The 288,358-nt window shown below is 41.2% G+C and overlaps 3 protein-coding genes across 15 annotated transcripts; all 3 read left to right on the forward strand.

Annotated features, from left to right (window-relative positions):
* Nucleotides 1-44,396: 44,396 nt before the first annotated feature.
* RNF157 (ring finger protein 157) lies at nt 44,397-155,402 on the forward strand. 5 transcript variants are annotated; one of them, XM_087709893.1, is made up of 20 exons: nt 44,423-44,525; nt 95,045-95,163; nt 117,611-117,699; nt 126,319-126,465; nt 128,154-128,271; nt 128,633-128,717; nt 130,001-130,044; nt 130,447-130,494; nt 130,858-130,929; nt 131,208-131,367; nt 132,152-132,264; nt 134,247-134,485; nt 137,138-137,243; nt 137,980-138,091; nt 138,719-138,903; nt 139,400-139,468; nt 141,635-141,683; nt 143,155-143,265; nt 149,314-149,354; nt 154,398-154,531. In XM_087709893.1, the coding sequence occupies exons 1-19, from the start codon at nt 44,438-44,440 to the stop codon at nt 149,352-149,354; spliced, it is 1,995 nt and encodes a 664-aa protein (XP_087566019.1). In that variant the 5' UTR covers nt 44,423-44,437; the 3' UTR covers nt 154,398-154,531. The 5 variants fall into 5 exon arrangements, with proteins under 5 accessions (XP_087566016.1, XP_087566019.1, XP_087566014.1 ...); XM_087709890.1 differs by lacking the exon at nt 149,314-149,354 and having other exon boundaries at nt 44,397-44,525; nt 95,045-95,077; nt 154,398-155,402; XM_087709888.1 differs by lacking the exon at nt 149,314-149,354 and having other exon boundaries at nt 154,398-155,402.
* Nucleotides 155,403-168,444: 13,042 nt separating this feature from the next.
* On the forward strand, nt 168,445-183,370 carry FOXJ1 (forkhead box J1). Of its 2 annotated transcripts, none has more exons than XM_087709894.1 (3): nt 168,445-168,707; nt 171,665-172,255; nt 181,963-183,370. In XM_087709894.1, exons 2-3 carry the CDS (start codon nt 171,734-171,736, stop codon nt 182,779-182,781), a joined length of 1,341 nt encoding a protein of 446 aa, XP_087566020.1. In that variant the 5' UTR covers nt 168,445-168,707; nt 171,665-171,733; the 3' UTR covers nt 182,782-183,370. The 2 variants fall into 2 exon arrangements, with proteins under 2 accessions (XP_087566020.1, XP_013914929.2); XM_014059454.2 differs by lacking the exon at nt 168,445-168,707 and adding an exon at nt 170,222-170,369.
* A 53,438-nt stretch (nt 183,371-236,808) lies between these two features.
* On the forward strand, nt 236,809-280,254 carry EXOC7 (exocyst complex component 7). Of its 8 annotated transcripts, XM_087709901.1 has the most exons (21): nt 236,809-236,963; nt 239,244-239,309; nt 239,670-239,854; nt 240,808-240,913; nt 242,033-242,255; nt 249,436-249,603; nt 257,048-257,140; nt 257,845-257,913; nt 260,127-260,272; nt 260,364-260,516; nt 262,353-262,451; nt 263,004-263,066; nt 267,565-267,631; nt 268,986-269,024; nt 270,367-270,432; nt 271,484-271,604; nt 274,179-274,274; nt 276,466-276,529; nt 278,076-278,117; nt 278,237-278,370; nt 280,052-280,254. In XM_087709901.1, the coding sequence occupies exons 1-21, from the start codon at nt 236,904-236,906 to the stop codon at nt 280,152-280,154; spliced, it is 2,163 nt and encodes a 720-aa protein (XP_087566027.1). In that variant the 5' UTR covers nt 236,809-236,903; the 3' UTR covers nt 280,155-280,254. The 8 variants fall into 8 exon arrangements, with proteins under 8 accessions (XP_087566027.1, XP_087566028.1, XP_087566021.1 ...); XM_087709902.1 differs by lacking the exon at nt 268,986-269,024; XM_087709895.1 differs by lacking the exon at nt 257,845-257,913.
* Nucleotides 280,255-288,358: the final 8,104 nt, after the last annotated feature.

Here is a 288,358-nt window from a genome sequence, read left to right on the forward strand (position 1 = left end):
TTCTTTACCCAACATCTGGAAGCATGTGATCACCCTTTTCTGTTCAGAAGCTCAAGCCATGTGCACTGTTCCCTCTAAGGTGTGCGGCCGCGCGGCCGCGCACGTGGCAAGAAAACACCGTGTAGCCATTTCTAACTGCCGCGCAGTGGTTTCTGTCACAGGCTCTGGAAGCTGAGGGGCCTCAAAAAATCTAGAGTCAGCACGGGCGCAGGGACGGCGGCAGGAACTTATATGGCACAGCCGGTCTTCTAGGACCTCCTAGGCGCTGGCTGCGCCGCTCATTATCGTCAGTCGCCCCGTGTTCAGCAAAGCAAACATGGGGAAGTCCTTTGCAGGCGGCTAGAACTGGCCGCCTGCAAAGAACCTCCCCAGACTTGTTTTGATGAGCATGGAGCGACTGACAGTAGTTTGCGCCGGCCGCGGCCGCTCAAACTAACATCAGTCACCCCATGTTCTGCAAAGCAAGCCCGGGGAGGTCCTTTGTGGGCGGCCAGTTCTAGCCATTTGCGCCCAGCTCTGCAGCTGAAGTGAACCCCCAAAGCCCCCGCTGCCACCAGAATATCTGCTGCCGCCTCCTCCTCCTCCTCCTCCTCCAACAGCACCACCACATTTGCTGCCCAGCGCTGCAGCTGCGGTGAAGCCGCCAAAGCTCCCGCTGGTGCCCCTGCCCATGGCAGCGGTGGCGGTGCCTCCCCCGCCGCTCGGAGCACCTCAGCTGGGATCCGAGTTACCCCTGCTGCCGACTCCACCTCTGCTCTGCTTTTGAGGAGCCATGAGGCTGCGGGAGCCAGTAAGAAGGCAGCGGAGGGGGTGGGAGCAGGAAGAAAAGGCCTCGTGGCTTCTCAAAAGCACGGCAGAGGTGGAGGCGGCAGCAGGGATAACTCGGATCCCAGCTGAGGTGCTCTGAGCGGAGGGGGAGGCACCGCCGCCGCTGCCATGGGCAGGGGCACCAGCGGGAGCTTTGGCGGCTTCACCGCAGCTGCAGCACTGGGCAGCAAATGTGGTGGTGCTGTTGGAGGAGGAGGAGGCGGGAGCAGTTATTCTAGTGGCGGCGGAGGCTCATTGGCATCTTCAGTGGCAGCCCTGCCCCCTGTGAAAAAAAAACGAAGATGGAGCAGATCCACGCAGATGATGTCGCCGCAACATGACTGGAGGAGGAATTCTGGGAGTTGAAGTCCACAAGTCTTAAAGCTGTCAGGTTTGAAGACCCCTGGGATTTTTTTTCTAAAGGGTTAGGGGTGCAAGGATCTTGTAACAACAGCTTTAAGACTTGCATGCTTCAAATGCCAGACTTTCTGAGCCAACATTTTGGTTGCTAAGCAGGAGCGTTGTTAAGTGATACTGATATTATATAACACTTTAAATTAAGTGGGTACCTTGAATAAACATAACTTTGAGTTTCAAATAATACTGATTTCATTGTTGTCTTAGGTGACATCTGTGAAAAAAATTCAGGTGCTCAGGCATGAAAACATGCCGCTCAAACACTATACTTTTCTGCTCACACTGAAAAAAAATTAGTGGGAACATTGGCCATGTGATCCTGTCCACCATTAAACCACCTTTCTAAGCAGTCTCCATGTTTCTAGTGTCTTTTTCCCCACTTGGAACTGAACCCAGAAAGACATTTCTTCCAAAAATTTAAAAGCATTTTACAAAAAGACATAAGGGTGGTTGTAAGAATGATCCTTGCAATACAAAACGAGAAGGGAAAAATTAAGAAATATATACTGTTCTTGCTTTCTTCTTTCTCTCTTCTCTCCCCCCCCCCCCCACAATTCAAGATTCACTGCACTTTTCAGATGTCCTAGTTTCTTTACTGCGTTATCAAATGTATATAGTTCCCTTTAGTTCGTTTTTATATGATAAGCCTTGCATAAACTGAGGGCTTTGCAGTGATCTATAGCAAGTACTGGCATAGTGCCAACTCATAACCTGCTCTTAAAAAGTTAAGCAGGATCACACCTAGTGCATGGATGAGAGACCAAAAGGAAATCCTAGGGCTATCAGAAGAGGGTTAAAAGGAAGTAATAAGTCCCTATTGTTAACAGAGAAACCTATATCTATATACCTTTCTGTGCAGAATCTTCCTTCCTTCCCTTGAAAAACATTTTCCCCTAATTTATTTACATCAGTATAGTTATTTTTGTAAATCATTATCCCTTCCGGGATCAGCTGCCAAGTAGCTTCACAACAATGTAACTATGCAAATTATTTCTATTTATTTCTACATGTTGGTTCTTATTTTGTACCATGCCAGAATACGGTTTGTTTGGTTGCATCTAACTGAATTAATATAAATGTGGGTTATTCTAGAAACCATAATTAGATGTGCTTTACTGCAGTGTGTGAGTCATGAAGCATGGATGTCATGTTTTGTCTTTGACAATAGTCCTCCTGTATTTAGATCAGTAATTTAGCATTAAAAAATCCAGTGGACAACATTCAAACTTTTGTTTTCAATGGATTGTTGACAGCTGCCTAGAGTCATCATATGAGCCAGGTGGACATATAAGTCCTGTAAATAAAAATAAATAAATATGTCCCTGCATAGAGGCAGAGCAATGGAAAAGGCTCTCTTGGGGGAAAATAATGGAATATCTAATTTCAGATTCACAAGGGACCGGGTGGCTCAGTGACTAAGATACTGAGCTTATCGATCAGAAAGGTTGGCAGTTCAGCGGTTCAAATCCCTAGTGCCGTGTAATGGAGTGAGCTCCTGTTACTTGTCCCAGCTTCTGCCAACCTAGCAGTTTGTAAGCATGTAAAAATGCAAGTAGAAAAATAGGAACCGCCTTTGGTGGGAAGGTATCAGCGCTCCGTGCATCTTCGGCGTTTAGTCATGCTGGCCACATGACTACGGAGGCATCTTCGGACAGCACTGGCTCTTCAATTTTGAAACAGAGATTAGTACCGCCCCCTAGAGTGGGGAACGACTAGCACATATATGCGAGGGGAACCTTTACCTTTAATTTCAGATTCAGCCTTCAGTTTGAGAGTTTTGGTGCGGAAAAGCTAAGTGGTGGGACAAGCTACATCACTTTATTTTCTGCATCCTCACTTCCTTGCCCCATCAGCCTTCAATCTAGTTGAAAAATATGTGCTTTGCAACATCTATTGCTTTGTATAATGGCAATGTTTTACACACTTCTCCTTTGGTAATCTTCTTCAACTGATAAGTCTGAATTTATTATCCCTGCTGCTGGCTCCACCTTCTGGCAAAACCTATACATAGAAAGTCTGAATTTGATCCACATTCAATTCTAAACCTTGAACAAATTCTAAAAATTAGGGAGTTTATTTTCTTGACTTGTTTGGCCACTCATTTTGGCAAGATGGACAGCAGTACTCTGCAGAGGTGGACAGAACGACTGTGGAAACCTGGAGCAGGTGTGTTCCTATTTCAAGGCTGGGAAAAGAATAGCTTAAAAGGAAAGATTTACACCTTGAAGTTCATTGAAAAGACAGACAGATAGTTTCATTTCTCTGTTCTGCATCTGACTGAACTTAAATGTCTATGTAACATTATTTGCAACTTATCCAGCATGTTGTTTTGGCTGCTATCTACCCTAGTTCCTGAAGGCAGGGCTGGGTTTCTGGAAGATTTAAAGACTGCCCCAAGAATTACAATATGATGAACAACATGCAAATAATGTGCAAGAGCCTTTCTAAAGGCCAGCATTCAAAAGCAAATGCAGATGTTTTCTCCCCTGTTTAACTTCTCTAGCAGCTGTTTTATGTAATTCAGTTAAGCTAGAACCAGCTAGGCTTAACTGTAGTAAAGTAAGTGAAATGTGGGGCTGAAATGCATTTCTCGCTGCAAAAATATTTTTGGAAAATATATTTTAAGACTAAGCAGTGAGATAGCTTAAGGAATAGGCTCAGCAGCTTTTGTGAGGAGATAAAAACAGGCAAGCATCACAACTGAATCCCTGTCCCTTCTGTATACTGTATACATCTTTCCTGACTTGGCACCCTCCAGTTGCTTGTAGGACATCATTACTTTATTTAGTTTTGACTTAGACTGCTGTGTAGAAATGGGGTGATGCGATTAAGGCATGATAGTATTAGCCCTTTACCCAACTCACCACATGGCATCTGGGAACTCAACCAAGCTTGGGACTCAAAAGACAAACAACCTACAAAGTTAGCTAAGACTGACTGGGAGTCTGACAACCAATCAGAATATATTTCTTACACAGGAACAGGAAACAGAGAAGTGGGGCTGAACAGAAAAACTCAGGAACTCTCAGCAAACCCCTTCTTTCTCTTTTCTTCTTCACCCAACATCTGGAAGCACGTGATTCCCATTTTCTATTCAGGAATTCAAGCCATGTGATCCTGTCCACCATAAACCATCTTTCCAAGCAGCCTCCATGTTTCCAGTGTCTTTTCCCCCACTTGGAACTGAATTCAGAAGGACATTTCTTCCAACACTGTCTTTGCCAGCACCAGAATGGTTATTATTTTATTAATGCTATTGCTGTATGTCAATACAATACAATAGCAGAGTTGGAAGGGACCTTGGAGGTCTTCTAGTCCAACCCCCTGCCTAGGCAGGAAACCCTATACCATTTCAGACAAATGGCTATCCAGCATCTTCTTAAAGACTTCCAGTGTTGGGGCATTCACAACTTCTGGAGGCAAGCTGTTCCACTGATTAATTGTTCTAACTGTTCTAAATTTCCTCCTCAGTTCTAAGTTGCTTCTCTCCCTGATTAGTTTCCACCCATTGCTTCTTGTTCTGCCCTCAGGTGCCTTGGGGAATAGTTTGACTCCCTCTTCTTTGTGGCAACCCCTGAGATATTGGAAGACTGCTATTGGAAGTCTGGTGTTCCAGAATGGAGCAAGTTAGTGTTAGATGTGCTTCCAGGCTTGGTTCTTCACTTGCATATTCACAGCCTGTTGAGCCATGCAGATTGTGTAAATCTTCCTTGCTTTCTACCAAGCTTTCCAGTAGGTGAACTGATGGGCAGATGAGACACACGGCTCTAGTAGGGAAATCATTAGGGACGCACACAAATCACATCCAATCAAATACCGAGTTACAACAGGTTCTTGGGAATACAAAGAGACCCAGTAAATTTGATGTAACAGCAACATTTTACTAGGGGTCCTTGGCGCTCTCTGATGTTTTATTACCCTAACTAGGTAACATCATCAGTGCTAGTAAGGAGTTCAGTTTGTTGTCAGTTTATAATCTGGTGTCTTGCCTGTCTGTGTGGGTGGGGCAGTCTTAGAGGTTTTTGATTGGGTATTTACTGATGGATCTTTGGCAGTTTCTTGATTAGGGTATTGCTTACTTGATTGTTGGTCTGAAGTTAACCTTGGAGTTAATCTATGCTGATCTGGGTGGTGATTACTGGTGGAGAGGTGCTGGAGTCCTTATCTCTTTTGGGCTGGGTGATAGTCTCTTTTGCATAGTCTATAGATGTTAATGTCAATTTGTCTGTTGATGGCTGATTTGTCAGTGCCAGGCTTCTGGAAATTCCCTGGCATTTTGGTCTGGTCTAGGATTGTCACATTTTCCCAACTGAAACTATGGTTAAATCTGTCTATATGTTCTGGAATTAAAGAATGTTTGTCATATCTTCTGACTCCCGGTTGGTGTTCATGGATGCGTTCTGCCAGTCTTCTGCCTGTTTGTTCTACATAGTGGCTGTTGCAGTTTTTACATTGTATGTTGTAGCTGACTCCTGTTTTTTCCTTTGGGGTTGCTGGGTTTTTTGGTTTGCTTAAGATATTTTGAAGGGCTTTAGTTGACTTGTGTGCCACACTGATTCAATGTGGTTGTAGTAATATATTTGTGGTTTCTGAGATATTTATGATGTAGGGCAGTGTAATTCTTTTTAGGGTTTGTGTTGGTTGTGCTCTATAGGGTTGAGTTAAAAGAGAATTTGATAACTAGACAAATTATTTGGGTATTAAAGTTTCTTTACCATGTGGAATGGGAAAAAGGAATGATTACCCTTAAGATTAGTTGTTCTGTTTGCTTCACCTAACTAAAACAAATGAAACAGGATATTTGTACCAATACCCCCTGTGGGGAGGTAAATGAGTAATGAATGTCGTGTCTCTGTTTTGGGAGATTGTGTAGAGGTCTACATGACACAGGAAAGGGGTCTACGTGACACAGGAAGGCCAGGTACTTTGGGATGATCAGTAAGATGTCTAAGAGTATAAAAGACTGTAAACAACTGCCCTTCTGGGTTCAGGTTTTGCTCCTGAACCTTTGCGCAAATAAATCTTTCCCTCTGACAAAGAGCTGATCTTGTCTCATTTTCTGCTACATTTCTGGCACCCCAGATGGGACAACCAGGTGATCTTTCGCTCCTGAACCTTAATTGTACTTGTGGATATTCTTGTTGTTCTTCTCATTGTATTGATTGTGTTTTGTGTGTTGGGTGTAAGGTATTTATACACCAATTAATCACTGGAAAATGGACCACAATATAAAGAATTTGGAATAGGACTAGATAGAAAAGGAAAAGATCCATAGGGTTGGCTAGTATTGAAAAAAACTAAAACAAATACACAAAAGTATATTTAGTCATAATACCAGGATTTTGAAACATTAGAATTGCCTGAATTCCCCAAGAGAGTTGAAAATCTGTTTGTACAATTGGCTGAAAAAGAGAAAAAAGAGGAAAAAAAACTGTTTTATGTGCGGTGGTACGAAAATGGGAGAACAGTGGCCATGGGAAGTCTTGGAAGCTATCCCACAGATATTCAATAATATGTTTAGAGCAAGAAACATCACAGCCAGAACTCGCTTTGCCGGTATTATCTGGACTCTGTCAACCAACTTAGTGGGAAGGAACTGTTTTACAAGAAACCAGAGTGTAACAGTGGGAGACCTCATATGTTTAGGGCTCTGGGACTAGGAATATAAATTCTGGACGTCACCCAATAATGGACCAGAGCCTGAAAACTTTGATACCACCATACTTCATTATCTGGGTAGTAAATCAGAAGTGTAGATTGCCCCAGATAATATGTATTAGATAGGTGGCAACCTTGCATATGAGAGATTACCAGGGAATTGGTCAGGATCATGTGTTCTTGGGTGGATCAAGCCCTCCTTCTTCCTATTACCCATCCAGTCCAGGCAGGTACTGGGAGTCCCCGTTTATGACCTGGTAGGCCTGCAAAGGCGTAGAAGGGACATGGAAACAGCATTTTCCACTTTCCCCTGTAAAGAGTTGGACGCGTATGAAAAGACTGATGTTTGGGACTCGGAAAGAATAGTCTGTACCTATGGGCGAGTTACTTGGGCAGAGGATGGGTCATATGGATACTGGATACCTATCTATATGTTAAACAGAATCATCCGATTACAAGCAGTGTTGGATCTGGCTGGTAAAAGGTTAGATAGGACTCTAAACATATTATCTGGAGCCACGGACAAACTCAGGATAGCTGTATACCACAATAGATTGGCCCTGGATTATATCCTGGCTAAAGAGGGAGGTGTGTGTGGAAAATTTAACCTTTCTAATTGTTGTTTACAAATGGATGAAACAGGAAAAGTCATTAAACAATTGACCACTGAAATGAGACAACTCACTCATAATGCTGACCAGAAATGGAGTGGATATAACTTTAAAGAGATCTTTAGTGGATGGTTCCCTAAACTTCCTAGTCTGCAAGCTATAGTGGCTCTAATAGGTTTAATCGCCACAGGTTGTATCATCATCCCATGCATTCTCCCCATCTTCATAAAAACAATAACTAACAGCCTATGATTATTAGCAAAAAGGGAGGCAGTGACACAGGTGATGGCAAGGTGGGAATATGAGAGAATAACGGGTACAGAAAATTGTGAAACTCCTCCTAAAAGGCGGAAGAGTTTCAATGGGGTGGGGAATAAAAGAGAATTTGATAACTAGACAAATTATTTGGGTATTAAAGTTTCTTTACCATGTGGAATGGGAAAAAGGAATGATTACCCTTAAGATTAGTTGTTCTGTTTGCTTCCCCTAACTAAAACAAATGAAATAGGATATTTGTACCAATACCCCTTGTGGGGAGGTAAATGAGTAATCAATGTCATGTCTCTGTTTTGGGAGATTGTGTACGAGGTCTACATGACACAGGAAAGGGGTCTACGTGACACAGGAAGGCCAGGCATTTGGGGATGATCAGTAAGATGTCTAAGAGTATAAAAGACTGTAAACAACTGCCCTTCGGGGTTCAGGTTTTGCTCCTGAACCTTTGCGCAAATAAACCTTTCCCTCTGACAAAGAGCTGATCTTGTCTCATTTTCTGCTACATTTCAGTCAGGGACTTTACTAGTTACAATATCCATTTGCTCTTTCTCACATGCAGGAACCCATGCTAATCCACATTTACTTGCATCCTCCTTGACTAGGCTGCCAGGCACCAGAATGGGACAACTCGCAGCTAACTCATTAGAGCCAACACATCAAATCATTGTGGGACCAATATTAAAAAAATATTTTAATTTTTGTCATACGTCCCTTTTTGTCAAAGGGACATGGTGACTCAGTGGTTATCCTACCTTTTAAATGTTTTAAATGTTATTCACACGGACAAAGGATAGATTACTCCAACATCTCCTCTGATCCTCTGCAAACGGGCTGTAAACCAATTCACTATAATTTGGTTGTTTACAACTTGACACTTTTATTGCTTGGCTGCATTGGTCTAAGATCTGATAAGATTGCACAGCTCGCAGCCTGCTTTTATTTGCAAATACCTCAGAGCTCTCAAGAAAAAAATACTAACTGCGTACAAACATGGCATCTATTCAAGCGTCTATTCAAATGATTTTTTCAACATCACAGAAATTATCTGCCACACAAGATAGAATTGAGAGAAAATTGGATTATTTGGTGTTTTTAGCAACAAAATATGAGGAAAAAACTGAGAATGTTCTTCAAATACAAACTAAGGATGTCAGAGATAAAGATTCTCAATTTGCTGATATTCGGGGCAACTGCTTTACTTCTGAGGGAGAAAAAGATGAAATGTCTGAAGGGGAAGCAGCCACACAGAAGATTTACTTCAAAAGAAGGGCGCAGGAGGAGTGAGAAGCATTAAAGAATTCATACTTTATGAAATACCATCTGCAAAACATTTGATACCACCACTGAGAATTAAAGACAAGCTGATAAAGGAAATAAAAAGAGGGTGGCAGCATTATATGAGGTGCATAACAAAAAGGTGCAAAGATTTTTTCGTATGGACTTGCTCATAAATATGTTTGGAGAACTGGACCTACGAATGGCAACAGATTTAAGGCTGTTCTGTTACTGGAGAGACACAGGCTGATAGATGAAAGAGTATCATTTAAAATCAGCTAAACCTAGTTAAATTCATTTGTAATAGGTATAGTTGAATAATAATTGATAATGATAGTAATGTATATAATGTTGAGTTGCTATGATAAATAATAAATGGATATGAGAAGGGAAGGTTAGAAATATCTTTGGACTATATATAAATGTTATTAATCACAATAATATAAATAAAAATATAAAAAATATAAAAAATAAAATAAAACTATATCTATATACAGTTAAATCTTAACTAATAGGGGGGAAATGCTATGATATAGGGTATAATTAAATAAAGAAAGGAGAATGATAAATTATATACATGGAGGATGAAAATTTTGGTATTAAATATTATGGATGTTTAGCTAAAACAGGATATGAGGATTTGGAATTAACATGGAGGATTTTATAAATAAGTAAATGAAATGCCAGCATGTGGTTATGGATTAAATCTTTGGTATAGTTAAGGATGAAGGATGTTTAAATAACTTAGTCAATTAAAAGTGGAGGTATGATGATGTTAATATAGTAAACATTTGAGTTAAGATATTTGAATTAATATGAATTAATGGAAGAGATGCACAAAAACTTGTTGTAACCAGCTGATATACTTTTTTATAACATATACTTGTTTTGTTTTTGTTTTTGCTGTTTGTGTGTGTTTTTCTTTTTTAATTGTTGTGTATATACAAAGTGTGTCTGTGGGGGGAAATATAGTTAGGATAAACTAGTAAAGGTAAGGGAATAAGAAATGATACTAAATTATACCTATTAAATGAAATAATAAATGTATAAGAATGATAAATGTTAAAACACCTGTAACCAAATGACATGCTATATGTGATGATGGGTTTTTTTTTCTTCTCTGTTTTTTTTCTTGTTCTTTTTTGCTTTGTTTTTTTCCACTGTTGTGGGTATGTGTTGTTTATGTAACAAAAAAATAAAATATTTTTTTTAAAAAAGAAAGAAAGGTCGGCAGTTAGGTGATTCAAATCCCTAGCGCCATGTAATGAAATGAGCTTCTGTTACTTGTGCCAGCTTCTGCCAACCTAGCAGTTCTAAAACATGTAAAAATGCAAGTAGAAAAATAGGAACCACTTTTGGTGGGAAGGTAACAGCATTCCGTGCACCTTCGGTGTTTAGTCATGCTGGCCACATGACCACAGAGACGTCTTTGGACAGCGCTGGCTCTTTGGCTTTGAAACGGAGATGAGCATCGCCTCCTAGAGTCAGGAATGACTAGCACATATGTGCAAGGGGAACCTTTACTTTTACCATATTTTATTCTGTCCCTCCTTTTGCATTCTTTCTTTAATGATTCTATTTTACCATTTCTTTGTTATTAGTGTAACTCTTTTTCTGCAGCGAGTTATCCTGTGGCGTGATGGCCGTGGTGAATTGTCATAGACCACCAGGCAATGAGCTGCCCCCGGAGCTTCGTATAATCCCCGACCTCCGGTCCTTCCGACACGCCCTAAAAAGTTGGCTTTTCCAGCAAGCCGGCCTGGCCTGAACAAACCAAATTAAATTATTGATCATTGTTAATTTTAATTTGATTTTTTTTAAAAAAATGTTATTGTTAATTCTAATTGGGTTTGTTTGGGATATTCTATTTAATTTTTTTAATTTTTGTATTATGTGTTTCTTTTAATGTTGTACGCCGCCCTGAGTCCTTGGGAGATGGGCGGCATATAAATCTAATAAACCAAACCAAACCAACTAGCTAGAAGGATGGAAGCTACCAAGTCTGGATCCAAATATAACTCAAGAAATGAGTGGAATCCAGGACCCCCTTTATTCCCCAAAGTCCTTGCTTTGTTGATTTCATAAGACTGGCACTACTCTTGCTTTGTTAATTTATATGTTTGGCAATTGTTGATAGGATGGAGTGAAGTTTCCACGCACTCAGGTCTAACTTTTGCCTGGTTCAGGTGACATTTTTTTATTTGCCTCATTCCTTTTCTTACACAATTCGCTGATAGATAAGAAGCAAAATAAGAAGCAAACAAGATTTTAGATAACATATCTGGCTTATGGTCTTCTCTGTTTATGTCTTTGCTTCATCTTTAGCTGTGGCATCTTCAGCCTAGCCCAGTGGTGGGATTCAATTTTTTTTACTACCAGTCCTGTGGGTGTGGTTTGGCAGGCGTGGCGTGGCTTGGTGGGCATGGCAAGGGAAGGATACTGTAAAATCTCCATTCCCTCCCCACTCCAGGGGAAGATTACTCAAATCCCTGTTTCCTTCCGATCAGTTGGGTCTCGGGAGGCAGAGAATAGATGGATAGAACTACTCAAAATTTTGGCCACTGGATCTCCAGAACTGGTCAGAACGCCACCTCTGGCCTAGCCTCACATTAGAAGACCTCTGGGTAAAGTTGAGAGGCTCAGCAAAGGCTTTGTAGAATGTTCAGGGTTGGAAAGTCCCAACTGCCACAGTTAATGTTGTGGTTGTAGTTGCTGCAATCTCTACCTCTTTCAAATTTTGATGATTCAGTCTGTAAAAGTTCCAGTTTGGTCCTGATTTTGAATTGGGATGGTGAACTGTGAAGATTGCACTGCATTGCTGCCGTGCTTGATCAAAGAAAAAGACAAGAGCCAAGCTCTCCATTTTGCATTTCAAAAATACTGCTAAGCTCTGATTTTCTTTCGCCAATTTTAATCACACTGCGCCATTCCACTGCAGTATGGCGCCATAAAATACTCTGCTGCTTCTGGAGCAAGTGCCGTGTAAAACATTGAACGCTGTACATAATGGTCTAAGCTTTATGGGGATTTGCAGGCGTAGCAGAGAATTATTGCCTTCTCTAGACTTCAATAGCCTGTTTCATGATTTTTAAATGAACTCTGACCGAGGAGGTTGGTGGTGTTTTTTTCCCTTGATTCACCATGACTGTGTATAGCTATGGTTTTTATCAGCTCACCATATTATCCAATGTAACAGTGATGTGTCTTTATTGAACTATATGTCAATGAGCTATGCAACATGTGTTACCATTTGCATAATTTATTCCAATTATGCTCTTTGCGATATGCAGAATTTGGAATGTGAAGCAGAAACTGTGGTGAGAGAGAGGAAGGAAGGAAGCAAGGAAGCAAGGGAGACAAAGAGAACAAAGATTTATAAGCAAAACTAAGAAACCAAACCTGGGGAGAGAGCAACGAATCTGTGCTCATTGATTTTCAGTGTTGTCAGATGTAGGTTGGTTCATGAACAGTATTAGGATTTTTTAATGATAGCTATGTCCAATAAACCACAATGGTTGGCTTAGCAGAACGCATTTAAGAACCAAACCAAAACCAAACAATTCAAATTTGGGTTTAGCGTGCTGAAATAGTTTCCAGTTAATTATCCCTGCAGACTGATGACAGCTGCCATTTCAGGGTAATAGGAGTTAATTTGATCATTTTCTTCTTTCTATAGAAATTATGTGCTCTGACTCATGTCCACTCGTGTTCCTCTAGTCATGGTAAGGATGCAAGCTTTTGAATTGCATAGTGTATATGAGATAAAGAGGGGAAAATCTGTTTCATAAAGGATTCTGTATAACTTAAATACTTAACTGCTTTTTCTGTATCATTAGCTGCTGGGAGACTAAAATATATATACCTGATTTTTGACATAGCGAATTATTGCCAGTATGTCAGAAATGCCAACATTAAGTAAATATAGCTAAGGTGATTAAATTGCTCTATAGTCAGTGTCCAACTATCACTTATTTTAAGTACTTTAAGCAAACTCTGGGCATCTGTTCCTAACTTGGCACATAAGTAGCAGCAAATGGAAAATTGCTAAATGCTCCTAACATACAATTCTTGGTGCTTTTAAGCAGCCACTGTTGCTTGCTGAGCATTCACAAGAGAGAATAACACAGACAGAGAGAGAAACAATAATTGACAAATAACTTGAAATGTTTGAATTCCCCCCACCCTATTTTTTGAATCAGTAAAGAAAAAAAAAGATAACAATTAAATACATCAGCCTGTCCCAACTTGGCATGTTCTAGATGTAATGGCACTACAAATCCCCTACTGTATTCCCATAACACAGTGAACCACATTATAGTCCATACACTCACCATCGTGCACCACAGCTTATGATTCCATACTGTAAGTCTGTGTTGCTGCTGCTTTTATAACAGCCTGCCCAACTAACTCCTAAGGAGACCATCATTATTTGCTTCACTTTCATTACATTTCAACCAAACTCCAGATCTTGAGCAGAAATACCTATAGTGATACAATGCCTAGGGAGATTCCTTTTTTACTGGACCTCTCTAGGACATGAATAGGTAAATATGAGTTACTTCCATGGTCAAAACCCCAAAGGTACTTTTCCAAAAGTCAAGTGGACTCTCTTTGGTTTTCCTAAAAATGTTTTGCTTCTCATTAAGGAAGATTCTTTAGGTCGTCTTGGATGAGAAGCACAATGTTTTCAAGGAAAAGGAAAAAACAAAACAAAGTCCAACTGCCTTTTGGAAGATCACCTATGAGACAACCATGACCTCCTGGATGACTTCGAATCTCCCTAGACATCCATGATCAAAAGTTTCATCACATGGCTTGCTGTGAGTAGTGTTTAACCCTAAATATCACTGTCCTCTTTGAGGTAAATCTAACATTTTGGGTTAATTGACCAGGTTAATTCCTCTTTGAACTGCTAGTAGTATGATCATCATCCCCCTTCCTCATGACCCAGTTAATTATTTTGTGGGGATGGAGCTTCAAGGTTATAATTGCCAACTTAGGACTTATGGGCAATAGAATCCCAACACTTGTAAGGAATACCTGTTTAAGAAGATTGCTGAAGAAACACTTTCCCAAAATCTTAAAAGTCCAATGCATCCAGTGCATGCTTAAAACATAGTCTATTGGCACACTTACACACGAATCTAAAGTGTGACCTATGAAGAGTCAGATGCGGCATCTTTAGCAGGGACCACTCTATTTAGTACTTCATAGGGCTACATATTCTTGCCATTTCGATTTCCTAGTGTCTTAAGGCAGCAACGCTCTTGGGGCAATCTGGGAGATTCAGAGTTGTCATTTTAATCAACTCCTAGTGCCATTGCATGATCTTTTAAAGGGAGGCTTACTGAATGAGATTTCCTCCCAAAAAGCATGGAGCTTTGTAACCTGAATCCTGTAGAAAGACGGATCTAGCTCAGATATAATGCTAGGAGACATTTTAACATGGTTTGGGTTTTGCATAATGAAAGACACTTGAGAATTACAATTGATACTATAAGAAAGTTAAGCAAGAGATGAGAATTTTGAAGGTGTTACAAGCAAATCTCTAAGGACGCCAAAGGTATTTTTTTCCATTGCTACTTTGGAGTGGGAGTGAGGAGGAACATAATATAAACACTTTTTAAAAAAAATACTTCATTTTTAGAAAATGATAGTAGAGAAAGTACTCCTTTTAAAAATTCTACACTGAATATTTTCTTTTGAACATGCTAATTACTTTGCTGATTATATATATATGCTTTAATATGCATTTGTATCCAATGGTTTAACTGGGATGAAGTACCATTAAGACCTGACTAAGCCATATCAATCAAGTGTATAAACTGTATCAGTCCAGTGCCTCAAAAATTTCCAAAAACTTTCTAATTTTCAAAAACTTTCTTAGAACCCAAAGAAATTAAAGATATACTTCAGATATGTATGCATCTTTTAAAAGTCTAATATTTTGGGAATCCTGATTGGCCTGAATAAATCCAGCCTGAACTAGAAATTGAAGAAAACAACATAAAACTGTATAAAGGCCAGAGTAGTTGTTGTTTCAACATTGATACCTTATAATGGTTGATGTGAGCATAATTTTAAAACATCATTTTAAATCTTCAGTTTGATACACATTCGTTGACAATGTGTCCCATTGAACAAGGTAGTATTCAGTAAAATCAGCTGCAAAGCAAGATGAATGAGATTTCATTTCTACTAAAAGAAATATCTTTATTACGTAGGAGCTTAACTTAAGAGTGTTAACAAAAGCATAAGGTACCCAGCATGGGATGAGAGAGAATTAGTCTGTTACCCTGTTAAAGCAAATATGCGTTAGTATGTCAGTGTGTGTCTATTGCCTATCTACCAAAATAGTCCAAGTATAAGCAGCAAAAAAGAGCAACAATAAAGTAGCATAAATAGAAGTATCTGAAAACAGATGTTTCTTATTCTTGGTAATGTATGTGTGATAACAATCAGATTCAAATAAAATCTGTCTCTTATCTAGATTACAAGGGGTGTTACTAGCTAATGGAGGGCAACTACCTTATATATCTTGATTTGTCACATACCAGTTTAAATATTTACCATTTTTGTTTAAATGCACACACACTTACACATATACTACAGCCCTATTAACAATGTAACATAATGTTGAAAACAAAAAAGAAACAAGTCTGAAAATTTGGAGTGCATAAACAAAACAGTCGATAAAATTTGATCAAGTTGCTCAGAAATCTTTGTTGCCAGCTTGTTAAAGGAAAGCAAATGTTGACAATAATCTATTGCTATAATTTGTTGTATGTTTCTCCTTCTAATGATATATAATCTTTTTTTGAATCAATTCATGTTCCACAGGCTTGAAAAACTCAATAGCTCTATATATATATTAATACATTCCAAGGATTAGGAGATAACCAAGAAGATCATACATAATCCAGTTGCTTGCTTCTCCAAAATATGGTACTATCTGTAAATAGGATAAACTCAGACTATAGAGTTCTACATAATTCCTGAACAGGATTTCCAACATCAAAGTGATTGCATTATTAAACTTTGAATATTTGTACCACTCTTATTTTAAGATCAAAGGAAAATGATTTTTAGAACACCTTTCTATTGATAGAATGCCAATTTCATCAACCCCAACTTAAACCCGAGTTCAAAATGGCTCACTGGCTAAGGAGCTACAATGGATTTCTAACTAAACTTCTAACCAATTTAGCACTTCAAAAGCAGGTGGAATGTGGAAATGACCTTGAGAAGAAAGGTGGGACTGCTATAGACTGGACAACTGGGCATGTAAAAGATATCTCAATCCCAAAAAAGAGGGAGGACGTGGAAACATTTTAGAAAGAACACTCTCTAGTTTTCCAGAGTGTAAAAGGAAAGGATAGGGGAAATAACAATAGCACTTAGACTTACAGACTGCTTCATAGTGCTTTATAGCCTTCTCTAAGAGGTTTACGGAGTCAGCATATTTCCCCCAACAATGTGGGTTCTAACAACCTTGGAAGGATGGACAGCTGAGTCAACCTTGAGCTGGTGAGAATCGAACTGCTGGCAGTCAGCAGAATTAGCCTGCAATACTCCATTCATCACTGCGCCACCACGACCACTTTCAGTCTTGCAAGATTCTGTTAATCTAACCTTAAACTAAAGTTAGTGCTAGTACTTTTGGGTGTGCTTTTTGTCTAGATTATTTTGTAGGCCTAAGGGAAGCAGTGGTAATGCAAATGAAATCAACCATATAACCAATGCTTGGGTTGAACAAACAATGAAGGAACACTCCTTCATTGCTTTAAACAAAAGTTTAAAAATCAGTTTCCTCAGATCGTGTTTATTCAAAGCAACAATAAATTACCTTGGGATAAAACTGTCCAGAGTTATTGGATATGAGATGGGCAGCAAATACATTTTCTAAATAAATAAATAAAGATATACCATTAAGGGACTGGGAATGCACAACGTCTTGAAGAACAAGATGTAATACTGACCAGAATAGTTGTTGTTTTAATGTTGATACTTCATTATGATTGATGTGAACACAATTTTAAGACACTTCAAACAAAATAAATTTTAAAAATTGAATGATAAATAGTCTCAAAATCAGTGGACTAATTGACTCACTAAAAGTATTAACAAAATTACCAAGGATTAAAAACAAGAGTTGTAAAATTCAATAGTTTGACTAAAATTTTAGGCTTCTCAATTGATCGTTCTAGAAAGATAGACATGAACAAATAAACATGCAACAAGGTATTTTGGAACAGACACAGACATGCTGTAGTATCTCTTTACCTTAATAACATATTTTCTTGGGATCACACAGCTATTATTGCAAGTTTTGGAAAAAGATACTTTTCTTTATGGAGACATTTGTGACTGTGGCATGGGTATTCACATGCAAGACATTTCTAGTAAGATCCTTCCTTTAAAGGGTACTTTAGACCAAATGTGGCTATGGCTTTCAAATAGCAAGTAGAAATTCGAAAAAGTTTCACCATATTCATTCAATGAAATGCAAGATAAAAGGTCACTGTATTTTTGTACCAATCCACTGGGAATCCAAACCTACCAAATAGTTCCCTTAGTTTGCTTATTATAAAGACTTCTATAATGCCACTCTATCCCAAGAACCTATATAATTTTCTCAGAATAGATAATGAAAACTATGAAAACCATCTTTGTTTATTAATAGCAATAGCACTTAGCAATAGCACTTAGACTTATATACTGCTTCACGGTGCTTTTTTTTCCTTTTTTAAAACTGAGGTGCAGTTTTGTTTTATTTCTTTTTTTTTTAATAATTCAAAAGTTTTATTTCTTTTAAAAACACAAATATTTCATCATTCCTCAATCAATAAAACATCGAAGTACAATTTTTTTGTATGCCCCTCCCTCCCTCCACCCCCCAACCCCCCTCCTCCTTCCCCCCCCGACTTCCCAGAACCCGTACACGGTATGGATTTTTAACAAACACAGTCTAAAATCTATTGAGAAAAAAGAAATAAAGAAATTAATGACATTCTACATTGACCTTAGCTTCTTCTTGCTGAACTAACTTTAAACAATTTAAATCATTTCTGATCTTAAGCATAGGCTAACTGGAATTTCTTGGTCCCGTATTTATTTTGTATATAGTCAATCCATTTTTTCCAGTTTGGTTTTTGGTTTTGGTTTTATTAGAATTTGTAGGCCGCCCTTTTCCCTGAGGGGACTCAGGGCGGCTCACACGAAACCGGGAAGGGGGGAATACAGACATTAAGATACAACATATAATAAAATAGTAGGCAACATACATTCATCATTCGGGAGGGGTAGCTATCCTTATCCCCAGGCCTGACGGGCGAGCCAGTTCTTCAAGGCTATGCGGAAGGCTTGGACGGTGGAGAGGGTACGAATCTCCACGGGGAGCTCGTTCCAAAGGGTCGGGGCAACTGCTGAGAAGGCCCTCCTCCTTGTAGTTGCCAGCCGACACTGGCTGGCTGATGGAATGCGGAGGAGGCCTAATCTATGGGATCTTATTGGTCGCAGGGATGTAATTGGCAGAAGGCGGTCTCTCAAGTATCCAGATCCACTGCCATGTAGGGCTTTATGGGTGACTAATAGCACCTTGAAGCGCATCCGGAGATCGACAGGTAGCCAGCGCAGCTCGCGGAGGATAGGTGTTATGCGGGTGAATCGAGGTGCACCCGCAATCACTCGCGCGGCTGCGTTCTGCACTAGCTGAAGTCACCGGATGCTCTTCAAGGGCAGCCCCATGTAGAGCACATTGCAGTATTCCAGCCTAGAGGTCACAAGGGCCCGAGTGACTGTTGTGAGAGCCTCCCGATTCAGGTAGGGTCGCAACTGGCGCACCAGGCGAACCTGGGCGAATGCCCCCCTGGTCACAGCTGTTAAGTGGTGGTCGAATGTCAGCTGTGGATCCAGGAGGACTCCCAAGTTGCGAACCCTCTCTGAGGGGTATAAAATTTGACCCCCCAGCCTGAGTGGTGGAATACTAGTCAAATCTTTGGGAGGAAAACACAACAGCCACTCGGTCTTTTCCGGGTTGAGCACAAGCTTGTTAACCCTCATCCAGTCCATAACGGCCTCAAGACCCCGGCTCATCACGTCTACCGCTTCATTGAGTTGGCACGGGGCGGACAGATACAATTGAGTATCGTCCGCATATTGATGGTATCTAATCCCGTGCCTGCGGATGATCTCTCCCAGCGGTTTCATGTAGATGTTGAATAGTAGGGGGGATAAGACCGAACCCTGAGGCACCCCAAAATTTAGGGGCCTAGGGGACGACCTCTGCCCCCCCACTAACACCGACTGCGACCTGTCCGAGAGGTAGGAGGAGAACCACCGTAGGACGGTGCCTCCCACTCCCACCTCCCGCAGTCGTCGCAGAAGGATACCATGGTCGATGGTATCGAAAGCCGCTGAGAGGTCAAGGAGGACCAGGATGGAGGAATGTCCTTCATCCCTGGCTCTCCAGAGATCATCAATCAATGCGACCAAAGCGGTTTCTGTGCTGTAACCGGGTCTGAAGCCTGACTGGAAGGGGTCTAGGTAGTTTGCTTCCTCCAAGGACCGTTGGAGCTGGAAGGCCACCACCTTCTCAACAACCTTCCCCAGAAAGGGAAGGTTGGAGACTGGACGATAGCTATTAAGAACAGCTGGATCCAAGGATGGTTTCTTCAGGAGGGGTCTCACCACCGCCGCTTTCAGTGCGGCGGGGAAGTTCCCCTCCCAAAGGGAGGCGGTTACTACCGCCTGGATCCAGCCTCGTGTCACCTCACTGCAGTTAGTAACCAGCCATGAGGGACACGGATCCAGAACACAGGTGGAGGTACTTACAGCTCTCATGGCCTTGTCCACATCCCCGGGGGTAACATCCTGAAACTCAACCCAGAGCTGTTCTACTTGGTCCCCCTGTGCCTCGGCTGGAACTGCGGGTGTGGAGTCCAAGTCCGACCGAAACCGAGCAATTTTGTCCGCTAAGAATTGGGCATATTCTTCAGCTCTGCCCTGCAAGGGTTCCCCCGCCTCCCTTTTGTTCAATAGGGAGCGGGTTATCCTAAACAGGGCGGCTGGACGAGACTCAGCGGATGCAACCAGGGTGGCTATGTGTGATCTTTTTGCTGCCCTAAGTGCCCTGGTGTATTCCCTGGTGCAGGTGGTTACCATTGCTCGGTTCGATTCGGACTTATCGGACCTCCAACGGTGCTCTAGGCATCTCCTCCTGCGCTTCATCTCCCGGAGCTCCTCGGTGAACCAAGGGGGTCTCCGGGATCCGCCGCCTCGGAGGAGCCGCAGTGGCGCAATCCGGTCGAGGGCCTCCGACGCTGCTGAGTGCCACGCAGCAGCCAGAGTCTCCACCGGACTGTGGGCGAAAGTGTCAGGAATAACCCCAAGCTCTGTCTGGAACCTTGACGGCTCCATAAGACGCCTGGGGCGGAACCATCTGGTCGGCTCCTCCTCCCTACAGTGGGGGTTTGGCCTCCGGAAGTCGAGCCTCAGTAGGCAGTGGTCTGACCACGACAGGGGTATGATGTCACTCCCCCTCAGACCAAGATCACAAATCCACTGCTCCGAGAGAAATACGAGGTCAAGCGTGTGTCCCGCTGAATGGGTTGGGCCTCGAATTACTTGGGTCAAGCCCATGGCTGTCATGGAAGCCATGAACTCCTGCGCCCCATCAGAGTTTTCACCGAGCGACGGCAAATTAAAGTCCCCCAGGACCATCAACCTAGGGAACTCAATTGCCAGCTCGGCTACCGACTCGAGGAGCGAGGGGAGGGCCGCTGCAACACTGTTGGGAGGCAGGTACGTTAGCAGCAAACCCACTTGACCCTTGAGGTCCAACTTTAACAGCAAAGACTCACACCCGACAATCTCCGGAGCAGGGACCCTACGAGGAACTAACGACTCCCGGATAACAGCGGCCACACCCCCACCCCTTCCCTGGGCTCTCGGCTGATGCAACACCTGAAATCCTTCTGGGCACAGCTCTACAAGGGGGACTCCTCCCTCTGGGCCCAGCCAGGTTTCAGTAATACATGCCAGGTCTGCCCTCTCGTCTAAAATTAAGTCCTGGACGAGAGGAGCTTTATTAACAACAGACCTGGCATTTAGCGACAACAGCCTGAGACCAGGGTCCTGACTACTTGCGCCATCTGGTCTTGGAGTGGGACTCCTAGGGCCGGAAGGAGGGATCTCTGTAATGTAGCGAACCCTCCTTCCCCGGTAATGGCCTGCCCTAAAGTCCCCGCCGTATCTGCCCCTCCCTGTTACGACCGCAATACCCCGACCCTCTCCCGTGTCTCTGGTCCCCTCAACCACCCCCGTGGCCCCCGCAACTCCCGGCAGGTCCTCCGAATCACGCATACTCATACACTCCCCCAAGCAGTCCCCACGTAAGGATTAAAACACAAAAATTTACAACAATATGGTTATAAAAGTGGGACATTCATTCATCTCATACGAATCTCATGCATATCCCATACAAAGAAAGAAGAAAAAGATGAGAGAAAAGAAAGAAATTACAATAGTTGCGCAGTAGATTAAAATTTCAGGTGCGGGTTCAGATGGCAAAATTGGCTGTTAATGTTCAAAATTGAGGTGGCTAGGGACCAGTTATAGTTCAAATAAGATATACGGGGGAGTGTCTTGTTACCCCTCTCTTCTTTTGTAAATTTGCTGATCAGAAGGTCCTGCGGGGGTTCGGTATGATCACACAGTACTGTCGTCGTCTGTCCACCCGCAACCCAGGTCCAAAATTTCTTTCTGGGGGTAAAACCTATATAGTGGTGATGGTAACAGTCTGGGCCAAGAAGGACAGGATCACAAGTTCTGAATATATGGGCGGGGGAAGTCAAACAATCAAAGTCCAGAGTGGCAGGCAACCCACGTCGGTTAAAAAGATAGCGTTGAAACCAATGATGATAAAAAAGGCAGCGTTGGAGGAGGGGGCAGTATCGGTAAAAGAAGCAGTACTGGCGGGGGGGGCTATATTGCTGACAAAAAACAGCGATGATCACAAAGGCAGCGTTGGTAAAAAGAACAGCGTTGGTGAGAGAAACAGCTCTGTTAAAGAAAATGGCATCGATGGGAGAGCCAAGCCAAATATAAGGGGGGGGGCATCCGGAAAAGGCTCCGGCCACGGCGCACACAGCCAGCCGCCCGATTCGCCTAATCCGAAAAGGAGCCCTGTTTGAATCCCCCAGTTCTAAATAATGGCAGTCACTAGTCAGTACAATTAATACAGTCGCTGTAAGCTCACCACGTTGAAAAGATTTTAAAAAAAGGGTTGAAAAACCCCACAGCTGCTGGAGCCGCCGCAAAACGCTCTCAATCGCTTCCGCCCCCACTATAGGGCCGCCGCTCCCGTCGCCGCTCCCGCTGCCGAGGCCGCCAAGCCGCGCCGGAGAATCCGAGGCCCCAGGTCGACGAAAGGCATCGGCTCCCCTCAGCTTTTGGCTCGCACACGTCCCCCGAATCTCCATCATCCTGGGGGACCTTCTCAGAAGCAGTAAGAAGTCGGTCCCAAGAGCTCCCAGCGCTTTTTCGCCAGATCGTCTAACGCGGAAAAGCCCTGGCCGCCATTCCGAATCTCCGCACATGCGCAGTCTCGTTTATATCTCTCATTTGAGTGATCTTTAAGATATGCCGATATTTTAGCCATCTCGGCTAAGTTTGTAACTTTCAATGTCCATTCTTGAGTTGTAGGCAAGTCTTCCTTCTTCCAGTATTGCGCCACCAACAGTCTTGCTGCCGTTATTAGGTGCAGAATCAAGTTAGTCTCTACCACTGTAAAGTCAGTACATATACCTAGTAAAAATAACTGAGGAGTAAACTTTATCCTTCTTTTAAAGATATTTTGCATAATCCACCATATTTTTATCCAGAATGCCTTAACCTTTTGGCAGGTCCACCATATGTGATAATATGTAGCATCGAGAGAACCACACCTCCAACATTTAGGCTGTACATTCGGATACATAGAAGCCAGCTTTTTAGGATCTAAATGCCATCTATAGAACATCTTATAAAAATTTTCTCTCAGATTTTGAGCTTGTGTAAATTTCACATTTCTTACCCAGATTCTTTCCCATGTATCCAACATTATTGGTTCTTCAATGTTTTGAGCCCACTTTATCATACAATCTTTAACTAATTGTGTTTCCGAATCCATCTGTATTTATACATTATATATCCTCTTTATATGCATTAAGCTTTGATCTCTTATTTGTTTAAACAAATTATCCTCAACTTGGATAAAACCAATTTTTTGATCTATTTTCCACCTAGCCTGTAATTGCCCATACTGGAACCATGTTTGAACTACCTTCTCCTCTTTTAATACCTCTAAAGATTTTAATTGTAGTACCCCCCTTTCCGAGGTAAGAAGCTGTCTGTAAGTAATTCTGTCCTGTTTTTGTGCTATATTCATATTTTCAATTGCGTGTCTAGGAATTGCCCACATGGGTATCTTGTCATTTAATTTATATTGGTATTTTTTCCAGACCCGCAGTAAAGCATTTCTTAAAATATGACTTATTCTTATAAGTCTTATCCAATTCTTATCCAATTTTTTGTTGAATAACAGGTAAGCATGCCAACCATATACCAGATCGTGTCCCTCAATATTCAATATTCTATCATTAGTTAAATAAGTCCAATCACTAATTACAGATAATGCCACTGCATCATAATATAATTTTAAATTAGGTAGTTTCAAACCTCCTCTCTCACGTATATCTTGCATTATTTTAATCTTTACCCTTGGCTTCTTTCCTGCCCATACAAATTTGTTGATACCCTTCTGCCATTCTAAAAGATTCGCATCTTTTTTAAGTATAGGTAACATTTGGAAAAGAAATAAAATTTTGGGTAAGATGTTCATTTTCACTGCCGCTATCCTACCCAACAAAGATAAATGCAATTTCTCCCATTTTTTCATCTCTGTCTGTATACTATGCCAAAGTGGTTCATAATTATTCTTATATAATTTCCCATTTGAAGTTAAGATGTTAACTCCAAGATATTTGACTTTTTTAACTACCTCACATCCTAGCATCACTCCTAATTCTTCCTTTTGTTTAGTATTCATATTTATAGCTAATATTTTTGTTTTTCCTAAATTTATTTTAAAATCAGACACTTGACCATATTGATTAATCGTATTCATTAAGACCATACTGGATTCCTGCGGTTGTTCCAATATTATGACCAAATCATCCGCAAAAGCGCACACTCTGTATTCTTGCTGCCTGATCTTGATCCCTTTTAAACCATCCAAGCCCCGTATTTTATTCAACAATACTTCCAAAGTTATAATAAACAATAGCGGGGACAAAGGACAGCCCTGTCTTGTACCTTTTCCAATTTGAAAGGAGTGTGTTAAACTTCCATTGACTATGATTTGTGCTGTTTGCTGTTGGTATATTGCTTTAATTGACTGTAAAAAATTATCTCCTATCTGCATTTTTTGCAATATCTAAAAGGCTTGTCAGGATAAGCAGAATAAAACTGAATAAAGAATAAAGCAGTCGGGGAGCACGGACATGGGACTTGTCCACCCACTTGGTATGAGATGGAGGAAAATGCTTCCAAGCCACTAGGTACTGTATCCGATTCCGCTGCCATCGAGAGTCTAATATTTCTCGAACCTCAAAATGTTGTTCACCATCAATCAACAGGGGAGCAGGTGGTGGGTCCACAGGTGGATGTAAAGATGAGAAACGAACTGGTTTAATGAGGTTAACGTGGAAAACTGGATAAACACGGCTGAGATGCTTGGGTAGCTGCAAACGAACCGAAACAGGATTGATGACCTTGATGATGGGAAATGGGCCCACGTACTTAGGCCCCAACTTCTTAGACTTTTGTGTAGTTTGTAGGAACTTCGTGGATAAATAAACCTGGTCACCCACTTTGTACTGATAAGGTTGCGCACGCTTCTTATCAGCCTGTTTCTTATGAGCGCGATGCGCAGCATCCAAAGTACTAAGTGCCAAAGGCCAAATATGGCTCAATCGCTCACTCCACTCAGAGACAGAAGAAACTTGTGGTTGCTCAAGGGGAACCTCAGGAATAGGAACAAAGTCCTGACCAGACACAACACGAAAAGGAGTGAATCCAGTGCTGCTATGGACAGAATTATTATAAGCCACTTCAGCGTGTGGCAACAAGTCCACCCAATCATCTTGCTGATAATTGATGAAACAACGTAAATATTGTTCCAGCATAGAATTAGTCCTCTCGCAAGCCCCATTAGTCTGAGGGTGGTGGGCGGAGCTTAGGCCCTGGGCGGAGCCAATGCGCTTAAGAAACTCCTTCCAGAAAGTAGAAGTGAATTGGACCCCTCTATCGGAAACGATGCGATCAGGCACCCCATGCAAACGGTAAATGTGAGAAATGAAGAGCTTAGCAAGTGCCTTCGCAGAAGGAATCTTGTGGCACGGAATAAAATGAACTTGTTTGGAAAATAAGTCAGTAACCACCCATATGACGGTGTGCCCCTGGCTCTCGGGAAGTTCGACAATAAAGTCCATAGAAATTTCCTTCCAAGGGGCGACAGGACGGGCTACAGATTGGAGTAGACCTTGTGGCTTCCCTGGTGGTCGTTTAGCGGCTGCACAGACTGGATAACTGGCAACATAAAGTTCAATGTCTTTTTTCAAAGAGGGCCACCAAAACTGCCGCTTCACCAAATGCAGCATCTTCACAAATCCAAAGTGACCCGCCATCTTGGAATCGTGAGCCCATTGGAGAACAATGAGTCGAAGAGAGGCAGGGACATAAAGTTTCGCCCAAATCCACGGTAAATGGTCCCTCATTGTGCATTCACCTCGATGCTGCAGGAACCAGTCATCCTGGGGAAGGGCCTGTTTGAGGTCAGAGAGGAAATCTTGAGGCACGTCCACTTTCGAGTGTGCCTGCTGCCGAGTGACCACCGGAGCAGCAAGGCTGGATGCGGGAACCACGGGTTGAACAATACTCAGCTTAGAGCAGTTGTACTGAGGGAGTCTGGACAAAGCATCAGCCATGAAATTCTTCCCTCCCGGGATGTACTTGAGTGTGAAATTAAAACGATTGAAATGCTGAGCCCAACGCATCTGCTTAGGGGAGAGTCGCCTGGGAGTCCTCAAAGCTTCCAAGTTCTTATGGTCAGTCCATACCTCAAACGGGTGTTTAGCGCCCTCCAGAAAATGGTGCCATGTGGCTAAAGCCCATCGTACAGCAAATGCTTCCTTTTCCCAGATTGCCCAACGCCTTTCCGTGTCCGTGAGCTTCCGGGAGGTGTATGCGCACGGTTGTAAATTACCTTGGTCGTTAGTCTGAAGCAAGACGGCCCCAACCGCCATGTCGCTGGCATCAGCTTGAACGACAAAAGGCTTGTCCATGTCCGGATGCTTCAGAACCGGTTCTGCCACAAAGAGTCATTTCAGCTTCTCAAAAGCAGCCTGACACTCCATGGTCCAATCCAGCGGCTTGCTAGGCTTAGGTTTAGGGCCACCTTTGGACCTCAATAAATTGGTGATAGGAAGCGCAATTTTGGCAAAAGAAGGAATGAACTGACAATAGAAATTAGCAAAACCCAAAAATTTCTGCAATTGTTTACGTGTCCGGGGCGCTTCCCACTCAGTGACCGCCTTTACTTTAGCGGGGTCCATTTCAATACCAGCGGGGGAGATGCGATACCCAAGGTAGTCAATCTTCTCCTGGTGAAATTCACACTTGGACAACTTGGCGTAAAGTTCAGCGGCCCGGAGCTTCTTCAGGACAGTGCGGACTAATGTGACGTGTTCATCATAAGTTTGAGTGTAAATAAGGATATCGTCTAAATATACGATAATGCCCTTGTAAAGGTGGTCATGCAAAATTTCATTAATTAATTGCATGAAGACTGCAGGCGCCCCCTGCAGGCCAAAAGGCATCACCCAGAACTGGAAACAACCGAGGGGGCAGTTGAAAGCCGTCTTCCACTCATCCCCCTCCTTTATGCGGACCCTATAGTATGCTTCTCTGAGGTCCAATTTAGTGAAAATGCGGCCCTTTCCCAATTGGGCCAGCATGTCCTTCATCAGTGGTAACGGGTATAGGTTTTGAGCTGAGATACAGTTCAGGTTTTTGAAATTAACACATAATCTCAGGGAGCCATCTTTCTTCTCTCTGAACAACACGGGTGCAGCTACCTTGGGTTGTGCTGGCTCAATGAAACCCCTTTCCAAGTTTTTATCAATGAATTTTCTCATTTCCTCCATTTCCCTAAGAGACATTGAATATATTTGGGGCTTTGGAAGCTTTACCCCCGGCAAAATATCGATGGAGCAATCAGTAGGTCTGTGGGGTGGAAGCTTATCTGAAGATTTTTCACTAAAAACTCCTTTCAGGTCCCAATATTCTTTTGGAATCTTTTCTTCCCCCTCAATTCTCTCCTGGCCCCTGGCGGCCAATGCGGGGCTGGAGCCAGCAGGCTCTGAGGTATCGCCCTCCCCGTTTGGAGCTGTGCTGGTGCGAATGCGCAGCCACCCCTCCCTCCAATTAATGCGAGGGTTCTATTTGCGAAGCCAGGGGAATCCCAAAATAAGGGGTCTGTCCATTCCAGGAGCCACAATAAAAGAGATCAATTCTACGTGGGTGCCCATTTTCATCTCTAGAGGTTCAGTGTAGAAATGGGCTGGGCCACCCCCTGCAATGGATCCATCGATTTGGCAAAACACAATAGGGGTTTTCAAAGTTCTTAATTTCAGGCCCAGTTTTTCAACCATTGCAGGATTAATCATACATCTTGAACAGCCCGAATCAAGGAGGGCAGGAAGCTGTTCTGTCTCCCCATCGGGTGGCACCCTTAATTCTATTGGGATCAACATGGGGCCCTTATTTGAACTCACCCAACGAGGCAAGGCGTCGTCATCGGAGTCATCAGAGGAGCTGGGGGTGACGTCTGCTTCTTCCTCCACCTCCTGCCTGAAGCGCTGGGGGGTGTTTTCAGCAGCGAAAGCAGCCTCTTTCTTCTTCCCTGGGGCCTTGCTCGTCTTCCCTTCCCTCTTGGCAGGGGGCGGGGCGGTGCAGGAAGTTTAACGCGGCAGTCTGTGGCGCGGTGGCCCCCCCTCCCACAATGGAAGCATGTGAGCGGCTTGGCCTTGCCGGTGGAGCTTCCCTTTCCTTCACCCCTGATGCGTAATGGGGCCTTTTGAGCTGGCGGGGGTGATCTCCCTGCTTTCTCCTCTCTCGCACATTGAAGTCTAATCAAATTGAGCTCAACGTCTGCTGCATTTTCATACCAAGCTGTAACTCGCTTGGGAAGGGGTCTGTTAACGCATTGTTGGTAAATGTCCTCATTTAATCCTAACGCAAACTGATCCAGAAGGGCATCTTGAGACCAGCCTCTCATATAACAAGAAAGCTGTTGAAACTCCTGAATATATTCAGCCACCGGTCTATCCCCCTGTTTGAGGGCCATAAATTTAATCTTTCCCCGTTTCTCAATTAGTGGGTCATCAAATCGTCTTTTGAGCACAGTCATAAAGGTATCAAAATTCCTCAGGAGGGGGGAATTGCTTTGGTGTAAGCTGACCATCCATTTGGCCGCCTCTTCCTCCAAAGAAAGTAAGACCATTCGCACTTTCATCTCATCTGTTTCTAAATCGGGCCCATAAATTTCCATATAGTTCCAAATTTGTATAACAAAGAGACCCAGTTTCTTGGAATTCCCGTCATATTTTACAGGCAAGGGAGGGACTTTTGCCATTCTGCGTCTTCTGGGGGGCCCCCCCTACTCTGGCAGCAGCCCTGGCTGGGGGGGGAAAGCTGTTTCTGGGTTTGTTTGCTCCCATCCTCCCTCGGCCTCTTCACCCTCCCTAAATTTTTGCATAGAGTACCTTTGTTCAAACTCTTCTGTTTGTTCTCTTTCCCGGGGCTTCCGTTCGGTCAAGGTTTCTTCCCAGTCGGCTGGTTTTCCCCTTTGTTTTTTTCTAGTAACTCCAGCATCCCAACTTTCGCTATCCTCTTTTTGCCCCACACTTAGGGACCATCGAGGGGGAACCGCAGGGTCCGCTATTCCTAGGCCAGCCATCCTCCCAGGTAATGATGGGTCTGCAGTTTCCCTTTCAGTCTCTTCTTCATCGCTCGCTCGCAAAGACATTTTCCTCGTTCCTTCTTGTAAGTACACCTCCCACGGAAGGTTGAAATCTCCTGGTGGGGTGTGAGTGAGTCTTCGCTTACTGTCAGAACCTCTCCATTAGATAATTAGGAAAGAAGACCACGAGACTCCATGAGTAGAAATCAAGTGTACTTTTACTAATTATAAATGATTAAAGGCATAGCGAAGCGAAGACTGATTATTTAGGCGCGAAAGCAATTGATATATAGAATAACCCATTCCCCACCCCTTGGCATCACAGTTACAGTCCAATCATAATTATCCCAAGTGTCAGGTGTGAGATAACTTCAAAAGGCATCACGAAGATGGAATGTCGGTGCCGTTAGTCCTGGCGGGAATCTCCTACGCATGCGTAGTCCGACAGGCAGCTGAGCTCCAGAACCTTCCTCCAGCACAATTAGTAACCCCTCCCAAATACCATGCCCTCCCTCCCCGTTTCATGGCAGCCGAAGCAACAGCAAAGCAGAGGCTGACATTGATCTTCTTTGGGTATCAAAGATGTAAACGCTGTCTTCCAAGATGGAGGCACTTTACCTTCCATTTGAATCATATTAAATAATTCTCTAAGAGGTTCTACCATTTCTAACTGTAATTTTTTATAGTAAACCGCTGTCAAACCATCTGTACCTGGTGCTTTCCCTAACTTTAATTGCTTAATTACCTGCAAGATTTCCCCTGAGGTTATTGGTCGATTCAATTTTTGCCTGTGCTCTTCTCTAACTGAAGGTATTTTCTCTTTATCTAAATATTTGTCTATATCTAAACCATTAATTTTATCCCCTTTATACAGTTCTGTAAAAAATTCCCGAAATGCCTTTTGAATCTCTTCCTGTTGAAACACCTCCTTCCCTCTGTAAATCAGTTTAGATATATTTCGAGTTTTCCTTTTTTTCTAATCTGATAAGCTAACCATCTGCCAGGTTTGTTTGCATTACAAAAAGTATTGTGTTTTGCATATAATAAATTAGTGGCTACCTGGTCAGAGATCAACATGTCAAATTGAGATTTTAATATGTTAATAGCTTCCTTAACCTTTGTATCGCCTGGGTTCATTGTTAACTTCACGGTGCTTTTACAGCCCTTTCTAAGCAGTTTACAGAATCAGCATATTGCCCCCAACAATCTGGGTCCTCATTTTGCCCACCTTGGAAGGAAGGTAAGTCAACCTTGAGCATGGTAAGAATCGAACTGCTGAATTGCTGGCAGCTGGGGATCAGCAGAAGTAGCCTGCAGTACTGCATTCTAACCATTGCGCCACAGTGGCTCTTTAATTAACATATAACGTAAAATAAAATATAAAACAAATATATTCCAAATAGTTTCATAATTTAAGCATAGTAATAATTTCTTGAAGTGAAAGACATAAGCGGTGGTAGGATTTGGTCCTATAATAAAAACTGTATAGCAATCTTATATTCTTAAAATATAAGATTCTTAAACCTCTATAATTTAGAATAAAACTGAAATTTGTTGATGCATCCAGAATTCGCATATACCTGTCCTTTTTTGTACCCAAAAGAGATAATATTATGCTCTAGCACTGTAGTGTTTTTTAGCTTTGAAAGGAGAAATGTGAACTGGGTAAGCTTGGGGCCTCCAAAATAGATTTTTTATTACATTGTTGAAATAATGACACAAGGAAAGAAACAGAAGTTTTCTATGATGTTGACCTTTATAGTCAAAGACATTAAACATAATAGAGCTGTGCAACACTTCCTTCAAAGAGGAAAAGGTGCTTGGAACTTTTGGGACACACACAGTAAATTGAACATACTGCCAAGACATTGGAGATAACAAACTGGGCATTTTTTTTAAAAAAAAAAGGTGAGTTGACTGTTTTTTTTTTGGGGGGGGGGCTCTCCAGACAAGGTGCAGACAGGAGATCACCCACATATATTTTGGATGGCTGCTCTTTGTGAAAAGACTGTAGGACAATAATCATGCAGGTAGTGCCAGGAGTGGAAGGGATTTGGCATTACGTACACAAACACAGCAGAATCTCCAAAGGCCACTAGGTTTGCTAACTTTGCTTTACCATCACTTTTTGCAATTGCTTAACTTAAAGCTATTGGAGATGATTAAAACAATGTTTGAAAAGCCACTTGATGAATCTTATCTTCATTCATGGAAAAAAAAGAAAAGAAAAAATAACGTTAAATTTAGGAAGTTAAAGAATTGAAAATAAATGGCAAAAAGTTAAATAAGATTTTGATCTACAAAGTTATAAATGAATTAAGGGTCCACACAAATTTGGAATATTGCCACATTTACTATATAATTTTGGAGACAATTGTGTAAAATGAACAAGATGATTCTTTATGGTTGGTCTATAGATAAGGCATGGGATATAGGATGAAGAGATTATTGGTTGTAAATTAAGAGGGGATGAAGAGTTAAAAATATACTTCCTGTGATGAAGGTTCAAAGTCACTACTTTATTTCCCCCCCTCTTTTCCCCCTACATTCTCACTTTTTTCTTTTTTCCTTCTATTTTTCCTTCTCTTTTGCACCTTTGTTTTTTCTATTTTTCTTTCTTTCGTTGTATTAGATTGTTTTTATAGTTAAAAAAAGATTTCAAAATAAAACAGGCTGAGTATAGTGACTCAGCAGCCTAAGATAAAGGTGAAGTCTTCAAGTTTAGTTCTTGGTAAATTCAGACAGTACAGAAATGGTTCTGCCTGCCAAGGAATGGGCATGAGTGCATCCATTTGCCCCTTTTGGGATGTTTTGTATTTCCCAATTTAGCCTACAGTTCTGCATGCGCAAAAGCGAAAAACAAGATGGCAACACTGGAAGAACCAGTTTGGGGGTGTGGCAGGTCTGGGTTGCTGCCGGTTCCAGTGACCCAGGCTGCCAAATCACTACCGGTTTGGCTGAACAAGTCCGAACCGGTAGGAGCTCACCACTGCTACAGTTTTAGGATTCCCTGGTAGTTTCCTATCCTATCCTATCCTTATGTTTAGCAGGTTGAACTTGCTTAGTTTCTAAGTCCAGACAAACTCTATCAGGTGTTGCCTTTTACTGAGGCTATCAGTTTAAGCAGAAAGAAAAAAAAACAGCAAACAATCCCAGATCCAAGCATAAGTTAGTTGAATGCCTCAGTTGACTCAGGAAATCGCCAGAAATCACAACTGAAAAATGTCTTCCTAACAATGCTTTAAGGATGTCTCCACATAACACAGTTTTCCTTATCCTCAAATTTCTGCAAAACAAACTGCTTGACAGACCCCTATTAAAACGGGGTGCCCTACAGAGTGAGCAGATAGCTATCACATTTTGATAGCTCGAGCATTGAGTTTAGCCCATTGGTCGGTTCTGGATCCACCACATGAACGTGCGTCCTTACCTCTTGCACTGCCTCCACGACGCTCCAGCTGCTCGGCGGAGTGTTGCACAGGCGCCGTGTGCTCCCTGCACAGAAGTGCCGAAGAGCTCAAATATAGGTAAGGAGCTGGGGGGGGGGGCTCCAGAGCACCATACCAGAACGGTACCCGGTGCTCCAGGCAGGGACCGGTACGCCTGTACCGGGGCATACCGCTTGCAACCTGCCACTGGTTTAGCCAATCAGTGGGAATCTTTTTGTCACCAGCAGGGAAATTCACCAAACCCTACACTCTACTTTGCCCTGTGGGAAGTGTCACTTGGCCACCTCATTAACAAGGCTAACCCTAACCCTTAGCATTGGCATATTTTGTGCCTCCTCGTGGACTAGAGGGAAGCAAACTAAATGGGCAAGGGGTCAAAGGACTTAGTAACCTAAGCAAAAAGAAAGGGTAACCACAAATGAGAAAGAGAAGAAGTCCTTTACCAAGATTAGTTGAAAAATCATACCTTATTATGTAGCTGGGTTTGTATAAGGTGCTTATCCATGGTTGGTAGTTTTATTATAAAGATCTGTGTGCTCTCTGATTTAGCAAGCCCTAGGTTGGGCACAATATTAAAAACAATAAAACAATAATAACATTTCTAGCATAATCCCACGTGTGCTATAGTACACAATTAAAAATATTACTGCCCAGGAAAGGATAGTAAGATGTCAAGTTCAGATGGCCCTCCAGAAGGCTAAAAGGTTGGAGGCCTACCGTATTGCCTTAGGAAAGGATGCTCCATAGATCAGGGATCCTTACAAATAACCCTCCATTTTGAAGGCAGAAGAGACTTAAGCCATATATAGCCATATTATTAATGAATGATTGGACTGTGAACTGCTTAGAGAGGTAAACAGGGGCAATATTCAGCCAGTTCTGACAGGTTCTGGAGAACCGGTAGTGGAAATTTTGAGTAGTTCAGAGAACCAGCAAATAGGCTGGCCCCGCCCCCTCTGCCTCCCAGCTGATCTTCTTTTGTTGCCCTGAACAGGAGAACGGATCTGGAAAGCAGATTAGTGGGGTGGGGAGGGAATGGGGATTTTGCAGCATCCTTCCCCTGCTACGCCCACAAAGTCATACCCACAAAGCCACATGACTACACCCACAAAGCCATGCCCACAGAACAAGTAGTAAAAAAATTTAAATCCCACTACTGGATGTAAAGCACTGTGATATGGTATATAAGTCTGTGGTATTGCTATATGGCAATTAGTGTAGCTTCCACAAAATGGGAGTTCTGCTTTTCCTCAGCTGAGCCAGTTATTGTGTAGTTTATTTTACTGAATGATCTAGGTTTGTATATGCTATAAACTAACCAATCATAATAGAATCATAATCTTAAACCCAAATTAACTATGTGTCATGCCTGCAAGCCATCTTTTCTTTTTGGACTTCAGGCCTGCCACACTTTCTACTGGGGGAAAATGGGAGGGGGGATTATATGGAGTTGGGTGATATGTAGCCCTAATATCATTCTTTTTAGAAAGCCAAGGTCATCCTTTGTCTCTACACCTGGTGGGACCTGGATGGGCGAAATCTGTCTTCATGACAGTGGAAGATTGGAGCATGTGATGAACTTATGGGTGTTGGGGCAAGATCTTGAACTTTCAACTGGGTGGGAAAACCTGGAAGTTTTCAGATTCAGGTTTTCCCAGATGTGCCAACATGGCTCTTTTAATAAATTGGAACTTTGAGGAATCTCTTGCCTCAGACTCTGATTTTATATTGGATGCTATTTGGAACCCTGACATTATGAAGACTGGGGTTCCACAACACACTAAGCTAAAAAGTAATTAACCAGTTCATTTGCATGAGCAAGTCTTCTAAGAATTCTGCTTCTAAGAAAAAAAGCAGTGTGAAACTACACAGACAACTGAAAGCTTCCCTAAATAGTCTCTTTATTCTGATTACTTCCAGCTGTGGACTATACTATTATCAGACAATTTCAAATTTTATAGCAAGTGATAAGAATTATAGCATTTTATAAGGCTAACACATTTTATTATAAGGCATCAGCTTTTGTGAAGAATATTAAGATCAAATGCTTCCTAGAAGAAAAAAGAATATTGGGACAAAGCTATACTGAACATTGTAGTTAGATTAGTTAATGGTTAATTAAAAGTGCACAAATGAACAAATAGATATCATTTAGAGACAAAATACACAGTTTTCCTCAATCTAATTTCCCAGACAGTAAAGCCGACGTTTATCTCATGTTATGCCATTAGGCAAATCTAATCCTGCTAAGGATTAGGCTGATGAATTTAGTTATCAGATGCATCTGTTTTTGTTTTTGTTTCTTGGGGGCGGGTCCTTATATTGATTCTTTGTGTGTGATATCTTGAATTGGAAAAATAGCATAACAGTGTATTACATAATACATTTTGTTTGGGGTAAAGAGACAAATAATGTAATGGCACATATGCTTCCCTTAAAGGTCCCAGGCACCATCTCTGGCATCTTCAGACACTGCCTGAAATTCCAGAGAAGCAGTTGGTGTAGATACTAATGAGTGAGAGGGCCCTAGTAAAATCAGCAATCATCTAGATTTGAACATAAATATATAATCTCTTTCTAAAAACAGCATGGTATTGCAATTGCCATTTTCTGAGGGAAGAGGTGGACTAAAGCTTGTAAATCTCACTCACTGAGTTGGTCACGTGATAATAAAACACTCATTTCAGTGAGGGAGGCAGTTTTCATTGGTGACTCAGTGAAAGATGGAATTGTTTGAGCAAGCTGAACTGGAAATTATGGATAGGGGATTGGTACTTACTTGATACGCCTCTTCTAATAGAGTGAGATGGCATCCACTTATGGGTTAACCCTGTCTGTTCTTCTATTGAACTGAGTCTGATTATTAATTAATTAGCCACCTATATAACCTGTCTCTGTGAGTGACTCCCCCCAGCTTTGCGACGAAGAACAAAGACACAGACTCCACGTGTTATCCAACTTTCAACTCTAGTAAATTGTTCTGTCCCCCCTTCTCCACTCGTTAAACAGATGACAGGCAAGCAACTTAAAAGGAACTCTCTTTATCAGTTCTCGGCTCAAACTGGCTGTGAGCCCAAAAATAACATAATTACAGTCTCTGCCTGAAGATAACGGAATAAAAAACAAATCTTTCTTACGGCAACACAAGTTGAACAAAACAAAAGCAAAGCAGTTCTTCCAAAGTCTCTATGAATCAGGGTTACAGAAAAACAAAGCACTTATCCAAGTGTATCTTACATAAACCACAACCGATGATCAAACCATGTTGAACGAACCAAGGAACGTTGACTCCTGCAACCAGGGCGTGGCACCTTCCGTCCTTTTATCCCCATAATATCCCCTAACAAGCCCCAGCTGCATAATTAATCTTGCATCCTGAAAAGACTCACAGAAGACGTCTGCTGAGTCACAACACTATCCCCCATCGCAGGGCACTTTCCCCGGGTTCCGATGGTCTGGATGCGGTGGGAATGAGGTGTCCCACAAGATGACCCGCACCGATTTCCCGTGAGGCCTTTTTCATGAGTCCCAAACCTCTGGAGGCATAGCCCCCTTGAATCGGAACTCCTTAGGTATCCGGTGGCCGCCATGTTTTCTTCTGCCCTTCACCGTCGACACCCCGTCCAGGGTCAACCACCCTCCGCAAGGCCGATCCACCAGCCCCCCTACCATCAGAGGTTGATGGCAGCTCTACCAGCTTTGGCCAAGCCTTAACACCCTATCCAGGGTCCTCCACGCTTTGCAAGGCTGACCCACCAGCCCCCCTACTGTCAGAGGTTGATGGCACCTCTACCAGCTTTGGCCGAGCCTTAACACCATGTCCAGGGTCCTCCACCCTCTGCAAGGCCGACCCACCAACCCCCCTACCATCGGAGGTTGACGGCAGCTCTACCGACTCCTGCCAAGCCACCACGCAATCCCCTCCTGCAGAGCCCTTCCCCCGGTTTCGATGATCGGGGTGCGGCCCAGAAGGGTTGGTGACGGCCTCCCCGGAACATGGTCCAAGACACTGGCACCCCACTGGGAACCTAGAGACAAAGTCCAGTGCTGCGGGGACTGGAGTCGACCAAGGCTGGAATCTTGGCAGAGTTTTCCTTGTAGACCTGGCCCAATGACACTGGGCACATGACTTCGCGCACCTCCGCACGTCATTTTTCAGATGGGGCCACCAAAATTGACGGGAGGCCAGGCGCAACATCCAAACAAACCCCCAATGTTTTGATGCAAACGCACAATGAATCTGCGCGAGCACCCGTCGACGGATGTGCCCTGCGGGAACATAGAGCCAGCCCCGACACTTCAAAAGATCCCCTTCCAACGTCCATGGGGACGCCGGCCCCACTTCCACCTTTTGTCGCTCCATCCAGTCATCACCCCACTGTGCATCCTGTATCAGAGACTGCATGCTCACGGGATGACAAACAGCAGCGCAGGCTGCAACGGGTAGAACAGTCTGAGGTGGAAGCGAGTTCGCAGGGTCAGAGTTCTCTACTTTACTCAGCAGGGCATCCGCCCTGGGACTCCACACCCCCTGAACGCACGCTATCTTGTGCGAATGGGGTATCACGGCTGCACCAACATGCTGGTTGTCCGACATGATAGTGCGTTGCTGAGGGACGGCTGCAGTCCGCGCAACCATTCTGTTCTTCTTGGGGCAGCTCCCTGCCAGGTGTCCAAGATCCCCACAGTAGAAGTACAATCCCTCAGCACGTCGTCTGTCCATCTCTGTCCGTGACACTCGAGGCCTGACAGCACCCAACTCCATGCGCTCCTCCCAGTCCACTGCAGTCCCTTGCTGAACCGGCATGCTGGTGGTTTCCTGGAATGCACGGCGAGGCCTTCGTCTCTGCAGCCGGGCGTCTATCCGGAGGCACAAGTGGACCAACGGGTCGAACGTCGGTGGCCTGTCCACCATCGCCAGTTCATCCTGCAAGGCCTCAGACAATCCATCCTGGAACGTGTCCATTACAGCTGGTTCATTCCACGTGAAATCCTGGCTACGCAGCTTGAATTCAGTCACATAGTCCTGCAATGAACCACTTCCCTGCTGCAGTGACTTAAGACTTCTAGCAGATGTTTCCGCCTTGATCGGATCTTCAAACATCCGTTTGAAGTACTGGCAAAAGCCCTGGAAGTCATCCAATAAAGGGCTCTGCTGAACTAACAAGGGGGTAGCCCAACGGGCAGCTGTGCCTGAGAGCAAACTGATAATGAATCCCACCTTCATCCGGTCAGTGGGAAAGTCCTCCGCTCTCAAACTCAGGAACAGCTGGCATTGTCCCAGAAATGTGGCAAACATGGCCAGACTTCCATCATATTTATCTGGCATGGCTACTGGGCGCTTCCTCCTTGGCTGGTGGGGGGGGGGGTTGCAGCTCTCTGCAGCTGTTTAATTTGGTCGGACAACATTGCGATTTGTTGTGCCATTTGTCTATTTTCAGCCATCAACTGCTCCATAATTACAGAAATGAAGGCTTGTCAGGCAGGAGTTAATCTGTTCTGTCCCCTCTTCTCCGCTCGTTAAACAGACGACAGGCAAACAACTTAAAAGGAACTCTCTTTATCAGTTCTCAGCTCAAACTGGCTGTGAGCCCAAAAATAACATAATTACAGTCTCTGCCTGAAGATAATGGAATGAAAAACAAATCTTTCTTACGGCAACACAAGTTGAACAAAACAAAAGCAAAGCAGTTCTTCCAAAGTCTCTACGAATCAGGGTTACAGAAAAACAAAGCACTTACATAAACCATGACCGATGATCAAACCATGTTGAACGAACCAAGGAACGTTGACTCCTGCAACCAGGGCGTGGCACTTTCCATCCTTTTATCCCTAGAATATCCCCTAATGAGCCCCACTGCATAATTAATCTTGCATATTGAAAAGACTCACAGAAGACGTCTGCTGAGTCACAACAGTAAACTATGTAGTGCAAACCAACAAGAAAGTCCACAAGTGTAAACAATGCAACGAGTAACAACATCAGCCCTTTTCCCAGGTAAGCATGGAAAAACAGTCTCCATACAGAGTGGGGCTGGATGCTATCTCCACTCTATTAGAAGAAGCGTATCAGGTAAGTACCAACACCCTTTAAGATGGAGATAGCATCCACTTATGGGACATACCCAAGCCAGTCCCCGTAGGGAGGGAAGAGACTGTTGGACTACCTGTCCGTATGGACTGCTTGCAGAACCCTGCGGCCAAGTGCAGCATCTGCCAAATCGAATTTGTCCAGTTTATAATTCTGAACAAAGGGCGAGGGGGTCGCCCATGCCGCCACCCTGCAGATCTCCCCCAGGGAAGCCTGGGTATTCCATGCTGCTGAAGTGGCAGAGCTTCTGGTGGAATGGGCCATAATTTCATTAGAGAAATAGGCCGTGGCGATACATATTCTAACCCATCTGCCTATGGTAGTGACCAAAACCCTCTGCCCCAGGGAGGAAGGCTGGAAAGAAACAAAGAGGCATTCCGTCTGCCTCAAATCCGATGTCCTCCGGATATAGGTTTGAAGGGCCCACCAGACATCTAGCATGTGCCACTGCTCCTCTAAGGGTCTCAAAGGCGAGGGACAAAAGTCCGGTAATATAATTTCCTGCGACCGATGGAACCATGAATTGACCTTAGGGTGGAAGGAGGGGTCCAGTCTGAGGACCACCCTATCCTCATAGAAGGTGCACAGACCCTCTCATGATATCCTCTGAGCAGATGTGATGGCAACTAAGAATGCAACCTTCAGGGAAAGAAATTGTAGAGGAATAGTATCTAGGGGCTCAAATGGGGATTTTGTGAGGGAGGTGAGGACCTTCGACAAGAGGCCAAAGGGTAAGGCCTTGTATTGATAATGACAGTTATCATAGCAAAAATGGAGGAAACAATGGTGGTCCTGATGGATAGGTATATGCAAATATGCCTCTGTCAAGTCGATAGAGGTGAGGTAGTCCCCCTGCCGCACTCCTTCTAATATTGACTGCAAGGAGTGCATTTTAAACCATCAGTATTTCAAGTATTTATTAAGATGCTTCAAATCCAAAATAGCCCTCCAACCCACCGAGGACTTGGGGATAATGAATAACACAGAATAGAAACCCTGAAAAAGCTGGTCGACCGGCACCGGTTGGATGGCTTCAATGTCTAAAAGATGAAGTATGGCCGAGCTCATTAAGAGCTGCTGTTGCCTATTCCCAGAGACTGGAGACCTAATGAAAAAATGTGGAGGGAACGAAAGGAACTCAAGGGCCAAATCCATCTTAACTGTAGTGATGACCCAACTGTCAGAAGTGGTGGCTTCCCATATTTCTGTGAAATGTATTAACTGGCCGCCAATGGGGAACCGATTGCCAGGCGGCTCAGGGCCTACGGTAGAATCGGTTCCCCCGCCCCGAAAGGGCCGCTTGGATTGACTGCCTTGCTGCTGGCGGTACGGTTGCTGCCTCTGGCGTTGCCCAAAGCTACCCTGCTGCCTAAAGGTGGATGAGCCATAATCCTGATCAGGTCATTGTGTGTCCAAACCTGGGTAGCTGGTGGCGGTGGCGGCGCACGTTGCTGCAACCCAGCCACAATCCTCTGTTTAATGGCCTCCGCAATGAAGGACTGGTAATCCAGAGGCATGGCTGGGGTCGGGTACTCATGGTGGAGGCCTGCAGCAGTGGGCATAAACATGGCTTCCCCATGCCTGCTAGGTGGGCGAGGTTCCATAGGGGGTGGTAGCACAGATTGCCCCCAGATCCCTGAGGTATTAATAGACAGCATTGGGCTAAACGGGCCAGGCCCAGAGTCCAACTGCGAGGGAGGACTGCGGCCTAAGTTAGTATTGGAGGAATGGTAATGAGGCCCGGTCTTGGCTTGGGGGTTAGCCTCTTTGTCCACCGATTTGGAAGTCTTCTTAGACTTGGAGCCCTTGCTGGAGGATTTAGAGTCTTTAGAGCTCTTATCATGTGACTTAGCTGCACTGCCGCTTTGGGATGAGGCAGGCAAGGCTGGGGGATTGGGGCCTCCAGCCACTGACAGCAAGCCTCCCTGATCGTTTCCTTCCACATCAGGATGGCCTGACGCTGTGCTGTCTGCCATTGAAAGGCCGTTAGATTTCAAAATGGCGATCGCACTAAATTCCTTGTTCAAAATGGCGATCGCACCAAATTCCTCCCTCTACAAATGGCCGCCAGCGTGATTTCTGGGCTTCTGAGGGCCCCTGCAGGCCAATGTGGGCACTGACGCCCTGAATTACAGCCTGCAGGCCTTGCAGGGCGAGCCAGCAGTTTACGAGGGCCGTTTACTCTCTGCAGTGTCAGCGTGCCGCTTCTCAGAGGCACGGCTGTTCCGTCCGTGATCTAGCCTGGAGAGGTTGGGCAAACTTCAACAAGGTGCCCCGTAGCCACGCTGCATTAGTCGGCCCCTCACAGCAGGGGGGGGCGCTGTCTCGGGGATTGCAGCGCGCAGTGCAGGTTTAGGGCTGGCTTGTCAGCCTGCAATTCCCCCCCCCCCCTTGGCACCTGTGGCTCGAGGTAGAATCACCCCAGTGAGCCTCTCTCTGATAGCCCCAAAGCTCCCTTGGCCATTGAGGACGGCTGTCTCCAGCCCACTCTTCGCACCGCGATTACTCACTTTTAAAACAATTTCAAGAAAGAGGGATTCTATTGAATACTGGATAACACGACTGTCCAGAGTGAACTGAGTCGAAAACTGGGTGGAGTCACTCACAGAGACGGGTTATATAGGTGGCTAATTAATTAGTAATCAGACTCAGTCCAATAGGAGAACGGACAGGGTTAACCCATAAGTGGATGCTATCTCCATCTCTATTGAGAATACTCAGTTTACCCTATTTTTTAAAAAAATTCACATGGCATCCTGAATTATAAACCAACCAACCATAAAGGTTGGGATTGCATTCATGTTAGCCTAAAGTAAATTTGCTTAAGGGTCAGTATATGATGTGAACCCAACATCAAACATGACAAGTTTTTAAAAAAAAACTAGATAAGAAGGAACCACTACATAAATGGGATGTAGGTGGACTCTTCTTTTCAATATACTAACCACCTCCAAAATGGGACGCCCCACCCAGGGCAATTGGCAGAGCCAGGTTTTCAGGCTCTTTTGGAAGGCCAAGAGGATGACAGCAGATCTCTCAAGCAGCATGATGTTCTAGGGGCCAGGAATCACAGGAGAAAATGCTTGTCTCCTGGATCCCGCTGGCTGAAATTCCTTGGCTGATGGGATCTGCAGCATGTCCCATTTTCCATAGTGAGTGGGGCAAGCCAATCCCATTGGGGGTGAGATGGCTTCCTAGTTTGAACCTATTCCATAAAGGGCTTTTAAAGGTAATAACCAGAACCTTGAATTGGACTGAGTAATAAAACTGGCAACCAGTGCAGCTTGCACAACAATGGTGTTACATAGGCCACTCTAAGGGACTTTAGAGATGTCTGCATTGCTGCCTTCTGTGCCAGCTGCATCGTCTGAATACTCTTAAAGGGCAGCCCAAGATAGTGTGATATTGCCACATTAGATGGCAATCCCAAGGTGGCTGACTGTTTCACTGAACTAAATAGTACATATTTTCAAGAAAACATGTTCAGCTCAGATAGATTTTAAATCTACTGTAAAGGCTGGTTTTCAATACACTGCTCCATATAATTACATCTAAAAGATATGGGGGACCTAATGGGGCACTACCACACTGGAGGTAGCCACCTGACTGGTAGCAAACCTCACCTCCCTCCTGTGCTCTTTGCTTCCCCACTGTCCATTTTGAATCTAATATTACTACATTATTTATTCCATTGTTTATCATTTCATTACTTTGATACTGTGATATTTACTTTTCTTTTCATTTCTTCATGTTTACTGTTGTAAGCTGTCCAGAGTAGCCCCTTAGCAAGATGGACAGTAAATATATTTAACCAATAAATAAATATTGCCATTATATAATCATGGGTTCATGCTTTATTTCTTTTTCATATTTCCTTGAAGGTAGTGTCATATCTTCAGAGTTTTTAATCCACATTTCTTGTGCTTTCCCCCCTGCCCCTGCTTTTGTTTTCAGGGGGGTTGGCCTTTACACCAGCACAGCCCCCTTGGTTCACCTTCAGAATACCCAAGCCTCAAAGAGAAGTGTAGGTAATTTACTTTTGCACCAGAATTCCAAAATATAACTTTACCAAAATGCTACTTTGAAACTGATGCTACAGATCTCATCTTTGCCTAGTTTATACTTTACCAAGTTGGGGTGTATATCATGCATAGGAGGGAGTTCAGCAACTATGTATTCTGCATTTTTAAAAAAATCAGGGTTTTGGACAATGGAAAGAGAGATGGGAAAGATTTAGGGGATAATTTCTGAACTATTCCTTTTTTAAAAGACAGCTCCTTTATGCAATTTTAGATAAACTTATGAATCCCAGTAGGTTTAAGGACAAAAAACAAAATCCTTTAGGTTACTGATATTACAATGGGATTATTCTAGTGTTACAAAATTCAGGAATAGAACGTGATAGGAGGATTGAACAATGAATGCCAGTCACTCACTCACATTGTGACTCACAATGTCATGACCCACTTCAGAATATGTTCCCCTCAATTTACAGGGACTAAATAAACCTTGCATTATTTTTTTTAACGATTTCTATGATATTTTGGGAGAGTGTAAGATTTAGAGGGGAGAAAAATTGAGATATGTGTGTGTGTGTGTAAGGGGGGGGGGAAATCAAGCGATGTAGATGTCAAATGATATCCCAACTATGATGATTGATCTGCCCACTTGGGCATACCGTTAGTATTCTGGATGTCCTCGCAAGAAAATACCTAGTAAAAACGAGAGGTTAGTGCAGCAACTCTATAACTATTAAGAAACCGGGGGGGGGGGGGGACAACAGCATTCTGTTCAAAAAGGCTCCTTCCTGTCTTGGCACAGCCCGACTAGCTGGGCCTCTCTTCCCGTCTTGCGGCTGGCACATTTTTATTTTTTAATGAGGCGACCGAAGGTAATTCCAGGCAGGCGGCCGAGACGCGATGACGGGAAGCTTCCGGCGTTAAAACAGTCTCTCCCTCCAAACTTTTCCTGTGCTTTAAAATGATAAGCTGCCCCTCCAAACATTTCTCCATCGTCTTTCCAACAGGGCTTTTGCTTTTTTTTTTTTTTTTAATCGTTCCAAGGTGAACTTGGGATGATCGCTGGAAGAAACGGAGGGGGCAAGGAACGGGGGGGTGGGTGGGTGGGAGGGAGGGAAGGTGGAGGGGACGCGAAACCAGCGCCGCCGGGCTGGCTGCTGAGCAGGCAGCCTCCTTTCGTGGCTGCCCCCATTGGCTGGAGGACGGAGCCGCCACCGCCAACGTCAAGGCGGCGCCCAGCTCCTTTTGCAAAGCTACTGCAGTGAACGGAGATGCTGCTGCTGCTGCCGCTGCTCCTGGGGTTGCCTCTTGCACTTGTAGCAGCGACGACCGCCGCTCGACCTGAGCTAGTTACTGCGCGGGTAAGCCCGCGCGCGCCGGTTCTCCCCCCGGCTCGGCGGCTGCAGTGCTCCGCGAAGGACTAGCGCGGCGGCTCCCCCCCCCCTTCAGTCTTGATGCTCCTGTGGAAAAGTGGTGGACGTGGGGAAGGAGTGGAGGGGGTGCCCGAAATGGCTGCATCCCTCCTCGGCTGGGGAGCAGCAATAGACACCGCCACCCCCCTGGGGACAGCAGCAGGAGGCAAGTCAATGCGGCAGCCTGCTCAGTGAGGGAGCAGCGCCGCGGCGGGAGGAGCGAGCGAGCCACCGACCGACACCACGCGTCCCGTCGCCGACTCTAGCTCGGCGGGCGAACTGGGAAGCTGACGCACCCCCCCTCCTCTCTAACCCCCCCCCCCCGCAACCCCGGATGCCCGCTGCCGCCGCGCCTGAAGCATGGGAGCGCTCACCAGCCGGCAGAACGCCGGAGTGGAAGAGGTGGATGTCCCGTCCAATTCCCTCTACAGATACCCCCCGAAATCTGGTAAGGCGGAGCGAGCGGGGTGGTGGTGGGGGGAATATGCGAGAGATTTGCGGGGAGTCCCGCATGGCAGGGTTTTGCGCGCGCTCCGTACTCCGAGTTGAAGGAATGGCGAGCGGGGACTGCAACCCCGGAGCTCGGCTAGGCGGGGGCTTTAAGGCGACCGGTGGGACGGACCCTTGCTGTCAATTCCCACCCCCCCCTTGCGCCTTTTCGCAGCCGTCCCGTCGTTTTCCCGCCAGAGGGGCTGCTCCCGTGATGGGTCCCCCACCCCCGTGGCTGCGAAGGAGTTTCCCGAGAGTTTTGGAGGGTCAGGAGAACGACCCCCCCCTTCCAACGTCGCCCTTTGTAAGCTCCGGCTGCTTGGGAGGGTGGCTATTTATTTATTTTTTCTTCCCGCCTCCTCTTTCTCGCCCGCGTGCAAGGATTGCGGTGGCGGCTCGGATGGAAATAGTGACATTCGTGGCATCGCCCTTGGGGTTAAAAGCTACTTTTCGTACGAGGCAGCAACTGCTCTTTGAGAATTCTTGCTTGAAAGAACAGGACTCCCTCGTGCGGTCCTGAATTGAGATCCACCTCCCTCCACCCCTAATTAAAAAGCCCCTGGTAAATTCTTGCCTGTCCTGTGCCACTTGGCATGCCTGCCTGTTTAGTTGTATACTCTTGTTAGTGCGCTTATTGCATTCTAAAATACCCCATCAATCTTCCGATGTAACATATAACCATCCCCGCTTCTAATGAGATGAGCTCTGGTATTGATGGGAGGGGGAATTTAATTTCTAAAACAACAAATGCTATGTATTGGATGCAGACAAGACCCTCATATTGATGGTCTTGTCTGCATCCAATACTCAATTTTACAAGGGAAAAGAGCCTCATACAACAAGATCAGTGTATGTGTATGTGTGTGTGTACATACATACATACACACATACACACATAGGAGCCGAGGTGGCGCAGTAGTTACAGGGCTGTACTGCAGGCTACTTCAGCTGACTGCTAGTTCGACAGTTCGGCTGTTCAAACCTCACCGGCACATGGTTGACTCAGCCTTCCATCCTTCCAAGGTGGGTAAAATGAGGACTCGGATTGTTGGGGGCAATATGCTGACTCTGTAAACTGCTTAGAGAGGGCTGAAAGCTCTATGAAGCGGTATATAAGTCTAACTGCTATTGCTATACACATACATACATACTACATATATATATATATATATATATATATATATATATATATATATATATATATATATATATATATATATATATATATATATATATATATGCAAACATATATATGTTTTATTTGTGCTGATAAATAAAGGGAGACTAGTATAGATCTATTTCAAGCTATTTAGCTCTCATCAGCTAGCCATACCCTTACTGGGAATCGAACCTGTGCTGTATTGCCTCTTAGGCAGATGTGTTAACCACTGAGCTACAGAGCTCGACTCCTTATCAGCATATGTATATGTATATGTATTAAGTGTTACAACCCCTGGTATGCCCAAATATGCCCAAATTATTTATCAGCACAAATACAACATTATACACACACACACACGCACACACACAGAGGGATATGTTTTCCAAAGGTGGAGCTTGTCTTCTTTTACTATTAATAGTAGTAATAGTACTAATAGCAGTTTAAGGAAGCAAACCTTAATAAAGGCAGTTGACAAGGGAATAAAGATCTTGCATATCTATTGTGCAATATCTAACAGCATACTTTTGTGCTTGCAACAATTAGCTGGGTTAAGTAAGGCAGAAGGATCTTTTCTGATCACTTACTGGTTAAGCTTGGAAAAGCACTTTTTGTTAAATTATCAGGCTCCTGAAAAAAATACTGGGGAGCAGATGCAAAGAGATATTGAGATATGGATTAGCAGCTGATATTATGTATATATTCTGCAGTGATGTATGACATCCCTGTTTTCTTTAGCCTCTGGTCATCCTGGAAATGCATAGCAGAAGCGCCTGTGGAAGCAAACAGGGGAGAAAGAGTCCATAGTATGCTAGCCTTGTAACATTCACATGGCTGACAGGAATAGCTCTGTATGCCACAATATAGAATATGAATTCTGTACTCTGTATTCCAAATTCATGAGTTTTGTTAGTAGGACTAATCTTCTGCTCACTTAGTTAAAACAATTCCCATTGAGTCCATTGAGGTTTATTTTTCTTTATTAGAATATCATACATTTCTGCCTTGCTTGATTAGTTGGGGATCATTTCAATTTCAAAAAATATGAAATAAAGTTTTTAACAAACTTGTTATGAAACTACAGCTACCAGTGTTGATAAACAGTTAGTGTTGATAAACAGTTTATAAAGAGATTTTTAGGAGCAATATATTTTTCTATCTTTAGAACAGTATCTAAAATCCTATTTCTGTTCATTATATTTAATTACATGTTTTGAAGACTATTTCCCATCAGGATAGCATAATTCAAAACAAAAGGGAACTGGCAGAACATTCAAACCTTTTGCGACTAATCCCAAGAGGTTATCTTTTAGACTCAAGGTACTTTTCTCATAGCACATAGCACACACACACACACACACACGATTGTAAATCAATTTGAATTCAATATGTAATTGTATCCACCTAATTTCCTTATATTAACATGAAGTAGGGTTGTGGGGAGTCAGAATAGTCAAGATGCTGGTTCCAGCCTATAATTGAAAACTGTTTAGAACAGTACAGGTAGTCCTTGACTCACAACAGTTCATTTAATGACTAATCAATTTACAATAGCACTAAAAAAGTGACTTAGGACCAGTGGTGAATCCTACAAGTTCACAAATGTGAGCATGCACACACGCTCACTTTGCTCATATGCGCTGTGTCTGTGAATGCGCAGTGCTCACGCATTATGTCGGGGTGGGTAGGTGGAGCCTACTGCAGCCTCCACTACCTGTTTGCCTGAAGCAGAGAGAACCGACTGAATACTACCTCTGCTTATGACTGTTTTTCACAGTTAAGACCTCTGCAGCATCCACATAATCATGTGATCAATATTTGGAAACTTGGCAACTGGCTCATATTTATGACCGCTGCTGTGTCCCAAGGACATGTGATCCCCTTTTGGGACCTTCGGACAAGCAAAATCAATGGGGAAGCCAGATCCACTTTATAACCGGGTTACTAACTTAATCAACTGCAGTGATTCACTTAACAACTGAGGCAAGAAAGGTCGTAAAATTGGGCAAAACTCACTTAACAAATGTCTCACTCAACCACAGAAATCTTGGGCTCAATTGTGGTCGTAAGTCAAGAACTAACTGTAGTAACTTTTAGTTCAGCCTAAACTGTAGACTGACTCTATTTCAATGAATTTGAAAAATACCAAATAAGATGCTCTTATTACTAAAACATTCTGAAGCTTTTTTGGCTAATGTTCATCAGAAATGTATTTATCTCACAGAATAACTTGGAAGTCCCATGTACATGGAAGTAAAATCCTGTATTTCCGAACTATTTATATAACTTCTTTTATTTATAATTTTATTTATTTTATAATTTGAAATTGTATAGTCACCTACTCATGCATAGCTTTGGGTGACTAATGGGTTAAAAGCAAAACAACATTTAAAACAAGGCCCCCACAGCCATGGCAGGGTGAAAAACAACAACACTTGAATGTGATCACTCTTATTGGTGTCTACCCCTAACACAGGAATGTCCAACTTTGGCAACCCATGGTGCCTGGGGAATTCTGGGAGTTGAGAGATCAAGCAATCATAAAGTTGCCAAGGTTGGACACCACTATATTGACATGTTCAGCTGGTGCCTATGGAAATAGTCAGGTCTTGCAGGCAGCCAAGAATGGGCTGTGTGAATCTGAGGGGATCATGTTGTTTCAGGGCGAAGCAGAACAGTAGAGAACCTAGGCCCCATAAGATGTTGCTCCTTAATACATGGGACCTAAGTATATCAACTTAGTCTGATCTTACTGGATGGGCAAATACAATGGGAGATAGCAGTCCTGCAAATATCTAGGCCAGTGATAGCGAACCTTTATGGCACCGAATGCTCAAACCAGAATGCATGGGTGCGCTGGAGTGCTGGAAAACCAAAGACTAGCTGGCTGGTGCATGTATGCCAGGTTTTTTTTGCCATTTTCAGGCCTTTTTCCACCACTCTGGCAGAAGAGCAGCTGGTGATGGCATGTATGCGCACAGAGAGGACTCTGCGTGCCACCTCTGGCATGTGTGCCACAGTTTCACCATCATTGATCTACGCTCTGTATCATTTATAAACAATAACCAGGACCTCAAATTGCACTGATAACTAATATAACTCATGTAGTAGCACAAGGACAGACTTGGCATGTTTTAACTTTGCATACTGTTGCATTCTGGACCAGTTGTACCTTTTGAGTGTCCTCAAGGGCAGCTCCATGTAGAGTGTGCATTGTTGTACTGTAGTTGATATAAGGAATGACTGATTGTGAATAGGGCCTCTCAATATAGGAAATTTAATTGGGTGAATCTCTGCAAAGACCTTTTGGCCACAGTTACCATCAAGCAGATGCTCTGAGTCCAAAACTCCCTCCACACCATAATTGCACACTGGAACTGTCTAGGGAAATGTGACCTCATTCAAAGCTTATAAGTAGGTCTCCAGAACAGGTTGGTCCATGTACCTATAGCCACTTTGTCTTCCATATACATACATACATCATACATACATACATACATACATACATACATACATACATACATACATACGCATACGCATACACACACACACACACACACACATACACACACACACACATATATATGTATGTATGTATGTATGTATGTATGTATGTATGTATATATATATGTATATATATATATATATATATATATATATATATATATATATATATATATATATATATATATATATATATATATATATATATATATATATATATATATATATATATATATATATATATATATATATATATATATATATATATATATATATATATATGAATGATTTTACAACCCCCGGTATGCCCAAATATGGGAGGAAGATCACTACTTCCATTCTCTGTCCTTCGGCTCTTCACAAGAGACCATCCAGGCAGAAACCCAATATTTTTACGGTTGCCTTTTTGTTACATTTATTGTATTTGTGCTGATAAATAAATAAAGGGAGACTAGTATAGATCTATTTCAAGGTATTTAGCTCTCATCAGCTAGCCATACCCTTCAAATCCCAGTAATAAATATATGTATGTATGTATGTATGTATGTATGTATGTATGTATGTATGTATGTATGTATATATATATACTGGTCACTGAAGATGGGGTGAGGCTCTTGTTAAATAAGTTGGAAACTAAAAGAAAAAGGGAAAAAAGCCTGTAATGTTCTCCCAAATTATTTACTAATTGCTCCCAAAGTATATTGCAAAGTCAATGCTAACATGAATTCAATCTCTGTACTGAAAATATGTGCCTGACTTTTCAGCAGGCAGAACAGCTGGAATCAGTTTGTAGTATCTGCCTGGCTGTTAGCATTTAGCAACTTCTCTTCCTCCAACTGGGATAGAAGGTGCTTTCTGAGGGACTATATAATCTTAAACAGATGATGCCTCTATTTCTTAAAGAAAAAAAAATACTTCAGTAACCTACTCAAAAGAAAGCCTTTCCATGGTGAAGTAACATAGCAAACAAGTGTTCTTGGATGGGGTTAGTAGTAGGAGTAGCATTTTGAATTTCTCTACTGTTGCATTTTTTCCTATGATTTTTTATAATAAAAATATTAGTTATCAGGAGTCACAGCCTGAAAGTTGAAGGACAGTTTCATTCATGGATTGTGTATTTAATTAATTAAATAATTTAATTAACTTTGCTTTTAACTATCTCTCTCTTTATATGGATGTATAGCTTTTATTTGTAAGCTATCCAGTCACTCATGAATTGGTCTTATAATTTTTTAAAAAAATGTTTGTCTTTATATGTACTTTTTAATTTTTTAAAATGTTTTTTTAACTTTCTGTGTTTTATACTTTTTAGCTTTTTAACTAATTGTATTTCACCCTTCTTATGCTATGACCCATAATAGATATTTGATTTAATTAATAAATAAACCCCTGTACACCTTTATAGTCACACAGGAGTGCCTTTATCACACAAGAATGTCTGTGTGTCTGTGTGAGAGAAAGGGGGGAGTGAAAGGGAGATGGGAGGGTGAGTAGCAAGGAAATACTGCAGTGTATTTAATAAATATTTAAGTATTTAATAAATTTATAGGCCGCCCAATCCTGAAGGACTCCGGGTGGCTTACAGAAATACATTTTTTTAAAAAAATAAGATTAAAACAGATTAAAAGATCACTTCATGCACTCAATCTAGGCGGGGCTGGACCTCATTCATGAGGTCAACAGCCCCAGGCCTGCGGGAATAGCCAGGTTTTGATAGCCTTTCGGAAGGCCGTGAGAGTGGGAAGGATCCGGATCTCTGGGGTAGATCATTCTATAGGGTCGGAGCGGCTACAGAGAAGGCCCTCCCCCGGGGAGCCGCCGGACGTCATTGTCTGGTCGACGGCACCTGGAGAAGGCCCACCCTGTGTGATCTTATTGGCCGTTGGGAAGTATGCGGCAGAAGATGATCTCGCAGATATCCGGGTCCTAGGCCATGTAGGGCTTTAAAGGTAATAACCAGCACTTGAAAAGCATTCAGAGACCAATAGGAAGCCAGTGCAGTTCGCGGAGGATAGGTGTAACATGGGTGTATCTTGGTACACCCAATATCGCTCGCGTGGCTGCATTCTGGACCAATTGTAGTCTCCGAACGCTTTTCAGGGGCAGCCCCATGTAGACCGCATTACAGTAGTCAAGTCTTGAGGTGACGAGGGTGTGAGTGACCGTTTGACGAATGATCTCAACCAACGTCTTCATGTAGATGTTAAATAGGATGGGGGACAGGACCGAGCCCTGAGGCACCCCATATTTTAGGGGCCTAGGGGTCGACCTTTGTCCTCCAACCAACACCGACTGCGACCTGCCGGAGAGGTAAGAGGAGAACCACCATAAAACGGTTCCTCAGTCAGCGCGACCAAGGCGGTTTCGGTGCAGTATCCAGGCCTGAAACCAGACTGAAAGGGGTCTAGATAATCTGCTTCATCCAAGGTCCATCAGAGTTGAAGGGCCACCACCTTCTCAACAAATTTCCCCAAAAAAGGGAGGTTGGAGACTGGACGATAGTTTTTAAGGATAGCTGGGTCCAGAGAAGGCTTCTTAAGGAGGGGTCTTACCACCGCTTCCTTCAAAGGTTGTGGGAAAGATGTCTCCTGCAGAGACTTGTTCGTGATTCTCTGGAGCCAGCCTCGTGTTACCTCCCTGCTGGTCGAGACCAACCAGGAGGGGCACAGGTCCAGTAAACAGGTGGAGGCACTCATCGCTCCCATGGCCTTGTCCACTTCCTCAGGGGTGACAAGCTGAAACTCATTCCAAGAAGTCTGATCAAGGCCCTCCCTCGGCATCTCCGCTGGTACTGTCCAAGTGGAGTCAAGGTCCGTCCGAATCTGAGTGATTTTGTCCGACAGAAACTGAGCAAATTCCTCAGCCCTTCCCTGTAAGGACTCCCCCGCGTCCTCCCCTTTCAGGAGGAAGCGGGTTATCCTAAACAGGGCGGCCGGGCGAGATTCTGTGGACGCAATAAGAGCGGAAAAATGTGTACATTTTGCCGCCCATATCACCACTAAATAAGTCCTAATAAAGGCTCTTAGTTGTGTTCGGTCAGATTCGGAGTTGTTCGCTCTAGGTGTCTCTTTTGGCGCTTCATCTCCGGAGTTCCTCGGTAAACCAAGGGGCCCTCCTGGATCCACTGCCGCGGAGAGGCCGCAAAGGCGCAATCCGATCTAGTGCCTCAGTCGCCGCTGTATTCCAGGCGGCGACCAAGGACTGTTGGATTGTGGGCAAGGGAGTCAGGTATCTCTCCAAGCTCCTTCTGAAATCCCAATGGGTCCATCAGGTGCCTGGGGCGGAACCATTTAATCGGTTCCACCTCCCTGCAGTGAGGGAGTAGCTTCCAGAAGTCAAGTGTCAGCAGGAAGTGATCTGACCATGACAAGGGCGAGATCTCTATTCCCTTTAGTTCAAGATCACGTCTCCACTGCCCCGAGAGAAATACGAGGTCGAGTGTGGGTCCCGCCGTATGAGTCGGACCCTGAATTACCTGGGTCAAGTCCATGGTTGTCATGGAAGCCATGAACTCCTGAGCCCCATCAGAGCGTTCGCCTAGAGATGGCAGGTTGAAGTCCCCCAGTACTGTCAGTCTGGGGAACTCAACCGCCAGTCCGGCTACTGACTCTAGGAGCGCAGGCAGGGCTGTTGTGACGCAGCTGGGAGGTAGGTACGTCAAAAACAAGCCCACTTGACCCCCTAGGTCCAACTTCACGAGAAGAGACTCACACCCGACAGTCTCTGAAGCAGGGATCCTGCGAGGAACTAATGACTCTCAGATAATAGCTGCCACTCCCCCACCCCTTCCCCTGGTGTCGTGGTTGGTGGAGCACCTGAAACCCTTCTGGGCACATTTCTGAGAGGGGGACTCCTCCCTCGTGGCCCAGCCAGGTTTCAGTAATACATGCCAGGTCTGCCCCCTCGTCTAATATTAAGTCCCTGACGAGGGGAGCTTTCTGAATCACAGACCTGGCATTTAGCAGCAACAACCTGAGACCAGGGCCCTGACTTCTCTTGTCACCATGTCCTTTAGTTGAGCTTACAGGGCCGGAACAAGGGGTCGCTGTGATGTAGCGGACCCTCCTTCCCCGGTAATGGCTAGCCCTGTAGCTCCCATCATATCTGCCCCTCCCGGTCATAACCAAGATGCTCCGGCCCGCCCCCATCCCCGTAGACCCCTCCTTACCTCCCACGGCCCCCGTTCTTCTCGGCAGGCCATTTGTACCATTCACTCTAGGACGAGAGGCAGGTCTGGGCCCCCATCCACTTCTGCTTCTGCACTCAGTGGAGGGGGCTCCAGGCCGCACTCTCAGTCCTCTCATGTATACCGCACAGCCATTCTCCTCACACATACCCCACTGTAACCGTTAAGAACATATAATAGTACAATAATACAAAAATATAAAATTAAATTAATTTAAAACGTGGGATCATTCATCTTCATACATACAAACACACATTCTGCATACAAATAAAATTTGCACAGGTGTTAATTTCGTGCAAGCGGTTCATGCAGTGTGCGTAACATTTAAAACAAAGAAATGATAATATTCCTGCCCAGAGATTGCTGTTGGAGCTAATGGTGTATCAGGCAAAAACAGATAATTTAGCTCCAATGTTACCTCTTTAAATTAAAAACAATACAGTACTTCAAAGAAGAGGGAAGTGGTAACAAAAGAAAGAGTACTAAATGCAAAAAATTACATTACTTTCAGCCAGTTGTTTTCTATTGGTCCAAGGGAGGAGGCAAACCATTTCTGCTAAGAATATGTCAATACAGTCACCAGAGGTCAAGAATGGCTTGAAGACAAAACAAATAAACAAACCCTCAAGTGCATCACAAAAATTAGGTTAATTAAACTATGGATGTGTGGTGTGAACATATTTTATGTCTTTCCCTTCCCACTATTTCTGTGTTCGGGATTCTTCTCCTTATTTTAAAAGTGCATCCTTGAGCTAAGAGATTGGCAAGAAGAAGGACAGATGGCTTGGGAATTGATTGTGTAGAAATGAGCATCATAGCTAATCAGAGAATAAGGGATCTTCTGCTGATCCCTAAATCTAAATGAAGCCTTTCCCCTTTTGTCCAGATATTTCTCCTCACAAATGCTAAGCAGAAGCATAGTATACAGTATTTCTTATTTCAAAAGGCAAAAACACTGGAAGCTAAATACAAGATGCAGCAAGGAGGGGGTGGATACACAACAAAAAAATTATTCAGTCTGGAAAGAAATATTTGGGCTTTTTAAAAAAACCTTTAAACCTTTGTTTTAATTCTAACTTTGCTTTTAACTACTGTGTGTGTCTTTGTATGTGTGGCTTCTTTTTATTAATTTCCTAGAATCACACGGTAAGATGGGCAGCATATCAATTTGATGAATAAATAAAACAAATAAAAAACCTGTCTACTACATCTTTATAAATGGTGCTGTGTGTGACATTCAAAACATAAACTTGATAATGTTCCTGCCCAGAGACCATTTTCTTGGATAAAAGTTGTATGCCTTTATTTAATTACCCTTTCAAATACTACAACAGCTGCTAGTTATGCAAAACATTTAACACAGTGGCAAAGTAAAAAGTCAAGCCTCAAATCATAGCTTGGGAAAAACCCGAAACAAAGATGTCAATACACATGCAAGCAGAAATATCTTTGAAGTATGTGGGCTTGGAAAAATAGATCTGATCCTTCTTTGCTTTGCAGAATCAGGCAACGTCAGCTGTATCCTATCATGTGAGCCATGTCACATATTATGCCTAAGCATGTATAGGGAAAATGAAAAGGAGCAGAGAAGGGGAGGTGGAGTTCCTTACCCTTTTCTTGCTAGCAATGTCCTTGTTCCAAATCAACTGGTGATGTTTCTTTGTCAAAAAATCTTTGTTTCAGACCAGCATCCTCTCTTCCTCTTGGAAATGGGGTTTAATCAGTTAAAGCAGTGGTCCCCAACCTTTTTATCGCCGCGGACCAGTCAGCCTGTGATAATTTTACCGTGGCCCGCTGAGCGCGCGCAGGGGTCGGGGTGGGGGTGTAAAAAAACTCCCAGCCCGGAGTACCCCTTTAAGTAATCCATATTTCAGTAAACTGATCTACCGTCAGGTTGTTGCTTGTAAACTGGACTAACTATTTCTAGTTAATTTCTAACTATTTGAATGGAAGATTATATGCTTATAGTTTCTATTCTTTTGTTAACACACAACCACATTTTTATTCTTCTACAGACACCATTTTTAATTACCAGGATAGTACACCAATGACAGCACCATGATCAGAAAATGTTAGATGTTGCATTATTTTCAATATGTATTTGTAAATATATGCCAAATAGATTGCAATCGCTTTCTGGACTTCCTTTAAATTTGCAGGTAAATGCTGCAATAGATATATAGCTCCCATCAGATTGATGATCACCCAAAAATGTTATTCATTGAATTCACTGTGAATCCTTTCTTAGTAAGTGCATTCAAGCCAGCCTACTACTAGCTGGTAGCCTCTCTGTCCATTCACCAAATTATCTGGGACAGGGGTGTCAGAGTGACATCGAAAATGTCAAGGTAATAGCCATGACTATGAAATTAAAAGCCTATTTATTCTTTTATTTGCATCACATAAAAACCAAGATGGTTCCCATCTTGAATTTTTCTAAATACATCCTACATACAACCATGATGCAGGAGTTTTCATTCAGCAAGAAAAAGGAACCGGTGACTTGAGCCAAGTCAACATCTGGAAATCTTATCCCAGTCATATCCAACCTAGCTTATTTTTTGAGATCACCTCAAGGTGAGCTGGAGCGGGACGCGCTGCGCCACGAGTTGGAGAGCTTGGAGAGGCTGAGCGCGCAACTTGGAGAGCTGCGTCTCCGCCGCCTGGAGCCCGAGCTGGCCCGGCGGTGGCAGCAGCTGGAGGGGCTGTGGGCCGACTGCGCCGCTCTGGAGGCGCTGCTGGAGCAGCTCCTGGCCGAGCACGAAGGGCTGCAGGAAGCGCGCAAGCAGCGGCCAGCCGCGCTGCTGTCTGCCCCGTGCGTCCTCCGGGCCGGGCGCTCCGAGAAGCGGCAGCTGGCCTCCGACTACGCGCTGGTGGTGAGCTGGAGCTGCGCGCAGAGCCTGGAGCGATACGAGGCCGAGTTGCGGGCGATGCAGGAGCTGGAAGGGGGCCGCCTGGGCCAAGAGGACCTGCGCAAGCTGCGCGCGCAGAACCAGGAGAGCCGCCGGCGCCTCGAAGAGCTGTGGCGCCGCTGCCGGGAGCTTTGCGCGCTGGGCGAGCGGCTGGAAGAGGAGCGGCTGGCGCAGCAGGAGAGCCACGGCGCCCAGCTGCAGGGATCATGGCCCCCGGCCGCTGCGCGGCCCGGTGCCAGGTACTCCACGGCCCGGCACCGGTCCGCGGACCGGGGGTTGGGGACCACTGAGTTAAAGGGACAATGTTCTATTGTTACAGTCTTGTAGATTCTGAATGTGTTGATTCTGTTATGAACAGACAATATGAATGATCGTGCCCATATGAGATATTCTAAACAACCATTGACAATTGTGCTGAAGTCACTGGTCTTATAAGGCGGGGGGGGGGGATAAGAAATGGAGGAGGCACAGTTAATTGGAAATACAGTACTTGGAAGTTAGGGAAATCTGCAGCTTCTTTCAGTCACTTTCGGAGTTGTGAGCATCTTGGGCCAATCAGTGGCCTGCTGTTGTATGTGGTCTTCACAGATGTCATGCTTTTCAATGTGGCGCCCTCAAGAGTATTTCCTTATGGATTGTTAGCAATGCTATTTCAGCTGTTCTGTTGATCTTGGAGTCCTATTAAAACCAGTGACGTGCGGTCAGCTTTACCCCGGTGAGGCTGTTTTTAGATTTGTGGACTTCAACTCCCAGAATTCCACAGCCAGGCATGCTCAGTTCTGATTTAAAGCGACAGCATTTTCCCCCCTTGCAAAATAAGTTTTCCCGTTCTTTTTCTTCTCCCTCCCCCTCCTTCCTCCCTCTCTCCCTCCCTCCCCCTCTCTCAAACAGACACACGCACACAGAGAACTTCGATCCTTCTCTCATTCACTCACTCACTCTCAAACACAAACACAGAAGTTGGATTGGATATATTTTCCAAAGGCTTGAAAGCAGCTCCTCTGCCATACCCCCCCCTTTCCCTGTTGCCTTCCGATCAAACTTTTTGAATTCCTCCCCCCTCCCCACACACGCACCTTTTCCAGCTGTTTCAGAGACGATTCCAACTCTGCTTTTCCCTGCCCCGCCCTTTCCTCTTGAAAAGCCAGAGCTCTGAAGTCAGACTGAGCTAGTCGCTCCCAGAAAACTCTAAAAAGCCTCTAAAAATGCTCTCTACATGAGGCGAGAGAATACGTGCCTCATTTGCATAAGTAATTCTTTGCTTGTTAATCCTTGCTTAACTTTTAAAAGGTGAAAAATTCCTTATGCAAAAGAGGCCCCTAGTTCTCTGGCCTCCTCCTAGTTAATACTGAGAGCAGACACCAAGCCACTGTGACTTGAAATCTGGTAGCAACTACCCTGGCTTTAATTATTTTAAGAAAATTTATTTAAAATCCTTTCCTTTCCCTGAGGAGACTGGTGAGGCCCCGCCTCCCTTGCCTCTAGTGACTGCACGTCCCTGATTAAAACCATCATCTTTGAGATGCAGGTCGTAGTCTTCCCAAAATAGGCACCTGTTCATTGTAAAGGTGTGTGGAATTGTGGACTTTAGGTAAGTCAGTTCATCAGGCAGGTTGCTGCCACACGGCCCACCAATATAGTGTCAATAGTCAAATGTAAAATAGAAGTCTCAATGGAGTTCCTAAAATACAGATAAATAGTTTATATAGGAAGATTATGCAAAGCACAATCTGGCTCTAAGCTGTTTAGATCTTCATAGATGGGAATCCACGTTTAGCTTTTACTCTACCGTATATGATGGGTCAACATTTTATTTAGATGGTTGTGTAGTTGATTGTTATGATCCAAAATGCTACCACCTCACAGGGATTGCTGCTTTTGGAGCATCTAAAATGTCTGTAAGTGGATTGGACATGGACGTCTAACAGTATTAGCTTAATCCTGACGTGTTAGAGACTTAACTGACAGGATGTGACAGATTTGCCATGTTAGAGGGCATAAGGGAGTCAGAGGAGGTAGGAGAGCTAAAATAGGATGGATGGCCACCCTAATAAGACAGTTGTGTTATTCTTGGCATTGCTATGGGGGCATTATGACTCATTCCTTTTTACTGCACTGATTTATAGGGCTCTGAGTTAAACTGGAGAAATCTAAATGACTTAGATAAATCTTACTGTTTTTGCTGACCCTTGCATTTGCTAACTGCTCTGAGCATCCCGAATGGAGCTAACTATAAATCCAAATCAGTATGATGCTGGAATTATTAAGGCATAAAAGGCATTACTTTGTTCGCTCGTTTGATCTTTAGTCCACTTTTTTTTAGTTCCTTGTTTCAAACTTCTGTTGTTGATGAAAGAATAAAAAAACCTGCCTGTTATAACTTGTTTTCATGCATAGATGTAATGTCATTTATATTTGGTTCAGTGTTGGGTGCAAACATTCATTGTGTCAACTATAGCTAGATATTATGAATGAAGCTAGCTATTGTTGTTTTTTTCCAGAAAATTATGGTTTAGGGCTGTCAAACTCAAGGCTCATGGGCCGAATCTGGCCTGTGGGGCTGCCAAATATCCATTCCTTTTAAAAAATATTATCAGGCCAAAATCCACATATGGATTTTCCAAAATTATATATTCTAATTTTTAGTTCCATAATTCAGGCATATAACTGTATGCAGTATATATAACTATTATTTTCTTTTTAAAATTCCTTATAGAATTGAATTGTTGGCTTCTGTTGAGTGCTGCATCTCTTAAGGAGCCTAAAATTGCAAATGCTTTGGTAGCTGTTGGTAGCTATATATTGTTAACATTGTGGCTAACTAATGTTCAACACAGAGTCAAAATCTTTAAAACAACCATTGAGAATCAACTGATTTAAAGTATTGATCCCTATATAGCAGAAGTATTCCAGTAAGTTTTCCCTGCTGTTTTTAAACTTAATTTATTCCACAAAATCAATTTCTTATGTGATTCAAGATCAAAATGTATCTCCTTACTTAGTAATAACCAAATGTGTCCGGTGGTTTTAAAATGGGAAATGAAGATTCTTCTTTAATATATATGACCCCTAAAACCTCACAAGATTGCAGAGATGTTTACACATGTACTTTCCAAATAGGCAATACTCAAAATTGGTCTCATTCCAAAAGAAAATGCTGTGTATATTAACATGAAATAACACCCAATGATATAATCGAAAATCTGGTAGGTTGAAACCACGTCATTGTAAAGTAACCTTATTTTGGCCAGGAATATTCAAAGGATTTTACCCTGCTGTATTTTTTTTTCTCATTTTCTATGTGTTAAATTATCTAACATTAGAATCCTTCTGTAAAAAAATATTTATTTATTTAAGAGATTTATATGGCTCACACAAATGAAGCTTTTGGCAGGCTACATCAGTATAAAATAAACATTCAAGCAGAATGAAATTATGGTAGCAAAAATTAATAGACATTTTGGGACTTTCAACATCTACTACATCTCGTAAAATAGGATCTCCCTTCATATGGGCCCCAATGCCTGCAGAAGAACCAAGTTCTTAATGGTTTCCAAAGGTCACTTTTGTTGGGGCCAACTGTATGTCAGGACATTCCAGAGGAATTAATGGGAGTTAGCTGCATTGAGCAGCTAGATTTTTCTCATGAAGGGGAATGGATAGTCTTGTTAATGAAGTACATAGAATACTCAGTAGTATAGTATTTTTATGAGAAGAATGCTAAAACTGTCTCCGGTAATGGGGCTGTTAAAAATCTACTGAAGTAGAATATGAAAGTCAGGGTCAACAAGTCAGTCAAGCACAACTCTGCAGCTCTAACGAATTTTGCTGATGCAGATTTGCAGATCTAATTAGATTTGCAGATTGTATCATTTTAAATAATATCATTAAACAAGATAGGATTGCATTTTATTAGAGGAGGAGAGCTGGCTAAAATACATTTTGGAAAGAAGATTGTTTAGTATCTATGCAAAAAGAAATAGGTTTGATGCTATAATTAAATACCAGTCTTAAGACAGATGATAAATTCCCAGTCTGCTCAATAACCATATTGAACTATTTGGCATCCTAAGATGGAGAAAAATATATCTTCTTTAGTCCATTTTAAAACACTGTCTCTGAGAAGTAGTGACTTCTTTTAAGCCTGTATGCTCATTGTATCAAAGCAGATATAGAAAGAATGAATTATGGTAAAGATTGGCCATTATGCAGCTACCTACTACTAAGAAAGAATGTTCATAATCAGCTGCCTTTAATTCCAATTTTAATGGAAATGCCCAGTGTCTGAAATAGTCTAGTTACTATTCCTACAACATGTTGGTTTATTCCTTGACAAAATACAAAGGTATTCTTTTTTCCAATTTGCAAGAAGATTACTAAAAGTGGAAGACAAGACTTGTCATGTTGCAACTCAAGAGGAACTCATACCAGAGGGCCTCATGTAAAAATGGTTTTGAAGAAATACTTTGGAATTTATGGTAGCATACCACCTTTGAATTATTATTGCTGGCAGATTATCAGCTAGAGGTGGCAAAGTTGATGCGAAAGAAAATCCTGCCTACTTCCTAAGAACTCCCAGGTTCAAATCTTTCCAAAACAGGTCTCTGTCACTTCATCATGATGTGGCTAACTGGCATTCAGCTGCAAATGACTCAACAGTTTTCTCCTCCAGTTGACTAGAGAGTTTCTCCTATTATCCCTATAAAATATCCCTACAAATGTTCTTCTGACTCATCCCTTTGTCATAGGTTCTGGGCCATTTAAAAAAGGCTGCAAGGTAGCATTCTGTGGATGCAGTAAGAAGAGCAGGTAAATATTGATGTTATCCTGTCCTTATTACCTCAATGTAGGCTTGAATGTGAGTCCTTGTTTGTGTTCTGTTGGATTCCTTCTTTGTTTCCAGCAATGCTTTAGTCTAGACATTTCCTCTTTCACTTTTCCCAGAGCTTCTAGGTTAAAATAAGGAACTCTCTGGATTGGTGGGTAGAGCCACCCAACAGAGCCTGAGGAAATTCCTCAAGTGCCTATTTAAATCAATTGTTGCATGAGATTCTTTGTGGGACTGATCAAATAGGTCTATTCTCCCTGTTGAGGATGGTGGTGTGGAGGTAGCACCAAATAACTCCATAGCAGTCGGAGAGTGCTTGTGATAGGGACCAGATTGTAATAGTCCCTCACCCTCAGATCACATTGCTTCTGCCTGAAAGAAAATTACACCTAAATAGCTGTGAAAGACTGTAGACCAGGCCTTGGGAAGGGAGAAGGCATGATTGAACAATTACATGAGAGATTAGTCAGTCTTGAGCAAGAAGATAGCTTGAACTCAGAATGACCCCAGTTTGATTTGTTTGCTTCACATTGCAGTCAGTTTCTTGCAATAGTTAAGGCATGATGTTAGAAACTGGAGATGTTGAGTTGTGGTCTCTTAGGCACAAAGCCAGTTGATGACTTTGGACTAACCCTCTTTCTCAGCTGCTTAGGAAGGAAGCAATGGCAACCCAAAATCTTGACATGAAAACTGCAGGATTAGCCCAGGCAGTCACCAGAAGCCAATAAACCTTGAAGGAACAACAACAGAAGGTTGGAGTAGGGAGACACTCAGAGAGACTTTCTAGATCATGTTATTTTGTCCTTGTTGTGGACTACAGTGAAGTTGTAGTTTCCAGGGAAGACGAGCACATTTCAAGGAGGGAGGGTGTGTGTGAGACAAGAGACAATACAGGTCAGAGCTGGATAGGAGTCAGAGGAAGAACTCAGATAGCCTCTCCTAGATTCTCCCAATCTCTCCTAGATTCTCCCTGGCTGGATTGTTTTATGTTGTTCTTGGGCTGGGCCTGGCAATCCTACAGAAAGCTAATTGAAATCTGCCAGCACCATTTTAATGCACAATATAATACCATACCATATTGTGTGTTGAGGTATAGCTCCTATTGTTTTGAGAAATCATAATGATTGCCAGTGTGATCTGGAAATTATGTGGGTTGTAACATAATAAAGGGCGCTATATGGTATTGAATATCTATCCCCAAATACTGTATAATAGCTCTACAATTCAGTACAGTAAGATATAGCCACTACTATTTTAGATGTAGTGGCTATATCTTACTGTACTAAATTGGTCTTTAAAAGAGATTCACGTTCATGATAAATATTTAATAATATCCAAAAAATAGTGTATCTTTGAATACCATATGATAGATGATGGCCTTGAGGCCCAGCCACTATTAAAAATAAAAAACTAAAACCAAACTAGGGTAATTTGATTCAGCAGGATTGCTCTTAGATTGAGCACACAACTTCATACAGCACATATCTAAAAAAACAATGAAAATACAAGCTATGCAATTAGACTTTGCCTCATCCTGGATTTGCTAAAGAGAGGCAGGTCTGTAGATCTCTTGGAAAAGATGATTCCTCATTTCAGTGGATTATCTGAAGTACTAGCAACACATGGACCATATTTTCCTTGTTGATCAGGAATGTCAAACTCAAGGCCCGGGGCCTGGATCCGGCCCACAGGGTGCTTAGATCTGTCGCACGGGCCATCCTGGAAACAGCGAAGGACCAGCCCACGGTGCTCTGCCTGCTTGGGAGTTTTCACTGGGGCTGAGGGTTGCAGGAGGCCATCCTAGCCAAAAACAGAGCTCACGAGGGCCACATGCAGGCTCCCTCAAGCACCGTTTTTGCTGGCAGAGGATTGCAGGAAGCCGTCCCAGCTGAAAACGGAGCTTGGGAGCCCAATTTCACTAGCAGACCACTTGGGCCACCACAGGTCCCCCCAACATAAGTGGTGTTGAGCTGGCCATGCCCACCCTGGCCATCCCCAAGGTCAAATACAACCCTGATGCGGCCCTCAATGAAATCAAGTTTGACACCCCTGCAATGAATAAACAGTGTTTGGATAGTGCTGCTTGTCAGTTTGTCAACCCTCCACTTCCTTTGTATTTTTGTCCTAATCCTATCTTTAAAGCCAGGTAAACACTGGTAGGTCACTAGGCTGCTTCCCTCTATGGGACTCAACCCAGATTCTTCTGCAAACTCTGCATCTTGTTAGAATTGGGCAGAATGCTAACATCCACAAAAATATCTCTGCAATTATATCCAGAAGGACTCTGCAAATTTCCCTATCTCCTACTTTCTGGCTTCTCACATTTATTCTCATTGTAGGCATACAAGATTTGTTCTTTTCATTCTATTTTTTAAATTGTTTCTAGTCATATTTTCCTGGCACCAATCTCTGAACTCAGAACTTATAAACGTCTTCAGGGATTACATTGAGTGCAATAATTTCACTGTCTTTAATTAGGCGTTGCTTCTCTTAAGGCAGCTCTTTGTCAGACTTTCCCAGTCCCCCAGCTTTTATGGGAGGCTCTTCTACAAGCCTCTCTTTCTAATAATATATGGACAATAATATTATCCAGGACAGAGACTTTTAGAAGTAAAAAAAATATGCTGCTGCTTCTCTCTCATCAATGCCATTGGTGTACTAATAATACCACTAATTAGCAAGTAGAGTCTGTTTCTTTGGGAATCCAGAGCACTTTGCATCCCTTACCTTAGAGATAGTTGCAACTATCTATTACATTATCCAGGGTTGACCCATTTGCAAAGAAATATAGAGAGGAAGAGGCAATGGTGCTCCAAACCAATTAACTTCAGCTTCCAGAGTCCTCAGCAATGGCTATGTTGGTTCCATGCATCTGTCTGGAGCATGCTCGGCTTAGAAACACTGGCTTGAAGCAATTTATTGTATGCTATTCACTTTTCTGAGACTTAAATCCATTTTTAACTACAGTCATATGCGATTCTGATTTTTTCAAACCATCCGTATTTATCTTCCTGTTTTCTCCCTGAGCCTCAGAGAGGTTATATCCAATATTTCTAGGATATTTTGTTTTGTTTTGTTTTGGTCGCATTAAAGCAAATACATATACTGTATGTTTAGTACGGAAGTAACACTCATATTTTACTTTTTTACAGCCTGTAAGTATAGATTTATTCTAAAGGAACAAATAAGGATTTCCTTATATTTTATTAAACCCAGCCACTATGAAGTTATTAAAGACAACTTGTCCTCTAACTTCACCTTTGCTTTTAAACAAATTAAAAAATGAAAGGAAGCCTCTATTCTAACATCAAGATATTTAGTCTGGTTCAGATGTTGTGACAATCTAGAATTTGGATCAAGCAAAAATTTGATTGTTCCCATGTGTGTCTTGTTTGCAAAGGGAATGGGTGTACAAATTGGAAAAAAAATATGTTACTATCTTTATGTTATATACAAACAGGATTCGTGGTTTTTTCATTTCCTAATAAATTGCAATTTCAAGCTAAAGATTTTTTGTCTGGTTCCAATTCCTGGTTCCTGTTCTGGAGTGACAACCTAGGAATCCTTGGTCTGCAATGGACTGATGTTCTAACCAGGAATTGCTTACTTGGGTTCTCTATAACAGCAGTCCCATTTTCAGGTCTCATAGGCAGACTGGATGGTGAGATGAAACTTGGGTGGGAAGAATATTTAGAAAATAAAAACCAGGACAAAGGAACAGCTGGAAAAGGGACTGAAAAGAACCATGAGCAATAGGTATAATGTTAAGAGCAAGAATTATTTTTTAAAGAATCTGGGAGCCACTAGAAATATTCTTATAAAATTGCTTCTGGATTGGAAGCTGTGTATAGAGGTAATCCTTGCTTAGAAACTGCCTTGTTTAGCAACCATTTGCACTTATGAGAGTGATGAAAAAATCATTTCATGACCAATCCTTGCATTTTTGACTCCAAAGATCTGTAAAGCAAAGGAAAGGTGAAATGAGATTATAAGCAGTGTTGTGATTTCACATAGTTATCACTTTGCTTAATGACTGAGTTGTTGGTACTAACTATAGTCACTAAACAAGAATTACCTTACCTTGTAGCATCTGCATACAGACTATCTATCTATCTATCTATCTATCTATCTATCTATCTATCTATCTATCTATCTATCTATCTATCTATCTATCTCTATCTATCTATCTATCTATCTATCTATCTATCTATCTATCTATCTATCTATCTATCATCTATCTATCTCCATATCTATCTATCTATCTATCTATCTATCTATCTATCTATCTATCTATCTATCTATCTATCTATCTATCTATCCAAAATAGTCAAGATTTCTTCAGGAATGCAGCACGTTTGCAGAACTGTTACACCTGATACAAAAAGTCTGTGTGATTTCCTACCAGGAAATTATATTTTATGTATTTTTAAATTGTGTACAGTATTTCATTTTGGATGATGGAGGGCAAAGAGAGAAGGGTAGCCATATCAAACACACGGGTAAAGTTTTGGGATGAATTGAGGGTTTTGTTTATTAACTCTGATATGCCTACCGTAAGTGTAGCGCTTACTCTTTTTGGAGCATGATCTTTGACTCCTCATGACTGCCTAGATAAGTCCCCGAAGTTTTTTTGGCAAGGTTTTTTCAGAAGTGGTTTGCCTTTGTTTATTTCCTAGAGCTAAGTGACTATCCCAGGTCACCCAATTGTTTTGTTGTTGTTGTTGTTGTTGTTGTTGTTGTTTTTGCGTAAGGTGGGTCTAGGTCTCCCAGTTTTTATTTTAATGCCTGAACCTCTACACTATTTGGCTCTCTCTTATTCTATAGCCATCATCTGTTGTCACTCTTACCAGATAGACCAGACAAGAAACAAGTCCAAATAAGCTAATTCTACTTTATTGTAAAGGTACATTAACAAAACCTTGTAAGTCCAAATTTCCCACCATCTCCTTTGAAGGCCAAGAAACTAGGAAGGGCCACTTCTGAGCCTCTTGTTCTGCCCACTGTCCAGCTGTAGGCTACGTCCTCTCTTATCTGATCATTCCTTAGGCAGGATCTCTTCACTCCATCTCTCAAGGTCTTTCCCTCATATCATTACTGTATATATCTATTCCTAATATATCTACTCCCTATTTTAAAGGACAATTTCCATCAGTTTTCAACTGTTACTGCTGGGGGGGGGGCTTTGGAGGTTACAAAATGGAGAGTGTCCTGGGCCTTCATTGGTCTCCCGCACTGCTGCCCTCAGGAGAAAGTTACTCTGTCCCATGCTGAAAGATGAAACCCTCCAGTGCGGTATTTCTGTGTTTAGATGGGGAACATTAGCTTGTCATTTGCCACAAACAATTAAATGCTTCAAGCTGACTCTACCCATGTTGTCAATGCCATCGGAAAATGTGGATTGATTTTGTTGTTATTTGCTTGTTTTTAGTGAAGCAGCATTGGGTTCTGGTTGCTATAAAATTAAATAATGCAAAGCAAATACTGCAATACGCTACTATTGAGAATGTTTTGCAAATATTTGAGGATGACAGGATCAGCAGTAATGCATAAGAGTAATGCTTTGAGAAATTTATCTAAAATGCATGGCTTTAATCTAGAGTTTGACAGATACAGTTTTATGATGTTTATGCTTCCAGCTGTGCCATCATGGCCTTTAAGCTGAGTCAATGGCATCTTGAGAGGTGGGGCAACAATTCCCTTAAGTCCTAATCCTTTTCATATTGTCTTTTTTCATCTGACACCTGCATGCATAAGATGCATTCTAATTGTGCCCATTCAGTTTGTATTAGATTCCAAGTGTCCAGCTGAATTCTACTCTGCTTCAATGCATTTAATCTCCTACAAAACATACTTTGGTAGCACCCACAGCCTGTTTAGGTTCCCTTTCTCCTGCCCATTTTTCTCTAAGGTTGTGATGATCAATAAAATCTGCTGTAGCAAAGCAACTTTTCTTAGAAAAACCATTTGATGTTTTTGCTTTTGCACCAGACAGTTTGAAACTGGCAGATTGAAAAAGGTCCTGTATTGAGAGTTTTAAACAGTTATGATGTTTATTCCATTTTTATTGCATATGTTTACCCAGGTGTGATTAAATATGGCTAATAGTAAACAATAAAGAATTAAGAATGAACCAACTATTGAAAACCTGGCTATAAACATTGTTTTCCTATAAACAGAAAGAATGGGGGCTGAACACATCTCCCAAGGAAGCATAACCATTCCATAGCTTGGGAACAACGTAGGAAAAGACACTCTATTCCTGGCAAATGGGACCTTGGAAAGGGAGGGCAGTCTTAATGTCTAAATATTCAGGTCAAGATGGTGGCCTTTCAGGTAATCAGAAGCTGCTTAAGGCTGTAAAGGTAGAAGTCTATATCTTAATCTGTGCTTGGGAAACAATTGGCAACCAGCACTGGTCTTCCCACAAGAAGTTCTCTCATACTTTGCGCCAATTGGCAACTGGGCTGCCACGTTTTGATTGGATGAAGCTTCTGAATATTCTTAAGATGGTCTCTTTTTTAAACAAGTTCTACTGTGATCAAGAGAATCCTCTTTAAAAAAGCCTTTCTTCCCAACCTCAGGACTTCCCAAACGTTTACACAGACCTAAGCTGGGAAAAACTAACAAAGAATTTATTTATTTCTTTTACAGCATGTGCTTGTCTTATCTCTTTCCCACAGCATTGTCTTGGAACAAAGAGTTTCAGGCTACACTTAAGCCTGATCTAATTTTTTGGAGTAAGTAATATTTGATTTATTATACCTTCTAATAAAAGGGCTTGGTCTGGAACTAGTACACCGAAACAAAGTATGCTTGGGTGCAACTGTACTCGCCAACTGTCGGTGAGAGAACACACAACATTCCAGTGCACTTTGATTTCCATGATTCTAAGAAAGACACAGTATACAGCTGCGTGAAAAAGTCCTGCACGCTTTCAGTTTTAAGCTGTATTTACATGTTTAATCAACTTTTCACTCACAGAAACCACGCAAAATTAGTACTTTGATGAAAATTTCTGTAGTCGGATTGAGATGCATAATTTTTATTAATATAACCAAAGTCTTTTTAAGGTTTTGAGTGAGTTTATGTGCTAAAACAAACACAATTTGAATTTTCAAGAATGTTAGGATCGAAAGTAGCCAATCAGCAGTGAGCTTTGGCTGACCAATCAAAATGCACAGAGGCTAAATCTATGAGCCAATCAATGTTGTCATACTCTGACTATAAATAGGCATGAAAAGCATAGAGAAATTTAATTTAGCTCTGGCTGCGGGCAAGGATGAAGGCCTTTGCTTTCATCAGTACTAAGCAGCAGCATCACATCATTGTGCTTCGTAAAGAGGGTTACTCCTGTACAGAAATAGCCAAGAGAGTGAAATGCCATCGCACCACAGTGAGCAGAGTGATTGAAAAATACCAAATAACTGGTTCAGTTGATGACAGGCTCCGCTCTGGAAGACCAAGAAAGTTGACAAAACGGCAAGATCGGGCTCTGCCATGCATTTCAATGGCTGACAGGAAGCTCACCTCACCTCAGATTACAAGAATTTGGGGTGAAACATGTTTCAAAGTTTCCAAAGTTTAATAGCATTTGTATGCCGCCCAATCCCGAAGGACTCCGGGCGGCTAACAATACAATAAATCATAAAGAATAGAAGAAAGAAAAGATAGATTTAAAAACACACCATGCACTCCATTCCAAGTGGGACTGGACCATGTTTTGGGGTCAACAGCCCCAGGCCTGCTGGAACAGCCAGGTTTTAGTGGCCTTACAGAAGGCCGAGAGAGTGGGAAGGGTCCGGATCTCTGTGGGGACATCATTCCAGAGCAGCTACAGAGAAAGACCTCCCTCGAGTAGTCGCCAACCGGCATTGCCCGGTCGACGGTACCCGGAGGAGGCCCAATCTGTGTGATCTTATAGGTTGTTGGGAGGCCCAATCTGTGTGATCTTATAGGTTGTTGGGAGGTATGTGGCAGGAGGCGGTCCCGTAGGTATCCAGGTCCTAAGCCATGTAGGGCTTTAAAGGTAACGACCAGCACCTTGAAGCGCATTCAGAGACCGATGGGAAGCCAGTGCAGCTCGTGAAGGATAGGTGTAACATGGGTGTACCTAGGTACACCCGATATCCCTCGCGCTGCTACATTCTGGACCAATTGTAGTCTCCGAACACTCTTCAGGGGCAGCCCCAAGTAAAGCGCATTACAGTAATCAAGCCTAGAGGTGAAGAGAGCATGAGTGACCATTTGAAGTGCCTCCCGGTCCAGGTAGGGCCGCAACTGGTGCACCAGGCGAACCTGGGCAAAAGCCCCCCTGGTCACAGCTGACAGATGGTATTCTAATGTCAGCTGAGGATCCAGGAGGATACCCAAGTTGCGGACCCTCTCTGAGGGGTGAAGGGTTTCGCCCCCCAGGTTAAGTGATGGAATATCTGGTCCGTTCTTGGGGGGCAACATCAACAGCCACTCAGTCTTGTCAGGATTGAGTGCCAGCTTGTTTACTCCCATCCAGACCCTAACAGCCTCCAGGCATTGGGACATCACTTCTACCGCTTCGCTGAGTTGGCACGGGGCGGACAGATACAACTGAGTATCGTCCGCATATTGATGATATTTGATCCCATGCCGACGAATGATCTCAACCAACGTCTTCATGTAGATGTTAAATAGGATGGGGGACAGGACCGAGCCCTGAGGCACCCCATATTTTAGGGGCCTAGGGGTCGACCTCTGTCCTCCAACCAACACCGACTGTGACCTATCTGAGAGGTAAGAGGAGAACCATTGTAACACGGTGGCTCCCACTTCCACCTCTCCCAGTCGTCGCAGAAGGATACCATGGTCGATGGTATCGAAGGCCGCTGAGAGGTCAAGAAACACCAGGATAGAGGAATGTCCTCTATCCCTGGCCCGCCAGAGATCATCGGTCAGCGCGATCAAAGCAGTTTCAGTGGCCTGAAGCCCAACTGAAAGGAATCTAAATAATTAGCTTCATCCAAGGTCCGTCGGAGCTGAAAGGCCACCACCTTCTCAACAACCTTCCCTACAAAAGGGAGGTTGGACACTGGACGGTAGTTGTTAAGAATAGCTGGATCCAGAGAAGGCTTCTTAAGGAGGGGTCTTACCACCGTGTCCTTTAGGGGCAGCGGGAAAGATCCCTCCTGTAGAGAGGTAGTAACAATCCTCTGAAGCCAGCCTCGTGTGACCTCCCTGCTGGTCGAAACCAGCCTGGAGGGACACGGATCCAGTAAACAGGTGGAGGTACTTACAGCTCCATGGCATTGTCCACTTCCTCAGGAGTAGCGAGCTGGAACTCGCTCCAAGAAATCCGATCAAGGCCCACTCTCGGCATCTCAGCAGGTACTGTCCAGGTCCGTCCAAATCTGAGCGACTTTGTCCGACAGAAACTGAACAAATTCCTCGGCTCTTCCCTGCAAGGGTTCGCTCGCATCCCTCCCTTTCAGGAAGGAGTGGGTTGTCCTAAACAGGGCGGCCGGGCGTGATTCTGAGGATGCAATGAGAGTGGAGAAATGCGAACATTTAGCCGCCCAAATCGCCACTAGATAAGTCCTAATAAAGGCTCTTAATTGTGTTCGGTCAGATTCGGATTTACTGGCCCTCCAGCATCGCTCTAGGCATCTCTTTTGGCGCTTCATCTCCCGGAGTTCCTCGGTAAACCAAGGGGCCCTCCTGGATCCACTGCCGCGGAGAGGCCACAAAGGCGCAATCCGATCAAGAGCCCCAGCCGCCGCTTTGTTCCAAGCAGCGACCAAGGACTCCGTCGGACTGTGGGCAAGGGAGTCAGGTATTTCCCTAAGCTCCATCTGAAATCTCAAAGGATCCATCAGGCACCTGGGGCAGGACCATTTAATCGGTTCCCTCTCCCTGCAGTGGGGGAGTAGTTTCAGAAAATCAAGCCTCAGTAGAAAGTGATCTGACCATGACAAAGGCAAGGTCTTTATGCCCTTCAATTCCAGATCACCTCTCCACTGCCCCGAGAGAAACACAAGGTCAAGAGTGTGTCCCGCTGTATGAGTTGGACCCTGAATTACCTGGGTCAAGTCCATGGCTGTCATGGAAGCCATGAACTCCTGCGCTCCATCAGAGCGTTCACCGAGAGATGGCAGGTTAAAGTCCCCCAGTACTATAAGTCTGGGGAACTCAACCGCCAAACCGGCTACTGACTCCAGGAGCGAAGGCAGGGCTGTTGCAACGCAGCTGGGAGGTAGGTACGTTAACAACAAGGCCACTTGACCCCCAAGGTCCAGCTTCACCAGCAGGGACTCACACCCAACAGTCTCTGGAGCAGGGATCCTACGAGGTGCTAATGATTTTTGGACGACAACAGCCACTCCCCCACCCCTTAACTGGTGTCGTGGTTGGTGCAGCACCTGAAACCCTTCTGGGCACATTTCAGAGAGGGGGACTCCTCCCTCATGGCCCAGCCAGGTCTCAGTAATATATGCCAGGTCTGTCCCCTCGTCTAATATTAAGTCCCGGACGAGGGGAGCTTTCTGAATCACAGACCTGGCATTTAGCAGCAGCAACCTGAGGCCAGGGCCCTGACATCTCTTGCCACCTGGTCCTAGGGTTGAGTTTTCAGGGCCGGAACGAGGGATCGCTGTAACATAGCGAGCCCTCCTTCCCCAGTATTGGCCCGCCCTGAAACTCCCGTTGTATCTGCCTCTCCCAACCATGACCGGGATGCTCTGGCCCGTCCCCGCCACCGTAGACCCCCTCCCACAGCCCCCATTCTCCCCAGCAGGCCATTCGTATCATACACTCTGGGATGAGAAGCGGAACCGGGCCCCCATCCACTTCTGCTTCTGCACTCAGTGGAGGGGGCTCCGGGTCGCACTCTCAATCCCCTCATGCATACCGACCAGATATTCTCCGCACACATACCCCACTAATAATAAAATATTAAAATATACAGTGATACAGAATAGAAAATTTAAAAATTTAAGTTTAAAAACACGTGGGAATATTCTCTCAACCATCCATACCTACAATCACTCCTTTACTTAGCAAAAAGATGGGCGCCGCTCTGGGACCGCCAAGCGGTTGAGCGCAGTTTTTAAATAAATAAAGTTAGTAGTAATATAAGAGAGGAATGTCTTTGCGCTCAGAAGGTTCTCCTCTGCAGGATCCAGTAGGAAATACAAAGCTCTAAAGTTTAAAGTGGATAGGGGGTTGACGCCGGTCAGAGGGGAGGGGGACAAGCTCCCTACCCACATCCTCTTCGTCCTCCGCTTTCCCTTTCTGTGAAGATTGTAAACACAGGGTGGCATGTAGAACTCTCGGCAAAGACGGAGGTCTGAGGACTCCATGGCCGAACCGCAGCAGCTGAAATGGTGGGGGGGGAGCCCCCGTGTCCGCGTTCTTAAATTAGGATCGGTGAGAAAGCAGAGGGAAGGGGGCGAGGGGGAAGGGGTCGTGCCAGAACCCAATTTATGGCGATGGAAAGGCGACAAGCGGTTGATCTCACGCGCCCAGTTCTTTCCAAAATGATGGTCTTAGGGGCGAAGGCGAGAGTGGGAACGGTCAAGATGGAAGACAGTCAGGGGGCAGCACCGTCTGGAAAGGCACGTCTGGAAATAATCATGGATGGCAGCAGCAATAACAGCGGGAGTTGGGAGGGCTAGCTACAGAGGCCGGAATCCCAACAGTCACTCTGCAGCAATGGTGGTCAGAGTCCGAGTCAGAAAGGCCGTGATGGAAAGGGGGGTGCGCTTGGGTTAGCGCTTGACTCAACAACCCCCCAAGGTGGCAGCAGGGCTCAACGGTGTCTCGCCAAGGAGAAAGCAGGCCGTAGCAATCCGAGTTCAATCAGAGTTCAAGCTGAGAATGCCGCCAGTTGGAAAATTGCTGTCCGCGGGGAAAAAAGAGGGAGGCGTCGCTCAAAGGCCGCACACCACTGCCCGACACCGCCAGAAACAGTCTAAGCCTCCAGAACAATGCCCCTCCAGGCAAAACGCCAACCCTCGAGACAAAACGCTGCTCCGTGTTGAAAGACCACCATTTGCGAGAAGGGGTGCCGCCTAAAAAGCTGTCCGACGCCGCCGAAGATCGCCCAAAGCCGCCTGGGAAGCGTCTCTCCAGATAACAAACAAACCTCCGAGAGCGTCTTAGATTTTCTTCACCCAGGTTCCGCTTATCCATAAAGCTGGCAGTCGGCAGAGGCTTAAAACTAAGCGAAATTATCTCTTCTAGCCTGAGCAGCAAGCTCAGGCAGCCATCTTCCCCTGCGCAGGCAATCTAGGCTCAAATGAGGTATAAAAGTGTGCACAACCACAGTGCATCGCAGACTGCTTGCCAGAGGGCTCAAAGTAAACTTTTGATTACAGATGCTCACCGCTCTTGTCGATGTGCGTGGGCCAAGAAGTATGCTAAGTGGACCAACGAACAGTGGGCCAAGATCATCTTCAGTGACGAGAGCAATTTCTACTTGACTGGGAATCCATGCAATACGCATGCCAGAAGATTTCCAGCTGAAGAACTTAGGTCGTACTGCCTGAATCTAACTGTGAAGCATCCATTGCATGTGATGATCTGGGGCTGTATCACTGCTTCTGGTATTGGTCGATACAAATCGTGCAGGGAATCATGAATTCCAAGCAGTATGTTGAAGTCCTGGAAAAGACCATGCTTCCTTCAGCTCAGCAACTTGTAGGGAAGGATTTTTACTTCCAGGATGACAACGCTCCTTGTCATCAAGCCAAGTCTGTCCAGCAGTGGATGAAGAAGCATGGTGTTCGACTCCTGGATTGGCCAGCTCAGAGCCCGGATTTGAACCCAATTGAGAACTTGTGGGCCAAGATTGGTTATGAAATAAGCAAGAAGCATCTGAAGACCAAGCAGGAGCTGATTGAATCCATTATTGCAGCCTGGCACCACATTGTCACCAAAGATCACGTGTAAAGGCTTATACAGTCTATGCCGAAGCGATGCCACTGGTGATAAGCAATAAGGGCTGGCCAATTTCATATCAGTAACCATGTTTGGTTTGGTTTGGTTTGGCTACCTAAACGGTCATTTTCAGGGCCGCAAACAATAAAAATGTTAACAAAACACTAGCCTCTGCCTTAGTAATTGCAACACGTATGTCACTGGATATGCATCAGTAATCTGTTTTCATAGTCATTGTAAACATGCATTGTAAGCATGCAAGAAAATTCACAATCCCCAACCAAACAGCACCAAATTGCAAAAAGCTTATACTTTTCACTTAAAAACCACCAGTATTTATTTAAATATAACAATATTTGCCTAGCAGTTAGCATAAAATATCATAAAATCAATGGTCTATCCAAAAAATGTCATAAACCGTAAACGTAAAGCATGCAGGACTTTTTCACATAGCTGTAGATAACAGTTACCAAGGATCTCTGTATGATCGCAGTGAGGCATGAGAGAGAGAGAGGGAGGGAGAGGGGGGGGGAGTATACTTTGCTTTCCAGTAGAATGGATATTATATTCTAATGGTATGAAAACACATACCTATTTGTGGTACATACTTTTTTATTTTAATCTTAAGAAAATCTTGTAACTTTCTCTTGTAGGAAGTTGAAACCCACCCCTCTCCTAGAAAAATGAACTATCCTGGGAAATATTGAAAAGGCAGAATATTATATTTCCCTGGATAAGAAATGGAGAAACATGTTTTTAGGCAGGAAACAGACTTACTCTTAATAGGCCCCACCTTTGTCAATGGGCCATTAAAGGCCTGGACCAGTCTTCTACATAACAAAGGAAGGATTAGCCTACTACAGAAACTCACCACAAGGCACCTGGGAAAATTACATCAGCCAACAAGGCAACCAAACTTGGACTCAAAGCACAGCCTACAGAGTGTCCCCTGCATGGCCCCATGGGAATCTGACAACCAATCAGAATACAAGATCAAAATCAAAGGCCAGAGAGGCCATTAAAACCAAAGACTTTCAACATCTCGGCCCTTTTTCTTCTTCACCCAACATCTTGAAGCATGTGATCACCTTTTTCCCCAGGACCTCAAACCATGTGGCCCTGTCCACCATTAAACCATCTTTCCAAGCAGCCTTCATGTTTCCAGTGTCTTTTTCCCCACTTGGAACTGAACCCAGATGGACATTTCTTCCAACACTCTAAAAGGGGAATGTTTTTTTTTTCTGCAAACAAATGATACCCAGGTATCACATCATGCTGTCCTTCATGCTGCACCTTTATCTTTTTTTTCTATGAACCTCTCTTATAATACTGTTTTGGATGCCAAGTGGTAATTCTCTGTCCCTGGATGATTTAATCTGCTAACAATTACATTTTAGGTTTTCTTCCTCTGTCCATAAGTTATGGCCCATCTGTTCCAAGGCTGGCATTTCAGAAGGAAGTCCAGCTTATAAATGGAAATGTTATGCTGTTGCAAATGCTAAATGTCTCTCACCAGGCAGATCAAAAACTTATTAAACGAAAAGCCCTGTTTTTAATCAGCAATTAAAATTTTAACACTTCCAGCAGCCATTCCCCCCCCCCCCCCACAGGTGGTGGGTGAGCAGTTTGAATATAACTTGTCTTTTTAGTTTTTATGTAACTCTGAAGGGAAATCTCTCTTACAAATCCAAGGAAGTAGAAATCTATCAAGTCCCTGATACTTAAATGATTCATGCTGTACTGGAAGATGCTTTCAGCAAATATCAATGTTATAGATCGTTGACTGGCTCCAGTGAAGAAAGAATCGGGCTTCTTCTTAACACTGAAGCTAGTTCAGGTTTCTCAGCAGTTTTTGCAATAGAAACCTGCTTATTCAAAGCATTTATGTGGTGGATCAAACCCAGTTATTGCTTCATTTACTCATTCCCACTGTCTCTTCTTTTGCTCTTGGCCATTTTCCCACCAGGCAACAGTACAGCAAATATTTTACGCTGGAACAAAACTTTTTAGCTTTTTTCCCTCCCTTTCTGTTTTATAGTATGATATTCCCTTGAAATCAATACATATCCCTTTTCTATTTTAAAGCAACATCTAGTTATATAAATGAATTATAAAAATATAAAAAGATACAATTATTTTTATAAAGAAAATATATAAGACCAGTTTGTCTAATGGTTAAGGCTAGAAACCAGAAACTGAGTCATGAAAGTCATCTGGGTAATTTTGGACTAATCACACTCTCTCAGCACAACTCACAGAGTTCTTTTGGGGGAAAATAGGAAGAGGAAGATTGTTGGGTATGTTCACTACATTGAGTTATTTATAACAATAATGATAGCAGGCTATGAATAAAGAATTAAGTTGTTTGTGTCATGTATGAACTCATTTGATATTGCTTAAGGAATAATAAAAAATATTTCATAGTTGAATGTCTATGGAGATTCTCAGTCATCCAAGTCATGATTGTCCCAAAGGTGCTTTTTCAAGAGGGAACTGGAGTTTCCTGGTTTTTTTTGGAAGATGTTTCGTTTCTCATCCAAGAGGTTTCAAGAGAGAACTGATGTTGTGTTAATGTGCACATTACTAAGTACGTATTTTTATGGAATTTCAGTTATTCAATTCCAGACTAGTTTAGCTTGTATTTATAGTATTATTCACCCCACTTTTCTTCTACAAGGACTGAATGCTGGAGGTCCAATCCAGTGGCACTGACTCTTGAGTACCAAATGACTGTTCACCACATGAGGGCAGTAAGATGTAGAGTGATTGCATCCTCTCTTTTGTCACTGACCTGTTCTTCGTTTTACAAGATTGTCAATTGGAGGTCACTTCCTTCTGCCTTTTTCCCCCAGGCGCAAACAGATAGAGCAGGCACGTAGAAAGATTTAACTAACTAGATCCGTGATGGTGAACCTATGGCATACATGCCACAGGTGGTATGTGGAGCCCTTTCTGCAGGCACGAGAGTTGTCATCCCAGCTCAGCTCCACCATGTATGCATGCATGCCTCCTGCCGGCCAGCTGATTTTTGGGTCTCTGCTGCGCATGTGCGAGGAGCAAGGCACATGCTTGAGACGTGCACATGCACGGGGCGGGGGTGAGAGGCATGCATGCAGGGGAAGGGGGAAGCACAGGGGTGTCCCAGGAGGCTTTAGGGATGCCTGCTAGGCCCAAAGCGGGGCGGGGGTGGGGGGAGGGCGGGGGTGGGGTTGTATGCTTTCGGCACCTGAAGAAAAAAAGGTTAGCTATCATTGAACTAGGTGCTAGGTTTTGCCTATACCTATAATGTATTTTCTAAATCTCATTTCTATTATGTTATAAAATCTGCTTTATTCATTGATCTCAGGAATGCGTCAACCACAAAATGTTCCAACTTCCAGTAGGAACATCATATGTTGAATTCCATAAAATTGATTGCATATTAAGAAAATTTACCAATATTTGTTGGTAATGTAAAACAACGTACTTATTGGTAGATTTGACCCATGATGCTGCAGTGGTTAGAGTGCAGTACTGCAGGCTACTTCTGCTGACTTCTGGCTGTCTCAATTTGGCAGTTAAACCCTGTGACCATGGCTGGTATAGGCCTCGGTTGGAAAGAATTGCAGAAACCATGATCTGTAGGCTTTTTGTACCTTATGGTGGTGGCACAATGGTTAGAGTGCAGTGCTAAAGGCTACTTCTGCTGCCTGCAGGCTGCCTGCAATTTGGCAATTCAAATCTCATCAGGCTCAAAGTTGACTCATCCTTCCAGTCTTCCGAGGTGGGTAAAATGAGGACCCATATTGTTGAGGGCAATATGCTGACTCTGTAAACCGCTTAGAGAGAGCTATAAAGCACTGTAAAGCGGTATACAAGTGTAAGTGCTATTGCTATTACTATTAAGGAGTTTTCAAATGTCTGAAACTTAATTTTTCTAAACTTGTTGGGTTTTGCAGAAAGAGGTCCTTGTGGGTTGAAATTAGTTTATTGACATAATTGTTTTATTAGCCTTCTTTTAGCAGTTCATTCTACATGCTGGCATTCTAGATGATGGTGTGCATTATTGTTTCAGGGACCGTATAACTTTTTTAGGCCAATATGCTCCCAAGGCAGCTTAATAGATATCAGTAGTGAGATGGTCTGTTAACGTAGACTTTAGTAAAACATGACATGGATGCAAGAAAGGATTATTGAGAAGAGGAAGAAAAAACCAAGCTCTAGTGTAGCGATTCTTGGAGTGCTTATCACAAATTGGAATGAAAAAAGTGCAGATTGCAGAATGACTGTAATCTAGGTGGCACTTGAACAACAATCAGCTCTAGGATAAAAGCAGTCCCTGAAGGCCTTTGTCTCAACCCAATCAGATTTTTTACTGCACAACGTTAATTTTGGACGGTGGCCAGAAGAGAAACAAGCTGGGTGAGATCCAAAATATAAAAGCCAGTGCTGCGTTGTGAAACAGGTGGCTAGGTCCCCTAGTCTGGCATCATCTCATTTAACTGCCCAATAATGCTCCAAGCATTCAGGCAAATGCCTTTCCCCAAACCATGACTCTCTAAGTGGAATTTTGTTAGGGGCTAAAAGAGAGAGAGTTTTCACTTTGCTGGCCATGGCTGAGTGTAGCTCGTTTCTGAGAGGATAGCTGCCTCCCAAGATTGGCAAGTGGAGATAAATATTGTGAGCAGAAGAAGGTCATAGATCTTCCTTATATTTCCATTTAATGTTGCTTTATAATATCAGAAGTCTTATTTTCCTCTGCTTCCAACTGTACCTTCCACCCATCACTCCTGCTGTTGCTTGGAAGGTGTAAATTCTGAGGATTACACCTTGCTAATCACCACCTGCTGTACTGTAGTCCAAAGGAGATCCAGACTCTTAAGAGGCAACAATTAAAGCATTATTTTCTTTTGAAAAGGCATAAATATAAAGTTCTGTCTCATTATACATTATTTATAAAATATAAGCTTTGGATGTTGGCTCATTAGTTGCTTTTTTTTCAAAAATGTATTTTTACCTTCCCAAGTGTGTTTGATCTTGGGCTTTTAGGAATATAATTAGTAGCTTGTTAAAATGCTAGGTCACCAGTGAACATATTAATTTCTTCTATGCATTGTTAATATTATTCCACTTAGCAATTTTGTTTTGTTGCCACAAATCCTTATTCACGGTGCTCCAATCAAGGTAAAACCAAATGGGAGTTGAGAACTAACATTGGTCCTTACTTGAACATTGCTTTTCAGTGTGGTATGGGAGGGGCTATGCATGGGATATTCTCAAAGCCTGATTGGTCCAAAGACTCTCCCAGTTTCCTCGAGGTCACAAATGCTGAACACTGCAACGACATAAAGACAACCAGGCCACCCTAGCCCTCCGCCTGACTGACTACATCTAACTAGGGAGGGATGTAGCTCTTCCCACACCACACTGAAAAGCATCATTCAGGAACGGACCAATGTTTGTTTTCCAGTTTGTGGTGCGGGAGGGGCCACACATAACAAAGTTATAGTCCCTAGGGCGGGAAGGCTAAAATGTAGGAAGTGGGGTGGCCACCACCTGTTGAAGGTCTCTGTGTCCAAAGGACGCTTCAGTGGATGCGAAGGAATCCAGCTGATAGTGGCGAATGAAGGGTGTTGGGCTTGTCCACGTAGCTGCCCTGCAGATGTCTTCGAACGGGGCCCTGGTGACCCACGCCACCATGGTTGCTATGCTCCGTGTGGAGTGGGCTGTGATCCCAGGAGTCTGAACTGAAGCTCCATATGCTGTGATGATGGATTGTCTCAGTCACCTACCACTAGTCGAAGAGGAGACCCTAGCCCCCATGGTAGTAGGTTGGAAAGAAACAAATATTGCCTCAGATTTACGGAATGCCACTGTGTGTTGGAAATAGATGCGTAGGGCCTGGCAGACATCTAGTCGGTGCCAGAGGTGCTTCCTCTCGTGGGATGGCACCAGGCAAAAGTTTGGGAGTATGATTTCCTGTGCCCTATGGAAGGGACAGTTAATCTTTGGGAGGAACGTTGGATCCAACCGCAGGACCACCGTATCCTGGTAGAATACACATAGGTCTCCCTTTGATGACAGGGCCCCCAATTCCGAAATGCGCCTGGAAGAACAGTGACCAGGAACGCAACCTTCAGGGTTAGAAGCCTGAGATCGACTGTCCTTAAGGGCCCGAAGGGGGAGCCTGTCAGGGCTTTAATAACCAGGGGAAGGTTCCACATGGGGAACCTATGGACCGTGGGCAGGCGCAGGTTCACTGCTTCCCGCAGGAATATTCTGACATGTGGGAGTTGTTACAGAGGAGTAGTACCTTTCCCGGCAAGCACCAAGACCAGTGCTGCCACCTGTCATTGAAGGATATTATGGGACAGACCCTTGTCCAGGCCATCCTGTAGGAAGCTAAGGGCTTGGGAAACAGAGGCCATAGTTGGTGATATGTTGGAGGAGGAAACCATCTGACGAATGCCAACCACGTGGAATTATAAATCCTCATGGTCAACGGATGCCTAAACGCCTCGATTGTTGCAATGACCCTCAGGAAGAGATTTGCGTTCCCCAAGAGATTCCGCTCAAGTTCCAGGTGGTCAAGTTGAGTCACCAAGGATCCAGGTGGATTAGGACACCCTGGCACAAGGAGATGTCTTGAGGAATCCTCCATGGGTTGGAGATGGACATTTGGACTTAGTCTGCAAACCATGGCCGTCTGGGCCAGTGCAGTGCTAGCAAGATTATGTCTGCTCTCTCTGCCTCTACCTTTCTCAGGGTCCCCAGAATCAGAGGGAGGGGTGGAAAAGCGTAGAGTAGACCTTTTGGCCATCTGCTTCTCAGAGCATCTGTCCCCTCTGCGGTTTGTGTTGGAAACCTCGAGAAGAAACACGTTCGACAGGGTTGTAAAAAGGTCCACCACTGGTGTGATGAACTGGAGACAAATTTTGTGAAAGAGTGCTAGGTGGAGTTGCCACACCTCATGGTCTATGGTTGCTCAGCTTAGCCAATCGGCCTGGTGATTGGCTATCCCCGAGATGTGCTCCACCACTACTGAAGACAAATGTCTCTTCGCCCAGTTTCTGAGGGGGATCATTCGGAGAGCCTCACAAGAAGAAGGAAGCGAGGAAGGCATCGCAGTGGCTGCGTTCACACAACTGGGAAAACCAGGACGCTTGAGCACTAACCTTGCCCGTTTCTGGACAATGTCTCACTTGGACCCCTCCCTCCTTCCAGGGATCCCAGAGGACTCCAAGGAAGCAGCGCCATTTTCTCTCTTCTTCGTGGACCCAGACAGGGTGGAGAATTTTGGCAGAGTTGGATTTCTTTATAGATCCGGATGGGAGCTGAACTGGGGCAGTGCCTAAATGACTTCTCCTTAGGGAATGGCAGGCGTTTTCGGTTGGTGGCGCATGGGGGTGCCTGGTTGGAGGGCAATGCAGCTCTACCGGGCACCCCTCTTGCTCTGGGGAGTTGTGCTGGGGTCCTTCTTGCCATGCGGCCTTTGCAGTAAGTTTTTGGAAGGATTTGCGGGGGGAGGATGGGGAGGAAGAAATAGAAAGGGAAGGGTGCAGTGCATCATTCCTGTGCATACTAGAGACGTCTGTGTGTGTGTGTGTGTGTGTTTGTGTGTGTTTTTTAAACTTTTAACTTTTAAAATGTGTGGACTTCAATTCCCAGACAACAGTGGGTGACATCTGTGAAAAATATTCAGGTGCTCAGGCATGAAAATGTGCCGCTCAAACACTATACTTTTCCGCACACTACTGAAAAAAAATTAGAGGGGACATTGACCCCCAACATCTGTTCCGCCGCTGGAACCAGTTCTATCACCTGGATCTCCAGCAAGTGACAAATGGCGAGATCCATTAGGCAGTGCCTTTCTGGGTTCTTCGATGGGGTTAATGTCCTGACGATATTCGGGGGAAGGGAGAGGAGCTAACCAGAGGCCACCCCTCACTGTTGTCCTGACCCAGGCATCCGTCGTGATCCTGTCCCAAAGGTTCTGCAAATTGTGCCAAGCGGCCGCCTATGGAAAGACTCGGAGTCGTTTCCCTTTGCGGAAAGGGCAGCCCTCATTTGGCCTGACCTTGACCATGGAATCGATTCCTGTCCTGATAGTATGGGCGAGTATTTTGTCTGTCCGACCTTGGGAGAAAATACCTCTGGTGCTGGTAATCCGGCTCAGGAGCCCTGCTTACAGTAGTAAGGAGCCAGGCGTGTCAGTGCATTTAACATTGGAAGGCAAGACCTTCTTCTTATCTTTATTCTCTATGAGAATCGGGTCTAGGGATTCACCAAATAGAGAAGTGCCTGAATAAGGGACAGATGCCAAATGCCACTTGGACTTATTGTCCGCCTACCAGTTGCACAGCCAGAGGAGGCGCCTGGAGGCTATAGATGACGAAAGGGCGCAGAATGCATACTTAATAGAGTCTAAGGTAGCGTCTGGAAAACTGCATGGCAGCAATCATTTTAGTGATGTTTTGCAAGAGATGGTCGTCAAGGGCCAGAATGCGATCTTGCAGCTTACGTAACCACAAGACCGTAGTATGGTTGAAATAAGACGCAGCTGCAGCCAATTTTATTGCCCATGCTGAGGCCTGGAAATTCTTATGCAGAGTAAGTTCCGCTCTCTTGTCCTCCATTTTTAATGCATCAGCGACATCACCTGATGGCAAGGCTGAAGAAGTGGCCAGGGCAGCTACTGGAGCGTCCACAGTGGGGACCTGCAGCACTTGGGAAAAGGATTGCTCCATATTGTAGAAGCAGCGGTTATTATTCCCTGGATTGGGAAAGGCCGAGGGGCATGTCCACTGCTTCTTCACGACCTCTAGGAACAATGGAGGAATGGGACTTTCTCCTTGTCCGTCAAGGTATTGGAAAACATGGAGTTCCGCAGCTTGGGGGCTGTAGGGGTTCCCTCCCCCAATTTAGTAGTTCTATGAGCCTTGCGAAGCAGAGGTTTGAACATGGAGACCAGGGAAGGCTGGAGGATCAGGAGGAGAAGCTTCCTTGTCCTCAGATAATTCCATTTCTCATTGGGGATCCTCAGCCATCACAGACCCCTCGCTAACCATAGAGGGAGAAGCTGGTTTGGGAGTCTCTCGTGGTGGGCATGTGGTGCTAGACTGCTAGCCTGAGATCCCACCTGAGACCCTTGCTGTCTCAAGCCAGTGGTTATGCCCTTGTTGATGGCTGAGACAATAAGCCAATAATGCTGTCAGGAAGAAGATCCAGATCATCTAGATCCTCCCCTGTGGGTCATTGATCCACTGGTCCTTGGGGTGCCAGATCAGTGGCAGGGAGATGCCCTCAGAGGGATCCCCCATCACATCCCTGATTGCACTCGGAGAGAGGGAAGGTGATGGAGAAATCTCCATTCTGGAGTGTCTGTGAAGTCTTGGAGGGGGTGAAGGAAAGGGAAAAGGACTAAATCTCCTTGCTGAGGACTTGGCTCCCTGGTGTCTGATAGGCCTAGCCAGGGACCTGGAGCGATGTAGAGGATCAGGCCTGTTCTGGGCCTCCTGCAGCCCCTCTGCTCTAGCTATATGTTTCTCCAGAGCTCGCTGTGTGCATTGTTCATCTTGAATAGCAGCTCTGGAGGTCCTGGGCTGCCAGTGGCTTGGAAGCAGCTGCCCTGGTATGGGGCCTATCACCATCCTCTGCCTCTGAGGCCTGATCTCTTGGAGAAGCCTGCTCTCTGGCATCCATCATTTCCCCCCACACATGTCCAGAAAGCACTGTTTGAACACCTTTGGGTGACACAGCTGCGGGAGATCAGTGGCTGCTAGTGGCGTCAATGGGTGGCTGCTGTTTTAAATGGCCCAAAAAGCTGCAATTGGAGGTAGAGGTTTCGACCTCCTCAAAATGGCTGACGGCTAGTGAAGAATGACCTCCTCAAAATGGCCACCGCCTCATGGTCTTCAGTGCCTTCAAAATGGCCGCTGAGCTGTCAAACAGCTGCTGATGCCATCAAATTCTTCAAACAGCCGCTGATGCCGTCAGAATCTTTGGAGTGGTGTGCTTCTGCTGCCTCACCAGCTGAGGGTTGGAATGTGGTTTAGCAGCCACTCCTGCTGAGCTCAAACGGAGCCTGTTCACCCCTGCCTTCCCAGGGACTGGACAGTTCTCCAGGTGGTCTTTGGAGATAAGAGGGGATAGCCGAACCTGCCTTCTACCCCTACAGCGGTAAGTGGCCTCATGTAATACCACCAGCTCAGATAATAAATTGAATTCTTTTGAAATTTTAGAGTTGTATAAAGCCAATTAAATTCATACAATTGAACAAATTAACAAATTTCCTCAAGGAAGAGCCAATAATTAGTCTGTTTGGACCAAAGACTGAGAGGAAACTGGGAGAGCCAAGGGGAGAAAGAGGCATATTAAAAAATTCCCCTCAGTCTTTGGACCAATCAGGCTTTGAGAATATCCCACATGTAGCCCCTCCCGCACCACACACTGGAAAATTAATCACTCTGTTGTATTTCAACTGATTTTCTCCAATCAAAATTTATTTCACTATAAAGCACTTCATAGCAGAAACAAATGCTTAACTTAATGGAACAGCCCCTTTGTACTTTGACCAGTAGATATTACATAGCAGTATCAGAAGATAAATACATCAAAAGTTAGATAAATACAACAGCTGTATTTATATTTTTCCAAAGTAAGGGAAAGATAGTGGATCATTTCCTGGATTGGCATTGATTCAAAATTGTAATCATGGTACTTTTGCCTAGGATTTAAGGACTTTAGAATTTCAGTTTATCTAGAAAAATAAAATTGCCAGATTTGGGGGATCATGTAAATGATGAAAACTTTGTTAGTTTACTTTATTGTCATTGCATCTTGTACAACGAAATTAAATGCCATCTAAAGAGCATGTGACCCATAGTCTCCACCTCTCCTGAGCCACAGGAACAGAGTCTTTCAACCAATGGTATCCTTTTATACTTTGAGACGATCACATATCCTGAAAACAAAGTAATTTGATTGCAGAAGAAGAATTTGAATGGTGGAAGCTTAGTATATGACATCCTGTTTTGAACTTTCACAACTTCAAGCAAAAAATTACACCTGGGCTGAAGCTAAAAAACTCGATTCTTTTCCTCACTTGTGGTATTAAGACAGTGAGGATCAGTGGTGGGTTGCAAGCGGTACGCCCCAGTACGGGCGTACCGGAGCCAGCCCAGAGCACTGGATACCATTCCGGTACAGTGCTCCGGAGGGCCCACCCGCCCGCCCGAGCTCCTTACCTGTGTTTTAAAGGCTGCCACGCACATGCATGGCACATACAGCGCGTGCGCAACGCTCCACAGAGTAGCTGGAGCATCACGGAGCATCGTGGAGGCGCTAAGATGCATGCACGCACTGCGTTTGTGTGCCTGCATGATGTGTGTGTCCATGAGGACGCCACCGGCCCCGTTCCAACCATACAGATTTAAACGGGATTTGAAACCCACCACTGGTGAGGATGTATAGGTGAGTATGACTGACTTGAAACTGCTGTTCATAAGAAGAACTACTGTACTGAGTTTGAGTAAGATACTAGTAATATTCTTACAAGGCTCCTGGACTGAATTTCCAATCTAGCCAAAGAACCTAATGGATGTCCTTCAGCATAGTACATCCATAAACACTACAGTATGAGCTAGCTGAAAAACAATTACAATTCTGGAACTGGCCGTATAGATAGATTAGGCACCAGTGTAGAAAAGTACCTTGTGCACACTGTTAATCTCAAAAATTTCCATGCAAAATTCCATTGTTAAAATATGTACTCACAACACACACACACACACAAACAAATCAAAGAGATAAATGTCTGTAAGTGAGCAAAACGATTTGTAATTATTTTGGGAGAATATAGTAAATTTCATGGAGTTTGTGGTTATTTGACCAGATCAGAATTATGATCTGGTTTTTTATGATACTTTATGATACTATTCTCCCTAAATATTAATAGATGAAATGATGTTGCTATTTAAATACAGTATTGTTCCTTTCCCCCTCCACCTTCAGTACTTCAAGTAAAGACAGCATTCTGAATAATTCTGTTTTCTTTCTCATACACTGCCCAAAATGTTGAACCTTTTTTGTTTTTGTTGAGATCTGAAGGAATTCACTGTATATTTCTAGGCAGCAATTTCTCCATTTTTCCTGTGCATCTGTTTCCCTATAAATTATGCACATGGAAAAATAGGGGCAAAAAGCAGCAGACATCAATAATTGATTGCAGAATAGTAGAAAACACTAGCAACATTTCTGTGTTTAAGATACCTGGTGTTTTTCTTATTTGCAAAATGTTAAAATAACTCTTCTTTTGAATGTTTAGTTTATGTATCATATTAGTATAGTCACCTATTTGAAATAAAAGAAAATGTTATTTTTCTTTCCTTGCTTGCCTACAATTTAGGGTCAGAGGAGATGTTGTATTAATATCAATGTTTATACATAGTAAATCAGACCTATGAATTATTTTAAAAATGTATAATCCCCTTCTGCACTGGACAGTATGTGAAACACAATTTTTTATGGTGAGAGGAGGATAAAAAACTGATACAAAGGATCCATCAGGCAACATTCTCTAGATTGGCTCAGTACACATGCAAATGTACATTAAAAAATGTGAAAGATAAAGAGTTATTTGGGATAGTTCAAGAAAGCATGCTTCTAAATTAAGGGCAATATACTATTGATACACTATAATAAAGATATTAGATGCTGCTTTTTGTCTACTTGTTACTTTATTCATTATGGTTATTGATAACCTATTTTTTCAGGTAATAGTGCAATCCTTACAAGGTGCAAACAGTTTTAGTAAAGTTACAATAAACCCCATGAGTTGGTTTAACTAGAAGTGGGAAAGATGGTAATAAATAGTAAACAAACATTGATGATTCTTCCTGCAGGGAAATGGCTGATGGTTGGAGGAAAGGAAGAATCTGCTTGGAATGGATTTCTGGGATGATTCTGGCTTGTCTTCCTTCCTCTCCTTTCCCAAGCACATAAAAATTATGGAAGAAATTGAGCATTTTTTTATTTATGTAGTCAATTTATCCCTACCACAGACACCAGAGTCTTTATACTGCCAATACAGAAATCCGATCCCTTTATACAATTTTATGAAATAATAGGGAGATATCACAATAAAAGCCTCACGTGGAAACATTCTTAAACCTTGTTTTAGAGGAAGTATTTCCATTCTATATGGTGATAGCAAATTGAAATCATTGCTTCTCAGAAACTAGCTCGCCCTCTCTACGTCTTGTACAAACATAATTGCGGGGTTGCAGACAAATGTAACAGGCTTTCCTTTAGCAGTTTTACAATGAAGAGCAGATGACAAATTTACTAAATGAAATAAAGCGGGGTGCCCTTGTTTCTTGTTTTTATTTTTACAGATTATACTGTGCTGTGCAAAGACAATACTAGAGTTATCATTGTGCACTTCTATAACCTGTGAATCCTTGCCAGGTGAAGGACAGAAACAGAGCCAAGGGAGCGTGTTGAATTAATGGAGCAATTTTTAATAATGACCTTCACTCCACTCAATCCACTCAGCCAGAAAATAGCTTGGGAAATAAAATGTGTGTGTGCTTCTGCATGTGATGTCCATATATTTATTCTATAACAAAGCATATAACTTCTGAATTGCTTAGTTAGTGAAAATGCTACTGTGGCAGAGGTGTAAGGTTGTGCCCTCTATTTTCCCCAGCTGAAATAAGGGATAAAAAATCCTGGTCACTTCCTATCCAAATAGTAATAAAACCCAACTTTGCTACTATATGCTTCTGAACAGAGACACAAGTAATCAGGGCGTACCTCCTACTGAGTTGACATATTACATCACCGCAGGCCTGCCTGTCATTAAAATTATATTACTAAAGGTGAGATGTTCTTACTATTAAATCCTTTGATTAGAATATAATTGTGATAAAACATGAAGGCATTTGTGGAACATACACTATCCACATGCACATTTGTTTATTTTTCTTAAAGAATCCCATTCTTTCATACAACAGTAAATTGTATGCATTGCCTTTGTAATTGGAAGGAATTAATACTGTAACTTTTATTTGGCCTGCAAGAACATATACACATTAGTATATACTTAATATTATTTTAAAACAATATGTTAGCTTCAGTTAATATGGCAAGATATTTCTTATCATATTTAAGATATTGTTTCATTTTAAAGTAATATTATTTTGGCTTCTGGTGTGAATTATAGCTGACTGAACATGTCTCTGCAAGTGAGAGGAGACAACGACCGCTGTGAAGAATGACGAAGTGGTGATAGACTGGTCTTTTGAATTTCTCAGGAGAAGGAAAAATTGGGAGATCACCCACAAGTGCTCTGAATGGCAGCTCTTAGTGAGGAGACGGTAAAACAGCCATCTCCTGAGGGATTGGGAGTCGGCAACAAAGGGAAATGACATCTTTGCTCTCAGCAGCAGGAAAGCTTTAATACGGACTGTAAGCCAGCCAAACACACTTTCTAGTCATGTTCTGAGACATTCAGTTTAATTACTTTATGGATATACAGTGAAGAGACAGTTTGGTCTAGTGGTTAAGGCTAGAAACCAGGAGTCAGTGAGTTTTAATCCTGCCTTAAGCATGAAAACTTGCCGGGTGACTTTGGGCCAGGCAGTCCCTCAGCTAAATCCACCTCACAGATTTGTTGTTGTGGGGAAAATTAAATAATCTTGGGAAATGTCTAAAATGGAATTAAACCCATATTAGGAACTGATGCTTGCTGAAGGTTCAGATGGATACTAGAGGGAACAATAGACCAGGCAGAAAAGCTATAACATTTTCTTATCTTAAGGAAGTTTTTGAAAACTGGACTGAGATATTAATATTTCAGAAGGATTCAGATTTCAGGGAAAACTTTTAGAAAATGATGAGGAAAAAAATTTAAAATGTTTACTTGACATATAGTTTAAAGACATGGAAGACAGTGACGTTGAGATTACCAAAATGGGATTTCAAAAAACAAATTAAGAAAAGGTCTCGACATGGAATATCTGAGAAAAAATTTGGTCAAGGCCTCTTTAAAGGATTTACAGACTTAGGCTGGTAAAAGCTTTGAAAACTCCTCTTGAATGCCAAAGGCTACCATTGGAATAATTTTTTTTTAAATAAATGTTTTTTAATTTTAATTGAAACAAGTACAGCATCTTTCTTTACATCTGTAGAAAGTGTATCAATCGATTACAGATCCTCCACGGTCAACAAACATAACTCATATTAACTTAAGCATTATTATATATCCATTTTCATTTGACTGTAATTATTATTTAAAAGTATTAATACAAGTAATAATCTTGAACAATACCTGCCCACACCAGTGGGAAAAGAAAAAATCAAAAAGAAAAGGCAAAAAAAAACAAGAAAAGAAAAAAAAGAAAAAAAAAACACGACAGGCAGGGAAAAAGAACAAAACACAGGTATCTATTTAAAAAAAAAGTATATCAGCTGGTTACAACATGCTTTGGTGCTTCTCTTCCATTAATTCATATTAATTCAAATATCTTAACTCAAATGTTTACCATATTAACATCATTATACCTCCAGTTTTAATTACCTATAGTTATTTAAATATCCTTCATCCTTAGCTATACCAGAAAATTAATCCATAACACATGCTGACATTTCATTTACTACTTATAAAGTCCTCTATTTACATCAAATCCTCATATCCTATTTTAGCTGGACATCCATAATATTTAGTTATATCATATATCATAACATTTTCCCAGTATTGATTAACATTTGATTGTATGTATTTTATTTAGTTTTTATAATAGTGATAGTTATTGTAATTAATACTCTTTATGTATAATCCAAAAATGTTTTCTCGTATCCAATTGTTATTTATCATATCCACTCCACATTATATACATTACTATCAATATCAATTATTATTCAGCTATATCTATTACAAATTAAAATAATCAGATTTAGCTAATTTTAAGTTATATTCTTGCATCTGTCAGCCTGTGTCCCTCCAACAGCAAAATATTCTTAATCCAGTTGCCATTCGTTGAATAAATTTACCAAATGTTTTTATAAGCAAGTCCAAACAAAAATATCTTAGCACCTTTTGGCTCTGAATGTCAGTGATGAAATAATAATGTTGTCGCGGGCTTGTAAAATTTTTCAGATTGACTTTAATTCTCCCGGGTTGAGTTTCCATTTCTCCTGCACTCTGTCTCTTTAAATGAATCTTCTTTATGGCTCCCCCCCTCCTTTCTTCCTCTGAGATAGACCAGATGCCATTTCTCACATTTTCCATTTGTATTTCAGGAACATTCAAACATTCAACAATCTCAGTTTTTCCTTCATATTTTAAAATCATATGATCCAGTTTTCACCATTGGAATAATTTAAAGGTCAAGATTGTTAAGAGCAAAAAGAAGGAACATAAAGTTGGACTATTTGATCAAGACAAACTGTTTGATATTTCTGGTATATCCTAATGGACTTGTTGTTAAACCGGGATTGAAAAGATGGGGATTTTGAATTGCAAATAGATAAACAATTTAGATTATAGTGAGAGTTCTTTTTTTTTTTTGGCACCTTTTAAAGCGTGTATTAGCTTATGCTCAGCATTATTCATCACGCAATATCTTACTTTGATAAATGAAATTTGCCAGTAAAGCTTGAAACTTGAAATATTTGTTTAAACCAGGTATTTCAGCTCACTCATTTAATTATTTGGAAGGATTTTAAAACTACGTTACCAAAAGAAATAAAGCATATTTCCTTTCATTGAGTTTATTAATTCAGGTATTTCCAATGATATCACCAGTTTAGAAAAGGCAAATTAAGTGGCTTAGAATGTACTTTGTATGAAAAGTTTTAAAGAGCTCATAGCAAATTCTATTTCTAGTAAATACTAGAATATGTGTAGTGAGTTGTAATGGCTTAGAACAGGAGTGTCAAACTCAAGGCCCAGGGGCTGGATCTGATCCCCAGGGTATTTAGATATGGCCTGTGGGGCTGCCTGGAAACAGTGAAGGATCGCCCGTGGTGCTTCCACACAAGCAACAACTGAGCTCGGGAGGGCCGCATGCGACAAGAGGGTTGCAGGGTGCCCTGTCAGCTGAAAACGGAGCTTGGGAGCTCCTTTTCGCTGGCAGAATGCTCAAGCCGCCACAGGCGCCACTGACACAAGTAATGTTGAAGTGGCCACACCCATCCCAGCCCTTGAGATCAAAACAACCCTGATGCGCCCCTCAATAAAATTGAGTTTGACACCCCTTTCTTAGAATAATGGTCCTCAACCTTTCCAGCTCCATGGACCAGCAGCAGCGACTGAGAAAGGGAGGAGGGATGGCTTTACAAGCATGCTTGCACAAATGGAGCGTCCATGCATTTGCCTGCTGCTTGTGCTGCCTGGTTCCCAATGGGCCCCAGCCTGGTACCAGGCTACAGCCTGGGGTTGGGGACCTCTGCTTTAAAACGTATGCCAGTGGTTCCTAAGGTACCTCCAGGTAATCCATTGTTGCTACAGGGTGAGAAGGTAAGTTTTAAAAGACTTGCTTCAGTGTAATCTATAAAAGACATAGATAGCAATGTAATAGCTCAGATAAAAGAAAAATGGTAATGACTAACCTGTACAAAATAACTTTCCTGAATGTGACTGATATTTTTCTATTTTTAAATATGCAAATTACAAGACATTTTACCATGACATTTTACCATGACATTTTACCGTGGCTTTTAAAAAATTATTTTACCTTGGTAGTCCTAGAAAGTTGAAACTAAATTCCAAACAAATTGCAAATAAATTGCAAAAGCCGAACATGTGTCGTGTCCCTGGATGAACTTCAGTCCCCTTGTTTAAAGCCCCCTGGGGACTGCTGAGTTTATCAGGGCCTTAGAAGTGAAGCAGCTTGTGATTTCCAGTAGAACTGTTTTTTATCAGTCTCCTTGAGACAATGCATGATTCAGAAATTTCAGTGGTACTTAGAGAGAGAGCAAGTCTAAGAGTTAAGCATCTCAGAGGGTAAATATTTGCATGAAATTTGCATATTTACCCAAGGCTGGCCTGTGTTGTGTATACACACAGAGGGAGACATACACATATACATAAACATGGCTAGTTTTTCAAGGATATCAGAAAATTTCATGAAAAAAGCCATTTTGTGTGAGAAGACTGATGTAATGGCAGTTTTTCTTTTTCAAGGCAAATAAATTTAGCATAGTTTTGAAGTGAATCCCAGCCTGGGAGTGGGCTATACAATCATTTGCAGAGATGTCCCCTCTGACCATCAACTGTTAACCTAAACAACAAAGCTAAACCCTGGAGCTGAAAGAACAAACTCCTATGAATATTGTCTTAAGTCTCTAAGCTCACTCTCAATTTTTAAGCATACCTGAAACTGCAATAGGAGAGAGATACTTACCTGAGGAAGGCAGCACGGCACTGGGGGTGGGGCGGGGGAGAGAACAATGTTTATTATTTGGCACCTGTTTTACAGGAAAGAGGAACTCTGGATTTTTATAGAAATTTGAGGTGGGAAAGCCTAAGGATCTGATTTGTTGGAAGCTTTTGAGGAAGTGAAGCAGGTCCTGTTCCTTCAACATGAGAAAACATTGCGTCCTGAAAAGGCACTTTTGGGACAACCATAACCTGGATCTCTACGGACTTTTAGCTATACAATTTGGGATGAACACCCTTGGAATGGTTTGGGAGTAGGAATGGATTTCCAGAAAAAAAAATTGCAGACTACAGAAACCAGGAGCACTACTCAGGTGACCCCGAGGTTTAAAGTTTAAGGTTTATTAAAATTTGTATGCCGCCCACTCCCATCGGGACTCTGGGCAGCTCACAGCAAGACAAAAACAGTTTAAATTTAAAAATAGAAAAGTACAATATTAAAAGTTCACATCATCCATTACATCTAAGCGGGGGCTGGATATCCATCAACAGCCCCAGGCCTGCCGGAACAACCAGGTCTTAACGGCTTTACGGAAGGCCGGGAGAGTGGTAAGGGTCCGGATCTCTGCGGGTAGATCGTTTCACAGGGCCGACGCAGCAACAGAGAAGGCCCTCCCCCGGGGAGCCGCCAACCGGCATTGTCCAGTTGACGGCACCCGGAGGAGGCCCAGCCTTTGCGATCTTGTTGGTCATTGGGAGATGAGTGGCACAAGGTGGTCTCTCAGGTAGCCAGGTCCTAAACCATGTAGGGCTTTAAAAGTAAAGCCCTGGGACACAGGACACAGAGAAACCTCCAAGTGCTTCAATGACCCTCTAAAAGGATGCAAATGACCAGCTGTCTCCAAGCAATATAAATCCTCCCATTCCCCACTATCCTGTCAGAGCTGAAGAAGCTTTGGATGAGAAGCTAAACATCTTCAAAAAGAAAAAACAAGGAAGTTCAGTTGCCTCCTGAAAAAGCACCTTTGGGACAACCATGACCTGGATGACTCAGAATCTCTACTGACCCTCAACATGAGATTATTGCTGTTAGCTGAAACGTCCCTTTCAGGAGAGCAGCAGAACTGGAGAAGTCTTGTGTTAAGTTGATGAGATCTTAAGATAGCCAGAGGAGAATCCTTGATTGAGGATGAACCATTGATTCCACTGTGTTGCAATTTGTTTTTTAAGGCTGCACTTAGATCATATTGTGAGGTAGTGGGGAGGCTTCTATTTTGTTTAGATGGGATTACAGTAGACTTTGTCTGTGGGTCAGTTTGGGTCTGATAGGATTAGATAAAGAGGAGCTGGATTTAACCTGATCATGTCCAAAAGACAGAGAGGAAAACAGACGCACCCTTCATTTTATATTTTATATTTATTTTCTCCACCACACACATTTCTCTCTGATCTGTTGAAAGATCCAAGCACTACAGGAAAAAATGTGGCCCAGCTGGAAAGTAATAATTGTGTGCCAATAATTCACACCCAGCAGTCCAAGACAAATGTCCGTAACTGGAGGGGAGAAAGTGGCCTGTCTACTAGCCAGTTTGGGGTGTCTACTCTTGAAATGAAGTACTACTACACAACAACACTCCTTCTGCTGGTTAAGAATGGGAAATACAACTTTTGATAGGAAGCAAGAGGAAGATGGATGCGAAGTTGTCTTTTGCTGGGCTGGAAGTGGGTGAAGGATAATGTTATGCATCTGTGTCCCTGGGAAATGGCTGTAGGTTGTCTTCAAGCCAGGTCACCTGGGACATGCAGATAATCTCACAGGTTAAATGGAGGAAAGGAGAAACTACTTCATATACATACACATACATACATACACATACATACATACATGCACACATACACACACACACAACATGGTACTTCTTTACACTGAAGAAAATACCACAGCCTCCTGTGACCATGGCTGGTAAAGGGCACTGTTGGAAAGAATTGCAGAAACCATGATCTGTAGGCTTTTTCTACTTTATGGTGGTGGCACAATGGTTAGAGTGCAGTGCTAAAGGCTACTTCTGCTGCCTGCAGGCTGCCTGCAATTTGGCAGTTCAAATCTCACCAGGCTCAAAGTTGACTCAGCCTTCCATCCTTCCCAGGTGGGTAAAATGAGGACCCAGATTGTTAAGGGCAAGATGCTGACTCTGTAAACCGCTTAGAGAGGGCTTTAAAGCACTACGAAGTGGTATATAAGTGCTATTGCTATTTTCATTCTAAAACATGAATTGTCAGGTTTGGAAACTTGCAGGAAATGTTTATCAACAGGAATATATTTGTAGAGGCAGCAAGCCCTCCAAAAAGGTGAAAGAAAATTGAAATTTTTGCTTTTTCCTCATTATCCTTTTGGCTCCCAAGTCTTGGAGCAGGACGTTTCTGAAATATTTGTCCACAATTCTAAAGGCCAGCTGTGTGTAAAATTAAACCCTTTATTTTTATGAACTATTCTACACTCCACTGATTTGCTTTTGGCCATGCTTGATTCCCTGATTCTCTGAAGTGCTTTTTTGTTTGTCCTATAAATCACTACCTTCCCTTTTCTACTTGATTCTGACAGACTTGTGCTCTCTCTTTCAGGAAGCTACTTTGCCAGTCACTTCATCATGGGAGGTGAGAAGTTTGACTCTACACATCCTGAAGGCTATCTCTTTGGGGAGAACAGTGACCTCAACTTTCTTGGGAACAGACCTGTACCAGTAAGAAAAGCTCTGGAGTGTGTGTGTGTGTGTGTGTGTGTGTGTGTGTGTGTGTGTGTGTGTGTGTGTGTCCGTGCACCGGGGTGGGTTCCTGCCAGTTCTAACCTCTACTATAGAAGAGGTTCTACAAATCTACCGTGCCATTTAGAACTGGTTCCAGCTCCCTCCCCCTGCCTGTCCGCACCATGCTTGCCCTGCCTGCTGCTCACTGATTGGTTGGCTCACCAATTGTCCCGCCCGCCTCTAATAGTCCTATCTAAACCTTAAATACTTAAAGCTGTCAAGTTTGAACATCCGTGGGTTTTTTTTTCTAAAGGGTTATGGGTGCAAGGGTCTTGTAACTTGACAGCTTTAAGACTTGCACACTTCAATGCCAGAGTTTCTGAGTCAACATGACTGGAGGAGGAATTCTGTGAGTTGAAGGCCACAAGTCTTAAAGCTGTCAAGTTTGAACACCCCTGGGGTTTTTTTTTCTAAAGGGTTAGGGGTACAAGGTTCTTGTAACTTGACAGCTTTAAGACTTGCGTGCTTCAAATGCCAGTGTTTCTGAGGCAACATTTTAGTTGCTAAGCAAGATGTTGTTAAGTGAGTTTCACCACATTTTACAAGTTGGCCATGCCCACCCAGTCACATGACTGCCAAGCCACTCCCACTCAGTCACATGGCTGGCAAGCCAGTCCCACCTGGTCACATGGCTGGCAAGCCACTCCCACAAAGCAGGCCACATCTACAGAAGAGGTTCTAAAAAAATTTGAAACCCACCACTGGTGTGCACACACACACACAGTTGGTTTGGAGCTGTGAAACAGACACTTAAAGTTTGAAACTGATTGTTCCAATCTTACTGGAAATGCTTTGATATTTTTCTGAAGACATCAAAAGGGTTCTGAATTTTTAGTTGAGTCACTTTCAGGTTTAAAACAAGGCTGTTTCTGTCTGGAATGGCTTTAACATCCTGTGTTCAAGCTCTGTTTGTTTCAGATTGGGAAACTTTTGCACAGTCCTGGAATACGCTATTCCTTTTTGTTAACAGAAAAATGGAAGGATTTAAAGATGTGCAACTGCTGATAGAAAGTTAATGGGTACAAGTAGTCCTCAACTTACAACAGTTTATTTAGTGACCATTCAAACTTACAATGACACTGAAAAAAGTGACTTATGACCGTTTTACACAGTTATGACCACTGCAGCATACCCATGGTCATATGATCAAAATTCGGATGCTTGGCAATAGGTTCATATTTATAACAGTTGCAGTGCTTTGAGGCTTTGTGATCCTATTTTGCAACCTTTGAACAAGCAGAATCAATGAGAAAGCTAAATTCACTTAACTGGATTACTAACATAATAGCTGCAGTGATTCACTTAACAACCATGGCAAGAAAAGTCGTAAAATGGGGCAAACCCCACTTAAATGTCTCACTTAGCAACATACATTTTGGGCTCAATTGTGGTCAGAAGTCGAGGCCTGATGGCCTGTTGTGCAGAATGAGTGTTTTGTCAGAAGAAGTGAAAATGGCTGCGTATAGGAATGTGCTTCTGCTTATTTGTTACATGTACTTGATAATTAAAGTATGATGGAACCTAAAAGAATGCTGAATGCAGTTAAAATGTCTACTTTGGATATGTATGTGATAAACAGATAGGCTTTAAAAGATAGGCTCAAGAATGAATGGATGCTGAATGATTATAAGCTGAATACATAAGAGAACAACCAGTAGGAAAGACATATGATGAGATGGTTTGGTCATATAGAATGTCACTACAAAGAGAATTTGACTACAAAATATACATGAAAGAAGAATGAACAGTGATGGAAAAAAACAGGGGAGATTGAGAAAATTGTGATGGGAGGAATCAGAGGAGGGAACTTACACACAAAACCTTAGAGCCTCCGTGATTGTATAGAATCTGAGTGCCTTTACTTATCCAATTTAGGCTAGTTTGGTATAGTGGTTAAGGCATCAGGCTAGAAACTGGTAGATTGTGGGTTCTAGTCCCACATTAGGCATGAGGTTGCGTGGGTGACCTTGGACCAGTTCCTCTTTCTCAACCTTAGAAAGTAGGCAGTGGCAAACCACTTCCGAAAAGCTTTGCTAATAAGAATTCAAGATCCTGCCAAGGCAGTCGCTAGAAGTCAAAAACTAACTTGAAGCCATCTTGAACACATCCCTGCGCCCATCTTCACAAAAGAGGTGCCAAGCAGTTTGGTGATGCCTTTATCACACAAATATAAACTCCTCTGTTTAAATATAGAGAGTTCTCGCTTAGCAATCACAATCGGGACAGTTTGGTTGTTAAAGAAAGCAGTCACTAAGTGAAACCACAAGGGTGCTTATGATTTTACTTCAGTTTTTCTTTGTTTTATAGACCAGCAAATGTTGTAAACGTGAGGATTGGATACAAGTTTTTTTTTAAAAAAATCATGATTGTAACTGAACAATTACTAAACAAAGTAGACGCTAAATGAGGACCGCCTATATATAGATGTATCTCTCCTACTTGCCTTTTAAGAGAAGCCAGGTATTTTAATACAGAGCATTCCAGAGAAGCAATTTTCTCCCTTATCCTCATCTTCCATCATTCCTTTGTAGCTTCTCTGTGTCTGGGTTTGTTGGTTCAAAGAGCATCAAGGAAAGTCCCTGACTCTCATCCTCAAATGAAAGTTTGCTTGATTGCCTATTAGCTACAGCAAAGCATTAAATGCCAGGCCCTGCTACAGACCTCTGGGATGTGTGAGATGTTAATTATGGACGGAAGGGCTTTTTCTCCTCCTCCTCCTCATCTTTCTCTACTGCATTCAGAACAGTGTCCTTGGAGTGGAATAAAGAACACAAGATGAGTTTCTGCAGACTCCTGAAGTGTTCTGCATGTGATGGATATGTAAGGAGCTTTTCCATTCAGTAATAAGAAAAAGGAAAAAAAAATAATTCAATGCCCAAGGAAGCTGTGGGTATATAGAAGGGAGAAAATATAATGGCATCATGCAGTCAAGCATAAAGTATGCTGGGCCCGCTTTGATGTCTCTGATCATGGTCAACATCGATAACAGAGAAGGAACAATGACATATTTTCATGGTTGTCCATCACCTTCATCATTCATCTCCGATGATAAAGCATTTTATGAGGAGTTTATCCAAAGCTCCCTGACATGCTCAAGGCTTTATATCTCCCTGTTTTCAAAGCCTGCTTTGCTTCCAATGTAAGGGATTGGGACACTCACTTTAAAAGCCTATTGTAGCAGTAATTCATAATACTTTTCTATAGCACTTTCATGTTCAAAGTGTTTTATCACCCAACTCTCTCGAAACAACCTATCGATATGCCCTGCATTGCAGAAGGGAGACACTCCAGCTCAGAGGGAGTGATTTACGAGGGTTACCTTGTGAGATCATAAAAGAGGCAGCCAGGATCCATAGGGTGGCCAGCTCTCACTCCCCTGCAGGATTGGAGCTGACCGTTACAGGCACCTTGCTTGATTTTCCAGTTTTAGACTCTTGATGAACCTTGATGAAGGTTCAGTAGGATTTGCAGTGGATCAGGGACAGGACTAAGAAAAAATGAAGACAAGTTTAGTTGTCATTCCATAGAAAGCTTACATTATAATCTTCTATAGCAGTGATGGCTAACCTTTTTGTTGTCGTGTGCTGAAAGCGCCCCCCACCCCGGCACTCTGTTTTGAGCCTGCAAGGCCTCTTGCAAAAATAGGGCATGGGGGTGTTGTGTGAGGCCCCCAAATGCAATGCGAGCACCCCTCATGCATGCGCCCCAGCCCCCTGGGCATGTGCATACGCATCCCCCACATGCACCCCACCCCCCATGCATGAGCGACAGACCTGAAGACCAGCTGGCGGTGGGAGGCGTACGCGCATGTGTGGTGGAGCTGGGCTGGCATGACGTCTGGCGTGCCCACAGAGAGGGCTTTGTGTGCCACCTGTAGCATGCGTACCATAGGTTTGCCATCACGGTGTTATAGTTTGAAAGATCCAAGAACCAGAGTTCATAAGAAGTTGAGATTGATTGCAGCCTGATGTGAATTAGGTTCTTGGAAAGATCGATATGACCACATGTATATCTGATCCTTATGATATTCAGGGATTGATTGATTGAGTAGTGGGAATATTTGAAGCCTCTTTCAGAGGACTGGATGATGTCTGCAGCCCTGAAGTGACCTTAAGGTTTATGGTAGCTGTGATCCTGCCACAATTACTCTATTTGAAGAGATGCTTCTGGTGATGACCAGGAAGCTACAGGAACACTTAGAGAAAATATCCCAAATAACCCAGTGCTTCTCAATTGATGCCATGCAGAAGCCGTCTAGCAAGGTGTCGGCATATTTGCCAACTAGAGCAGAATGAGAGGGAAGGTTTCAGCTCTGGTTGGAAGAGACTGCAATATTTCAGATTCCGAGAAAGAAAAAACCTGATTCTTAAAATGCTTGTCCTTGTGAGGGGAAAGATGAAAACGATTGATTAGTCAGCAAAAAAGATCCAACATACATGAAGCTCCTTGTATCAGTGTTAAACATTGACCATATAAGCATTAGCTAGCCATATTGGATAGCTCAGGTTTTTTTTTGATAACTTAGTGTGCCTGGATGCTTTTCCTGCCCTTCTTTAGCTAAAACTTCACTTCCACAGCACTTTAAAGGTTTCTTTTCATTTCTGCCCTAGGGGCTCTGTTGAATTTTTTTTAAAAACAAAAGACAACTATGACTTTGACAGAGGACAACAGAGCAAGTCCTACAAGAAGTTTATCTGGGATCATCAGGGTGCCCATGAAAATAGTCTGTGGCTTTTCTTTTCCTTTTTGGTTTTTGTTTCGGCTTACACCTATTTCTCAAACGTTTCCGCAGTTGTTGACCACCAAATAAAATGCAATAACTACTAAGTCAAGCAAAACACTCCTCTCTCCACATTTGTTTTTATGAGCATGGGAATCATAGTTCAAGGTGTATGGCTTATCACTCTCTTCATTATTCTTTTTCAGCTGTTGTTTGCTGCAAAATTTTAATCCAAAATTAACGATTTTTTTACCCCTTGGGTGACTTGTCAACCCAGGCCTTGATAAAAACTTTTAGTACAAGCCTGCTGCTCAAGAACATAATAGAAAAAGACAACTACTAAAGAATTCTCCTAAAGAGCTGCAGACAAGACAGTCTTCAACCTGTGAGGCCCCATTCGTTGTACTATTTCCACTTTCCTTTGAGGATAGTTTGTGCAAAAACATAATTTCACTTAGCATAGCACACATGTATTTAGAGTTGATGATTGTGGTGTATTTGCTCACAGTGGTCAGGTTTTTGAATTCTATTACTCCTGTTGTTCTTTGTATTACTACTTTAGTGAAATATAGAAGCAGCTGACTGGTGTTGACCATAGGGAGGCAGGGACGGAGATGGTGAATATGACTCTGGTCTGACCACTTAACAGGCAGGAAACATGGAGAGGTTGCAGTGGATCAGCACAGACCAATAGATTGCAGTTGAGCTCTGGTGGTGCAATGGTTAGAATGCAATACTGCAGGCTAACTCTGCCCACAGCATGGAGTTCGATCAATTGAGCCTAAAATTTCTGTTGCCAAGTAAGACAGTAGTGAAGTGAGTTATGGCCGATTTTATAATCTTTCCTGCCAAAGTTGTTCAGTGAATCACTGCAGTTGTTAAGTTAGTAATCTGGTTGTTAAGTGAATCTGGTTTCTCCATTGACTTTGCTTGTCAGAAGGTCACAAAATGTGATCACATGACCCCCGGGCACTGCAACCATCATGAATGTGAGTCACAGTGTCTGAATATTGATCACCTCACAACAGCGATGCTGCAACGGTCATAAGTGTGAAAAATTGTGTGCCATAACTGCAAATGGTCACTAAATGAACTGCAGTAAGTTTAGGACTACCTGTGAATGCACCTGTATTCCATAAAAGAAGACACATTTCCAGAGTAAAAGCAAGAAAAGAATATCTTTTCTGTACCCATTCTAAAAGTGATGTAATTTAATAAAAACAATCGAGAGTTACATCGTAAAAATGTGTACATTTGTTTTTCAAGAAGCTTCCCCTCACCCTTCACACTGAATTTCACATTGATAATAGCAATAGCACTTACACTTATATACAGCTTCATAGTGCTTTATAACCTTCTCTAAGCGGTTTACAGAGTCAGCCTATTGCCCCCAGCAATCTGGGTCTTCATTTTACGCACCTCGGAAGGATGGAAGGCTGAGTCAACCTTGAGCCTGGTGAGATTTGAACTGCCAAATTGCAGGCAGTTGGCTGTCATAATACTTGGTTTTCATCAGCCAAAGACCAAGATAATCATGCCAGCTTACTTGGTGTAGCTAGACTTTACTTCAAGATACTTCTTGATGGCTATCACGTTTTGCTGCCGTCTGCATAATCTGCTTGCTTCATCTTTTCCTCTCTATTAATCAAGCTCCTTCCACTGGTCTTATTACATTAGTGTGGAAAAAATGGAGGGGAAAAAAAAACAGCAGAGCTTGGGAGCTATAAAACATTCCCTTCTATTTGGCTGAGGCGGTGAAGTTGCCCAAATAAAGTAGGTGAATTAATAATGCCTGGAGCGGATGGTTAAGCTTGTAGTCTGGAAAGCTGATGGTCTTGGATCATTTTTCCCAGAAGTTCACTGGATCTCTTCAACCCATGTTCAGAAAATAACTGCTTTAAAAAAAACACACACCCCAAGACACTCTCCATTCTGTAGAGGAAATGGAAATTATCCTTAATGCTGTTGCCTCTGTATTGGGATAAATGTTAATAAGCAAGTCTTAAAAATAAAGCTGGCAAACATCAGAGCATTCCTTGTTCTTTTGCTCACTGGCCATGCTGTGTGCCTTTTATTCATATTTGCCTCTCCCTTTTCCCCTTTAAGATTCTGGCACATTGAATGTCCAGTATCCAGCAGAATACAGAAGATTCATTTTTCTATATCAGGACAAGGGCCACAAAAGCACCACACATGTTGGTTCTTAGTCAAGAGAGCAATCACTTCTTCTTTAGACATCAAAGAGACAGAGGGAAATTGGATGCTGGTTTCCTGCCTAAACACCATTGCCTGTTTATATTCTGAAGGCCCCCTATTTATTTTGTAATTGGGCATTTCCTTCAAGAAACGTGTTTGAAGTTCATTTCCTTGTGAAGAAGCAGCCCCGTCTATGTGTTCTCAATTCTTGAGCATGGAGTGATTCATTTAATTATAACTTAGGGAAATATTTGAAAAGTTTCTCTCTGGGCCTAACTAGCCAACACTAACTGTGTTAAAATTGTAAATGTGTTCGTTCTCCTTTCTTTTTTTAAAAAACTTCTGCAAAAGTTTTGTAAAGAAAAAAGATGGTTGATTTTTGTCAACTAGACAGAATGTTAGGGAATGAGTAGAATTCATGTTGGATCATCAACCAAGCAGATCTAGCTAATCTGGAAGACCTTTTCTCACAGTGAAAAGGCCAGCCTTAAAAGTAGGGTAGGCAGATAACAACATCCTGTGATCTTTGCTGTACCCCTCTGGCATTTGAAGGAATCCTGCCTCTACATCATGGGTGCAGTGGTGGGTTGCCAATTTTTTGAGTAACGGTTCAGGTGCACTTCTGTGCGCGCTCGCACATGCCCAAAACCATCTGGATGGGTGGGCGGAGCCTCCCGCCACCTCTACTACTGGTTCAGCCGATCAGGGCCAAACCGGGAGCAACCCACCTCTGCACAGGTGATAAATTCACAGCATCATGTTGTCGTCACATGACATTTCGTGACATTTTTTCCTCCACGGATTTGTGATGGGCGTGGCCTGCGCATGACGCATCTGGCCCACGGGCCGCCAGTTTAACATCCCTGCTCTATATCTATAGGTGTTGTTTAGTTGTAGCTAGCATTCTGCTGGACTGTTTTCTTGTATCAGGCTAGAAACTGAGAGACTGAGTTCTAGCCCTGCTTTAAGTCAGTTGGGTGACCTTGGACCAGCCTCTGCCATCCCTAGGAAGGAGGCAAAGCAAACCATTTGGGAAATCTTGCCAAAAAAAGTGCAGGCAGCTACTAGGAATCAACACTGACTTGAAGGAACACAGATACGCATGCGCATACCCCCCCCCAAAGTATTTCCTAACCATAACTCTTTACTGCTAATTATTTAGTTATTCATTGAGCATAGCTAAACAAATGCCCAGAAAGTGAAGTGAGGGCTGAATGTGGGGGTATCATTTATTTCCTTTTGCATGGAATGAGGGAATTGGGATATAGAGAAATGAGTTTTGCTTCTTGTCAGCAAGTCAGGGTCATCAATTTTGATGCTGTGGGGAGCAGGAATGGTGGAACAATAATAGCAACTCTAAACAAAAAAACCCGCAAACTAATGGCAATTCAAAAGAGTCTTCTCATCTAGCTCTGTCCTTTAGAGAGGCATGAATCTACACTCCTTATGAGTTCCATGGTGTTTGAGCCAGGTACAGTGGTGGGTTCTGGGTCCCGGTGCAACCGGTACGGTGCAACGGGGCCGAGCATCCACCACATGCACATGCATATGCGTACTTACTGCCTGCGACACTCCGTGACGGCTCTGTGACAACTCTGCGATGCTCCAGCTGCTCGATGGAGCGCCACGCAGGCGCCGTATGCTCCGTGCACGTGTACGAAAGCCCTGATTGGCTCAAATACAGGTAAGGAGGGCAGGCAGTTGAGCACCGTACTGGAACAGTACCTGGTGCTCCCAGCAGGCACTGGTACACCCGTACCGGGGCGTACCGTTCATATCCCACCTCTGGCCAGGTGAGAGCCATTCTCACTAGCAACCACCCCTGTTCATAGAAAAGTTTACTCCAGAGATATTGAAGGCTCTTACCTTACAGACATTTCAAAACAGGTCAAAGTAGCATTTTCTCCAGGGGTTGAGTAAATAATGCACTTGAAGTTACCAGGTAGGGTTTTTAAATCTATTTTTGATATTATTATTTCCTGCCTAGAGTCCGTTAGGACCAGGGTGGGCTATAAATATAAAACAATGAAATGAATATAATTCCCGAATGTAGCCTGGTTTATTTCTTTGTGATTTCGTTTAACCCTGCACAGCTTAATTTACAGGAAACCAAAATAGATGTACTCCATTCAAAGACATGTGGAAACGCATTTAGGCAAGGGGAGGAAAGGAACAGAATAGCTTCTCTGAAATACAGCTTAATTTTATCTTTCTGTGATACTTGGCTGGTCCTACAGTACGTGGCCTGTATGTATTTCTTCTCCATTAAGAGAGATCATATCTTTATCTGATTTCAGTTCCCATAGGGAGTTGGACTAATTCCTTTTATTTGCTGATCTAGACAAGATACCTGCTAATTTGTCTTTTTTTATGAGTACTAGAAAAAGTGCAGCAGTTTCTAAATGGGATAATGGAGCCTTTGGGACAATAAGGAATAACCAAGAACTGTCTCCCCTTCTCTCAAGCTGGAGCTGTAGATATCCCATTCTTATTCAGAGTGCTCCTCTTCTGTTTGTATTGGTACTTTTTAGAAGAATCCCAGAACTATGAAAACAACATAGCATTGCAACATATTAACAACCCTTTTCTATTTTTCAAAAGGATTCTGCAGCTTTTATGAGGCAAACCAGCATTTGAATAGTGGTGGGTTCCGGATCCCGTCGCAATGTGACTCCCAGCAGGCATTGGTATGCCTGTACCAGGGCATATCCGCCGGAACCCACCACTGCATTTGAACAATGATTTGAATTTAAGCTGGGGAAAAATGGTTCAGAAGTAAATGTTTAATCAGTAGTGGAGTATTTAATGGCTACTAATGTATTATGCTGTATTATGCTAAGCCATGGTTGGCTTAACCATAATTTTTGGAATAAACTAGAGTTGGTTAATTTGGACAAACTCCAGGAGACAGTAGAGGACAGGGGAACCCAGTGTGCTATAATCCGTGGGGTCACGAAGGGTTGGACATGACTTAGGAACTGAACAACAAAAACAATTGGTTAGAATCATACATGGCTTACAAGAGCTGAAATCAAACATTGCTCTGAGTCAAAATCAAGCATGTTACAGTTTAACGCAGAGCTGAGTAACTTTTTAAAAATATCAAGCTAACAATTAAACATGAAATAATATAAAGCAGGGGTGTCAAACTCAAGGCCCGGGGGCTGGATCTGGCCCAGGAGGTGTTTAGATCTGGCCCGCAGGGCTGCCATGGAATCAGCGAAGGATTACCCCGCGGTGCCTCTCCCAGCAAAAATGGAGCATTTAGTTGGCAGAGGGTTGCAGGAGGTCGTCACAGCTGAAAATGGAGCTTGTGAGGGCCGTACATGGCACTCCCAAGCTCTGTTTTCACTGGAAGAGGGTTGCAGAGGCCGTTGCAGCCGAAAATGGAGCTCAGTAGCCCGTTTTCACTGGCAGAGTGCTCAGGCCACCTAACACGAGTGACATTGAGCTGATCAAGCCCACCCTGGCCATGCCCATTCCAGCCTCTCAAGGTCAAACACATCCCTGTTGTGGCACTCAATGAAGTCGAGTTTGGTACCCCTGATATAAAGTAAGATTAAAGAAAAAAAGTGATGAGAAGTTAAAAAAAAGGAAGAAAAGTATGAAAAGGGGTTACAAAGAGAAGAAAGAAAAGAAAACTTATCTGTACTTTGGGATCGTTATAGATTAATTCTCCCACACCCATTCCTTCTGATATTTTGTTTTACAAGCTAAATGGTTTCTGACCATTGTTCATGAGCTGATGGGATTGGTAGTCAAAACATCTAGAAAGGTCCAGTTTGGGAAAAGGCTGCTGAAATATTGGGGCTTTATGTATAATTTATCTCATGTGAATCAGAATTTAACTTATTAGCTTTGTTTCTTGAATTATTTCTGATTTCTTGATTGCCTAAATTGAATCTCAATAACAATGATTTTGAGTGTATCTTAATGTAATCTTTGTAAGCTTTGATTTTCTTTTTTTACTTAGAGTAAGCAGCTTGAAGATACCTTTTCAAATTGTGTCCATCCAACCTGGTATTACAGACTACAGCATCAAAATCTGAGCTCTAGCATTGAAATATTTTGGCCATAGTTATGTGCCTTTTTGTAGAATTGTAATAAATCCACTTTTGCCCTTGCTGTCAATATCAATATGTTTTTGAGCAGTACAGTATTTGAAGATCAGTGTCATTCTGTAAGAGTTCCTGTGACACAGGAAAATGTAAAGTGGTATGTTGTGGTCTTCTTATGATCTGCCAAAGTAGAGACAGATACTAACAATACAGTTCCTAGGAAATTGGGATAGAGTTTTGGTCTGCTTTGATTTGGAACAAGATATAGAATTTTGTAGATACCAATTTTGTTTGGTATTACTTGCACCATTGAATTCCTGGTCTCTGTGCAAAATAAAATTAAAGCACCTTCAAGTGATGACTATCTCTATTGGAGTACCTGCAAGGAAGAGGAACCCACCTTTCCAGCCAAAGTAAAGCTTAAGATCTCTTAATTCTTTCACTCTCAATTCAATTACATATGACTTGCCCTATCAAGTACAAACCAAATCAGTAAAACTTTGTAAGTCTCTTAATGGGTTCTCTATTTCTGCTATCTCCACTGCTACTCATGCTGTAGCTCATGCCCAGGAGTCTCTCTCTTTTTTTTTAATCACTTGGTACTATTAAACTGTTTTGCAATAATTAAATCAGACAGTTTGTGCATAATGCTATTACTGCATGAATGGGAATGGTTGGAAACAGAAGCTCTAAGGGAAAAGCTTCTAATTAAATGTACAAGGAATTTTTAACCAGGGGCTTATTTCTGAGAAAACATTAAAGAAGATAGTTTAGGCCTTGGGGATAGTCTCACCTGCTAATGTGCTTCTATCTTAAGTGCTGTACGTACGCAGAAAAGAAGTATTTCAACTGTACTACAGAGCCTTAACACAGAAGCAACTTTAACATTCTTCTCAGCAGGCAAGTTTAAAGTGTGAAACAGTAATCTTTTCAGGTGGTAGGCACCCTAAAATAGTTTTAAAATAATTTAAGTGGCCAGCCTCCTCAGTATTTTATTTTCAGGTTGGAACATTGAAATCACCTGAGATTCCAGCCTTACCCATTTTAAGATTGAGAGGTTTTTTTAATGGCATAGGATCTCTTCTTGAGCAGGAGGGTTCGACCGGAAGACTTCCAAGGCCCCTTCTAATTGTGTTATTCTTATTTGGGGATGTTGCAGAAGCCATTTATGTGGGTTGCAGGGATTGTGTCAGTGGTGGGAAACGACTGGTACGCCTCGGTACAGGTGTACCGGTGCCTGCTGGGAGCACCAGGTACCGGTACGGTGCTCCAGAGGGCCCACCCGCCCGCCCATCCTCCTTACCGGTATTTGAGCTGATCGGGGCTTCTGTGCACGGAGCGTATGGTGCCTGCGCAATGCTCCGCTGAGCAGCTGGAGCGTCGCTGGTGGTAAGTACACATGTGCACATGCGGCGCGTGTGTATGTGGTGGATGCCTGGCCAACTGTACCGGTTGCAATGGGATCCGGAACCAACCATTAGATTGTGTTGTTGATACCTGCCATAAAGTGAGGAGGCAGACAAACAAAGCACAAGTGACTAGTGAAAGGGACTAACCAAGAGTGAAGGTTCAGAGAAGAGCCCCACAGTGAGACTGTCCCAGTGGGCATTTTGTTCTCTATGCCAAAATTCTTGTGGGCTTCCAGAATTACTTTTGCATCACCCCAGTGTATATCATTCCATGGTACTGCCCATTTCCCATCCTCATTGGAATGCAATATAAGTACAAGTGTTACCGAGCATGTGAAATTGGAAGAAATTGAAATGAGTGTGTCAAACTCCTGTAGGAAGTTACCACCCACCCCTCTTAAAAAATGAAACATCCTGGGAAATATTGAAAAGGCAGAATATTATATTTCCCTGGATAAGAAATGGGGAAACATATTTTTAGGCAGGAAACAGATTCACTCTAAATAGCCCACAACCTTGATAATGGGCAATTTAAAAAACCTGGGCCAGTCTATTCTATGTGACAAAGATCCCTCCTCTTCAGCTCCGGGGTGATGGGATTAAGGTATGGTAGTATTAGCCAGTGGTGGGTTCCGGATCCTTGTGCAACCGGTACGGTGCAACAGGGCCCGGTGGTGCTCCGGAGGGCCCACCCGCACATCGTCCTTACCTGTATTTGAGCTCTTTGGCACTTCTGTGCATGGAGCATACGGCACATGCGTCCTTACCTCCTGCGACGCTCTGCAACGCCTCCGTGATGTTCCACAACGCCTCCACGATGTTCCAGCTGCTCGGTGGAGCGTCGTGCAGATGCGTATGCTCCGTGCGCGAAAGCACCAAAGAGCTGAAATACAGGTAAGGACAGCAGGCAGGCGGGTGGGCCCTCTTGAGCCCTGTACCGGAATGGTATCCTGTGCTCCCGGCAGACACCGGTACACCTATACTGGGGCATACCACCTGCAACCCACCACTGGTATTAGCCCTTTACCCTACTTACCACATGGCATCTGGAAACTCAAACTTGGACTCAAAACACAGCCTAGAGAGTTGCCCCTGCATGGCCCCATGGGAATCTGACAACCAATCAGAATACATTTCTTACACAGGAACAGGAAACTGAGAGGTGGGGCTGAACAGAGAGTATAAAGCCAGGAACTTTCAGCCCTTCTTTCTCTTTTCTTCTTCACCCAACATCTTGAAGCATCTGATCACCTTTTCTGTTCAGGAACTCAAGCCATGTGATCTTGTCCACCATAAACCATCTTTCCAAGCAGCCACCATGTTTCCAGTGTCTTTTCCCCCACTTGGAGCTGAATCCAGAAGGACATTTCTTCCAACACTCCAATAAAAGAAGCTTGGAAGAAATCATGTGAACAATTGTTAAATTGTTAAATGCTATTATTTTTGGTATGAGGATTTATAGTATAGATCAGCCAAGAAAGGAAATTGGGAAGATTAAAGGTATTAAGATTAAAGGGTTCAAAGGCATATTCTTTCTGCAGGGTTTGGTACAAATGTGTCTCCATTAGCTTTGGTGAAGTGTAACTCTTGCTTGATTTAATTGGAGCCAGTTCTCCTTTATGCTTTTTCCTCAGTATTCTTAAATCTGGCTCAGTGGTGGGATTCATTTTTTTTTACTACCGGTTCAGTGGCCATGGCTTGGTGGGTGTGGCATGGCACAGGGACAATAGTGCAAAATCCCCATTCCCTCCCCACCCCCACTAATCTGCTTTTCAGCTCCGTTCTCCTGTTCTGGGCAACAAAGGGAGGCTGGGAGGCAGCGGGGATGGGGCCAGCCTATTTGCCGGTTCTCCGAACTACTCAAAATTTCCACTACCGGTTCTCCAGAACCTGTCAGAACTGGCTGAATACCACCTCTGTTCTGGCTCCAACTAATATTAGTTATCATGCACTGTTATTGTTGAATTCTAAGATGGGTTCTCTACTTTGACAGTGTCTGTTTGTCTCTTTGATTTGTATCATAACTCCTACTATGGGTCTGGCTTCAAAGTTATAACACGTACATTGTTTACACCCCTTCCTTTTGTTTTCTCCTTTGGTCTGGTTGAACAGAAGCAGGGAATGAGATTTGCAGTGATCTTTTTGGCATATTGTAGCTACTTGGTTGTTAATAATCACATCACTTATTTTTAAAACTACAATTGTACAAAGCAGGTGTACATCTGTTTGTCAAACTTGTAGAGGGAAATCAGCAACTTGGGGGAAATGAACCTTGGAGCTTTTAGATTTGGATGAAGTCCAAATGATCTCCATGGAATGCAATATATATTTTGCAACAACTGCACTTAGTGAATTTAAGAAACCTGAACTGCACCACATGTGTGGGTCACTCGACTTTCTAAAACCCTTCTACATTTGCAGTTGGATCATATCCTGGTTAGATGTCTTTTAAAATACACCTGTCGGGGGGTGGTGGTGGTGGTGGTTATATTTTTCAGATGCAGAGGTTGGTGGCATATATTAATGAATCTATTGCAGTATCTGTGATATGATCCTACAGAAGTCATTTGACTGCAAAGGCAGATTGTAATCACTTTAGACTTCTTACTTTTCCTGCTGCTCTATACCATAAGCCCTGATATCATAAATAATACAGCAGATACAGCAATAGATTTGTTAAAATGTACCATCAGAACCACTATAGTAACCATTGTATTTGAATTATAATAATTATACCTCAGAAATAAAAGCAGCTGTTAGTTAATCGTGTCCTAGTTTAGTAATTATACCTATTGCCTTCTGTGTGTTGGGTTAAAGCCTTTTAGTGTGTTACCACTTGGAGGCACTAAAACACTTGACATGACATGAGGGGTAGCACTATTTGACCTGGCCTCTTTTTTGAAACAATTGTTATTGAAAGTTTTAACAGCAATAAGAACCAATGCACACTAAAATAGAATGGAGAAAGTGAAGAGAAAAACAATAAAAAGCTAAAAGTGGCATAAGCAAAAGAAAAGAAACTTTCAAAAAGGATATAAAGATTAAAAGGCCTCTATTCTTCACAGCAATTCTAAAATCTTATTATAAATTATAATAATTATATATAAATTATAAAAAATATTTTTTTAATCTTTCTCCAAAGTTGCATTATATCTTCTTTCTAAAAATAATATAGTCTCCCTGTCTAATCATCAAAACCATAAATCACAAATCATTTTTATTTTTACAAGAAAAGTCTATAAGAGGTTTCCAATCATCAGTAAATGTGGATATTGTTCTTTCTCTTTGTTCATACCCTAACCGCCTTATGAATTGGTAAATGCCAGATTGGTTTGTTGGCAAGCTGACAGTAATATTCAGCTTCTTGCTGGTGTAAGATATGTGATGGTCACATAACATAATATAGCTATGGATGGGAATGCCAGTTAGAGTTTAATCATAAGACCTTATGATTCAAGGAGAAATCCAGTTCTGAATTAGAAGTCCCATTTTAAAATGTTCTTTCTCTGCCTGATGAATAACTGCAATGCTTGGAAAATACAGTTTTCACCATGTTTAAAAATATCTCACTGTATTCTACATCTAAAATGTGATTGCAGAAAACATGTTCCTGTATTTCTGGGGAGACTTTCTTAAGGCTACCATATCTGAACTGCAGAAATACAGAGTAACCACTAGAGGTGGCTGTGGAGTACAAAAAACACTAACTTATTGCTGCCATCTAGTGACTCTTGTGGATTTGTGTGGCCTTTTTCTTCCCAATCCTGTAGAACCCGGCTTGTTAGATCTTCTGTGACTTTTGATTTTCTAGAAGAATAAATGCATTTACAAATTAAAGGCACTTATAAACCACTTCAAACCCTTTGGGAGGGTCTAAACAATTTATAATAAAATGCAGTAATAATATAATATGTAGAAATTAAATGTAACTTATAAAAAGAACAATCCTAGTAATAAAGTAATAGAAAATAGAACCCCATATAACAGTAATAAAAACTAAAAATAAACTTACACTCCAGAAGTTGGAGCAATAAAATATATATAGGCTTGCATAAATTCACTTGAAAGATAGCGTGTGATGGTACTGTGGGGCAGGATGCTGGTGGTCAGGAGGGAAAAAAAACACCTTGCAACCCACATTAAAGTTTCATGAGTAAGCGTTCCTTTCTGATGTGCTGTGGAAAAGAGAGAACAGAGCAAGCCACAAACATAAGAAAGGGCAATAGATAAAAGGCAGGTATTCTTAATTTTGACTTCGTGTGGGTTTTAGTAAATACAATTGAAAAATCAAAAGGTTTTGGCCACTCAAGTGAATGACTAAAGTCACCACATCCCTCTGTTTCCACAGTCTTGATTCTGTGTAGTTTGCTTGCTTCCTTTCCTTCCAAGCAAACCATATACCTGAAAAAAAATATCTCTCTGCTTTGTTTCTTGTTACAAGATGCTGCAGGTGACTAGCACGAAGCAGAAATCTTTTTCTTTTTTTGGAGTACAACTCTGGAGTACAGCTGGTTAAATAGGGAGATCTGAGACAGCCAGCAAAGAATCATCACAGGATGCACTGCCAGATACTGATCAAAATTAACATTTGCTGGATCAGCAAGCTAAAAATACTCCCTCTCACTCCGCTGGGCACTTTAGACTATTATAAGAGCAATTGTCAAGGGGTTGGTGTGGGGGGAATATAAGAACATAAAGGGATTGCTGGCAACTTGCCCTTTCTCTTTACAATGTACTGAATCTAGGCACAGATGTGTAACTCTCAGTTACAGGCTGTAGTGGAAGCATCCTGGACAGACATGCATGTGCCCACAAGTGGGGATGGAGATTATCAAGGCTGCTCTAATGTGCCCCAAAAGGCATGTCTGCAAAGTCACAGAGAATGGAAAGAAAATAAGAGTCTCATCTAAAAATAAGTCTTCTATCTGTTTTTACCACTCCATCTTGAAAGGCACATTTTAGAGTTTTGGTCTAGGGCTTTCAAAGAAACAAATGGTTACTTTCTTTTGCAAAATATTTTTATTTTTTAATTACATAAAATAAGAAGAAGAGAAGAAAAATATAGGAAATTAAGGGAAAGGAAGGGGATGTGAGATACAAGGGGAAAGAGAATGGTTCCTTACTTTCATAGCTCATCTGCTGCTGATAATTACAAGTTGTCCTCAACTCATTTAGTGACTGTTCAAAGTTACAACAGCACTGAACAAAGTGACATGACCATTTTTCACAGTTATGCCTTTGCAGCATCCCCATGGTCATGTGATCAAAATTCAGACGCTTGACAACTGATTCATATTTATGATGGTTGCAGTGTCCCCAGGTCATGTGATCACCTTTTGCAACCTTCTGACAAACAAAGTCAATGGGGGAATCCTGATTCATTTAATGAGTTACTAACTTAATAACTTCAGTGATTCACTTAACAACTGTGGCAAGAAATGTTGTAAAATGGGGCAAAACTCACTTAACAAATGTCTCACTTGACCACAGAAATTTAAGACTCAATTGTGGTCGTAAGTATTCTGAGATTAAAGCTAGGTTTGAACCTTTGCCCTTAATTTGTCTCCTGCCTTCTTTTTATCTTGACACATCCTAAATCTCTACAGAGTGACCACCATCTTGATTTTCTTGACTCTGTAGCTCTGTTACTGAAAGTAAATCTCTCCTGTCCCTCTTCCCTTCCCTTCCATGCTTCCTTCCCTATGAGGGGCCTGATGTATCCAGCAGTCCCAACTGGAACTACAGTGCAAGTCATTGTGCAGGCTCTCAGCCCCTGCTCCCGGATCCTTAGCAACAACCAGAGGGGGGAAAAAATACTGTACTGAGAAGTGCTTCCAAGAATTGGAAGAGCACTATTTTGTAAAGCTTGCGGATCACTCTTGGCCTTTGGATGCTGAGGTGAACCATTAAAAAGTGATGGTGCCAGTACAGGAATTCCATTCAATTTACATTTACTTTTGATTAAATTTAATAATGATTTCAATCCAGGCTTAATTTTATAATTATCCTGTTCCAAGTATTTTAAAAATCCAATAGCAACTTCTGGAAATCTCTGAGAGTCACAGCAAAAGGTTTGGGGGCTGTGCATGATCCAGGGAGAACCTAGTGGTAAATCTGTGCTTTAAGATCTTGGGCTGGGTTATGACATGTGTATTCATGGATGTAAATGCATACTGACAGATATGTACATACACACCCAAGCAACTTTGGCCTTCGTTGAGACTAAGTCAAAGGACAGGTGGGAGAAAAGCGTCCCAGAAAGATTACTTCAAAGAACAGTTCATTTGGAAGGTCTCTTCCAGCTCTGTTATACTGTTATTCTGAGTGCAGAGGACTGGAAACATTTATTTGGCAACATCACCTTGCAAAGTCCTAGAAAAGTGGAGTTGACCTTGAGCAATAGCTTATTGCTGGGGAAGGTGTGTGCTGCAATAATTGTTTACAGATTTGCTATGCTGTACTGTGTCAACCAGAATAGAAGTGGGAAGGACTTTGGAGGTCTTCTAGTCCAGCTCCCTGCTCAAGCAGGAGACTATTATTTAAGACAACTGGCTGTCCAGTCTCTTTTAAAAGCCTCCAGTGATGAAGCACTTACAACTTCCGAAGGAAAACTGTTCCACTGGTTAATTGTTCTCACTGTTAGGAAGTTTCTCCTTAATTCCAGGCTGCTTCTTTCCTTGATTAGTTTCCATCCATTGTTTCTTTTTTTATATATATTTTTTTATTTTCAGACAAACACACAACACATATAACATAAAAGCCTCTTCAATTACACACTGTGTCGATTGGTTACAAAGTCTTTCTGTGTCCTTTCCGTAGTCCTCACTTGAATTTTATCAAAATTCACATATTAACAATCAAGATATCTTTGTATACATTGTTATTATGCTTCCTCCTATTCTAAGTCATTCAATCATTTTAGCATTGATAACATTCTCTAATAGTTTCCAATTCCATGTCCCCCCTATTAGTATCATCAATCTAATATACAAGTATACAAATTGATATAATTATTAAACATCCATTAAGCCCAGCTATTATTACATCCTTTCAACATAAGGCATATCAAATTTGAAGTAAATTTATATTATAACATTTTATTACATTATCCTGAAATCATCCAATGATATTACATCTTTATAATCTATTCTATATAAAATTGTTTAACTTTTATAAAAAGGCTTTTCAACATCATCTCCATATCCTCAATATCCTTACAGTATTGTATAAAATTTCATATTATCAATCTAGTACATATAAATGCTTTGTTATCATTATTAATCATTTATTTGACTATACATAGAACTCAAAATTTAATTACATTTAACTAAAATTTATTGTGACATTTCATTTCATCCTGTATTCTTCCAGAGATAGTGTAGTCCAATATCTCTTGCCGTTTGTAAAGTCTGTATTCTAAATGTTTTCCTGATAAGTCTTATGTGGACTTCTCTTAAGAACTTGTTCATTATAAGAATTCGAAACCCTTTATCTGCTCTTTTTATCAGCTTCACTTTTGTTATCATTAGTGCTTTTGCCGAGATTACTATCATTATTTCTGCCAAATTTCCCCTCCTTTCTTCATCTATTTTCTGACATCCAAAATGAAGATCCGGTTCATCAATTTCTCCTTTCTGTATTTCACAGCTGTCATTTCCCTCCACTCTCAGTTTGCTGTCAGTGTCAACAATATTCTTATCACTTTCATATGTCTCTGTATTTTTTCAGCTCTGTCCTCAAACTTCATCGCTGTCCCCGTACTTTTTGAATTTTGATCTATAATTTCAAGTCTCTTTTCAATTCTCTCTGTAATTATTAAAACTTATGAATTACTAAGAAAATTCTTTGCAAAGTTAGTGCCTTTTCTTCTTCACGTTGTGCCATTTTCCAGGTTATAAACACTGCCAAAACATCCGAGACTTTTTAGGTCAACAAATCCAGTGGAGTTTTTCAAATCAAAGCTTTCTCTTTCCTTCAAAGCAACACCTGTATCAACAAAACATTTTCACTGAGCCTTTCAGTAAACAAAGTTTATAGCTTTATATTGCCAAGCCTCTAGCCACTAGATGGCAGTGTTACCTCTTTTCCATCTGTTTCTGCCTCTCTGTCCGAGAGAGGGGGGAAAAAAGTGTAAAAATTACGCTACGTCTCTGCCTTACGAGAGAAGAGCTTTTAAACCACGAATACAAAAATGGAGAAAGTATAGAGGAAGAAGGAAAAAAAGAAGACCAGTCCAGTTTAAAAGTAAGAGGCATATGTAAAGAGTTCATCCATAGAAAACAAACAAAGTTAAGGTAGAAAAGATAACACGATCATCTTAAACCAGAGTTGACTCGCCGCTTGGTTTCTTCTGTCTTCAATTTTATTTTAAATTCCAATTCTTTTGGGTTTTCCCTTCTCTAATAATAAATTTTTTTCTCATCAATTCGACACACTCCTGTACTGCTTCTGTTTCAGAGGCTTGTCCCCACCTTTAGCAGCCATTTTGGTTGCTTCTCTTGTAGCTGGCAAAAAGAGCTTTCTCCTGGATCAACCAAGGGCTTTGCAATGCCCCTGAGATCAGCAGGACATGCTCTTCTCTATCACTGTTCCTTCAGAACAGTTTAGGTCCAAAAGGACCGTCCAGAAACAGAGATATCAACAGCAATCCTGGAGACCCAAGATTGCATGTCGTGTCATTGTGATGTCAAGCACTGCCCATCTCCCATCCATTGTTTCTTGTTCTGCCCTCTGGTTTGTTGGAAAATAAATTGACCCCTTCCTCTTTGTGACAGCCCCTCAAATACTGAAATACTGCTATCATGTCCCCCCTAGTCCTTCTTTTCTCTACACTGGCCAAACCCAAATCCTGTAATTGTTCTTCATATGTTTTAGTCTCCAGGTCTTTAATTATCTTGGTTGCTCTTCTCTGCACTTTTTCCAAAGTCTCAACATCTTTTTTGTAATATGGTAACGAAAACTGGATGCGGTATTCCAGGTGTGGCCTTACTAAGTCTCTATAAAGCGGTACTCATATTTCACATGATTTTGATTCTATGCTTGTGTTTATACACCCAAGGATTGTGTTTGTGTCTAGTCCTTGGAAAACAACTCTCATGGATAAAAGTTATGTTGTGGATGATACAGTGCTGTTTTTGTCATTTTACCTGATCCTACCTGCATGCTGAATTGCAAAATTCAGAAAAAAAACTAAGGCTAATTGAGCTGTGGGGCATAATGCAGTACATACTGTGTTTCCCCCAAAATAAGACAGGGTCTTTATTTTTTGACCCCTGAAATAAGCGCTTGGCCTTATTTTCGGGGAGGTCTTATTATTTTTGAGGTGCAGGAGGCGGTGAGCGTGGTCACCTCATTGCTGCTGCTGTGTTGCAATATTTTCAGGGGAGGGCTTATTTTAGCCCATGCGCTCAAAAGCACGATTGGGCTTATTATCTGGGGAGGTCTTATTTTCAGGGAAACAGGTTATTGAGATCTTTTGGGAGGTCTCATCTGTCATTCGCTCCCAAAAGTCAGGAACAGATGTCTAGGCTACACAAGTAGTCCTCAATCTATGGCCACAATTGAGCCAAAATTTTCTGTTGCTAAGTGAGACATTTGTTAAGTGAATTTTACCCCATTTTGTGACCTTTCTTGCCATAATTGTTAAGTTAGTAACACGGTTGTTAAGTGAACTTAACACTTACTTCTTTGATTTTGCTTGTCAGAAGGTTACAAAAAGTGATCACATGACATGGGGATACTGCAACCATCATAAATATGAATCAGTTGTCAAGTGGCTGAATTTTGATCACATGACCATAAAGATGATGCAATGGTCATAAGAGTCAAAAATGGTCAGCCGTCACTTTTTTTCAGTACTGTTGTAACTTCAAACAATCACTGTTGAGCACTACATGTTTTGCTTAGGCATGAAGAGTCATTTATTCACTGCAGCTCAAGTCTCATAGTCTGACTTATATTCCAACATCTAAACCTTGCATTTCCTTTTGTGTTCTGTTTAGTTTCCATATGCAGCACCTCCTCCCCAGGAGCCAGTGAAAACTTTGAGGAGCCTGATCAACATCCGCAAAGACACACTGCGTTTAGTCAAGTAAGTCAGTGATTTCAGAACAGGGATTTGTTCTGCACTTTGAACCTTTAACTCAATCAAAGCAGGAAAAAATACCCCAACAAAGAGAACTGTCTCGCATTAAGATGACTTAGTGAATGCGACTTCCTGTGGCTTAAGGCTTTCTGAAGGGAACTTGTTTGCTTGAATGGGCTTGCCTAGGAGCCGCGGAAGAGAATACAAAGTTAGACCAGACAGAGGTGTGATGGGGTAACTATAGATTTGCTACTTTCCAGTCCAGCCTTTCTCAGCCTCCCCCCCCCCCCCCCCAGTTGTAAATCCCATCATTCCAAGCCACCTTGGTGGTGCTAGCTGGGAATTCAAAGAATTATCACCTCAGCACTTCTCAAAGGCCCAAGCTGGAAAAGCTACTCCAGGTCAAAATGGACTTTCCAAAGATTTTATCTCCCCAACTCAGCTTTCTAAAGCCCCTGTGGGTAGAATCACAAGGAAATGACCTTCTACAGGAAAAACAGAACATAAATAGGCCAAAGATGTCTTGGCCTAATTGACTGTAAACTTTGATATGTGTATAAATTAAAATACATTGCTGTAACAAATTGTCTTGTCTAGTACAGTAGCACGGCTGGTATATGGCATGCCCTTTTAGATATTTCTCTGGAACAATGCTGCTCCTCCTCTATTTAGATGACTTGGGGCTGTTTTGTTTTGTTTTTACTTTCCAAATTTGGGTTAAGAAAAAAAACCCCATAGAATTATAGGGGCAGAAGGAACCTTTGGAGGTCTTCTAGTCCAATTCCTGCCCATTTCAGACTAATAGTTGTCCAATCTTTTTTGAAAACCTCCTGTGATGGAGTATCCATAATTCTGTGAGACAAGCTGCAGAGTTTGTTTCCCAGTTGATATCAGGATAGTGAAAATTCCCCATTACTTCATTGGTGTGTTTCTTGCACATCTCAGCCATACTTAGCCAAATATAAGTATAGCAATGTCATTGCTTTTTCTTCCAATATTCCCTCAAATACTTTCAAGAAGGCTTTCATCTGTGATATTGTGTATTTCTGTAAAAATATAGTAATTCTTTACATACAGTACGACAACAACAAATTTGCAGCTTTTGGATGCAATTACATCAATAGTGCAAAACACAAATATGTCAGCAGAGGCAAGCTTCCCTCTGACACATCTTTATGTCAACCAGTTCTTGTCTTCTTCCGATTGTATTTGTGATTTAAATGCTGAAGCTTCCTAGCTCTCATCCGACATGAAAATCAATCAGCAGAAATCCCCATCTTTGTGGATTTCTTTAATTGGGAGGTCTAGCTACTCAATCTCATAGGCCAGCTGCTTATTGACAGTGTCCTGTACTTTAGGACTCATGAAAGCTGGGTGGTATTTTTTGAACTTGACTTCAAAAAGTAAAGTGAGAATTAGCTCTGAACAGCTACAGTATTATGTACAGATGTTGCCTGTTGGAAGCAGTCCATCCGCTCTTGTGCAGCAGGGCGTATCCGTGTGCAGCTCCTCAAGATTAACACGGGGATTAAGTGTGAACAATTCTGGGGAAGAATTTCTCCAAGTGTTGTGTAAAATGATTTGATCAGCTTCTTGTCTCTTTTTGGTCTTTATCTTCCCTGTCTGGCTTTCAGGATAACTACAGGTGACAATAGGATTTAAATAAAGTTGAATTCATTTTTGTTGCTAGGCTGGGATTAGAGGGGAATAATTGCTTTCAGTGTAGATCTGCATGGAGCAAGAGAGAACTTTCCTTAGTGGTCAATTCTCCTCATTTCAGTCCTGAGAACTAAATAGTTGGGATTCTGGACAGCAGAAGAGCAATTAGGAACAGGTCTCAGTATAAGATATTTTTCTACCAAGTTAATATGCCTTGATTTTGATTCCTAACTGCTCTCTATAACCTTCCCCACCCCCACCTCCGATCTAAAACTTGCATATGGTTCTACATGCAAGTGCATTCAGAAATTAAGTGTGTTTGAAGAATGGCTTAAAACAGGCATCCTTGCAGTGGAAGTCATTTATAATTTTTCCCTGTAAATGTACTGCCGTGTATTCCTTTGGGTTTACTCTGTTTTTGCAAAGGTAACAAGTCTGTGTTTGTCTCCAGAGAATCCAAACAATAGGCAAAGATGTAAAACATGCGAGCAAGGCCTTAGTTGGTACTTGTTTTCGTCCTGCAATTCAGCAGTGTCAGTTTTCATTAAATCAGGTGAATAATCTTCAACTGTCACTTTCTCAGCAACAACCTGGAAGAATTGTATTATGCTAATGGACTAGCTTTCTGGTTTCATATTCTTGTCCTTTATCTCTTCTGTTCTCATACTCATACTTGGGAGTCAGTAATTCTGGGCAAAAGCTGTCTGTGCAATAACCTGGGACTTCAATGTTTTTGCAGAAATGGTTTAGCACATGGGTGTCAAACTCGATCGTGTCACATGACATTTTTTTTGCCTTTGCGGAGCTGGGGTGGGTAACTCTGGTGTTCTCTCATACTGACAAATAGCAGATTAATGTGTAGATAAAAAGGATACAATAAAACATTTGGATTATTTATTGAGAAAGAACTATTGAAAAAGTGGAAGAGGGATGCATTCAGTACTTTGCTAGAAGGCAGAGGGGCATGAAAACTGGCTGGGTGACTTTGGGCCAATGGTTCTATCTCAGCCCAATCCATCTGACAAGATTGTAGTTGTGGGAAAAAGAAGAGGAGGGAGGAGTGTTAGGTATGTTTGCCGCCTTGAATTATTTATAAAAATAATAAAGGTGGGATAATAAATAAATGTAGCCAATAGGTATAAATATTAGCTGAAGTAAGCAATATAGGGACATATTCTCGTACCAAATCTCAGTATTGTGATTTCAACACATGCTTCCAGAAGTATGGAAACAGCACATAGCCATATTAAAGGCCTCCTTATATTTGCATCAGGCCTAATAAGCTATTTTCAGTTTTTATTGGGAAGCTTCTTAGGTCTACTAGGAGATTCTGAACCTTGAACTCCTCGTACTTTCGGCATACAGAATAATATGCTCTGTTGCTGACCTATGAGCTCACTGTCAGAGAGCAGCCTCTTAAACTACCACTAGATATTTCTTCTGTAATAAAAACAATGGACAAACTTTCTGGAATGTATAAGGGGAAAAATGTCTACAAAAGCTTTGGGTACAGAAACTCTTGGTGTAATCACCCAAAACCTGTGCCAATCCTGGATTCAAGAACCCTTTACTCTAAGTATGTCCCAGTGAAGATAGTGAGATAGTAGTTCAAGAAAAGGTAATACTATTTCTTATGGTTTAGGTCTAGAACAGCGGCCCCGAACCTTTTGAGCTCCAGGGACAAGTTCCATGGAGAGAGATTTTTCCATGAACCAGAAGGGGTGTGGTTTCATGTGTTGCCTACATCCCACAGATTGGACTTTGCTTGTTTGGGTGGCCCGATTTCTGGCATGCTGCGGATTGATGCTGGTCCATGGACCAGAGTTGGGGACCGCTGTTCTAGAACAAGGGTTAAGACCAGTGGTGGGATTCAGCCAGTTCGCACCACTTCGGGAGAACCGGTTGTTAATTTTCTGAGCAGTTTGGTGATTGTTGGAAGAAATCAGGGCAGAGAACCGGTTGTTAAATTATTTGAATCCCACCACTGGTTAAGACATTTTCATGACATGGAACCTGTGGTTCCAACACAAAACCGCGTTCGACTAAAGCGTGCTCGACAAAACCGCGTAGCTGACGTCATCACAGGGCGACAACAGCGCGGAGACAGAAGCACGCTGTAAACGCTAAACCTAAAATTAACCCCTAAACCTAACCCCCCTAAACCTAATCCTAAACCTAACCCTTAACCTAACCCTAAACCTAACCCTAAACCTAACCCTTAACCTAACCCTAAACCTAATCCTAATCCTTAACCTAACCCTAACCCTTAACCTAACCCTAAAGCTAACCCTAAACCTAACCCTTACCTTAAGTTGAATCGGCTTGCTTTCAAAGCGCTATTTAAAGCGCCCTTCTTTCTCCGCGCTCGCTGTTGTCGCCCTGTTGATGACGTCAGCGATGCGGTTTAATCGGGCGCACTTTAGTCGAGCACGGTTTTGTCGTGCCACGGGAACCTGTAGCTGTAGTTAGGGAAAATTGGCTAGGTTTTAATGAACTTCAGTCTCTTATGAAACTTCATCAAGTTCTTATGCAACCCTAGGGTTCCAAGGAACATAACTGAAAAAAATGCTGGTCTCGTATTTCTAAGAAACCAGAGACAATTGTTTACAATAGTAATAGCACAAAGATTTGCATACCGCTTCCCAGTGTTTTACAGCCTTCTTTAAGCGGTTTACACAGTCAGCCTATTTCCCCCAACAATTTGGCTCCTCATTTTACCCAACTCAGAAGGATGGAAGGCTGAATCAGCTTTGAGCCAGTCAATCGAACACCTGGCAGTGAGCTGAATTGGCCTGCAATACTGCATTCTAACATGTATGATTTATGATTTTATGATTTTATTAATATTTGTAGGCCGCCCTTTTCCCTGAGGGGACTCAGGGCGGCTCACATAAAATCAGGGAGGGGGAATACAGACATTGACATAGAACATATAATAAAATAGTAAACAACATACATTCATCATTCGGGAGGGGCGGCTATCCTTGTCCCCAGGCCTGACGGGCTAGCCAGTTCTTAAGGGCTGTGCGGAAGGCCTGGACGGTGGAGAGGGTACGAATCTCCACGGGGAGCTCGTTCCAAAGGGTCGGGGCTACTACTGAGAAGGCCCTCCTCCTTGTAGTTGCCAGCCGGCATTGGCTGGCCGATGGAATACGGAGGAGGCCTAATCTATGTGATCTTATTGGTCGCAGGGAGGTAATTGGCAGAAGGCGGTCTCTCAAGTATCCAGATCCACTACCATGTAGGGCTTTATGGGTGACTAGTAACACCTTGAAGCGCATCCGGAGCTCGACAGGTAGCCAGCGCAGCTCGCGGAGGATAGGTGTTATGTGGGTGAACCGAGGTGCACCCACAATCACTCGCGCGGCCGCGTTCTGTACTAGCTGAAGTCGCCGGATGCTCTTCAAGGGCAGCCCCATGTAGAGCACATTGCAGTATTCCAGCCTAGAGGTCACAAGGGCCCGGGTGACCGTTGTGAGAGCCTCCCGATTCAGGTAGGGTCGCAACTGGCGCACCAGGCGAACCTGGGCGAATGCCCCCCTGGTCACAGCCGTCAAGTGGTGGTCAAACGATAGCTGTGGATCCAGGAGGACTCCCAAGTTGCGAACCCTCTCTGAGGGGTATAGAATTTGACCCCCCAGCCTGAGAGATGGAATATTGGTGGAATCTTTGGGAGGGAAACACAACAGCCACTCGGTCTTTTCTGGGTTGAGCACAAGCTTGTTAACCCTCATCCAGTCCATAACGGCTTCAAGGCCTCGGTTCATCACGTCTGCCGCTTCATTGAGTTGGCACGGGGCGGACAGATACAATTGAGTATCGTCCGCATATTGATGGTATCTGATCCCGTGCCTGCGGATGATCTCTCCCAGCGGTTTCATGTAGATGTTGAATAGTAGGGGGGATAAGACCGAGCCCTGAGGCACCCCATAAGTTAGGGGCCTAGGGGACGATCTCTGCCCCCCCACTAACACCGACTGCGACCTGTCCGAGAGGTAGGAGGAGAACCACCGCAACACGGTGCCTCCCACTCCCACCTCCCGCAGTCGTCGCAGAAGGATACCATGGTCGATGGTATCGAAAGCCGCTGAGAGGTCAAGGAGGACCAGGATGGAGGAATGTCCTCCATCTCTGGCCCTCCAGAGATCATCGGTCAATGCGACCAAAGCGGTTTCTGTGCTGTAACCGGGTCTGAAGCCTGACTGGAAGGGGTCGAGATAGTTTGCTTCCTCCAAGGACCGTTGGAGCTGGAAGGCCACCACCTTCTCCACAACCTTCCCAAGGAAGGGAAGGTTGGAGACTGGGCGATAGTTATTAAGAACAGCTGGATCCAGAGATGGCTTCTTTAGGAGGGGTCTCACCACCGCCGCTTTCAGTGCGGCGGGGAAGTTCTCCTCCCGAAGAGAGGCGGTCACAACCGCCTGGATCCAGCCTCGTGTCACCTCACTGCTGTTAGTAACCAGCCATGAGGGACACGGGTCCAGTACGCAGGTGGAGGCACTTACAGCCCTCATGGCCTTGTCCACATCCCCGGGGGTAACATCCTGAAACTCAACCCAGAGATGTTCTACTTGATCCTCTTGTGCCTCGGCTGGAACTGCGGGGATGGAGTCCAAGTCCGACCGAAACCGAGCAATTTTGTCCGCTAAGAATTGGGCATAATCCTCAGCTCTGCCCTGCAAGGGTTCCCCCGCTTCCCTTTTATTTAATAGGGAGCGGGTTATCCTAAACAGGGCGGCTGGGCGGGACTCAGCGGACGCAACCAAGGTGGCTATGTGAGATCTTTTCGCTGCTTTAAGTGCCCTGGTGTACTCCTTGGTGCAGGTGGTTACCATTGCTCGGTTCGATTCGGACTTATCAGACCTCCATCGGTGCTCTAGGCATCTCCTCCGGCGCTTCATCTCCCGGAGTTCCTCGGTGAACCAAGGGGGTCTCCGGGATCCGCCGCCTCGGAGGGGCCGTAGTGGCGCAATCCGGTCGAGGGCCTCCGATGCTGCTGAGTGCCAGGCAGCGACCAGAGTCTCCACCGGACTGTGGGCGAAAGTATCAGGAATAACCCCAAGCTCTGTCTGGAACCTTAACGGTTCCATAAGTCGCCTGGGGCGGAACCACCTGGTCGGTTCCTCCTCCCTACAGTGGGGGTTTGGTCTCCGGAAGTCGAGCCTCAGTAGGTAATGGTCTGACCACGACAGGGGTATGATGTCGTTACCCCTCAGACCAAGATCACAAATCCACTGCTCCGAGAGGAATACGAGGTCGAGCATGTGACCCGCCGAATGGGTTGGGCCCCGAATTACTTGGGTCAAGCCCATGGCTGTCATGGAAGCCATGAACTCCTGCGCCCCATCAGAGTTTTCGCCGAGCGAAGGCAAATTAAAGTCCCCCAGGACCATCAACCTAGGGAACTCAATTGCCAGCTCGGCTACCGACTCGAGGAGCGAGGGGAGGGCTGCTGCAACGTTGTTGGGAGGCAGGTACGTTAACAGCAGACCCACTTGACCCTTGAGGTCCAACTTTATCAGCAGGGACTCACACCCGACAAGCTCCGGAGCAGGGACCCTACGAGGAACTAACGACTCCCGGATAACAACGGCCACACCCCCACCCCTTCTCTGGGCTCTCGGCTGGTGCAGCACCTGAAATCCTTCTGGGCACAGCTCTACAAGGGGGACTCCTCCCTCTGGGCCCAGCCAGGTTTCAGTAATACATGCCAGGTCTGCCCTCTCGTCTAAAATTAAGTCCCGGACGAGAGGAGCTTTATGTACCACAGACCTGGCATTTAGCGACAGCAGCCTGAGTCCAGGGTCCTGACTACTTGCGCCATCTGGTCTCGGAGTGGGACTCATAGGGCCGGAAGGAGGGATCTCTGTGATGTAGCGAACCCTCCTTCCCCGGTAATGGCCAGCCCTAAAGTCCCCGCCATATCTGCCCCTCCCTGTTACGACCGTAATACCCCGACCCTCTCCCGTGTCTCTGGTCCCCTCAACCACCCCCATGGCCCCCGCATCTCCCGGCAGGTCCTCCGAATCATACATACCCATGCACTCCCCCAAACAGTCCCCACGTAAAAGTTAAAAAACACAAAAATTTACAACAATATGATAGTAAAAGTGGGCCATTCATTCAATCACAACCAATCCCATACACTCATCATACTATTTAAAGAAATTGCGCAATTAGATGTGTAACAATATGAAAAGGGGGGGGAGAGGTACTCCGTTTCTCTCCCCTCCTATGTCCTGGGGAAACGTCCTTGGCCGCCCGGTCAGAAATGGATAATATACAAGGCGGCCGTATGCAGGCAGGGCAAGATGTAAAAAGTAGAAAGTCCAGTAATTCATAGATGGCAGTCTTAACGATGAGTAAGTGTTCCAATCCAGGGGGCCAAGGTTTGGAACTAGCCTGAGCCACTTTAGCAGAGGAGGAGGGAAGTGCTGATGTTTTTGGAGCCCAGTCTCTGCCACCATGGTCGCCATCCCCCATTACTCTCACACCAACTCAGCCACAATCCTACTCCCCTAGTGGCTGGAGCGGGATGCAAAGGGCAATGTCCGGAGAAGGCCGCAGTGACACAGGGCTCAGTTCAGGGGGTTTAGAGGGTCGTCCTCTTCCCCACCCTAGCAAGCACACCAGTCAGTCGAAACGGCCAGGTCTTTCCTAAAGCAGATAGGGGCAGATAGCAAATAGCAGGGTGAGCAAGATAGAACCAAGGGGGGGGGGGGCGTCTGAGGCAGCAACAAGCACAGCCAAAGCTTAAGGTCTCAATAAGCTTCCAACGCTTCCTTCTTTAAGGAGAAGTTGATTAAAATTAAAACCCTATGTACAATCATACCGTAGCAACTTTCAACTTGGTGCCTTCCAGATTTATTGGGATGATTACTCCTTGAAGTCCCCAAATCACTTCTTTAAAAGTTGGATCTTCAGCATTTGTACCAAATGTATGGTTACTTTGTTCTGCTCTGTTAGATGCACAGAGGAAGTGAAGTCTCCAGGCGAAGAAGTCAGCAAAGCGAAAGTCCAGTACAACGTAGAGTTCACATTCGATACAGATGCACGGGTGGCCATAACCATTTATTATCAAGCCACTGAAGAATTTCAGAATGGAGTGGTGAGGTAAATCAAAGGAGAGCTGGGGAAAGGTATCACCTCATAGCTATCGTTGTTCATTGTTAGAGGAAAAGTGGACAGGGCTGTCTGTTCAGGGAACTGCAAATTTGTAACCAAGATATATCCACGCAAAATACTCTGATAACCTCTGCTGTTTTATATCAAGTGTCTACTGTAGGAAAGCTGGTAAGTCCACAGCTAATTCCCTCCTAGCTTCAAATTGTAGGAAAGGTGGGGATAGAGGCAGGGGTGGGATTCAACTGGTTCGGATCGGTTTGGGCGAACCAGATGCTAATTTTATTGGTTTGCCAAGCCAGTACTTGCAAGGACTGGCTGGCCCCGCCCGCCATCCTATCCCGCTCCTCACAGGATTCTCCATATGGCCCATTTTGGATGCCAGGTAAGTGCAGGGCCCACATGGAGTCTCTGGGAAGGCAAAAAACGGGCCTCCTAGAAGTTCCAGGAGTTTGGAAATGGGCCTGATTCTGGCATTTGGAGCCCGGGAGAGGCCATTTTCACCCTCCTGGAGGTTCGAGAAAAGCCTCCAGAGCCTGGGGAGGGCTAAAACACCCCCCAGTGGTCCAGGAGCCTGAGAAAGGCCATGGCCATGCCCACCCAGCAACCGGGCAGAGAACCGGTTGCTACAATTTTTCAATCCCACCCCCGGGATTGTGCCAGATTTAAATTTCAGCTAAGCAGAGGTTAATGGCCCCATTTGAAAAGGTGCTCTCCAAGGTTCTTGCAACAAATATGTGCCTGAATCGTAGCTTCATGCTTTGCTGCCTTGTGGTGTGGCAGAATTTAGCCTAAAATGGCTTTTGAGGACCCTATGCCCCGTGAATTGGTTTGTGATGCATCACTGCAGATTCTGAAAACAGTGCTATTGTGGAAGTGTTCATGGAAGCCAGCTTAAATATGCTGATGTTACAAAGATGCAAATAAGGGCCTCCTAATCAATCAGCAGAGCTGAAAAATGAACGAAGGCTGCAGGTTGGATGGCCTTGAAAAAAGGACCTCTTTATGACTATTTTCCATTTGAGAAAATGATATTCTAATAAGCATGATAATAGCAAATTAAAGGGGGAGTAACACAAAAATGAAAACGTGATATTGATATCATGCCTGAAAGAAGAGCTGTTTTCTGGGTGATATCTGCATTAGTTATATTAGTTTATGATAGCCACATGGTTAAAAGTGCTGGTTATATGTTGCGAGACTAAGTTCTAGTCTCGTCTTAGGCCCAGAAGATGGCTGAGTGACTTTGGGCCAGACGTTCTCTCCCAGCCCTAGGAAGAAAGAATTGGCAAGCTATTTCTGAAAAATGTTGCTAAGAAAATTCCAGAGACTTGTTTTTGTAACCACCAAGAATCAAATTAACTGATAGCCCAATAACAACATTAATTGTTTAGGGGTGAGTTTTTTTTACACATCTTTCAGTGGCTTAGTGATTCTTCAGAGCAGCATTGCAATTAAAATGATAAAACAACTGTATCAATAAAATATATTACAGACAAGCAGAAATGATATATAACTTTATTGCTAGAATTACGAAAAAAAATTGGGTCAGTCAGGAGGTGGCTTTAAATGCTGTCTGAAGATGATGCTCCATATCTTGGAAGACCCCCTACTAGGTTGGGAAGATAAGAGCATTGTGTGGGATTGTTCACTCTGGGTTATCCACTTTTTCCTTATAGTTATATCCCCAAGGAAAGCAGTTTACACTCCGAGACTGTCCATTATAAGCGAGGTGTATGCCAGCAGTTCTGTTTGCCTTCCCATAGCATTGATCCCTCAGAATGGACTGAAGAAGAGGTAAGGAAGACGCATGCTTCAAAGAAATTAATAGTGAGGAATTACTTTTTTGAGCAAGTATCCTATTAGATTCATATTTCATCAGGCCCCGTGCATGCTGTACAAAATAGAGATCTTTATCAGGGAACAAAGTATACTGTTTTACATTAATGGAGTAACACATGTCTACTGTATGAGATTGTCTTTTTAAAAATCAGAGTGTTTCCAGACATTTTGTGCTAAATGAGGACTCCCCAGGGTGCCTGCATTTCTAGTATTGCACACCTGTGGTAATGCTTGCTGGGCACATGAGTGGATTACTATAATTCTGCTGGTGCTACCAGTATTTTACTCTCTAAGATCACTTGCCTTTTTACTTCAGGCCTCTCATTCTTTGCAGCTGAGCTTTGATCTGGACCGCGAAATATATCCCATGGTGGTTCTTGCAGTGGTAGATGAGGGCGATGGTAAGGATGCTCTTAAGGTTCATGTTCATGCTTTATTTATTTGTTTATTCTATTTGGTATACAGTTTACTTTCTGTTCAAAGAAATTGTGACAAGCAAGGTTTAAAAAAAATTAGAGAATTAAGATTGAAAATTTAATCCCTGAGCAATAGCCTGGTAAAGAAGCTACATCTACACACTGTCTTAATTTTGTGAGAAGTTGGACAAGGGATGTATTTCCTATGGATGTGTTTCATTGCCTGAGAGCATGGAAAAGAAGACCAAGGAATGCAGAGTTTTTTATCCCAGAACTTTCTGCCTAGTCCTCATGTTCTGGGGTAGCTCAATCCACTAATCTGCCTGTTGCAACATATGAGATCTCTTCTGCAACCCCTGAAATGGATCAGAATATTTTGTACCACTAGAGTGTATGCACACTCATTCTCATTCTCTCTCTCTCTCTCTTTCTCTCCCCCCCTCCCTCCCTCTCTCTCTCTGGGGTAGACAATTTTGCACCACTAGAGTGTGTGTGCACACATTCTCATTCTCTCTCTCTCTCTCTCTTTCTCCCCCCCGCCCCCAAACTGGTAGTGAAGATGATAGCATTTCATGCCCGCTAAGCATTCTACAACCCATTTATTAAGCTGCAGATGACTTCCTCCAGTGGGTTCATGTAGCTGTTGAATAGGATGTGTTCCAGATTGGATCCTGTAAGATGCTGCCATCCTATCAGTCAAAGTACAAGACAATAAACCCTCAGCATCACTTTCTAGACATGGAGAGGCTGGAACCACTATAGAGCCCAATCTTCTCTGAAAGTTCAGAAAGAATACCATGGTCAATGTATCAAAAATTGGTTACAGATCCAGGAGAATTAATGGGCTCAGTCTTCTCAGCCAGTTTCAAGTATAGACCTTTCGTTAAGATGAATAAAGCAATTTCAGTATCATATCCCTATTGAAAGCTAAACTGGAATGCGTGCAAATAATCAGCATCCTCCAGATGTTGATCGGATCGCGATAGGAAGCTGAATTGACATGTCTTGCAAGTTGCCACTGTACATTCTAAAAATTACTGCTGATTAAATTGATTTTGTGTCCTGTTGAATATCATTAGTAACTGAAACCCTTAGAAAGGAATCTGTAATGAACCATATATGTATATTTAATTACCCTGGTTATAATTATGGTCAATTAAGACTACTACTATTAAGGACAACCGCAGGGGGAAAATGTAGCAGTCCACGTCAATTTCTGGAAAAGTTATGTATCATCCTGAACCTCAATTTTGGATCTTGTCTTGCAGAGCATATGGGTCACTGCCATGTATTGCTGGCAACTTTTGAGAAGGTAAACATTGCGCTCTTGCTGATCCAATGTGCAAAATGCATGAATCTAAATTTCCATGTTGAATGTATGCAGGTTGAATCAATGTAATAAATAAAGTAAAATATATAGTTACAAGGTTAAAGATATATTATAATGAACAGGAAGATAACACAACTACAGGGGTCTTTTTTGAGCAGTGGCAATTTCGTAGAATAATGCTGGGTGAGTAAAAATGGTCTGAGTTAAAAGGAGAGTGATTGTTAAAAAGAAAAAGGCAGGGAAGATATGAATAGGAGACATTTTCTTTGTGGAGTACAATTGTGTTTTAGGGTGAGTGAGTTTCATCACACCTGTCCTCTAGAATTTCTTTTGATGGACTGTGTCGTTGAAGTCCACCTGAACATTTGTATTTCTTCCTCTCAGCATGCGGATGGCGGCTTTTGTGTGAAACCCCTCAAACAAAAGCAAGTGGTGAGTGTGTGGCTGGTGGGATCAGGTTCTCTGTTTTCCCGCACGTACTGGTTCCTGTTACTTTTTAGGGAAAGCTCCTTGTGCAGCGGCAAGGAATTTGATGGCCATCCAGCCCATTTCCAACACATTGGTTGCAATGAGCTTTTAACCAACCAGTGGATAAAAACCAAAGGTGGTCACCAATTCACTCTAAGCATTTTTCTCCTATTATGGAAAGGTGCCTGTTCAAGTTAGATAATGCAGTTTTTCACTGGGGAAAAAAACAGAAAGAAGAAAATTGTTTCACAGTCTTTCTTTCTGGAGTTTCATATCCCCTTTCGACCCTTACTTTCCCATATAATTTCAGTGCTGTGCTTTTTCTAGGTGGATGGAGTGAGCTATCTCCTTCAGGAAATTTATGGGATAGAAAACAAATATAACACACAGGATTCAAAGGTGAGAACTAGAGCTAAATGTGCAGAATAATGTACATGTTGTACAAAGTCTCAACCAGATTGTCTGGAAGTTTCCATGTTAAAACCCTTCCCTCCCTCCCTCCCTCCCTTCTTTTCTTCCTCCCTCCCTCCCTTCCTTTCTTCCTCCCTTCCTTCTCTCCCTCCCTTCCTCTCCTTCCCTCCCTCCCTTTCGTCCTCCCCTCCCTCCCTCCCTTCCTTAAATTCACTATGGACACATGTTTGTAAGGACATGCATACCAGCAAGCTTTTCTAATCCAGGTGGCAGAGGATGAGGTGAGTGACAATAGTGCAGAGTGTGTAGTCTGCCTCTCCGATGTCCGAGACACCTTGATCTTACCTTGCCGCCATCTCTGTCTCTGCAACACTTGTGCTGACACCTTGCGCTATCAAGCTAACAATTGTCCCATCTGCAGATTACGTAAGTCCTGATCTTTTTTTTTTTAATGTTAAGATTGGGTCCTCTCTGGAAGATCCAATGTATGTTTGATCCTCTCACTTTGAGAAATGAGCAATTGCCTACACCCGAGATAGGCTGAAACAGAGCCAAGGTGGCGCAGTGGTTAAATGCAGCATTGCAGGCTACTTCAGCTGACTGCAGTTCTGCAGTTCGGCTGTTCAAACCTCACCGGCTCAGGGTTGACTCAGCCTTCCATCCTTCCGAGGTGGGTAAAATGAGGACCCGGATTGTTGTTGGGGGCGATATGCTGACTCTGTAAACCGCTTAGAGAGGACTGAAAGCCCTATGAAGCGGTGTATAAGTCTAACTGCTATTGCTATTGCTAAATTATTTAATTTTTAACAACCAACTACCGTGTTTCCCCGAAAATAAGATAGGGTCTTATTTTCTTTTGATCCCCAAAATATTCACTGGCTGCTGCTGTGTTGCAATATTTTCATGGAGGTCTTATTATTTTTGAGGTGCAGGAGGCGGCGAGCATGGTCATCTCATGGCTGCTGTTGTGTTGCAATATTTTTGGGAAGGGCTTATTTTAGGGCATGCACTCAAAAGCCCCACTGGACTTATTATCCGGGGAGGTCTTTTTTTCAGGGAAACAGGGTATCAGAAGTGCAGCCAACTGTGATTATATTTGACTTGTATTTTAGTGGTCACAGTCACCTATTACCTTGGGTGGTTTTTCAGAGAGATTTCTAGCAGAATTTAAAATGTCCTTCCCCATCCCTCTCCCTTTTCTTCCTCACAGCATTTCGGGCCTTGTTACAGATCAGAGCCATGAGGAAAAAAATGGGACCCCTCTCCCCCACCAACTTCAACCCCATCATTGCATCCCAGACATCCGATTCAGAGGAACATTCAGTGAGTATGGGTTTGTTTGATTGTTCAGATGCTGATCTTATTCCGTCTTGGCTGAGATGGTCTTCTGGGCTGCTCATTCTTTTTGGGAGAAGAGTTGAGCACCGTGAAGCTTCCCCCCCCCCCCCCAATTCCACCTTTTCTGTAGAGGAGTAATCCAGAAAGAAATGCCACTGACAATGAAGTTGTAATGACATTAGAACTGGAAATGGCAAGCCCAGATTTTATCTAAATCCACTGAAAAACTCTGAAGACAAATAAGAACCAATTCAAGCAGTATTTATTGTGACCTGCTTGCGTTTGAGAAGAAGGGCGATATTTAAATGGATTTTTCTGTCTTTCCTTTCCAGTCATGTTCATTGCATGTGTAAAACTGTGAAAAAAGAATAGACTTAAGAGACGTTCATTGTGCAGAACGAGAACCAATTGCACAACTATACTATCTTCCCAAATTAATTATACCAAAGTGTGAGAGACAATAGAGTAGTAGTAAATTTCAGAGGCATAGTATTTTTCACAACTATGGAAGAAAAAATGTGTTTGTTTAAACATTTTAACTTGTACAAGAGCTAAAGAAGAAAGAAGCAAAAAAAAAAATCCTCCTTGGGATTTTTAAAAACAGTGAAAAGGCAAAATATATTTTCTAAAAATAAATATGAAAAAATTGCCATCTTTCCTCCAGGTTGCTCAGGGAGCATAACAGTCATTCCCCAAGCAGAATCAAGCTAGTAAACATGATGCACCAGAAGCGGGAACCCAGGAGCTAGAGAACTTGCCGGCATCTCGGCAGATGAGATGATTAAGGCAGTTGCTAGCACCATATTTTTATGTGCATGCACACTTAAGCACAGATCCAGTATGAAGTTTAGGGGAGAACTAGAATATCTCAATAACTAAGTTGCAATATTCAAAGCTGGTAAGGCATTTTAAATTATAGTGATTCAGCCTGCAGATTATATTGTTCAGTGATCCTCCTTATTTACTAATTCGTCTTTAAACAAATGTGCATTTAGAAAACTTGATGCTGGGAAAGAGAATTCTAGCCTAATCTTATTCAATCCACTTTTTGGGAAATTCATAGAACATTTTTCCTCCCATTTCTACAGAAGTGGCTTGTATCATCTGTAGAAATATGAGTCCAGAATTTCTCTGCAGAAGGAGTGAACTAAGTCTTTATTTTTATGGCAAAAGTATAGAAGAGTGTGACCACAAAGGTCTTTTTTATTTATGTTCAGAAAGACTGTGCTTAATGTGCATGTGTTTTTCTTCCTGACTGTTTATCCTTTTTTAGGTCATAAAACCACCATAATCTTCTCTACCAGCTAAAATATTTCAAGCTAAGAAATCCAAATTACTTGGCTTAGAATAAAGAGCTTAAACTAGGCAACTATTAATTAATTATTACATGACATGACCAAGGCACAGCCTTAAAAAAACAGCAAAAAAAGATAATAATTGCAAATCAATTCAGTAAAGGTAGCTCAAGCCCCAGTAACCAGTTATGAGAGAGGGGGGGAGGGGGAGAGGGAGGGGGGGTGAGAATGAATGAGAATGTGAATGTATTGACACAGTACTCTCAGCTAAAAAAAGAATAGGGTTGAAAAACTAAAACCTTTACTAACCAAGTAATCTCTCTCTATAAAAATGGCTATGTGTGTGTGTTTGTGTGTACATTAGAAATTATGTTTGGTCCGGACATTTCCCCCCTATAAATAAATATCCGGGCAACAATGGGTTATCAGCTAATGCAGATTAAAGATTTTTAACCTCCCTTTAAAAAATATCCAATTTCCACAGTGTTGAAGAGAACTCTGTTCCAGAGTGGCAGAGCCACTCCTCTTCCATCAGGGATCCTGGTCTCTCTTTCTATTTGGTGTACTCTTTGAGAGTTTTCTGAGCTTCCTGTTCTGTCTTGAGCTTCCTGGTAACAGTTCCTGCTGCTTAAGAATAACCTCTCTTTCTCATACCCTTGTCTGTTCCTCCAGTCTTCAGAAAACATCCCTCCTGGCTATGAGGTTGTCTCCTTGCTGGAAGCCCTTAATGGGCCTCTCACTCCATCCCCAGCAGCCCTTCCAGTCCGTGTGCTTGGGGACAACCATGTGTCAGGCATGCTACCCACATATGGCAGTGACAGCCACTTGCCTCCCATCCAGACACTGCCTTCCCTTGAACGCTTATCAGATTGTGGCAGTCAAGGACATAAATTAAAGAAGAGCCTGTCCAAGTAAGTGACCTCTTGTCATTTCCCTCTTGCACAACAATAAATGAGCTGCCGGCAGTAGAACCTTATGGCCAATATCCTATTCCTTAAGTCTGTTTGGTCGATCCTTTGGTCAGCAATCTTTTCAGATTCAGATTCATATGGTTTTGCTTGGTCTCCCTCAGACAATTATTTGATTATTATTGCAATTTTTAAAAGGCTAGGTTCTCATTGGAGAACATAGATCTCATGAATGCAGGGGTGGGCTTCAAAAATTTTAGCCAGAGGTTCTCTGCCTAGTTGCTGGGTGGGCGTGGCTATGGTGGGCGAGGCCTAGTTGGCCTCCTGCACCACAGTGCAGGGGGGGGGGTGTTTTTGCCCTCCCCGGGTTTCAGAGGCTTTCCTTAAGCCTTCATGAGGGCGAAAACAGCCTGTTTTTTGCTCTCCCTGAGCCTCCGCATGTGCTCTGCACTTACCTGCATCCAAAAAGGGCTGCGTGAGGACTCTTGGGAGGGGTGGGGTGGGGTGGGTAGGGTCAGCCAGGAGTGGGATTTGTGGGTTCTCCGAACTGCACAGAATCTTAGCTCCCAAACCCCTGCAAACCCCCAAAAGCCCATCCCTGCATGAATATCTAGGCATTTCAGTTTTCTTAAAGAAGTAATAATTTAAAAAATGGTGAGGAGCCATGAACGTCATTGAGTATTGTCATATATTCGAGTATATATGGGGGGATTACTTGGCAAGCCATCTCTGGGTTGAGTTCCAGGATGTTGCCTCCGGGGATGTGGACAAGGCCATTCGAGCTGTAAGTGCCTCCACCTGTATTTTGGACCCGTGTCCCTCCTGGCTGGTTGCCAACAGCAGGGAGGTGACACATGGCTGGATCCAGGCGGTCGTGACCGCCTCCCTTCGGGAGGGGCACTTCCCCGCCGCACTTAAAGCGGCGGTGGTGAGACCCCTCCTGAAGAAACCATCTTTGGATCCAGCCATTTTAAACAACTATCGTCCTGTCTCCAACCTCCCCTTTATTGGGAAGGTTGTTGAGAAGGTGGTGGCCTTTCAGCTTCAACGGGCCTTGGAGGAAGCTAGTTATCTTGACCCCTTCCAGTCCGGCTTCAGACCTGGTTACAGCACAGAAACCGCTTTGGTCGCACTGACCGATGATCTCTGGAGGGCCAGAGATGGAGGCCATGCGTCCATCCTGGTTCTCCTTGACCTCTCAGCGGCTTTCGATACCATCGACCATGGTATCCTTCTGCGACGACTGCGGGAGGTGGGGGTGGGAGGCACTGTTTTGCAGTGGTTCTCCTCTTACCTCACGGACAGGTCACAGTCGGTGTTGGTCGGGGGGCAGAGATCATCCCTGAGGCCCCTAACATGTGGGGTGCCGCAGGGTTCGGTCTTATCCCCCCTACTTTTTAACATATACATGAAACCGCTGGGCAAGATCATTCGGAGGCACGGGATAAAATACCACCAATATGCGGACGATACACAATTGTATCTGTCCGCCCCGTGCCAACTCAATGAAGCGGTGGACGTGATGAGCCAGGGTCTTGAGGCCGTTAAGAACTGGATGAGCGCTAACAAACTGGTACTCAACCCGGACAAGACCGAGTGGCTGTTGTGCTTCCCTCCCAATAATTTGGCTGACATTCCAACACTCAGGCTGGGGGGTCAAATTTTATACCCCTCAGACAGGGTCCGTAACTTAGGAGTCCTCCTGGATTCACAGCTGACTTTCGACCATCAGCTGTCGGCTGTGACCAGGGGGGCATTTGCCCAGGTTCGCCTGGTCCGCCAGTTACGGCCCTACCTGAACCGGGAGGCTCTCGCAACAGTCACTCGAGCCCTTGTGATCTCTAGGCTGGAATACTGCAATGGGCTCTACATGGGGTTGCCCTTGAAGAGCATCCGGCGACTGCAGTTAGTCCAGAATGCAGCCGCGTGAGTGATAGTGGGCGCACCGCGGTTCGCCCACATTACACCCATCCTCCACGAGCTGCACTGGCTACCTGTCGGTCTCCGGGTGCGCTTCAGGGTATTGATGACCACCTTTAAAGCACTCCATGGTAGTGGATCTGGATATTTGAGAGACCGCCTTCTGCCGATCACCTCCCTCCGACCAATTAGATCGCACAGGCTGGGCCTCCTCCGAATTCCATCCGCCAGTCAGTGCCGACTGGCGACTACGCGGAGGAGAGCCTTTTCTGTTGCAGCTCCGACCCTGTGGAACGAGCTCCCCGTTGAGATTCGTACCCTCACCACCATCCAGACCTTCCGCACAGCCCTCAAGACCTGGCTCTCCCAGCAGGCCTGGGGATAGGTTTCCAATTTACCCGCCCGAGTGCTGACTGTTGAATGCATGTTGTGGTTTACCATTTTATTTTGTTCACTATTGTTTGTCTCTTGGTTGCACCCCCTCCCCTTGTGATTGTAAGCTGCCCTGAGTCCCCTCAGGGAGAAGGGCGGCCTATAAATCTCAATAAAATGTTTAAAAAAAAATGTTATTATTCACAGGTGCCTGTGAAGCCTATGCCGACCACTAGATTTATTAATGTATCTAACTAGCTCTTAATGGAGTCTTCTGTAGCATTTTTGAAGACCCCCATTCCGTCATTCTAATTTGTGTGTTTTCTACAAAGGTGTTACATTTAGTTTGTCTGTTTTCACCAGGTCAATCTCACAACATTCCTCGGTATTACATGAAGAAGAAGATAAGGCTTGTAGTGAATCTGAAGTCAGGATTTCCCAAAGGAAGTCTCCCTGTCCTCGTGGAGAGGTGATTATTTTAAAATTCCTGTTTTTTTAAAAAAAAAATTACTTGAGCCTAACTGCTGCTCACTTTTTTCCTCCTGCAGACCTACAGTATAGAAGATACATTAGGGAAAGGAAGATTTTTCCCTTTGCATATAAAGGAGTTAAATCTGCAAGCATGTTAGTGAATTTAGACTTGGAAAAGAATCAGAGGTGCTTGCAAATATCTACCTTGAAAGAGAACTGAACTTTACAAGCTCTGGAATTACTCTCACTTCAGTTAAAATTGCTTTGCCAGATACAAAAATGCTGAGTAAAATCTCTGTTGGTTAGGGGTAATGAGGATTTGCTATCTGAAAGTGATAGGACTTTGGTTACTCTCTGTACCCACAGGCGGTAGCACATAACACCCCTCTTAAAAATAGATTTGGGTTAGAGTGTAACATTTGATAAGACTGATCTTGAAAAGGTAACTTTTTCCAGTGTTTCAGTTGGTTTGGGGAAATGACTCAAGATCTTCCAAATTTTCTTCTTGTTCTCACATCTTTCTTAATTTAAAGCTATCTTGGGGAAATCTACCAATTTCCCTTTATGTCCTTCAGAATTCTCAGTAATGCCCATGTTGGTTGGTAAGTAATGAAGGTGTCCTAGTTAGCGTAAGCTAATATAGTGGTCAGACTGAGTGACTGAGTTGGATCCAGTTTGTAATACTTACTTCATAATAGTTTTTCATTATAGATTATGGTTTCCCTGTTTTTCAGAATTGTGGTGTGACACCTGAAAGCGAAAATATCACCCTATCCTCCTCAGGAGCAATAGATCCATCTTCATGCACAGGAACACCTCTTTCTTCTACCATTTCTTCTCCAGAAGGTACAGTAGAAAAGGTGTTTCTAATCTTTTTTTCTTTCCTCCTGTTTAATGCAAGTTGAATTTTTCTGCCTTTGACTCGGTGTTGATTTTTGGAGACTGTCTTACTAGTCCTTGCAGTTTTCTTGACAAGATTTTCAGATACAGCTAAAGGACCTGCCTCACATCCACTCTATAACCTATTTCCAAATAAATGATTTTGCATATGTGTTGCCTATATGTCCCGTAATCCAGGATATTATGTTCATTAACTGATGAAAAGCTATGCTATTGCAATTGTGAAGAAGTTTGCGGGTCACTTAATCTGTAAGGTTTTGAGGTGGACAAACTTTTTAATGAACTGTCCAGAGACAATTCAGCAGAAGCTAGATATAATATTTGATCTTATTGACTATATTCTGAGCCCAGCAGCACAAGAAATGCAATTGTTTAGAGCAAAACCACCACTGAAACTTGGGCACTCATAAATACTTCTGGCTGAATGGTTTTTTGTTAAAGTTCACCCCACCATTCCAGCAAATGATGCTCAAGATTGCACATAGTGAAATGCAAATATTACTGTAGCAAGGGTGGCTCCTCTAACATCTCTCTCTCACTCTGCCTTATCTGCCACCTCCCTTCTTCCCTTAGATCCTGTTAGTAGCAGTCTGGCTCAGTCAGTCATGTCTATGGCCTCCTCCCAAAGTCAGCACTCCGAAATCAGCACAGATACCATGTCTTCCATGTCAGGTTCCTACGTAGCCCCGGGCACAGAAGAAGATGGAGACATGGCTGCATCCCCTGCTGTTGTCAGTGAGGTACCTTCAGAAGGAGATGTAAGTAGATCAAACTCCAGACTGATCAAGGGACGAGCAGCAGCAGAAGCTGCAATACAGGGGGATGAAAAAAATAGCTCCTGATTTGATGCAAGCAAACTTATTCAGGCAAATTACTTCATAATGCTTGTCACTTTTAAAAGAAATCCCCACATAGTGGGGTTTTTTTTTAATAGTCCGGTACATGTTTTGAATGGAGCTTGAGTGGACACATCTAACATTCAAGACAGTTGTCCAAAAGGTGTCTGTAGCCACCATGTCATTGTCCTGGGAACAGCACAAACTTGATTCCTGGAAAATCATCTCCGTATCTTTTCAAATGCCTCCTTTTCATTCAGGGAGGAAGTAAAGAAGTAAATTAGCATTTCATAAAGACAAACAATGTTTGGTTATGTTTGGGTTGGTCCTACTGATGTGATTTGGTAGATTATGTTTTGTCCTTATAGGATACTATTTGCCCATAAACATTTTTCAGTTTTCTCTTCTTTTTTCTTAGTCAACTCCTGTTGAGTCTTCTCCCGATGAAAATTTTGTCAGTATCTCAGCAGAGGAACGAGATGTGGAGGTAAAGTTCTATATGTGAAAGCTTGGAAAGTGAAGTCTGTCTCTGAGCCATAGTTTTTATTTGTATGCAAAATCTTTTTCAACAACATATTCCAAGGCAAAACACAAAGCAAGTGGAAACCATGGGGCCAAGTAAAACAGTAAAGCCCAAACATGTAGATTAAATAGCTAGGAATCATTCTTAGGACTAGGAGCCAGATGGTATTCCAGGTTAAAGCAATGAGGAGTTGATGTAAAAAATGTGAGTCATTCACAGAACAACAAGATGCAGGAAATACTCTGGATCAATAAAAGAGCAGTTTGGCCCGACTCGGCCACGGTGTCTCAGTGACTAAGACGCTGAGCTTGTTGATCATAAAAGTCGGCGGTTCAGCAGTTCAAATTTCTAGATCCACGTAATGGAGTGAATTCCCGTTACTTGTGCCAGCTTCTGCCAACCTAGAAGTTCAAAAGCATGTAAAAAATGCAAGTAGAAAAATAGCGGCCACCTTTAGTGGGAAGGTAACAGCATTCCATGCACCTTCAGCATTTAGTCATGCCGGCCACATGACCATGGAGACGTCTTCGGATAGCGCTGGCTCTTCGGCTTTGAAACGGAGATGAGCACCGCCCCCTAGAGTCGGGAATGACTAGCACATATGTGTGAAGGGAACCTTTACCTTTACCTTTACCTTGGCCTGACTCAGGCATTCTCAATTTCATTTCTCCAAATATGTTATGACTATGATTCTGAGAATTCCCAGGTAGCAAGTCTGTTATTCATACTGATTTTAAATTCTGGAAGTTGTAATCTCAGTTTGTTTGGACGAAGTACATAGCATACCAGCAGAGATCCAGATGGCTCCTGCTAGCTTTTTGTTAGGCACTAAAGATTTGGCTGTTCCCCAAAGCATTTGGGCTGGGAAGTTGTGAACTCTGCTGGCAGGTTAGTTGTAATTGTTCTGGGAAATGATTTTTACCATCTTGGACATTTGGATTGTTGAAATAAGTTTTTTTTTTAAAAAAAAATTTATATGCTGCTCAGAGTTATAGAATGGGCAGCCATATAAATTGTGTAGATAAATTAGGAAGCAAGCAAGCAAACAAACAAACAAACAAACTAGTATGGAGAAACTCGATATACTTAGACTGGATTACTGTGGCTAGAATGGTTAGCTGAGCCTATTATAGAAACATATAAAACTGATGGCAGAAAAAGACCTAGTGGTCCATTGAGTCTGCCCTTTGTTTTTTTCTTTTTTTTTATTAACTATTATTTTTATATTGTATTCATTCAAACAAGCAAGATAATTTCTTGCGCGTGGGTGTTTTATCGAACTGTTCCTTTTGGCCTAGTCTAAATTACTGCATCACACTACTAAAAGTTTGCATTGTGCTTTGTGCAAAAAAAAAAAAAAAAAAGAACTGTCTACAGGCCAGCATTTGATCTGTTATTTCAAACTTTATCATTTGGAATTGTACATCCAACTCGGAAAATGTTCTGTATGCTTTTTAAAGCAAGTACTTGCAAAAGGATTAACCACATTATAGCTTCCCCAATCACCTTCGGAGAACAGAATACTGTGGAAATATTAATATCATCCTTTGTTGTTAGTTGCGAAGTCGTGTCCGACCCATCGCAACCCTATGGACAACATTTCTCCAGGCCTTCCTGCCCTCTACCATCCTCTGGAGTCCATTTAAGCTCACACCTACTGCTTCAGTGACACCATCCTCATTCTCTGTCATCCCCTTCTTCTTTTGCCCTCAATCTTTCCCAGCATTAGGCTCTTCTCCAGTGAGTCCTTCCTTCTCATTAGGTGGCCAAAATACTTGAGTCTCATCTTCAGGATCTGGCAGTCAGGGTTGATCTCCTCTAGGACGGACTGGTTTGATCGCCTTGCAGTCCAAGGGACTCGCAGGAGTCTTCTCCAGCACCATAGTTCAAAGGCCTCAATTCTTTGGCGCTCAGCCTTTCCTATGGTCCAGCTTTTACAGCCATACGTTGCAACTGGGAAAACCATAGCCTTGACCATACGCACTTTTGTTAGGAGGGTAATGTCTCTGCTTTTTAGTATGCTGTCTAGATTTGCCACAGCTTTCCTCTCCAGAAAATATCATCTTTACTACATGGTGAATCATTGATTTGTGTATTCATACCTTATATATATATTATTTTTTTTGGCAGGGGAATGATGTCAGGGAAGAAGAGGATGCCTCTCCCACACAGGAAGATGGTAACACAGAATACAGCATTGCTTCATGCCCCATGTTGGTTCTCTTTCACATCTAGCACAGCCAGGGAAAGAGGACAGAGCTGAGGCACATTTTCATGAGGAAAGAACAGAGCTGAGGCAACATTACTTTGGGGCAATTTCAGTTTGCTACCTGCATTGCTATAGTTTGAAGCGAAAGGCCTTTCTTAAAATGAGCAGGTAGAAGAAATTTGAATACATGGAGAATTTAAAGAGTTCTGCCAGTTCTCCTTGTTAAATTTCAGGAAAAATAGGCAAATGAAGTTGTTTCTACTGGCAATAGGTCAGCACATTATTTTTGACTCCAAGTTACAAGGGTTGGAATAATATCCCCATTTGACATTTCATTGCTGAAATTAAATGACTAAATTCTTAGATTTTCTTGAGACTGTTTAAAAGTTAGGAAAGTTATTGTTGCTGTTAATATTACTAAAAATAATTTTGTGTTCCCTTTTGAGGCAATCCCCCCTACGTGTTTCAGCTTTGGTTTCATTCTGTAGTCTAAATTAGATCTGAATATTAGCAAGAAACTTTTTTAGGTTATCTAAATTCTTATGAAGGTAAATCATATTAAAATGAACTCTAAGGTTGATTAGATCACTGCTCATCAGCAAAGTCAGAAATGCTTCACATTGATGAATGTTATCGGGCAGTATACAAATGGGAAATCCCCCTTTTATTTTTTTAAGCATAGATTTTGCTTTATTTTAAAATTTGTCCAAACCTTTAACAACAGTGGTGTACACAAATAGATCCTTACCATGAGTTTTATTTTTCTCTTGGTGTCTTGCCCAGAATAATGAAACCCATAGCCTTGGGGAAGATGCTGTGATTTCTCAGAGCCGTTTGAATAAACCTTCCTGGAGAAGGGATTGTATCCTATCTGGCTCTACCATCTTGTTACAACAAAATCAAGTTTCTACTGTGTTTTGATTGTTCAGAATATTCCATAGATGCCAGCCAGAGACAACTTAAACCACAAAATAGATGCTTTGCTTGAACTTTCTCTGGTGGTATGACTGGTTTATTTGATACCTTTACATACAAGATCAAATATCTCCCTCTGTGCCATTTATATTTCCATATTGGCAAGAATAGCCTTGAAACAGGAAGTGAAAATGGAGGTGGTGGAGGAAACCAGCCACAATAGCTTTTGGCCGCTGCATCCCCATCTCTTATTGTCCACTCTCTACCTTAGTCCCCCTTGACCTGAGGTCTTCCAGATATGTAGAGACTTCAGTCCTCAGAATTCCCAACTAGTGGAGACTGTAATTGGGGATTTGAAATTTCAACAGACCTGGAGGTAGCAGGTTGGAGAAGGCTGCTCTACCTTTTTGGCCACTGTTGAGGTTTTCTTCATTTCTGAAGTGTGTGATGTTTTCTGCTGCCTTAAAGAGGAGCAGAATTAAACCAAAGCCTCACCCCCTCTCTAACTGCATTAACTCCTTTGCAGGCCAAAGGACAGGCGCATACCTAGGTATGGAGTGTGACAATAACAATGACATTGGCAACGCAAGCGTGAAAGTTCTGGACAATAAGGTGTGCTCTGAGGCCCGCTTACCTGGTGAGTGGCTGTCTGCTGAACATGAACTTTGAAGGGAGGTGGGAGGACAGTTTCTTATATATCCCTCCTCTGCTTTAAATCCCGCCACCACTTGAGAGCTGTCAGCCTTTAATCACAGTGTATACCTATTAGAGTCATACAGTGTAGGGAAATGGACAGGAAGGAAAATGCTATTTTGTGTGGCATCTTCCTGATACTTAAAACCACTCTCTCTTGTCTCCCTCCCCTGCCCACCTCTGCCTACGTCACACCTAGATCATAAAGATAAAGGTCAGATTTCCTAAATATAAAGCAAATTTCTAAGTTGGCTTTCTTCAATGAATGCTGATAATTGCAGTTTCAGTACCTTCTGGGAAACTGCTTAGAATACCTTAACCCTTCAGCCTCTAGTTTTTGCATACTGTGGGAGCCATGTTTAATAAATTGCATCATTGGTGATATCCTTTTTTACTTCCTGCTGTTTGCCCCTTGTCCTGCTTTTCCCTTCTCTCATTCTTTTCACAATCATTTCTCTCTCTTAAACTTCTTTAAATCCAAGAAAATAAAAAGGATGATACTAGCTGCACAGCTGGCTATAAACTACCCAATCTCAGTTTGCCTGGCACTTTCACACGGTTACAGTTTTCAGAATACTTTGGAGGGAAGACACAAATTTGGAAGCAATTTAAGTGTGTCGTTTGAGGATGATTACACCCATTTGCTATAAGAAATAGGTTGGGTAGTTAGATCTGAGCCCAAGCCTGATCAAAGTCAAGGTTCTTCCCAGCAAGAGTTAAAGGCTAAAGGTTAAAGGTTAAGAAGCAATCTAGCGAGATCTATAGAAATATAAGACAAAGTCTTCTACAGGCAGATAGTTCCAGTAGCTAGAAAAGGAACTTCTTGGGTTCTTATTCTAGAAAATCTAGTTCAGCTTTCCCATCCTGGAATCTTTTGGAAGAAATGTCAGCTCCAGTAATCCCCAGACCATAATCATACCAGCTACAGAATTATAGCTGAAAATTTGAAGGGGAGGGAAGTCCATTTGATAGTGTCTATTTCATTCAGTCAATGAAATGACCAATTTTTAATTTCCTAGCATAAGAACTGATTACTGCCACCTCCCAGCTTATTTTATGTCTGTCTAGAAGTCCTTAGATTTCTTTTTATCCTTACGCATAGGAAGCTCATAATAATGAGCAGGCATGAGCAAAATTTCCTCAGAGACCTGTTTGGTATCCTTTGGTGAAGCCCCAACATCATAACCCCAACTTTAGTTGGTTACTAATTCTTGATATGTTTTGTTTCTTCTCTTTCCTCTTTCATTAATCTTTTCCCCCACTGGATTTCCTCAGTGTGAAAGTTCATGTTCACTCTGTGCCAACACAGTACCAGTTTTTCTTTTTCTTTAGTCCATGCTCCCATCCCTTCATTTTCTCTATGTTGTTGAATGGTTATAAACTTTACTGACTGTCCTTTTATGGGTCTAGAAGAAACTGAAATGTGGATTGAATTGATATGTTAATGCCACTGTCAAGGACTGTTTAGTTTTTTTCCCCTTTCTTCTTTAAAAAAAAAGCATTTTTGGTTTTTAACACTGCCCAATTTTGCATTCGTAACTTCCTTAGATTTCAATTAGATAAATATACCTCACTTTCTTTGGTGCATACCTCACATTTTTAAAACAGAGGTGCACCAGACCCTTTCCATCAGGTCAGTAAAATTGCCATCATTTCAAAAACCATGGCAACCTATTCCTTGTTATTTCACCTTCCACAAAGTTTCAAGGCTGCCTCTTTCTTGGTTGGTACAATAATTCAATGCGGTTGAAAGGAGTACTTTCTTCATCCTTGATTTCCTTACATAGCTACGAGCAAGCTAAATCTCTTTTCCTATTGTCATCTTGTCTCTCTTCCTAATTTATTCCATTTGGGAAACTTTGTGGGAAATCCAGGCTTTGCTGTGCCAACTACATATGTGTCCGTTGATAAGAGACCTGCAACAATAGTTACAATATCATCTATCTACTAGAGCAGGAATCACTTAAACACAGGCATATGCAAGGTCATTTCAAGATGAAAAAAAAGATGTTATTTGGAATATTACTTGTAAAGATATATTAATTACATAGCTGCATACAGAACCACATACATTCTCTCTCTCTCTCTGTCTCTGTCTCTCTTCCTCCCTCTCCCCCCTCTTTTTCCCCCTCCTCCCGCCTCTCTCCCCCTCTTTCTCTCCTTTCCTCCCCACCTCTCCTTCCCTCCCTCCCTCCATATCTCCCCCCTCTTTCTCCCTCTCTCCCCCTCTCTCTCACACACACAAACATGTTTAGAACCGAGCAAATCCTAACCAAATGTCAAGGTAAATACAATTTAATATGAACTCATGACCCTTCCCGTTGTAATTTTTTTAAATGGTTGTAATCCTGCTTGAGTTGCACAGATAGTTGAGCAGCTTAATATCAGCTATTAATTATCAGTAGTAAAGTACTTGACTTTTCAAAGACTGTCTCTGAATCAAATTTGCTGGAAAACAGATGGGGAAAAAAATGCTTATTACAGTTTTCTAAAGGTCTTGAAGAGGCCAAAAGAAATCTGGAAGCTAGAGGGAAAAGTGCATCATATTTTGTGCTCCTTTTCCTTTTTTATTCAATAAGTTCACCAGATTAGATACTCTCAATTTTAACTTCCCAAGATGAGAACTATATACTAGACGTACTAGATAATTCTTCTGAAATGAAATTTGAAATACTTAACCATGGTCTACAAAAGGAGGGGTGAAAAACAGTGATCAGTAAGCTGATGAGTCTGTTTCACAAAATACGTCACTGGGTCCATGCCAAGCTTGTCAACCAGCACATTGAACAAATAAGGATGGAGAGCAACAGCTTGTCCCTTTGTTTTGAGCTAAGCAAACTGATTTAAAAAAGCAATTGGGCTTTCAACTGGGAGAAAAGAGAATTCTTGAATATGAGCAGACCTTCAATACAGCATTTTAGAAAAACCTCTTGGTCAAAATGTAAAGAAAAATCCTTGTCGACTTGCAGGTAATCCTAGATTTATGACCACAACAGAGCCCAGAATTTATGTTGTTAAATGAGAAATTGGTTGACTTTACCACTTTTCTTGCCACATTTGTTAAGTGAATCACTTTATTAAATTAGTAACACGGTTGTTAAATGAATCCAGTTTCGCCACTGACTTTGCTTGTCAAAAGTTCGCAAAACATGGTCACATGATCCTAGGACACTGCAACCGTCATAAATATGAACCCATTGCCAAGCATTTGAATGTAAAGCATGTAACCACAGAGATACAACAATGGTCACAAGTGTGAAAAATTGTCACAAAGCCACTTTTTCAGTGCCGTTGTAACTTCAAATGGTCACTAAGTCGAGGACTACCTGTATTTAATTACTTCAATCTAAAAATTTGGATAAATATTCTTATCACTGAATGTCAGCGCTCCCCCCCCCTATTCACACACAAAAACAAGATGGCTGACAATAATCAGAAATGCCAAACAAGAGCCTCTGGGTGATCTCTGAGACAATGGGAATATGAGGATAAATCACCTGGTGGACATCAACTTTTTATTCATTTTCCCCACGCTCTCTGCCTTGTGTGTGACCAATCGAATATACTGGGCACATGTTTCCATCAAATACTATGGACCCCTTCTTTCTTCAAAGATCCCTAGAAATGAGAAAGGGGAGGGATTTTCTGAAGAACATGCACTAGAATTTCCTTAGAGCGTTGCCCAGTTGACCTTAGTCAGAGCTTGAAATGGGACCTTAAATTGGGAACTGTAGCGAATAAGGATCATTTCCATCTCTCCTAGTGTCCAGACTGTATCTGTAGGCACTTGAGGTGTTTCTTCTGCAGTATTACCTGAAGTATTTATGGTGATTCAAAAAGGGAGGCTAGGACCTTGGGACCTTGTGGAATAAATTTAATTAAGACTCTGCTGCCACAAGATGCGGCTTCAGTTTTTCTGGCTTGCATACCTTTGGGAGGCTTTGCTGCTTGCAAGATTCTTCTGCTGATCCCTTCCCCTCACTGTTTGTGTACGGAGCCAAACGTTCTGCTCCCACCCCACCCCGCCCGCCTGCTGACTAACTCTGAGTCTTTGAGCAAAGCCATGCTGCTGCTTCTCAGCTGCTCGAGAAACAACATGGACTTGCCTCAGTGTCATAGAAGTTGCACTTAAGCAGAACTTAGAATGGCTTCCTGAGCTGCTGTGCAGAGATGCATGTGGCTTTAAGCCTTTTAGCATGTAGAGTTTGAAGATGATTGGGCTGATCTGTTGGCAAAGGAGAGGTTTTGAAGTTGTCCTTGAGTTTCCCTCACACTCCATTTTCTTCCCTCCGAAGTTTGAACTCTTATTCCAGTTAACATCTTCTGGGTAAACTTCACACCTTGGCTTATGGGTCTTTTAGTCTCTGGATCCTCTTCTCTTTTTTAAAAAAAGCAGATACAGGTAAGTGCTGCTAATCCACATTCCGAGTAGAATGGTGGAGAGAGGAAGGCCCACTTAGAAAGAAGATGGATGGGAAGAAAAGAACCACTTTGATCTCGGGTGAACATGTTATAGAACAAAATACATAAGCATATGCGATAGTGGGTGGAACTACCGTATATATGTAGTGGGTGGAGATACCGTATATATGTGTGAAGTCTACAAGACCTATTTAATTCTCAGGTTCCCCATCTTTGAATATCTAATGAAAAAATAGCACAAAGAGGATCCTTAATGGCAATTTGCAAAGTGGTTTTTATTGAAAGTGAAATGTTTTAGTGCCACAAGTAGTTACCAATCCAGCAGTTTTAATTAAACAAGGATGAATGAATGCTGTATTCACGTTCTAATTAACTATGTGGTCATTTCAAGCATTAACTTTGCTTTCCTGAGTCATTATCTCCCAACCACAAGTATAAAAACCTTGTGGAATTTTGCACTGATCTCTGAGATGTAACTTGTTCAGAAGCCTTTTCATGATACCTTATGAAGGTATATTACTTTCTTTCGTATTTCTGAAATAAGTCTGTGTTTTACAGTAATGACAGAGAGAGACATTCTAGTCATTACTTCATAGCATAAATTTAAACATGTATAAAAAAAGCGAAAATGTCATTTAAAAAAAAAACCTTGGTAATGTTTACAGTTTTGTGCTTTTATTGTGGGATAGTGTGCACATTTCTGTTGAATATGGGATAATTTAATTAAAAAGGCTGAGAAGCTTAGGCAGAGATTTAGGACCCCAGGCTTCTGCGTTTCAATTTTTCAGTTTAGCCCTTAATTTAGAGAGAAAGTAGTCTGGCACATTCTATAGGACTATCTCCATTTCTTCCTGACGCATCCCATACATTCTAGTGAATTCTTGCTACAGAATGGATCATAATGTTTTCTAGTAATATAAAGAACTGGCAAAGGCCAGGCTACAGTATTAAACTAGGAATCTTTCATGTGGAGTTACCACCTTCAAGTTTAGGAAGGCAAAATAATCCAGGTATGAATTCTGCTGAAACAAATTTGCATTTCATCCCTGTTTTGAAAATAGGTTTTTTGAAATACATGAAGAGGCTCTTACAATAATGTGGATGCTGCTTATCTTTTGTAGCACATCCTGGATTGACCCAAGTGTCTGTGTGGCTACAGGGTCACCTAGCCATTCAAGGAAGCACTGAGAATCAGCCTCTCTAGACACGGGGGAGGCATTTTTGTTGGTAGAAAAAAAAAGAAACCAAAAATTCATCTGAATTTTATACATTTTCAAAAAATAGGACTAAAAATGGACAGTAAAGCAGCTTGGATTTGCATTGATTGGCACATTCCCAAGCTGGAATGTTATCGCCCAGAGACATTGTGCAAAAATTCTTTCAAAGTTATTCGAGGGAGGAGGGGGGGGGGCAATAAATGTCATGCAGGAAGCTGATGTTGTTTCATTCTTTTTCCCTCTCTATTCTGGAACACATACGGCCCTCCGCCCCATTCATGTCTGTGCATTTGTGTGGTCTCTCTTTTCTCTGGTTTACCATTTGCTTTTGGTCTTTCTTTTTTACTGAACAGCTGCAGCTCCGGAATCCTGTCCCATAAACATTGAGGAATAGGTATGAGATACATAAAGTCCTTTGTTGTTCACACCTGGAAAACATACAACTCACATTCTGCAATATAGGATTCTTTTTCTTTTTAAGACTTCTTTTCATAGGCACAGTCTTTTTGTTGTTGTTGTTGTTGTTGTTGTTGTTATTATTATTATTATTATTATTATTATTATTATTATTATTATTATTATGTGGTTAATCTTTGATGAGATTCACAGCCTTTGGGGCTGGTTGGTAGCTCAACAGCTCGAGTCCTAACCAAGGACCTAGGAACTGTTAAGGTAACGTGGGAAGATATAAGCTGTTCCAAGTAGGGTGGTTTTTTGTAGAATCAGAATGTTCAAGTCTGATAGATTTAAAATTTCCAAATAGCAAGGTAACCCTTTAGGTATTGCTCCAAGGGCTCCAATTACAATTGGGACAACACATGATTTAGTATTATTATTATTATTGTTGTTGTTGTTGTTATTGTACAATTTTCTTGGGTTGTATATAAAATTTCTATATTCACAATAACAGTATGCTGTCTGGGTACAATCTCTTTTAAGTACTGATAGTAAATATACACACAATAATTATGGCTATTGTTCTCAGATCCCATTTGCCATTACCTTCACTTATCTTTTTTTTTTTTTTTGCATTATTTAACTAAACCCTCTGTTTTCTCTAAAATCAATTGATAATATCAAAGGCACAGTCTTAAGGGGGGGTCGTTTCTCTCCAGGATCAAGCAGTTCCTTTTATCACTTGGATAGAAATATGTCTAGAGAACTTGCATTGTATTTAGTGATGTAAAAAATGTAGGAAAAGGAATATAGGAATCACTGCTATTTGGGCTCATAGCCATGATCCGAAAGCCAGTAGAGTAAGGTTAGTTAAGGTCTCAGTGCACGTGCGCACAATGTGCGCGAAGCAAACCGGTAGCAACGTCGGTAGGAACCCATCCTTGGGACAATCCTGACTTTATTTTACTGAGAAGTTATTGCTGTCTACCCAAAACAGCTGGCTCAGGAAACTGCACATTTTGCAAATAAAAAGAAGTGTGCAGACTGAAGATAGAGACATATCCATTTAAGTAAGATGGCAGATGAAAATATAAATTTATTATCAAAGAGTTCACTGTTACAGCTTGTCCCAAAGATAAAAGGGACATTTAGAAGATCTGCCTGGTGGATTTGTTCAGCCACATGGAATGAGAAGGAGAAATATGGAATCAAAATTGAGCAAAGGGAAGGTGATTATGTCATTATGTTTTTATTCATCTAAAACAGTGGTTCTCAACCTTCCCAATGCCACGACCCTTTAATACAGTTACTCATGTTGTGGTGACCCCCAACCATAAAATTGGTGTCTCGGTTCCTAAGACCATCAAAAATATGTGTGGTGCATAAAAAACATAAAGTAATATTGAAAGTACCATCAGACAATAATCTTTTTGCACCAATAATTTACTGGATGAAACAAAATAATTACCCAACAAAACAGCATTACAGAAAATGGAATTTGAAAAAATAAGACATGGATGAGATTGATCACAAATCCAGTCTATTTACATTCTAGATTAGGAATGGGCAAAGAAGAAGTAGCAGTATGGCTATACATTACTTTTAGGATTAGGTACTGTTTACCTCTGGATAAAGCAGCTGAGAAAAAGCAGTGGACTTCTACAAGAATTATAGAAGACATCAGATTGACTAAATATGGTTTGGCCAGGTTACTTTTTACATTTTTTATGTGTTCATAGCTGGCTCTCCTCGGTGTAATGTGATTTAATTTTTATTTTTCAAAATTTGATAGTTGCATATTACTTGACTGTAATATGGCTTCTACTTGGTTGACTACTTCTTGACAACTCCTTTTAACCATTTTTTTCCTAGAAGGCTTTGTTGGTATTCATCCCCTTATCCTCAGTCTTCCTTGTTATTAAGCATTGCATCAATTGCCAAGAATACATATAACTTAAAGTTCTTATAAGTAGTGTTGCTGGAGTATAGGTATAATTTCCAAATATATTCTTCAATTGAAAGGATGTTTATGGTCTGTACATCAGAGATCAAAATTTAAAAAAAGAAAATTTAAATCCATGGTTGAATGTAATGGCCATACGTTTATGCTGCAATAAACATATTTCGAAAAGTGTGTGAGACCGAAAACATTTTTGCAGAAGTGTCTTATCATTATAATATATAACATGTAGAAATGCAGGATTTTTTTCCTAGCTTTGGAGGATTAAAAATTGAACATCTCAAATAAACTAATACACACAGAAGACAATCTTAGTTGCTTCTTGTATTTAGTGCAGAGCCAAATTTATATCGTGCAGTGTGTAACCCTGGGTTTTAGTCAAACGAAATAGTGTAAACATTTTTAATATACTATGTCAGTAGCAAAATAGTTGTCACAAGGTTAACAGCAGTCATTTTTGTGCTTAAAGTATCTCAGGTTCATGTTTTTGCAGAAAATGTTGGCTGTTTTATTATCAAATTCTCAAGTATTGTCTATCTGCTATTGTATAAATTGGTATAAAGCTATACAGTTGCTGTTGTGCTCTTTTTATTGTTGGGCTATTCAGCAAACTCACCTTTCCCCAACTGGTGTCATCTCAATATGATAGAGATACAGCTCCTCACATTCCAAGTCAGCGTCCTGGTTAATCCTTAGTGGAAATGCTAGAAGTTGTGATTCCATCTAGAGAAGTCTAAGTTGGAAAAGGCTAAGTTAGTGAGTCCTATCAAGGATCTGCAACAGTATTCCTCTTCTCCAAAGCAGAAGCAAAGTTCTACCTCTTAGGAATGACTGCAGCAAATGAGATTTAACCAGAATAGGGCTGAATACTTTAACACCTATTTTGTTTAGAAACACTGCATAGAAGATATTTGGGCATGAATATTTGAAAGCACTTTGTCTTCTTTGGAATAATAGCAGCTTCCACTTTCAAATCTATTGACCCTTCAGTATTAATTAAGTAACCTGTATAAGCCATAACAAAGTTCCTACAACCAGCTGTTTTATGTTGGCATACCTGTCAATATGTCTTGGTAAACATGACTGAGTCGAAGGCTCGAAAGCATGTTAGTCTGTTTAGACTTCTTTTTTAAAATAGAAGATTAGCAGTTGATCTGACAATACTTCCAGGGGTAGCAAAATATAAATGTGCCTTTTAAAAAACATTTGATTTAATAGAATGTTTTGTAATAAATGCCAACATAAGAAGGGGAATGTAGAATCCTAGGAAAGCCTAAATAAATTTATATGAGCAATTTAATATTTTATAGAGTGATACGAATCTTACTAGTAATACTACAGGTGAAACTCGAAAAATTAGAATATCGTGCAAAAGTTCATTTATTTCAGCAACGCAACTTAAAAGGCGAAACTAATATATGAGATAAACTCATTACATGCAAAGCAAGATCGTTCAAGCCATGATTTGTCATAATTGTGATGATAATGGCTTACAGCTCATGAAAACACCAAATCCACCGTCTCAGAAAATTAGAACATTACATGCAATCAATAAAACAAGGATTGTACATAGAACAATATCGGACCTCTGAAAAGTATAAGTATGCATGTGTAATCAGTACTTGGTTTGGGACCGTTTTGCAGCAATTACTGCCTCAAGTGCGGCGTGGCATGGAAGCTATCAGCCTGTGGAACTGTTGAGGTGTTATGGAAGAGCAGGATGCTTCAATAGTGGCCTTCAGCTCTTCTGCATTGTTCGGTCTCATGTCTCTCATCTTTCTCTTGGCAATGCCCCATAGATTCTCTATGGGGTTCAGGTCAGGCGAGTTTGCTGGCCAATCAAGCACACTAATCCCACAGTCATTGAACCAGGTTTTGGTGCTTTTGGCAGTGTGGGCAGATGCCAAGTCCTGCTGGAAAATGAAGTCAGCATCCCCATAAAGCTCGTCTGCGGAAGGAAGCATGAAGTGCTCCAAAATCTCCTAGTAGGCGGCTGCATTGAATCTGGACTTAATGAAGCACAGTGGACCAACACCAGCAGATGACATGGCTCCCCAAATCAACACAGATTGTGGACACTTCACACTGGACTTCAAGCATCTTGCAGTGTGTGCCTCTCCATTCTTCCTCCATACTCTGGGTCCTTGGTTTCCAAATGAGATGCAAAAGTTGCTCTCATCAGAAAAGAGGACTTTGGACCACTGAGCAACAGACCAGGTCTGTTTTTCTTTAGCCCAGGTAAGATGCTTCTGATGTTGTTTGTTGTTAAGGAGCGGCTTGACAAGAGGAATATGACATTTGAAGCCCGTGTCCAGGATCCGTCTGTGTGTGGTGGCTCTTGATGCACTGACTCCAGCCTCAGTCCACTCCTTGTGAAAGTCCCCAACACTTTTAAATGGCCTTTTCCGGACAATCCTCTCTAGGCTGCGGTCATCCCTGCTGCTTGTGCACATTTTTCTTCCACACTTTTCCCTTCCACATAACTTTCTATTAATGTGCTTTGATACAGCACTTTGGGAACATCCAACTTCGTTTGCAATTATCTTTTGAGGCTTTCTCTCCTTATGGAGGGTGTCAATGATTGTTTTCTGCACAACTGTCAGGTCAGCAGTCTTTCCCATGATTGTGATTCCTACTGAACCAGACTGAGAGACCATTTAAAAGCTCAGGAACCCTTTGCAGTATTATCGCTTAATTAGCTGATTAGAGTGGGACACTTTGAGCCTAGAATATTGCACCATTTCACAGTATTCTAATTTTCTGAGATTGTGGATTTGGGGTTTTCATGAGCTATAAGCCATAATCATCACAATTATGACAGATCACGTATTGAACTATCTTGCTTTGCATGTAATGAGTCTATCTCATATATTAGTTTCACCATTTAAGTTGCATTACTGAAATAAATGAACTTTTGCACGATATTCTAATTTTTCGAGTTTCACCTGTAAATAATGTAATTGACCTGACACCTGTTGAGGTGCAAATATGGATATTGCCTTCTCTGGAATGCTGATATGCTATTTCTGAACTTGGCTGAGTTCACATCCACAATATTGTCCACTCTTTTCTTTGTCATAGATCTTCCAACATCAGCTGGCAACTCGCCAAACCACAGCCAAATGCTGAGACACCCCTTCTCTGATAATGCTGATCTGGAGTTTGCTGAAGATATGCAGCATATGTTGGGACCTCTGTGTCATCAATACCAGAAAGAAAAAATAATGATACTAAACACACTTCCCAATAACAAGAGCAGCAAAGTCGTGGGTACAAACTTCATCAAGTACTGCAGATCATATGATACCTATTTTAAATAGATACATAATACTAAGCATTCAAAAAAATCGCTAACTCAATGGTTTGTGGTGGTTGTTTGTATTAAAATGAACTTGTGGAGAGGGTGGATGAATGAGCTTGAGATGAATGAGCTTGAGATGGATTTGATGGTTGGTACCTCCATAAATTTTCTGTCCTTTCCCTCCTATTTTTATCTTGCCAACTCAACCCGCTTTGTAATCATCCTTTCCTTTTATGCTCTTAATCTAACACTTGTTTAGGGATTGTCATAACACTGGGTTCCTTCTGCTACGTAGCTATGAATTAATGCCAGGTTATCTGTTAAGTTCTTAGCATGTACATACTGAATGTGTGATTGTGAAAATGTAATGTATGCGGAAACAAATTCACACCTCCAAATCTATGCATTGGAAGAGCACCATGTCTTCATCCGGAGTGATAAATGCATTTTATATCACCTAATGCCTGCTGACTTGAGAAGAAACATAATGATCTGCCTTTTTATCTATTCCAGTTTCATCCTGTAGCCTTTTAGTTACCCTTCAAACATGCTCAGTTAGCTGTTCTGAGCCACATCTAAGGGGTCAATGCCAAAGATCTAATATCAGTTATAGATTATTCAAGATCTGGGCTGAATTGTGGGATGTAACATACAGAGACAATGCTGTTTCAGGGGAATTAACACACCTAGTACCATCAGTACTTTGGTCAAGAAATAAGTTCTCTCCAAGTGGATAGATAAGTAGTGTAGCTAGCTCTAATTGAAACTTTTCAACAGGGAGATTTCTCTGTGAAAATTCACACAGATGTCCCTCCCCCCTTCGGCAAAAGGAAATGAACTATAGGTGTGGCTGGGGAAAACAAAAAGAACTGGCATAAAATAGCAATTTGTTGAGAGATATATTAAATACATTATTTGTATGGTGATGTCACTTGAACTACATGCATGTTGTTAAAGTCTGTTTATATGGGTAAAGCCTCTTTGAAGATGTCTTTCATTGCACATTTGTTAATTATCATGTTAACATATTTCCCTTGGTGACGAGTATATGAAAATCATACCAAGGCAGCAATGTGATTTCTTTTACACTGAAAAACAATTACTTGCTTGTTCACGTAATGATCGTGCTGCAATTCTCTTTCCTCCCTTCCCAACATATTACTAGCAATCTGGTGAATCTCCAGTATCTTGAGGCCAACTGTTTTTGAATATATGCATTAAAACTAATGAAAGTTTTGGAGATACGATCTCTACTGGACTACTGAAGCTATGGACATAAATGGCATTCAAGCAGTTTTTTGGAGGCATGGCGGAAGCAAAACTACTAACTGTAGATGCGTATGGTTTTTTTTCTGTTTAAAGCTGCTTTACCTGTCTTTGGGTGCCATCCTATTGGAGATTAACCATAAAGTTTTACAGCTGGACAATCTAGTTCCATTAATCATTCAATGAGAAGGGTTCATTTATAATTTCCATCAGAGTAATGGTGGTGGACTGCTTGGTTTTACCTTGAATCCTTGCTTCTAGGTCTTCGTTAATAAGCTATAGTAACTGACAATTCTTCACAGAGATGTAGAGTTATTTTCCAGGAGATACTTTCTGGATGATGATCTTGTGTAGCCTCCAAAGGAAGAAGACAAAGTGCACCTCGTCACGTTCTGCATCATTCCTCATCCCCTTTTCAAGGTTTAAAATGCAAATCTGCTCAGGTACTATCATACCTTACTTTGTGTAGTCACATAAGAACAAATGTGTGCATTGCTACATTGGCAGCATTTCCACTGCATCCTTGGATGGCTTAATGAAAAATACCAAGTTTAAATACACATTAACTAAACAGTAAAAAAATGGTAAAAATGGTAAAAGTAAACAAAAGCAAAACTACTCAGCTCTTATTTTGACTTAATCTTCTCCAACAAGGAGATGTTAAAAAAGCAACTGGGAAGAACAGAATAAAGTGACAGGATTGAGGTTTGAGGGCAAAAGAAATATGGTCAGGAAATACCTGTTTATTTTTGAATAAGAAAATTAATTCAATATCAATTGGATTTTATCCTTGGATATCAAAGGAACTGATTGACAGTGCTGCATGATCTTTGGAAAATCTTGGAGATCAGGGAATGTGCAATGCAGAAGAGAATAAATGTTTCCCTCTTCAAAAAGGGAGGAAGGATCCAGAGGAACTAGAGGTCAATCTAATACCAGTATCTGAGAAGTTGATCTAGTAATTACCTTGTTTTCAAAATGTTGACAGAAGCCAGCTTGGATTTGTCAAGAAGTCTAACCTAGCAACCTAGCTACAGGATGAAATGCTACAGATATAATTCAGTATTTTTTATTTCAGCAAAGAATTTGAAAAAAAAAACACCCCATGCTATTCTGATTAGCCAACTGGCTACTTGTGGATTTAATTTTATAATAATTAAACAGTTGGTTTTTAAAATTATATTTAAGAGTATCCATCGATAATTCCACATCAAATCAAATGAACTTTTGTAAATGACTGGAATGAGAAATGGAAATTTGATTAGAATTCTTTATTAACCAAGTGTGATTGGACACACGATGCTTCTCAGATTTACTGACAACACCTTCAAAGCTAGAAATAAGGCTTAGAACAATCCTGACAGGTTACAGAAATGGATAAAAAATAATAGATAATAATAATAAAAATAATAATGGATCAAAAATAATAGAATGAATTTAATATATTGTATAGGAAATAAATCAATTGTACAGGTATAGAATGAATATCTAACTGGATATTGGTTAGAAAGATTTTGACATACTGGTAGTTGCCACAAATTTTAATCAGCAGGTGGCATTGCTGCAAAAAAAAAGGCAAAATAAAATTTGGATTCTATGTAAGTATAAGTATCAAATTGCAAGAAGTATTTGTTCCATTTTATTATAGTGAGATCTTATCTTGACCATCAATCCCAGTTCTTGATACCAAACAGTAAAAATGTTTAAAATAAAATGCAATAAGTTCAGAGAAAGCCATAAGAATGATGGGGAAGCTGGAAATGAAGACTTGTGAAAAGAGGAACTGAGAATGATTGACCTTGAGAACAGAAAACTAGGAGGAAAAGAGCATCTTCAAAGGCCTGAAAGGATGACCCAGAGAAGAAGATCAAGTTCTGTTCTTTAGCCTTTTAGAATACAGGACATGTAATTATGAACTTATGGGAGGGTTCAATTGAATGTTAGGAAAAGCTTGAAACAAATGGTGAGTTCCCCTTTACTGCATGTGTAAAGTGAATGGCAGATAGCCATCTGCTAAGAATCCCTGCACTGAGCAGGAGGTTGGATTTGATGGACTAAATGTGGCCCCTCCTAGTTCTTTGACTTTATGAACAATATTGATAGTATTTTGAAAGTCCAACAACAGTAGCAACAAACTAGCAGAACGAACTTGAGGGGCATTCAGAATAATGCCTCATGAAGTGACTAAGTGGATCTGGAGTCTTCACATGATTTGGTGCAGCTGGTGAACACCAATGGTTGGTTGCTAACTCGTTTACTACTGGTTTGCTCGCGCATGTGTAGAAGCGTCCGGGCGGGTGGCCGGAACCTCCCGCTGCCGCCACTACCGGTTCAGCTAAACCAGGCCGAACCGGCAGCAACCCACCTCTGGTGAATACCCATGCAAGTTATTTTGTCCTATGAGCATGACTTTGTCTAACTGTTCTCATTCTTCATTTAGAAAACTAGGCAAAAGTGCATTTCTTTGAGCTTACCTCACCTGTTACGTAGTATGCCTGTAAAATATTCATATATTGAGACAATGTCTGCAATTAGGACAAATGTTAAAAGGGATCATGGGATTGGTTTAGGCGATGTGTATATACTTTATTCTGTTCCCACCAATACTCTCGAAATGTGTGTGGTCCTAATGTTCCAGGCATCTTTCTATAAAGACTGTAATAATGGTAATCGAATGGCGGGAAAAGAAATGGCCCAGCAAGGCCATTCTAAAATGTAGCTTTCTCTTGTAGCCTTTTTCTCTCAGGGACGAAGGCCATGTTTCCTGCACCCCTCCTAGCCAGTTTTTGTTTTGTGAAAACAGAAATTGCCAGATGCAGAAATTGGGCCGATCTGAAATACATCAATGAGCAAAGAGTGGGAGCAGATAAGCAAGTGGAATCTCACTCAGGACTGCAGCTGTATTTGACCCTGGGCAATGAAGGATGAAGCCCTCTGGATACACTTGTGTGCACCTCAATGACAATGATGCAATATGTATTTAGGATTGCATGACTCTTTCAAAGAGTGAATAAAATTGTTTACAATGGAAAGAAAGCTGTTGAGTGGAATAGTCTGTTTTTAGGAGGGGGCAAGGAAAGTGTGTTACCTTCACATTTTTTCAGTGCTTTACTTCTCATAGCTGCTCTTATAGCTGCGGAAAGGCTCAAAAGTTTAAAGATGAATGTTAATCAGATGTATGTTGGGCTCAGGGTGTACTCTACTGCTTCCTGTGTCATGTTTGAAACTCGTTACCCTTTCTAGCCACACTGTTTCAGGTCCTGAACGTTCTCAAAGAAATGAAAAGTTCCGATAGTTATTGCAAGGCTATTAGGTTGTGCTCAGAAAGGAAATCCTATACATTGATTAATACAGAATTTCAGGAGCTCTTAGTTCAAGAAGCTCAAACACTTAAGATTTGGCGGGATCTCCGAGTTAGAAAGTTCTTAAAAAAAAAAAAAAAAGCATCCAAAACACATATAGGTTATGACTGAGACCCAGAACAAAGCTCCACATCCTGAAAATTCTGCCAAACCATTTTGGGTTGATCACAGTTCATCAGAAACAAAATCCCAAAGACTTTGGTTCTGTGTTTCAGAAAGAAAACAAAAATTTAAAAAAATGTTGCAGGGCAAATACAAGAAGAACCATGTGCCTCACCTCCCTTCAGCATCTCCCACTTATGGCAGTTTGTACCAGTGATGTGCAATGAGATTTATGGCTGGTGAGGCACTGACGTCATCACAATCTTTTTATTAAAATGCCTTTGTAATACAGAGGGTTTTAATAAAAGGATCCGTGCCATTTTGTCCCGTCCTTGCGTGTTTCGAAGGGGTGGCGGGCAAGAGCATATCGCCAAGGGCCATATGCGGTGGCAACCAGTGGCCAACAACAACAAAAAAAGAGATTTGGCGGGGGAAGCAAGGAGCCAAGGAGTTCCTTGTTGTGTTTTCCTCCGAGGGGGGGGGGGAGAGAGAGAGATGATGATGATGACAATTAAGTATCAAAAGCCTTTTGAGTTTGACAATATAATATATTTTCAGATGCATTTTTTTGCCATCTCTGTTATTTTCTTTTTTAAAAATCAGACTTGCTTCCAATTTGTAACTTCTGGCAAACTACAGTTTTCTTGGCAAGAAATTTAGCTTGCCACTGCTTTCGTCATAGGTCTGAGAAAGTTTGTTTCTTTCTTTCTTTCTTTCTTTCTTTCTTTCTTTCTTTCTTTCTTTCTTTCTTTTCTCTTCCTTTCTTTCCCCCTGATTTGTTTCCCTCTCTTTTCTCTCTCTCTCATTCTCTCCCTTCAGCTCTCTTTCATTTCTCTCTCCCTCTCCCCCTTCTCTCTCTAATTTGTTTCCCTCTCTTTTCCCTCTCTCCCATTCTCTCCTTCCAGCTCTCTTTCATTGCTCCCCCCCTCTCTCTTTCTCCCCTTTTCTTTTCATCTTTTCCTTGTGCGTGCAAGCAAAATACTTTTCAGGGCCGGGATCACGGTGGCGGGGTCAGCGACTCCTTCTGCTGCCACCACTGAGAAGTGAATACCTGGCTCCGCTGCGGAGAAGAGCCACACTGTGCAGGAGACTCCTTAGCGCTAGACTCAGGTCAGTGCGAGCCACGGTCCCATTCCCCTCCTTCCTGAGCCAACACTAAAGAGTCTCCTGCACAGCGTGGCTCTTCTCCGCAGCACAGCTAGGTACTCACTTCTCAGTGGCGAAAGCAGAAGGAGTCGCTGTCCCCGCTGCCATGATCCTGGGGTATTTTGCTTGCACGCGCAAGAAAGAGATGAAAGAGAAAAGGGGAGAAAGAGAGAGAGAGAGAAATGAAAGAGAGCTGAAGGGAGAGAATGAGAGAGAGAGAAAAGAGAGGGAAACAAATCAGCACTAAAAGCCACCCCGTCCTCCCTCCCTTCCTCGCCACAACCTTCCCCCGAAAGCTTTTTCCCAAATAATACCAGCAGCCATTTCATCTCCACCAAAGTAAATACATACACGCACGCATGCGTGCCACACACACACACACACACACACACAAACACACCAAACAAAAAGTTCTGTGTGCCTCACCTAACTTGGGACTTTTCAGGCTTTTAAGCCTCGCTTAATTCTGCTTGAGCGATCATAAAACGCCTAAAAAGTCAGACTAGATGAGGCGTGCAGTTCTCCTGCCTCATAGTAGAGGGCACTTTTTAAGAGGCTTTTTTAAACAGTTAGGCAGTCATTCACGGTGAGGCAGCAGCTAGCGTCACCTCAGCACTTGTCTTTTTCCCTTTACATTTTTTTTCTTTTCATGATGAGAGCGGTGAGGCTGTGCCTCACCTGCAACTGCACGTCACTGGTTTGTACTACCCTACATGGCCTCATGTTCCCAGAACTTCCATCTTCCTTCTCTGCCATGCTTTGATCATTCCAGAACTTTTCCTCCTTGTCCCCAGCCACAGCCAACATCCCAGTACCACATATGCTACTTGCCCGTATGCTCAATGCCTTTTCTTCTCCTTTAACACAGTGTTTCTACTGTGACTGTTTCCAGTGCATGCATTTCCTTCTCTTCCCTCCTGAAGCCATGATCTGCAGTATACTAGATGATCTCAGCAGTACAAATCCCTGCCCAGTAGAGCATATTTCATGGGCCTACCTGCCCCATATTTTTTCCAACACTTTTCCTGCCTCCCCTCAGCTGCTGCTACTCGCCTGGGTTTTTCCCCATCTTAACCCTCCCCCACGGTTGGACATGGAGTAACCAGATTTCAGTCTATATCCTGAGTGAACTAGCTTTGTGTTGTTTTCTGTATAGACCAAACTTCCAAACCACATTTTAGTTTATGCATACTGTAGATTATTCTTCCATGTCAGGAGCAGTTCTTCCCATGCGAGTAGTAACTGAGACATGCTAGATTTTCTTGATGAACTTTGATATAAAAGAAGAGGTTCAGGAATATTAGAACAGATACGTCCAGTCAGAACAAAGTCCAGTTTAGTCCAGCATTTTGTTTCTTCACAATGGCTAACCAGATGCCTGAGGAGTCCTTGCAAGGAGGAAAAAGATACACACACTGCAGTTGTTCCTTTGCAGGTGATGAAGCATGTCATCACCAGTCTTGAAGTAACATCAAATTTAAAGACCAAAAGTCTTTGACAGATTATTATGAATTTATCCAATCTCTTTTTAAAGCCATCCAAGTTAATAGCTATTATGACGACTTGACTAATAATTGCGACAAATTATATACACCACCCAATTTGTCTTTTCTCCCAAGCTAAAGAGGCCCAACATTCCAGTATTTTTTTTTTTGTAGAGAAGACGTGCAACTAACTTGAGCATTTTGGTTGAATTCTTCTGTTTCGCTTTCAACTCTATTAAGTGCTTTTTCAAACATGGTGACCAGACAGTATTCGGGAGTCCAGATGCAGGCATACTATGTATTTGTACATAGGAACTCTAATGTTGGCATTTTTATTTGCAGTCCCTTTCAAAATAAATCCGTAGTGAATAATTTGCTTTTTAACATGTAACATGTCCACCAATTAACTCATATTTAACATTGGTCTATCTGTTAACAGTATTTTGGGACATAACTGCACTCTTCCAAACAAGATATTGCCCAACACAAATTACTTTTGTTTCATGGTTTAGTTGAAAGGTTATTTTACCAGCCATTGGATGTTATGTATCTGTAAGTTTTTGTTCAATTTCAGTTCAAGTAGAGGCTTCTCTCTTGCATAGGTTTGCTTGTCCCAAATCTTTTCCTAGTGCCCAAGAAATCTGAATCCTTCCAACTGACATCAGTGCACAGATAGCAAGTAATCTGCTTCTCTAGGCTAAAACATATAAAGAACAGTTGCTGGAATTGGGTATGTCTAGTTTAATGAAAAGAAGGACTAGGGTGACATGATAGCAGTGATCCAATGTCTCAGGGGCTGCCACAAAGAAGAGGGAGTCAAGCTATTCTCCAAAGCATTTGAGGACAGGACAAGAAGAAGGATAAGATGGAAACTAATCAAGAAGAGAAGCAACCTAGAAATGAGAAATTTGCTGACAGTTAGAACAATTAATCAGTGGAAAAACTTGCCTCCAGAAGTTGTGAATGCTCCAACACTGGAATTTTAAAGAAGAGATTGAACAAGAGGTGGGTTTCAAAAATTTTTAGAACCTATTCTGTAGGTGTGACCTATTTTGTGGGAGTGGCTCGGCAGTCATGTGACTGGGTGGGCGTGGCTTGGTGATCGTGTGACCGTGTGGGCATGGCCAACTTGGAAAATGTGGTGAAACTCACTTAACACTCTTGCTTAGCAACCAAAATTTTGGGCTCAGTTGTGGTCATAAGTTCTCTCTTTTCTTTACTTCCTTCCTTTTGTCTCTCCCTTTTTCTTTCTTTCATCTCTCTCCCACTTTCTTTTCCTTTCTTTCTCTTTCCTTTTTTTCTTTCTCTTTCTTTCTCTCTTTCTCTTTGTCTATTTTTTCTCTCCCTCTCCATCCATTCTTTCCTTCCTTCCTTTCTTGTGTGTATCTCTCCCCCTTCCTTCCTCTCCTACTTGCTCTCTCTCCCCCTCTCACATACACACACCCCTTCCTGTTATTTTCATAGATACATTCTATGAACGAAAACTGGTGCCCAATAAATCCCATGACCCCGGCATTCTGTGTCCTACAAGCCAATTCACAGAGCTCCCAATTCAGCCTCTTATCGCTCTGGGGTTAACCAAATATGGTTAGTCGTCCTGTTATCTCTTGGTCTTGGTTCCCACCTTTTTAGCATAGCGGCAGAGCGGGCTAATTTCAAATGGCTTTTTTCCCTTTTGCCAGGGGAGGCAGCGTTCCAGTATGAGGCCTCCAGAAGTTCAGGTACGGGAAGGCCTGCTAAATTTCATGAAGCAGTACGAGCATACCAGTGCATACCGGATGAAACCCACCCCTGGATTGAACAAGCATTTGTCTGAAATGCTATGCCTGAGCAGGGGTTGGACTAGAAGACCTCCAAAGTCCCTTCCAACTCTTATTCTGTTATTCTTTACAATGGCTAGAAGATGAAGGAAGTAAGACATTGTTGGGCAGGGATTTAAGATGTTATAGTGGATCAGAAATTAAATTACAACTGTCTTCAATGGAGTTGCTCCCAGTTGTACTGTGCAACTCATGTTCATATCATGTCAGTTATGACTTGGATAACACTAAAGCCTCTAAAAAGTGGCATTGCCTTCAAGAAAATACAGGTAGTCCTTGACTTATGACCACAATTGAGCCCAAAATTTATGTTGCGAAGTGAGGCATTTATTAAGTTATTTGTCCCACTTCATGAATTTTCTTGCCACATTTGTTAAATGAAAAGTATAGCTGTTAAATGAGTAACAGGTTAAATGAATCTGGCTTCCCCATTGACCTTGCTTGTTGCAAAAGGTGAGCACATGATCCGGGATGCTGGGAAACATCTGAATTTTGATCAGGTGACCATGGGGAATACTGCAACAGTCATATGAAAAACTGTCATAAGTCACTTTTTTAATGCCGTAAGTGATGGTCACTAAATGAACTGTTAAGTCAAGTTGTTAAGTCTTATAGTAAAAGTAGTAATACACCACTTAATATCAATGTGTTGGAACCAGTTAATGCAGAATGAAAATTAGCCCTTTTTAAAGAAGTAACTTTCTGATATCTTTATTTTGTAAATCAAATTGTGAATATGGAAATATTCGTAATGGCACCTGTTAACATAAGGCACCTGTAAATTATTTAGGAGAGGTAATAGGGCTTGAAAGCCAGAAGAGGGCAGGCAAGAGCCAAATTGCTAGTCCAGAGAAAGGGGTTTGACTTACACAAAAGGCCCCAGAGACAAAAGTAAGCTTTTTAAAGATAAAAGATTGTGGGAGGGAGGAGATCCTGTGGTTTAGTCAACAACTTTCATTCAAAACGGTATACACTTTCTGCATTTTCAAAATGAAAAGTTCCTTGTTGCTGGCACAATTGCACGGACATTCAAATGCAAGGGAGAAGTACTGTATTCAGCCCTTTTCCCAATGTCCACTGGACTCTTCTTTCTTTTAATGAAGTTTTGGGGAGGTGCTGCAATACAGCTTCATACAGGGAATTAATTCAAATTACTTACACAATTCATAAAATGCAACACAGAGACTTAACAGGTCTAAACTATAATAAAAATAGTAAAAGTACTTCTTTCAGAATCATAATGTTGCCCTAAGAGAAAAAACAATAACATTTGCTCTGAAATACTATAATACTACATTACTAGTATTAGTAATACTACTAATAATACTACAAAACTCCTTCAGAAGAAAAATTCACAATTAGGACAGCAGCAAGGAAAGTATGTTTTAACAGAAATCAACTTGTTCTCTACAATCTGGAACTTAAGAGACTGTTCTTATTAAACAGAAAGCTGGCTAGGGAATCAAATATGAAGGGACATGTTCAAAACGAAGGTCACATGGAGATTTAAAGGTTAAAAAAACCAAAGTCGGAGCCAATTTGTCTTGGAACTTCGGCTTGTAGAAAGCAAGAGAATTTATGCATTCTTAGGTTTATGATTATTTCTAGAAAGACACTACAGAGAAGTAAATATGCTAATACTTCATGTAGGTGGTGATGACATTTAAAGGTTAGGTGGGCCAGATTTAGACGTTTCCAATCTATAGGATATTGTAAGTTTTAAAAAGCCTTATTTGCCCCCAACAATACCTTGTGTTTTTAAATGCTTCCTACCCATTCCCAGCTGAATTAACCAGTTAATTTTACAAATGTATTAAAAACTATGTGTTGCATTAATTGTCAATCTCTAGCAGAAGGAATCCATTTTAATTGTCTCTAAACAGCATGGACTATTAAGGCGGTACTTTGCAAAAATGGAGCTTTTCTTTCCATGTACTCAGGAAACTCCCCTCCCCCAATTATACAGGCTTATTTACAATATTTTAGAAGTGGGCAGTTTTGAATCCTGCCAGATTTTGCTAAACTACAATTCCCAGAAGTCTCTGCCAGCACTGTAAAAGATGAAGGAAGCTTGAAGTGGTACATGATACATTACTTCGGTAGCCATGCCATTTTTCTATTTTCTATAGTTTCTTCATGCAGCCTTGCAATCTAAAAAACATGACACAGAAGGGAAGAGGGACAGGGAAAAAGTGGAAAGAATTAACATCATTTCCTAATAATAATTTTCAATTATAGTAATCTTTGTACAATGATTAACTGGGTACAGTTCAGTGACAGGAGCTGTTCTTTCCGCCAGGCCGATGAAATGTCCCTATTCTCCATTCCCTGTCCTCTTGCAGTTGAGGATAACAGAGAGAAAAACCAACTATAATGCTAAGTTTTAAAAGGAGCACCTTTTATGTTAAACCAGGCAGACCAAAGTCTGAAAACTTGTAACATGAAAGAAAATGAAGAAGGTAATGGTGATGATACTGACTTCATGATACTTTCCTGACCAAAAAGCAAGCCAAAACATGCAGTCTTCCAGATGAGTGGATTCCCAGCATCCCCAATCAATATAGTTAAGAGAGAAGGGAGCAGGGGTTCGCGTGAACCGATAATTCCAGCAATCAGTTAGCCCTGCCTACCCGCTGCGCTAGTCTGTCCTGTATTTCCTTTGAAGCGGATTGCCGCGCCTCAGCTTTTGCTTGCACTGGAGCTGCAATAGAAGGCAAGTTTTAGAGCTGTTTTGAAACAAACTGTGCGCACTCAGCAAAATGGGTGTTACACTGGTTGAAACCCACCACTGGACAGGAGATACAATTCAGCAAAATCTGGGGTCTTCACTGGTATGTCCATGTCAGTGATGGCTTGCAGGCGGTATGCCCCAGTATAGACGTACCGGAGCCAGCCCGGAGCACCGGATACCGGTACTGTACGGTGCTCCAGAGGGCCCCCCTCGCTCCTTACCTGTCTTTTAAGGCTTCTGCGCACGCGCATGATGCATACAATGCCTGCGCAATGCTCCGCTGAGCAGCTGGAGCATTGCGGAGGCTTGCGTAAGCCTTGCTGACAAGTAGGACACATGCACGCACCGCGTGCATGCATGTGGGTGATGCCGGGGCCTTTCCAACCGTACTGGTTGCAACGGAATCCGGAACCCACCACTGGCCTATGTGTTGCCTCCTGAAGAATGCAAAATAAAAAAGAGGTGACAACAATGTTTTACTCTCAAGTGAATATTTCCCTGACCTAAAATAATACAAACCAGAGGTGTCCAACTTTGTTTGCTGAAAAGTTCTGGAAGTTGCCAAGTTGGCAAGGTTGGACACTCATGATATAAACTGCAAGGAAGCAAGCAAGTCAACATAAATTTTGCTCTCATTTTATGAATAACCATAATTCTGAAAATAAACATTTTCAATTGCATAGTAGCAAGCAGTGCAGCTTAAAGATTTCTTTATTTTTATAAGCAATATAGATAGCAACATTAACACTACCGCAACATTAAAAGTACATGTTTTCTTTTTCCTTTTTACCATGCAATTCTACTTCTGTCAGCAAATTGAGCTGTGCCTTATTAATTCAAAAGATAACGAAATTATCAGTGTCTTTGCTTTTTTGCCATATTAAAAAGTCTAGCCTACTATTAAAAAGAATGAGATAGCTACTGCAAAAAGTAAATTTTGAAGGGGCGCAAAGAAGCAAACAGTGAGGACACCTGAATGAACTCCTCTTTGAGCCCATACCAGTACTGAAGTAAAATTCAAGTGCCAATCATTGCCTTTATTTATGAAATGAAAAGAAGACTCATCTGAACCTCAAGCCATGGATGCCTTAGCACAAGACAGGTTCTAACTGGGTGGCAGTTGAGACAGTAGCTCAGCCTTCCAGGATGCTGAATCCTCTCAAAGTTTTAACTCCCCAAATTTCCATTTTTAGTCTGGCCCATGAGAGATGAAGTCCACCGTTTCTGACAACAAAGACTTGAGTGCACATAATTTTCACGTTGAGACGGGGAAGGCAGGAGGGTGAGCATTCTTTCACGTTTTACGTCGTTTTGGGGAGTGACCAAATGGCAGGGCTGCAACCTTTACCGGCTGAGCTGGGCCAAGTTCCAAAACCAGTAACTGCCAGAAAGGGGCATTGTCTGAAGTTTTATAAGCTGGATGGTATGCAAATATCAGTGCAGAGAAGTTACTTCAATGCAGGAGTGTGTCTTTGTGTTAGCAGAACTTGTACCAGAGGAAAGCCTTCCAATGCTTTGTAATTCTGACTTTTGGATTCATTCCTTGTATTTCCTCCATGAACTTGAGTGTAATTTCCACTCGTTTTATTTGTGAAGTAGGTTAGGTTTGAGAAAAACTATTTAGGAATTTGACCTGGGCCTCCCTGACTTTTGTTTGAATCACAACTAAACTATGGTACCTTAATTCATATTTTGGTAATCAGAAGCCAATAAAGATTTTGCTAAGTTGCAGGCAAGAAATTGGAAGACCTTGAGGCCTCCTTAAGGCCTTTCTTAGGCATGAAAATCAGCTGGGTGATTTTGGGCCAGACCCTCTCACTCTCAATCCAATCCTCCTCACAGGGCTGTTGTGGGGAAAATAGAAAGAGGAAGGAGTATTATGTACAATATATAGGCCATCTTATGTTAACAAAAATATGCAGGTGAGGTTAAAAAAACCCTAATAATAAAAACGGGGTCCTCGTTTTCATTATTTTGTTACCTAGAGGGACTGCTTCTGTTTCTCCATTTTCCATCCTTATCCCTGAGAGAGTTTTCAAAGAATGCAAAAAAAGTGATTGATTAACAGAAGTGCCTGGATCCCACTAGTCAGATTTCATGATGTCACCAATGTCTTTTTCTACACAAAAAGGCTTTTCACCATCAAAAATTCATCAGAGGAACGGATAACCAGGAAAAGGTAGGTTGATTCTTCCATTTGTAGAGCAAAGTCTCATGCAGGAATGCATTTTGCATTTTGCAAAGTGCGACTAAATGAGAATTGAGGGATATGAAAAACAGAAGAGTGTTGTAGAAGCAGTGCTGGAAAGGCTGCTCCAAGCAGAGAACTTTCTTCCTTGGCTAGTGAAGTTGGAAGAACAAAAGGGCCTGGTGCTAGAAGCTGACTGCAGTTTCTTGAAGAATGTGATAAATATTGAATATCCTTCCCAGTTATGTTTTCTTTTCAAGGGAGAGAACGGGACGGATGAACAAAGAAGAGATTTTCTACCCCGCCTCTTAATTAAAAAGGGGGAAAGATGCTGCAATCTTTCTGATTGAGGGTCTGTCATCTCCCCCCCTAATTTTACCTGAGCTCTGGTTTCACCTCTCCCCCTCCCCACTGATCAGGTTACATAAAGGTTAGGGAGGCACTTTCAGATCCAACTCAGCCGCTGGGAGAAAGGAGGCTGGTGTACTCCTCTCTCCCCATGCCTCTGCCTCAGCACATGAGCGCCCCTTTACTGCATGAGCTCTAGGCATGGGGTCAATTTGGTCCCTGAAGTCTTTTAGCCTCATGAAAAGCAGAATGTCAAGGCAGCTGTGGCAAGAGTTCAAGAGCAGGAATGTCCCTTTTGACCCTGAATGTCCTATCCCCTTCCTGCAGTGTCTCTTCTGGAAAAGACAACTTCAAAACAGAAGCACTGTTTGGTAGATCATGGTGGTGGTGGTGATGATGATGATGATTTATATAAATAAACAAGCAAACGAAAGCGAGAAGCCACAACAGCCCGTTCCTGAGGAGGCTGGGCAAAGCAACTCAGGGTTGCCAAGTTTTGGAAGGAAGGAGCAGGCGTTTTAAATGGTTCCCTTTCTTTTCAAGGCATGGACTTTTTCTGGTTGCTGGGCTGTTTGTTCTTGGCAGACGGGCCCCTTCGCCACCACCACCACCCAAAGAAGAATGGGCATCTGGGACCCGTTTCAAGTGGACTTTAATTTGTCTTAATGAAACTCACAGCAGTAAAGCTTCAAGCGCCTCCTCGGCGTAGTTACCACATACCAATCCCTCGCCCTCGGGAAGCCAACCAGCGCCTCCCGCCTTGCCCAGCGCGCCCAAACGGGGAGAGAGACGTTCGTGTCCTGTTAGCGTAGCATGAGTGACCCCTGGAAAACTGCGGTCTCCGATTTAGTTGCCGGTCTTGACCCGCAACTAAAAATTAACTAGTAGTTAAAAAAAAAAAAACCTACCACCGGGAAAGGGAAGATTGATGGAGGATTAAAAAAAAAGTTGTTGCAAACTCATAGAACTAAGCAGAAAACGGGAGGGGGGGGCTGTCAATGATTGCGCTCTCCATGGAGACCCGAAGACCAATGAGAAGGGCAGAAGCTGTTTATAGAGGCGGAGCGTCTCCATGGCATCCAGAGAAGCCTTTTCGAGCAGCTACTTATTGACAGTCATTCTGTTGCTTACAAATCACAGTACCTTTGGGATAAAAGGGCTCTGGCAGCCTTAATAATTTATCCGACGGGAGAACAGTAGAAACCCCCCCTCTCTCCCCCTCCCCTTTTTCTTCGTTACCCCACCGAAGAGCCCCCGTTTAGCTGTGAACCTTTGGCTGCGGTGGGGGTTTCTTCATAGGAGCAGGTAAGAGGACGGGATTATTTATTTATTAGGCTGGCTAAGAAGAGGGACGTTTAGGTTTCTTACCCCCCATTCTATTGGGAGGAATATAATTTCTCCTTCCCATCAAATTGGGATCGTGGGTTGATCCCTGAATCAATGATCAAAAGAGCAAAAACCTTCATTTCAAGGGAGTGGAGGAGACCTTATCTAGAGGTAACGATCTTGGTCGTATATTTGGGATTGGGTTCCTGTGTCTTTAACACGAAGGTGTTTGGCATGGCTTTCATTTCTTAGTTCTGGATACTGTACACCTAAATACAAGTATTTATTGCTGTTGTATGTGGTTGATTTCCCCAGTTAATGGTACCATTGTAACATATCAGCACCCCCTTAAAATTGCCCAGAAAACTTATAAGAAACTGTGAGTCAGCTAAGATGATCTTCTAGTTTGTTTAAATTGTCTAAGTATCATCTGTGGAAATAATTTTCAAACTGTTCAACTGAGGCGGAGGTTGATTGCATAATGAGTTCTGTATTGAGGTACTTTCAGCAGCAACAACAAAAAACTTCCCCATTTGTATTGGATGTTGTATGCCCAGGATAGGATTGGCAGTTCTATCCATTGTGAAAAGAATTTATACAACCAATACTTATTAATTGGGATGATGGAAGATATGTTCATTCAATTATTAGTATTATTGTAGGGCAGCCCTAGTCATATCTACTTAGAAATAAATATCACTGCATTTAATAGGGCTTATTCCCAGGTAAGTGTATATAGAATTGCTGTCTTAAATATATGTGTTCATATCTCCATTCGTTTTTTCAAAGATGATTTTCACAGGGGGGAAAAAGAAAAACAAATGTTTATCTTTTACTTTATCACTCAGCATGAGTGATAAAGTAAAAGATAGAAAGAAGGAGCCAATTTTGGAATTTCTGAATTTAAAGAAATTGTTACAATTTCTTGAGAGAAATATCAGGGATTATTTCAGTGGTATGTTTCTTTCTGTGTTTTGATAGGAACAAAGCTGTTCACACTCTTGGCAGTTCTGAAAAAAACCTCACTACAAATGGAATTGGTTGATTTCCACCCAAATTATCACTTGGCCTATATAAAGCTAGCTACTATACTTGAGAAGGATGACTTGATTTGATTTGATTTGAGAGGGTGACTCCATTCTCTAGGGTTACATCCAGTATATATTTGGCTCCTGTGCTTTTTGATGTTTGGCTGGGAAGCAACTTGTTCAAGTGTGCATCTGTGTGCTGCCTGGTGGTTAGGGACCTTGAACGTCTTCATATTATTGTTTCAGGATTGTTCCCTTACCCATCCTCCCCGTTCTTTTCCAATCCCCCCCTTCCTGCTCTCCCACAATTCCTGAATGTTGGACCTGCCTATTTTGGCTTCTACTGGCATGACTGACGGCTGGCTAAATATGCAGTCAGAGGAAGAAAAAAGTCAGGACAACAGCATGATGGATTCGGGCAACCTGGACGACAGCTTGACCAGTCTACAGTGGCTTCAGGAATTCTCCATCATCAATGCAAACATGGGCAAGTCATCCTCTTCCCTATGCAGCACAGATCCTCATGGTTATCACAAAATACCTGGCTCAGCTGCACCATGTTCTCCCCTAGCTGGTGATCCAGCTTGCATGGGAATGCCCCATACCCCTGGCAAGCCAATTTCCTCTTCCACATCCAGGACTGCACATCTACAAGGCCAGCCACTAGAAAACATAGATTACAAGACCAACCCTCATGTGAAACCTCCTTACTCTTATGCTACCCTCATCTGTATGGCAATGGAAGCAAGCAAGAAAACAAAAATCACCCTCTCAGACATCTATAAATGGATTACTGATAATTTCTGCTATTTCCGGCATGCTGACCCTACATGGCAGGTAGGTGACTAGGAAAATGTCTGTTTTAGCAACTGTATTTTGAATAAGACACCTACTTATGTATGGGAAGGTATAGTGCCTGCGTACTTCAATAGTTTTGAATTAATGACTAGCTTTCCATTCAAAATGCATCCAACAGTAGTAATGGCTTATTATAATTGTCCTGAAAATTTGTCTACGACTTTCAGTGCAATTCCTTTGCATGCTAGATAAATCAGGTTAAATCAGGAGCTTAAGAATAACTTCTAAAATTACATGTTCAGGGACTTCAGAAGCAATTGTGCTAGATCTACAAACAGTTTTTAGCACTTTTAAGTTATAGTTAGCTTTTTACTTTTTGGACCAAATTTCCTCAAAAAGTAACATACTTCTTTTTTTTCCAGTTTTGCCATTTTATATGAGAACCATGTTGATAAATTTTCTGGCTGTAGGACACTCTTCTGAGAGTAGAATAGATTTGTTGACAACCCACCATGACATTAGAAAGCAACCAACGGCACTTAGTGTTCGTGCTGAACCTTTCTCTGTTTCCTTCTCCCTTGAGTACAATTACTGTTGCTCGGTGTGTTTCCTATTGAAGTGTTTTGCTTGGAGTAAGCACTTAGTAGCACAAGCGATTGTTGTAAATGAGAAAACAAAACAATATAAACAGGCATGTTCTTCCTTTAAAGGTAGTAGTTATCCATTATCTTCCCATTGAAGGATAAACACTGTGGATTATTCAGAGGCTAATTGTTGTAGTTATAGAAAACAGACAAACACAATCAGAATGCCAATATAAAAAATCATGTCCAAATACAGCCTTCCCCAAGTTGTCCACATATGTCAAATTGCAATTCCCATAATCCACAAGCTACCTGGGAAGGCTGTTGTAGACAATATACAGAAAATATGGTGAAAGTGTGTAAGAGAAAATGAGGGATGAATAAAGAAATAAAAGTGGAAAAATGAAATGTAGTGGACAAGACAAGTGCTAAGTAGTTTAACTGTGGTTTATTTTAAAAAAAATACAAAAGGATAAGAAATCAGATAGTGATTCTCACAATGGCCAGGTCTATTTATTGTATAAACCAGTATGCCTTCGACTGCATCCACTGATTCAGCCACCATTGGGGTACAAAAAATGTCGCCTGTCACCCTTCCTTCTATGGGATAGGAGGCAAACCAAGATTTTAAGTCTTGCATAGACTAATAGCATTATTTTCAAACCTCAAACACTTCTGTTCTGATTCCCTTTCTGATAAAAGGCATCCAAAGTGTGTTGTACAAAGACTGGAGAAGGCCTTAAGCCAATGGAACACTTCTAGGGTTTCTTCTCCAACTGTCTTTGATTAGTAAACAAAGTACAGTTTACTGGAGTCATTGCACCATAAACTATTATTTATAACCATGTTGGCTGGGTTCACACAATACACTGAACCCCAAGCATACACATTATGACTTAGAATAATATGTCAACTGTGCATCTAAAAATTGCGTGGAAGCTATTACCGCTCTGTCATACACTGGATGCCTCTAATCCATTCAGTCACTAATATATGTAGATATCCAAAAGATAAGACAATTATCTACAGGGAAAAGAGGCCAGTTAATTTTTTTCCCCCCCAGGGATATATTTTTTAGGAAGGATTATTGAACCCTAATGTTAACTAAAATGCTTTTAGAATGTTTAGGCTTTTGAATGCTGATATTACACTGGCCCAAAGAGAAGGCTGTTAGCTTTGCCATTAACATATTGCTGTATCTTGAAATATCTCGATTCTCCATAAGAACCTGGAAATGGCAACTTGCTATAAAAAGCAGTCCATATTCAGCTTCTAGTGCTCAATTTTTATATTCCAGATTTTGGTTTGTCATAAGCAGGAAAAACCAGGTTAACGCCACTGTAATCAAGAAAACTTTAAAGCAACCATCATTGCTGGTTATGGAGTGAGTTGGAACAGGGGAAAGGAAAGCACACATTAACTGGTAATCTGACCTAAGGAAGATTCTTTTTCATCCCTCCCCCCCCCTCTCCTTCCTTTAATTCATCGGAGAGGGAAGATCAAAAGCTCTGGCTATATCAGTTATATACGAGGGAAAGAGCTGGATGCCATCTGGTGTTCCACAGGACTGAAGACGAAGAAAGATGCGAAAGAATTAGTAATAAGCATGTGAGAAAAGATACTGGGAGAAAATAAGGGAACAGAAGCGATGGGCTATTTTATTCGACACAAGAACAGCTCAAAACGGTTTGTTTCCTGAAGCAGAAAACAAGATGGCATCCTCCCTCATTCCATGTAGAAGCCAACTGAACTTACAGTTGAATCTTATGTCAGTACTGGTCATAGCCACTTTCATCAAAGAGTCAGTAGTTAGGAGTGCCCAGAAGGAACAGATAGGAATCTGCCATATACTTTTTTGAATCTCCAATTACTACCATAGCTGTCACACCTAATCCTATTCTTGATTCTGTGTGATTTGTTAAAATATACTTGAGCCAAAGTGAAGTAAATAGGAAAACCAGAAAAGACCAAGTAAGGGGTAATAGCCAGATCTTTTCTAATGCACTTATTCAATTTTGGCTGAATGCTATATAAGGAGACATGGTACATCTCGTTTATTTGTAATTTCAATGCTTGTAGAAGTGTAGCTTATTATTATTATTATTTTATTTTTTATTTGTCTTGTATGCCGCCCACTCCCAGAGGACTCCGGGCGGCTCACAAAAGACAAGGGAAAGCATCACAATAAATTCACTATTTGTTGAGTAAGTCATTATGGATTTACACATTACTTTAAGACATAATTTATAAATCCAAGCCGCTAAGTTCGTATAATGCACAGCAAAGCCAGACAAATAACATAATTTAATTTAGTGTATACGATTCCTGCCTGTGATTTGCCCACATTTCCCAGTAGAAGATGGATACTTAAAAGCCAACATAATACAAGCAAAAATCTTTTTAATACCATCCCCAATTAATCTCAACCAAAATAAAATGTGTTTCATTCAGGCATTCTTGTATCCGACTTCCCTTATATTTGTAAAATTACAGATTAGGGTGTAATGTTGAATCTCAGCATAGCAGAGAATCTCAGAGAAAACCGCTAACATTTTCTCTTTTTGTAACTAATTAGTAGTAAGTCAGTTGCTGGATATTATAGTGAAGATACCAAAGGTGAGTAATACAATTTTATTGCCTGTCCAAAGATACCAACACACCACTTGAAATTCTTTCCAACACCCTCACAGATGTCCAAATTCAACCTAATTTCTGAAGTGCGACCAATTGACTATGGTCAGTCTTTATTCTATGGTTGCCACTATGCTGCCAATAATGACTTTGTTGTAATATATTGAATAATTCCTATCCTGATCACAAAACAACTATTTCATATATGCACTTGTTTTCCTTCATGTCATGAATTCCCACTATGGAAGAAGGGTGTAGAGATTCCTCGTGTAAGACATTTATGTCAGTAAATTGTTCTTATTTGGTGATATTACTGGGATATGTGTTCCTGTAAGTTTGTTTTTGAAGATAAATCTATGATAATTTATTTGTTTTATCTATCTACATACAGGAATGTCATGTCTTGGGCTGATTGACATTACTTCCGACCTATTAAGAGGATGCATTTCTTTGAGAAAGTTTTAAAAAGAACTTTCTGCTCATCTCTATGTCCCTCTATATCCTGATATGGCCATAAGCAGCTTCCTACTACTATCATTCATCCATATATGCAAACATATATATTTATGTAATTTTAGGTAGATCCCAACAAAATATATAATCATCAAATGAACTTTGATCTCTTAAGTAGAGGGCTTCTTACATCAAGAAGTCACCCGCCAGGTGATGTTGGCTCCCTTCCATATTGGACTCCCTTTGGTCCCAAAGTCTAGAGTGTACCAGTTCCCTAGTCCTAATTTAATATGTCCTAAATTAAATCTAAATTAAATTAAATCTGAACAAATTCCATATATCTTTAAGTGATAAAAATGTTAATCTGTTGAAATTTCTGGAGTCACATAATTTGTTTTTTCAGTAATTTGTTGGAAAACCTGCATATATACTGTGGATAAAATTTTTAGGCTTAAAGGAAATCTGGAATATTCTTGAAAAAGCCTTTTTATAATATTGCTGTTTTCAATATTGAAAGTAACACTTACATGTAACATATAATAAATATTATATGTACTCTTCAACATCTTCATCAGTGATTTGGATGAGGGGATAAATTGGGAACTCATCAAATTTGCAGATGACACCAAGCTGGCAGGAATAACCAACACTACAGAAGACAGGCTTAAGATACAGAAGGATCTTGACAAACTTGAACATTGGGCACTATCTAACAAAATGAAATTCAATGGTGAAAAAAGTAAGGTTCTACATTTAGGCAAGAAAAACAAACTGCACAGGTACAGTATAGGTGGTACCTTGCTCAATAGTAATAATAGTGAGAGGGATCTTGGAATCCTAGTGGACAACCATTTAAATATGAGCCAGCAGTGTGCAGCAGCTGCTGAAAAAGCCAACACAGTTTTAAACAGAGGGATAGAATCAAGATCACGTGAAATGTTAATACCTCTTGGTAAGGCCACACTTGGAATACTGCATTCAATTTTGCTCACTACGATGTAAAAAAGCTGTTGAGACTCTAGAAAGAGTGCAGAGAAGAGCAACAAAGATGATTAGGGAACTGGAGGCTAAAACATATGAAGAGCAGTTGCAGGAACTGGGTATGTCTAGTTTAATGAAAAGAAGGATTAGGGGAGACATAATAGTAGTATTCCAATATCTCAGGGGTTGCCACAAAGAAGTGGGGAAAGTCAAACTATTCTCCAAAGCACCTAAGGGTAGAACAAAAAGCAATGGGTAGAAACTAATCAATGAGAGAAGGAACTTAGAACTGAGGAGAAATTGCCTGACAGTTAGAACAATTAATAAGTGGAACTACTTGCCTCCAGAAGTTGTGAATGCTCCAACACTGGAAGTTTTAATGATGATGTTGTATAACCATTTGTCTGAAGTGGTATAGGGTTTCCTGCCTAGGCAGGGGTTGGACTAGAAGACCTCCAAGGTTCTTTCTAATTCTGTTCTATTCTATTCTATTCTATTCTATTCTTTTATCATTGTTTTAACTTTGTTATATGTAGCCCATAGCCACTTTTTGTATGTTAGTTGGCTGTGTAAATTAGATGATAGATATATAGAAGATAGATAGATGATAGATAGATAGATAGATAGATAGATAGATAGATAGATAGATAGATAGATAGATATATGATAGAAGATAGGTAGATGATAGATATAGACAGATACTAGAGATAGATAGATAGATAGATAGATAGATAGATAGATAGATAGATAGATAGATGATAGATAGATAGATAGATAGATGGATGATAGAGAAGGAGGGAGACAGACAAATAGATGAATATAGATAGATAGATGATAGATAGATAGATAGATAGATAGATAGATAGATAGATAGATAGATAGATAGATAGATATGATAGAGATCGATAGATAGAAAGATAAGATAAATAGATCAATAGATAGATAGATCAATAGATAGATGGCTAGATCGATAGATCTATTTAAAATTTAAAAAATGAAGATATGTAGAAAACTGGAAATAACCTATAAAGTAGCCATGAACTTGGCAGAATAGCATCATAATAATGCAAACATCACCTAAAGCTCCCATAGTTGTTATATAGGTGACTAAATGAGGGACTCAGATTTTTGTTAATGGCTGACACAAGTTTTCAGAATCAAAATTTATATTCTGTTTACAGAACAACTACTACTAGAATATGAGTAAAGGGCACAAAGCTAAAAATTAATGAACATTAAGTACAGTACCAGGTTTTTTAGCATATTGCCAGATGTTTAAATCTCCTAGCTTCCCATGAGATTCTTACAGAACAGAGAGATGCTATGTTTTTTTTAAGAATAAATAACATACGTGAACGCTAACATTTGCAGAGAGAGATGGGAAAGAAAAGCTTGATCTTATGGGTATGTGCAACCTGTTAGATTAGACACCTGTTTCTCTCTTTTTCCTTTCTTTCTTGATAACATTCAGTATCTCTTTGCAAAGATGCAGGTGGTTTGGCTGATAGTTGCAGGGAAAATTATAAAAATGCTAATTAGCTGTGGCACAAGCAGCTGTCAACGGCCCAGCAAATTTGAAATGACTCTAAGGCAAGGGAAGGGAGTATTCACTGACCCTTATAAGATTTCATTATACAATAAATTCTAACTCATCCAAGATCAGTTTGTTTGCAATAATTTATCTCTCTGTCTCTCTCTTTCTCTCCCCCCCCCCTCCACTGGTGTCCACATTCTCACCCGTCTCACTAACTCCCATTCCTGTAAATACAGACTCCAAGTCAAAATGTCAGGCCTCCCATCAGCAGGGCAGGCGGAGGAGTGGTGGTGGGGAGATGGAAGGAGATTCCTGTGGGAGTCAGTTGTATGTTTTGGAAAAGAGCCAAGATACCCAGGGAATTCAGCCTGGAGGAATAGATTTTTATTTAGCCCTCCAGGCATTCAAGTCCTGCTTTTGCTCTTTGGCAATAAGGATTATGGATGAATAAGCATAAAGATATCTAGGCAACATTAAAAAAAAATCCACACACAATCCTCCACCATATCCAATCTCTTAACACCCTCCTGGCTTTGTGTACTGAAAGACCAAGTTATTTACTGGATAACTGAATTTCTTTGGGGATTGGGCTCCACCACTCTAGACACATTCTTTCTTTTGTAAAATTGGAAATGTCTCTTTTGAGGATCAGTCTCTATTGAGGTTCTTGATCATTATGATTTTGCATTTTGATTGTGAACACGAGCACCATTTTGTGTAAAGCTCAACAAAATGATTAGATGATCTTTGGATGCCCGAGATGTAGCACAGAGGGGTGCAGATATAATTCAATAGGCAAGCAAGTGGGTAAAATAAGTGTTCTTTATGTGGGCCCGCCTGTATCTGTGGCTCAGTGGCTAAGATGCTGAGTTTGTTGATCAGAAGGTTGGCAGTTCAGCAAATCCTTAGTGCCGCGTAACGGGGTGAGCTCCCATTACATGTCCCAGCTTCTGCCAACCTAGCAGTTCGAAAGCATGTAAAAATGCAAGAAGAAAAATAGGAACCACCTTTGATGGGAAGGTAACAGTGTTCCCTGTGCCTTCGGCGTTTAGTCATGCCGGCCACATGACCATGGAGATGTCTTTGGACGGCGCTGGCTCTTCAGTTTTGAAATGGAGACGAGCACCGCCCCCTAGAATTGGGAACGACTAGCACATATGTGCAAGGGGAACCTTTACTTTTACCTGTATCTGTCCTGGATTAAACTAAATCCAACAGTACATTGTTCTTATCTGTAGGGCCACAGCACATTAAAATAGCCCAGATGTATTTCGGGGTGGGGGTGGAATCTGATAATGCTGGCTTTCTGGCCATCATGTAATTGTAATAGATATTTAGCTAGTCTTTTTACTCTCTAGTGTTGTGAGAGCAAGGAAGTTGCTTTCCCCCCCAAACTGAAGGTATGGAATGAAGATTATGTTTTCCATTCCGTTGTAAATTGCTGTGGTTATGCATACCTAAAATCCATGAAACAGGAACTGTGAATTCACCAGTGACTCCTGAAAACAGACAGCCCTGACTCACACTGGGCACTAATCTAAGATTTGTTTTGATTAAAGTTACATTTTCTTCCCTGGCAATTTACAGCATCTTTTAGGTTCTCCCAAACATCATTGTGCCAAAGTTACAACTGCAAGGACAGGCATTATATCACTTCAGCCACACTTGGGTGACACTATGAAGATACTTTATGGCACTAGTGAGGAAATCAGCTTGATGTGATTTTTTAAAATGACTCCACCTTAGGTGATAAAACAAACCACGGTTTATTTTTTTACAGCAAAGCTGGTCTTGAAATTGACTGAATGAATGACTGGTTTAATCATAGCAAGTAATAGTTGAACCCCGGATTAATTGTTTTCATTTTCTACCCATGTTTCTCATCAAAATAGAGAAGTATGTGGCAGTACATATTAGCCACCAGAGAAACCACTCCTCGGAATAAAGGAAGCCTGCTTGTTTCTCCCCAAAAATTTCTCATTCTTTCTGGCAGCCACATTCTCACACATATTGAGAGGTTAAACGGAGAACCACACACAAAACTCCAGAGACACAAAAGCAAAGAGCCCACTATACAAAAAAAGAGAAAACACCTCTCACGCACAGACTGGCAGATTAATTCTTTACTGCTGCTGGGAAGTAGGGAAGCATCTGTATTCTGGCAGAAGAGAAGAAAAGGCAACAAAGCAAGAATTGGCCAGGCGAACCAGAATTATTTTACTTCTCTGCCAGATTGGCACTGGCTTATTCAACAAATCATGGTTTAGTTTTATTTTTGCATGCAATTTTAGAGTCCATTAGAGGTAAAAAAAAAAAGCTCACTTATACTTTATTTTCCTTAAGTTACAAGACATAAACCTAACCTTAATTTAAAGAAATAATACTGGCTGTGGTTTCTATTTCTGTGCACTAAATCATTTCTTACTTTTTAGTAAGGGATGAAATATGGGGGGATTTAAAAAAAACACACAACATCAACCCCTCTTTTCAGTAAAGTACAGAAATATACAACCATAGAATTATATTTAGAAAATATGAATGTAGGACTGAGTTGTTTAGCTGAAATTTATATATTTGCCAGTATGAAGGATAAGAACTAGTATCACTTTAATATTAGAAATATGAGGTTGAGAAGAGTGAGATCCTCCTTATGTTTTATAATTCAGTCTTTGTCTCAAGTCATTAATTTGAATTTAAAAACTTGTTTAGTTGCTTAATCTTTTTAAACAATGTATAATTTAGGAAGAGTGGTTTTCAAAATTCTGAAGTATTAGAGACATAAGTGAGCTGCAGGTTGAAGGTTCCTTAAGCAGTTAAAACAGGTATAAACCTATAACTCAGGTGGAAAATGTCTTTTTCCCATAGTTCATTATTAACTTGCATTTTAAGATAATCAGCCTGGAAAATCCATCCTACCTGTACAATAGAAAGCAAATAAAGCCTGGATACCAATATTCTGTTTGACTTTTCTTTCGTTTAACCTTAAAAACAGTTGCTAGTGATATACAAAATTATTTTTCATTTAATAAATCTTCTAGAAAATTAAATTACAGAGAAGCAAAGTCCATCTGAAAAAGCTTCCAGAAGAGCAGAAGAGCAACTCAATAGGGGAACCAATTCCTCAGAGAGATAATGGACTTTAGTATGGAATCAGAGGATAATAACCCTCTTATTTGCCTGAGATGTTTTAATTTCAGCTCCTGCAATACGCAGGAGATTGTACTCAATGGCTAAATGGCTTTTACCCTAGTTCACTTGCAGGGCATCCACTAAAAACACAATATGAATTTAACCCATTCATTAAAAGATATGCTGGTTAATCTTAAAGACAATGATCTTCAGATCCTTCTAGTTTGGTATGAGTAATGTACTTGTTAAATAATGAACCAGATCTGTTTTAGCTTGTAGACCATTTCAGGGTTCCATCTTTCCTTTGGAGCAGAACATAGTAATCCCAAAGGGTCTATATAGTCAACTGCATTCATGTCAGTGGAGAGAGGTGCCCTACAAATTATCACCCTTTACAGAACAATTCATATTAAGCTTTGCCTTTTAAATTTCAGAATTCCATTAGGCACAACCTGTCCTTGAATAAGTGCTTCATCAAGGTGCCCCGAGAGAAAGATGAACCGGGAAAAGGTGGCTTCTGGAAGATTGATCCTCAGTACGCAGACAGACTGATGAACGGAGCTTTCAAAAAACGCAGGATGCCCCCTGTGCAGATACATCCAGCCTTTACCGGAAGAATCCAACAGGATGCAAGTTCCAATTCTTCAGCTCACCAATCGGCAACCTCTTGGAAAAACAGCAGCATCCTGAAGATCAATGTAGAGTCCCAGCAGCTGCTCAAAGAATTTGAAGAAGTGACCAGTGACCAGAACTGGAACCCAGCAGATGGAAAAATGAGCCATAAACGCAAGCAGCCGCTGCCAAAACGAATGTATAAGGCAGCCCGCTTCTCCAGCTCCCCTATGCTTACTCAGGAAGAACAGACAGAGCTTGGCTCTCTCAAAGGTGATTTTGACTGGGAGGCTATCTTTGATACCACCTTAAATGGTGATTTCTCTACCTTTGAGGATCTAGAAATTACTCCTCCAATCAGCCCGATAACCAGGGATGTAGACTTGACAGTGCATGGAAGACATATCGATTGCCCACAGGAGTGGTGCCCAGCTGGGCAAGATTACGTGCTCACAGAATCTAACCAGAGTAGCTTGGACTTTGATGAAACATTTATTGCCACTTCTTTTCTTCAGCATCCCTGGGATGAAGGGAGAAATGATTACCTCTCAAATTCTGTCAACATGGATCCACTATTTGAACTCAGTGACCCTTCTTTGCAAACAGAAATGAATGACTGGAGCAATGCTGGGTGTCTTTAATGAAAGACCGTTCCCTGATTGGAAGGTTCAAGATTAACCAACTCTTAAGAACAAGATGGTCCCAGAGCTGCAGGACTTGACAAAAGAAAGAATCCATGACCAAATGAGACAGCTTTAGTATTGGGACCTGCTGTCTCACTGAAAAGTTAGGGTGGGTGGGAAAAGAAGATCTGGATAATTGGGGCTGGATGTATCTCAAAGTAACACATTTGATATGGGGAACACTATACCCCAACAGATAACAAATAATAATAATACAGTGTCTATTTGTGTTCTTTTAAAGAAATACAGGTTTTTTTTCTATTTGGGGCTAGAGGGAAATGAAAAGAGGATAATTTCTTTGTGGGAGAAGGGAGGACATTTGAAGAGGTTGGAAGAGCAGGCCTTTTCTGATGATTAGCGTATATTAGATCATTGACCGTTTCCTCTTCCTTCCTTCTTTCTTTCCTTTCTTGGGTAAGTGTGCTTGTATTTGTTTTTCCCAGGGAAGATTGCTAGCTAAAACATGGGACAATCTAGCAGGCAAGTACAATTTCCATCTCTGTTCAAGGAGTTGCAACCACCTGTCTACCACACTAGATCAATTTAGATTTTAGTTTTAAAATATGTTTATATATGCTGTGAAATAAATCAATAGGTCAAGTTGTTTCCAGCTTTTAAAACAGAAGCTATTATCTATCTATAGACCTGTAATGGAAGTTATATTTTTAGCTACAGAGGGCACAATCAGTAGAGTATTGGGTTGGGTAGGGAGGGAAGACTATTTGTAATAATGGAAATTCAGATTGAAGTGTATCAAATGCTTGTTATTCAGAGGGAAATATAATACATACTTGGGAACATCTGCCACTAGATTTTTTTAAAAAAATCTATACATGAGACTTGATTTACTCTAGATGTTCCTTTTTACTTATTTTTGTATCTAAAATACTTCTTGACTGACTCTGTATGCTGTAATACCTAGACATAAAAGTCAAAGTAGGTAAACCCTCTGATGTTAAAGTTTATTTTAAAAACATTACACCTTTTTAGAAGTAGAAGCTTATGAAGGGATTTGTGGCATGCTTCAACAACTCAGTCACCAGCTCAGTTGGCTGATTATGTAGGGCTCTATTTTCTTGTCTTTTGGTCAACCATCAGAATTGCTAAAACATTTCTCTGCTTTAAGTTATGCCTTGTCTTATGTGACTCACCAACCAGTAGCAATGTAGAACTGATTAATGTAAGCAAACCAAAACTACTCATAATTGTCATGTTCTTTTGTGTTTCTACACTACAGCGGAACACTATAGACCACTATACATACAGCAGAAAATACTAAAGAAAGAACAACTTAAATCTTCACTCCGATGAGTTACTTTTGCTTTTGAACTAAAACTGAACTTTCCTGTCATCTAACTAGGCACTTTTAGCCTAGAATCAGCTGTCATAATAGCCTTTGAATGTATTCAAATAAAGTAAAATGAGGACATTTAGGGTAGTTATGTAAAATATGTCTTGAAAAATAATAGCCTTATTAGAGACACCACAATGGTATTTCATAGAAGTTAACTTTTTAAAGGAGCTTCTTCAATGGGTCCATTCGGGTTAAGGCTCAGCATCCAAGTAGAATTTACAGTACTGAAAAATTCTGCACCATTTTTTCTTGCCTACATATCTTTAAAGCTGTTAACCTACAAAATGCTACAAAATGCATTTTGAAATATGTATATTTTCATACGCTTAGTCACTCTTAAACCTCTGGTGTGGAAAGAGTCACATCCTCAGGGCAAAAGTTATGGTGCTACATTATTCTACAGCAAATGCAATGATTTGTGTGTGATAAAAAACACTCTTCTGATCAAATCTGTACAGAGAAAATAAAAACATGTGCCCTTAGATTATGTGAATGAAAGAGCTCATTTTGAATATTTTGCATGCTCTTAATTTTAGAAATTACCCACATCATGGATACATGTATTCTGCAGAAACAGAGAATCTAAATTTAGAGCTTTGTGCTGTGCCACAAATATTAATGCTGAATTCACATTTAGTCTGCACAGAAAAATGTATTATTAGTTTGGCACTACAAAAGTCTTTTAACAATTATTCTCACAGTGATCCTGCTTTCAGTCGTCCCTCTCTCTCTAGAGAGAGAGAGATTTCAAGGCCTTTCCAAATCAGCTGGAGAGTAAGCGTGACTAAGGCATGCACAATATATGTGCATGTGATTTGGGTTTGTTTTGCACTGCCTACACAATTTCTCCTGAGGCTTCTGATCATGCAACATGAAAATCAAAAAATTGTATTTGGAGGAAATGGAGTATTTTCCTCAATCTGTACTGAGCAGTCTAGAAGAAAATGACCAACTGGCAGTTTCTAGATTGCATCCATCCTCAAAGATTATTTGATGTACTCTCCAAGAGTCTGCAGGTTTTTGTGGCCTGCAGTTCTGGGCAACAAATTAGGTCTCTATTTAAGGGAAATAAAGTACACATACTCATGATTCTTCTGGAACAACTTTGAGGCATATGGAAAAATCTTGGAAATATTCCCTGAAATAAATTTGCATATGGAATCGGTAGTGCAAAAAAAGAAGAAGAAAAAAGATAGTACCAGTACTACTTTCCTTCACCTTATCCAGCATTAAATTGATTCTTTGCAACTTCCAGTAGCTGACGTTTCAAGACAGTTTGGTCATTAAGGATTATGGACAGTTTTAGGAACCTGGCTGTACCTATTCTAAAATATATTGCTTCCACAGTTCTAAGGAGCTGAAAAAGTACAGTCACTGTGGAATGAAGTACATTCCTATTATTTCATAACAGATGTGGGACTCCTGATAATAATAGTATTGGTAAAAACAATTATGTTTCCTGGCATTGAATAAGATTCAGCCCACAAATTTATTTGTTGTGGAAGAATTGTATGATATTTTAGCATCAGAGGTATGCCCATTATTGGGGCAGGGGGAACTGATCTGGAATTTAAGCTATTATTTTCGGGTTCTAACCCCCCTTCTTTCTTAATCAAAATGTAGTCAACTTACTAGTAATTAAAATATTAGATTTTTAAAAAAATTTAGGGAAGGGGAAATTTGTGAATGAGAAAGAAGCTTTGCTGTTGGAAACAATATGAGCAGTTTTAACCATATCAGAAGATACATGTACATGATTTTTTTAAATTAAAAAATGGAATAACTGCTGGAAAACCTCTATTTTTAGTAAGTGATGGAATAACATAGAATTTAAAAGTAATGTGAAAATGGAATTAATGTGCAAAATGGACCATCTGTACAGCATCAGTTTTGAAACAACCAAGGACTAGTATGTCACATTTAAAATTAGAACTATTGTAATTCCATGAATTCAGATATGAAATTGTTTCAATAATAATTGTGATCTATACAGATTTTAGTCTTTTAAAATCCGGTTGGTTTAACTACACTTTTCTACTGAGGTCAGTTAAGTTAATACACATTTGGATCTGGCTTGGTCCAGCCCAATGTTTTTTTTTTTTTGTTTTTGTTTTTTTTACCATAGGATATGGCCCTTCAAAATTCAGGCCCACCCACGAACATATAAAAATAATAATTTGAGGCATCTGAATAATAGCTTACCTTTCCCTTACCAATAATTGCATAGAAATGTAGTTTAGCAATATGGTTAAAGCTGCAACTTTATGTACATTTGCTGTCTTTATATTCAAATTAATTGGAGCTTTGCTATTGATTTCTATGGGTATATACAATGACTCCAACCTAATTTAGAAGCCCGTGACAGTTGTATATTCTAATTTAAATGTTCTAATTAGGTAATCGAACTAGTGTTTATTTTGTAAATTTAGAATCCTGAATTTGTCTCAGCTCTTTTCAGCAGAAGCAGATGCCAGTGAAACTGGTCTGTGTGTCTGGATTGACTGTTACTGGAAAATCTGCTTCCATTCTCCTTTTTTGAAAGTAATAGTAATAATAAACATAATGTCAGCATTTTGGACCATCGGCTGCTGTCAAGATTAAGTGAAGTACTATGGAGCAAAGCCAGTTTGCTATTGGAACAAGTTGAGGGCTCTCTCTGAATGGCTATAGTACAAATGTAAAGCCTCTGTAATGGTTCGGCCTTTTTAATTCCCAACCAAGGAACTCTAAAAGTTAGTTGGCAGTGAACCTGTCAATTACATCTCTGCACCTGACAGAACTACAGTTTCCACAAGAACTCTAACAGGATACCGAAGAGTGAAAATGAGCAATTTCTATGCAGGGGGCTTTTATGCTGTAAATGTACTGTTTTCCATAGCAAGTTACACATTGTATTGCATCCAGGATTTCAAACTGCAATGGGTAGCGTGCTTTCGTTTTAGGCTTTGGATTCATAGATTTACTACTAAGTTCTGTCAAAACTAGTGGCTGTAATAGAGCACCAACAGAACTTGAGTCTGGTTTCAAATCTGTCTCACTTTGTAGATTTAGTTATTTCTTCTGTCATTGTTCACTTGTGAAATTGCTCCAGGAGTAGGTTGAACGATCAAACTTAAGAGAAGTGCACTGCACATCCTTCAAGACCGTGGAAACCTACTGGCAATGAAATCATACCATTGCTGGATATCAAACCAGACATAGGGGAGAGGGGGAGCGTTGGTTGGTTTTGCTTTTTCTTAACATAATTATTTCTTTTCTGTTCCATTTTAATGGCTTGGATTGGGGTTTGTTTCCTACTCATGTTGAAAAACAGCAACAATACGTGTTCAATTTAACTATGGAAAGCTGTTTGCTATTTAAAATAAATAAATAAAAACAAAACATTGCTACACTTTGTTTCCTGCTCTATAATATATTAAAAGTCATTTGTTGTTCTCAACAGTGCTCTGCGAGGATAGTCAAAAGCAAGTATGCAAAACAAAATACAGCATTTCCACTAGTAACACAGAGGCCATCAGATTATACTAGGACACATATGGTCATTATCCATCATTACACAGCAGCAATCTCATTAGCAGAAGTATATCTGATACAATGATGTCCACTCTATATGGGATCTGAGATACTTGTTTGCCCTTGAAGTTTGTTTCAGCCTGCAACTTAAAGTTGTTCTTAGTTCTGGAGCAGTTGCAAGATTCTCCGTTGAGTCAGTATAGTTGAAATAGCCCTCTGAGGCTATTCAGCTCGTGATATATAGCCAAAGCAATTTGATCTATCAAGAGATTGTTCTATATTCCTGGAGACCACTACTACTAACTCCTTCTGAAATAGCTACTCCTACCACTAGGACAACCTACATCGATGCTGGGAGCTCAGATTTATTTTCTCTCTGTCCCACTCTTGTGAAAACTTAAAATGATATGAAATACGCTGCAGCAGACCTCATTGAATCCCTTTCCAGGGAGTGTCTTCTTGGTTTTGCACCACTTCAAGGTCAATTCTGAAGCTTTCTAATCCCACACTAGTGTTTTGGGCGAGCTGAGTCATTCCTAATTCTGCTTCTGTGGAATTTATATCCAAGTTGGTTCCCTCCCTCACTTCACCTCTGCATATCTTGAAAGCAATCCATTTTGCCATAGGTGAGGATTTTCACTTCAATGTGCTTCCTACCTCTTGGGCTTAAATTAACCATTGCTTGTTTTCCCTCTAGTAGTGGTTCAGCATCTTGTCCTATACCATGTCTCTTCCTGCTTTCATTATTAGAGCTTATCTCCCCCATCACTCAATTCAGTGGTTATATCAATATGCAATTGTAGCTGCAGCTACCGGAAAACGTGCTAACTTGAGATGCTATCATTTCCCCTTCACAATTCATAGTTGCTTTTAAACGAAAGAGAGAAATGGGGATGAGGCATTTGGGAAGCTTTCAGACCTGTTCAGGGCTGTTGTCTAGTCTTTTTTTTATATAATCAATTTGGCCTCATGTAGCTTCACTTCATAGCAACCTCTCAAAGGTTGTTTTTTTTTTTTGGAAAATCATTAGATAAAGACATGCTTCCTGTACTAAAAGACACAGAATAGGGGACACTCAGTTGTCTTATTTTGTGTGGAATGAAGGAGATATTTGCTATACCACAGCTGATTATAGCTCAGATAAGATCCCATTGGTCAGATGGAGGAAAAGGGGTTTAGCATCAACTGAGTTATACCGTATTTTCACGACCAAAAGCCGCACCGGATTATAAGCCGCAGTATCAGTTAACGTTAATTTTTCAAACTTTTTTCATATATAAAGCGCACCGGGTTATAAGCCGCACGTTTTTTTTTGCAACATCTGCCACTCCTCGCACTCCGCACTACATGATACACACACCCGCGCACCGTTCGTCCAGTAAGGTCGGGGAGGCGTTGGGCAGAATTGGGAGGGAGATTTTCAAAGAAGCGCACCAAATATCTCCCACGAACTGAATCTGAATCTCCCTCTTGATTTTACGCTCAAACTGGAAGCTCTCCCACACGTCCCTCTGGTCTCTCCCTCTCAATTTTACGCTCAAACTGGAAGCTCTCCCACACGTCCCTCTGGTCTCTCCCTCTCAATTTTACGCTCAAACTGGAAGCTCTCCCACACGAGGGAGGTGTGCGTGCCTGCGCGCGGTCATTTGCTTGCAAATTGAGAGGGAGAGACCAGAGGGACGTGCGCGAGAGCTTCCAGTTTGAGCGTAAAATTGAGAGGGAGAGACCAGAGGGACGTGTGCGAGAGCTTCCAGTTTGAGCGTAAAATTGAGAGGGAGAGACCAGAGGGACGTGTGGGAGAGCTTCCAGTTTGAGCGTAAAATTGAGAGGGAGAGACCCGAGGGACGTGTGGGAGAGCTTCCAGTTTGAGCGTAAAATTGAGAGGAAGAGACCAGAGGGACGTGTGGGAGAGCTTCCAGTTTGAGCGTAAAATTGAGAGGGAGAGACCAGAGGGACGTGTGGGAGAGCTTCCAGTTTGAGCGTAAAATTGAGAGGGAGAGACCAGAGGGACGTGTGCGAGAGCTTCCAGTTTGAGCGTAAAATTGAGAGGGAGAGACCAGAGGGACGTGTGGGAGAGCTTCCATTTTGAGCGTAAAATTGAGAGGGAGAGACCCGAGGGACGTGTGGGAGAGCTTCCAGTTTGAGCGTAAAATTGAGAGGGAGAGACCAGAGGGACGTGTGGGAGAGCTTCCAGTTTGAGCGTAAAATTGAGAGGGAGAGACCAGAGGGACGTGTGCGAGAGCTTCCAGTTTGAGCGTAAAATTGAGAGGGAGAGACCCGAGGGACGTGTGGGAGAGCTTCCAGTTTGAGCGTAAAATTGAGAGGGAGAGACCAGAGGGACGTGTGGGAGAGCTTCCAGTTTGAGCGTAAAATTGAGAGGGAGAGACCCGAGGGACGTGTGGGAGAGCTTCCAGTTTGAGCGTAAAATTGAGAGGGAGAGACCAGAGGGACGTGTGGGAGAGCTTCCAGTTTGAGCGTAAAATTGAGAGGGAGAGACCAGAGGGACGTGCGCGAGAGCTTCCAGTTTGAGCGTAAAATTGAGAGGGAGAGACCAGAGGGACGTGCGCGAGAGCTTCCAGTTTGAGCGTAAAATTGAGAGGGAGAGACCAGAGGGATGTGTGCGAGAGCTTCCAGTTTGAGCGTAAAATTGAGAGGGAGAGACCAGAGGGACGTGTGGGAGAGCTTCCAGTTTGAGCGTAAAATTGAGAGGGAGAGACCAGAGGGACGTGTGGGAGAGCTTCCAGTTTGAGCGTAAAATTGAGAGGGAGAGACCAGAGGGACGTGTGGGAGAGCTTCCAGTTTGAGCGTAAAATTGAGAGGGAGAGACCAGAGGGACGTGTGGGAGAGCTTCCAGTTTGAGCGTAAAATTGAGAGGGAGAGACCAGAGGGACGTGTGCGTGGCTGCGCGCGGTCATTCGCTTGCGAGCTTCAAGTTTGAGCGTAAAATCGGGAGGGAGAGATTTTCGATCTTTTTCCATACATAAAGCGCATCGGGTTATAAGCCGCACTGCCGGTTTTTGATCAAATTTTAGGATTTTCAGTGCGGCTTATGGTCGTGAAAATACGGTAATCTCTTTGTCATTTCAAGATTGGCAAAAGTATAAGTGACTGAGGGGTCACTCTGAAATAGCTTTGAGAGAGATAGGGAGATGGAGAAACTGATGATTGGGAATTGCACGGAGCTTTATCCCGAGCTTATTCATTTCCACTATTCAGTCAGTAATAACCAAATAAATATGTACAAACTGCATTTCTTTGTAATATACATATCTCTCCCCCATCAAGGCCACCCTGAACAGCGGCTCTTGACAGTTAGACTGAGTCTGGGTGTGATGTAGAGTAGAGGCCTCAACTTCTGCCCTAGTACAACTCTTGTTACTCAAGAAGGCCACCTTGTGCCATTCCCCAAGACAATTGCACCTGTGGCTGAGTGCTCTCCAGAATCTATCATGCCACTTACCTTCAGGCAATACTTTCTTTCTGTTGACAGACCCCTGTGGATTACATGAGGCTATTTCGGGTCACACAAGGCCTTCATTCTTGAATTGGCTTTGGAGAATACTCTTCTGCAGCTTCCAAAAACCACACAGCAGCATGCCTTGTGTGAGTTTCAGAGTATGCCCCATTCTCTTATTACCTTTACAGTCTTCAAAAATCATATGAGAACAAGGCATGCTTTCAATAATAGTGTTGGTGGGTGTTAGTGAACACTAGCATGTCACCCAAAGACGTCATGGCATGTCACCTTTGATACCCATGATAAGTTCACCATATATATATGTGTGTGTGTATGTGTATGTGTATGTGTATGTGTATGTGTATGTATATATATATATGGTAAAAATGACTGCAAATAAGGCAATAATGTGAAAAAGTGAACTAAACAACTTCAGGATGTATGGAGTCCTCAAGTGGGATCAGTCATTAAAAAGGTTAACTTTTTAAATGGCTTAAGAAGGAGTGGAAAACTCACTTCATACAAAAGCTTTATAGATTTTTCTACAAGCCAGTCAAATTCATATGGAAACAAACAGTTCCAAGCCATTTAATTCTTTAAAGGTCATAACTAGCATTCTGAGCAAAGCTTGGGAGTGAGCCAATACATTGAGAATAAGAATAGAGTGGTATACTCTGATTTTCATATGCCAATCAAAACTCTCCCTGATAACTATATCAGTTGAAAGATTTTCAGAATATGACTTATCATGCATAGGGTGACCAGACGTCCCGCATTTGGCGGGACAGGCATGCCTTCTCATAATTTTTCCCGCGTCCCGGGCCATTCCCAAAAGATCCCACTTAATTTGGGCGCCTTCTTCGACTCGCTCTCCCGCCCATCCGCTGCCGCCTGCATGGGCGGGGTAGCGTAGCGAGTGAGCAGGCGAATGGGCGGGGGAGCAAACTTGCCTTTCCAGCCCCACTTCTGGACAAGCTGTGGGAAAGCCTCCGCAAAAAGAGCCACCTAGGGCCGCAGCTTCTTCTCCGAACTCAGAGTAAGTGACGGGCGGGGCGAGTGAGCGGGCGGATGGTGGTGGGATCGCCGCCCGCTGCACTGCAGCTGACTCGCCCCGGGCCGGCCGGGCTGGGAGGCTTTGGGCGTCCGGGCGGGAAGAGCACGGAGGAAGGCAGAGCGGCGCTTGACGCAACTCTGCTACTTCTGCTGGAGGAGCCCCTAGATAGGGAAGGCAGGTGGCGGGGCGGAGCAAGGGAGCGCAAGTGGCAGATCCCGGGCTCATATGCAGACGGAGCTCTCCAAGCACAGGAGCGCTGGAAAAGTGCTCCGCTCATGCACCCACCGGGACGGAGCACGCTCGCTCGCTCACTCCAGCCCTGCCTGCCAGCATGCTAAAGGGCTCGGTGCTTGGTGCACCTAGGATCCCACGTCACACACCTCCTCTTTCATAAAGAGCTTGGTGCACCTAGGATCCCACCTCACACACCTCCTCTTTCAGAAAGAGCTTGATGCACCTAGGATCCCCCACCTCACACACCTCCTCTTTCAGAAAGAGCTTGGTGCACCTAGGATCCCACCTCACACACCTCCTCTTTCAGAAAGAGCTTTCGTATTTATGATGGTTTCAGTGTCCTGGGGTCATGTAATCGCCTTTTGTGACCTTTTGACAAAATATAAAATTTTTAATCAAGCCCCCCCGCCCCCGGTCAATGGTGTCCCTCTTTACCAATCTGAAAATCTGGTCACCTTAATCATGTGTCAACAAAGAATGGATTTGAGCCAGCCTTTACATCACATACCTATCCCTACCAGCTCATCTATTTAACAAGACTATTCTACAACAAGGATGCACCACCCATAGGTCCAATGCTTTTCAATTGGAATAGTTCTTATTATCCTTCAAAAGGTAAGATTCTGCAATTGTTTGCTTTGTAGGACACAACTGGCAAAGCAATATGCACTAATATTTGTCTAAAATCAGTTCAATTGCATACATTAAGGCACCGTGAAATCCCCTGTAAGATATATATAACCACAAAATGGAGCAGAAGATTAAAACTCAAAGATTTATAAGTAGTGCAGAACTAAAACTCATGAAATGTATCTGGGAAACATGATTAGCAATATAAGCATATCCTTAGAAAAATTATTGTATTGTATTTTAAAAACAAAACTTCAGCTTTTATTGCATTTTGGATAAGTTTAAGGTTTTCCAAGTAGATTGAGTATGACTCAGAAATCTCTTATTTCTTCCACCCCCTCTTATTCCTTATCTCTCTTAACTTCATAGTAGCTCCATTTTCTTTTTGGTTTTTTACATATAATTTTATTAAGAATCTTGATTACAAAAGTAAAAACAGAAACAAACTAAACTTAGAGAAAGAAAATAGAAAAGAATAAAAAGTGCAGAGAAAAAGAAAAAGAAAGAATATAAAGAGAAGAACAAATATAATAGAATGAAAACAAACATATAAAGAAGTGGCTTTCAACCTTCATCAGAACAGGTATCAACAAACTTAGTGACTCTACACCCCTTATGTGGTTACAAATAGGTATCTCTTCAATCACATATCCCATCCCTTATCCCATCACAAATTCATCAAATATCAACTGTTCAACAACTAGTGTCAGCAAAAAGTTCATAAACAGTTGCCAAAACTTTGCAAAAAATTATTTAATTCTGACCAAATAAACCAATTTTATATACTTTCTTTTTACTTCTAACAATCTTAATCTTTAATTTGATTTCTTTTCCATTCTTCTTTATCCCATCATATAGATTTATTCAAGATGCCACTGAGGCTTTAACAAGCCTCTTTTTTAAATCCAGTGGGAAAACATTTTCTGGGTCATTCTCTACAAATATAATTTGCTATTTCACTTTTAGTTTTTAAAACTTGTCAGGTTCTTTTGCACATCCAGTAAAGCATCCTTATTCAAACCATTCTCTTGGCCTGTCATTTGTAGTTTAACTTTATGTACTTTCTGGGTCTTGTCAGATAAAATTTGCTCAATATTTGTGTCAGGGCTGCTTCCCTCAGTAACAAAGAAAGAAACCACTCAACTCCATTTTGCAGAATTAAGAGTACTTTTACTGGTCATGAGTAGATAGTAGCTAGGCAAAGCAAGATCTGAGGCAAAAGCAATCATACATATCAATATGTGACCCAACCCCCTCCCCTTGGTAACCCCATTCCATAGTCCAATCCGTACACCCCACAGGTGTCATGTGAGAGACATCTTCAAAAATCATCATCAGGTTGGTATGCTGGACAGTTGGCCTTGGCAGCAACTCCTCTCTCTGCAGCATGTGCAGTAGATGGTGAGAACAACTCCCTTTTTACAGTTACTCCTGCACTGAACAATTCCCCCACCCAAATACCATGCCCCCCCCCCCTGTTTCAATGGCAGCCAAAAGCAAGCAGCAAAACAGAGACTGACAATTTGCTTCTGAGCAAAATAAGGCAGGTCAGCATCCTTTGCCTTTGGGACAAAGAAATAAGAAACTGGACTCAGGGAAACACCAAGTGGCAGAATGGTACAAGGGAAAGGTTCCAGAGTGAAAGAGCCCTACACACTTGCCAGCTGTGGGTAGGTCAATTTAAAAAGTGACCACCACATTCAAATATGCTTTTCATCATGAAGAATATGAACACTATACTCCATCTGCTGGAATGAGTCCATCTCCATTGGGGGTTGTTTGCTCTCACCTCTCACAAGAGAGGCAGAATAGGCAAAGAGTAGACCCACCTGTACAAGGATCTTGCTCCAAGCTCTTCTTTCTCAGTGGCATCTGCTGGAGTTAGGTTTAAGTATAGATACCTACACTTGCTTGCTTGTTTCCTTTTCTCTCCTCAGTGCTCCTCCTTCCTAATTAAAATCCTGTCAATTATCCAGTAATTATTTCACAGAAATCATGCTGGAAGTCCTTCCATTACTCTATTTAAATACAGTTAAGGAGATTCCAGGTCATAGCATTTAGCATAAATGGAACACAAGATCTCAGTGGCTTCTTTCCACTGGTACATTTTCTAAAGAGAGGAACAGGACAGAAGTAGGACAATGAAAAAGGGTTAGTTTTTCCAAAAATGTACCAGTAACATTCATCTCTGCAGAGGAAAACACCTGCTTTTTCTGCAATGTACAGAGCTGGGTGTAAAGGACCAGAAACTGGGTACCTGTATGAATGAAGCACTAGAGCAAGACTACAAAAAAGATGCTAATAAATGAAACCACCTGAGGTTAATTATGATCAGAAGCAATTGGTTCTGGGAGCCTGGGAGGGGGGAATAGGACATGAAAGCTTAGTAAGGATGGCCTGTTAATGATCTCTGAAGACATTGGATGAGCAAAGGGAGAGAGAGAGAGAGAGAGCAGCTCAGGTTACAAAGGCACCGGGTCAAAATAGCCAGTGTAAAGGACACATGGGGAGATGATGCTCCATTTCCATAGTAAGGCAGCTCTATATGGATGACATTCATATGCCATAATTCTTTTCAATCTTTCCTGCTGTTTTGGCCTAAGCTTGGGAACATCTTCTAAAACAGAGCCTGCCACAGAGGACATAGAGCATATGAGAGCTACATATGCTTCCCCAGGCCCCATTCTGGACTCCTAGTGCATCCTTTGGATACTTGGATAAAACGTAAAAGCAAAGTCATCGATTTTTAGCACACTGTTTCCCCTTGTATTGGGGATTAAAGTAAGGAAACATTGTTATGGTTTAATTTCATCCAATCCAAGGGCAGCATTGGTAAGGTGACCAGATTTTCAGATTGGTAAAGAGGGACACCTTTGACCGGGAAAGGGGGGGGGGGGCTTGATTAAAAATTTTATACGGAGCAACAAAATTTTTCATACAATGCAAAAATAGTATTGTAATATTTTTTTTATTTCAACATAACTACAATTTACAAATATAAATTGTAACTGTTGCCAAACATCAAAATTTTGATCACGTGACCATGAGGATGCTGCAATGGTCGCTAAGTGTGAAAATGGTCGCTAAGTGTGAAAAATAGTCATCAGTCACTTTTGTCAATGCCATTGTAACTTTGGCCACTAAGCCCATTATACCACCTTTCTTGCCACAGTTCTTAAGTGAATAACTGCAGGTAATAAGTTAGTAGCATAAGTGAATCTGGTTTTGTTGTGACTCAGCAGATGTCTGCTGTGAGTCTTTTTGGGATACAAGATTCATTATGCAGCTGGGGCTTGTTTAGAGGCAGGTTTGGAGATAAAAGGACGGATGCTGCCACGCCCTAGTCGCAGGAGTCAACATACGTTCCTTCATACGTTCCTTTGTGGGTTTCTTGGTTCGTACAACATTGCTTGTTACACTTGGATAAATGCTTTGGTGTTTCCTGTAACCCTGATTCGTGGAGACTTTGGAAGAAGTGCATTGCTTGTAAGGGTTTTGTTTTGCATTCTTGTCGGAGACTTGTATTTATGTTATTTTTGGGCTCGAAGCCAGTCTGAGCCGAGAACTGATAAAGAAAAGTCCTTTTAAGTTTGTCTGCCTGCTGTTTGTTAAGAGCCGTGAAGGGGGGACAGATCAGGTTTCCCCATTTGACTTTGGCAAAAGGTGATTACATGACCCCAGGACACTGAAACCATCATAAATATGAATCTGTTGCCAAACGTTAAAATTTTGATCACGTGATCATGAGGATGCTGCAACGGTCGCTAAGTGTGAAAATGGTCACTAAGTGTGAAAAATGGTCATCAGTCACTTTTTTCAATGCCATTGTAACTTTGGTCACTAAGCCCATTATACCACCTTTCTTGCCACAGTTCTTAAGTGAATAACTGCAGCTGGTATTTTGTATTTTGGATAGAATCTTTTTTTAAAAAGCCTAAGACAATTTTAAAAAAAAATCCACAAAGAATAAATTGAAGTAAAACATTTCAAGCTATTCTTTCTATGCACAATATATTTCAAAGTATTGTGCATAGAATTTTTAAATATGGTTTCACTTCAATTTATTTTGGATAGAATCTTTTTTTAAATAGTCTAAGACAATTTAAAAAAAGAATCCACACAGAATTTTAAAAAATCCTATGCACAATAAATAAAATATTATTTTAAAATACATTAAAAAAATAAAAGAAAAAAACCCAGCTCACTTACCAGCAGGCTTGCACTCCAAGTAAACCCAGAATGTTAATACAAAGAACTGAGCAAATTGAGATGGTGAAATTAGTCAGGGAAATATTTTTCAAAGAAACTTTGCCACCATTTTTCGGAGCAGATCTCCAACCTCCATGCCCCTCCCCTCCAGAAAATCCAGGAAGTAACACTCACGACCTCTCTAGCCATTTCCTGGAGCTCTATGGTACTTGGTCATTTTTTCTTATAAAAGTGAGTAAAAGGGGCGGGGTGGTCCATTTTGTTGCTTTAATGTTTTAATATCTTCAATGAAAGTACTGAGACAGAGGGAGAGAGGTTAGACAGGGTGTCTTTTGTCTTGCCCCGGTTAGGATTTCTTAAGCAAATCCACTGGGCTTTCAACATGAAGCCAGAAAATCGAGACTTTTTAAAAACGGCCTGGGACACGGGATAAATTGTTAGAAATCGTGACCGTCCCGCTGAAATCGGGACGTCTGGTCACCTTAAGCATTGGAAGAATTGAGTATCCATCTTAAGGATATATTTCCATGGATAAAATAAATCTAAGTGGCCCCCAGCAGTTAAAAATGTCTTGATGCCACATAATCAATCAATCAATCATTCATTCATTCAATTCCATGTGCCTCAATGCTCAAGATCAAATATACCCTGTTTGGTGCTTGGAATTTAAATAAAAAGAAAACAAATTGCAAAAAAACCCTATTACTCCGTTTTCCTGAAATTGTATTGATATTGGAAATAGATGATAAGAAGAGAAGGGAAGATTATTGACACTTGATAATTGACCACAGAACATTCGCAGCATGTCCTTGATCTTTATTTCACAAACATCTGAAGGTGTTCAGCAGCTCCCATGACCAATTTCCTACTGAATGGTGTTCAATGGAGCTGATTGGTTGGGTGTTCTTTTGTTGGCCTTCACAGGAGAACGGAGCTGGAAAGTTGGTGGAGTGGGGAGGGAATGGGGATTTTGCAGTATCCTTCACCTGGAGTGAGGTTGGAAATGAAGATTTTACAGTATCCTTCCCCCAGGAGTGGGAGGGAATTGTGATTTTGCAGTATCCTTCTCCTGCCACACCCACCAAGCCATGCCCACAGAACCGGTAGTGCTAAACTTTGAAACCCGCCACTGACATACATTTCCCTCCCTTTCACTGTGAGCCATTCATTTGTCAGTTTTAGCAGGAAGGAAAGAAAAGCAGTGACTTCTATTTGGTTTCTCTTTCTTAGTTTCTGAAAAGGAAAAAAAAAAAAGAATTCATTACATAGAATTTTCTAACTCCATGAAGTTGCTTTGCTTCTTCTTCCTGGTCACTTAGAGGGTTACTAGAAAATATACTGTATATATTTCTGTTTATCATACAGAATAATTAGCTAGGCCATTATTTTTCTCCTTCTTTCCCTTTGTACTTACAATCAAGTGAAGCAGCAGAATGGGGAAAAAATTGAACAGACCAAGAGTAACACACACAGGAACAAACGTTCCTTTGTTTCTCTTGGGTGGTTTCTCAACCAAAAGCAACCTTCTCCACCACCACCAGCTCCACCACCTCCAACCTAGATGCAGGGCAGTTTGCCCTGCAAGTGGTAGATTCAGGAAGCCTAACATTTTTTGTACTGCAGCAAGTAGGAGCAGGTTTGGTTTAAGAAACAATCGAGAAATGTGATAAAGGCCATTCCTTGCTGATGAATTAATGTGCTTTCACTGGTAAAAGAACAGCCTCCTTTAAAGAGTTTTTTTCTTCCAGATTTTGATCTCCATCCAAAAGCAGTTCTCTCAGCTTGCTAATTTCTCATTTTTACAGTTTGCATGCCAGGCTAGTGATTGGTCGTTGTCAGCCTCCGCTTTGCTACTGCTTCGGCTGCCATTGAAACGGGGAGGGGGGGGGCATGGTATTTGGGAGGGAAATCATTGTTGTGCTGGAGGAAGATTCTAGATTTTGAACTGACCACCTTACTGCGCATGTGGAGGAGGAGTGTTTCCCGCCAAGGCCAACGGCCCAGCATTCCATCCTGGTGATGCCTTTCGACGTTATCTCACACCTGACATTTGGGAGAATTATGATTGGACTGTATATGGGATGCCAAGGGGAGGGGAATGAATTATACAATATATTATTCGCTTTCGCGCCTAAATAATCAGACTTAGCTTAGCTTCGCTTCTATTCATCTATAATTAATAAAAGTACACTTGATTTCAACAAATGGAGTCCGGTGGTTTTCTTTCCCTAATTTGTGAATGAAGAAGGGCTGACAATTAAGCTAAGTCTCACTTTCACCCCACATAGAGCTGCAACCTACCGAGGGGGGTGTCCTCACAAGAAGAAAAGAAATGTCTTTGCAAGTGAGTGACCAAGAGGAAACTGAGGGGGCGACGGCAGAACCATCTTTAACTGAAAGGCTGGCTGGACTAAGAATGGAAGAGCCTGCTGTTCGTCCCCGATGGACTTTGGGTGTGGGACAAAAAGAGGAGTCAGAGGAGTTGGATGCTGGAGTCATGAGAAGGAGACCAAAAAAAAAAGTCAGCGGATTGGGGTGCCACTGGGGAAGAGGATTACCAGCTGTCCCACACCATGAGGTTCCTCGAGGAAGCTTGGTCTGAACGCAAAAGCCGTGAAAGAGCCATGGAAAGGGAGCAGGCTGAAGATCTTGAGCAAAGGTACTCGATGCATAGGTTAAGGGAGGGTGAAGAAGCCGAAGGGGGTTGGGGGAAAGAAAACCCAGAACCAGCCTCCCCCCCTCCAGCTAGGGCCGCTCAAAGAGTAGGGGGGGCAGGCAACGCCGAATGGCAAAAGTCCCTCCCTTAACTGTAAAATATGATGGTGACCCCCAGACTTTAGGGTTGTTTATCATTCAGGTCTGGAATTATATGGAAATATATGGACCTGATTTAGAAACTGATGATATGAAAGTAAGGATGGTCTTAATGTCCTTGGAGAAAAAAGCGGCCGAATGGATGGTGGGCCTACACAAATGCAATTCCCCTCTCCTGAGGAATTTTAATGACTTTATGGCTACAATGAAGAGGAGGGTTGATGACCCGCTGATCGAGAGACGCGGGCAGGTGAAATTTATGGCCCTGAAACAGGGAAATAGATCAGTAGCAGATTATGTCCAGGAGTTTCAACAGTTGTCAGCCTATATGAGGGAGTGGTCAGAAGACGCTTTATTGGATCAGTTCACTGAGGGATTGAATGAAAAAATATACCAGCAATGCATTAACAGTCACCTTCCTCGCCGGGTGACTGCTTGGTATGAACACGCAGCAGATGTTGAGTTGGATTTGGCCAGGCTTCAATGCATGAAAGAGGGAGAAGCAGAGAAATCCCCCTCCAGCAGCTCCAAAAGCCCCCCTCCGCCCCAGAAGCGAGGGAAAAGGAAGCTTCACCAGCAAAACCAAGCCTTTCACGTCCTTCCGCTGCGGAAAGGAAGGCCATCGTGCCATGAATTGCCGCGTAAAAATGGCTCAGACCGCTCCACCCTCTCCCCGAAGAGAGGGAAGAGCAAGTAAGGCCCCGGGCAAGAAGAGAGAGGCTGCGTGCGCCGTTGAAAATGTTCCCCAGCATTTCCAGCTGGAGGAGGAGGGAGGCGTTAGTTTCAGTTCGTCTGACGAATCCAATGAGGAACAATCTCATTGTTGGGTAAGTTCAAACAAAGGCCCCATGCTTATCCCAATTGAACTAAGGGTGCCACCTTCTGGCGTGACTGAAAAACTTTTAGCTCTACTGGATTCAGGTTGTTCTCGCTGTATGATAAGTCCAGCAATGGTGGAAAAACTTGGCTTGAAATTGAGAACTTTGAAAACCCCTATTGTTTTTTGCCAAATTGATGGTTCTATTGCGGGAGGGAGTCCTGCTCATTTTTCTACTGAGCTCTTACAGAAGAAAATGGGAACCCACCAAGAATTAATCACTTTTATTGTGGCACCTGGGATGGACCGGCCCCTTATTTTGGGACTCCCCTGGCTTCGTAAATGGAACTCTCGCATTAACTGGAGGAAGGGGTGGTTACACATTCGCACTAGCGCACCCCCTGAAGGGGAGGTTGAAACCCCAGACGCTGCTGATTCTAACCCCACATTGGCAGCCAGGGGGCAGGAGAGGATCGATGGGGAAGAAAAAATTCCGAAAGAATATTGGGATCTAAGGGGAGTGTATCTTCTGATAAACTCCCCCCCCCCACAGACCCACTGATTGCACCATTGATATTTTGCACGGGGTGAAGCTTCCCAAGCCCCAGATATATTCAATGTCCCCTAGGGAAATGGAGGAGATGAGGAGATTCATTGACAAGAATTTGGAAAGAGGTTTTATTGAGCCGGCTAGACCCAAGGTAGCGGCTCCTGTGCTATTCAGAGAAAAGAAAGATGGCTCTCTCAGATTATGTGTGAACTTCAAAAATTTAAACTGCATCTCTGCCCAGAATCTGTACCCATTGCCACTGATGAAGGACATGCTGACCCAACTGGGAAAGGGCCACATTTTCACTAACTGGACTTGAGAGAAGCATACTATAGAGTCCGTATTAAAGAGGGAGATGAGTGGGAAACAGCTTTCAACTGCCCCCTTGGCTGTTTCCAATTTCGGGTGATGCTGTTTGGCCTACAGGGGGCGCCTGCAGCCTTCATGCAGTTAATTAATGAGGTGTTGCATGACCACCTCTACAAAGGCGTTATCGTATATTTAGATGATATCCTTATTTACACAGAAACACGTGAGGAACACGTAAAGCTGGTTCGTACAGTGCTGAAAAAGCTTCGGGCCGCGGAGCTTTATGCCAAATTGTCCAAATGTGAATTCCACCAGGAGAAGTTTGAGTACCTAGGCTATCACATCTCCCACGTGGGTGTGGAGATGGACCCCACTAAAGTAAAAGCGGTCACTGAGTGGGATGCCCCTCGTACGCGCAGGCAGTTGCAAATTTTTTTGGGGTTTGCCAATTTCTATCGCCAGTTCATCCCTTCTTTTGCTAAGATAGCTCTTCCCATAATTAACCTATTAAAGTCCAAAGGTGGGCCGAAACCCAAGCCTAACAAGCCGTTGGATTGGACCATGGAATGTCAAGCTGCTTTTCAGAAGTTGAAACGGCTTTTTGCCGAAGAACCGGTCCTCAAGCACCCGGACATGGATGCGCCTTTTGTAGTTCAGGCTGATGCCAGCAACGTGGCTGTGGGGGCCGTATTGCTTCAGACCAATGATCAAGGAAACTTACAACCCTGCGCATACACCTCTCGCAAACTGACTTACACGGAGAGACGTTGGGCTATTTGGGAGAAGGAAGCGTTCACTGTTCGTTGGGCTTTAGCCACATGGTGCCATTTTCTGGAGGGCACCAAGCACCCATTCGAGGTGTGGACTGACAATAAAAATTTGGAAGCTTTAAGAACTCCCAGGAAACTTTCTCCTAAACAGATGCGCTGGGCTCAACATTTCACTCGTTTTAATTTCACCCTGAAATACATTCCGGGGGGGGGGGGGGAGAGAATTTTATGGCTGATGCTTTGTCCAGGCTTCCTCAATACAACTGTTCTAAGCTCATCGTGGTCCAGTCTGTCATTCCCATGATGAGCCTCGCTGCTCCAGTGGTTACTAGACAACAAGCACATTCTAAAGTGGAGATTACCCAGGACTTTCTTTCCAATCTCAAGAAAGCCCTCCCTAATGATGATTGGTTCCAGCAGCACATGAGTGAATGTACCATGAGGGATGAATTGCCCTGGATTGGGGCAAAACTTTACATTCCTACGTCTCTTCGACTAGTTGTTTTTCAGTGAGCTCATGATTCCCGGATGGTGGGGCATTTTGGTTTCATAAAAATGCTCCATCTCGTCAAGAGGCAATTTTGTGGCCTTCTTTGAAAAAGGAAATTGAACTTTATGTTGCCAGTTGTCCCGTTTGTGCCGCTGCTAAACGCTCGCTGGGGAAACCTCAAGGACTGCTCCAGACTGTAGCTCGCCCCGTCGCCCCTTGGAAGGAAATCTCTATGGACTTCATTGTGGAACTCCCTGAGAGTCAGGGACACACCGTTATCTGGGTGGTTACCGACTTGTACTCCAAGCAAGTCCATTTCATCCCTTGTTCCGTCTGCTAAGACTCTTGCTAAGATGTTCATCTCCCACATTTACCACTTACATGGGGTGCCCGACCGCATCATTTTGGATAGGGGTGTGCAGTTCACCTCCGTGTTCTGGAGGGAGTTTCTGAAGTGAATTGGCTCCGCCCAGGGCTTAAGCTCCGCCCACCACCCTCAGACTAATGGGGTTTGTGAGAGGACTAATTCTGTTCTGGAACAGTATTTGCATTGTTTCATCAACTACCAGCAGGATGATTGGGTGGATTTGTTGCCGCATGCGGAGGTGGCTTTTAACAATTCTGTCCATAGCAGCACTGGTTTCACCCCTTTCAGGGTGGTGTATGGACAGGATTTTGTACCCATTCCTGAGGCTCCTCATGAACAGCCCCAAGTGGCGTCTCTATCTGAGTGCCTTCGGCACGTTTGGCCTTTAGCACTCCAAACTTTGGATGCTGTGCATCGCGCGCATAAGAAACATGCTGATAAGAAACGGACTAAGCCATATGATTACAAGGTTGGTGATCAAGTTTATCTGTCTACTAGATTTCTTCAGACTCCACAAAAGCCGAAGAAGTTGGGGCCTAAATATGTTGGCCCGTTTCCTATTATCAAGATCATCAATCCTGTTTCTGTTCGGCTGCAACTGCCTAAACACCTCAACCGGGTTTACCCTGTTTTTCATGTTAACCTCATAAAGCCTGTTCGCACTTCGTCTTTATGTCCGACTGTTCCGCCACCACACGCCCCGCTGTTGATTGATGGTGAACAACATTTTGAGGTTCGCGAGATATTGGACTCCCGTAAATGCCGGAATCGTATCCAGTACTTAGTGGCTTGGAAGCATTTTCCACCCTCTCATGCCGAATGGATGGACAAGTCCCATGTTCGGGCCCCTAAATTGCTCCGCCAGTTCTATTCCACTTATCCTGACAAGCCCTGATTTGGCCTGTTTCCTGACGAGTTTACTCTCTTCTCTCTCTCTTCCTCTCCCCTTTTCCCTTTTTTTGGGTGTTTTGTTGTTCGTCTGTTTGCTTGTGTTTTGTCGTTCTGCAGGTTTGACCGCCTTTTTCTGGAGGAGGACCGGATGTCAGCCTTCGCTTTGCTACTGCTTCAGCTGCCATTGAAACGGGGAGGGGGGGCATGGTTTTTGGGAGGGAAATCATTGTTGTGCTGGAGGAAGATTCTAGATTTTGAACTGACCACCTTACTGCGCATGTGGAGGAGGAGTGTTTCCCGCCAAGGCCAACGGCCCAGCATTCCATCCTGGTGATGCCTTTCGACGTTATCTCACACCTGACATTTGGGAGAATTATGATTGGACTGTATATGGGATGCCAAGGGGAGGGGAATGAATTATACAATATATTATTCGCTTTTGCACCTAAATAATCCGACTTAGCTTAGCTTCGCTTCTATTCATCTATAATTAGTAAAAGTACACTTGATTTCAACAAATGGAGTCTGGTGGTTTTCTTTCCTAATTTGTGAATGAAGAAGGGCTGACAGTCGTCGTCTGATGAATGGCATGGCTAATATATCCAATCAGTCAGTGTCCAAAGGATTGGAGTTGACCATATCTTCCCAGATGCCCAAGATAGATTTCTGGTCATATCTGTGTCACCTGATCTATCTCCCTCAAACTGGTAGGGAAACCCTGTAGTTTTTCATGCTTGTTATATTATTGTTATGATGGAAGGACCCTGCTGGCTTCAGCAAGAAAAAAAAGATTCATTGTTGTTAAAACAAGAAGGACAAAACATGTTTAAATTCTTGGAAGAAAAATAAGGGCAGTGTCATGCGATCTAGGGAAGCCTGGAATAGCTGGGGGACGCTGGCGCTCCTGCCAATTGAAAGAAAGAAAGATACAGACTCCTCCACCACTACCACATCCAGCACCAGTGCCCCAAATCAATCTTCTTTACTTTAAATAAAAATAAATGATAAGGTATTCAATATTTTTTGGGAGAGTTCAAAAAAGTGGGTTCTATTCAACCACGCCTTCTCCTTCCACAAAACAGAAACCACACACACCCCTTGAAATCCTACGTGTCCAGGAAACATGGAAACCAATGAAAAATATCCCGTGACATTCAGGCAGCAGAAAAAGCCAGCCAAACCCTGGGAGGGAGAGAGAGAAATAAAAGCGGTGTCATATGAGGCTTGGAAGAAAGAAGGACCTCTTTTGTCCAAATTAAAACTAGCAAAACAATCTTCTCAATGGTGTTTCCCCCCCCCCCCAGCGCACAAGTTTGGGTTTGGCTCTCCCGCTTTCCATGGTTGTAAAACAAGAACCTCCAAACTGCATATCTACTGGGGAGTAAGAGATCATATGATCAGGGAAATGGGAGAAGAAACTCTTTTGCTTCCATCATAACTTGTAAGGCTTTGCAACATCCAACATAGGGATTGAGCAAAAGAATGTGAGACAATAAACATTCCCCCTGGGTTGTAAACTTTGCCCTCCAATGTGAGCTGGTAGACTACCCTGCCTCTCACAAAGCACGATGTGTACTCAGGAGAAGGAGGAAAAAAAAGAAAAAAAAGAGAAAGAAATCAACGAGAAAGGCAGGTCATGGCCTCTTGGTTACTGAGCCTGCCCAGGCTTGCCTGGGTAAAGTATGATTTCAAACACCAATGCTTGTGAGCAGGACCGCTCCCTACCCTTGGCCTTCTTTGCTTCCCTCCATTCTGGGGAAAATAGCGCGCTTCCCTCCTCCCAAACCATGAGCAAACCGTGGCTGGGAGGGGGGAGGCAAAGAAGGGAGAGAAAGACATTGTGGAATCTATTTGTTTGTTTAAGCCAGTCAGTTTCACAAAGAGCCCAGCACTATTCTCCTTGAGCTGTGGGAGGGAGCAGGGGAGGAATTGTTAGAAAAAGGAGTTTGGCGAACCGCGCAAATGTATTACCATTGGCGGGGGCTGCTCAAACAGAATTGTGCAGCGGTATTATTCAATGGCTGCTGATCTTTTCCCATAAATCCGCACAAGGAGTGAAATCCACCGTTTGGGTGAGGGCAATATGATCCCACAGAAGGAAAGTTCAGAGTCTTTCTAGACAATAGGCTCCTTGCGGATGGCCTCATTCTGGGGGCACCTCAATGCTGCAAATCAAGTGATCCCGTGTGTTCCTGTTTAACGGATATTTCAAGCTAAACTAAGAAAGAGAAGAAACGATGGGGAAGAAGAGAGGGTTGCCAGTGCAAGATGGCAAGATATCTATGAAGGAGGCTCTCAGCCCTAGGGAGGAAGCTCAGGCAAGAAGCCCACCCCAAAATAATGACTCCCACTTTATTGTAAGGTTACATTAACATAATCTTGCAAGTCTGGAAGTATTTATCTCTCCCTTCAACTTTAGCATTCAAGAAACTAGGGAGGGTCCCTTCTGAGATATTTGCCCCACTACCCACTCCTCCTGCAGGCTCAGCTGCCTCTTAACTGACTGTCTGCAACTCTTCCTTCTTTCTCCCAAGGTCATTGCCACATACGGTTACATTGGCAGGCATGTTCCTAATTCAGGATCAAGTCCTTGGAAGGACTTCTGTGGCATAGAGTATAAACATCTAGTTCTAGGCCAACGCTTAAGATGAGGAGAAATGGATTTTCTCCCAAATAAGTGACAAAATTAGTTCCCGCTTATATCTCTTCAGATATGCTGGAATTGTAATTCTCAGTATTATCAGACAGAGTCATTTGTCATGCTATGAATTTTATTATCCAAAATGCATGGAGGACCTGAACTGGTAAAGTCCATAATGAGGACAATGCACTTTCATTTCTTCCTGGGTCAGGCCTTAAATGGTGGCGGGGGGGGGGGGGGCGTGTGTCTGCAAGGTTTGTAAAGTTTCATTGATAAACCCTGATCACCCCCTTCTTTGGCTGGCTCATAGAATAGAATAGCAGCGTTGGAAGGGACCTTGGAGGTCTTCTAGTCCAACCCCCTGCCTAGGCAGGAAACCCTATACCATTTCAGACAAATGGTTAGCCAGCATCTTCTTAAAGACTTCCAGTGTTGGGGCATTCACAACTTCTGGAGGCAAGTTGTTCCACTGATTAATTGTTCTAACTGTCAGGAAATTTCTCCTTAGTTCTAAGTTGCTTCTCTCCTTGATTAGTTCCACCAATTGTTTCTTGTTCTACCCTCAGGTGCTTTGGAGAACAGTTTGACTCCCTCTTCTTTGTGGCAACCCCTGAGATATTGGAACACTGCTATCATGTCTCCCCTACAATGTTCCCTCTAATTTTTTTTCAGTGTGAGCGGAACAGTATAGTGTTTGAACAGCACATTTTCATACCTGAGCACCTGAATTTTTTTCACAGATGTCACCCAAGACAACAAAATCAGTGTTATTTGAAACTCAATTCGACCATGTAAATATCCATTAAGTAAAGAAATCTCCCTATACAGATAGTCCTCAATCTATGACTATAATTGAGCCCAAAGTTTCTATTGCTAAGTGAGACATTTGTTAAGTGAGTTTTGCCCCATTTTACAACCTTTCTTGCTACAGTTAAGTGAATCACTGCGGTTAAATCAGTAACCTGGTTGTTAAGTCAATCTGACTTTCCTGCTGACTTTGCTTGGCAGAAGGTTGCAAAAGGTGACCCCAGGACACTGCAACCATCATAAATATGAGACAGTTGCCAAAGATCCAAATTTTGATCATGTGGCCATGGGGATGCTGCAATGGTCATAAGTGTGAAGAACAGCTGTAATTCAGTTTTTTCAGTGCTGATGTAGCTTTAGTTATTAAGTGAACTGCTGTATACTTTCCCCCTTACTATCCAACAGTCTGCAGTGATATTAGCAAGTTATGAATAAATTACCAACTGATGCAGATGAGCAATTGGGGCACTTAAAGAAACAAACAAAGAGGGGAGAGGATTGAAGGGAGGGAGGGAGGGAGGGAGGGAGGAAGGGAGGAAGGAAGGAAGGAAGGAAGGAAGAGGGAGAGAGAGACAGAGAGAGAGACAGAGACAGAGACAAAAAAGGAAAGAGGAGAAAGAGAAAAAGAAAGGGGAGAGGAGTGCGGGAGGATAAGAAAAAGAGGCAGAAAAAAGAAAAAAGAAAGAGAGAGAAAGAGAAAAGGAAGAAAGAAGGAAGGAAAGAAAAAGGAAAGAAAAAAGGAAGAAAGAAAAAAGGAGAGAAGGGAAGGAATAGAGGCCAAAAAAGCAAACAAGGAAAAGTAGGGGAAAAACTTTCACTGGAAAACACTGTTTTTCCATCAGCGCAAAACTTTCCTAAACAAGGTTAATTTTCCGGATTTTGACTTTCAGGTCCAGGTGGACCAAGAAGCCTTTATCTTCTTTTTCTAAAATCAAATAAAATCTGCGGAGCACCAGCTTGGCTCCCCCTTTCTGCGAAAAAAACCTCGAGCCCCAATGTTCAGGTTTGTCAAGATCCTTCTGTATCTTAAGCCTGTCTTCTGGATTGTTAGCTATTCCTGCCAGTTTGGTGTCATCTGCAAATTTGATGAGTTCCCCATTTATTCCCTCATCCAAATCATTGATGAAGATATTGAAGAGTACTGGGCCTAAAAGAGAGCCTTGGGGTACTCCACTGCATACGTCCCTCCATGTAGATGCAGTTCCATTGAGGACTACATGTTGAAGGCAGTTGGTCAGCCAGTTATGAATCCATCTAGTGGTGATGCTGTCCAACCCACATTCTTCTACTTTATCTAGTAGTAGGTTATAGTCTACTTTATCAAATGCCTTCCTGAAGTCCAAGTAAATTATATTGACAGCATTCCTCTGGTCCACTGATTTTGTCACTTTGTCAAAGAATGCAATGAGATTAGTCTGACATAATCTGTTTATGACAAAACCATGTTGGCTTTTGGTTATTACTTTGTTTACTTCTATGTATTCACTGATTCATTGCTTGATTATCTTTTCTGGAATCTTCCCTGGTATTATGATCTGGCTGATAGGTCTGTAGTTTCCTGGATCTATTTTTTCCCCTTTTTTGAAGATGGGAACCATATCAGCTCTTTTCCAGTCCTCTGGCAGTTCCCTGGTGATCCAAGATCTCTGAAAGATATAGTTCAGTGGTTCTGAGATCTCGTCTGCCAGTTCCTTCAGAATCATGGGGTGTAATCTATCAGGTCCTGGTGATTTGAACATGTCTAGGGTAGACAGGTACTCACTTACCATTTTCTTTCCTATTTTAACTTATGTTCCTAATCTGATTTTTGTGGTGCTGTTTTTGATAGGTTGGACTGTTTTTTCATATGCTTTACTGGTTTACCGAATAAATCTCAATGGCAAGGCACACACTATAAATATGAACCAGGATCTCAAGGTTTTTCTTATGCATGAAAAGTGACACCTGGGATAGGACTCCACCATCTACCTCCCTCAGATCCCCTGGGATTACTTGATCTACTCCCAGATTTAGGTTTTTGTGAGATACCTATGGTTTTTTTTTAGAACTTAGCACTTAGAGTAACACAGTTGGAAGGGACCTTGTAGGTTATCTAGCCCAAATTGTTGTATTTGTGAAATACATGCAAAATCAAGAATCCATCCATAGTAAATTTAACATCAGACAATTTTATATTGTGAATGGTCCAGAGATAACTATGAGCAGGTAGTAGAAATAACTAATCTTGTTCCAAATGATGGCTTTTCTTAGAAGAGCAAATAATTTCCTACATTTAGATATTGACTGAATTGTCTGAAGTTAGTCCCTAAAATCCTGAGCAGTGACTATACAGCATGGAATCGAAGACCAAAGGTTCTACATAATAGGAGTTTGGATCAGTACGTTTATGATTTGGTTGGTTGTTTACAATATTTTTTCCTCCTCTCCCCTGCCCAGCTCTTCTATCTTCTTTCCCAATTGGTCAAACGTGAATACCTCAAAACACTTAACTGGCTGGGAGAAAATATAACACAAGCCTTTCTTTTCTCTCTGGTTCTTGCTGTCCTTTTTTTTCCTCCCCTTTTTTCACTGAGCGTAGAGGCTGGCATCAATCCATTTTGGCAACAATCTGCTTTCACTTGCTAATCATTCTAAATATTGAAAATCAACGCCTAGAATAAACAGTTCTGCAATGGGGCCAGTCTTTGCTCAGTTTGGAAATGCTAATCTAGTCGTCTTTGTTTCCTTCTGTGGATTCTGAGCAAGTCACAGCTGATGGATCTCCAGACCTTCCCTCCACTCTCTTCTGTTTACATTTTTTTCCCTCTCATTCTGAAAAACCAGCGCCTTTTTACATTTCTTGCTAGGGAAAAAAAGTAAGGAATGGGGCAGAGGAGCAGAAGGGGTGGACACATGCCGCATAGTAATGAAGAAACTAGACTCCAAAGTTTAGGATTTTCCAGCTTCTGGTGTGAAGAAGGTTCCAGAAGTTCAAATACTCTCTGTTCATCTGCTTCCTTATCATGCATAATGAGACATCACAAGCATGGACTTTCTAAAGTGTGTGTCTTTGTGAGTCAGTGATGGGATTAAAAATTTATTACCAGTTCTGTGGGCGTGGCTTGGTGGGCGTGGCATGGCTTGGTGGGCATGGCATGGTGGGCGTGCAGGCGAAGGATACTGTAAAATCTCCATTCCCACCTCACTCCAGGGGAAGGATACTATAAAATATCATTCCCTGCCCACTCCAAAGGAAGGTTACTGCAAAATCCCATTTCCTCCTGATCAGCTGTGACTTGGGAGGCAGAGAATAGATGTGGGTGGGGCAAGCCAGAGGAGGTATTTGCCGGTTCTCCAAACTACTCAAAATTTCCGCCACTGGTTGTCCAGAACTGATCAGAACGTGCTGAATACCACCTCTGTTGTGAGTGATACTAATCCAGGATCAAGCAGGATATTCAAAGTGTGATAGTTTCATTATCCAGTTTTCTTTCCAGTCTTGGTATCACTGAATTTTAATTCTAAATAATGTTAGGATTCACTAGACAAGTTTTGCTTTCCTATTCAAACTTAATAGCCATTCGCATATTCACTAGGTTACTAGGTGGTAACAAAGAGAGGTTGTTTGGTCATCTGGAATTTTTGCATCATAGATCTGATAATTCTTTTATAAGCCAACTTCCTATTAATCATTTTAAGAAATACCTTTCCTGTTGTTCTTTATGCCATGAAATATCCATGGATAATTACCATTTTGTGCTGTTCACACAACACTGTGAGCCAAAATCTAACCTTCTCGGTTGGGCTCAGATAATTTAATTGAGTTAAAAATTACTGGTTGGTTCATGCAAAGCTAGTATACACACATGCACAAAAAACCCTCTACAGGTCAAAACACAGCAAATATTGCTGATCCAGCGTTATAATCTAGGCACCCCACACTGCAGACAATACTTTTGACCCAAGTAATTGCTCTTTGCAAGGGCAAGCCAAACACCCAGAGGCACTGGCACAGTACGTCTTCAACAAAACCCCTTGGGATGGAAATTCCCTACCAAGAGAGTGCTCAGAACTAATGATGTTTAGATGATTGCAGAAGGAGTATCTATGATAGCTCAGCAACGGAAGGAGAGAGTGTCATCTTTTGTGCTCAGGTTTATAAGGTTCCCAAAATTGCTGGGCTGAATCTAAACTGCCTTTGATTTGAAAAGTTAAATGTGGCTGAAATTGTACCAGTGAAGCTTACACAGAGAATGTACTGCAAAGGTTCAGCCATGAATAAACCATGATTTTGGAAAACAACATGCCTCCTTGTGCAGCAGACAACTAAATATCCCAAACTGAAAAGGATTGTATGTAACAGGTATGTATAACTCTGAAACAGATAACAGACCCGTTAGGGAACATGGGTTGACTTGTGTTTGTATGACGTGGTACTGGAAAATGGCTTAAAGCAAGCAAGAAGGTATAGGGGCAAGAGGAGCTGGATTTTAACTAGACTAACAGTTTGTTGTCATTTAAAGCCTTTCAGGTCATAATTGTTTCCCCAAATTTGACAAACTCAAATTTTAAGTGATCATCATGATGCAAGAATTTAGCATCTTTTTTGAATGCTGACAATTCATCGGACAAAAAAACCCAATTATTCCTCAACAACTATCCAGAAAAAGCTAAAAAGGAGTGTTCTCTTACTGACAGTAGTAGTGCCTCCTGGATGTGTTGAATTACAACACTCCTAATTCACAGCCAGCTACTCCTGTTGTGCAGTCATGCCAGGGCCAATTTTTGTAGGCAGTAATTCCTCAAGAAATACAATTTATTGAAAAACATACTGATGAAAGAAATGTCCTTCTGGGTTCGGCTCCAAGTGGGGAAAAAGACACTGGAGACATGGAGGCTGCTTGGAAAAGTCGCTCGGATTCGGACAGATCTGGACTCCAATTGCTCAGAGCCAGCTGAGGTACCGGGGGAAGGTCTTGAGCAGAATTTATGGATTGATTTTCAACTTGTCACGCCTGAGGAAGTGGACAAGGCCATCGGAGCGGTGAGTGCCTCCACTTGCGTACTGGACCCGTGCCCCTCCTGGCTGGTCGCGAACAGCAGGGAGGTGACACGCGGCTGGATCCAGGCGATAGTCGCCACCTCTCTTCGAGAGGGATTCTTTCCGCCCCTCCTAAAGGCGGTGGTGGTGAGACCCCTCCTGAAGAAGCCATCCTTAGATCCAGCCATCTTAAATAACTATTGTCCAGTTTCCAACCTCCCCTTCATTGGGAAGGTTGTTGAGAAAGTGGTGGCCTTTCAACTCCGGCGGTCCTTGGATGAAACCGATTATCTGGATTCCTTTCAGTCTGGATTCAGGCCTGGCTACAGCATGGAAACTGCTTTGGTCGCGCTGATCGATGATCTCTGGAGAGCCAGGGATAGGGGCCCCGCCTCTATCCTAGTGCTCCTTGACCTCTCAGCGGCCTTCGATACCATCGACCATGGTATCCTTCTGCGGCGGTTGCGGGAAGTGGGAGTGGGAGGCACCGTTCTTCGGTGGTTCTCCTCCTCCCTCTCGGACAGGTCGCAGTCGGTGTTGGTCGGAGGGCAGAGATCGACCCCTAGGCCCCTCAACTATGGGGTGCTGCAGGGTTCGGTCCTGTCCCCCCTCCTATTTAATATCTACATGAAGCTGCTGGGTGAGATCATACAATGGCACGGGATAAAATACCACCAATATGCAGATGATACCCAGCCGTATCTGTCCGCCCCGTGCCAACTCAGTGAAGCGGTTGAAGTGATGTGCCAGTGCCTGGAGGCTGTCAGGGTCTGGATGGGTGTGAACAAGCTTGCACTCAATCTCGACAAGACCGAGTGGCTTGTGTTTTTCCCTCCCAAAGATTGGCCTTGCATTCCATCTCTCAGGCTGGGGGGTGAAATTATACGCCCCTTAGACAGGGTTCGCAATTTGGGAGTCCTCCTGGACCCACAGCTGACTCTAGAACATCATCTGTCGGCTGTGACCAGGGGGACATTTGCCCAGGTTTGCCTGGTACACCAATTGCGTCCCTACCTGAACCGGGAGGCCCTCAGAACAGTCACTCACGCCCTTGTGACCTCAAGACTGGACTACTGTAATGCGCTCTACATGGGGCAGCCCTTGAAGAGTGTCCAGAGACTTCAGCTTATCCAGAATGCAGCCGCGTGAGCGATTGTGGGTGCGCCTCGGTACACCCACGTTACACCTATCCTCCGCGAGCTGCACTGGTTGCCTGTTGGGCTCCGGACGCCCTTCAAGGTGCTAGTTGTTACTTATAAAGCCCGACATGGCATTGGACCTGGGTACTTGAGAGACCGCCTCCTGCCAATTACCTCCCTACGACCAATTAGATCCCACAGATTGGGCCTCCTCCGAATACCATCCACTAGCCAATGTCGACTGTCGACCACTCGGGGGAGGGCCTTCTCTGTGGCTGCCCCAGCCCTTTGGAACAATCTCCCCGTGGAGATCTGGACCCTCACCACCCTTCAGGCTTTCCGCAAAGCTATTAAGACCTGGCTATTTCGGAAAAAATGGATTGACTATACACAAAACAAATATGGGACTAAGAAATTCCAGATAGCCTATGCTTAAGATTAGGAATAAGTTAAACTGCTTAAAGTTTGGGTAACAGCAAGAAGCTGAGTTCAACGTAGAGACTTTCTTTTTTTTTCCTTTAATCTCCTTTGTTTTAATATATTTTAGACTGTGTTTGTTAAAAAGCTATACCGTGTACGGGCTCTGGGAAGTCGGGGGGGAAGGGAGGGGGGTCTTAGGGGGGAGGGGGGAAATATAGTATGTGTTAGATTTTAAAGTAACATGATTGCACTTGTATACTGTTGCTCTTTAATTTTAGTGTAAAAATAGGACAAGCTGAATATATTGATAGATAGTAGAAATACACCGAAGGGAGGAGTAGAGGGAAAGAAGAAAGAGGGGTAGAGAGGGTGGGAGAGAGGATTGGAGGGAGGATGAGAAGGAAGGGAGGGAGTGTATTGGGAGAGAGGAGTGATAGAGGGGGAGGGGAAGTAGGGTAGAGGGGAATGTTGGAGGGAAGAACGAAAGTTGGAGGGGGGCGAAAGAAAGGGTGTATGGTGGGTCGAAGTGGTATATTGGGTTTGTATTTTGGGGGGTATTGTTGACAAGAGGGAGGGCTGTGTTTATTGTTCAATGTTATATGCCCCGGTTATGCACAGTATATATGTGACTGTACGAAATGAAATGGAAATAAAACATATTTACAGAAAAAAGACCTGGCTCTTTCGGCAGGCTGAGATGCTGAGTCCCTGGTTTTATGCCTTCTCTGGCCTTTGATCTTGAGCTTGTATTCTGATTGGTTGTCAGACTCTCATGGGGCCATGCAGGGGCAACTCTCTAGGCTGCGTTTTGTGTCCGGATTTGGTTGAGTTCTCAGATGCCATGTGGTGAGATGGGTAAAGGGCCAATATTATCATGCCTTAATCCCATCCCCCTGGAGCTGAAGTGGAAAACTCTTTATTATGTAAAGAGACTAGCTTGGTCTTCTTAATGGCCCATTGACAAAAGGTGGGGAGGCAGGAAGCTGCAGGAAGTTTCTCTTTAAAACATTTCTCCTTTTCATATCCAGGGAAATATAATATTCTGCCTTTTCAATATTTCCTAGGATATTTCATTTTTCTGGGAGAGGGCTGAGTGATAACTTTCCACAATACCTAAACCCCCTCCCCTAGGATGCAGGAGAGTGCCTGGAGGGGAGGTTTGTGTCAGATGTAAAGGGGTGGAAGGAACTGGCAGTCTTGATCCTGAACGACAGACATCAAAGTAAGTTATAAGAAACAAAATAGGTAAAGTGTTTCCTTGGCTTGGAGATAAGCACGATGAACCTGCCATTATAGAGCAAGGCACAAAAGGAAAATCTGGTTGAAACAGAAGAAAAGGTGGCAACGCACTACAAGGCAGTCAGTATTGCTTTCAGGATGAGCTCATTTGCTCTGAATTGCCAAAGTTTGTTTGAAAGTTATGTTCCTACTTACTTATTGGGTTGCAAGGCTGTAAACAGGACTGTAAACTAATATTGGTCATTTTTAACCTGGTAATACTAGGGCTACAGTTGTCCCAAAGATGCTTTTTTAAGAGCCAACTGGACTTTCTGGTTTTTCTTTAAAAATGTTTTGCTTCTCATCCAAGAAGCTTCGTGAGAGCTGAAGAATGAAGAGCCTTACAGAGCTGAAGAAGCTTCTTGGATGAGAAGCGAATGCCAGGCCTGGGAGCCATCTTTCACATTGGGCCTTCAGGCCTGCCATATCTATTACTGTGGGAAACTGGGAGGGGGGATTATATGGAGCATGACAGATATAGTCAAAATAACATTCTTTTCTCTGCGAGTCAAGGACCTCTTGCCCTACACCTGGAGTGGCGTGACCGGGAGGCATTTCCAGTTGGGATGGTGCCTGATTGGATCATGTGATGGACATGTGGGTGCTGGGCAAGGACTTGAACTTTGATTTGGATGGGGGAAAACTGGAAACTTTCAGATTTGGGTTTCCCCAAATGTGCCAATACGACATCTCTAATAAAATGGAACTTTGAGGAAACTCAAGCCTCTGAGTCTTCTTTCATTGGGGGTCTTACTTGGAACCCTAACAGTGAAACGTCTTCAAAGAAAAATCAGAAAGTCCAACTGCCTCTTGAAAAAGCACCTTTGGGATAAGCATGACCTGGATGACTGAGAATCTCCATAGACCAGGAGTGTCAAACTCAAATCATCATGACGGCGTCACATGATGTATCGGGACTTTTTCCCCTTCACTAAACCAGGAGTGGGTGTGGCCAGCACATAACGTGTCTGGCCCGCAGGCCAGGAGTTTGACAGCCCTGCCATAGATATTTAGGGATATAGTTCCTATCCTTTTCAGCTACTATAGTTATGGATATTGTCACTCAACATAATTAGATAAGGTGAAGACAATGGATATGGTGGATATGTGGAAGAATTACAAATTGTAATTCAAGTTGGTATTTATCCATGCATGCAGTCACCAGGAATCAAGGCTTAATTCAATGTCACCTAGCCAATTGGTTAGCTAACATTCATGTTTGTGCTGAAAAAAATGTTCATGGAAAAGAATCCTGCTTCAGGAAGCCCATCTCCTTTTTCTGTACTTCCAAGAAAATCCACCACAAGGATTTCTCTAAGCACTAGTAGCCTTTCCTTGATATCTTTTTTCCTTCCTAGGTGTCTGTTGCCTTCCTTTAAACATCTTCCCCATGCCTTCCTTTCAATCCTTCATTTGAGTCTATTTATGAATACTTGGAACTCTCTAGTGGCTGAGAAATGCCATGAATCCACTCTCAAGGTGGCATAAGAATAGCCAAGCTAAGAGAGGTCCTAACTCATGGCTGGCCTGTTTGGCATTTGGTATTGTAGAGCTGTGCTGTGTGTCCTGCAGAGCAACCTGCCCCAGGGAGCTCTTTACTCTTGCTTGCTCTGTAATTAGAGTGCCTCCTTCCTTCCACGCACCCAAGGGAGGCCAGGGAGGTAAACAAATATAAACAACCACTATGGCACCCAGCCGTTACTGGATGACATGCTTCTCAGTTGAGACGAAGAGGTGGCACAATACAGCAGGCAAGCCAAGGCATGCCCATGAAAAGAAGAAGGGGCTAGGTAGAATAGTCAACCAGTGACCTCAGCTCACAGGTGCAGCCTGCCCTTTTCACATCAAGTTTACCAACAAAATAGCCTGTCAAATCCAGTTCTCTTAGCTCACATCCTGGTAAGGGCAAAGGGTGACCAAAGGCCCTTGATTCCTCAAAATGTAGATTTGGCCTCTGAAGAAGATCCCTTGGAGTTATCTCCAGCTTTTAGATCAGGGCTGTGATCCATAAGCATTTTCCCATGGCTACTGCTGAGTGGCATGTTATTGATACAACCATAAAACAGAACCAGAATAAGAACAAAATGGCATTTCACTGGATTTAGAGAAAACAAGAGCTTCCAATGGGGAAGAATACAAGCTGCCATCTCTGCTCTAGAGCAGACTTTCATAAACAGGCACCTTCCAGGTGTTTGTGACTGTAATCACTACCATTTCTAGAAATGAATTTCCTGCAATGAATTGGCAAACACCAGACTGGGGGAAGCAATTCTGCCGGAAAGATCTTGACCAAGACCTCCATCTTCTAGCTGACAGTGATTGCTAAATAAATCTTCGCCTTCAACAAAGGCACTGCATGGGCAACAGAATGAGTAACTTTGTGCCTCTTCATGTCTAATGCATAAATTCCTACTCATCTAATATATGCTGAGTATTAATTCTGCTCAGGCAATGGTAAAGGAGGATTTTCAGAGTACCCCCTTCCCTTGCAGTAATTAGCTGACATCACAAACATTCCATCTCAGTCTCCATCACTACATTATGGCTGGGTCAGTAGCAAACAGACACAAGATTCCTCATAAAATATGTACCCGTTACATTTCTCAGAATCTTTATTTGGGGATGGAGGCAAAGAAATCTCAAAGTGTCTAATTAATTCTCCTCTTTAAGAGGAATGTTTCTGAAACACCTTTTCACTGTGTATCTGTACGCTTAACAGAACAAATGTGTATTTTTTCCCCTGACCTTTTCTACAGAAGAAAATAGACACACTTCTCTGTGTTGACAACATATATATTCTCCGTTGAAGGATTACAGACTGAGCTCTCCCCCAGTTACACATTGCTGCAGCCCATGGTGCTGCATTTATTTAATCTACAATGGCTTGTCAAGCACTGGCTTTGAAAATCAGCTTCTCCCCCTCTCCTAATACAGACATACTTCAGATGCTTAATCTTGCAATGAATTGGGTTGTACTTATTACAAAACAGTAGAATTCAAAAGCATTCTAAATCTTTTTGGTATGGACAAATGCTAACAGAGAAGAGGGAAGTAAAAATGGTGTAATAACATTTTCTGCTCATGTACAATTATATACACCAGTTTTTTGTTTTTTTTAAAAAACAAAGTTGTATATATAATCTCCATGACGGAATCCGTGCTGTTTGTTTAAGTTAATGGGCAACTTGCTTGGGACGAGGGCCACACCAGATTTTGACTGACTTGTTGTTGGATGCAGTGGAAAAGGGTAGCAAGAGGTGTTAAAAGGTGGCAAATACCAGTAATTAAATTAAATGTCAACATTATTACTTTTACATTATTATTTAACTTTTTATTTTTAACACACACTTATAGTCAGTGATCTCCTTCCCATCCCATCTCAATTGATTCCAAGTTTTAAAATAAGAGTAAAAAGTATATTAAACCACACATAGTCACATATATGCATCTAATTTGCATAAAACCAGGATTCATATACTAACTAGGGGAAAGACATGGAGAGAGACAAAATGAATTGTTGGCAGAAACAAAGAATCTGGGAAGACATACAGTAAGGTTGTGCTGACTTTCCTGTGGACAATTTGCAGCCTTTTGATATTTAAACTTTTTGAGGACTTTTCCCTTTGCTGAGTTTTTTTTTAAAGACTGGTTTTAATTATGGGTTGCAATATTTGATTGATTGTGACAGTTTGATCCCTGTAAATCAGTATTAATAAGAAAAGAGTAAGTTGGGAATCTTTGATTAAAGAAGAATGGTATAAAATGTATTCGGAACATTAACTTCTACAGATCCAAGAAGAACCTAAAAAATGGGATGTCTCATAATTCACACTAATAAAAGTCTACTGCATTGATCTCATTCAGAGTCACTTTCAGTGGTCTGGCATTACTATCTCATGCATGGTTGGTGGCCTTCTACTGTAGGTGCTTAGACTGTGGAAATTACCTCCAAAAGAAGCATTCAGCTTGACTCACTCATGAATTTTAAACAAGCTAAGATAGAAAGGGACACCACTCAGTGGCTAAGATGCTGAACTTGTCGATCAGAAAGGTCGGCAGTTCGGTGGTTTGAATCCCTAGTGCCGAGTAAAGGAGTGAGCTCCCGTTACTTGTCCCAGCTTCTGCCAACTTAGCAGTTCAAAAGCATGTAAAAATGCAAGTAGAAAAATAGGAACTATCTTTGGTGGGAAGATAACAGCGTTACATGTACCTTCGGCGTTTAGTCATGCCATGACCACCGAGATATCTTTGGGCAGTGCTGGCTCTTCAGCTTTGAAACAGAGATGAGCACTGCCCCCTAGAGTCAGGAATAACTAGCCCATATGCGAGGGGGGAACCTTTACCTTTAAGATAGAAACATATCAAAAAGTGAATACATGTCTGCAAAATGATTTGTATGCTATATAGAAAGCTACAACTTTAGAAATAATGACCACAATTTAAACAGAAATGAGATACATTGTGACTTAGCCAAAAAGAGTGTGATAAGTTGAACACATCTGTTTACTTGCTCTGTCTTCCTACCAAGTACTATCTGAAGACAGGTAATTTTTCCAATTCCTGGCCTCTTTCCTCATGGTTCCTCAATTTCATTCATCCTTGGTCTGTACAACTTTTCAAACAGAGATGCACTTTTAAAAATTCATTGAGGTGAGTGCACAAAAGTTTTCAGGCTTGATGGGGGAATGGGCTGGAATGTTACATTCTTTGAATTTTAAAAAATAAAATAGGTTGTGTTAAATCTAGGCCTTTAAAAAATTCCACATTCACAGGTAGATTCAGAGCCAAACAGTATAAATCTCATAAGAGATTTGGTAAAGCATGAGGAGAAATATCTAATGATAAAGGCTATTTTATTTTATGAGCCACGGTGGCACAGTGGTTAGAGGGCAGTACTGCAGGCTACTTCTGCTGACTGCCGGCTGATTGCAATTTGGCAATTCAAATCCCACCAGGCTCAAAGTTGACTCAGCCTTCCATCCTTCCGAGGTGGGTAAAATGAGAACCCAAATTGTTGGGGACAATATGCTGACTCTGTAAAACTGCTTAGAGAGGACTGTAAAAGCACTGTAAAGTGCTATTTGACAACGGGACAGATTGACTCAGAAGCTAATAGGCTGTCCTATTAGACATCGGTCTGTGGGGCAACTTTATAAGGTTTCTATCAAAACCAAGGTTATACCAGAGACTTTCAAGTTGCTTTTCAACTGATTGTGTTAAAAAGGGTGGTCTTAAAGAACAGTGTCATCCTATTTGAATTTTCCAGAACAAGGGATTGGAGAGAGATTGTATGGATGAGTAGATGTATCAGTTCCTTTATTCTATTCATTAGCAAAGTCAGAAAAGGGCAAGAGTGCAGTAGAAGATCACAGGGGGATTAGCCAAAGGAATCTGGGAATCGTGCATGGCTCATTTGCTTAGTTTGCAGGAGGTAGCGCTTTGCTGTGGCAGCTTTCACTATGAGACATATTAACAAGGAAGAATGTATAAATATCCAAAGGTCATTTGGCTCCACTATATAAGAATATGATTAGCAGTAGCTTCAATCACCAGAAATATCTAAAACTTCTGACTATATAAAGTCTGGAGTGTGTGAGTTACTACAGAAAATCCTACAGAAATTCCAAGCAGGAATTACACTTAATAATAAATTATAATTTATCAATGACATCATCACTTATTTTAAAATACTATCAACATAACTTTTCTAGGTCATTTAGAGAGGTCTTTGGTTGTTCTTTAGTCATTTAATCATCTGATTGACTTCCAATTATGCTGGCCTAAAAAGGGAAGATGTATGCTGTACATTTAAGTGTTTTATATACCGTATTTTTCGGAGTATAAGGCCCACTGGAGTATAAGATGCAGCAATGTTTTGAAGAGGAAAGTTAAAAAAAGTTTTTGCACTCTGCAAACATCCCCAAAATGGCCCATTTTTCACGAAAATGGGCCCATTTTCTAAAAAAAGGACATGAATAGCCCTTAGGAGGCTTGTAGAGTGCTTCTGGAGGGGTGAGGGGCAAAAATGAGCAAAATCTGGTCCGTGTTTTGTGAAAATGGGCCAGTTTTTTGTTTAAAAAAGGGCATGGATAGCCTTTAGGAAGCTTATAGAGTGTTGCTGGGGGCTGGGGGGGAAACTGCTGTTTTTCACTTATTTTTGCCCTCCCCAGCCCCCAGGAGTTCTCTGAATGCCTCCTAAAAGCTATGCAGGGTCATTTTGGTGAAGGGGGCGGGATTTCAGGAGGCAAAAATGCTGTATTCAGTGTATAAGACACACCTAGATTTTTAGCCTCTTTTTTGAGGGAAAAAGGTATGTCTTATACTCCAAAAATACAGCACTTCTGTAAAACTGTATAGAAGTCTAGCATTAGAAATAATACAGTGCCCACTATAGTGACCTGCAAAATACTATATTTCACTGTAATTTCCATTCTGCTAAACATTACCATTAGTGATTTCTAAGTTTGAGAGATACAAAATAAAGTGGTCTATTTGCAGAATGCTCCATTTTAACATGGGATGTTCCATGTTCCATGCTGACCAGCTCAATCTGAGTATTGAGCAATGGTCCATTTGGGGATAAAGGAATTGTGCTGAGATGGATCGATTTATTTTGTACATAACAAATTCTAGACCAGTGTTTTTCAACCTTTTTTGTGCAAAGGCACACTTTTTTCATGAAAAAAATCACGAGGCACACCACCATTAGAAAATGTTAAAAAAATTTAACTCTGTGCCTATATTGACTATATATAAAGTAATTTTCCCACGGCACACCTTACATTATGTCACGGCACACTAGTGTGCCGCGGCACAGTGGTTGAAAAACACTGTTCTAGACAATGGGAAAACAACTGACTGAATTCCTAGCCAGCATGAAAGTTTAAGAATTACAAATGTCCTATATCTACACAGCACCAGCTAAAATTGGCTGTCTCAAATCTGTATTTAATATTTAGAATGACTGTACATAAGGAATTGAATAAAGAATTCCACTCAACCCAAATGACTTCACAGGGATTTTATTGTAGATTAATATGAGAGAAGCTTTTAATTCTGCCTTAGGTATGAAGCCAGCTTTACTTTGAGCCAGTCCCTCTCTCTCAGCTCTAAGAAAAAGGCAAGGAAAACCCATTTCTGAAATCTTGCCAATAAAACTGCAGGAATTTGTTCAGGGAGTCATCAGGAGTCAAAAACTGGAACACACCTCTCATGTGCAAACTTACTAGTAGTTCTCAAAGGAAAAAAGGTCTGTCCTGCTATATCAATGGTTCCCATCGTGGGCCCCATGCCCCACAGCGGGGCAATTTGATTTTTAATGGGGGCAATTTGAAACTTGTTTAAACCACGTTAATGGCCTTTTAAGCTTCCTTAAAGTAGAGTTCACTTTTTGAGTAAAGTAAGAATGATATGTCACGGGGTGGGGGGGAGGATTTTTTGGCATGGCCAAAAAAAGGTTGGGAACCACTGTGCTAGATCTTTTAGTGGCCTTGTTAAATTGGCCATAGTATCTTCTTGACAGATATTCAGAGAAGGGAGTTGCACATATAGTTCGATGATGGCTTCATTCCTTCTGAAAGGTTGATTTCACAGAATGGTTCTGGAAATATCTCCTCAGCTTCACACATATGGGTCTGTGAGATTCCACTAGATTCTACCTCCCCCACCCCCCATGGATGGGTTCTGGCAGTCTCTACTGCTGGTTTACTCCTGGATGTGCCCCGCATGCAAATTGCTCTGTGCATTCATTTTTAAATTTAAAAAACAAGATGGCGGCACTGTAGGTGCAGGGGATGTGGCAGGCCTGGGTCACTACTGGTTCCAGCAGCCTAGCCCACCAAACCACTACTAGTTCGTCCGAACCCTTCCAAACCGGTAGTAACCCACCACTGCCCTCCTCCCCCGTGCTATTTAATATATGCAGGAAACTACTGGACAAGGCTATCTAGGACTTTGGAATTTAGTGTCACCAATATGATGATGGATGGCTATCTGAACCTTTTAAATAAATAGGCAGATAATATTCTATTTTTTCTTTCCTAACTCAAGGGACATCCTTGATAGTGGACATACTAGAGTAGATATGGGTTGCAATTCAAACTCAAATGGTAACAGAACAAAAGTGCCCTTGAGCAATAAAGTTAATTCAAGAATTGGAGTTCATTCTGTAGGGAGGATAGTAACACTCTCTTTGAAAACACAGATATGTAGCTTTCAAGTTATTTTGGACCTGACCCCAGAGATAACATCAGATAATCAGTAATAGAAGGGCCAGGTGCATCAACTATGTCCACTCTTCAAGAATGGAGGTTTTTTTCATGGTTTAGCTTCATCTCTGGATGATCACAATGTGAATTATTCAAGATTGCCTTTGAAAGATATTTATAAAGTCTGAATGGTCCAGAATGTTGAATTGGACTTGCTAAAAGGAACTGCATAAAGCAGCATGTAACACCTTACTGAAATATCTGCACTGGGCTCAAGTTTGTTTTGGTACAACTTAAAAGTCCCAGCACTGAAGTTTAAAACCTGAGTGGTTTTAGGATCAAATACCTGAACAACTATCTTTGCCTGTAAATATTCTTTCTTTTGAGGTCCACCTGAGGAATGTGTTTGACTTTGATTGCTCTAACCACAACCCTCAAGATCTTTTTCGATGGTATGATTCAAAGGGCATTTTGACTATCTGCATTGGCGATAGTCTTATTTCATTACAAGCAGTTTTATAGAAATTAATGAAGATGTTTTAGAAAACTTTTTATTACAGTATAATTTGTTGCTGGTTTTATCAAACTGTTGCTTTAAATAATTTAAATGCTGGAGTGTTTTTCCACTATTTGCCCTTTAATAATTTCTGTGTTTTTATGAATATTATGAGCCACCTAAAAGTCTACAGAGGATAGGCAGGGTATAAACTTTTTAACTTCAGTAAACAAATAATCCCACAATAGGAGAAAACTGCATCATGTTGATAGATTCTGAGCCCTGCCTCTCTAACATACCACTTCGGAGAGAAGAACTGAAATTTCCCAATGTTTTGAAAACCTTGAACTTACAATTTTATGGGTAAAGGGTAATCACCCTCAAAGGTGATGGCCGAGATAAAAAAGATTAGAGTGCATGTTGGGAGATGGGAAAGTGGTGCAGTTGGCACTTGGAAGCTTGTTCTCACACATTGTTTCATTGTGAAACCATCATAACGTCATACGAAGGGGGGAGGCGGAATTACAAAGGGAGTTCCCAGACTAAAGTGTCCTTGGTTTCAACCAAATAATGAAAATCTTGTAATTTTATGTTAACCAACCTGCATGTTTATATGTGGGGTTTAAATTGCCCTGGAGACTCTCAGTCATTTGCATTTATAATGCAAATGAGCACCCTGCTCAATAGAGATTTTCCCAATTGCAAGTTCTGTTTTACGCCATGTGTATGAAAGGTCCTAAATTATATAGATAGGTAAGTGTCTGGGCCTATGTATGATTGTATATACAGTATGTATTCTCTCTCTCTCTCTCTCTCTCTCTCTCTCTCTCTCTCTCTCTCTCATCCATCTCTATCTATCTACCTATCTACCTACCTACCTATCTAGTGAGGTAAAGGTAAAGGTTCCTCTCACACATATGTGCTAGTCATTCCCGACTCTAGGGGGTGGTGCTCATCTCCGTTTCAAAGCCAAAGAGCCAGAGCTGTTCAAAGACGTCTCCATGGTCATTTGGCCGGCATGACTAAAGGCCGAAGGCGCATGGAACACTGTTACCTTTCTACCAAAGGTGGTCCCTATTTTTCTACTTGCATTTTTAATGTGCTTTCGAACTGCTAGGTTGGCAGAAACTGGACAAGTAACAGGAGCTCACCCCATTATGCGGTGCTAGAGATTAAAACCGCCAAATTGCCGACCTTTCTGATCGACAAGCTCAGTGTCTTAGCTACTGAGCCACTGCATCTATCTGGACAGAACAAATTAAACAAATGTTTTTAGCAGAAAGATCTATCTATTCTTCAGAACACAGAAGAGCCTTTCCTTTTCTTCAGATACTTTTGGATAAAAATGTTCCCTTCAGTGGTATCATATGATGTGGAATGAAGTGCTTAAATAAACAAAAGGACAAGAACATCAGGTAGTTAGAAAGTTCATGAAACATTTAAAAAGTTAAAGAGTCAATTTTGGATACTTTGATCCCAATACTAAATATCTCAGAATCCACCACCCTTCTGGAGGCTTCCTGCTATTCTAGACCAGTCCTAGTCACTTCCATTTGCAAGAGTTGCATCAGTTTGAAATTGACATTTCATCTCTATATTTGCATGAAACCATAGTTTCTGTCGGTCCTTACAAGCTGATCTGGTTCAGAAATTAAATCAGCCCATCTTCTACTCCAGAGGAAACCCCATTAAGATACTTTTGCAGTCTTTCCTCTGGAGCTGTGGGATCAGTAATTACTGATTGGTGGGAAATTCAAATTTCTGGTTCTTAGGAATTTCTCCTCCTTTGCCTAGAAGTCAAGGTGCCATGATGAATTGTTACCTCTCTTGCCACTATCCTTAACAACAAAACGCAGCTAGGTAGTTAAAGGAGGGGACAAAGTATTGGCTGAACTGCTAATTTTTGTGCTCTATCACTGCTTCTCTAAGGGTGAGGAAGGGAGGATAGGACATCTAGGCTGTATAGAAGAGAATGGAATGGAATGGAATGGAATAGAATAGAATAGAATATTTGGCCAAGCATGATTAGACACACGAATTTTTCTCTGATGCAGGCGCTCTCAGTATATTTGCAAAGCAACAGAATAATAATCATCATAATTCAGATACCAACAAGAGTGAGTGGTAGAGAAGATGAGAAAGATAATAATAATTCTACAGCCATACAACATGGGTGAATGTCCTTAGACACAAAACAGTACTGTGAGGATTAGATGTTCAGCAGAGTGATGGCATGAGGGGGGAAAACTGTCGCTGTGTCTAGTTGTTTTGGCATGTAATGCCCTGAAGAGGCATCCTGAGGTGAGGAGTTGAAACAGTTTACTTCCAAGATGTGAGGATCTGTAGTAATTTTCTCAGCCCTCCTTCTGATCCATGCAATATTCAGGTCTTCAATGGAAGATGGGCTAGTTGCAATTGTTTTTTTCTGCAGTTCCATCTATTCGTTGAAGTCTGTACCTGTCTGTAAGCATTAGGAATCTGAAAAGCATTATCAGGTAATTAATTACTTTTTAAAAATTCCAATTTTCAGAGGGGGAAAAAAGGCAGGCCAAAAATGTTAGCTCTATCACTGTCAAGAAAGTTCTATGATTAATACTATGTTCTTTGGGACTCTCTGAAGACTGCTTGAAAAACAAAATCTGTGGCCAGATTTGCCAACTGGTTGCATCATTGTGATGCAAATCAAAAAGGCTTTCCCGGATGTATGTAAATATGGCTTAAATATTAAAGAAGCTTTCTAGACCTACTGCAGAACTTGATGGATTCTAGTAAGGCCAGTTTTCAAAATACAACTCTGCTATTGTATTGTATTGGGTTGCCTTTTTTTTTTTAACTTGATGTGTAATTACAAATCTGTGGTTGCGGTAGCAGTAATTCCAAAACAGGGAAGCACCCTAACAATGAAATAATGGAAACTGATGATCTTCTGTGAGTACAAGCAGATCAAGAGAGCTGTGGTGAGCATTTTAAGCTGGAGCAAAGGCTCATCCACATCCCAGAGTCCCTCAATAATGTGAAAAAGCACAGATTTGAAAGCCTTGTTTGAACTCAGTCTCTGCAATCTGTACCACTGTGTGTTCATCGATCCTAGACCAGTTAATTATCTAGGGGAAAGTTTTAATCTGTAATTATATGTTTTAGTTGATGAATCTTCTAATTATCTTGATTAAATCTTGCAGCCCCAATTTCATTTTGCAGAAAGAAAGAAAGCAATTAGTTGTGAAGATCAAATGACTGAGACTATTTTTTGATGGTCAAAATCAGATCAAAGTAAATTTGTATCAGCTAGAAAAGTCCCTAAGATGTAAACTTTGGAAGCTTGTTATACTGTCTTAATTTGACTATAGCATTTTCACAAATGACAAACTACTACATCTACTTTTGCTCAATACGTTTCCAAAAATGTTTTCTTCTTACACAATGCAGTAACTCTGGATAAATCAGTCAACTCTCTTTATACTGATGTACACATTGTCCTGAAACATATATGTATGTTGATATATGCATGAATGCACACATTCATGCACACACAAACATATTCACTAAGTCACATTGCTCATCCTACTGTATGCCATTTGAGCCGCTACTGAAATAAAAAGCAACAGTACTTTCTAAAAGATATTCCTCAGACATGCGGCCTCCCGTGGCTCCCTGAAGCAGTGCAAAACATTCTTCATATTCTCTTTTAAACTGTCCATGGCAGTAACAAGAATGCTACTTTACTATAAGAACTGATAAATCGCATTGAAATGATTTATTTTCTTCTCTGGATAAGAACGCTTTCAAGAACGCTTTTAAAAACCCATATTTGGTAAAGCAGACTATACAGTTAAACCAGCTGAATAAATCAATTTAGTTTATTCTGTAGCATCTTTTGTAAATATTAATTATATGTTCCTTTTCTTATAGAGCAGAAGCAGTTGAGAAAAGCATTTCTAGAAGTCACAGTACTGTAGAAATGTTTTTTTTAAAAAACATGCTGACCAACATTTTTTTCAACCCAACTATTTAAAATAATCCCCTATGGCATTCTGCTCTCTTCCATGTGCTTTACAAAATAATTCCTGCTAGAACTAGGGCCACTCATCAAGTTGAATTGTTAGCAATACTTAGTGTGGTGTCCTTTTTTTGGGTGGGGGAGGGGATCTGGAAAGCCATCAAACTTTTAAAAAATCTAATCTGAATCCATGTTCTCTAGGTTCAGTGGGAACAGGTTCTGGATCTATATAAAATCCAATCTATTTACTTTGAAAGCATGAAAACCTCATTTTTCTACTTACTGTGTTTATTATTTTTACAAATAACTCAAGGCTGTGAAATATCCCACCCACACCCCTCCACCTTCCCAAAGCAACAACCATGTGAGGTGGGCTGGGTTGAGAGAGAATGATCTGCTCAAAGTCACCCAGTCAGCTTTCATGGCTAATGCAGAACTTGAACTCATGCTCTCCCACTTTCTAGCCTCATACCTTAACCACTAGACCAGAACTGGCTGTCCTTCCTCAAACATGGTCAGTTTGCCATTTCAGAAGGCCCTTTAAGAAAGGGCTACCTAGACCTTTTCAGTCAAGTTTCAGATTGGCGCAAAGTATTGTAGTGTGATGACACTGATCATATATGTAGATTATCTCTAGTGGGATTGGAATAGGGTGGTGCCTCCATCCTGGCTTTTCTTGATTTTCAGCAGCTTTTGATACCTAGGAGTGCGAGTTAGGAGAAGCGAGTATGACACCAACATTAATTTGAGAACTGACATAGTGGACCAAATTAATACATTCTCAACTGATATTGATGGGCTAAAAGAACACAGTATATTATGTGTCTTCAAGTGACATACCATATTTAAAAAGCAATCATATAAATCTATTGAATGTTATTATCTTGTGGCCTTAGGCAAATGTAATGCCTCAGACAAATAGGGAAGAAAATAAAGTAGCTATGTATGTGAACAAAAGTATACAAAATCTGGAAAAAGAAATCCAAGACGAGGGAGATTTATAATACTGTGTTTTCAAATAGAATTTTTGGAAAATAACAATTGCTTCAATTTATGGCTTAAATGACAACAAAATAAATTTCCAAGTAAGATTGTTTCAATTGCTTCTTGAAATTGTGGAAGGAGATATTCTAATACTTGATTTCCACGCACCCCCCTTTAAACAGACAAATCCTTTTTATATAGAAGAAACTATATAAATATTCTTGAATTATTTTAAGACTACATGTCATTACTATTTCTTTTCAATGTGGAGATACAAATATATACTTACAGTATTATTTTTCAGTTCATAAAACCTATTGTGAATACATGCTAAATTTATAATTGCTAACCAATCTCATAAATGTAGAAATTGTACCTAATATATAGAACATAATCCATAATTCTAAGGTTAAACTGAGGAATTTGCAACTTGAAGAAGTGGAGACTTAACATGTTTTTATTATTACAAGAATCATTACAGCATCATATTGAAATGCCAACAAGTATGAAAGAGCTTCTTCCAAATCAATTTGTGTCTTTGTATGTAAATTATGGGACTCCAGCAAAGCTTTTATGAGAAGTTTCTTTATCTTTCTGGCATCAAAGACAGCTATGAAAAAACCAAGAGGATATACTGGTGAATGAACTGAAGCAATTCAAAAATTATACTGCTATTGATATTTATGCATTGTTTGAATTTTAACAATGACTCAACGTTTGGAAAATGATGTAATTATATTCAGCTAAGCTTAAGCACCTTGAAAATAACGTTTTCTTGTTTTATTAATCATTTTATAATCTGTTTTAGACTCTCCTCAGATATTGATTTCAGTTTGATTGTCATTCTCTAGGTCCCTCTTTTTTCTCCTCTTTGGGAGAGAAATTACATTCCTCCAAGCATCTGGCACTTTACCTGTTCACTAGAATTTATCAAAGATCATGTACACAGGTTTTGCCGGTTTACCAGCAAAGTTTTTCCCCCCAGGATTCTAGAACACAATTCATTTGCTCCTAGAGATGTAGGGTTTTTTTTTAAAGGGTATATTCTTATCAGTATCATGTTTCAATCAGTCTCAAGCTTCAACCTTGCCATTTCACACTGGTTTTTACAATTTCCTGGTTAAAGACATATCCTTTTCTCTGAGAAGACTGAGCTAAAATAAGAGTTAAATTAATTCACATGTTGTTACTAAAAAGTAACAAATGTATGCAGGGGTGAAATCAGTTTACCTTCGCTACCAGTTCACAAATGTGAGTCGATCTTCCACGTATGCGCAGAGCTTCAAAAACGGGATATGATGACGACCGGGTAGGTGGGCTCCTGCCTCCACCACTACTGATTCGCCCAAACCGAAGAGAACCAGCTGAATTGCACCACTGAATGTATGATATATTTTCTTTTTCGTTCTTTTAATTTGAACATACCCAAATATAACTTTTTTTGTTATTAATGTCCTTTATTAATTTCAGCTCATTCTAAGCTTTTGCGTAAGATCACAATTCTACACTTTTCTTTCCTTAGCGACCTAAGAACAGGTCACTTCTACATTATATATGTGCTGTTTTTCATTATTTTAACACATTGAAATTGTACTTTGAGGATTTATTTATTTATTTAAGGAATTCCCATCTCCTCTAAGTTTTTCTTCCCTATTAGCTTCTTTGCTATGTGACTTTTACTAGCGTTTACTAAAATTTGCTTTTTTGAAGGTCCAAGACACACATTCAATTATATTCACGTGTAATCTATTAAAACCAACAATTCCAACAACATGCATTATCATGCATGTTTTTACAACATGCTGCTTTTACTTCCTCGGTGAAGGCTTCCTATTAATTAATACCAGGTTAACAACAAATGATCCTGTTATGGCTTCTTTCACTTCCCGAAAGAGAAAACTGCCAACAGGAGAGGTAATGTTGGTATAACAATATGATTAAAGTTGTACATTACTTTATACTACCTTTTAGGCTTTATATACTATCAACTATTATGATAATGCTCCATCACAAGCAATTCATTTTCTTCAGAACTGGGCAACTGCAATATTCTATAATAGAATATTGGCCTAATAATTTAGCAGCTTCTTGGTATATCTTTAAGAGGCCACCACTGGGACAACTAATTTCCGTTCTGGTACCCCTCCTTCTCTTCCTTCCAGCTGTGACTTTGTTGCTGGGATTCTGTCTGACAAGAATTTGGCTCTTCACCTTTATCTTGCAGAGTATTTCTTCAAGAAGGAGGAAATGTATAGGAGCTTTTCTTCCCTCCACCCCCATCCTCAGACTTCTCTGGGGAAAAAAAGCTTTCATTCTCTTTACCACTTTTCGGAAACCAGGAAAAAACGTGTTAGCGGTAGCATAACTGCAGCTCTTCTTTCTCCACTCTATTCCAGTCCAGTTCACACCCTTTCCAAACACTCAAATGCTTATTGTCAGATAGTAACCAGGAAGTTGTTGCTGTTTCTGAAGGCTTTGAAAAACAAGCAGAGGAAAGCACGAAATGCAATGCCAGATGTCCCAAAGGTAGCTGTTCAAAAGGCAACTGGACTTTCTTGGCTTTCCCCCCCCTTGAAAATGTTTCGCTTCTCATTCAAGAAGTGAACTGAAGAAGCTTCTTGGATGTGAAGCGAAACATTTTCAAGGGGAAAAAAACCCAAGAAACCCCAGTTGCCTTTTGAACAGCATCTTTGGGAAAACCATGATCTGGATAATTGAGACTCTCCACAGGCAATTTCAGATGAATAGACCGCAGAGCCATTCCCCAGATTTACGTGCCCAAGCAAACACTGCCTAGTGAGGAATACAACACCACAAAAGCAATGAATAATCCCCACAGATGAATAGCCTTTATTTATCAGAGCCACAAGGCAAAGGGAGTTTTCACAGCTACTGTTATCTGACCAGATAAACACAAGCTCTTCTTAGTGATATAAAACCCATCCACATTACTGTTATTTTGCCACAATGATACTTGGATGGCTCTAGAAACTCAAGGAAATTATATCTCCCAGGATGCAGGGAAGAGTCTTAAGAGGAGCTATTTCATCAGCTTTCCTCTAGATCTGATCACTGTGTTGGTTGGGAAATACAGGACTGTAGTGTAATAGTGTACTGGAGATGTCCTCCAGATTAGATAAAACTAAATTATTGCATTATCCCCTGTTTTCAGCAATGGACTATAGGTTAATCAACAACTTGTTCTTGCTGCCTTTTAAAAATGTGTGATACTTGGTAACTGATTCTAAAAGGCATGAAGTAACATTTTTCTATACATTGATAAATTAGTACCAGGAGGAAGCTTGGCACAGGGATTTTTTTAGGTGATTCATGTCTCACGTATACGTTTACATTAACAAAAAAAGGAACCCAAATCTATTCTAAGGTTAGCAAGATAATTTCAAGTATTATTTTCAAAAGGTCTCTATTCCTTCTGAATATATGGGACAATTTTTGTCATAATACAGAATGATTGGAGTTAAAATGAAATATACTTTCAGATAAATTTAGAATTACATGATATGCAGAGAGACGGGAGATGGAAAAGAAAAATATAACAAATGTGAAACATTGACTTTGATTTTGGAGTTTCTCATATTAATATTTACAAGAAATTCCTACTATTTTCAGAAAAACACGCTCTTCTGATGTGAAATAATATACTGAAAATATTATGATTAACAGGACTGAACAAAGCATTCTTATAAGAGAGCCTCAGAATAGGCATTTTTTCTTTTGCAAGAATTATGTAAGGTAAAATAGAAGTGTATCATATATATTTTTGGATTCTAGTCTGCCTTAGGTAATAAGTGTTGCTCTTGTAGTTTTAATGTAATGTAATGTAGATTTGGTAGATTCCCCAGGCTTTGATTTCGCTTCTATTAAATATCATTTACTGGCAGGAAAAACAACAATCAATTGATTTCCTTAACATATAACGGGCAGATGTAGACAGGTGCCTGGGATGGAAGATTTAGACACCTTTCAAGTTGCCAGAGTGACAAGTGATACATAGAGTCAGGTGATTTCTGAACATATTTAACAACTTTTCAAAGAACATTAAGCGTGTGTGTGCAAAAGTAGACTGAGTCACGGTCATGGAGGAGGGCATATGGGGAGAAGCAACAGGAAGGTATTCAGTGACCAGAGGGGAGGAAAGTGCACCCATGTTCAGGAGATGCCAACAGCATTTCCTGAATATGATGCCAACCACTTTGTTAATGAAGTATCCTAGATAGTATCCATGGCAAAATGCATATCAGAAGAAAATGAAAAACACTATTTTAAAATTTTGTAAAATGTAATTTAAGAATCTGGGACTTTGATAAAAAAAAAAAGTTAACTGTAAACTCCATCTTTGCTATGTATGTCCACTGTTAGTGTGAATCATGTAAAAATGGGAAAAATATAAGTTTATTTCAGAGACCTAAAGTAAAAAATCTTTCTATGTTGCAGTATCTCTAGCTGAAAGAATCAGTGAATTCTCAGCCAGGTATTTCATTTCCCCATTCTCCAACACATTTTTGTGGTGTGTGCACTGCTGTTTGCTAAGTGGATTAAGACTCTGAACATAGTATTTACTTTTATCTGAGCTGCATCAAGAATAGCTGGCCCCCTACCTGAAAGGAATGTCCCAATTAAATTACAAATGACATGTCCTAAATGTAAGACTGAATACTGTATTGCTTGAAACAAAGCATTCAACCCTTATTATTCTTTTTTTGCAAACTGGTATATGAGGACACCTAGTGGACAATTTTACAGAAAACCTTTTACAAACTGCCATCAAGTTTGTGTAAAACCATTAAAATAGAATGGGATGTGCCTTTCTATGACCAAAAGACCAAGTTTGACTGACTTCACTAAATAGGAATTACTCAGCCAAATTATGTCATCTCTTTGTCAAAGAACAGTAAATTTGCATCGTGCTTTATTCAATGTTTAAGGTTAATTTTATAAAACTCTCTTTCCTCACTAGGCATTCTCATATTTTTTTGTACCCAGACCTTAAGACAACAACCATAGAAGAAAAAATTCAATAGGAATCTTCTGAGGAAGATACACTGATGTGAACTGTAGAAATGAGAAACAATGTCTAGGGACGTATTCTCATCTCCACATACAGAGATTAAAGCATTCAGGTCCTTTGAGTACTATTGTAGTTGGCTTCATATGAGTCAACATACAGTAAGTCTCAGATCTAAATGGCTTTTAAGAATTCAGTTTGAACCTAGCCATAAAGTTGTATGATATTCTTTTCTGATGCTTCTTCCTTTCAAGAATGCTTCATGTGTAAATAAAATTGTGGGCACTGTAAAATACAGTCCCTTAGGTTGTAGGGACAGTATTAATTGTCTCTATAACTTTAAAGCGGGGTCAACCTAATTAATTGCTTCTATTTGATCAGAAAATATTTTCAGAGATTTAAGAATTTGGGAATGTCCATGTGGTCAAGAGAAATTTGTTTAAAATATAAGTGCAAAATAAGAAAGCCTGTTTTATTCAAGCATTCTACTTCTCTGCAAGTTTATCTGAACATAAATCACTTTGAATGGTGTGATATTTACACTCAGTACATTTATTTAGAAATGTAAGGCATGACAAGAGGGGAAAACCAGAATTGGAGTCGTGACAGGGAAAGAAAATAGAGCTCTAGCAAGAAAACTGTATTTGTCCAAAGGGCAAATAACAACAAATACATGACCAAGTAATCATCCAGATGCTAAACTTGATATAGTTGTAACAGATTGTTATCATTTTGTTGACCTTTAGCTTGTTTGGAATGCAGCTATCATATACCTTTGATTGAAGATCAGTACACTCCTATCTGGGATGGTGATCCTCTTCCACCGAGCGCACAGCTTCGGGAGGGACGCACATGGAGCGGTGAGGAAGGGACACCCGCCTACCCAGCCAAATCAGCAGAATCAACCTTGGCAATCAACGGTGTGACCGATATCGCAGCCAGATCGCCCTCACATCCATTTGTTGACCTTATCATTTTCCACTGTCTTTATTGTTAAGAGCAATGTGTACTACTGACTTATTTTTGAAAGTTAATTATATACCCATTGGCATATAGGTAGCCGTTGATTTACGACAACTGAGTCCAAAATCAATGTTGTTAAATGAGACATTTGTGTGTGTTTTGCTCATTTTACAAGTTTTCTTACTAGTTTTTAAGTGAATCACTGCAGTCAGTAAGTTAGTAACTTGGTTGCTAAGTGAATCCAGCTTCCCCATTGACTTTGTCAGGTTGTAAAAGGGGAATCACATGACTCTGGGACACAACAAAGGTTATGAATATGAACCAGTTGTCAAGCAGCTGAATTTTGGTCACATGATTATAGGAAAGCTGCAAAGGTTGTACATGGCCATTAAGACACATTTCCCAGTGCCATTGTAACTTTGAGCAGTCACGAAAGAATTGGTGTAAATCGAGGACTACCCATACTAAATGCAAGCTCAGATTCATCAGAGAATGACTTCCACTAAATTCAGTAGGAATTACGTCTGGATAGACCCCTTAAGCATTTGCTAGAATTGATTCATTGCTAAGACACTCACTAAACTCCCGAGAGTGGTTTTCAAGCGACAGATTGTCGCAAAGGTGCTTTTTCAGAAGGCAACTGGACTTTTTTGTTTTTCTTTGAAGATGTTTCACTTGTCATCCAAGAAGCTTCTTCAGCTCTGACAGGATAGGGGTGAACAGAAGGATTTATATTCCTTGCAGACAGCTGGTCATTTGCATCCTTTTAGAGCATGAGTGTCAAGCTCATGTTGTCACGTGGTCACATAACATATCAGGACTTTCCCCCCTTGCTAAACCGGCATGGCCAGCACGTGAGCATCTGGCCTGAGTTTGACATCCCTGTTTTAGAGGGTCGTTGAAGAGGAGGTTTATCTGTATCCACCATGACCTGGATGGCTGAAAATCTCTGCAGACTTTTACCTATCCACTTTGGGAATAATACCCTTTGAATGGTGTGGGAGTATGAACGGATTTCGAGAGAAAGGAAAATTTTGCAGGGTACAGGAACCAGGAGCACCACCCAGGTGATCCTGAGGACACAGATAAACCTCCAGGTGGTCTCATGACTCTAAAAAGAATGCAAATGACCAGCTGTCCGCAAGGAGTATAAATCATTCTGTTCCCCTCCATCCAGCTAAGAGCTTTAAAGGCTCCTTGGATGAAACGTCTTCAAAAGGAAAAACAATAGTCCAGTTGCCTTCTGAAAAAGTACCTTTGGGATGACTGAGAACCTCCATAGACTTTAAGCAATGACAGCCGCTAGAATTAAGCAGTACCGAGCCAGGCGTGACGCGGCTAGAACGCCTCCCACTTCTCGACGGCGCCTACGTGACGTCCAAAACAGAGCCGCTTTCAAGGCTTCTCCAAAATGGCCGATCTTTCCGAGGGGGAGACGACGGCACACGGGCATGCGCACGCCACAGCCCCGCCCAACTACACCGCGCATGCTCGGCTAGGTCCGTACAGACGCTCCCAGGATGGCAGGCGTTCAGTAGCGGAGGGGCGGGGAATGAGGCGGACGTGGACGAGTTGACAGGAGCGCGTAGGAGGCGGCGCCGGCCTTGCCTGTCACAGGTTCCCGGGGTCGGTCGGGTTTCAAGATGATTCCCACGGAGGAGGCGTCCGCCCGGAGGAGGGAAATAGAAGGAAAGCTCAAGCAGGTGGGCGGGTGGTTACGCCGGCTCTTCGGAGACTCTCCCCGGTATCAGGCTTAAAATCCTTCCCCTCGCCCGGGCTTGGCCTTTTCCTACCTCCCTGTCGCTCCCCGGGCGCTGCCTTGACATCTGGCGCCGGGGTCTTGGGGTCCCTCTAAGATAGTAGGGAAACCCTCTACCTCTCGTGGCGGAATTAGCAGCCCCCTGACCCATCAACTCGCCAATCAAATCACTTCTTGGCTGGTTCGTGTCAGTGTGCTGCCTACACTCAAGAAAAGGAAATTCACACATCATGGTCCAGTTAATGGTGAATTAAATATTGGTCCAAAAAGGATGATGTTAAAGAATTGGGCTTGCAGGTTCTTCCAGTAGTGGCCTCTCTTTAAATATGAGCCATCCCTGCAGAGGATGCACTTAAGGATGCACTGAAATAGGACAAGTGACACTTGTGACTGGTTGATTTATGGGCATGATTTAAATGTGGGCCTTTTTTTCCTTTTCCCTTTGCAATCTGCAAGTAAAATGTAGTGGGTTGCGGATGGGAAAATGCAAGCCAGTTTGGTCCAGTGGTTGAGGCATCAGGCTAGAAAATGGGAGAGTTCCACTTCAAGTCTCCCTTTAGCCATGAGAGCCAGCTGAGTGACTTTGGGTCAGTCTCTCCCTCTCCCTCTCCCCCTCCTTCCCTCTCCCTCCCCCTCCCTCCCTCCCTCCCCATTGCACAGGATGGCTGTGGGGAAACTAGGAGGAGGGAGGTGTGTTGGATATGTTCACCACCTTGAGATATATTTGTAAAAATAATAAAGATGGGATACAAATAAAAAATAAATAAAAGGATGATTTTAAAGGAATTGTGGTCCTGGGCATGATGGAAGGCTTTTCAAAATGCCATTTTAATATCACTGCATCACAAAAAGGTGGCAAACCTAGTGGGACAATATGTTAGCAGCATTACATTGCTGAGTTTAAACATTTTATTAGATTATAGAATAAAATACAAATGCAAATAGGAAGATACTGGGGGAGGGGAAAGATGTGAGGGGGGATGGGAAAAGAAAAAAAAAACATTGATACATAATGTAAGAAAATGTTGCTGTGGAACAATGTTTTGACAACACCTGTGTCTTTAGCCTTGACTGTCTCACCAAATTCTTTGTTGCCCTCTGAGTGATTGAATGAAACCACAACAGAAGTCCTTTAGAGTGAAATGCAGTTGAAATACAACTCATTTGTATTTCATCACATAACTTCAGAGAAGTGGTTGATATTTTTGAACCTGAATTTGCTAGTTTGACAGTAAATGAACTTTTAATCTGAATAACATAAGGTTCTGTTTGTTGATAGAATGTGTGATTTAGCATTGTGAATCAGTATGTCTTGGAAGGAATTGCATTCTACTTGAAAGGTCAGATTAGCACAATACTTCTTGATAAAAATGCTGTCCCAGCATCTTTGGATGGTGATTATGAAAGTGACAACTACAGTAAACAATGTGAATATACCACATTAAGACTATTGAAGCGCATTGTTGGCAAGGCTATCTTTGAAGAGAATCATTTCAGTTGATTTAAAATGTGGCAGCTAAGATTGTTAACTGGTTTACCTGGTTTCCAGTTGGTTTTCAGGTTCAGTTCAAGTGTTGGCCTTAATTTTTAAACCTTTAAAATGATTTGGACTTGGGTTATCAAGAAGTTTGACCAGTTTCTTTACAAAGATTTCCTGATTTGTGGAAGGGCCGCTTTTGAGAGTATACTCATTTACAGAGATCTATTTATGGAGATCCATAGAAAAGGGTTCTTCTGTATCAATTCCTAAGTATAGAATGCTTTTCCTTCCAAGCTGTAATTTGTACTACCTTTTTTTTACTTCAAAAAAAAAAAGCTTGCCAATTTCTCCAGAATGTTGGAAATCACTTCCTGATACCTTCAGGTATCAGAAACAGTTTGTTTTGATAGAGGAGTTTGCTGGTTCTTCTATTCACCTGCCCCCCTCCCCCCCCAAAGTTATAAAGAGAACTTGTTGGTTTTTAAATGATTATTTTAAAATTATATTCATATACAGTAGATTCAGGGTAGAATTTAGCTAGTAAACTCTGATGTGATATTTAAAGTAAAAGCATGCTAATCAGTAACCAGATTGGTGGCCAAGTGATAAGAATTTCTACTTTCCCTCTGAATAGCGTTACATTGTTTGACAATTAAATATTGTTGGGAACTTACATTAATTTTACATTCTGAAATTATTTATTTTGGTGATTGTATGTCCCCCCACCTTTTTTTGTAACATTAGGAAGAAGAAACATTGTCCTTCATTAGAGAAAGTTTAGAAAAAAGTGATCAGCTGACAAGAAATATGGTAAGCTTATATAATTTATGCTTTTTGGTGCAACCTGAAATCATCCCAGTAAGCGCCTCCCACATTTCATGTTGACAGAATTTAAAGGCTTCAATGTAATATAAATTTTAATCTTTCCCTGTTTTTGCTGTGAATATTATCTTCTCTGAAGAAAATCTCAGAACCTTGATAATAATTCCAAAATAAAGATCATTTGCTTTCATAAAGCATGCTGAACCTTTTCTAGCATGGCTACTTTATACATTTTGAATTCTATTGCTTTATTTGATAGAACTGCAAATTAAAAGATAGTAGTGAAAATGGTTGAAGAAAATGGTCTCAGTTGCCTAAAACTGATTTATTCTGACTTTTTTTGCTTAGGTTTCAATACTTTCGTCCTTTGAAAGCCGTTTGATGAAGCTGGAGAACTCAATTATCCCTGTACATAAACAAACTGAAAATCTTCAGCGTCTTCAGGAGAATGTGGAGAAGACTCTCTTTTGTTTGGATCACATTATAAGTTACTACCATGTAGCAAACAACACAGAGAAGATAATAAAGGAAGGGTAAGTTGATACATGATAACATTGATCTTCTTTAAAAGCTCAATTTTCTTCCAAACAGAATAATTTCACTTGGTTTGAAAAGTGGCTGAATCAAAACAATACTTTCCAATATGGAATCTCCCCTGATGTGTGAATTTTTAACTAGCACATCTGTTCTTAAGAATTCTGGAAGTTGAATTCCATATATCTAGAATTTGTCAATGTGAGAAAACATTGCAATGGAATATCGTGTGGAAACCTAGCAAAAAAGTCAAAAAAATCCTAACAAAATAAATGGAATAGATGAATGGATGGATGGATGGATAGATGATAGATGATAGATGATAGATAGATCATAAATAAATAAATACTGATACTCAGCATCATTTTTATTCCCCAAGGATGCCTTTGCATAGGTTCCAGAAGTATTCTTAGAAAATCACAATGGGAGGTTGTGAGAAATTGCTATATTTGGTAGCGAATGTACTTGCTTAGCACAGAACACCTTTGGAATCTTGAGGATATAAACAATAAGCAGTCTTGCCTGTTTGCCTTCTCATAGAGGACAGCTTTGTGTCTGGCCATGTCCACTGTGGCAATCATTTTGTGATAGCTCCCATACCATACTATCAAATAAACTGAGTAGTGGGATATATAGTATATAAATAAATAAAGTAACTTTCAAAAAAACTTACCCTCTGACAAAAATGTCCATTCCCCTCCTTATATCTCTACCAGTAACTATGACAGTGTTTCAAAGGGAACTTGTCAACTGAAACTTCTGAACTAACAGTTGATGGTGAACCAAAGGTCCAGTTCTGGTTAATGACAGCAGGGTTTTCTGAGGGGGAAATAAACATAATTATTTTCTAGTCTTCAGGGGAAAATAGTAAAAAAAACTTTATACTGTATAGTTTTGTAGCAATCAGTTGTCTGATGACCTTTCTTCCTGAACTACTTTTTCCCCATTATAGTCCTACAGGGAGACTGGAAGAATATTTAGGCTGCATGGCTAAAATCCAGAAGGCTGTGGAATATTTTCAAGATAACAACCCTGATAGTCCAGAACTCAATAGAGTGGTATGTATTTGAATATGAACATAAATGAGTCCTGCCAAACCACCATCTGTTCCAACTGCAGACGGTTCCATGTCTACTTTAAAAGCAGCTCATATTTGCCCACAGCCCCTGATCACATTCAAATCAAGCAGGTTTAGGGTAGTGGTGTCCATGCTTCTGACTCTGAGACATGCCAATCATTTCAACCAAACACAGCCAGTCACTGAACAGAGAAAACTCTCCCCTCCCCTTTCTGTCACACGCACACGCTGTCTCTCTCACCAGGCCATTTATTTCTTCACAAGTATTTGTAAATATTGAAGGGGAGGGCTTGCAAAGCAGAGTTTTGAGGGAATAACAACTCCCTAAGAAGTCGTCTCTGCGTGATGCCTATTCTTCTTACAAATGCATTATCCATAGACTCAAACTTAGTGAGAATCTCATGCTGACAAAGATGCACTCAACTGGATTGAGTGAAATGGAATTAGGATTGCAACTGGAAGACCATCCAATGAGAAAGAAAACATTCATGACTGTGATGTGATCTTGTTAGAACACAAGTTTCATCTGTATTTGAAGTAAGGGAAGAGGGGGAAAACTGGCTTTTCAAGGGTTGAAAGGAACTATAGTGTTGCTTTTTGAAACAGATCACTAGTGGTTTGCCTTGATATCCTGTGACCTTTGCTGGTTTATGTTTAGTTGAGACACTGAAAAATCATTGAGGGATAAAATGGAGTTACATTTTTATTTCTTGCCATGTTTTCTTCAATGGGAAACAAATATTTGTGAGCCAGAATGTCTGAATGTCATGGTCCAGAAGAACATGATAACTGCAAATCCAGTGTTTGTGTCCTTTACAAAAGGGGTCATTATCCAACTTTCAATTTTCCCCCCAAACCTTGAGATGTTGTTTTAAAGTTGAGACACCCAAGCTTTTTAAATAGGAACTATTGCTGAACTATGTGCAGTATTTGGTTTTGTAAAAAAAAATAAAAAATAAACGATACCCTTTTCTTGCTTGTGTGGTTTGAGCCCATGTTTATGATTTGGGCAACAATACAAATAATATGTTATTTTATCCCTTCACACTGTAATATATAGCTGTAATCTTTTTTAAAAAAATTGTGTTGCCTCATCCAGAAATTGCTTTTTGAGAGGGGGAAGGAATCGTTGGAATCTGAATTTCGTAGCCTTATGACCCGAAATTCTAAACCAGTTCCACCAATCCTTATCCTGGATCTTATCACTTTGGATGATGACTTAAAGACTCAAGAAGATGTGTCCTTAGAACACCTACCTGAGAGTGTCCTACAGGACATTGTCCGTATTTCTGGTTGGCTAGTGGAGTATGGAAGGAATCATGGTAAGTTGATTTTAGGAATTGCCTATGTTCTAAGCTTCTGCCTGACACATTTTAGTTAGCAAGGCTTTTATCAGGTACTTAAGTTTTGCCTTCCTATTTCTGTGTTGAGTGATTTTATCTTGTACTTTGTTTTATTATTTTATTCTTATTTTAGCCATTTTGGCTGTTTATGAACTGCTTTTGGGACACTGTACAAACAAATGAAATTCACATTTACACTAAGCCAGCAATGGCCCTAATGTACTTCAGTGAGACATTTAAAAAGTGCCCTTTTGCCTATGCACTCATTAGATTCCTGAATAATGTAGTTCTCATGCATCTTTAAATTTATGGCACAAAAATATGTTTCAAACGTATGGTAACAAGCAAATCATAGGAAGCAAATTAAAAGTCTGGATTATAAAGTGTGAAAAATTAATAGAATGTGGCATGTATTCAATATATATAATAATACATTACATATACTATATGTATTCTATTTAGAATACATACACGGAATGTATTATTTCTTTATTTTTTCCAAAAGTTTCATGTCAAAAATTGAAGGCTGTTAGTTAGATATCATTGTTGGGCTCAGTTGGGATATTACTTAGATATCATAGAGTTGGGGACTACATGAACAAATATTCTTCATCTTAACTAGCCTCTAATAATAGCTTACAGTTCTTCCATAAGTCAGCTCTGTAATTTCTGTGATATTATCTACCTTCTTTACCTGTTGTCTTCCCTTTCTTCTTTGTTCAACTTTGCAAAGCTCAGTCATTTTTTCTAGTCTCATCTTCCTCTCACATCATATGTACAATGTACAGGTAGTCCTTAACTTACAACAGTTTGTTTAGTGATCGTTTAAAGTTATAATGGCACTGAAAAAAGTGACTATTTTTCACACTTATGACCATTGCGGCATCCCTATGGTCACGTGATTTACATTCGGATGCTTGACAACTGGTTCATACCGTGCTTCCCCAAAAATAAGACAGGGTCTTATTTTCATTTGACCCCAAAAATATGGCTTGGGCCTTATTATCAGGGGAGGGCTTATTGTTTTGGGGTTGCCGGGCGGCTGCTCTCTTGCAAGCGGGCTCCCAAAGAGCCGGGCACAGCTCAGGGGTGAACGGTTGTGTTGCGCTGTTGCAGCAGTGCAACACAGCAGCCATGAGTGACCATGCTCACAAGCAGCTGCCCAGCAAACCCCCTTTCCAGCTGGGCACAGGCTTCCATCCTTCCGAGGTGGGTAAAATGAGGACCCAGATTGTTGGGGGCAATACGCTGATTCTGTAAAACTGCTTAGAGAGGGTTATAAAGCACTGTGAAGCATGGTATAGAAGTCTAAGTGCTTATTACTATTTTGTCATCTGGCAAAGCTGATTCTCTTATTCTGGTAAATGAAGCTTTTATCTGTAAGTATCTAATTTTAATGCACCAGTCAGAATGCTAACATTTATTGAAATCTAGAAGTTGAATTGAACCTGGTTCAGATTCCATATGTGGATTTTTTTTCTGAACTGAAGCTACTTTGACTTTTAACATTGCCTGGAAAAGGAAAGCAATTGGCTGTCTACATAGATTGCTGTGGTTCTAAGCATGGCACCGAAATCTATTGTTTGAACTGGCTATATATTGTCAACGTGTTTTTCACTTTCAGTGTAAAAATATAAGTGACTTATCCGGAAGATTGCTAGGATAAAAGAGATGAAAACAGTAAAAGAATCTGATTTTCAAAAGGCAGATTTTTTGGTGAATGTAAGCACATGTTCCAGAACTTAAACCTATTTTTTTTTTTCAAAAGAAAAGATATTTGGGAAGAGGAATTCTAGTCTGAAGAAACCACCTTAGCCTATTCTTATTTGGGCCAGTCACTCTCTCTCAGCCCAACTTATTTTACAAATTGGTTGAAGTGGTTAAAAAAAGCTAGAGAAAGAAAGCACTGAGTTTGTTTCCTTGAGTCCTTGAATGAAGAGGATTTAACAAATAAGTAAAAAATACTTAACTGTTTCTTCTTTTTCCATTCTAAATTTCCTTTCTTAAGGCTTTTATATTTTATTTTATAAACACAATGGCTGAATACACACATAATTTTGGTCCCAGTATCATACCTGTGCATGTGCAGAAATGCCTGGCAATATCTATCAAACTTCCTGTCTTACTTGCATGTATTTTTGATCATTTTAATTAAAATAGCAAATGGGAAATGAGCATGGTGAAATAAGCTTCAAGCACAAATGTTATTTTCCAAGCTCCCACAATTATTGTAAAGATATTAATTTGTTTAGACATGCTCCTTGTTGTGCTTCTGGGAAATGGATGTATTTTAATTACCCATGCTCAACATAGCAGTCATTTTGAAAAGCGTTTTATAACTGTCAAAACTCTACTGTCTCAAAGATGTTTGAATAATTCTACGCTAAATTATAAATCTTAGTTACAATAGTTGGCTCCACAAAACAAATCAGATTAAAACTAAAGAACTTTATAGCTTGGAAATGGCTTGAATTCTAGTAACTGCTGGAATTGTGCAACATTCCCCTACATGTAATTTTTAGCTTGCTTTAAATTCTAATGTAGATTTTAAGAAATGCTCAAGACATTTATTTATTGAACAAAAATTAAAGTAATACCAATAATGCAGATGATTTAAAATGTGATATGAGAAACTATGCTCATTTCAGTTTTAGCCTCTTTTGCATTCCCCTACGCTAACCCAAGTGAGGAAATGAGTATAGTTCAGAAGTTCCTATCAAAATCAAAGAAATCTTTCATTGTTTCCTTTTTTCCCTAGAATAATAGCCGAAATAATACATTATTTTTGCTAGCAGAAATAATTTATTTGCTTCTTCTGGGGACATTCATGAGCTTTGCATGCTTTCTTGACATCAGCCGCTTACCTTTCTCTGTTCTCAGCAGTCCAGCAACAAGAACCACAGGAACAGTTGATATCTTCAAGTCCAGTCTGGAGTGAGTAGGAGAGAGGGAAGCTTGGGAAGTTGGGAATTTCTTGGAGAAAATAGGAAGGAGTAAATGGAAGAGGATTCAGATCTCCAGAGCAGTTTTCTACATAAGCGAACTCCAGCTTTTTGTGAAAGTGGTTTTCAAAATTCCCAGCCCGGAGGGGCTTTGGCCTTTGGGGAAGTTGCAGCCACAACACATCTGGGCTTCCAAATTGTGGGATATTGTCTTAAATATGGATGAACCTGGGAAGTGAGGGACAGGAAGAAACACTGTTAGGCGGTTCTGGTTATAACAGGAAAAATACAAAATGAAAGGATAAGATTATTTCTCACTGGTGAATCTTCATGTGTTTTGTGGGTCAAGTGAACTATATTTACTTGAAAACTATGTGTTATTTGATAAGGGGCTGATTGCATGTGGTTAACTGTCCAAATTATTTGACCAAATTGGTGTTTGAGCCCCGTTCATGTGAAAAGCTATAGAATAAGAAAAATTGTAAAACTTCCCAATTTATTTCATATTAACAATCCTTTTCTTAAGATTAGTTCTCGTTGATAACGTAGGGTTACTTCACTTATTGCCCTGCACCGCCCCAGGCAATGCTGATGTCATTGGCTAATCCTTTCAACCCGGTAGCGCCTTAAACAGTGCCTCTGACATGAACAGGATGGGGCTCAATATAAATTAGCAGATGTTCTAGTATATCCATTACAAATTACATAAGTTTGAATTTAGATTAAATTAATTGGATTTAATTTCCATGGAAATTAATTGCATTTAAATTATCACAAAAATGTCCAATTGATTTCACATAAAGCAGGCTTGTGAGTAGAGCAGTCTATTCCCAATTCAGGTTTCTCATCTTATTGTTTATAATTATGTTTTGACATCAGGAGTACTGTGAAACAAAGCACGTAGAGTTCCATTCTTTTATTTTGAAAAATTACATCATGTCCTAAAATGCTTAGTTTGACACATTTGGGGTGGGGGTGGGGGGCAGGTTCCAAAATCGAAATGCACAGGGAAAAAAAAATGGAGGCAAATGGAATTAAAGGTCGGAGAGAAGAGAGCCATGACATTACAGTACCCCAAGTAGTTGCCTTCTAGATTTGTTTTTGGTCTCAGAGAGGAAAGCTAAGGGGATAATTGTATATTTTCTTTAAAATATTGTAAAATCATTTCAAAAATTGAAGATCATTTCAAGGATCGGCCTATAATTGAACCCACAATTTTGGTTATAAATCATGACAATCGTAAAGTGAGTCATTTTGTGATCCCATACAATTTTATGACTTTTTTGGAGTGGCTATTAAGCAGATGTGAGAATCATAAAGTGAACATGGTCATTAAGCAAACCCATTGTTCATTCTGGGGCGGTTTTCTTTTTTAGAAACCAGAATTAAATGCCACTTTCCTGCAAAAATGTCACAAATCACAATTATGTGACCTCAGAATGCTACAAATGGCTATAAAAGTAGGCAAGTTGCTGAATGCCCAAAATCCAGTCACATGACTGCAGGGGGAGGAACTTTTAAATTAGGTAGAAAGTCCTTTTTTCAGGGTCGGTTGTAATTTCAAACAGTCACTATGTGATGAGTCATAAATTGAGGACTAGCTGTAATAATTTAATCTGGGAATTTGCCATCACATTCATCCCTATAGTCTTCAGTTTTTGTAATGTGTTTTTAAAAAAATAACCGGTTTATGTATACAATTCCCATATCTTCTAATGCTTGAAGTTGTGATTGATTTGGCTAAATTTAACTCAGTCACCCATTTAACCATCCTGGAACAGCATTGGATGAAGTAGACTAGTGGCCCATACAGGGTCAAAAAAGCCTGCCCATTTCAATAAACCAACATTTCTGCTGCTACAAAACCAACACAGCTTTGGTTCTCAAACATGAAACTCTAATTTGGCTGGAGGTGATTGTTGTGGTGTTCTCTCATGCAACTGAACCAAGAACTGAATCCATATTATTCCCAGAGATAGCTCCATACCTTTGTTCCTAATTATTGACTGCCTCCATTGCAACCTAGCTGAAAGGAGCCCCTCTAAATATTGTGATAGGCCTGTTTTGGGTGACTTGGTCTGTCTTCATTTTGTTTGCGGTACAGGTTTTAACTGCCTGTGTGAGGAGAAGCAACCACCTGCAGGAGTCCAGAAGGGAAGCCTAAGGAACAGAGCCATTTCTCACACCAGCATAGCTTCTAGGGAGAGCTTTGTAGAGCGAGCATTCAGAGAATTAGAGCACAGCTCTAGTAAGGGTAGGAGACTGAAATTTAGAAGGCATAAGGGAATTTTGGAGAAGGCAGAATTAACTCTGCATGCTTTGAAAATTATTTGTTGGTATTTCCCATATAAGTGCACAAGGCTTGGCTTCTGAAAGGATTGCTGAATTGCTTCTTCCAATATCCCAGATTGTTAGCTATATTGTTTAGGGCTATTGGGATTTGTAGTTCAGCAACATCTGGACAGCTGCACGTTGTGTACCCTTGAATAAGTCATCTTTGGCAGTGGTAACTGTACTAAAGTCAGTATTTTTTTTAAAAAAAAGCAAAAATGTTTAGAGTTGACCTAATTGATCTAATTTTAAATATAGTGCCTTTTACGAACTGATTTTTGCTAACTTTACATTTTCTAGTCAAGCTTTGTAGATATAGTTTACTATAGTTTATAGTTCAAATGGTTATTGGAGTGTAATGATATTTTCTTTTTTTGTTTTCTTTTTTTCTTATTTATAAAGCAATGCATTTTAATAAATAGACATTTCCTAAACAAAACATTTTTATATTTTATGTTTTATATTTTATGTTTTATATTTATTTTATATATTTTATATTTTATATTTTATATTTTATATTTTATATTTTATATTTTATATTTTATATTTTATATTTTATATTTTATTTTATATTTTATATTTTATATTTATTTTATATTTTATATTTTATATTTTATATTTTATATTTTATATTTTATATTTTATATTTTATATTTTATATTTTATATTTTATATTTTATATTTTATATTTTATATTTTATATTTTATATTTTATATTTTATATTTTATATTTTATATTTTATATTTTATATTTTATATTTTATATTTTATATTATTTTATATTTTATATTTTATATTTTATATTTATTTTATATTTTATATTTTATATTTTATATTTTATATTTTATATTTTATATTATTTTATATTATTTTATATTATTTTATATTATTTTATATTTTATATTTTATATTTTATATTATTTTATATTTTATATTTTATATTTTATATTTTATATTTTATATTTTATATTTTATATTTTATATTTTATATTATTTTATATTTTATATTTTATATTTTATATTTTATATTATTTTATATTTTATATTTTATATTTTATATTATTTTATATTTTATATTTTATATTTATTTTATATTTTATATTTTATATTTATTTTATATTTATTTTTTATTTTTTATATTTTATATTATTTTATATTTTATATTTTATATTTTATATTTTATATTTTATATTATTTTATATTTTATATTTTATATTTTATATTATTTTATATTTTATATTTTATATTATTTTATATTATTTTATATTATTTTATATTATTTTATATTTTATATTTTATATTATTTTATATTATTTTATATTATTTTATATTTTATATTTTATATTTTATATTATTTTATATTTTATATTATTTTATATTTTATATTTTATATTATTTTATATTTTATATTTTTATATATTTTATATTATTTTATATTTTATATTATTTTATATTTTATATTATTTTATATTTTATATTTATTTATTTTATATTTTATATTTTATATTATTATTTTATATTTTATATTATTTTATATTTTATATTATTTTATATTTTATATTATTTTATATTTTATATTATTTTATATTTTATATTTGTGTGTGTGTGTGTGTGCATGTATGTATGTATGTATATGTATATGTATGTATGTGTATATGTATATGTGTATATACACACACACACATATATATACACACACACACATACACATACACATACACAAATAAAATGAAACAGTTTGGCAGTGTGGTTTCTTTTTCCAATAAGCATAATCCAATTTACTGAAATTGATGAGCAATTTTTCTGTTACATTATTGTGCTATCGGTATTTTGGAGGACTAACAAAAAAGAAGTCTGCTTTGTAATGTGCATTATTTTTTTTCTAGACTTCATGAATGTTTACTACCAGATCCGTTCCAGCCAGTTGGACCGCTCTATCAAGGGGCTGAAGGAGCATTTTCGTAAGAATAGTTCTTCCTCGGTCATCCCATACTCTCCTGCAGTTCAAAACAAGAGGAAAGACACGCCCACCAAAAAACCAATAAAAAGGCCAGGTTAGTCTGAAATTTCAGATTAATGTTTCTTTTCTAATTGTCTTGGAAAATCAAAGCCAGGCCATTTTAACTTGCTTTTTAATCAGTATAGTTTGAGGAGGGAAAAAGATCACTTTGTTTTAGGGTTAGTATTTGATCCCAGGTTATCTATTTGTAAAGGGTTGGTAGATTGCTTAAATTACCAAGTAAATCTGGAGATCTTACAAAAAGAATAACAGGCAAATGGTTGGAGGTAGAAATGTAATTCCTTGCAATAGTGCTGGCCCAAGGCTAAAACATTACACCAATCCCACAACAGCACCTTCTTTATTTTTTCCTGTGATGTTCTGTCCTTCAAAGTTTCCTTAAACCAGGTATCTCTATCCAGGGGCTTAGTTGCAGAATGGCTCCTATAGATGACTATTCATAGATTCATAATGGATGTGACGAATCACAAAGCACTGATTTCACTGAAAGACAAAGCAGGGAAGCTAAATAAATAACTGGATATTAAGTCCCAACTGGAATGAAGTATCTAGGTGACCTTGGCTGACATCCAAAAGCTGTACGTAGTCAGGCCTGATTTATATTGGCATTACCAACCACTAGGGCATGCAGACCTTTAGTCTAGGCAGACAAAACCCCAAATCCACATCTCCAAAGAAATCAATGGCAACCCTTTGCTGTATTGCGGCCAAGAAAATGGCATGTATCAGCAGAAGTCAAGCTTCATTTGAAAGAGATTTCACTTTTCAGATTCACAGCCTGAATGCAAGATGGAAATGAAATCTGATATATGATATATCAGTATCCTATGGAACCAGTAGCTTACTCTTTCTCATAATCCACATTCTCAGTTGACAATAAAGTCTGCTCATTCATTCACTCATTCTACTCTTCCTTTTAGAATCCTCTCTGCCAAGCTTACTCTTCTCTTCTTCAATCTTCTCTTCATCACTCTTCTCTTCACTTCTTCTCCTATCATGTTGCCCACAGATATGTACAAACCCATATCCTTCCCTCTCGCCTCAAATAATCATTCTCTCCAGCCCTCCTTTACTTTATCTTCCTATCTCAGCTCTGTCTGTATTAGACCTCTCTCCCATCATTCTGATGATCTAAAGCCATCGTACAGCAGCATCTATTCTCTTTGTAAGACATTTTTTCTCTGTAATTAGTCATTGGAGCAAATGCCTTAATTTTACTAGCTTCTGAAATGTAACTTTTAACTTTTAATTTATTTTTAGTTATGCATTTAAAAAAACAATCTCTTTAAGTCTTTTTTTCTGAGTGTTGAATTTTATTAAGATTCTCTTATCTTTTAGCTACTCTAGGGCAGATCACTTCATATAATTAATTTAGAGGGTAGCTGATAATTAAATAGAAATGATAATTAAATAGAAATGAAGGCAATAATTAAGGCCCCCATAATAACACTTTCTTACCTTTGATAAAACGAATTTGCAACGTAATGTTTCAGGAGGAATGCCCTGGAGAATAAAACTGTGAATTATAGAAAATATAGATGAATAGGTGGTTATAGAACGCTCAAGTTAAATTGTTAGGAATGGTAACATCATTATTTTGGGAAGTTTTAAAAAATGTTTCATTACATCATTGACAGGTATACCCCAAGTATGTATTATGTGTGTCCATTTGCAGCTTCTCAGAATGTATTATTGCATTTTGCAATATTTGCAATTTCAGACTCATACTTCAGCTACCAAAGAGAATTCTTGGCAAATCCCAGTTGGATCTCTTAAAACTATGCCATGTCCTAAAAAGTTTTTTCGGAAAGCTGGCCAGTACTGAGATCAGAAAGAGTGGCGAATATCTGTAGCTTGGTTGCAGGATGAGGGTAAAGATTTATTCTCTTGTGGGATGGTTTTCGAACATTTCGTTACCAGGCTAGGTAACATCTTCAGTGGAATTTAGGGAATTTCAGTGTCACTATTCTTCTGTTTATAAGGGCTTTGTGTGACCAGTAGGTGACCTGACCCATCACAAGACCTACTGACCACACGAAGCCCTTATAAAACAGAAGAAAATGCTGACACTGACATCCCCTAAACTCCACTGAAGATGTTACCTAGCCTGATAATGAAACGATCAGAAACCAACCCACAAGCTCGGAGGATGAATCTTCACCCTCACAAGGCAAGAAGACTGGGGGCAAAGTCATCTACAACAATCAACTTCACACATGTGCATCTTTGTTAATTTATCAAATGCTCCTTCCTGCCACACCTATAAACAAATTTATTGAGCTAAAAGTTTCCCCTTCTTTCTCCCAGTAACATCCATCTGAAATGACAAGTGCTATCAGAAAGGCATATTAATTCCTCTGGTGTGTCATACAGTAGATTCACGGAATTCTGCTTTTGACATTTTCAGCCAAGAAAACATGCATGAAGCAGAGTGCCAGTTCAGTGGACAAGATAGGACTAATTCACACATTTTAAAAAAATTGTCAGATGTGGTAAGCCACTTGCCCATAACACCCATAATGAAACAATTGCTTCTCCTATGCTAGGCAAGCTAGATCTGGCAGCATTTTGAATTGATCTGTCAGGAAGGATAACTATGCATCTAAAAGAGCCTGACAGCAAAGCAATCTGACAAAATAATGGAAGATAATTGTGTCTTCATAATTCTTGGGTAGGTAAGAAATCTATTTCCCAGAAATGATTCAGCTCTCAAGGGCAGTTCCAGAGGGGAAATTCTAATGTCTGCCAAATTGTCATTATTGGTTTCTTTTGTTGGAATGCAATCATCCCTTATTTTGTCTTCTACCTATCTTGAATGATAGGCAAGGAAACAACTATTCCATTTTCTGTAAATGTTAAATCCCCTCCTCCCAGTCAGTTTTAAACTTCTGGGTTCCATCCCATGGTTTTAATAGTAGTGTATCATAAAGTGAACAAGATAAACTGACAACCTATAAGCTGTGCTACAGAAAAATAAGATCCTGGTACACAAGTGAAATATTCCCACCAAAAGGTAACTGGATTTTTGGAGAGCTTGCCTTTGAAATCGACTGTTACATATTTAATATTATGGTTGTCTGTGCTTGTAATCAAAGTGCAAAGTAAGATAAGGGGAAACTTCCCTTTAAAGAAAGTGTTTAATGTCGAGAAATTGTAAATTATGTTCAATAATTGTTTGCAACTTTAAGGTAAGTTAGTTAAAAAACCAAATCAAACCAAAACTCTTAATTTGTCAGAATTAAAACTGACAGCTCCACCCCAAGCAGAGAAAAGTTACTGCATCCAAATGATTTCTGTACAGAAACCTCTGTGGACTCATTCTTGAAAGATGTTTCTTCCCCCAGAGTAATCCAGTTTAGTCCTTCTTTCTAGGCTGGCTACAAGTCACCTGCTTGTTCCAATTTTACCTTCCTGCTGGTGAATGCTAACTAATCTTCTGTACAAAAATCATTGAATGCTTCCAGGATGCTTGCATGGCAGTAGTTTTCTGAGGACAGCTGGGTAAGATGAGAAGCAACAGCTTGTTCCTCCTCTCCTGTTTGATCACTGCTTCTACCTTGAATGTGATGCCTTCATTAGTAACCACCAGGCTGTCCCACTTGGTTCAAAAGTGCCTAATCAAGAGAAATAAATCTAGAACAAAGGCATTTGACTTCCAATAGAATCCATCAAGGCATAATTAGGATGCTAAGTACTCTGCTCTACGGTAGCACAGAATTAATACCCAGCAGCACTTAGTGTGTCTGGAGATAAACATGGTTAATTGTTCTTATGCAAATTGGAGGAGGATGCTAAGACATGACGGGTCCTTATCTGGGGAGAGCATGGAGGGCTAACATTGCAGTCTTGCATTGGGATTAGCTCATGCTGATGCTGGCTGCATACATAATAGCTAAACTTGTATTGAGGTTACCCACAAAAAGGGAAGTTTTCCAGTTATGGGGGAATTAAAGACAGGTGCATCTTATTATGCCATCAGTCACCTAGAAGAACACTAGACATGCTTTTATTAATATAAATGATCTCACAATTTATTGCAAATCTTAATCTTTTTGACTTGGACAGTCTTTGTAAGTCCTTTGTAAAGAAAGCCCAATATTTGGAGCATTGTTTGAAATAATCTAAATATAATAACTATGAATTGCGACCCTAGGTTAGAGATACTTTTAAAAAGAATTATTTAGGATTCTTGTCAGAAAATAACATTTAATGAAGCACAAGTTCGACATAGATGTCACATAATTTTTTTCCTATTGTTAATCAGCTTCAAGGACGTTAACTAACATCATATTCATGCCCTATTGGTAACTTTGTTGGAGATACTTCCTCCCTATTTTGTTTATTTTGTTTTATTATCTTGGCACTGTATTTTATACTCTGATTTGTCTTTATACCATATAAATCTTTCACCTTTTGCACATTATCCTGAATAGATGAAATGTGTGAATCGAATAAGATAGCACACGTTTGCTTTCTATGATGTATATTTCATGTATACACTCCATTTATGGTCACTGTGTGTTTTTTTTTAATTTACATTGATACCAAATATTTCCACTTTCTATGTAGCATATTCCACTTGAACCAGATGTAGTGTAGCAGTGAGGAGATTCCTTTTGCCACTCCTATATTATATGTATACTGTAGTGTCTCTCTCCCTACTGTCAGGATGTTGGGATTCTCTTGTTTTGTTGTGTTTTTGCAGGTGCATTTTTTTTCATTATGTGTTTAAAATATTCTCTGCTCCCATGAAATATGTATAAAAAATATTTCCAGTTTGTTCAATTTTGGGAGGTTGTACCTATAGTAGTTTTCTATGAAATAACAACTACAGCCCAGAGAAATGTATGGCATTTGTGTATTTCAGCCTGTGCTCTGCTTCCATTATTTATTTTGTTGCATGTTTACTAATACTTCTCATGTTAAACAAGATTTATTTATAGAGTAACATGTTTCTCTTTTGTGCTTTTTTCAGTGTTTCTAAGTTGCAACATCCTGCTTCAGCCAGTTTAATGCTCTCTTATTTAAAAAAGTATTTTGGTGTAATTGTACTTTTGAATAAATGAAGATCAAAGTCCTGGGTTGGGGAGAAAAACAGCTGAACCTTTTGTCCCCTTTTTAATTTTTTATTGCTAGAAAGAGAGTGAGATGTGAAGTGGCCTGTTAAATTACCTCATGGTTTCTGATGAGTGTTTGGCTTTTCTTGGCGCTTGCCCTGTTTTGTACAGATCAAGCTGTCTCTTTACTTTCTCTTTATCATGCTCTATCCATGCTGAGAATCATGCTCTATCCATGCTGAGAATCATGCTCTATCCATGCTGAGAATGCTCAGGAACAAGGCCAGTTTTATTTCTTTGGTCAACCATTTCTGGGAGAAACAAATGGATTTTTGTGTGTGTGTGACCTTGAAAATCAACTTTCGTTGAGGAATCCAGTAAAATGCTATGAAATCTCAGCTCTGTTAATAGCAAGAGCAAGAGCACTTAGACATATACCACTTTACAGTGCTTTACAGCCCTCTCTAAGCAGTTTAGGGAGTCAGCATCTTGCCCCCAACAATCTGGCTCCTCATTTTACCCACCTTGGAAGGATGGAAGGCTGAGTCAATCTTGAGCCTGATGGGATTCAAACTGCCAAATTGCGGAGCCAGCAGTCAACAGAAGTAGCCTGCAGTACTGCACTCTAGCCATTGCACCACTGAGGATCTTTTTTGCTTAGAAATAATTATTTGCTTAGAACAGGAGTGTCAAACTGTTGTCACGTGACATTTCGTGACTTTACCCCCCTTTGCTAAACCAGGGGTGGGGGTGGCCAGCATGTGACGCATCTGGCCCATGGGTCGCGAATTTCACACCCCTGGCTTAGAAAGTGAATATTCTGAGTCTGTCCATTTACGTTATATAAAGCCTAAAAAAATAGGTAGTTTCTTCTAAACTGATTCAACATCAGCTAGAGATGGTGATTGGCCTCTGTACTTCCCTGTCAATTATTTACTACTAATTATTTATTCACACGTTACCGGGTTCTTCTTTTATAATAATTGTAGTTAAAATGGGGAAGGGGATCCTAAAGTACAGTGTAAATGTATCTAATTTGAGGCCTAATGCAATTAGGTGACTTCCTCTTCATTCATACAGAGCAACTCTTTGGAATGAGGAGTCTGTTTGCCATGCTTGTGCTCTCAAACATCAGTTAAAATAAGTCACTGACAAGGGGCTTCACTAACAGCGGACTAGATGCCACTCGATGCCTGCAAAGTACCTCTTTTTACAAAAAAAAGCATCTACTTTATTTTTCTCTGGGATTCAAAGTAACGAATAAATGAATTGAAACAATTATATCCACAAAAAATGAGGGAAAAACAACAAATAAAACAACTACTGTAAAACATGCAGTATAGTTGACAAGCAGCATCTACAAAATCAGCAACAAGCCAAAGTTTTAACCCCGCGGTAAATTTGCCTTCTCAGTCTCCTCCAGAAGCTTCCCTAAAGGGCTGCATCTGACCAAGCTAAAGAGACCAACTGATAGACGGAGATGGCATGCCCCAGTGAAAGCAGAGCAAGCGGGAAGGCTCAGTTCATGCCTGTTTCGTTTCTGTAGTTTGAAGACTGACTCTGACACTGCTGTCCACAGTAACCTGCTGAGGATCCACTATACAGACAATATTTTTCAAGGCCAAATGCTGCCCCAAGAGGGCCTTGATTCAGACAACAGGATTTATTTATTTGTGTATTATTTGTAACACTTCTCTATGTATATTACTATAATCCTTAAGACATTTGTGCATATGGTAACATCTAACTAGCCTTGACTGATCTCAAGAAAGCTAACTAAGCAGGGTTATATATGGATGGATGACTAGCAGGAAATCCTAAAGCTGTAAACTGGAAATTGAAAATAATATCCTAGCAGAAGACAGTGCCAAAGCACTTCTGTGTTCCTGCTAAAAGAAACCCCAAAATTATATGTACATGTCCAAGTACTCTCCAGAAGCTGAGTTCGGCTGATGCACACACACCCCTGAAGCAGATTAAAATCATATTTACAAATGTATTTTAGATACCCTTATTGTTAATGCCTTTATCATGAAAATGTCATATCACTATTCTGTGGCAAATCAGGATTCAAATATGACTGCTGGAACGATTGTTCCATGCTTTTATCCTTCCCAAACTCTGCAATATATATAGTTGGACTAGAGGATTTCAGTGGCTTGGACAGCATTTAAAACCAAGTTCATATTGAGAAACTCTTTAACAATCTCTCAAAGGAAATCAGCAATTCTATTACAAGGGCACACGGCAAGAGAGTTCTGGTACACGTATACATATATATGTACTGTGGAGCATTCTCATGGTTGGCTAGTGCTCTGACCCTTGATTTGGAGGCCCAGGTGCTGGTGGATTGCTTGCTTTTTGTTTCTCATTCACTTCCAAGGTCTCTTTGTCTCTCCTTTCTTATGGTTCTGGTGACAGGCACGATCCGTAAGGCTCAGAACCTTCTGAAACAATATTCTCAGCAGTGTCTAGATGGGAAAAAGGGGGCCTCTAACCTCATTCCTATAGAAGGTAATCACTTCTTTCTCTTTTTCTCACTCTTTGGTTCTAACTTGGGTTTTGGATTTCTATGTGCAAGGCTTCTGTTAGCCTTTAGCCTCCAGTGATGGGATGTCTTCTGGTCACACTAGAAATAACAGAGCTTGTTTAAGAATCAAAAAGCCAGAACAAAAGTGATGAATATTAAAGAGTAGTGGGTAATAGTTTATGCAACTTGAATGTTTGTCGACTCATCTAAATTTAGGGATTCTGATTCCATGATGCAATTTGATTGGCTAACAGAAGTTCTGTGGTAGCTTGGGGACCTTTTCCTTCACATTCTGTCCTTGTATACTTCATCTACAAAGGTAGTAGCCCTTTCAACCTTGATTAGATCAAGATTGTTCCACTGAGGCGCAACTTCGCGCTGTGCCTTCCTCCTCCTAGGGAGGACTCCTAGGGAGTCCATGTTGAAATAAAGCCAAAAGCTGTTGAAAATTGTGGTTGCACTTGCTTTTTTTTGTTCCGAGGCTACATTGCGTCATGACTTTATCCCGCTTGAAACTGCTACTACTGTTGTACTGTTCCAGCATAGGGTAGTAGGTTGTGTTATCAGGAATATTTTTTTTTCTAAATGTCTGATGAACCAATAAAAACTCAAAGGACAAACCCTGGTGCTGTGATGGCCCTGGATAAACCGCTCCTCCTTCCTTTAATGCCCGCTGACATCTCACTAGGTCATGAGCATGATTTGCGAGCTAAGCATCTTTCCGATTCCTTGGTTGACAAGCACGGGTCAGTTGCTGGTAAGTACCATATGAAACATTAAGGCTGACTAATTTGACTTCTTTCCTTTTTTTTTTAGCATTTCTTGCAATATTCTCTTAGAATGCTTCCAAGAAAATGTTTTTCAGAATTAGAATGGCTGAAATCGGCAAGATGTAGAGGACTTGTGTTTATTACTGTGCTGATTCTTAATTGATGTAAGATGCAAAGTAAAATTTAATTAGGGCCATAGTGGAAGGCACAGAAGCAGATCTATTGACTGTAGGCGCCTGTCTCCTTTTCCACTCTTATTCTCATCCCCATCCCAGCTTAAAGTTGCTGCGTCAGACCATTATTACGGGATTCTTTGCTCACCCCTTCCTGCCTATTTTCAAATCTTGGTAATTAATCTCCCCCCCCCTTTTATTCTGCTGGAATGCATTTCTATATACTTATCATAGGCTTGTTCCATATATTTGAGTAATGGATAGATGTGCAGGTTCTCTTGGCGTATGAAATTGAGCAGATTGCGTTTCCGCACAAAGAGTCAGAAGGAACAAATAAGTGAAATAAAAAACCTTCATTCTGCTAGCGCTTTCATCTTACAAAGCCCTTAATTTGACATGGAGCATTTCTTTCGTTTCCCCCCTCCCAGTTAATAGAATATACACTTTTTATGGCATGGGTATGTGTAATGGCAAAATAGATGTCTCTTCTTTTCCTATACATCATGAAGGATATCATGCAATCATTCAGTGCAGCAGGAAGCATGTTGTAAATCTATACCTGCATCTTAGTGACTAGCAGAAAGTAAGTGATGCATTCACAGGACCAATAGGTACCATTCTCAAGCAAGAGTCTAAAAAATAATAATCTTATTTTGGCATTAAATGAAAATTTATCCTTGTCTCTGTCCCAGAATCCAGACATTGCAACCTCATTATATTGAAAGATAGTTCTGAAAGCCCCATTCTTAATTCTAGCACTAGATAAAACCAATTGCCCTCCAGTTCAAAATATAATGCAGAAATGTGATCCTCATTCCAAAATGTATTTCTTTTTCTGGACTAGGCCACTTGAAATAGAAGACGGGAAAATATAGTGTCTGAAAACTTCTTGGAGGGGAGAGGTTGGATAGGGAGGAAAGTAAACTCACTTTGCATAGAGTTAGAAAGAAAGAAGAGAAGAGAATATGACAAAATGGTTTTCAGAAAAACAAATAGTTTTAGTGGAACATTCATCAAACACTGCCCAACCAGTTTGCTGTCCTACAACTGGGTAAAAGATGCATCATTGAATTTCTGCAAATTGGGTGGATTGGCTGTTGTTGGATATTGGATGAGAAAGCATCAGCCATAAAGAAGTGAGGCAGAAGAATCAATGATGGATCTGTTAGAGCATGACATATCAACTTATTTAATGAATGAATTCTAGGGAAATAATATTTCCAAATACTTCTATAATTTCATGTTGTTAATAATAAAATATGAAAAGTTCCAGACATTCTTTCAAGCGTATTAGTTATTTCCTTTGAAAGCACTTCTTTTGAAACCACCTCTGAAAGATCATAGAAGCACTTTGGAGACATACCAAATTCTTGTGGCATGAATATTTTTAAAAGAATAATTCTCTTGCTAGCTATAGTATGCTTTTATTCTTGAACTAAAGACTTCATTTTAAAAATGGGATATGTTATTTTAGACAGTAAAACCATATCTGAACCTAGTCTGTGGAAAGTATTGCATTGTTTATTTAAGAAATTAGAAATTTGATAACTTAGCGCTGCTCTGATATGTAGACAATTTACAAATGATAAATATTAAATGAATGGTAATTGATTCTTCTTAATTGTTGTAAATTAATTCCAAAATCCCTAGTCAGAAATTTATAAGGAGCTATGCAGGTTTTAGCAAAAAATCTATTGTAAAGACACCAATTATATTTTACAGTAATTAAAAAATGTATAAGAGAAAGATGTTGAACAATTCACATTTGTCTTCTAAGTTGGTACATATGTCTTAAAAGTTTTATCTTGTTGATAAAAAGATGGAATATCCAATATCTTTTATATGTATCTCAGGTGAATGTGTTTACTTGGCAGCTTTACCTTGTGATTAGATAAATGGCATAAAGTTGCATCACTTACACAATTGGTAGACTTTAGTTTTCATATTCTGTTATATTAGACTGTTCTATATTTATTCATATGTTTATATATCAGCTAGCATCTTACGTTCTTTTATAACCCCCATAGGGAGAGATGACATGTTGGACATGGAGATTGATGCGTACATCCACTGTGTGAGTGCCTTCATAAAACTGGCCCAAAGCGAGTACCAGCTACTAACTGAAATTATCCCGGAGCATCACCAGAAGAAGACATTTGATTCCCTTATTCAGGTCTCTTCAAAACACAGCATGCCCTTCCTTCGGTTATAGCTCAAAACCCCATATTCATTTCTCTAACTCAACTGATATTGCTTTTCTACAGGAGTCTTTAGACAACTTAATGATTGAGGGAGAAAACATTGTGTCTGCAGCCCGGAAGGCCATTATGCGTCACGATTACTCAGCTGTGTTGACTATCTTCCCCATCCTAAGGCACTTAAAGCAGACAAAGCCAGAGTTTGATCAAGTTTTGCAGGTAATTGGCTAGCAATGAAACTAGAACCTACTAGATCACATAAACTCAGAATTCAGTGTCTAGTTTTTCATGGCAGAGTAGTGATGGTTGCAAATAGTTGGGAACTGTAGGAGTTTGATTGACAACCCTCAGGTCCAAAGTCAAATGAAAAAATAATAGATACCAAATGCAGATGTTGAGATGGGAGGCTATAGAAATCAAATAAATAATAAATAAATGTTCTCTCCAGACTAGTAAGCAGAACTATTACAAAGTTCAAAGAAAACAGTTCACAGAAAGCAGGAGTCAAGCTAAGCAAAAACGGTTGGTTACCACTACTACTACCTGCTGTTCCTGTTTTATTAGGAGCCACAAGTCTAGGAGGAACCCCAAATTGCAGGCCTGCTCCTTGATGGTAGTACCATTTCATTCAGAGTTCTGGAACCAGAGAGCTTCTAAAGAGCTTCTCTCTTACTAAGATTACTCTGTTCTGCTTTATCCTCTCCCTCACAGCCTTCTCAGGCATCAGGTCAGGACCTCCACTGCATCTCTTGCTTGTCTCAGGATAGAGATATACAGTATCATTAGATTCATTCAATATCAATAACAATAAAATTAATGAGTGTCCCACATACAGTGTAAAACAGATCCCATGCGGCCAACTGATTTTTTAAAATTGTCACTAAGGAAAGGGTCTCCAAGCAATGGTTCATAGCAAAGGTACTCTGATCTTATTCTTAACCTCACCCAGCCTGACCCAAGTGAAAAGGTGGAAACTGGAAATAGGGTACCTCTGAAAGCCTAAACACAGTAGGCTCTCTGCTGTGAAATCCATAGCTATGTACATCATTAAGAGAAACAAAAAGGAAAATAATGTCTATCTATATAGTGGATCTAGATCAAAATGGGCTTTCATAAGGATAGAAAATGTTAAATTGCATTGCAGGAGCAGGGAAATCAGCATAAGGAATAGTGATGAAATCTTTCCTTCTGCCCAGAAGTGTGCAACTGAATTCTGCAGTGTCTGAAACTTCCAGAAAGTTTTCATATATAGGGTTCCTTTCACATAGATACACTGTCAATTCTTACAGGACTCAGGTTAGATGTTGCTATTGTTGTGATTATTATTATTATTACAACATGTATGTTGCTTGCATCTCAATGACGGTATTAAAGAAATTACAATAAAACAAAACATGAAGGAAAAATTTAGCAATTCCTTATCTGGATTATCTAGATCTCTCACTGGGATAAAGTGAGAGACCTAGATAAAGAGCCGGGTCTTCACCACTTTTCTAAACAACAGCAGTGGGGAGGATATCTGATCTTGTTCCAAATGGCAGGTGCTATACCTCAGAGAAGGTGCACTTCCAATGTCCTGAGAAATGACATCGCTTACTTGTAGGAACCTGGATCGTGTCAACCCTGCAGGAGTGAATTGGCCTGATAGATGTTATGGGATATAGGCAGTCCCTCAGGTAACCAGGCCCAATGCTATTTAAAAGCTAGTTGTTTTAAATAGATTTGCCCCTAGAAGCATAGAGTGTTTTTTGGGACTCTTAGCTTTTCAAATCAAGGCTGATAAATTAAGCTGCCTTGTACCATAATGGGAAATACTGCATATGCTCCGCTCAGGCAGGAAATGGAGTAATATTAAAAGGTAAGATTCAATCTGTCAGGAGCACATATTCTACCTAGCAAAACATTTAATCAAAAAGTTTTAAGCTTTCCTGACTATGATATAAACTTTAGATGAGATCTTTGTACCACAAGAGAACTCTGAGTGATTTGCTTCATTGTCACTTATTAGTTGCTGTCCCTATTTTGAATTGTTTCATACTGTGACTCGTATTTCAGGGTACTGCAGCCAGTACTAAGAACAAGTTACCAAGCCTCATAACCTCAATGGAGACCACAGGAGCCAAGGCTCTGGAACATTTTGCAGACAATATCAAGGTAACTATCATCCCTCTGGTGGTGAATTATCTCTCTGCCACCAAAAGCAATCCAAGAAACTTGTAGAAATGTTTCAGTTGTCAATTTGGTACTAATAATCACAAATTCCAGAAGTTATCCTGGAGAAGAGAAAGAAAATCTGTCTGTATGTTTCCTTGAATTTAAGGCACATTTTTGACAAAATGCATTGGGAAATATCTCTCAATCAGAGGCATTTCCAACCACATAACAAAGTTCTCACCCTTTTAAAATGTCCAAAGTTCATCTGACTGAAAAAGGGAAGATGAATTATGGTAAATCAAACATACCGATGTAGGGAGCTTAAAATATGCATCTATCCAAGCATTTTCCCCCTAGTTACCAGTAGGTGGTGCCTTTGGACTTTAGAGCCATGGAACTAGTGGGGTGGTTCAACTTACTCATATAATTTATTTATCAAATTTATTTGCCACCCATCTCGTGGTTCAGGTGACTCTTTGTAAAAAAAAAAAAAAAAAAAGATAATCATTTAAAACCATTCTTAACTATTTTATCAATTTCTTTTCTTTCCAGAACAATCCAGATAAGGAATATAATATGCCAAAAGATGGGACAGTTCATGAACTCACCAGCAATGTATGTGAAAACAATTCAGAATGCCTTGGTAACATCAAGCCTATAATTCCCCCCCCCCCCCTTCTCTTTTGTTTTACAGAAGAGGGAACAATGTTGTAAGTTTCTGTTTTTTTCAGAGCCTGGGATTAGTCTAATGAGATTAGTATCACACCTACAAATTCTGCTTAGGCATTTTTCTTCTCTCGTTTTATGTAGTTTATAGAACTTGGTGGCATTTTTGCTGAACAAGGATAAAAGTTTTGCATACTTCTCTCTTCTTTCTCTTTCCTATGTTGTTTGCTGAAGAAGAAAATGTGACTTAACTGGGAGCCATCTTATCCCTAGTCTTGTTTATTTCTTTGTTTCTGCTCCATATGGTTCTATATACAGACTATGAGTTTAAGCTCCAAACCCTGAATATTTGCCACATATTAGGGACCTGCTGTAGCTTCATTAAGTTTCTATAGCTTTTCTTTTACACACTTTCCACCATTTGTATCATTCAGTTGTATCATGATACCCTGCATCATCCAGGGCTGTGGTGGCTGAGTGGCTAAGACGCTGAGCTTGTCGTTCAGAAAGGTCAGCAGTTCAGAGGTTCGAATCCCTAGTGCCGCGTAATGGAGTGAGTGTCCATTCCTTGTTCCAGCTTCTGCCAACCTAGCAGTTCAAAAGCATGTAAAATGCAAGTAGAAAAATAGGAACCGCCTTTGGTGGGAAGGTAACAGCGTTCCATGAGTCTTCAGCGTTTAGTCATGCTGGTCACATCACCACGGAGACATCTTCGGACAGTGCTGGCTCGTTAGCTTTGAAATGGAGATGATTACCACCCTCTAGAGTCAGGAAAGACTAGCACATATGTGGGAGGGGAACCTTTACTTTTAGTTGTAGCATCAGTTAAACAAATTCAAGTGTACATGCACCAATCTATCTAGTGAAGTACCTTTAGGATTTCTTCACAAAAAATTGTCCTTCCAGGTCACAATAATGAGTCTCAAGCTTATATTAACCAATCTAACACTCCTTCTAAAAATCTTCTCCTTGTATTGTGATTTTGGGAAATATAATCTATCAGGGTACATCAGCCTTTCTCAGTCTGTCTTCTAGATGGATAGGACTACAGATAGATAAAATATTCCTCAGTAAGATGTCATTATGTATGTACAGGTCTTAACAGTTCTTTAATGACCGTTCAAAGTTACAACAACACTGAAAAAAGTGATTTATGATCATTGCAGCATCCCCATATTCACATGATTTATATTCCAATGCTTGACAATGATTCACACTTGTGACAGTTGCAGTATCGTGGAGTCTGGTGATGACCTTTTGCAATCTTCCAACAAGCACATGGGGAAACCAGAATCACTTAGTAAACCTTGTTACTTATTTAACAACTGCAGTGATTCACTTAATAAATGCGACAAGAAAAGTTGTAATAAATGGGGACTTGAAAACTTCTCATTTAGCAACATACGTTTTGGGTTCAATTGTGGTGATAAGTCAAAGACTACTTGTACAGCATTAACCTACTATGATTGGGAATCAAGATGGGTTGCTGGAAATGGACAGCTGAGCTGGTACAGATATTCTTAACATTTCCTATTTTAATTACCACAATCATTCTGTCAAACAAGAGCAATTTTTTTTTCTGGAAAGGATGTAGATGTGTTTGGAAACATTTTGTTGTTATCTTGCTTGACTATGTTAAGTGTTAAGACCATAACAATTACAATAATATTGTTGACAATAATTTTTGTCTGCAAATAATAGTAAAATAACAAGGAAGAGTTAATTGGGACTGGGATGCTATTCTTTTCCTGAGCCCAGAGCATGAAATACACAAATATCCTAATCATGAGAGAAATTTAACTATCATAAAAGTGTTTTATTTTGGCTTCTGAGGTTAAATCTTGGGAAAACCTCTCCAATCCTGGATTCCATGAAGTACACAGCTGAGCTACTCAGTCCCTTTGCTTCAGCTCATTCCGCTGAAAACTGGCCGGTCTGCCTTTTTTGTTCTTTTCTTCTTTTTTCAAGGTTTCTCTTCCAATTGGGGAGGACAATAACACCCCCCCCCCACTGCACTTCTGCATTAGAAAATATTAGCGCAGCACACAGAGACACTAAACTGCTTCTATTTGGTTATTTTTGACATTACAATTTGAGGGGGGGGGAACCACCCTTGGGATTCCAATTTGGCAAAGACTCAGCACAATATCTTCCTAAGGTTTGCATGCAAGCAGGAAATGTCCCTCTCTCCTTCCTCTGCCAGTTTTTTTTCTAGCATTGCCAAGACCTTCATCAGAAATGAAGTCTGTCCATTTAAAAATTCATAGGCTCTGACAGGATATCGAGTTGCTTTGTGATCTGCTCTCCTCTCTTCTGGAGTAGCAAAAGGAGAGTTCAACTTGCTAAGGAAAACAGCAGGGAGGGCTACTAGGAAGGCCTGGGTAGATCCCAAGAGGTTGGTAAAGAGTAGCTCTGTGGCTTTAAAAGAGGAAGCAGCAAAGTCCTGACAATTCAAGGAAAGATGACAGTGTGGGGAACAGGATAATCAAGCAGCATTGAAGTAGAATTCCTGTGGAGGCTCAGTTGCAGATGATCTCTGAGCAGCTGTATACACACTTCAGCTAACTACAAAATGCATTAAATATGTAGGATGCAGCTGGTCTTTGGACGTTTATTTATAACTATATAAGCACAGGGAGGGATGCTGATCAAGATAATATGCCTGGAGCAGAATCTTCCTCACAAGGATTTACTTTGCAAAATTGTCTTCCCTCAGTACAGCCTTTTAAACATGGGAAACAAAACCGATACCACTATTTTTATTTTAAACCCGTTTAAATTGTGAGATCCACAAACATGACTGAAGGAGATTCTCGGCTTCAGTTTACATGTGCTGTTGATCAGTGATCTTTCTTTTATGCTTTGCACTACTGGAAATTAAGTAAGTAAGTAAGTGAGGAGCGGCTACGTGCTGCATATTTCACACACAAGTGGCTTATCCTTTCACATGGACAACTGATTTATTGCCTTGATCAACAGAACAAAAATGTAAATCATATTTGCAGCCTCATATTCTTTCCATAGAAAGGGATCTGTTTTATGTTAAGGTCTGAATTAGGTGGCATTTAGGATTGTGCTTAGGAGAGGCCTGCATTTTATATTGTTTTGATATGAAAGGCTTCCTAGCATGGGTTTTCCAGAATACATCTACCCTTTCTTAATAGATAGAACAGGTTTTTTAAAAACAGAATGGAGGAAATGGAGTAAATTTTTAAAAAATCAATCTAGAGCAGGGGTGTCAAACACTCAGCCCATGGACCATATGTGTCACATGCTGACCACGCCCACCCCCATTTTAACAAAGGGTAAAAAGTCACAATACATCATGTGATGACAAGGTGATAGCCGCAAGTTTGACATCCCTAATGGGGTGGATGGGCCAATCAAGTTCCTTAACAGATGTAAACATTTTTAGGTAGTCCTCAACTTACAGCCACAATTGTGCTGCTGCTAAGCAAGACAGTTGTTAAGTGAGTTGTGTCCCATTTGACAACCTTTTTTTTTGCCAAGTTAAGGGAATCGCTGCCGATGTTAAGAGAGTCATGTTGTTAAGTGAATCTGGCTTCTCCCATTGACTTTGCTTGTGGGCAGTCAGCTGCAAAGGTGACAAATGGTGATCACATAGCTCCAATGCAGTTCAACTGTCATATAAATACATGTGAGTTGCCAAGGGCCTGAATTCTGCGCACATGATCATGGGATGCTGCAATGGCCAGTGTGGAAATTGGTCATGAGTCCCTTTTTTCGGTGCCATTGTAATTTTGAACAGTTACAGATGGTTGTAAGTTGAGGATACCTGTAGATATATATTATCTGTTTATTTAATTAAAAAAACATATTTCAGATGAGGCAGTGCTCCAAATTTAACCCTTGTTCCAAAATTCTGGTAAGCTTTTTGCATTTAGTCCCCTTTAAATCTTTATAATTGCCTTCATTCTTTTTACCTGTCTTTCCCAGATTGAAGGTATACTTACCCTGGTGGCTTTAGCCACCCTGTTGCACTAGGATCTCTATGGTTTGGACATACCCAGTGTCCTTTAAACAGGCCTCCTGCAAAGCTGTGAGCATAGTTTTTCTTCCACAGCTCCTGGCTTTTAGTCACAAATTGTCCACAGGATCCCTCTGGATCCTGTGGGCTTCTTCAGAAGACGCTCCCCTGCACCCCGGAGGCTCATATGGACAATCTCATGGCTCCTTCTTGTCCACAGAAGCTCCATGGCTCCTTTGAGCATATCGCTCAACTGTCAGTCTTTGTTTCTGTCATCCTCACTGTTTTTGCAGAGATGTGCTAAGTCTTCCATGTTTCCATCCAGAAGTCTCCAATCGCTATAATCCTTGGGCAAGACTAGAAAAGAGTTCTCTCGGTAACCTTGTGAGCTGCTCCCAGCCAGGCTAGCTGGATGGATCAGAGATTTCATTCTAAAGTGCTTTTCCTTTCTCGTTATAGGCCATTCTCTTCCTGCAACAATTGCTGGATTTTCAAGAGACTGCAGGTGCCATGCTGGCATCCCAAGGTACCTAAGCCAAGACCCACGAATGCATTCCTGGCACTGATCAAATCATTTACTTTGCTTGCTTTGCAGTCAAACCTCCTTACATGGATGTGGCTTATTCACTTCTTGCATACGCGGCATTCTAGTTTTGGTCTGGTACAGTAAAGGCTGCTACTGTGTGAATAATTATATTAAGTATAGAGAGGGGCTCTGGCTTTTTCTTATCAGCCCCTAAATGTTAGCTTTGAGATCCTTGAAACCTAAAAGGATGAATGTAAAATGGCCTTTTATCTCCAAAATCCAACATCTTTTAGTGAAAGGTTTCCCAGATCATTCTCAATATGTTGCAAGGTAGTTAGTTGGATTTCATAACGTAGCCATAGTAGCACAGAACATTCATTTGATCCTGATGGGATTTTTGATAGAAGACGGTGAGAAGTTTTGAAATCCTTGTTTCTGTTAAAAGCTAAAACCACATCACATGGCTTTCATATTAACCTTTTGGGATGTGTAACCTTTCATCCATTGATGATTTCAGGAGTGTTGCCTAATTATCAATGTTTTTGTTTCCTTTATTGTGAATTTCCTTGAGGTCTTTAAAATGAACATCAATTTTGTCCAGTCAGATCCATGCTAAGAAGGTTTAACTGTGCAACTGCATCTTGCATGTGAACAGCTACCAAACAATATTTAAAACATCCATTTCTGTCAGTGTCGCTACTTTTATACTACCTCCTTTACTTGCTAAAATGATTATGGACAAAGGCAGCTGTAGAGCCAACTTCTTCATTGGCCCATAGAGTGGCTGCTGATTATCAATGAAGCTAAAAACAGCGCACAGAACATGGTTTTGTGTTTTTTCAAACTGATGCAGAAACAGGGGGGAAATGTGAAAACCATAGAAAGTGAATGAGATCATATTTATCAATCCCGAACTTCCTAAAACTTCTGTTTGGATTTCAGGAAACCAATTCACAAAACAGGATGTGCTGAAATTAAAACAAAAAACAAAGTGGAGCTAGGGAAAAAATTCTCTTGCTTCTGCCCTTCAGTTTTGCATATATGGGGCAGGATGTTATGGCTGAGGCTGGAGTCATGGCAGTCCAGGCTGCAGTTTTCATCCACTTATTGAAGGGTGAGCACCACTGAATCCAGCGTGGCTTGTTTCTGACTAGGTGGGGATAAGAATGCATCCTCTTAAAAAGAAGTGGCTCCACTCTGCCGAGCCCATAGCACTGTCTGTTGGTATCTTCTGCTTTATTCTGGAAAGTATGGTTGTTTCTAACCTGTCTTTTTGAACTTTGCCTTTCTTTATTTCCTTCTTTCTCTTTTTCCTTCCAAACCTTTCACCTCAATTCTGCCTTAAATTCTTTAGTTCTTGGGGACACATACAATATACCTTTAGATCCCAGAGGTAAGCAGCAGCAATATTTGTACTACCTGCATGCATAGCTAATACTACTGTCTCAGTTTCTCTTTCTCATTTGTTATCTACTTACAGATTTCTGTTTGGTTTTTTAAATCATTCTCAGAAAAAAAGCTTCTCTGATTGTCTGAAAATGTCCAAATCATTGGGTCTGGTTATAACTATAATATAGTCATTTTTTCTGCACGTATAGCTGGTATGCCGCTGCCTGTTTTCATAAGGATTAGACATTGTAAAGCAGCACAAAGCTCTTGTTGATGGTACCAGGTGATTTGCCCTTCATCTGAAAAGTTTAGTCACCCCTCTGAGCAAATAACACATTATACGTATACTGGATATCATAAAATATACTCAGAGCCATTCTTTCTGTCATTTTTTTTTTTTAAAGCAACTTCGATGAAGCTCTGCTTTTGAACAAGAAACAGAAAGATTGTTGCTGGGTTACAGTTCTTCTGTTCAAACTAATGCCATCCATATACTTTTGTTCCTGATATGACTAAAGGTGCATCTCTTATTTCTGTTTCCACATCTGAAATATCATAAGATAGAGATGGGAGGGCAGCTTGGTAAGAGAAGTTTGCTTTGGGAAAATGATGAACAAAGAAAGGTTTAATTACTCTTCCTGTACCCACCCATGTGACAATGTACACACACTGCTAGTTTTTGTTTACCTAAATTGGCTGCTATGTCTCTGTTGCATGTATTGGCATATGACATATATTTTACTATTCAGTTATAATTGATAACCTGCCCTGTTCAGAAACATTGGATATTCCCATAGTTACCTAGAAGATTCAGTATTGTCTGCAGTGATAATAGATGTTAAGTTTTTTATGAAAATGCATTTTAATTCAACCTTAATGGTTCTGGTGGCAAAATAAATTTTGGAGTGAGGATGATTCAGTGTGAAACGGCAAAGTTCATCAGCTTAATAAAAGAGCTGTGAAATGTTTCATAATAGTAGCAGAAGTCTTCAATGCAGTTCACAGTGATGAGGGTATTTGTAAATGTTAAGTTATTTCATTTAATTTTTTGCAAAATAATCACATTTCTAGAGTAGCCTTAACTCCAAATTTTAAATTCTAGGCTGCAGGAAGTCAGTCATTCCCACTCTCTCCAGCCAAGATTGCCAGTGATGAAGAGGATAAAACTGCAGGCAAACAATAACTTGATAAAACTGTCAGTGGGGGGTGGGGGCATTTTTTGTTGTAGTGCATCCAAAAAGAAATATTTTAGGTGATCTTATAGAAACAGTAAGTAGAAGAAGAAAGAAAACAGCTATACCTAAATTACTAACTGGCATACAGTAACTAATTTTTATTCCTTTCAGAGACTAGCTCTTCAGCCAGCAGCTACAGTTCAGAGTTCAGTAGACGGTTGCTGAGCACCTACATCTGTGAGTAATTTCTCCAAGTGTGTAACACCCTCACCCTCTCGGGCTCATGCACATTTGACCTGACTTGTTTAGTCAGGTCATGAGATTATGCTGACAACTGATCTTAGTGGCAAATGACACTGAGAAATGGGATAATGTTGTTATCTCTATCTATCTAGAACAGGAGTGTCAAACTCAAGGCCCAGGGGCTGGATCCAATCTGCGGGATGCTTAGATCTGGCCTGCGGGGCCGCCCTGGAAACAGCAAAGGTGCCTCTGCTACCAAAAATGGAGCTTGGGAAGGCCTCCCGCGGCCCTCCCAAGCTCCATTTTTACTGGCAGAGAGTTGCAGGAAGTCATCACAGCCAAAAATGAAGCTCAGGAGCCTGTTTTTGCAGGCAGAGAGCTTAGGTCACCACAGCAGCCCCCAACATGAGTGATGTTGAGCTAGCCATGCCCACTCTGGCCACACCCACTCTGCCCCCCTCCCCCCCTGAGGTCAAACACAACCCTGATGTGGACCTCAATAAAATCAAGTTTGACACTCCTGATATAAAACAAAAGGAAAATGCCAGTTGAATCCTCATTTAGATAAGACCAGAATTCCTCCTCAGTTAGATACTGAAGTTTAATATTAAAAAATACACTTAGACACTGCTTTAGATTTATTGTATTAGTCTTTCCCAATCTGCCTGTACAAATGTGATTAAGAATTCTGGTTATTGGAGTCCAGAAATTGAGAAGATACTGATATGCATTACTAATTTGCGTCTTATACTTGAAAGATCTGCCATTCAGTCCTTCATGAAGGTTTAACTCTATCAAGGAATAGACAATTAAGAAAGTAATAATTACTTTCTTACTATGTGGTGAAAAAGATGTTTCACACTTGAGAAACTATTATTCAGGAGTTTTGAAATAGATCATTAAGTATTTATACAAAAGTAAAACAACTAAAATTACATTTATAAATGAATTCAGTAAGAACATACAATAGACTTAAAACCACTGTTAAACTTGAAAACTTTGCAGATAGTCTTTTTTTCCTCTCATGCATGTTTTTTTTATTAAGGCAAAGTTCTGGGCAACTTACAACTAAACCTCCTCAGTAAATCCAAAGTTTATGAGGACCCAGCATTAAGTGCCATCTTCCTGCTTAACAACTACAATTACATTCTTAAGTCCCTTGAAAAGTAAGTATAAGAAGATCACTTGTACATATTGGCAGAAAACCCAGTATGTTTATTCTTCCATCTATCTCCTTTGTTGTCTTCATCAGCTTCTTTTGTTCATTCTTCTGCAGAATTTTTTTTTGCTGCTGCTGCTGCTGTTTTTATGTGCTTTCAAAAAAAAAGGTCCTTTTAAATCTTTCATCTCTTCTGTTAAAATTATCTTACTTATGGCAGAGGAAAAAAGAGAATAGTTTCAATGTGGAAAGGACTTTCATCTTGTCAGCTGAGAGGCTTTTTGTTCTGGAGAGTACTTTCCAAGAAATCCAAGGAATAATAATTTTCTGCTGGTAGTTTTGCATTTTTCATGACAATCAGTCCAACTCAGAAAAATAAGCGTTGTATAGTTACTGTACAGGTCTGTGGATTCTGTGCGCTGTCTAGTGCAGCAGTTTCTCAGTACAATTGGATTTAACTAGGACATATAATAATGAAATGGAGTTGAGGTTATTCAGGTACATAATCTGTCATAAGAAATAGGTACATACATACTATCATTTGAGCATTGAGCAAGAAAATCCGTCTGGCTTAAATAGAATTAAAGAAGGTGCAGAGGAAGATGGAAAAGGCGTCAGGAGTTCTTCTGCTCATCTATCAATGAGATGACCACAGTCCTTAAGCCTGATACATGAGAGCCTCTTTGGTGCAGTGCTGAAGGGCTGAGCTAGAAACCAGGAGACAGTGAGTTCTAGTCCCACTTTAGCTATGAAAGCCAGCTGGGTGACTTTATACCAGGAATTGATGCATCTCAGTTTTTTCAAAGTCTGGGTTCTGGTAATCTTAAAGAATTGCCTTTTTTAATTTCCATGTTCTTCCAAGTACAGTTAAAGCCATCTGTGCTTTCCCTGGAATAGCCTGTCTTCCCAACTTGCAATCCCCATCAACTGAAGCTTCTCCAGTTGTACAACCCAATAAATACTGCTTTTGTGTCTATTTCTTGCCACTTTCATTTTCCCATCATCTCTTGTTTGGAATAATCCAGTATTTATTTATTTGTTTGTTTGTTTGTTTGTTTGTTTATTTATTTGACTTATATACCGCTTCATAGGGCTTTCAGCCCTCTCTAAGCGGTTTACATGTCTTGAGACGGAATAAAATCCTAGACTCTTAAGAGCAAAGCATAGAGGATGTTTTTTAAAAATCATGCTAACGGGTTTTTTTTTAACCTCCCTAGAAACTGCAGCTTTATCTTCACTGTTTCCCTGTTTGCTTAAAATGTTTTAGAGTGCTTAAGAGTAAAAACGGTTCCACCACAAAATCGCGGAGGACAAAATCGCGCTCGACGAAAGCGCGCATTTGACGTCATCACAGCGCGACGAAAACATCGCGCTGTGATCGAAAAATGTAAAAATAAAGCTAAAACCTTACCCTAACCCCCCCAAACCTAACCCTAAACCTAACCCTTAACCTAACCCTTAACCTAACCCTAAATCTGACCCTAAACCTAACCGTTAACGTAACGCTAAACCTAACGCTAACCCTTAACCTAACGCTAAACCTAACGCTAACGCTCTAAACCTAACCCTAACCCTTAACCTAACCCTAACCCTAACTCTAAACCTAACTCTTACCTTTATGTGAATCGGCTTGCTTTAATTTTAATTTTATTTCAATTTTTAATTTTTTTCATCGCGCTGTGATGACGTCACATGCGCGCTTTCGTCGAGCGCGATTTTGTCCTCCGCGCTTTTGACGGGTCACGGTAAAAACACACAAATAACTCTTAAAAAATCCAAGTAACACCAAAATATTCTCAGCAATTGAGCATCAATCCTTTCTACATCCCATCTGATGTTATTTCTAAAGAAGCAAATATTTTTGGAGTATACTCAAGCTCAGTTTGTTCCTGACTGATGATAAGCAACTATTGAAAAGAGAAGATGAACATGAATAATAACTTCCAGTGTTTAGCCTAAACTGGTTTTCAATATAAAGATCTGCAAATCTCCTCCCCATTCGTGAATGCATTTTTATTTCTTTTTATTCTTTGCTTTCTCCTTAGCCTGATGACAACCAAGATTTCTGGAACTTGCAGCAATTATAAAGAGCATCCGAAAGCAATGTTTAATATTGTTATGCCTTTAAAAATCAGAGCAAATTTTGAAATGCATTGCCCCTCCTTCATGGTTAAAGGACACAAAAGAGCTCTTTAATCTTGTGATAAACCTTGTAGAACCCTGGAAAGAAACGAAACCAACTTTGGTTTTCTAAACGTTTTTGAAGCTCAAATAACCAGGAAAAATTTAGAGAACTTCTGCAACTCAACACAATGTCATAGTCAAGTGGTCCATGCCATCCAATCCCACACACACCCCCTCAAAGGCTGGCTTGGTTCTTTGTTGCTCTCATAATTCTTTTTCCTTGGCTTCCAGTGTCAGTTAAAATATGTTGAACACTCATGCAATTTAAGAATTGCAGAAAGACCAGGGTTTTTTTCCCCCCTTTACCAGTTTGAAACAAATTCTTTACAGGCAGAAAAAATGCTGCTGCTGCTGCTTTACAAATTCCTGTTCATTGAGCCCTCTTCCTTTTTCCTAGGTCTGAATTAATCCAGTTGGTAGCTGTAACACAGAAGACGGCAGAAAGGTCTTACAGAGAACTCATTGAGCAGCAAATTCTGACATATCAGTGCAGGTGAGAAGAGAACTTACCTAGCCATTTTCCATTTGAGTTTAACTGCTTTAATCAAACTCTCATGCCCACACTAAGAGAATTGTTAGCAAATTGTGATAGAGCAAGAGAAGGCAAGTTGTTCTTGAAAAGGACAAGTAAAACGATTGGCATCCTTGGATTTTAGTACTTATCAGGAAGCAAATTCAGTTCCATCAGCTTGCATTATGAAGGACATACTGTCCTTTTGAGAATTCAGAATTCATTACTGATGCTAAGATAATATTTGAAGATAAAACATGTTGATTAAAACAGAAACTGATATGAAGATAAATGGCATTTGGCTTCTTATCCTTGTTATTTAATTGGGAATGGAAGGTTACTTTCTCCCCCGTTCAACATCTGTATCTACCATTGACACACCTGACAGTTTAGAGTTTGGTATTATCAGTGTGCTGATGATACCAATTACATCTTTTGATCCCAAGCCGGCAAAGTGAGATCTACAAAATTCCCTCCCAGGGTCTAGAGGCTATGCTGGTTTGGATGGGGAGGAACAATCTCTGACTCAATCCTATCAAAATTCAGTGGCTGTGGGTAATTGAACCACCTTGATTTGAGAATGGTTCCACCTTAAACTTAGAAAAACCCTTTGATAGCTCCATCCGATGTGCCCATTGTGCCCTCTCCTAGATTGAGAGGTCCTTACTCTTGCCCTGGTCACCTCATGGCCTGACTACTATATTATGCTCTGCCCTTGAAAACTGACTGGAAGCTTCAGCTGGTCCAGAATGCAGCAGCCTGATCAGTGACGGACACTTTTTGGCCCTGCTCTGCAAGCTGCATTGATTATCAGTTTGTTTCCAGGTGCTATTCAAGGTGCTGGTCATTATCTATAAAACTCTACATGACTTAGGGCCTAACTATTGGAGGGACCACCCATCTCCCCTTTAAATCCTCTAGTATGATTGGCACTCTTATGGTTCCTTTGATTAAACAATGCCATCTGTTGGGACCACAGAATCCCACATTCTTTGCCATATCACTAGCATCTGGAGTAAGTTTCTTGCAACATTATCCTGGGACATGTATATTTTCCTTCATTCATACTGAATTCTGTTATTTTTATTGCTTGAAATTAAAATAAAACCAGTTGCAACTGATTTTATCTGAGTCTGCTGAGTCAAAGTCTGTTGCATTATGAGTTAGATTCCTTTGTGTGCCTGGATGTGTTTGGGTGTGTATATTTTCTTTCTGTGAGTGTCTAAACAGTTATCATTTAGTGACTGCCTCGCTTAGCAATCATTCACAGTTCCAATAGTGATGAAAAAAATAACTAAAACTAATTTTAGCACCTATCATTGCGTTTATGACCATTGCAAGTCTACAAAGCAAAGGACAGCTTTGTAAAGTCATCAGTTTTAATTTCACTTAGTAACTGCTTCTCTTAATGACTGAGTTACCAGATCCAATTGGGGTAACCAAATGAGGATACCAGCACATACATAAGCACATTCATGAATGATTGCCTTCATCAGTTCCTGTCTTAGCTTAGTGCATCCACTTCTGAGACATGGGCAAATTAGTACACAGGATGATTTGAACCCCACATTACTTTAGTTTTAAGGGTTTGAAATGGCAAAAGCTAGCTTTTATCCTTTGTGTTCATCTGCCCAGCCATGTCATCCATAGCTTAACCAAAGCTATCTAAAGAGAAAAGTTCCATTCACCTCTGAATACCTGCATGGAAGAGTCCCTGAGAGAGAAGGCGGTCTAGATCATTGGTCAGCAACCTGCAGCTCTGGAGCCGCATGTGGGTCTTCCATCCCTCTGCTGCAGCTCCCTGTCGCCAGTCAGCTCTACAATTGATATGGCTTTCGGTTAGGGCACGTAGAGATAAAAGGATGCCGCGCTAGGAGACTCTATGGTGGGGGAACCGGACTTCCGGTCAGGAGAGGAAAAAAGTTGCCACTCTTGGAGGAGACTCTATGGTGGGGAAACCAAACTTCCAGTCAGTTCCAGAATTGAACTGGGGCTTCCGTTTAGAATGTTTGTAGCTCTTTGAGTGTTTAAGGTTGCCAACCCCTGTTCTAGATCATTTGAGTGTCCTGATCAAATAATGGAACACACCACAGAGTTATTTCTCATTTGCATATTTATTTGGTGCCCTTGGAATCACATCTACTTTATTGAATCTTCTGTAAATCTATTGCAGCTGGTTAAAAGTAACAGATTATATCTCGGATAAAAACCTACCTGTCTTCCAACCTGGAGTCAAGGTAAGAATAGTTTAAATTAAGGTTTGTGAATTACTGTAGAAAATTGGAAAGAACTATATATATGTGTCTAATTGCTTAAAATGCACTTCTTTTGTTCTTCAAATATCAATTTAAAGCACTGCTGGTGTGCCCTGTCTGAACAGAGAGTAGTTTCTGTTTTGGAAGTAGTTGTGGCAAAAACAGTCCCTTCCCCATTTCCACCCCAATCTGCAGTAAAAACAGTTTATGTAAGTCCAAGTGCTAATGGGATTTTTATTGCTAGAGATAACATCACCTTTGCTGGGAATCATATTTTAGCCCAACTATTAAGAATAGTTTTAAAAATTCATCATCATACTTAGCATTCTACCGCTGTGGTTGCATTTTATTCTGCTCTTGTTTTTGCACGTTTTAGTGTTTTAACTGGAGAACGTGACAGGTAATCCTTGACTTATGACCACAATTGATTCCAAAATATCTGTTGCTAAATGGGTTTTGCCCCATTTTATGATCTTTCAGCCATGCTTTGGAAGCAAATTGCTGCAGTTAATTGAATCATGTGTCACTAAGTGAATCTTCACTTGTCAGAAGCCGGCTTGGCAACTGACATGTATTTCTGACCGTTGCAGTTTCCCAAGGCCACACAATCACTGTTTGTGACCTTCCCTGCCTGTTTCTGACAAGCAAAGCCAATGCAGGGAGCTGGATTCACTTAAAGACCATGTGATTCGCTTAACAACTGCAGTGATTTTATTAACAAACATAGTAAAAAAAAAATCATAAAGTCAACTCACTTAATAACCTCCTTGTCTAGTGGTGGAAATTCTGTTCCCAATTATGGTTATAAGTCAAAGACTCTCTGTATTAACTAATAGAATAAAGATATGCTTAATACAGGTGGTCCTTGACTTATGACCACAATAGAGCCCAAAATTTATTTCGCTAAGTGAAACATTTGTTAAGTGAATTTTGTCCCATTTAACAAACTTTCTTGCCACATTTATTAAGTGAATCACTGCCATGGCTAAATTAGTAACCCGGTTGTTAAGTGAATCTGGCTTCCACATTCCATTCAGTTGCCAAGCGTCTGAATTTTGATCACGTGACCATAGGAATGCTGCAGTGTTCATAAGTGTGAAAAACAGTCATATGTCACTTTTTTCAGTACCATTGTAACTTTGAACGGTCATTAAGTGAATGGTTGTAAGTTGAGGACTGCCTGTAATTGGCTGAAAGGACACTGCAGATCTCACTTAGAACTGCCCGGTCTCCATGCTCTGTTAATAAGTCCCTTTCTTTTTTGTACCATCTTCCCTGCTCTCGACAATTAATTGAGACTTGAAATATCTTCTTGTGAATTTTTTTGCATGGCTATTCTTAGGTGTTCCATAATTAGTGTGTGAGGGCGATGTGGCCTTGAAAGGCAGGTTAAAACTCTTGAGGATAATAAGACTATTGTATTCTGATCCCTAAATCCAGTCTATCACCCAGGTAAGTGCTCTCAAAAAAGAGTCAAGAAGCAATTTGAACGCCACTACTAACTTTCATTTTCCTTAATTGTTTGCAGCTAAAAGACAAGGAGAGGCAAGTGATCAAGGAGCGTTTCAAGGTAATACATTTGCAAAAGTTGTTCAGCCTTCCCCCCTCTGATCTGCTTGCCTTTATTTGTGCTTGCTGTTCAGGTCTAGACGCTGCACTTTTCTTAATACAATCTTTTCTATGGGAAAGGGTTTCAATGATGGCCTGGAGGAGCTGTGTAAAATCCAGAAGGCGTGGGCCATCCCTGATACAGAACAGAGGGACAATATTCGGCACGCCCAGAAAACCATTGTGGAAGAGACGTATGCCACCTTCCTTAACAGGTGCCTCTTTGTCTATTTGGGGAGAGTTCTGTCACATGGGCAAGGCTTGGCAGGACTGTATCTGTCTGCCCCATGCCAACTCAGTGAAGCAGTTGAAGTGATGTGCCTGGAGGCTGTCAGGGTCTGAATGGGAGCGAACAAGCTTGCACTCAATCCAGACAAGACCGAGTGGCTATTGATGCTGCCTCCCAAGGATGGTCCTGACATTCCACCTCTTAGCCTGGGGGGTGAAATCATTCACCCCTCGGAGAGGGCTTGCAATCTGGGTGTCCTCCTGGATCCACAGCTGACGTTAGAACACCATTTGTCAGCTGTGACCAGGGGGGCCTTTTCCCAGGTTCGCCTGGTGCACCAGTTGCGGCCCTATCTGGACCGGGAGGCACTTTGAATAGTCACTCACGCCCTCGTCACCTCAAGACTGGATTACTGTAATGCACTCTACATGGGGCTGCCCTTGAAGAGTGTCCGAAGACTACAGCTGGTCCAGAATGCAGCCGTGTGAGCGATAATGGGTGTACCCAGGTACACCCATGTTACACCTATCCTCCGCAAGCTGCACTGGCTTCCTATTGGTCTCCGGACCTGCTTCAAGGTGCTAGTCATTACTTTTAAAGCCCTACATGGTATTGGACCCGGCTACCTGAGAGACCGCCTCCTGCCATTTACCTCCCAACGACCAATAACATCACACAGGTTGGGCCTCCTCCGTGTGCCATCGACCGGACAATGCCGGCTGGCGGCTCCCCGAGGGAGGGCCTTCTCTGTAGCTGCACCGGCCTTGTGGAACAAACTACCTGCAGAGATCCAGACCCTTACCACTCTCCCGGCCTTCCCTAAAGCGACCAAGACCTGGCTGTTCCGGCAGGCCTGGGGCTGTTGATTAATTTCCAGCCCCACTTAATGGAATGGATGTTGTCTTGATTTTAATTCTGTATCTTTTTAATGTTTTAAATGCTTTTACTTGTTGTGAGCCGCCCAGAGTCCCTAGGGAGTGGGTGGCATACAAATTCTATTAAAGTTTAAAGTTTAAAGTTGGCAGGATCCTGATCCTATCCCTGAAGCCATCTCCGGTGTCCCTTGCCCTTAAAAGGACCAGAACGTTGTGTGTATGAAGTTATAATGTTGCCTTCATTATTCACAAAACACAGTGCTTGTGTTTTTTATCATTCTATATGGTACACTAGGCTTTGCATTTCATAGATTGGCTGGATAGAGTAGCTGACTATAGCATCTGAAGTTCTGGTGTTTATGATTCCAGCTATTCCTTCTCCTTCTCCCACTTTATGGGTTGTTTTTGACCTGTTCTAAGTCAGCGTTATATACCTATTGAACCCGTTGAACGCTCACTGAAGTAGTTTTAAGGGGTGCTCCTTACATTTTTTGTAAACAATATTCTTTGTTTCTCCAGTGTCTTCTGATAACTGAGTATGATGGTTTTGAGCACATAAAGTCAGATGCTTAAGAATTACGGGGCCATTGATTTCAGTCAGCCTTTCCTCTGCCCTCAGAATTCAATTCCCATAATATCATTTGGCCATATTAGCTGAAGACTTTTCTGGAGGGAACCAGGAGAAGAAAAATGGGTGGTGTTCTGTTAACTAATGAGGAAACAAGCGACAATTGGAGAATGAAGAATGTTCTCCTTGCTTACACAATATTACCTTTGCTTTTTGCCTGACAGGTATGGCAGTGTACCCTTTACCAAGAATCCTGAAAAATACATTAAATACAGAGTTGAGCAAGTGGGTGAGATGATTGAAAAGCTCTTTGACACATCAGCCTGATCTGCTCATCTGCACATTGGTGATTTCCTATTCCTCTTTTATTATGAAAACCATGGATTAAACTTGTATTTATCAAATGTATAAACTTCTAAGAACATGATTTGTGGTTTGTATGTCCTCTTTGGAGTTTATAGGAAGACTAATTCCTTCAGGTGCCTGCGTCTTTCTTTTTCTCTCTCATTTTTAATTTACACACATGCTCTAAAGCCTTTTTCCATTTCTGATTCAGAAGAATGGTAATTGTTCAAGTTCAAGAAGGAAAGGCCAAGAAACACTTAGTAACAACTTCTTACATTTTGTGACTTGTATTCTAATACATATGGAAAGGAAGGAGAGAGAGGAACTTCGTTTTGGTTGGCATACTAAAGATGCAAAAACGAGGTGGATTTTCTTGAAAGCAAATAAGAAATAAGAAGAGGGAAATGAGTTTTCCACCTGCTTTTGGGGGCTGTGACAAAAATGCCTCTGCATCCTTTGGGCACTGAGCAGTTGTCAAATTTAAATATCTATCCCAGCACTGGGGTAAGAAATGAAAGTCAACTTAGTTTGGTCAGCTGCATACATGTTTTTAACTATACATTTTTTAAAAGCAAGATTTGAAAGTTTATCTACAAACTTTTTGTAGCCTTGTGGGAAACTTCCTGACAGAAATTAGCACATTACTGGAAAGTGTGTGACTCATATGGAACAATTTATGGGGGGTCCTTCGTGCTCTCTGGTTTCATTACCCAAACTAGGTAACATCTTTAGTTGGATTTTTTCTGAGCTGCTCTTTATTCATGTGAAGGCCTGGACTTAAGATACATGATTGCTCATACCACTAAGTGCTTATAAAAATAGCTGAAACTCTGAATGATGCCCTCTGTGATCATGCCATAAACTGGAACCAACAGCTCTAAATAGTAGTAATTTGTATTATTAAAAATTTTAGAATCTTTATAGGGAAGCTATATGAGTATCTGCTTTGATTGAAACTCTTGACCCAAAGAATAAGAGATAATACAGAGAGTCAATAGTACGACTTTTAAAGTTCTCTATTCCCAGATGTTCCAGACATTCAAAAATAATGTTATATGTTAGGTTATTTAAAAGCATTCATTGAAGCGATAAAATGTTTCCTGGGCATTTCCTATAAAGTTGAATGTTCTCAATGAAAATGGAAATATATCTTCAAGAGGCAAGCTCATATAAGTGAAAGCCTACTTTTAGAAGAAAAATCCAGACGATTGATTTCTCCAAATGGCATCAATGGACACTACTCAGATTGAAGGGGATTTTTAACAGTAAAGTGGTCTTGCATCCTGAATTTAAGTAAAGCATGTCATACTCACAAGGCTCAAGTAGTACAAACCCATTGAAGCATTTATCCTGCATTGTGACATTGGCCTCACCTGATGATGATCTCCCAAACTGTAATTGGACTGTTTCAGATACCCCAAATTTTCTCACAAAGTATACTTTAAAAAACCATCTGGAATTGCTCTGGTTATCTCCACTTCTTGTAGATTTATCCTGGCATTCAAATGCTGTATGCAGAGTTATACATAGGGCCATTTCCATTGAGGGGTACAGGTTAGTCACAGATCTAAGTAGATCAGTCACCAAGCACATTCTGATAAATCATAAATATTCTTGGTCAAGTGGCTTTTTTCTTTTGTTTTTTGAGAAACCCCATTGTCATAGTAGCAAGTGTCGCTGCAGAAGTATCTGTGTTATGTGTTCTCCTGTTGTAGTGGCTAGATTTGCTAAAAAGGCCAAATAGATTACAGCATAAGGAGTTTTGCTGATTGTCAACATCACTCATATTACTGAAGGTGCATGCATTTAGTGCATCCAATGAAGACTAATTGGTTGAAATGTTTCTGTGTTAATCTATTGTCAAGGAAGAACAAGTTCTGATTGGTTGCAGGCTCAAACAAGTAAACAGTCCGTTCACATCTAAGTTCCAGGAATGGTCCAGATCCCAAGCAGCACTCACTCATGTCATTTTCAGTTGGAAAAAAGTTTTATTATAAAAGCTTTTGCTACAAAAGAAATACTACCTAACACTTTCTAATCTACGTTTAATGTATCTTCTATCTATCATTTCTATAGGGTATTTCAATCTTTTAAGATCTCTTCTATTTATTTCTAGTTAACATTTCTTTTATAATTATATCTCTAGCATTCTAAGTTCTAACACCTGACTTCTAGTTTTTATTGACTGTCTATGGTTCACTAATATAGTTACTTTATTTTTACTAGTTTCAGCTCTACTTTAACTCTGTTTATTGTGGTCTAGCAATTCACTCTTCTTATTCCTACAGCTTTCTTTTTTCAATCTCTTTTCCATTGGTTTTTTTTTTCTAATTTCTGATTTTTTTTGAAATGCAGCTCCACTCCTCTGCATGTCTACCAACCCAATCCAGTGCCGGATTAAGGCTCACTGGTGCCCTAAGAACTGACAAATCTTGGTGGCCCCCTCCTTTGTACATACTGTACAAATCTTCATTGTTTTTTTCCCCCTTTCTCAACTTCGTGGTGCTCTCTTGGGCCTGGTGCCCTAAGCTGGTTTATACATCACTTAGTGCCCTGATGAAGGAGATACATTTCTCTTAAAGGGAACAACTCCTTTAAAAAGAGCCAGGGAGGGGAGGGAAGTGGAGGGACAAAATGAATGGAATTTCTCGGTGCCCATCCCCTCATAATCCCCATAATATCCCAATATCTTTAGTTTGCTTTTAAAAATAAAACAATGGAATTATTATTATTTATTTTTAAAACACAAATAATACATACATATACAACTAAATACAAAATAAAGACAAAAGGAAAAGGAAAAAAACACATATTACAGTGCAGCCCCCACCCTCTGGAGACCTTTCCCCCCCTTATATTTCTTAGATATACAATATATTCCAATTGTGCCCTTATAACCTCCAAAACAACATATATTCTTGAGTAGGTTTATTCCCTTTGCTTTCCACCAACACTGATTTTATAAAATCCCCCCATATTTCATTATAATTAAACAATGGAATTATAAGACAGACAATCTACTGCTCACGGGCCAAATACACTCATGCAACAGGTGCACCACCAAAACCAAGTGGCACCATGAGAAAACTTCATGAGGATGATTAATTCCCAATCCTCCAGCTGTGTGCGTATACACACACGCACACGCACACACTCCAGAGGTATTCAGCCAGTTTGGAGTGAACTGGTAGTTCCAATGATGAATTAGCCTCGCCCACCCGCCCCTGCCCTATCTGTCCTTTATTTCCTGCTTTCTAGCTCATCTCAATTGCTCGGCACAGCTTATTTCTCCCTCCCTCTTGCTGTTTTACTTCTCGTTACTGACTTGGAAGGTAAGCAGCTGAGCGTCTAAATGCTCCATTTTCAGCACTGCATGCAAGCATTTTAGGCAAAGCGCGCGCTCACCCATTCCATTGTTAAACTGGCAGCATCCCAACACACACACACACACACACACACACACACACACACACACACACACACTTGGGGCGATGTCTTCTGCCTGGTTCATCAATTGGGGCAATATTAAGGAAGAATATTGGAGTGGGAACGGGTGGGTTCCTGTCAGTTCTAACCTCTTCTATAGAAGAGGTTCCACAAGTCTACCGTGCCGTTTAGAACCGGTTCCAGCTCCCTCCCCCCGCCTGTCCGCACCATGCTTGCCCCGCCCGCTGTTCACTGCTTGGCTGGCTCACCAGTCACCCTGCCCACCTCTAAAAGTCCTATCTAAACCTTAAAGTCTTAAAGCTGTCAAGTTTGAACACCCCTGGGGGTTTCTTTCTAAAGGGTTAGGGGTGCAAAGGTCTTGTAACTTGACAGCTTCAAGACTTGCGTGCTTCAAATGCCAGAGTTTCTGAGCCAACATTTTGGTTTCTAAGCAAGAGCGTTGTTAAGTGAGTGTCACCACATTTTACAAATTGGCCATGCCCACCCAGTCACATGATTGCCAAGCCACTCCCACTCGGTCACATGGCTGGCAAGCCACTCCCATCCGGTCACATGGCCAGCAAGCCACTCCCACAAAGCAGGCTGCACCTACAGAAGAGGTTCTAAAAAGTTTTGAAACCCACCATTGAGTGGGAAGCATCTGGAACTAAAAATTTGAAGAAAGTTTATGATTCCTGAAGATGGTAGGACCATTTTGATTTGGGCATTTCAACAACTGTGCCCATAACATCAAGTTCTGGTGCTCAGTAGCCTGAGTGTGTGCAGTCAGGAAAGATAAGTTCAAGTTCAACAAAAAAAGTGAATGAAGGAAGGATGAAGGAGGGAGAGGGATATAAATTATATTTAAAGTGGGCCCTTAGGTCTAGTATAGCCTTTATTGTCATTGTACATCATGTATACAACAAAATTGGTTATGAAAGGTATCATGAGAAGTGCCAATATGTTTTCCTGGTTTCTCATTATCTCCCATATTGATGTTTTTTATCTTTCTGCTTTTTCTTGTTAAAAGAGTATTCAAAATAATTAAGCATACTGGATAAAATGAATTTGATAGTTGCAGTGGTGCATTTATCCAAAAGAAAGTAAAGTCCTGAATTTAAGTCTATCTGTCCCAAGATGTAAAATAAACAACAAATCAAGACTCTGTGGAATGATAGAGCTATGCAACACTTGGAAATTGAAGGTAGAAGTGTGTGCACTTAGTACAATATGGGAATACGTGAGTCCATGCAGTTGTTTTCAAGAACACACACATTTGCGTTTAGAAGTTATAGATTCTGTGTACTTACTACTGTGTACACAAGGAATCTTTTAGGTTTTAAATCTGAAACAGTTCCCACTTAATGTTTAGCTTCCCAACTTTCTCAAAGTCATGGACTGCAACTAAAATCTAAAATTTTCCTCTCCAATAAACTGTATGAGATGTTGTGTGGGTGTATGTGTATGTGTATTCTACACGCAAACACAAATATTTATACAATTCCATGAGCTTCAGCTTCTATAGCTGCTGCAGATGTGGGTGTATGAGGTGTTCAGGGAAGGTAGCTTTTAGGGCAGCTCATTTTAGGGCAGCTTTGGGGGCAGCTTGTCCACCTGTCACTCAGCTCTTACCTGTGGCTCCTAGTAGCTGTAGCATGCGCAGTGGCCACACCCCAGGCAACAGCTTTGACAGGCTGGCCAAACCAGGTTGAGAGTAGCCATTGGGTCATTGACCTTCGGTGAGATAGAGACTTATCTATCCCAAGCATGTGAAGATAGATTCCAGTGGATTGAACAGATGAAACCTACTAGAATAGGACAATGGTCATGAAGGTGGTCTCTGCAAGCAATGTGGTATGCTAAGAGCATGGCAAGACACGAAAGATGCCCTGGTCAACCACTGCGCCCAGCCCGTTCTCCAATTGTCTTGACTCTTGTCCTGCTAATGGAATGTGGGAAGAGAGAGTGAGGCTGACTTTGCGCACCTCTCCTTCACTTTAATCCAATTCATGTGCAAGTCTTGACATCCCCTCAATTAGATGTGAAGGTCCTCTTTGAACAGGATGGATGAACATCATAGCTGCTGCAGATATTGTTTTCTTATTCTGAATCTTGTAAATTGCCACAAAGAAACAATGCATTTGAGATAAGAAGAGAGGAAGCAAAACTATGGAAATGAGACAAGAGAGATAGAATTGGGAAAAAGAAAAGGAAGATACACTATATTGCCAAAAGCATTCGCTCACCCATCCAAATAATCAGAATCAGGTGTTCCAATCACTTCCATGGCCACAGGTGTATAAAATCAAGTACCTAGACATGCAGACTGTTTTTACAAACATTTGTGAAAGAATGAATCGCTCTCAGGAGCTCAGTAAATTCCAGCGTGGAACTGTGATAGGATGCCACCTGTGCAACAAAACCCAGTCATGAAATTTCCACGCCCCTAAATATTCCACAATCAACTGTCAGCTGTATTATAAGAACGTGGAAGTGTTTGGGAACGACAGCAACTCAGCCACAAAGTGGTAGGCCACGTAAACCCGTCCAACATCAGTGTGTGACCTCACAAATGCACTTCTGGAAGAATGTTAAAAAAATCCCATAAAGACACTCCTATACCTTGTGGACAGCCTTCCCAGAAGAGTTGAAGCTGTTATAGCTGCAAAGGGTGGACCGACGTCATATTGAACCCTATGGATTAGGAATGGGATGTCGCTTACAGTAAGTTCATATGCGAGTAAAGACAGGTGAGCGAATACTTTTGGCAATATAGTGTATTAGAAAAAGATTTAAATTAACCAGGCAGGCAACCCAAGAAGCAAATGAACTAATTTCAATCCTACAGGGGATCAAAATATTTTGACCATTTCTTATATGGGTATGCTTAGCAGATGTTAGGAGCGCTAACGTTTTGAGCCTGCCTTATCTACGTTACTTGACAAAATACATGGGAAAATCCCACTGGGGGCAAATCCACTTAGGGTTAGGGTAAGGTCTCCATGAATTCAGAGAGTAAAATGGACATCACTGGGGATTTGGAGCGCATGGGTAAACATAGGAGGGTGCTGGCTTTTTCAGATTGATTTATCTCCATTTCCCAGTAAATATATATGGAAAAATCCCATTGGTGGCAAATACACTTAGGGTTAGGTCTCCATGAATTCAGAAAACAAAATGGACATTACCAATGGATTTGGAGCACATGGTTATGCTTAGGAGGGCACTGACTTTTTGAGGCTGCTTTTTTTACATTTCCTGGTAAAATACATGGGAAAAAATCCAATGTGGGGGCCCACAAATCCACGTATGGTTAGGGTTTGGTCTCTGTGAATTTGGAGATTGAAATGGACATAGCCAATGCATTTGGAGCGCATAGATATGCTTAGGAATGCCCTTTTTGATCCTGCCTTATCTCTACATGTACTGGAAAAATACATTGGAAACTCTCATTGGCAGGCAAATCCATTTAGGGTTAGGGTTAGGTCTCCATTAATTTAGAGAGTAAAATTGATATCGCCGATGGATTCGGAGTACATGGGTATGCTTAGGAAGGCAAGGACTTTTCGAGCCTGCCTCAGCTACATTTCCTAGAAAATCCCATGGGGAGTGCAAATTGGCTTAGTGTTAAGTCACCATGAATTTGGGCAGTAAAATGGATATTGCCAATGGATTCGCTGTGCATGGGTATGCTTAGGGCACTGATTCTTTGAGCCTGCCTCAACTACTTTTCTTGATAAAATACAAGGGAAAATCTCCTTGGGGAGCAAATCCAGTAAGGGTTAGAGTTAAGTCTCCATGAATTTGGACAACAAAAGTGACATCACGAATGGATTTGGGAGTGCATGGGTATGTTTAGGAGGGCACTGACTTTTCAAGCCTGCCTTATCTATGTTTCCTGGTAAAATAGATGGGAAAATTCTCCCATTCTCTGTTTCTTGGAAAAACTTCATCTTTGTTTCTTAATGAGAATGTCCTGTCTCTTCTTGTCTCATTATCTTTATTCCTATTTGTAAATGTGATGCTATAAGAGCAGCTGACACATTGCCTACTCATCTTTGCTGTGCTCAACAAAGAATGACTGAAAGCTTAAGTAAAAATAAATTATGTTGAATAGAACTTCCAGAGAGACAATCATGTTAAGTCCTCTGTGACATGTCAAACCCAATTTATCGACACAGAAAATTATGCCAAAGTCAACAAGTGAGTGCAGTAAATTAACATCTATATAGACCTTGCAGATAATTGAGACATAATACACAGTAATTCTGGCTTTCAACCTGTATACAATCTCTAGCTCTATATTTATTCTAGCCAACTCCTGAATCATAGCTTTGAATATTCTTCTTTTGGACAGTTGAACAATGATGAAATTGTATGCCCATAATCCCTTCATTGATTCATTATCTGAGTCAATAAAAGTTATCACTGGTATTCTTTTTTCCCTCTTTCTTCTAATATATTGACACTGACTTTTTATTTTAAAAGATGGGTGGAAAGAGGACAAAACTGAATATAGTACATTGAAATTAATCCAACTATAATTTAGAAGCCAGAACAATTGAAGTAGATGTGTAGTATTGCTTGTCTGGTATTTTCAACTATGATAATATAAACTGCCCAAGCAGTTTACTCTGGGCACAAAGTAGTGTTTGGATCCTTGAAGCAGAATGATCATAGTCTCTGTTTTGGAGAGCTAGTTTTACATTATTATTATTTTTACGTTTCTTGTTTAACATGAAAGGTTTCTCTGTGGGGAA

This window comes from Thamnophis sirtalis, unplaced genomic scaffold, assembly GCF_051295495.1.
Source record: "Thamnophis sirtalis isolate CommonGarterSnake01/CBP01778 unplaced genomic scaffold, rThaSir2_p1.2 scaffold_3, whole genome shotgun sequence".
Classification (NCBI taxonomy): domain Eukaryota; kingdom Metazoa; phylum Chordata; class Lepidosauria; order Squamata; family Natricidae; genus Thamnophis; species Thamnophis sirtalis.

Excerpts from the sequence above, each read along its gene's own strand:
- RNF157 (XM_087709888.1), top strand. The coding sequence starts at position 44,438 with ATGGGAGCGCTCACCAGCCGGCAGAACGCCGGAGTGGAAGAGGTGGAT. Across the intron at positions 95,164-117,610 it reads TTGGGAACAGACCTGTACCA|TTTCCATATGCAGCACCTCC; the intron begins GTAAGAAAAGCT and ends TGTTCTGTTTAG. Across the intron at positions 128,718-130,000 it reads AGTGGTAGATGAGGGCGATG|AGCATATGGGTCACTGCCAT; the intron begins GTAAGGATGCTC and ends CTTGTCTTGCAG.
- FOXJ1 (XM_087709894.1), top strand. The coding sequence starts at position 171,734 with ATGTTGGACCTGCCTATTTTGGCTTCTACTGGCATGACTGACGGCTGG. Across the intron at positions 172,256-181,962 it reads ATGCTGACCCTACATGGCAG|AATTCCATTAGGCACAACCT; the intron begins GTAGGTGACTAG and ends TTTAAATTTCAG.
- EXOC7 (XM_087709901.1), top strand. The coding sequence starts at position 236,904 with ATGATTCCCACGGAGGAGGCGTCCGCCCGGAGGAGGGAAATAGAAGGA. Across the intron at positions 257,914-260,126 it reads CAAGCACGGGTCAGTTGCTG|GGAGAGATGACATGTTGGAC; the intron begins GTAAGTACCATA and ends TAACCCCCATAG. Across the intron at positions 263,067-267,564 it reads TTCATGAACTCACCAGCAAT|GCCATTCTCTTCCTGCAACA; the intron begins GTATGTGAAAAC and ends TTCTCGTTATAG.